At 43.2% G+C, this 288,358-nt stretch overlaps 5 protein-coding genes across 5 annotated transcripts; 2 read left to right on the forward strand and 3 right to left on the reverse strand.

Annotated features, from left to right (window-relative positions):
* Nucleotides 1–7,421: 7,421 nt before the first annotated feature.
* Nucleotides 7,422–9,061, reverse strand: LOC129695501 (ferritin heavy chain-like). The gene has a single exon (XM_055632477.1). It carries the CDS (start codon nucleotides 9,045–9,047, stop codon nucleotides 8,493–8,495), a length of 555 nt encoding a protein of 184 aa, XP_055488452.1. The 5' UTR covers nucleotides 9,048–9,061; the 3' UTR covers nucleotides 7,422–8,492.
* A 3,042-nt stretch (nucleotides 9,062–12,103) lies between these two features.
* On the reverse strand, nucleotides 12,104–65,911 carry gda (guanine deaminase). The gene is made up of 14 exons (XM_055632476.1): nucleotides 65,544–65,911; nucleotides 53,979–54,067; nucleotides 52,462–52,636; nucleotides 48,401–48,488; nucleotides 44,294–44,399; nucleotides 40,618–40,645; nucleotides 32,151–32,258; nucleotides 29,599–29,706; nucleotides 26,418–26,515; nucleotides 25,072–25,139; nucleotides 22,302–22,448; nucleotides 18,393–18,511; nucleotides 18,271–18,298; nucleotides 12,104–12,240 (listed from the first exon to the last, which is right to left on the reverse strand). The coding sequence occupies exons 1-14, from the start codon at nucleotides 65,673–65,675 to the stop codon at nucleotides 12,173–12,175; spliced, it is 1,362 nt and encodes a 453-aa protein (XP_055488451.1). The 5' UTR covers nucleotides 65,676–65,911; the 3' UTR covers nucleotides 12,104–12,172.
* A 13,147-nt stretch (nucleotides 65,912–79,058) lies between these two features.
* On the reverse strand, nucleotides 79,059–102,418 carry c3h9orf85 (chromosome 3 C9orf85 homolog). The gene is made up of 4 exons (XM_055632478.1): nucleotides 102,227–102,418; nucleotides 93,179–93,285; nucleotides 87,385–87,498; nucleotides 79,059–80,016 (listed from the first exon to the last, which is right to left on the reverse strand). The coding sequence occupies exons 1-4, from the start codon at nucleotides 102,326–102,328 to the stop codon at nucleotides 79,719–79,721; spliced, it is 621 nt and encodes a 206-aa protein (XP_055488453.1). The 5' UTR covers nucleotides 102,329–102,418; the 3' UTR covers nucleotides 79,059–79,718.
* A 7,221-nt stretch (nucleotides 102,419–109,639) lies between these two features.
* abhd17b (abhydrolase domain containing 17B, depalmitoylase) lies at nucleotides 109,640–163,432 on the forward strand. Its single transcript, XM_055632479.1, has 3 exons — nucleotides 109,640–110,851; nucleotides 157,771–157,950; nucleotides 160,583–163,432. Exons 1-3 carry the CDS (start codon nucleotides 110,385–110,387, stop codon nucleotides 160,800–160,802), a joined length of 867 nt encoding a protein of 288 aa, XP_055488454.1. The 5' UTR covers nucleotides 109,640–110,384; the 3' UTR covers nucleotides 160,803–163,432.
* Nucleotides 163,433–198,610: 35,178 nt separating this feature from the next.
* On the forward strand, nucleotides 198,611–285,228 carry cemip2 (cell migration inducing hyaluronidase 2). The gene is made up of 24 exons (XM_055632480.1): nucleotides 198,611–199,318; nucleotides 218,153–218,491; nucleotides 220,848–220,988; nucleotides 224,441–224,999; nucleotides 228,947–229,116; nucleotides 231,765–231,953; nucleotides 237,488–237,657; nucleotides 238,933–239,142; nucleotides 240,123–240,328; nucleotides 247,895–247,964; nucleotides 249,545–249,673; nucleotides 251,147–251,235; nucleotides 256,676–256,807; nucleotides 258,694–258,729; nucleotides 259,913–260,068; nucleotides 261,458–261,635; nucleotides 264,362–264,577; nucleotides 268,359–268,567; nucleotides 270,438–270,620; nucleotides 271,319–271,541; nucleotides 273,205–273,306; nucleotides 280,757–280,899; nucleotides 282,041–282,150; nucleotides 285,002–285,228. The coding sequence occupies exons 2-24, from the start codon at nucleotides 218,161–218,163 to the stop codon at nucleotides 285,190–285,192; spliced, it is 4,143 nt and encodes a 1,380-aa protein (XP_055488455.1). The 5' UTR covers nucleotides 198,611–199,318; nucleotides 218,153–218,160; the 3' UTR covers nucleotides 285,193–285,228.
* The last annotated feature ends 3,130 nt before the right edge of the window (nucleotides 285,229–288,358 follow it).

Below are 288,358 nucleotides of genomic sequence, written 5' to 3' on the forward strand. Positions count from 1 at the left end.
AACTAGATTTAAGGGGAAACTAACTTCATGATAAAGAACTGGCAAACGTTTCCTTCGGTTTAATCCCTTCACATCCAAACATGGAAGCTGGAATGTGTGATGACATTACATTACAGTTTGCCTTTCTGGGTTATGTCCAGTGCCTTCACTGTTTAAACGACATGCTGCCACAAAACAAACAAGTAAGAATTCTGCCCAGGTAGCTCCACCCGGAGCTAGGCCGGATTAGTCCGTGCAGGTGATCTTGTTCCGCATTGACTTCCCCCAACATAGCCTTCTACTGCTTTCCCCTTCATGTGTTGATTGAGCATCCCTTGCGGCAATCCACGCTGTTTGCCTCAATCATTTATTGAGATCGGCTGTGCTCCTTTCAATGCTCCTTATCAATGCCACTGATAAGTAAAAAACTGCTACCCTCTGGGTTATTGGACATGAACATTGGCTGACTGGTACAATGTTTTGTATGCATAGCGTGCTACTATCTTGATTTGTAATTTTCTCTGTATTTTCCTGTCCTTCTAACCACTGGTCAACTACAAGCAGTGCAGCCCATGGATATCTCTACAGCAAAGGGTATAGGCATGGGAATCTTTCAGCATTTCCAGGTTATTGATACAAACTTGATTTAAAAGGAGGCATTCTCTGTAACATTTGGAATTGACACATTCTGTATTCAATTGTAATCTATTTAGGATTTAATAAAACAAGTTTCCTGTATCAAACATGCAGTACAGTACCATTTAACTTTTATTTTTGCTATCGACTTTGTATTTCACCTAAACATTTATCAGGTCTCTCTGTTGCTGCATTTACAGCAAGTGAAATATAGCAATATCAAACATAACTAACCAAATCATTATTTGGATTAGGATTAGGAGGTAGATATCGGACGTGATTGAATGGCAGACTAGATGGGCCGAATGGCCTAATTTCTACTCCTATAACTTGTGAACTTGTGAAATGGATATTTTCTAAAATGAAATCAAGATAACAGGATAAATAATTGCTTTAATTTATAATCGGCTATATCTGAACTCTCTGATCAAATGTTGCCGTCAAACTCTCAAAGAGCAGTGTAATTCAGGAACGACTGGCGAGGGTGAAATTCTACACTTTTGGAGGTTGATATTCTGATGACATGGATTTGAGGTATTTGGGAAAAGAGCCAGAAGGGTGGGGTGAGTTTCATTACTCAAATATTTGTGGTTATCTGGACCAAGAGCAGTGTTGCCTTGAAGGGCATTGGAACCAGATGGAGAAGTAAGTTCCCCTGAATTAAAACATAAAATGTTGAAATGCCCAATGATCAGATCTGTGCAAAGAGAACCAGAGTTAACATTTCAGGTTAAAAGTCCTTTGTCCAAATTGGATAAGAGAAAAATATATAGTTTTAAGTTGCAGAGAAGGGGAGAGCAGGAATGGAAAGGAGAAAGAGATCACTGATTGTGTGAGGCTGTGGTTCACATGATTACAGCATCTGTAGTATTTTTGATAATCACTTTCATTAAGGAATTGAGCCAATAATTGAAGAATTGTATGGACATAAAGGGCTGAGTGGCCTCTTCTGTGCATGTTTGATGAGGAATGTTCTAGCATCATCTTTTTTGAGTCACATGGCATGGAAACAGGCACTTTGGCCCAATTTGCTCACCATCACACCCCATCTACACTTGTCCCATCTGCCTGTATTTGGCCCATGTCTCTCTGAACCAATCCTATCCATGTACCTGTCCAAATGTACATTTGACTGAAATGGGTGTGCAAAGGAGTTCTGGAATTCTGAATGTTAATGTCAACTGTTTTACAAAATCTTCCCAATACATCCTAGATATCAATGATTAGAATCAGCGGCAATCAAAATGGCATTCATTTTGCAAAAGTATAATCGTTAACTGGTCACTTTTTCTGGGCGCAGGAGGTGGGTGGGAAGTGATGGTGTGAATGGAAACAGTCTGGCACAATAAAATTGAAGTGCACTGGTACAAGTTTCCAGGAAAATCTTTTTTAAGAATTACATTGGGACGAGGGGATTACAGGCTTGATAAAACTCAATGGGTGGTTGTTGGTTAGTTACCTAAAATTGGAGAAATCGATGTTCATACTGTTGAGTTGTGAGAAACCCAAGCAGAACATGAGGTGCTGTTCCTCCAGTTTACATGTGGCCTCACTCTGGCAATGGAGGAGGCCTAGGATTGAAAGGTCTGGATGGGAGTGGAAATGGGAGTTAACATTTTAACAATGGGAGATCCAGTTGGCCTTGGTGAACTGAGCACAAGTGTTCGGTGAAGCAGTCGCCTAGTCTTGGCTAGGTCTCGCTGATGTAAAGGAGGCCACATCGGGGACATCAAATGCAGTAGATGTTATGTGAACCTCTGTCTCACTTGGAAGGGCCATTGGGGTCGCTGGATGAATGTGAAGGAGCAGGTGTAGGGACAAGTGTTACTTCCTGTGGTTGTAAGGGAAAATACCTGTGGAGCAGGTGGTTTGGTTGGGAAGGGATGAACCAAGTTGTTTTGCAAAGGGTGTAGACTATGCAGAAAATGGAAAGGGTTGGGGATGGAAAGATGTGACTGATGGAGAGATCATGTTGAAAGTGGTGGAAATGTCAGAGAATGGTGTCACCAGGGCAACTCTATTCTTGTTCTGCCTGGGGGGGGGGGGGGGGGGGGGCAGTGGAAACAGATAAATGGGACATATAGAAGACATGGGTTAGGGATCCTTCTACGACAACAGAAGGGGAAACCACGTTTGCTAAAGAAAAGGACATCTTGGATGTCCCAGAGTCGAATCTCTCAAATTAGGAGCAGATGCGGTGGAGATGGAGAAGTTGAGAGTGGGGGATGGTCTCCTTGCAACAGGCAGGTTGTAAGCCATGAATGGATGCTCGACAGCTGCGCTATCATCTCCAAGGCAAAACCATGTAGGTGTCGCAAAGCATCAGTTCCGGATGAGTTCAATACCTTTTATGCACACTCTGAAAGGGAGAACAAGGACACACCGACACAAACACCCACCATCTCTGACAATCCTGTGATCTCACTCTCTGAGGCCAACATCAGAGCATCCTTCAAGGGGATGAATCCACGAAAAGCATCCAGCCCAGACTATGTCAGTGACCAAGCGCTAAAGGCCTATGTTGAACAACTGGCTGGAGATCTCTGCAGCCTCTCGCTTCTCCTGTCTGAGGTTCCAGCTGCTTTAAATGGGCATCTATCTTACCAGAGCCCAGGAAGAGGATGGTCACCTGACTGAGTGTTACTGCAACAATCTCTTGTCCAACATCAATAAATTGGATATAAAAATAAATTGGATAGTTATATGGATGGGAAGGGAATGGAGGGTTATGGTCTGAGTGCAGTTATATGGGACTAGGGGAGATTATGTGTTCGGCACGGACTAGAAGGGTCGAGATGGCCTGTTTCCGTGCTGTAATTGTTATATGGTTAATAAAAGCAAGGAACTAATCATTGATTTCAGAGTCAGGAAACCATGTGGCAATTGTTACTGGCGGGTCAGTGGTGGAAAGTTAACAGCTTCAAACTTGGGTGTGAACATCTCTGCCCTGGGTCCAGCAATTAGTTTTAATCATGCAGAAGGTGCACCAGTGCCTTCACTTTTGTAGAATTTTAAAGTGATTCGGTATGTCGCCAAACACTCTACCAAACCTCTACAGATAAACTGTGGCAAGTAGCCTAACTAGTTGCGTCATGGCCTGGTACGGCAATTCCAACGCATGAGAACGAAGAAGGTGCAAAGAGTGGCAGACCCGGCCCAGTCCATCCCCTTCATTGAAAACAACTACATGCAGACGCTGCCTGAAGAAGGTGGCATCTATCATCAAGGATCCCCGCCATCGGGACCATGCCTCCTCTGCTCGTTGCTACCATTTCTCCACAACTACTTTCCTATAATTTTCAGGTTCGTGAACTGACCTGCACAACTCTGACCCTTCCGTGACAACAGTGCAATACAGACCGCCTCTTGCACTACCATGGACTTGGTTTCTAATTGTGTTTTGCACTGATCTCTTGTTTACTGCAGGCTTTTTCGTTTCATTGTTTTTTTAGAATACACATATAATTTATATGTTTATGTGATGTCCAGGTGGCTTTGATGCTGCTGATTTTCATTGTACCTGTAGATAACAATAAACTCAACTTGACTTCCAGCTGAGAGCTCCAACCTGTTGTTGTGAGGAGTGGAAATGTTCATCTTTGGGTACATGTGGGGAGAACATCCACCCCCTCCCCCCCCCCCCCCCCCCCCCCCCCCCTTTAACTAACTACCTTCTACTAACTACCCTTTCCTGCGGAAAAGACCGTGGCTATTCATTTGATATATGCCCCTCATTAGTTTATGTAAACCGCTCTAAGGTCACCCCTCTGCCTCCAAGGCACGATGGGAAAGGGCCAGCCTATCTTTATAAAACCCTCCAAGATGCGGTAATATCCTCCAAAATCTCATTTGTATCTTTTCCACTTGAATAACATTCTCCCTATAGCCGGGTGGCCAGAACTTGACACAGTGATCCAAATGTGGCCTTAACAATGTTCTGTAGAGTTGTAACATGACCTTCCATCTCCTGGACTCGATACCTTGACTGATAAAGACAAGTATGCCAAATGCCTCCTTCACCACTTTGTTAACCTATGTTAGTCTCTATGCAACTGCTTACCTGCTCCCCTGGCTCTCTGAACTATAATACCCCACAGAGCCCAGTCATCGCATGTCAGCTGGCACAGGCATGATTGGCTGAATGGTCTCTCCTTGCTCCGTGGTGTAGAACAAAAAGCTACTGTTTGTAAAGGGACTGAGGTCGCTAACTGTGACCCCCCCTCTCAACAAACACCGCTCATCGCTTTTTATTAAGCGAGTTGCAGCAAAGTCATCCTTGTGATAATGGCAACAAGGAGCTGGGAGCCAAGGTGTGACTGACTACAATGGTTGAGAATTAGCAAATCGCAGTAGGCTCTCGACCCGAAACGTCACCTATTCCTTTTCTCCAGAGATGCTGTCTGGCCCGCTTGAGTTACTCCAGCCCTTTGTGCAAGAACTATCGCAAGAGTTCGTGCAAGAGTGAAGGATGAAGTATTGGAGAAAATGATTAGCAAAGTTATCACAAGTATTCCTCAGAATGATTGCACCAGGACATAGACATTGGAAAATGGATCAATGGTGCTATTGATAAAAAAAGAATAGCTCAGTTACAGGGCACTTGATTTAACCATATATAATCGAGTTGGGTATAGGAGCAGTTGTACAGAGCCTTCTGCAGTTGTACAGAGCCCTAGTGAGACCACACCTGGTGTATTGTATGCAGTTGTGGTCCCCTAATTTGAGGAAGGACATTCTTGCTATTGAGGAAGTGCAGCGTAGATTTACAAGGTTAATTCCCAGGATGGCGGGACTGTCATATGCTGAGAGAATGGAGCGGCTGGGCTTGTACACTCTGGAGTTTAGAAGGATGAGAGGATATCTTATTGAAACATATAAGATTATTAAGGGTTTGGACATGCTAGAGGCAGGAAACATGTTCCCGGTGTTGGGGTAGTGCAGAACCAGGGGCCACTGTTTAAGAATAAGGGATAAGCCATTTAGAACGGAGACGAGGAAACACTTTTTCACACAGAAAGTTGTGAGTCTGTGGAATTCTCTCTCAGAGGGTGGTGGAGGCCGGTTCTCTGGATACATTCACGAGAGAGCTAGATAGGGCTCTTAAAGATAGCGGAGTCAGGGGATATGGGGAGAAGGCAGGAACGGGGTACTGATTGGGGATGATCAGCCATGATCACATTGAATGGCGATGCTGTGTCGAAGGGCCGAATGGCCTAATCCTGCACCTAGTGTTTATTGTCTATATAATTAGCTGGATCATTGCTAAATTTATTTCTTACAAATACATCCAATGGAAAGAGGTAGAGAGCACTCTGAAATTAGCACGTGGAACAATTGCAGATCCAGTTTCTTCCGACATTCCAGGAATATACAGGTTTGTAGGTTAATTGGCTTAGTAAATTGTAAATTGTCCCTCATGTTTGTAGGATAGTGTTAGTGTGCAGGGATCAATGGTCGGCACACCACGGAGGGTCAAAAGGCCTGTTTCTACCCTGATCTCTAAACTAAATTGAGAAAGAGTCCTGAACCATAACCTCATCTATCCGAGTCCTTCAGAAATCTGCCTGACCTGTTGAGTTATTCTAACATTTGTAGAGTTATTTTGTAAACCAGCATCTAGTTCCTTGTGTTTTCGAAACCTGCCACCAGTTTAGTAGGTTACACAAAAAAGCTGGAGAAACTCAGCGGGTGCAGCAGCATCTATGGAGCGAAGGAAATAGGCAACGTTTCGGGCCGAAACTTCTGAAGAAGGGTTTCGGCCCGAAACGTTGCCTATTCCCTTCTCTCCATAGATGCTGCTGCACCCGCTGAGTTTCTCCAGCTTTTATGTGTAACCTTCGATTCTCCAGCATCTGCAGTTCCTTCTTAAACACCAGTTTAGTACATGTTAACACCTGAAACAATATTAACCCACTTCAACTGTATCCACCTATCTCTCCAGGCTTTGGTCTGCCTCACCTCTTTTCCAGCTTCCTCCACCCCTACTACGATCAGTCTGAAGCAGAGTCTGAACCAAAACCTCATGTACCCGTGTCCTCCAGATATCTAGGTAGGAAAGAACTGCAGATGCTGGTTTAAATCGAAGGTAGACACAAAATGCTGGAGGAATTCAGCGGGACAGGCAGCATCTCTGGAGAGAAGAAATGGGTGACGTTTCGGGTCGTGACGTTTCAGTCTGAAGAAGGGTCTCGATCCGAAACGTCACCCATTCCTTCTCTCCAGAGATGCCGCCTGGCCTCCAGATATCTGTCCGACTCGCTGAGTTATTCTAGCATTTGTGTTTTCTTTTGGCAGGTCTTTGTGTTTTCACAAGTTGATACCGTCAGGGAGGATGGGTGGGAAATGGACAACCAATGTTTCTAGTTGGGTCCTCTCTTCAGATAGATAGGGTCCTTGTTTAAACGTTACAGAAATTCCACAGTCTGTAATACTCTGTGTTTAAACTACTTGTCATTGATTGACAACTTGAATTTACACCAGAAACAGACAGAGATTTATTGATTTTTTAAATTCTGTGTAAAAAATACATTGACTTTTCTTGCTGACTTTCTAAAGGGTATTTCCATTTATATTACACTGTTGTGTTTAATTCATCATGTTTTGTTTTAATGCCAGTATGTCATAGAGTCATAGAGCGTGTAAATAGCCCTTTCCCCATGTCAACCCATGCCCCATCTACTCTAGTCCCAAACTGCCCGCATTTGGCCCATATCCCTCTAAACCTTTCCTATTTAAGTAATTGCACAGATCCCCATATACTTCAATATAGTGTAATAAGCTGCCAAAAAAACCCATAAAATTGCTGATACAATTTACTGTTTTTAATTGACATTAAACACACAAAATATTTTAAAGTTCAACAACATAAAATGAGGAATTAAAAAACGAATCTTCTGGAGGAAGGGAAGATTCTGTAGCATCGGGGAGGATGGATGGGAAATAGACTACCAACGTTTCGGGTGGGGTCCGTTATTCGGAGAGATAGGATCCTTGTTAAACCATTACAGAAATGCCAAGCTTTTTAATTGGGGCTTGGCAGGATATAAACAACTTGACAATTTGTTTTTATATCAGAAACAGACAAAAAGCTAATTACTATATATTGTTTCTCCTTAGAAAAATACTCTTTCACCTTTTTGCCAAGAGTTTTTCAGTTTTTCTCTTTATATTTCACCTTTGTGTTTAATTTGTCATGTTTTCTTAATGCCATTAGGTTGTAGAATCATACAATCATAGAACATGGAAATAAAGCCTTTGCCCAACTTGCCCATGCCGATCACGATGTTTTAGTTTAGTTTAGAGTTACAGCGTGGAGACTGACCCTTCGTCCCAACGAAATCCACACTGACCCAGCAAGACTATTAAGACATTAAGACTATTCTCCTACACACACCAGCGACAATTTACATTAATACCAAACCAATTAACCTACAAACCTGTACGTCTTTGAAGTATGGGAGGAAACCGGAGGTCTTGGAGAAAACCCACAGGAAAAGGAGAAAGTATAAATTCCGTACAGACAGCACCCGTAGTCAGGATCAAACCCAGGTTTCTGGTGCCGTAAGGCAGCAACTCTACCGCTGTGCCACACAAATATTTTTTTAGCCACAAATCCTCAGGTTTTCAGACTCCTGTACCTTCCTCTGGATGGCAGGAGTGAAATTGTAAAATTGTCCTTAGTGTGTAGGATAATGTTAGTGTACGGGGTGATGGCTGATCGGCGTAAATTCGGTGGACTGAAGGGCTTGCTTCCACACTATATCTCAAAACTAAACTAAACTAAGAGTTTAAAATGACGGTCCAAAAGAAGACACGATTTAAAAGAGAAATCTATCAAAAGAAATGCAATGAAGAGTACTGGAGATGAAAGGACAGGCTTAGTTTCCCTGAGGTTTGGTATTTTCGCTGCTCTCTCCCAGTGTAAGCTTGTCAAACAGATACTCGGCCATGCCACTCTGAGGGGCTCCAATGCGGGTCAGATTGGTAATCATGTCACCAAGCTTAATGATGGCCTTGATCTGCTCATCCAAGGACTGAGTCTCCAGGAAGTCGCACATGTGAGGGTCAGTCATGTCGGAAGCCAGCTTGTGAATGTCCACGAGAGACTGGTTGACGACCTTCTCCATGTGAAGGGCGCACTGCAGAGCCTCCAGCCCATTGCTCCAATCGTCCCGGTCAGGTTTCACGACGTCCTGGAGGATAACATGTCCCCCACGCTGGCTCTGGAATTTGATCAGCTTCTCCACATGCTCCCACTCCTTGTGAGACAAATCCTGGAAAAACTTGGCAAAGTTATTCAATGTCACATCATCCCGATCGAAGTAGGCAAACATGGACAGATAGACATAGGAGGCATAGAGCTCCATGTTGATCTGCCGGTTGATGCTGGCTTCGCATTCCTGGTGGTAGTTCTGGTGCACTTGGGAAGTCATCCTGCACTCGTTCCGACACAGAACGTTACTTAACTCAAAACACAAAAGAGTTTTTTTGGACAAGAAGGATGCGAGAGGTTTGGGATCTATTCCGTTCAAATATTGCTGAAGCAAGAATTCAACCCGGATTCATCTACTCCAGTACCATGTGCTTGCATTTAGCCCAAAGCCCTTTAAACCTTTCTCATCTTTGTAAGTAGTTGCACTGATCCCCAAATACTTCAATACAGTCTGATAACCTGCCAGAAGAAACCATAAAACAATGGAGTAATTGAGCTGGCCAGGCAGCTTCTCCAGAGGACATAGATAGGTGATGGGGTGAGTGGGACCCTTCATCAGACTTGATTCTGAAGAAGGGTCCAGACCTGAAATTTAACCTCTCCATGCTCTCCACAAATGCTGCCTGACCCACACAGTTATTCCAACACTTGTGTCTTTTTTATAATGTAACCTCTGCTCTGTTTTTATGTAGTTGAAGATTACATTTCTTACAATCTATGTACAGGGTTTTGGATTGTTTTAATGAATTGCTTCCACTTTGTAAAGCTTAGGAACTGAACCGCATTGTTCACAAACTTGATGTTGCATCCGACTGAGTTGAACTTTGGATCCATACTTGCACCCACAACAAAGCACACACTAGTTCCACCTCCTGCCTCAGCTCCTCTGCGACTGTAATTCTGATCCACGGATTTATTACCACTGTACAAAACCTTTTCAGACCAGTCTCACTTGACCTAGTTTCTGTGAAATTCATACTGGTAGCATAGATGGTGAGAGCAGGTATTGAGGGGGGTTGTTCTGGGACTCCAGAACTGTTGAGTCTTCCCGAGGAAATGGGCCTAACTCAACAAAACACCAGTGCAGGGAGGCGCCAACTGGATACCCCCAATTATATACTTGCATCTACTGAACAGTTTTTTTAATGTGCATATTAACATGTCGGTAGCTGATTCTTGCATATGGAGTTAGTTATTGTCCTTAGCATAAGTTTCTATAATCAGTTTAGATAGTACTTTGGGCTGGGTTTTCTTGGTTGAGTACATTCTGGTGTTACAACACAAGTACTTTGTGTTTTAAATGTAATACCTCGTAATCTCTGCCAGCAATACCAACAGCCAAGGTATATACACTTCAGATTCAGGGGCAGTGCCTTCCCTGCTGTCATCAGGCAACTGAATCATCCTACCAACAACTGGAAAGCAGTCCTGAGCTGCTATCTACCTCAGACTATTTTTGATTGGTCTTTACTAGAATTTGTATTGCACTAAACTTTATTCGCTTTATCAAGCATCTGTATATTGTGAATGGCTCGATTGTAATCATGTATTGTCTTTCTGCTGACTGGCTAGCACGCAACAAAAGCCTTTCATTGTACCTCGGTACACGGAACAATAAACTAAACTCAACTCAACACTCGTCTCATTCTGGCCACTTAACAATTGGCAAAATAATTCATTCCACCATTGCTGCGAAAATCCTAAGTTTTGGAATTCACTCTTTAAACCAATCTCTTTGACCAAGTCTTCAGCCCTGGTGTTACTTTTTTTGTGGCTTACCAATATTGCTTTTGGAAAACACTCCAATGGTGCATCTTGAGATATTGTGATATGTTAAAGGAGTTCATCATATGGATGCTATTGTTCTTATTGTTTTATGAATATTCCACCACAAGTACATCCATTTGCTGAAATCCATCAGGAGATTTTCAAGTTACATTTTGTCTGTTCGTTTTGGTTAACTGAGGCACCAATTGCAAATTTGCAAGATACATTTAAACCTTTATTAAATCACTGGTTGGATTGCAGATGTCCGTTTTCTGATTCCAAACATTACACTTCAGGAAGAAGGGAAATGTTTTGAACAGGATACAGAGCAGTTTTAACAGACTGGTCCTAGAGACGAGAGACTTTTGTTCCCTTGGGAAGCTAGAGAGCTGAAATTGTTCACTTTGTAGCAGGGGAGGCTAATGGGAGGATTACTAGAAAGGATTGGACAGAGTGTAGGAGAGAGGATTTTCATTAACAGAAGGGCCAGATGTGAAAATAAAACAAAAACAAAACAAATCCATGAGGCAAGGAGAGTTGTGGTCTTGAAACAGCTACCTGGGAGGGTGGTGGAAACTGCGCTCAAAACAGAATGAACACATGATAAAAAAGCAAATAAGACCCTGATAGTGCAGAGGCTGAGGGGAAGATTCCTCGGGATGGAGAGTCTAGACTTGGGTGCATGGACTCGGAGTCAGGATGGTTATTTGTAAATGAGCAGAGAAAAATCTCTTCAGTAAAAGCAAATTTTGAGTTCCCTCCCACAGTGGGTTCAGATGTTCAGTGTTGAGCAAATTTATGGCTGAGACCGAGGGATGTTTTGACTTTGGAGGAAATGTAGGATATAAGGAATGAAAAGGAAAGTAGAGTTACATGATTACAATCGAGCCATTTACTGTGTACAGAGACATGATAAGGGAATAACATTTAGTGCAAGGCCATGTGTTGGCGCTGACTCGATGGGCTGAAGGGACAACCTCCGTGCTCTATCTCGCCATGATATAAGTGAATGGTGGAGCAGATTCCAGGGGCTGTACAGCTTCTTCCTGTCCCTATTTCTCTTTAAAACTCTTGACTCGAAGAAAATAAATTAGAAAACACAAGATAATGAGGAAGGAGGCGTGTCGAAGGGAGAATGGACTGAATGGCATCTTGGTGCTGTACCACTCAATGGGTCTGTGAACCAGTCAGTTCTTCGTACTCAAGGCACTCCTTCGGCACCATATTTGAGATCAATATCCTGGAGTTAGGGAAAGTTGAGCTCACAGTTCTGGATCAGGGAATGACTGTATCATCCTGCTCCCATTTTCCAAGGATGGTGCAGGGCACATCTGGAAACCCAACAGGAGATGCAAAATAACCTAGAAGACCCAAGGACAGACATTAAAGCTGAAGCCTTGCTGAAAGCAGCAGGATTGCTTTTTATAGCCTTAACTTCACTACCCGTCATCATCTAAATAAAGAAGACAGCGCCTGCAGACAGAACTAAGGCACTTCTTATACAAGGGGTTGAAAACGTGATTGAAAGTATTTAATATCCTTCAATCCATATTAAAGAGGCGAGGTGGGATCATTAGCCTAAGCTGTAGGACAAGGAAGCACTTGCTTGCCAGCCACGTAGATCTCTGTCATGTTTCTGTCATCTCCTGCAAAAACACAAATATCAAACGAATGAAAGAGATTTTTATTACAAAATGGTTAACTTCAACAAATGATCTTGCTTCTCTGAGCTTCAAATACTGTAGTCTATTCCGTCTGTTTGCAATTTACTGATGCCTCAGACGCTCAAGAACAATGGAGGCCGCAGAAAGTGGTGGACATTGGCCAGTCCATCACGGGTACTGATCTCGCCACCACTGAAGGGATCTACAGGGAATGCTGCTTCAAGAAGCTTTTATCATCAGATACCTACGCCACCTGACTGCACCCTCTTCTCGCTGCTGTCATTGGGAAGAAGGTGCGGGAGTCTGAGAACCGTTACCTTCAGGTTCAAGAGTAGAGCTTCTTCCCATCAATCATCAGGTTCTTGAACCAACATGCACAAGGCTAAATACAACCCAAACACAACCCAGACGTTGCACTATTGTGGCCGTACTGCATACTTAGATTGTATGTTTCAGTTTACTTGGAATAACTGTTACTTTATTGCATTTTTATTGTTGTTGTTAACATAGAAAATAGTCAAGTCAAGTCACATTTATTTATATAGCACATTTAAAAAACAACTCTCGTTGGCCAAAGTGCTTTACATTTGTTATAAGAATAGTATAAACAAACAAACTACATACAAATATACATATAGCCCTCGCTCAGTAGGCTTCAGGAAAGGCTTGGGAGTATAGATAAGTTTTTAGTCTTGACTTAAAGGAGTCGATGGAGGGGGCAGTTCTGATGGGAAGGGGGATGCTGTTCCACAGGAGGAGGATGTTTGGCCCTTTGTTGCATCCAATATCCCTGTAAATCTGCAGCAAGTAAGAATTTCATTGCCGTCTCATATTCGGTGTATTTAGAACATAGAAAAGAACGGTACAGGAGCAGGCCCTATGGCTGAACAGGACGCCAAGACCAACTGGTCTTCCTGCACATAATATCCCTCCACTCCCTGTGTATCCATGTGCCTATCCCAAAATCTGCCAAATGTCACTGTTGTATCGGTCTCCATCACCATTCCTGGCAGTGTGTTCCAGAGCCTCACCACCCTCTGTGTGAGAAACTCACCTCACATATCTCTGGCAAACATTGCCCCTCTCACTTAAAAGCTATGGCCTTTAGTATTTGATATTTCCATCTTTCTTCTTCTTGCGTATGGTGTGCACAGCCTAAAGTTGTAGGTCAACATGTTCTCCTTGATCTTTATGTTTGTGCACGTCGGGTTTATTGCATTAGTCGAAACAGGGTGGACCACGTGAAGGTTGCAATCTCCCACCCCATGTCCACCCTGGGAAAAAGGTACTGTCTATCTATGCCTTTCATAATTCTATATACTGCTATCAGGATTCCCCACAACCTTTGGTATTCTGTAAAAAACAATCCAAATCTGTTCAACCACTCCTTTGGAACAATGCATATAGTTCTGTTCGTTCCAATAGAGGAAGTATTGGAGGCTTTGTAAATGGTGCAGAAGAGGTTTACCAGAGTGATGCCTGGATTAGGGGGACATTAACCACAAGTAGAGAATGTAGAATGTGGGACTCTTCTTGAGACTCATTTACGTCATTTTGGATCGGCACCATTCTTCAGATTCTGTCCAATCTGAAGAAGGGTCCCGAACTGAAACATCACCCCTCCTTTTTCTCCAGTTACTACCTGACCCGCTGAGTTACTCCAGCACTTTGTGTCTATCTTTGGTATAAACTAGCATCTGCCGTTCATTGTTTCTACAGGATAATGCACAAATTCAATCAAAACAGAGCTGACTACAATTTTTTGTTAAATCTATTAAGCAAAAGTGTTACTGGCAATTAGAACGTTTATTTAAAATGACCTTATGATTTTTCTTCAGTATTGTTATGGGGAACAACATTCATTCTTACTCAGCTCAGAACTGAGGCCAGAAATGAACTGTGGAAGCCTTCTGAATCCAGTTTTGGGTTGCTAGGCAACTGCCTCAGGCATGGGAGACCTTTTTGTCCCATTTTCCTTGTGCAGGTTTTATATAACTTGGTCCAAAAATACAAGCACAAAGCAGAAAATAATGGGGCTTTCTTACTTTCATTAAAATCTGTTAAACTGTCACGTAAAGCTGCGGTCACATTACAACATGTGTCTTTGACAACTTTGGGATTCCACAAAGTTATTTACGGGTGATAGCATACTTTCTAACGTTCACCTTTGTAACACAAGAAATAAGAAAACCATAGAAAGCTCCCACTAAATTGCAATGGGATAATGACTGAAACCTGTTGAGTTCATTTAGAAAGAATCCCAATGCATTTTAACAGTGCAATACAGCCAACCATGGAATGACAGAGATTGACAGCAGAGAAGGGCATTTGGTCCAGATAGCTGAACATTCAATTCAGATCCAGTCCACAGTCCAGTCCTATCAACTGGCAATGTCATAGAGTCATAGAGTGATACAGTGTGGAACCAGGCCCTTTGGCCCAATTTGCCCATGTGACACAGCTACATTAGTCTGACCTGCCTACGTTTGGTTCATATTCCTCCAAACCTATCCTTTCCATGTACCTGTCTAACTTACGTAAACATTGGGATATTCCCTGCCTCAACTATCTCCTCTGGCAGCTTGTTCCATACACTCACCACCCTTTGTGTGAAAAAGTTATCCCTCAGATTCATATTAAATCTTTTCCCCTTCACCTTAAACCTACATCCTCTTATCCTCGAATCATCTACTCTGGGCAAGAGGCTCTGTGCACCTACCCGATCTATTCCTCATGATTTTATACAACTCTATAAGATCACTCCTCATTTTCCTGCGCTCCAAGGTATAGAGACCCAAACTACTCAATCTCTCTCAGTAGCCCAGACCCTCTAGTCCTGGCAACATCCTCATAAATCTTCTCTGTACCCTTTCTAGCTAGACAAAATATTTCCTATAACACGGTGCCCAGAACTGAACACAATACTCTAAATGCGGCCTCACCAACGTCTTATACAACTGCAACATGACCTCCCAACTTCTATACTCAATACTCTGACTGATGAAGGACAGCATGCCAAAAGCCTTTTGACCACTATCTAATGATAAGGGTACTGATTGTGGATGATCAGCCATGATCACATTGAATGGCTCGAAGGGCCGAATGGCCTACTCCTGCACCTATTGTCTATTGTCTACCTGCGCCTGCACTCCTAGATCGCTTCCAGGAACCATGTACCTGCACTCCTGGATCCCTCTGCTCTACAACACTCCTCCAAGCCCTGCCATTCACTGTGTAGATCATGCCCATGTTAAACTTCCCAAAATGCAACACCTCACATTTCTCTGTATTAATTTCCATCAACCATTCCTCAGCCCACCTGGCCAATCGATCAAGATCCTGCTGCAATTTTTCACAACCATCTTCACTCTCTGCCAAAACACCCACTTTTGTATCATCTGTAAATTTGCTAATCTTGCTCTGTATGTTCTCATCCAAATCATTGATATAGATAACAAACAGTAATGGGCCCAGCACCGAACCTTGAGGCACACCATTAGTCACAGGCCTCCAGTCCGAGAAGCAACCTTCCACCATCACCCTCTGCTTCCTTCCATGAAGCTAATTTTCTATCCATTCAGCTATCTCAATCTTGGATTCCATGCGATCTAACCTTTCAGAGCAGCCTACCATGTGCAACCTAGTTGAATACTTTGCTGAACTTCATATATACATCTACAGCTCTGCCCTTGCTGACCTTTTTGGTCACGTCTTCAAAAATCTCAATCAGTTTTGTGAGACACGACCTCCAAAATACGAAACCATGCTGACTATCCCTAATCAGCTCTTGTCCGTCTAGATGCCTGTATATCCTATCCCTCAGAATACCCTCTTGTAACTTTCCAACTATAGTTCCGAGCATTTTCCCTACAGCCCTTCTTGAATGAGGCACATTTGCCACCCTCCAGTCTTCCAGCATCTCTCCTGTATTTAAAGACAACACGTAAATTTCAACCAGGTCTCCCGCAATTTCCTCTCTGGTTCCCACAATGCCTTCGGATATATCTGATCAGGCCCTGGAGATTTGTCTACCTTCATATATGATAGTACCTTAAGCACCTCTTCTGTGCGCCCATGTCGGTACCTTCAGAAGTGAAAGGTAGTTCTATCTCCAACAACCTAAAACTCCCCGCTAATTCTCCATCTTATTATTTTAAATCTGTGTCCTTTAGTTACTGGTCTCTCCAGTAAAGGGAATTGGTCCTTACTGTTCATCTCTCTGGGTCCTTCACAATGTTTGCACCAAAAATACATCTCACCTCCTTGTCTGTTCCAAAGAAAATCAACTCAGCTGAGCCTATCTTTCCTGCTGTGTCCAGGTAGTAACTCCAGATGGTGGTTTAAACCGAAGATAGACACAATAGAGAATAGTTGCAGGAGTAGGCGATTCAGCCCTTCGAGCCAGCACCGCCATTCAATATGACGATGGCTGATTATCTACAATCAGTACCCCGTTCCTGCCTTCTCACCATATCCACTGACTTTGCTATCTTTAAGAGCTCTATCTAACTCGCTCTTGAAAGCATCCGGAGAATTGGACTCCACTGCCTTCTGAGGCAGAGAATTCCACAGATTCACAACCCACTGTGTGAAAAAGTTTTTCCTCATCTCCGTTCTAAATGGCTTACCCCTTATTCTTAAACTGTGGCCCCTGGTTCTGGGCTCCCCCAACATTGGCAACATGTTTCCTGCCTCTAGCATGTCCTTAATAATCTTATATGTTTCAATAAATTCCCTCTCATCCTTCCAAATTCCAGAGTATACAAGCCCAGCCGCTCTATTCTATTAACATATGACAGTCCTGTCATCCCAGGAATTAACCTTGTGAACCTACGCTGCACTCCCTCAATAGCAAGAATGTCCTTCCTCAAATGAGGAGACCAAATCTGCGGTCTCACCAGGGCCCTGTACAACTGCAGAAGGACCTCTTTGCTCCCATGCTCAACTCCTCATGCTATGACGGCCAACATGCCATTCGCTTTCTTTACTGCCACCTGTACCTGCATGCTTACTTTCAATGACTGATGAACAAGGACACTCAGATCACGTTGTACTTCCCCTTCTCCAAAACGGACACCATTCAGATAATAATCTGCCTTCCTGTTTTTAACCTCACATTTATCCACATTAAACTGCATCTGCCATGCATCTTCCCACTCATCCAACCTGTCCAAGTCACCCTGCATCCTCATAGCATCCTTCTCACAGTTCACACTCCTCATAACATCCTCCTCACAGTTCACGCCTTTCTTAAAAAGTGGGATAACATTAGCTACCCTCCAATCCACAGGAACTGATTCTGAATCTATAGAACATTGGGAAATGATCACCAATGCGTCCAGGATTTCTAGAGCTACTTCCTTAAGTACACTGGGATGCAGCCCATCAGGCCCTGGGGATTTATCAGCCTTCAGTCCCATCAGTCTATTCAACACCATTTCCTGCCTAATGTGGATTTCCTTCAGTTCCTCCGTCACCCTAGACCCTCTGGCCACTAGTGCATCAGGGAGATTGTTCGTGTCTTCCTTAGTGAAGACGGATCCAAAGTACCTGTTCAAGTCTGCCATTTCTTTGTTCCCCAGAATAAATTCACCTGTTTCAGTCTTCAAGGGTCCAACTTTGGTTTTAACTAATTTTGCCAATTTTTTACCTCTTCACATACCTAAAGAAACTGGAGTTGTTACTAATCTCCTATTGGTGTAACTGGAGTAACTCAGTGGGACAGGCAGCATCTCTGGGGAGAAGGATTGTTTTGGGTCGAGAGCCCTCTTCAGCTATGCAAAGAGGTATGTTTTTCCTGTTGTGTTTTCAGGCAACACCCTCATGAAATCAACTCCGTATCATCTCCTGTGCTGTCACATAACCTCCAAATTACAAAATAAAGTTTGACACAGCCATAAGGAAATGTCAGGGAATATATTTCAAGCTAAGCAAAAATATATAAGCTATAGCGCTTACAGTTTAGTGGAATTGCAAAGTATTATGTGATAGCTAAATATGCTCACAACTCACCTAAGAACAGGAACTTCTGAAAGATGGCCTGAAAAATCAGGAAAGAGTATTTTAGCAACAAGTGTAACACAGATACATGAGCTTTTCAACTTTGCTCTGAAACGGCCCCACCGAATATTTACCTGCAGAGTATCCTCATGGAATACATCAAAGGGAGCACCTGGGACACCAGTGTTGACCAGAACAGCATCAAAATCCTTTCCCACCTCAAAATTTCCTGTCACTTTTTCAAGGCCCAAAGCTGCAAGAAGCAAAGTTATCTTTGGTAAAGTGCTTGTATAATTTGTAAAAGGGAGACGTTTCTGTTCTGTTCACAGTGGAGGTGTTTAGGGATGTCAATGGGTGGTTTAAAACCGTGAAGGGTTTAGACAGCGACACGTGAAGATGATTGGCAAACTAGCCAGAGAAATAGAGACTACAAAGAGGGATTGTTTCAGAGATGTATAACCTCATTCTGGATCTTTGCGATCAGTCCAACTCTAAAACAAGGGCTGCATGGGAGGAAGCTGGAACTTCAACTTACTGAGGAGTGGTGGGATAACATGGGTGGGCTATGTACTGTCACGTCTTGCGCTCATTCAGTTTATGGTTATACACAGGATCCATTTTTCTAAATCAAGACTGTCTGGGATTTATCCAGAGGTGGAGGATAAATGTGATAGATGTTCAGGCCCACACTGTCATCTGAGCCACGATTACATCATTGTTGGTCCAGGTACTTTAATATAATGTCTACCGTAATGGGAATACCCTGTCCATTGATTGCCATCTTTGGGGCCCCGGATGAGTCAGGTCGATTAAACTCTGTGCAAAAATAAATGATTAATTTTACATCTTTAATAGCCAGACGTTGCCTACTCCTACAGTGGAAATCTCCTAACCCACCCAATGTGTCACAGTGGCTCAAAGATGCAGTGCTTTTACTTAAACTTGTGAAAATTAAATATACATTGTGGGGATGTACTGATAATTTTTTTCTCACAAATGGCAACCTTTTTTTATCATACTTTACAGACTTCTGCCAGACTGAGGGCTGCTTTGTTAAATGTCGTTATGTGTACGCGCACTCTTCACTCTTAATTAGCCAGGGTGGGGTGTGTGACTGATGGTATGGTTGTATTATATATATCAATTTTTTTCCCCTATATTTCTTTTATGTTTCTCTATATTTTTGCATTTTCCTTTTGTGTATTATTTGAGTGTTTCTTATTTAACATGTCCCTTTTCTTTTTTGTGTTGATTTATTTAAAATGAAAAAAAAAGAGACTGTGGGATCGCTGAGAATGAGGACGGTCGCCGAGAGCTTCACAGTGGGGGGGCTGCCGAGAACAAGGAGGCGACCTGGTGGCGGCAAGAAGGACAGATGCGGGACCACTTGCAGCAGCAGGCAGTAGATAGGATTGTTCAGTGAAATTTTGTAACCTTGTCGGAGCCAGAAACGGGGCAACATTTGTGTACTGCCTAGGTGAGGTCTGCTGTATACTGTTACCTGGTTGTATGCAAAACAAAGCATTTCACTGCACGTAGGCACATGTTTCAATAAAATATAATTGAATCGGGCTCTTCTAATGCCTGTCTAATTGTTCCTTAAATGTTGCAATAGTCCCTACGTCCTCGTTCCGTACACCCACCACCCTTTGTGTGAAAGAGTTACCCCTCAGATTCCTATTAAATCTTTCCTCTTTCACCTTAAAACTATGTCCTCTTGATGAGTCATTACCTACAAGGCTATGGACCAGGAGTCAACCTGACCAAACAGAAACAGTATCTTTCCCCACGGTTTCTCTGAAACCGTGACTGTTCATGGTGAGCATGAGCGTGCAACTTTTGGCTGAGACCACGCAGATGGTCCAAAGAGGGTTGGCCCTTGCCGTGGAGGAAACAGTGATAGAACAGGAGTAGACTATAAAACGTAGAACAGTACAGCACATGAACAGACCCTTCAGCACACAACATTTGTGCTGACCATGATGCCAAAACCAACTCTTATCTGCCTGCACATAGTTTATACCCCTCCATTCCCTACATATCCATATACCTATCCAAAAGTTCCTTAAATGCCTTGTATCTGTCTGCGCCACCACTCCCTACACTGCATTCCAGGCACTCACAGCTGTCTGTGTAAAATACCTGTTCTGCACATCTCCTGTAACCGTTCCTCACTCTTAGCCTAAAGTTATGCCTTTTAGCATTTGATTTTTCCATCCTGGGAACAAAAGTTGCGACCTATCTCTGCCTTTCATAATGTTATATACTTCTCAGGTCTCCTCGCAACCTCTGGCATTCCAGAGGAAATCATTCTTGTCTAAGCTCTCCCTGTAGCAAACACCCTCTAATCCAGCTATCACTTTGGTAAACAATGCACCCTCTCCAAAGCATCCAAATCCTTTCTGTAATGGGGGCGACCAGAACTGTATGAAACATTCCTAATGAGACCAAAGTCTTATAAAGCAGCAGTTGAGTGCAAGCGCACAAATGCCGTCGTCCATATTGCGGGGCCTTGGTGGGCATGATGTGCACCTCTCTTGACTCTAGTTTTGCTCAGTTGTTCTCACTGTCTACACCCTCTGCTGCCAGAGAAAACCCAGCCCTAGAGATCAAAGGTCAAGGAATGGTCAACATTGACTGTCAGAGGCGCACAGCGACCAGACACAAGACGCTACTCTGCATCCTGTGCTTCACCTGCCTTCTCCTTTTGCACAAGTCAATACTTTCCCCAGAAAGCATGAGGCTGAGGGTTGACAAACCTCCAAAAGGATGAAGTGCACAAATGTAGACCCATAGAAAGTGTTTCCACCTGGTGTTTATGCATGTTGACCTGTCGTAAGCATAACCTACTTAAGCTGTAGGTGGTAGGCACTTCCGCCCACAAATGTCAGGGCCAGGAGGTCTGCAACTCCTTCCTCAAACTTCTCCCCTCCCTTTCATCCTTTACCACTCTCTTGAAAACCCACCTCTTTGACCAAGCCTTGGGTGTAAAAGCTCAGGATTGCTCCTTCTGCTTGGGGACATTTTGCAACATTAGAGCCATTGTGTACATGCATGTTGAATGTGTGTGTGAGGAGAGGGAACACAAAATAGCAGCTATTAACACAATATTATCATTAATAAATATAGATAGGGAATACAGGAGAGATCTTTACTATGAGAATGATGAGGGGGTGGGGAGATCGTGGAGAGAGAAAGGAAAGGAAAAAAAGAAAAGAGAAAAAAGAGAGAGAAGGAGCCCAGGAAACAAGAGGGAGGAAGGTGAGATTGAGAAAGGAGAGAGAAAAGGGGGAGAGAAATGAAGGAGAGAAAGGAATGAGAGAAAGGAAAGAGCAAAATAGAAAGAGGGAGAAAGGAGAGTGGGAAAGGAGAGAGAGAAAGGAGAGAGAGCAAGAGGAGAGAGAGAGAGAGGAAAGTAGAAAGAAAGGAGAGAGAAATTAAGATAGGAAAGAGAGGAAAGAAAGGAAGGTGAACAGGGAGAGGAGAGAGAGAAATGTGAGCGTGAAAAAGAAGAGAGAAAGGAGAGAACAAAGAGTGAGAAAGGAGAGATGGGGAGAGAGAACAGAGAGTGAGGAGAGAGAGGAGGGAGAGAAATGAAGAAGAGAAAGGAGAGGGAGTGAAAAGAGTGAGAGAGGGAGAGATAGGTCCACCATTCAGAAAAGGCTGAACAGGCTGTGGTTCTTTACCCTGGTAATGTGATTGAGGGGCTTGGGCTGATAAAGTTATATGCTGCCTCTTAAAGGGAAAGTGAAAACAAGGAGCATAACAAGGATAGTCCCTCCAAAATCTAATGCGAAAATCAAAATAAATTTATATCACCGAGATTGTGGAAGTGACAAACTCGTTTAAGAGGATGCCGGACGCACCTGAGGAAAATTGGGAATAGAAGGATGGGTTGACGGGGTGAGATGGGCAGAGATTTGTGGAGCTTAACAACTGACAGTCAGCTGTTGGGCCTAGTGACCAACTTCTGTCCTGTAAATCTTATTATGAATTCGTCAAATTACAAAACAGTTTCATTTGGATTATAAACACTGTCTCACCTTTACTGCCACCAAGGGTTGCAAGTCGAAACACTTCTTCATGCGAAAGCTTCTGATAATCTGCAGTGTTTAAGCTCAGAATATTTGACACATCAGTCGCTCTACGTACAGCATCGAGTATCGAAGGCGAGTAACCACCTGAAACATCTAACACAGAGTTTTGTAACATTTCAGCATTCCACGTCATTAAATGCAGTGGACAGCTGGCACCTTTAGTTTAGTTTAAGTAAGGAAGTAAGTAAGTAAATTTATTGGCCAAGTATTCACATACAAGGAATTTGCCTTGGTGCTCCGCGCACAAGTAACAACATGACATAGTGACAGTTACAAATGACTCAGAAAACACCAAGTATTAATAATAATAAAACATTAATGATAAAACACCATTGTTCAAGCATGTGAACCAACAAAATACCAATCAAAGGGAGGCTACAGATTTTTGGCTGTTGAGTAGAGCAACTACTCGTGGATAAAAATTGTTTTTATGTCTGGCTGTGGCAGCTTTGACAATCCGGAGTCACCTTCCAGAGGGAAGTGATTCAAAGAGTTTGTGGCCAGGGTGAGAGGGGTCAGAGATGATCTTGCCCGCTCACTTCCTGGCCCTTACAGTGTAAAGTTCATCAATGGAGGGAAGGTTGCAGCCAATAATCTTCTCTGCTTATCGGACGATTCACTGCAGCCTCAGATGTCGTGCTTGGTGGCTGAGCCAAACCAGACCATGATGGAGAAGGTGAGACCAGACTCTACGATGGCTGTGTAGAATTGGACCATCATTGCCTCTGGCAGATTGTGCTTCCTCAGCTGCCGCAGGAAGTATATCCTCTGTTGTGCCTTTTTTGACTGTGGAGTCGATGGTAGCCCCCCACTTAAGGTCCTTGGAGTTTAGAGATACAGCTCGGAACAGGCCCTTTGGTCCACCGAGTCCGCGCCGACCAGCGATACCCGCACATTAACACTAACCTACACAAATATAGGGGCAATTTACAATTATACCAAGCCAATTAGCCTACAAACCTGTACGTCTTTGGAGTGTGGGAGGAACCTGAAGAAAACCCAGGCAGGTCACGGGGAGAATGTACAAACTCCATACAAACACCACCCGTAGTCAGGATTGAACCTGGGACCATGGCACTGTAAGGCAGCAACTCTACCGCTGCGTCACCATGCTGCCCTGTCAGGAGGGCACCCTTAATATGCAGAATAAGGACATTGGGGTGGATACGAAGTGGTTGTGCTGCTGTTTTCCCTGGTGGCAGGCCACCACTCATTGTAATGTTTCCGGGTGTCACTGTAGTCAGGTGGAGTTGGGGCATTGTATCCTATTTCTAGACTATTGCAACTCACTTCTCCTTGGCATCAGCTCCACCTACATCAACCGACTCCAACTGGTCCAGAACACAGCCGCCCGACTCATCACCCACACCAAATCCTGGCATCACATCACTCCAGTCCTCAAACAACTTCACTGGCTTCCCATCTCCCACCGGATCACCTACAAAATCCTGATCCTCACCTACAAAGCCCTCCACCATCTGGCCCCCCCCATATCTCACTGACCTCCTCTCCCCCTACCAACCCTCACGGTCCCTCAGATCCACATCAGCCAGTCTCCTCTCCATCCACAAGTCCAACCTCCACAGTTTTGGGGACAGAGCCTTCTCCAGGGCAGCTCCCAGGCTCTGGAACTCCCTCCCCCAACTGATCCGCAATTCCGTGTCCCTCACCATCTTCCAGTCCCGCCTCAAGACCCATCTCTTCACCTCTGCCTATCCTTAGCCCCACGTCCCCCTCCCTTTTCATCTGTGCATTAATTGCCTCATATTGTGTTTTGTATTGAATTCTGTCTTTACTTTGTGTACTAGTCATGTCTCTACTATTTATTTAATTCCCCTTACATGTTTTTCCTCTACCTGCTAAATTTTTGTAAGGTGTCCTTGAGACTCTTGAAAGGCGCCCATAAATAAAATGTATTATTATTATTATTATTATTACCAGTTCCTAGACCATGGCACAAGCCAGATTCCATGGGTCCAGTTATGCCCTTTGGTGGTCCAATGCATCAGGATGCATCAGGATTTTCAATGCTGCTCAAAGCGTGGGTGCTTCTGCCTGTTGACCAGATGGACCACCTCCAATAGACCTTTAATAGTTCACTAAGGTTGGTTGGGCTGCAGGACCTCTCCCACCAGGACCCAATGAAATCCTCACCAAAGGGTCTTGGAAAACCATATAATTGTTTATATCATCCTCAGTTGTCATCCCTTATCCATTATTTCCATTTCATTTATGGTCAACTGCTGTGCACAAATTGGCTACAAGGCATTCTACGTTACACATTTCTACTTAGTTACATTTTAAGTATCCCAGGATAGGGTGGCGTTTAAAGATAAATCTCGATTCCCTTTTCAATAAATTTACGATTAAAATAAAATCATTTCAGTAGCAACAATTATGGAAACACTGGATTGTCCCGTATTTTCTCCCTGGTTTATTTATCCCGCAGGGAAGGAAATCTAGTTCACTTTGGATCCAGAATAAATTGGACAAAATCTAGCTTCTTGATTAGTACGGATGTCAGTGGGTACGGGGAGAAGGCAGGTGAATGGTTTCGAGGGGGATAGATACATCAACCTTAGGTAGTGAACTGAGGACAAAAATGGGTGGGAACTGATTAAAACTGAAAATTAATTGAATGGAAGTGTAACTTTAATAAAGGGCTGTAAAGAGGAACAGCTGTTATATTTTACATAACACAACCTGTTTTACCTACCAGTTCCCAGCCCCACGTTTATTTTGTGATTCAGAGCATTTCGTACATCCATTAAACCACTGCACAATCTGAAGGATGAAAGAGAGTGAGATGCCTCAGTGTCTGCCATCAATGTTTGATCTTCACACAGGTTGTGACACTAGGCAGGCATTAGCAACAACTCCCCCTTGGCACCAAAAGGCTCTGCTAGTCTGTGCAAGTGTCAGAATTAGGATGTACAAGTTCTCACTATCCCAGTTATAACTTCTGTGGTAAATCTTCCTCTGACAGTCAGCGTCTCTGTTCCACAACTCCCTCGACCACCTCCTTTCATGCCCGGGATCCAAGATTCCACCCGTGCCGCTAAGTCCAAAGTGTAAGGAGGTCAGTCACCACAAGCCCAACGGGAATTCAGGAGAAAATGCATTACTCATGTTGCCTGACCCACTGAGTTCTTCCAACACTTTGTTGTCATAAGGAGTAGAATTAGGCCATTCGGCCCATCAAGTCTACTCCATCATTTAATCATGGATGATCTTTCTCTCCCTCCTAACCCCATTCTCCTGCCTTCTCTCCACAACCTCCGACACCTGTACTAATCAAGGATCTATCTATCTCTGCCTTAAAAATATCCACAGGTTTGGCCTCCACAGCCATCTGTGGCAAAGAATTCCCCAGATTCACCAGCCTCTGACTAAAGAAATTTCTCCTTATCTCCTTCCTAAAAGGATATCCTTTAATTCGATACGATATGATATGATTATTTATCCCAGGAGGGAAATTAATCTGCCAACAGTCATAAAAAAACAAAATACATGAAACATGAAATTAAAGTGACGAGCGGAAAGGATTGGGGATGTGCAAAGATTGGGGACGGGGGGGGGGTGCAGTCAAGGAATTCTGAGGCTATGACTCATCCTAGACTCTCCCATTAGTGGAAACATCCTCCCCACATCCATTCCATCCAAACCTTTCACTATTCTGTATGTTTCAACGAGGTCCCCCCTCATTCTTCTAAACTCCAGCGAGTACAGGCCCAGTGCTGGCAAACACGCATCATAGATGAACCTACTCATTCCTGGGATCATTCTTGTAAACCTCCTCTGGACCCTCTCCACTATTTGTTTGAACGGTGAGCATTGGGAAAGTTACGTTATGTGCAGTAGCGGAAGGGACCCCGGTTTAATGTTTCATCTGAAAGGCGACGCCTCTGGCCACACAGCACCTCCGCTGCATGGCACTGGATTGTTGGTCTGGACTTTTGTGTTCAATTCCCCGGAGAGCAATCGCCGGGGCCAAATCTCAGACAGGATTGAACTGTGGATTGAACTGTGGATTCTTGTGGTGTTGGTTTACTGGATACTCACGATGTGTTGGAATTTGGACAGTGCGAAATACCTGCTCCTTTCCTCTGGAAGAGTTCAAGCTCCTCGTCAGAGAGGTAGACTCCGTGAGCCATGATCGTCTGTGGAAAGACATTTCACTCAATGACAAACTAAGGTCGAAAGGCTCCTTTAAAATACCCACGGAGACAGTGGGAGAGAGTCAAGACAGAGAAACAGAGTAATAAGAATGCAATAACGCATCAAAACAAGTAAAGACAGCAGTGGGCCATTCATGTTGTAGGAAGGAACCATGATCTTTGCTGCCGATGTTGGTTTAAACCAGAGATAGACACAAAAAGCTTGAGTAACTCAATGGGTCAGGCAGCAGTATCTCTGGAGAAAAAGAATAGGTGAAGTTTGGGATCAAGACCCTTCTTCAGACTGAGAGTCAGGGGAAAAGGAACCAAGAGATATAGACAGTGATGTAGAGCAATATAGAACAAATGAATGAAAGATATGCAAAACAGTAACAATGATAAAGGAATAAAGCCATTGTTAGCTGTGTGCTAGATGAAAACAGATAATGGGAATCAACAAGATGTTTAAGAAGGAACTGCAGATGCTGGAAAATCGAAGGTAGACAATAGTACTGGAGAAACTCAGCGGGTGCAGCATCATCTATGAAGTGAAGGAAATAGGCGACGTTTCGGACCAAAACCCTTCTTCAGACTAGGGTTTCGGCCCGAAACGTTGCCTATTTCCTTCGCTCCATTGATGCTGCCGCACCCGCTGAGTTTCTCCAGCATTTTTGTATTTCTAGAATCAACAAGACGACTGAAGCTGGTACGACTTGGGTGGGGGAGGGATGGAGAGAGGGGGCATGCTTGTTTCAAAAATATGAAATACATTCAAGACCTCTTTTGATTACACTCATTAAAAAAGCTTCTGCAGCCCCCCATGGCATGAACATCCCCAAAACACTTTATTCTTTTTTGTGAATACTATTCTTCTCATCTATGTACTGAGATGCTGACCCTTCATTTTGAAGCTGTGACCCCTGGGTAGACCTTTCAAGAGGTAGCACAGGCGGATAGCACAGAAGAGCTTCATTTGACCTGTGTCATTCAATGATACAAACAACAGAGACAGGTCAGAATCCTCTCTTCTATTCAAATGGTCCTGTATAAATGATCATAAGGACAACCAGCCCATCCAAAACCACAATCTGCTGGGCACGGCTTTAAAGTGGAGCAAAATTTGGAAGGAGATTATTTTCAAAATTCTTTGGTGATTCTGGATGAGGGATAAATATCAGCCTCAGCCTCAACCTCAGCCTCAGCCTCTCTGACGAGGAGCTTGAACTCTTCCAGATGGCCTGTTTCCGTGCTGTAATTGTTATATGGTTATATGGTTATTACAAGGAGAAACTCTCCACTTCTTTGAAAAAATAGCATTGCGCACTCTTTACATACACCTGAGGAGGACTAGGGCCTTGCTATAAAATATCTCAGCGGAAACATAGAAACATAGAAAATAGGTGCAGGAGTAGGCCATTCAGCCCTTCGAGCCTGCACCACCATTCAATATGATCATGGCTGATCATCCAACTCAGTATCCTGTACCTGCCTACTCTCCATACCCCCTGATCCCTTTAGCCACAAGGGCCACATCTAACTCCCTCTTAAATATAGCCAATGAACTGGCCTCAACTACCTTCTGTGGCAGAGAATTCCAGAGATTCACCTCTGTCTGTGTGAAAAATGTTTTTCTCATCTCGGTCCTAAAGGATTTCCCCTTTATCCTTAAACTGTGACCCCTTGTCCTGGACTTCCCCAACATCAGGAACAATCTTCCTGCATCTAGCTTGTCCAACCCCTTAAGAATTTTGTACGTTTCTATAAGATCCCCCCTCAATCTTCTAAATTCTAGCGAGTACAAACCGAGTCTATCCAGTCTTTCTTCATATGAAAGTCCTGACATCCCAGGAATCAGTCTGGTGAACCTTCTCTGCACTCCCTCTATGGCAAGAATGTCTTTCCTCAGATTTGGAGACTAAAACTGTACGCAATACTCCAGGTGTGGTCTCACCAAGACCCTGTACAACTGCAGTAGAACCTCCCTGCTCCTATACTCAAATCCTTGAGTATAGAAGATGGACATTTCCAATAGTGCAGTTCTCCTTCGACACTGTAGTTGGACCTTGACTCTTGTGTGGTACATAAATGCGTTACCTTTTGAATTTTAGTTTTAGTTTGTTAGTTTTAAAGATGCTGCGTGGAAACAGGCCCTTCAGCCTGCCGTGTCGACCTGTGATCCCCGTACACTATCCAACACACTAGGGATAATTTACAATCTTTACTGAAGCCAATTAACCTGCAAACCTGTATATCTTTCGAGTGTGGAAGTAAACCGGAGTGAAAACCCACAAAGGCCATGGGGAGAACGTACAAACTCCGTACAGACAGCACCCATAGTCGGGATCGAACCTGGGTCTCTGGCGCTGTAAGGCAGCAACTCCACTGCTGCGCCACCATGCCGCCCCAATTGAATGCAGCTGACATTTTGTAAGCAATGGTGCCTGTGGATACTCCAACTTACAACTTTGTTTCCAGCTTTTAGTCAACAATATTGACATTGCAATGGATATTAGTTTATTAATGTACAGTAAAAAACGTTGTTTTATATATATCATATATGACTGCAGTTAAACCATGACTCGTGCAAAAAGAGAAAGGAAACAGTGAAAATATTGTTTCAGCTCCAGAGAAAGTAAAGATAAAATAATATGCAATGTCTATATCGATCGAGTCAAACAGCCATACAGTGTGGAAGCAGCATAGGAAGGAATTGCAGATGCTGGGTTACACTGGAAGATAGACACAAAATGCTGGCGTAACTCAGTGGTACAGGCAGCATCGAGACTCTTCTTCAGACTGTTAAACCAGGCCATTCAGCCCAACTCGACCTTGCCAACAATGATGCCCCATCTAAGTTGGTCAGGATTGCATCCCCAGCATGAGAAAGATCGGTTCCAGTTTATCATAACAGCGGGGAAGAACTTGGTGGAATGTGTTTTCCAGCGTTTATATCTTCTATCTGATGGGAGAGAAGAGGGAACGACCAGCGTGTAAACAGTCAGATATTTGTAAAAGTGGCTAGGCAAGGTGGATAGGGGTTAGATATTTCAATCATGAAAAATCGAAAGTCTGCATGGACAACTTACCTTATCATTCAGAAGACCGTGGACATCATACACATCAGAATAATTCTTACATTTTGGAAACATTTTCTTCACAGCTGCTATCTCAGCCCGAGACTCGCTGATGTGACTCTGTTATGAAAGAAAAATAGGCTTTATGTTTCGAGGTTGCGAAGTCCAAATAAAAGGAACGGAAGCAGCACTTTGTGTTGTGGTTCATATTTAATGGCGTTAATCAGGTTATTCGTAACCCAGGCAGCCCCTGTACTATTCAACAGGTCAGGCAGCATCTGTGGAAAGGGAAACGGCACTAAATGTTAGGTTTATGATGTTTAGAACTGGGACGGAAAAAAACCAAATCAAAGCTACAGCACTGAAACGGATCATTCGGCCCATCGAGTCTGCGGACACTAGTTCTATGTTATCCACTCTCTACACACCAGGGGCAATTTACAGAGGACAATTAATCTACAAACCTGCATGTTTTTTGGATGTGGAAGAAAATTGAAGCATCAGGTGGAAACCCATGCGGTTACAGGGAAAATGTACAAACTTCACACGCAGACAGCATCCGGGCTCAGCATCGAACATGGGTCTCTGGTGCTGTGAGCCAACAGGCCGGCACAGTGGCACAGCAGTAGTGCTGCTGCCTTACAGTGCCAGAGACCCGCGTCCTATCCTGACTATGGGTTCTGTCTATACGGAATTTGTACGTTCTCAATGTGACCGTGCGGGCTTTCTCCCACACTGAAAAGACGTACAGATTTATAGGTTAAATGGGGTGGATGATTGCAACCTTCACGTGGTCCGCCCGGTTTCGAATAGTGCAATCAACTCGACGTGCACAAACGGAAGATCAAATAGAACAAGTTGTCCAACAACTTTAGGTTGTGCAAGCCACACGAAAGAAGAAGAAGATAGGTTAAATGGCTTTGCTAAATTTGTAAATTGTCCCTAGTGTGTAGGATAGTGCTAGCGTATGGGGTCAGCACTGACTCGATGGGCCGAAGGGCCTGTTTCCATGCTGTATGTCTGAAATATAGCCTAAACCTCTACCGGTTGTGCCACTGTGCCGCAATCTGGCTGATGGCTTAAAATAAAAAAAACATGCAAATTTTGGAAATCTGAAATTAAAAAAGAGAAACACCGGGAAATTTACTGTTCCCTGACAACTAAGTGGGTGGCTGCTTTAACCAGAGGGTCTGTGTTCCTCATCCAGCATCCGTGTATGTCCAGAATAATTTTTTCAAATACTTTTAGAAAATTCTCCGCCTGCCTCCTGGAAATACAACAACAGGTTGCATTTCAATAGTGTCTTTGCAATAGCAAAATACTCTCATCTTGATTAAGAAAAATGTTTTAAATTGCATCCGTAAAAAAGTAAGGTTGCAAACGGTAGAATTAGTAACCGTTCAATGTGTCAGAGATGCTTAGAGATGCAAGGGTCGTACAGCAGGAAAATGTTAGGATGATAAAGAAGAGAAAGAAAGTAGCCATGGAGAGATCATAAACCAGAGTGAGAATATTGTTATTGAGACCTTGTATAACCAGGAGTCAATGTAGATCAATTGGCATGTGAGATGTGTGTATTAGAACAAGAGTAATGATGTTCTGGACAACTTCAATCTCAGAGAAGGCAGAATAACAAAAAAAGTCATCAGGCCATAAGTGATAGGAGTAGAATTAGGCCAAAGGTACACAAAAATGCTGGAGAAACTCAGCAGGTGCAGCAGCATCTATGGAACGAAGGAAATAGGCGACGTTTCGGGCCGAAATCCTTAGGCCATTTGGCCCATCAAGCCTACCTCGCCATTCAATCATGGCTGAGCTATCTCTCCCTCTTGACCCCATTCTGCTGCCTTCTCCCCATAATCAGGGACCTTTAGAGAATTCAAGAGCATGTTACAATGGTTGTGCCTCGAGGTGGTACAGGGAAGGATGAAGCAGATGAACTGAGATAAGGCTGGAGTCAGGTGCTATCTCAAAATGTAAGAGAATCTTGACTTTATTTCTAATGTGTTGAACCATGTTACCAATCAGAGCCTCCAGCATTCAGCCATTGAATCCAAAGTGTATTACAGTTTCAAGCTCTGGAATTTTTGGATGCATCATCAGGTTCAGGGAGCTGTATCTGTCCATTTGCTCCACCACTGGTCTCCAGTTGGAGATCAGTGATGGGACCCACTGCTGAGATATTGTGGAGGTACACTGAGCTCTCACCTCTGGGATCCTGGGGATAAACCTCATGGAGCTAAGTGGGGGGAGGGAGAGAGGGTCAAACATTTCAGTGGTTATGGAGAAGTAAATTAATTTCTTTAATATATTTTGCGTTAATTACAGTTTATAATTATTTCCAAATGCTTTGAGTTAACATGTTCTAATATTAACTGCAATTTTAATTGTGTCAAATTGTCAGACATTTAAAACTTGCAAAAATCCAAAAAGTTTTGATAGATTTGAAAGCGATTACTTTAATTTTGCACCATGTCAGTAGATATTACGGGCCAAAGGTCCTGTTCTAATGCTGTACTCTTCTATGTACAATGATGAAGGTTAGAAAGGAGTACACGCCATACCTGAATATGCAAGTTATTGGCATTTGCAAATGACCCCAGTTGTTTCAGTAACCCAGAGGTGCAGGAGATCGCAAATCGGGGAGTCACGATGGGTTTCACCAGAGGATACTAAAAACAGAAAAGAAATCAATAAATACCACCGTTTACATACGACCATCATACCGAAACGTGTAAGATCATTCCTATTTTTAAACTAGAATTGGTTATAAAGACACAAAATGGTGGATATAATCAAGAGGATAAACAACGTGGTGAGAGGAACGGAGATAACTTTTCAGGTTGAAATGGAAATGTGACAGGTTTTAACCAAGTGTGGAGGCTGTAACAAATAATGGCGAACGGAAGGTCAGTCCTTGATCAAAAGCTATAGTAATGGTGCAAGGTAAAAGCAAGTAGTAACTGAAGAGGGTCCCAGAGCACACATGCAGGTTCCTCAGCCCATCAGGTCTGCACCTATTGACACTAAGTCCATAATTTTACTTCGGAGTCACGTGATTGACTACGTGAAGAAGGGCCGTCCATCTGCGTGCGCGTCATTACGTCTGAACGCAACGCGCGCGACGGACCGGCAGGCACTATGGCCTCCCAGCCGTCATGATGAGCAGGTAAGGAAAGTTGAACTACCTACCTGCGTTCTTTCGGGCTTGAACTTTTTTTCAGAGCCCAGATGTCGAGGAGACGGTCCGCGGGGATGTCAGCTGCCGAAGACCGCAGCATTCCAAATAGCGGGCGACGGTCTTGTTCCCGACATTAGCGCCGACAGCAGAATCGGCAGGAGACTTTGCGCGGGAGCTGGAGCTCCGTGGTTGCCCTGCGGGGCGTAATGCCACCCGCAAGTCTAAACCCGTTGACTCTGATGAGTCCGGGAAAGAGGGATACCCTCCCTCAACGGAGAGCGTCTGAGGACGACTCTCCCACATGGAGCAACACTTCCCGACATTAGCGCCGACAGCAAAATTGGCAGGAGAAGTTGCTCCAACAATGATCTGCTCCAAGGGAGGGAGCAGTATCAGCACGGCCTACAGCAGTGCCGGTGCCGGGAGCCTCGCACATGGGGCAGCCCAATGTCTTCCCCATTGGAGGGGGAACTACATGTGGAAGAAACCACTCTGAATCAGAGTACAAAGAAGAGGGGGGGAAACCTTCCCAGGGACAAGCAGAAGAAAGGAAGTAAGTAAGTAAGTTTTACTTATATTGCACTGTTTAAGTCAACACCAAAATGCTTTACATAAAAGGAATAATAAGCTTCCATACTAACAAACAGAAAATAAGTGCTTCTGCAATCATCCAGGTTCCACTGGGTGTTTCCCTGGATGGAATCTAGCTCTTGACAGCCCGGGTATTATGGAGAACCCGCAGGCAGCAGCACCTGTGTTCAGGGCTGCACAAATGCCTCCTGCTCTGAGGAGAGGAACATGTCAGCACAGATATCCTCAGGGGCCTGCGGCAGCACCTGTTTTCAGGGCTGTCTACGAACCTGACTCTCAGTGGAGGGGAGTGTGAATGATCAGTAGGTAACTGATCTCGAATTTAAAGTATGAACCTACTGAAGCTTGGATATGGCTTCAAGAGCCAGCAGTTGGCAGAATATCTGCATAGGCGACAACACACCCCACACCTCCATAGGGGTAAGCGGTTCACTGAATCCGGTGGTAGCTTGAAAGCTGGGCACGGAAATATGATCAGAGTCGTCTTTCAATGCCGACTCAAAATAATGGCCAGAATTGTCCTACAAGGCAGGTTCAGTATGATGAGGTTCAGACCAGACCCAAGCAGAGGTCAGGAGAAACATGGAATCCACACTTCCTTACCAGTGCTACTCCCAATCAAGGAGAGAAAAGGAATCTGCATCAGGGGCCTTTGGGCTTACCACAAGACCACCGGTAGCCATAGAGGTAGGTGGGTCTGGGTTTACGGAAACAAGGGATTGTGGACCAGTTACATGTTGGTAATTTACACATGTTCTTGTTCAAAATGACAATAACATGAATTTTCAGAACTGGTTTTAAAACAGATAATAACATGTGATAATTTTTACTGCACAACATACACAGGTTCCAAGTAGACTTGGAACTTGGACTGGAATTGTCATCAAGGCAGGCCCAGTATTTTTGGGCAGGATTGCCATTCAGGACATGTGACAGATGGAGGATGTCACTTCATCCAGGTTTAACTCATTTGTGCAGTACAAACTTTTAGAAACAGTAATTTTGTTACGGTCTAACTACTGTTTTATAGAAGCTTCCTATAAAATGGTCACATGGCATGCATCAACCTCAAAGATACATACTATTCGGTGTCTATTCACTAAGAACAGGAGATATTTGAAGTTTAACTGGATGGTATGGATCTGCCAAATGGGTTGACATCAGCTCCTAGACTATTGACAAAACTACGGAAACCAATTCTGGGCCTACAAAGGTCTCAGAACCACATAGTAATGGCATATTTGGACTATTTCATTTTGGAGTCACCAAGAATTGGCAGAAGCATCAGTCAAAGCAAACCAAAACCCTGTTTGATAGAATTGGTTACCTCATCCATCCAGTTAAATCAAAATTGACACCTACAAGGGTAATTGATTACCTAGAAGTTACTATCATAAACAGTAAATATGTTGGTGACTTTGCCTAGGGGCAAACGACTATATTAATCAAGCCTGCTATGACCTGATAGTCAAATACTAGCCATCTATCAGGCAAACAGCGAGTGTAATTGGCAAATAGTAGCTGCATTTCCAGCAGAACATACAGGCCTTCGCATTACCAGAATTTACAGCGAGCAAAGGAACAAACGCTCAGATTCCATGCAGGCCAAATTGGAAAAACTATGGATTGCCAGCAGAGGCCATTGTTGAATAACTATGGTAGATAACGAAAGTAAGGAAACTAAAAGTAAAATTTGCTTGAAAGCCATCGAGGGTTCTTCAGACCTATGCAAGCGGCTAAGGATGGGGAGCCACTAACACAGTCTAGAGCTGTGGGGGCAGATGGAATGAGCAGGAGTCTGTAATTCCCCCAACACATGGAATCAATTACCCAGAATTGTTGGGGGCACAATTTGGACTCAAGGGTTTCTGTAGCAATATGCAACCGGCGCTTGTTCAAATTCAGATTGATAACACCACTGCGGTGGCACATATCCATTAACAAGGGTGGTGTAAAATCTGTATCTTACGACAGATTGACGAACCTCATTTGGCACTGGTGTATGAAGAGGAATATTTGGGAAATCTACGAGGTAGATATAACACGGTGACAGATGCTGTATCACGAATGTTTAATAACAACACAGAATGGATGTTGAATCAAGCAGTATTTAATGAAATAAATACACGATTTGACATACCAGATATTGATCTATTTGCATCTAGACTAAACCATCAGTTACCCAGATATGTGTCCTGCAAGCAGGATCCAGGAGCAAAGGCAGTGGATGCTTTCTCCCTCAATTGGGGAGGATTGTTTATGCATGCTTTCCGCAAATTTGTCTCACAAACCGATGCTTGACCAAAATCAAGCAAGACTCAGCCACAGGCATATTGGTAGTGCCAGATTGGCCTACTTAAGCCTGGTTCCCAAACTTTTTAGGAACTATAGTCCAGCCAGTTATGGCTGTACCCAAGAGCAGGGACCTCCTAGTGAACCCAGTTACAGGGAGTAATCATCCACTACACGAACGTATTAACTTGTTAGTCTGCAGATTCTGAGGAGGCCATTTCAAGGCATAGGACTGTCCGAACAAATACAACACATTTCGGATAACAGATGTCTTGGAGTTTCCTATCAACTCTGTACTATAACTATAAACAAAGTTATAGTGCAATCTATAGTGCCAGAGGCGCACTCTTCTCCTATCTGATGCTGGAAGCAGGGCACGGGTCGATAGGAATGCACCCCTTTACAACAAAATTCATGAAGGGAATTTACAATTTAATACCTCTAAGACTAAGGTACACGGACACATGGGATGTGTGCGTGGTACTAACCCTACTTTGACAGTGGGGACCGCCTATAACTAACCCTGAAGGTGGTATGCTGACAAAGAGTCCAGACACTGCAGAAGCTACGGTTGGACCACATGACCACCAATATGAACAACATAACATTCGTAATTAGGAATCTGATAAAACATAGCAGGCCAGGAATGCCAGGGATGGAGATCCAGTTCTTGGCATATCCAGACGACCTACGGTTGTGTGTGTGGTAACATACTAACACCACTATCTGAGAATTATGGAGAACCACAGAGGTTCAGAACAGACCAGAACGTGTCAACACAAACCATCTCCAGATGGTCAAAGGGGGTAATGGCGGTAACAGAGTGAACATTCATATGGCTAAATCTCACTCCACCAGGGCTGCATCTACGTCGGCAGCAAGAGCAATGACGTGCCTCTTGACGACATCCTAGTGGCTGCAGGATGGGAGAATGAAATAACGGTCCACTGGGTTATAACAAACCTATAACCGGACTGGGGGTGTTTGCACGTACCATTTTAAGTTCTGTCCCTTAGTTTACCCCCAAGGTTGGGAGGGGGAACAAGTTTTTAAAAACTTTTCTTTCATTTAAAGCATCAGTGTCTTTACTTAACTACGTAATGTCTGAATGCTTTAATGATTACACGCATCCATGGTCAATCCATTCAGTGTGTGACGCCTGGATTCGTAACCGGCGTAAAATCACAGAGCTTTGAAATCTTCACGTAGTCACTCACGTGACTCCGAAGTAAAATAGTACGATTAAACGAGAACTTACCAGTTTGAAGTTTGATCTTGATTTTATGAGGAGTTACGATGAGCGATTACGTGCCCACCGCTCCCACCCTCATACTATCAAGGTCACATGGAAGTTCTAGTTTCTTCAATCTTACTATTCTCAGGTCTTCTTTTTATCTGTGATTTAACACCGCTGCTTTGAAGATTGACACGCACGCAGACGGACGGCCCTTCTTCACGTAATCGCTCATCGTAACTCCTCATAAAATCAAGATCAAACTTCAAACTGGTAAGTTCTCGTTTAATCTTACTATATTCTCCCACACTTCCATCATATCCTCAAAGATATGAACACTCATTAACACAATGTTGACAATGTAAAGTGGCCAATTGTGGGTGGCACAGAGGGGCATCTGGTAGAGCTGCTGCCTCTCAGTGCTAGAATCCCGAGTTTGATCCTGACCTCGGGTGCTGTTTGCGTGGAGTTTGCACATTCTCCCTGTTTCCTCCATGTGCTCCGATTTCTTCCTCACATCCCAAAGACATTTAACTGGATGGGGCAATGATACAGTTAAAAACATTGCAAAATAGGCAAACTTCAGCTCCCAGGTTATTTAATAAATTAGTGCTTCGGCTGCTCAGAGCTAAAAAATATTGTTAAGAACTATCTGGATGAGATTTAAACGCTGTATTTTGCTAATTTAGCTGTATCAGCCACAAAACCTATTTGAGAAATTGGGTTCTCATCTGTCCAGATAAATTTAAGTTGAGACCAACTGAAATTATTGATTATTGGGATTACCTTTAACTCTATTAATCGTCTGAGACTCCGCCCTGAGGTAAGGGATTGGAATTAATTGAAGCCCGTAACAAACCTTATCAAACAGCCTTCTGTTCATCAAGTGCAATTGACTATTTATATTGGCTTACAGCTGTGCTATTTGGGCCTATGCACAATCAGAATTATACAGCATGCAAAAGAAGTAAGCACTCAAGTACCATGTGGTCATTGTTACCAGCTCTATGCTATTCCCAGCTGAAACAATCATAATTAACATGGTGGACGAACAGTATTCAGCATCTTTCCACTAAATCAGTAAATCTTCAGTTAAATTACAAACTGATGCTATTGCTCAGGATGGGAAATTGCTCATGCCATCTAGTTATAGAGGTGGATGGGAGAGTTACCAATTCTTCAGTTATATGGTATCAACTCCCTATAGACACTGGGTGCATTCTGTGGATTAAAGGTTTATGCGAATGTGCCTAATCTGCATGCTCTAGTCCAAGTTGATACACTTCGGTGGTAGTAAATGTTATTCACATGGGTGCAAACAAGTCAAAATATCTGGTGATAGTTTACCCAAACCTCATTACGATACAGAATATGGGTGTTGGATCACAAAGTATTAAAATACATTGTGAACATTAAAGACCAAGATGCTTGCATCCAGGCTCAATCACCAGTGGCAAAATTTTTTTTTTTTAAATGTGGCATATCAGTAGCGATGGTTACATTCTAGCTACACTAAGGAGAAATGTTCTTTTATGTCTTCCTCCATTTCTGCCTCATCAGACGGGTTTGCAAAATTCAGCAAGTTCCCGCCTCAGGCATTTTCATAGTGCCTGCATATTTATTATTTATTTTTATTATTTTTCTTGTGATTTGTTTTTAACGATACTGCCTGTAAGGGAAATTCATTTCGTTGTCTCAAATTGAGACAATGACAATAAATTTGAATACAATACAATACAATACAGGGCTTAGCCAGCCATGGTTCCCACTGATGTGGGGAATGATATAACTTTATATGGTTATTTCTAGGCACAAAAGTGCTGGTTTAGCCGTGACGCGGGAAACCATCCTCAGCATGATATAATCAATTCATTGACTTACAGAGACTGAGAAGATCATTCCTGCGGCTCGGGTTGTTAAACCAACCATGAACGTGCTCGCTGCAGATCGCAGGGATAACACCCAAAAATAACAATATTTCCTCATAAGGTGATGGGAGGTATTTGTTTTATGATATTACATAATTCGGCACGGATGACTGACATCTTGTAGTTCAGGCTCATATGAGGGTTTGACAATCATTATGTTTAAAGTGCCATCTACTATGCCTAAAGTGCTTTTCATCATACTACATAGAGAAGAATCCACTGTCGGGTCTCACCCTCTGAGTTCTAGATTTTGAAGGATATCTGCAACTCGAAAACTCCCAGGCCGAGGGATGCAGAGATATGGGGTGTTAACATCGTGCTGCGTTGCTTCGCTGAAGGGCTCCAGCTACATCCCTGTCCTTGGGCTAACTCACTTATAAGTGGTTATGCTCATAGCCCTGCATGCAGCACTACGGGTCTAGTCATTACATAAACGTTGACTGGATAGGATGATTATATCTGCAGGCTGAATAACACTTATGTTATGACTTAGTCAAGCAGTATAAACCAGGGGCACCAGGTCTCAAACTAGATGTTCACATATCCCATGAACCTTCGATTGTGTATGGTCACACATCTACACCAGAATGTTAGATCACTAGAGCCTAGAGACTCTGAACTAGCAATATTGTTAGTTACATCTAGCCTCAAAATAAGGTATCACTACAGACCATCTTCAGGTGGTTATGGGTCTGGCTTATACAGGAGTAAATACTGACATTTCAAGTCACTCCACCAAGGCTGTAACAACCTCAGCAGCAGGGTTATGGAAGTTAGCGGGACCACATCCTAGCGGTTGCAGGATGGTCAATCTAGCAACGTTCCACACATTTAGTACTAACCCATTGCCAGATCGGGGGTATTTACGAACTCTATGTTAAGTTCTGTTCATGGTTCCTCCCGGGTGAGGGAGGTTACTATTGTCATTATTCTTGTCTGAACATGATAAGATACTTCCTCCCCTGGTCAACTAAGGCAGTGAGTGAAGCATGGACTCGTTCCACGGCATGAAATCGCAGATCTTTAAAATCTTCACGAAGTCACTCACGTGACTCCGAAGTAAAATAGTAAGATTAATCGAGAACTTACCAGTTTGAAGTTTGATCTTTATTTTATGAGGAGTTACATCGAGGGATTACTTGCCCTCCACGCCCACCCTCTATCATAAAGGTCAACTGGTATTTTAGTTCTTCTTATCTTACTATGTTTATTTCATCTACTGTTGTCTGTGATTTCACACCGTCGCTTTGAAGAATGTCACGCATACGTGCTGGCGGGGTCTTCACGTAATCCCTCGACGTAACTCCTCATAAAATAAAGATCAAACTTCAAACTGTTAAGTTCTCGTTTAATCTTACTATTGTACCAGTGACTCACTGCTGTCATGCATTTGACCAAAAAAACGTAATTGCCATTGAGTTGGTGGTGGTGAGGTGCCTTGGTGAACTGCTGCAATCCTTCACATGTGGGTGAGGGAGTTCCAAGATTTGACCCAGTGACAATGAAGGAATGGCAATATATTTCCATATCAAGATGGTGGGTCCTCAAGTGGTATACTATGGGAGGGACAAAGCGGATTTATCTGAGAGAATCCGAATCAAAGAAGAGAATCCCTGATGAAGTTGAGCCAGGATACCTACTGTGGCAGCTAACCTGCAGTTAAAGATTGGATTAAGCTACTTTGTATGTATGTGCAATGTCTTCTTAATGGTAAGCCAGTGAGACATGGCCAGCAGGCCAGACAATATAAAAAGAAAGGAAAAGGAGACAGGAAGGAAGAAAATGAGCCAAAATATCTTTCTTACCTTCCGTTTGACCAGTTCAGCAACAAATCTGTGAAGGATAATAAAAATTCAATAGCTGCATCACATTGTTTTGACTTATGCAAGTTATACATTAAATATTCTCTCAAACCCTTGGACAAATCAAAGATAGGCATCCCCTGGCCTTATCTCCCCCCCCCCCCCCTCCCAATTTTGTCATTCAACAAATCATCCCACATATTTTCCATTAGCTTTAATGAGATTCCACTTCTACAGATAGAAGGGACTGTTCCTTTTGTGATTCCCTGGTCTACTATTCTATCTAGTAGATGTAACTAGTAGCGTGGATAGGGGAGAACCAGTGGATGTGGTGTATCTGGACTTCCAGAAGGCTTTCGACAAGGTCCCACATAAGAGATTAGTATACAAACTTAAAGTACACGGCATTGGGGGTTCAGTATTGATGTGGATAGAGAACTGGCTGGCAAACAGGAAGCAAAGAGTAGGAGTAAACGGGTCCTTTTCACAATGGCAGGCAGTGACTAGTGGGGTACCACAAGGCTCAGTGCTGGGACCCCAGCTATTTACAATATATATTAATGATCTGGATGAGGGAATTGAAGGCAATATCTCCAAGTTTGCGGATGACACTAAGCTGGGGGGCAGTGTTAGCTGTGAGGAGGATGCTAGGAGACTGCAAGGTGACTTGGATAGGCTGGGTGAGTGGGCAAATGTTTGGCAGATGCAGTATAATGTGGATAAATGTGAGGTTATCCATTTTGGTGGCAAAAAAAGGAAAGCAGACTACTATCTAAATGGTGGCCGACTAGGAAAAGGGGAGATGCAGCGAGACCTGGGTGTCATGGTACACCAGTCATTGAAAGTAGGCATGCAGGTGCAGCAGGCAGTGAAGAAAGCGAATGGTATGTTAGCTTTCATAGCAAAAGGATTTGAGTATAGGAGCAGGGAGGTTCTACTGCAATGTACACAGGGTCTTGGTGAGACCACACCTGGAGTATTGCGTACAGTTTTGGTCTCCAAATCTGAGGAAGGACATTATTGCCATAGAGGGAGTGCAGAGAAGGTTCACCAGACTGATTCCTGGGATGTCAGGACTGTCTTATGAAGAAAGACTGGATAGACTTGGTTTATACTCTCTAGAATTTAGGAGATTGAGAGGGGATCTTATAGAAACTTACAAAATTCTTAAGGGGTTGAACAGGCTAGATGCAGGAAGATTGCTCCCAATGTTGGGGAAGTCCAGGACAAGGGGTCACAACTTAAGGATAAGGGGGAAATCCTTTAAAACCGAGATGAGAAGAACTTTTTTCACACAGAGAGTGGTGAATCTCTGGAACTCTCTGCCGCAGAGGGTAGTTGAGGCCAGTTCATTGGCTATATTTAAGAGGGAGTTAGATGTGGCCCTTGTGGCTAAAGAGGTCAGTAGGTATGGAGTGAAGGCAGGTACAGGATACTGAGTTGGATGATCAGCCATGATCATATTGAATGGCGGTGCAGGCTCGAAGGGCCGAATGGCCTACTCCTGCACCTAATTTCTATGTTTCTATACGCCTCTCAAGCACATCCATCCCAGAGTCTACTCTCCCCTCCAGCACTGAGCTAGCTCGTTTAACCAGTTTGACCAGCTTCTTGTTATTTTTTTCACTAATGCTGTTGCCCCAGCAGACAACAGCGTAGAAAATAACACTTGCAACCACAGTGTTGTAAAACATGTGCAGCATGTCATTACACACATTGAAGGATTTGAGCCTTCTGAGGAAAAAGAGTCTGCTCTGGCCTTTTTTGTAGAGGGAGTCAGAGTTGACAGACCAGTCCAAATGTTCTTGCCCATTGACTTATTCGACCAAAGCTTCTCTGCATCTTCCTCATAGCCCACACTCACACCGAGTTTTGTATCATTGATAAACTTGGATATATTTAACTTGGTCTCCTCATCCAAATCATTAATATAGATTGCACTGTAGCGCACCTGCATCAATAACTGTGGCACCCCAAGGGACACAGCCTCCCGATCTGAAAATAATCAACTTATTCCACCCTTGTTTTCTGAGAATTAGTCAATTTTGACCTTTAATCTATCACCTTTCATTTCCATGACAATCTTCCGTGTATGAAGTTACAACTTTCTTATTAATCATTTTCAGTAATCTTATTACCACTGAAGTCCAGCCGACTATGGTCTCCTACTTTCTCACTCAATCCATTCTTATTGAGCGGGGTTACATTGGCTGAATTCAGAATTGTTTTAGAACCATGGAATTGTGGAAAATGACAATCATCCACCATCTCCACATCCACTTCCTTTGAAATCCTGGAATGCAACTTCTCAGGACCTGATTTAACAGTTTGCAGTCAATTAATTTCTCATTGACAAGTCAGTTCGACAAATTTGAAATTGTTTGACCTTCTCACCAATCAATCAATCAGTTTTATTCATCACACTTGCACATAAAGTGCAAGTGAAATGAATTTGCCAGCAGCGGTACAATGAAAAAGAACACACAAAAACACAATAAAAATGTAACACAAACATCCACCACAGCATTCATCACTGTGGTGGAAGGCACATAATTTGGCCAGTCCTCCTCCATTTTACCCCGTGGTCGGGACCTCAACCCTCCGCAGCCGCCACTGCGGGCGTCCAGATGAGCAGACAAGGTGAAGTCCACGTAAGTCCTGAATTGGTGACTCCCCACCGGAGACCGCGGCTTCAGGTAGGTGTAGGCCGCAGGCCAGCGGTCGAAGATCTAAAATCCCCACCGCGCCGCAGCCGGAAGCACCACAGACCGCAGGGCCGGTGGTTGAAGCTCCCCTCCAGGGATCCCCGGGAGGGACCCCGCTCCGGACGGTAGAAGTTGGACGCGGGTCGGCTGTCGGATCTCTTCTCCTCCGGGGTCCCCAACGAGGGATCCCAGGCCCAGAATATCGTGCCGGCTGGAGCTCTGCAGACTGCGGCTTCAGGCTGCCGCAGTCTGGCGATCCCCGACAAGGGCTCGCCCGCTCCGCGACGAGAGTCCACACTGCGCCCGCAGCTGAAGCCCCGGGCCAGTCTCCGGGAAAGGCTGCACCGATCCTCAATGTTAGGCCACGGGGGAAGCGACATGGAAAAAGTCGCCTCTCCGTGGAGGAGGCGCCAGAAGCGGTTTCCCCCTTACCCCCCCACACCACCCTCCACACATGACATGCAGATAAACATTAAAAACATGCATTAAAACACACTAAAAATACAAAAAAAGTAGAAAAAACTAACACGCTTCTGGCAGGGCTGCCGGTTTGCAGTGCCCCCACAGACCTGGATTGACCCTAGACTGGTGGACCTCCACTTTTACCTATTATTCTGTGAAGATGGACTCAAAATATGCGATTTTATTATAGTTTACTTAATCCACGATACGATTTCTTCTGTCTCAGCCTCTGAGGAACACTCATTAACTTTTCTCATCTTTTCCTTGCCATGCTCTGATCAACTTGGTCTCGTTTCAGGGAGAATTGTGTAAACATGGTTTTGATTAAAGTGTGTAGAAAGCAATTAACTAAGCCGGCACTGCAACAAGAATCAACCATGAAACTGAGGTTAAACTTCATGGCCTGCCGTGGTCTTCAGAATTGTTGTCATTTAGTCAGTGAGTGCCGGGCAGGGTCTTTTTGAAACTTGTCATGCTCAACAAACTAGAGAAATTCAGAAGCAGCACATTACCTTTCCGTCTCCTTCACTGACTCAGATGGTGTTTCTCTGTACTCATGACAAACGTCATTAATGTCCATGCAAACTTTACCGACAAAAGCTCGCTGGCCAAATTTATCTGTATCAAAGAAAAATAAAAGTACTAGTTATTCAAGGTTAGTAGATGGCAGAAATGACAATGTCTTCTTTTTGTTACTGCAGCTCAATGGCATCATTACTGTTACAGCGATGAGGATATCAGAAAGAACTCGACTTTCAGCCTTAGCTCAATGATTGGTGATGTTATGAATAGAGATAGGTGTTACTGACCACTTGGGCTCCATTGATCAATATACTTACAGGTATAATTCCAGGAAAAGAAAACTAATGGAAAGCACAGAGAACAGAGCCTCTTTGGAAGCTGACGTTCAATCCTTTCCCCAGGATCCTTATCCTTTGAAATGACAAGCTGTGGCCCTCCCACCTTGCTACCCTATTGGGCAAAGTGGAAGTTGGAGAGAGGGGGGTGCAGAGAATAACAAACCCTCATGCGCAAGCCAGATGAGTGGTAACACTGCCTAGTGAGTGTGTGTGTGTGTGTGTGTGTGTGTGTGTGTGTGTGTGTGTGTGTGTGTGTGTGTGTGTGTGTGTGTGTGTGTGTGTGTGTGTGTGTGTGAGTGTGTGTGTGTGTGTGTGTGTGTGTGTGTGTGTGTGTGTGTGTGTGTGTGTGTGTGTGTGTGTGTGTGTGTGTGTGTGTGTGTGTGAGTGAGTGTGTGTGTGTGTGTGTGAGTGTGTGTGAGTGTGTGTGTGTGTGTGTGTGTGTGTGTGTGTGTGTGTGTGTGTGTGTGTGTGTGTGTGTGTGTGTGTGTGTGTGTGAGAGTGTGCGAGTGTGTGAGTGTGTGTGTGTGTGAGTGCGTGCATGTGTGTGAATAAAGCTACATTTGCTCTGGGATCCGACTAATCCATTTGTTCTACCTGATGTATTTATGTCTGGCATGATTTTTTCCAAGAGCACAAAGGTTTTGCACTGTATCTCGTTACACGTGACAGTACTGAAACACTGCTAATAAAAATGGCAAATTGCAAGACTAAATCCCTTGTATATTGCAATGAGGTAGGGAAGCTAATGGCACAAACAGAGGTGAAGGGAAATGATCTGATAACCATGAGAAAGACAAGGATGCAAGGGATCAAAGCTAGGAACTTGATACAGAATCTAAAGGAGGACATTAAGGTAGGAAAAGATAATGGACAGCACTAGTTAGGGATGAAATAAATGCAGGTATGAAAGTGACCAAAGGACAGGATATGCTGAGTCAATTTGGTGGGGATAAAATATAGCAAAGAAAATAAAACTAATTGGAAGAGTAGACGGATTTAAATTGTGTAAATCAACAAACGTAAAAAAAGGAGTGCAATAATTATGTGAGACTTTTATCTTCAATATAAATTGGGTTAAGCGAGTTAAAGAGATGAGGTATGAGAACAAATTTATCGACAGCATTCGGGAAAGTTTCTTCGAATAATATGTATTGAGTCAACTAAGGTAAAGGTTAACTTAGATCAAGTAATGAGTAACGAGACAGGTTTAATGACCGGACAGTGAAAGTTCCTCCAGGAATGTAGTGATCATAGCACGTTAGGATTTACTACTCTATTTGAGGAAAGATACTCGGATTGAAAACAAATACATAGAACAATACACACAAGAATAGGCCCTTCGGCCCACAATGTCTATGCCAAACATGAGGCCAAGCCCATCACTTACCTACCTGAACGTAATCCACATCCCTTCATTTCCAGCATATCCGTATGCCTATACAAAAGACTTTAAATGCCACTAATGTATCAGCTTCAACCAGCTCCCCCAACAATGCCTTCCAGGCACTCACCAGGTGTAAAAAAATTGCCCCGTGCATCTCCTTTAAACTCTGCCCCTGTCACCTTAAAGTAAATAAGTAAGTTTATTGGCCAAGTATTCACATACAAGGAATTTGCCTTGGTGCTCCGCCCACGTAACAACATGACATACAGTGACAATTACGAATGACTCCGAAAACACTAAACATTAATAATAATAAACATTAATGATAAAACACCATTGATCAAGCATGTGAACCAACAAAATACCAGGTCAAAGGGAGGCTACAGATTTTTGGCTGTTGAGTAGAGCTACTACTCGTGGATAAAAACTGTTTTTATGTCTGGCTGTGGCAACTTTCCAGAGGGAAGTGATTCAAAGAGTTTGTGGGCAGGGTGAGAGGGGTCAGAGATGATCTTACCTGCTCGTTTCCTGGCCCTTGCACTGTACAGTTTATCAATGGAGGGAAGGTTGCAGTCAATAACCTTCTCTAAAGCTATGCTCTCCAGCATTAGACGTTTCCACCCGTGGGAAAAGATTCTGATAATCTACCCTCTCTATGCCTCTCATCATTTAATATATTTCTAACAGGTCTCCCCACAACCTTTGGCATCCAAACAATCTAAATCTGTCCGACCCCTCCTGTAGCTATTACCCCCTGATCCAGGCATAATTCTGGTAAACCTCCTCTGCAATCTTGCCAAAATCTCTGCATCCTTCCTGTAATGGGATGACCAGAACTGCACACAATACTCCAAGTGCAGCCTAACCAAAGACCTGTAAAAATGCATCTTGGCCTCTTCAATCTAAATAAATGGAATTTCAAAGGAATGAGAATTTCTTGTTAAACTAGAATGGGCAAATAGATTAGTAGAAAAGATGTGAGCACGTGGTTGCAGACATTTTAGAGAAGTAATTCATGATGCTCATTAAACATATATGTTTATATGTTTAATGAGGGGAATGAACCAACTATAGTACCATAGAAGTTAAAGACCGTATTAAGTTGAAAAATTAAGTGGAGCTCTGCAGGGATGTGCAGACACCGAGTTTGCTAGAGTTACAGACTGTGAGCAGGACTATCAAGGTTTACAACGGGATATAGATCAGCTGCAGAAATGAGTGGAAAAATGGAAGATGGGGTTTAATCCAAGCAAGTGTGAGCTGTTGCACTTTGGAAGGTAGTTGAAGGTAAGGGGAAAGTATACAGTTAATGGCAAGATTCGTAAATCATTAATGTATCTTGGGGTCCAAGTCCAGTGCACCCTGCAAGTGAAACACAAATTGGTAGAGTAGGTAAAAAGGACAGGTGTTATACTGCTTCATTGGTTTGTGCATTGAATATTCTGTAAGAGTCAGGAAGTTATGATGCACTTTGTCGGACTTTGGTTTGGCTGCATTTGGAGTACTGTGTGCAGTTCTGGTTGTTCCATTACAGGAAGGATGTGGAAGCTTTGGAGAGGGTGCAGAGGAGATTTACTGGATTAACTAGAGGAGGTAATGTTGCTGGATTAAAGAGTTTTAGAGAGGTTGGGCAGACTTGGATTGCTTCCTCTGGAATGCCTGGAAGTTGAGGGGAGACCTGATGAATATATAAAATGATGACAGGCATAGATATGGCAGACTGCCAGAACCTTTTTCCCCAGGGTGGAAATGTCAAAGTCTAGAGGGCATTGCTTTAAGATGTAAGGGGAAACGGTTAAAGGAGATGTACAGAGGATAGTGGGTACAGCCAGGAGTGGTAGAGGTGGAAGATACAATAGTGGCACATAAGAAGTTTTTAGACAGGCACATGGATATGCAGGGAATGGAAGGATATAGGTCATGGGCAGGTACATGAGCTGAGATCATCTTGGCATCACATTCGGCAAGAACGCTGTGGGTCAAAGGGCCTTTTCCTGTGCTGCACTTTTCTATGTAGAAGAAGGAACTGCAGATGCTGGTTTACACGGAAGATAGATACAAAATGCTGGAGTAACTCAGCGGGTCAGGCTGCCATCTCTGGGGAAAGGGAATAGAATTAGGCCCATCATCAGACAAAATAGATGACGTTTTGGGTCCAGACCCAAAACATCGCCTATTCCTGTTCTCCGGAGATGCTGCCAGACCCGATGTTACTCCAGCATTTTGTGTCTATCTATACTTTTCACTGTTCTGAAAATGAACTGTCCTCAACTCTGCTTTTCACATCTTTCAGCGATGAATGACCCAGTGCAGAAGTCCATTGGATAATATGGCTGCTCGCTCTGAAATGAATGGAGTTGGGATTTGCCTCTTACCAATGATGTCACAAAGCTTTAAAGATGATTCCGTGTGGATGGTGGCAAAATAGCAGGCAGTGGTTGTACCATTTCTCAGCGTTTTTTTCTGTTGAATAATGAAGTCATTATTAGTGAGAAGCTTGTTCAGTCTTTAACATAGAAATGTTTACTTCTTTCTCCCTTTCTGAACATTCCCTTCTCTGAGCAGCAAAACATCACCACTAGGCAAAGAATTTTACCTGAAAATTCTTACTTCGTCCATAGTACTGAATGCATCAACCTGTAGCGACTGTGCCCGACTCTCTATGATGGGTTTATATAATGCATTGAGTCAACCCGCCGGGGATGAATTTACAGTCGCCGGTTCTTATACAGTCTTTCACAGGAATGCTACAGTGCAGAAGGTAGAGATTCAGCCAAAATGCGTCAATATCGATTTAATAAAAGAACAATTTAGTTGCTCTCACTGTCTCAGAATCTCCGTTAAATCTGCATTCTCCTCTCTCTTTCTTTTTCATTCCTATTCCTGTCAAATAATTAAGCAGACGTACTTTAAATATTTAGGATTTTAAAGGAAATGGATTGTTTTTCTCTGTCTATCCTTTTTTCCCTATTTGTGGAAAGTCTAGAAACATAACTGTTTGGAACATTTCTAGCCATAGGCTGGTAAAATCTGCAAGTAGCATGTGATCCCAGGACCATTGCCACTTGAAATCTGAGACTGATTGCTTTGTATTGAATTAAAAAGCTGTTAATAGATATGGGCCAAACGTCGATGTGTGGAGTTAGGTCTGCATCTTATTGAATGACAGAACAGCTCCAAGGGGCTGAATGGATTCCCCATTCCTATATCATGCATCTCGTCCTGCACCAAATTAGATATAGCTCTTGGGGCTAACGGAATCAAAGGATATGGGTAGAAAGTAGGAACAGGGTACTGATTTTGGATGATGCCATGATCATATTGAATATGGCTGGCTCGAAGGGCCGAATGGCCTACTCCTGCATCTATTTTCTGTATTTCTAAGTGATGCAGGACAATTTGGCAAGGTAGATAGGGACAACATTTATTGCTGGGTGTAGGGAATATTGTGGTATGTTTGGGGAGTAATAATGAAGTGGTGAGTGCATTGGTGGTGGTAGGAGTTCCCATGATAAATATTTGCTGCTATATTAATCCCTGTACATGATTCTCCTATTATATGTAGACAAAAGGGACTGTGGATTTTGTAATCTTGAGCGAAACACAAAGTGCAGGAGGAACTCAATGGGTGAGGCAGTATCGGGGGCGGGAATGGACAGGCGACATTTTGAGTCAAGACGCCAGAATAGTTTAAAGGTTCCTGACCTGAAAGATCGCCTGCCCATTTCCTCCCCAGATGCTGCCTGACATGCCGAGTTCTTCCGCGCTTTGTATTTCGCTCCTATTATGTGTGATTGTAGTAATGAGGCAGGATGAAACATTGAAAGGTATAAACTGACTAATGTCTTTATAAATCTGTTATTAACCAAACAAATGTAGTGAATTGTAGAAACAAAGAATTGCAAATGCTGGTTAATACACAAATGGACACAAAATGCTACAATGACTCAGCAGGTGAGGCAACATCTTTCGAGAACATATATAGGTGACATTTCAGGTCGAGACCCTTCCTGACACGAAACACTACCCATCCATGTTCTCTAGTGACACTGCCTCACCTGAGTTACTCCAGCACTGCCCTTAAATGAATTGGATTACTATTGGATGATCAAATATGGTTTATGGTTTTTACATTGCATTTACTGAAATGCAAAATGCTAAAATAAAGAATAAAGAATAACTATGTTAGTTAATGCAGGAACCCTGAATACGAGAGAAACAGCTTTACACCAGTAACCACTGCGTTCAATGAGTACTTGTTGCTCATTAGGTAGGACAGTTACTACTTGCAATCACCTCTTATCTTACGTGAGGAAAGCAGGCTAATGCTGCATTTGGCTGATTTTCCCTTCAATCGGTTTTGAATGGCAGTATTGGATCTGTTTATTATTCCCTCCCGCTGTCCTTTCCAGAGAGTAAAAAATATTTTCCTCCTGTCAACTTTGATGCTTTTTTGCCAATCAGATTAATTCTGTCTCTTCTGGTTTTGCCCCCTGTGTCAATTGGAACAATCCACACAACTAAAACCAATTGCCTCTGTGGTCATTCTTGCATCGGAACAGGTCATTGGGCCCATATGCTGATGTTCACGGTTCACATAATCCCCCTCCCATCCTGCTTGATCTCACCCCATTAGCACATCCTACCCTTTTTCACAATGGCAGGCAGTGACTAGTGGGGTACCCCAAGGCTCAGTACTGGGACCCCAGCTATTTACAATATATATTAATGATCTGGATGAGGGAATTGAAGGCAATATCTCCAAGTTTGCGGATGACACTAAGCTGGGGGGGCAGTGTTAGGTGTGAGGAGGATGCTAGGAGACTGCAAGGTGACTTGGATAGGCTGGGTGAGTGGGCAAATGTTTGGCAGATGCAGTATAATGTGGATAAATGTGAGGTTATCCATTTTGGTGGCAAAAACAGGAAAGCAGACTATTATCTAAATGGTGGCTGATTGGGAAAGGGGGAGATGCAGCGAGACCTGGGTGTCATGGTACACCAGTCATTGAAGGTAGGCATGCAGGTGCAGCAGGCAGTAAAGAAAGCGAATGGTATGTTAGCTTTCATTGCAAAAGGATTTGAGTATAGGAGCAGAGAGGTTCTACTGCAGTTGTACAGGGTCTTGGTGAGACCACACCTGGAGTATTGCGTACAGTTTTGGTCTCCAAATCTGAGGAAGGACATTATTGCCATAGAGGGAGTGCAGAGACGGTTCACCAGACTGATTCCTGGGATGTCCGGACTGTCTTATGAAGAAAGACTGGATAGACTTGGTTTATACTCTCTAGAATTTAGAAGATTGAGAGGGGATCTTATAGAAACTTACAAAATTCTTAAGGGGTTGGACAGGCTAGATGCAGGAAGATTGTTCCCGATGTTAGGGAAGTCCAGGACAAGGGGTCACAGCTTAAGGATAAAGGGGAAATCCTTTAAAAGCGAGATGAGAAGAACTTTTTTCACGCAGAGAGTGGTGAATCTCTGGAACTCTCTGCCACAGAGGGTAGTTGAGGCCACTTCATTGGCTATATTTAAGAGGGAGTTAGATGTGGCCCTTGTGGCTAAGGGGATCAGGGGGTATGGAGAGAAGGCAGGTACGGGATACTGAGTTGGATGATCAGCCATGATCATATTGAATGGCGGTGCAGGCTCGAAGGGCCGAATGGCCTACTCCTGCACCTAATTTCTATGTCTATGTTTCTATGTTTCCACCACCTTGTATTCATGTGTTTATCCAGCTTCCTCTAAAAAGGAACCTTGTTATTTTCTTCAAACATTCCAGCCATTTCTAAATGCTTATTACATGAAGAATTATTTCCAGAAGTCATTATTGAACTGTTGGTACTAATTTAATATATTTACAGATGAGTTTTGACCTCCCTCACATAGTTATCTTCTTTCCAAAATCTTGCTAGATCCTATAAGACCCCAACATCAGTTACCCTTTGACTTTCACCTTGCATGAATAGAACCCAGTGTGATAGTTCTAACTTCTCAGCTCTGGTATCCCCGCATGAATATATTTTCTCCTCCTTTTGTGAATTTATATCCTTTCTGTAATATGGGATCCAGATTTCCAAGTGTGGTCAAAACAAGTTGAAAGCTCTAAATTGGTCAATATCTGTCTAAATCTATTAATACCCAAAAAAAGTGAACTGGATTGCTGCTGGGTGCTCAAAGGTTATTGATCAATCAATGTTTAGGTTGTGCTTGTTGAATAAGCAAAGTACAAAAATACAGAAGAATAAACTTGTTGGTTAAGGCAGGAACCCTGAATATGGGAGAAAGGGATTTGTGCCACGAGCCACTGTGTTCAATAAATATTTGCACATGTAGAAGGACAGTTGTTACTTGCAAGCATCCACTACTTTACCTGTGGGGAAAATAGACTAATGCTGCATTTGGCTGATTTCCTCATGCAACACTGCAGTACATACCACTATTTTGGTGTAGACGTCCTCTGCAAACTTCAGGTCTTTGAACTTGGCTTCAACGGGGAACGTATATTTGATTAACCATTGAAGAAGAGGCAGATCCAGGCAACATCCCATGTTGGGATATTGGGCGGCATGGATGTGGGTGTCAATCAGTCCTGGCATAAAGAATTCCTCTCTGAATGGAGAGAACATGGATGGTCAATGATGCAGCTCATTTACATGAACTTCATTGCAATGCAGCAGGAAGACAAAGGGAAAAGACACGGCTAGTTTAGCGAACAACAGGAATGTTTATGTTCAATCAATAATCACTAAACAAACAACAGCAGAGTAGTGACCTTAGAGTCATCATATCCAGAAATACGATCATAGTGCCATGAGCTCCTGGGTTGGGAGCAAGTAAAGCTCAACAATTACGCTGCGCATTTCTGGAGGATTTTGAGGAATACTCAGATTAAAGAGAATTACAGTAAAAAGGCCACTCGACCCCACTGGTCTCTGCTGGAGGTTACCTTCCACATAACTTCCTCCTACCCATTTCCATTTCACCAATCAAAAGTACCAACTTTTCATACATCATACATTGGATTGCTGCTGGGTGCTCAACGGTTATTGATCAATCAATGTTTAGGTTGTGCTTGTTGAATAAGCAAAGTACAAAAATATAGAAGAATAAACTTGTTGGTTAAGGCAGTAACCCTGAATATAACCAATAACCTTTGAGCACCCAGCTGGTTCCAATGTATGAAGAATCTCTTCATACATTGGAACCAGGGGCCTGATACCATGTATTAATAAAACATTAAAATGTATTTTATTAGCAGAGATCAATTTCTAGCCAGACATTAAGCTTGGGACAATTCATATTCCAGGGATACCCTTTATAAGTGAGCAGCACACAAAGATTTTCCGCACTGTCTGCCTCTCAAGGCATTGGCATGGATTCAAGGAATTGATTCTTGAGTGAGAATAATTTGGATACTAACATATTACAAAAAGTTTACTCCTGCTATAAAAAAGTTATCTAAAGGCGTGGTATGGATTTCCATTTTGGTTATCAGAATCATAAAGATGCATTTTTGCAGTGCAGGCATTTCTGGTCATTGGGAGATTTCCTTAGCCTGAGGGATCTGAGGTAATATATCAATGGGGAAGAGCATTGAACTGAAGCCATTTCCCCCCTTCTTGAGCAAGGAAGGTTAGATTTTCACTCATACTTTCTGTAATGTGCTTCCACAGCATATGTGAAACATTCAAGCTCTTCATCTTCACCAATGTCACCAACATGAAAAACTAATGCTGTATTGCAATGATTGGAGAGGTGGAGCCACAAACCACCCGTACAGGACTTTTCGGGGATTGAGGTTGCAATTGCACAATAACACCTCTACCTGCACAAGTTGGAAAATCTCACGTACATTGTCCTAGATTTTCACATCCCTCTTCCCTCTCCTCCTGACTGCTTGAAACATATTACCAGTGGGGCAAGGACTTCATAACTTACAACATGCTCTAACCTTGGGCAAAGCTCTCTGATCTTCTCTCTCTTGAAATGCCACTTTTGCGACAATTCTTCTTCTTTATCGGCAGGTTCAATAAAAACGATCTGCAACAGAATATAACAATCAATTCTGGTTAAATTCTGCTGGATTAAAGATACTTCCCTCTGTCCCAAAGAACACGAGTTTCCAAACTATTGAGAAACAAAACAGGTCCAGAGAGAGAACTAAAATGACCAGTTGGCCAGGCAACATTGATAGAAAGTTAGTGTTTCAGGTTGATAGTCTTTCATCAAAATTGAGAATAATTGCAGAGGTCAAGTTTTAAAATGTAGTGAAAGTAGCAATTGGAGCAGAAAAATTGAAGGAAAAGTGAGAAGACAAGGAAACGTCTGTGATTAGATGGAAGGCATAAAGGGCTTGTCTCACTTGGGCATCATCTGCGCAGGTGGCGTGCGAAGAATTCGCGAATCCCCAAATCCGGGGGCGCCGCGCGCAACCGCGCGTCACTGCCTACGCCACCACGCGCCATGCGCGTGTCACGACACTAAATGATGTCGCGTAGATGTCGTGCAAATGACTCCCAAGTGGCACAGGCCCTTAAAGCTTCAAGGACAGGAGGCTGACACTGTGAGATGAAAAGTGTTAGTGACTGGGAATAAAGGAGTAAACACAAAACAATTATTGGAAATCACTAAAGGAGCCTACAGTGAATGTTGGAAATCCCAAATAACGATGCTAGAAAAGCTGATTATCTGTTTGAAGTCAGCGTTGTTCAGAAATGCAACATCCCGACTGAGATGATGCTGTCCCTCGAGGTTTTGCAAAGCCTTGTTGAACTCCCAGCAGATTTTGACATCTGAGAGATAAGAGCTTGAGTGATTTCCTTTTCACTGATTAGATTTATGCACAATCAGTGACTGGAAATGTATGTATTTAATTTAAACATCTTTGCATACAAATATCTGCTGCAGGTTAAGCAGCCTCTGTGGGTGGAAACGAATAGCAAATGTTTCATGTCGAAACCCCACGTTAGAAATGAGAGTGGAGAGGGGAGATAGCCAGTACAGAGGGAGAGTGGGGAGACAGTGATTAGGAACAGTCAACGTGGATTTGTGCCTGGATGGTCATGTTTGACTAATCTTCTTGAATTTGTTGAAGAGGTTACTAGGGAAATTGATGAGGGTTAAGCAGTGGATGTTGTCTATATGGACTATATGGACAGAGTTTTTTTTTTTTTTTTTTTTTTTTAATTCAATTTCAATTTTATTTTTAATATGTTTTATTATTTATTTATTATTTATTTATTTGTTTTTTTATGATTTTTAAAAAATGATACTGCCTGTAAGGGAAATTCATTTCGTTGTCTCAAATTGAGACAATGACAATAAATTTGAATACAATACAATACAATAAATTTGAATACAAAGACTTCAGTAAGGCCTTTGACAAGGTTCCACATGGAAGGTTCATTTGTTGGGTATTAATGGTAGAGTAGCAAGATGGATTCAACAGTGGCTGAATGGCAGATGCCAGAGAGTAGTGGATGGCTGTATGTCAGGTTGGAGGCCGGTGACTAGTGGGGTGCCTCAGGGATCTGTGGTGGGTCCACTGTTGTTTGTCATATACATCAATGATCTGGATGATGGTGTGGTAATTTGGATTAGTAAGTATGCAGATGATACTAAGATAGGTGGGGTTGTGGATAATGAAGTAGATTTTCAAAGTCTACAGAGAGATTTTGGCCATTTGGAAGAGTGGGCTAAAAGATGGCAGATGGAGTTTAATGCTGATAAGTGTGAGGTGCTACATCTTGGCAGGACAAATCAAAATAAGAAGTACATGGTAAATGGTAGCGAATTGAGGAATGCAGTTGAACAGAGGGATCTAGGAATAACTGTGCATAGTTCCCTGAAGGTGGAATCTCATGTCAATAGGGTGGTAAAAAAAGCTTTTGGTGTGCTGGCCTTTATAAATCAGAGATTGAGTATAGAAGTTGGGATGTAATGTTAAAATTGTACAAGGCATTGGTGAGGCCATTTCTGGAGTGTGGTGTACAGGTTTGGATGCCAAATTATAGGAAAGATGTCAACAAAATAGAGAGAGTACAGAGGAGATTTACTGGAATGTTTTAGATTAGATTAGATTAGATTCAACTTTATTGTCATTGCACAAATACAAGTACAGGTACACCGAAATGCAGTTTAGCATCTAACCAGAGTGCAAAGTAGTAAAATGCTGATTAAAACAATATATACAAATGAGGATATATCACGGTTCAACGGTTCAAGGGAGTTTATTGTCATGTGTCCCTGTATAGGACAATGAAATTCTTGCTTTGCTTAAGCACACAGAAAACAGTAGGCATTTACTACAAAACAGATAAATATTGATCTATGTACATAGGCATATACATATATACAGATAAAAGATTGACATGTGCTATATTCTGGTGAATAGAGCTTAACTGTAAATTATATAAACTATAAATAATACTGATGAGAAGGGGGGGGGGGGGGGGGGGGGGGGCTAGCAGCGCTGGGCCTGTGTTCAGCAGGGTAATGGTGTTTTGGAAGAAGCTGTTCCTTAGCCTGCCTTGCCTGGGTTTCAGCAATTAAGTTACAGAGAAAGGTTGAACAAGTTAGGGCTTTATTCTTTGGAGCGCAGAAGGTTAAGGTGGGACTTCATAGAGGTCTTTAAAATGATGAGAGGGATAGGCAGAGTTGACGTGGATAAGCTTTTTCCATTGAGAGTAGGGAAGATTCAACCAAGAAGACATGATTTGAGAATTGAGGGACAGAAGTTTAGGGGTAACATGAGTGGGAACTTCTTTACCCAGAGAGTGGTACCTGTGTGGAATTAGCTTCCAGTGGAAGTGGTTCGATTTTATCATTTAAAAATAAATTGGATAGGTATATGGATGGCAAGGTTATGGTCTGAGTGCAGGTAGATGGGACTAGGTGAGAATAAGTGTTCGGCACGGACTAGAATGGCCGAGATAACCTGTTTCTGTGCTGTAATTGTTATATGGTTATAGATGTGAGAGGTAGTCACAAAATGCTGGAGTTACTCAGCGGGCCGGGAAGCATCTCTGAGGAGAAAGAATCTCCAGAGATGCAGCCTGTCCCGCTGAGTTACTCCAGCATTTTGTGTCTACCTTTGATTTAAACCAGCATCTGCAGTTCTTTCTTACAAAGAAGTGAGAGGTGTTTGGTGAACTGGGGAGATGCAGGATAACAGGCATATGGAGTCAGGTAGGTGGGCTGTGTGTGCGTGTGTGTGTGTGTGTGTGTGTGTGTGTGTGGGGGGTGGGTGTGGTGGAGGTGTGGTGTGTGTGTGTGTGTGTGTGTGGGGGGGGGGGGGGGGGGGGGGGCAGGGGCAGGAAGATAATGGATGAAGGCAGAGAGAAGAGAGAAAAAGAACAAGATAAAAAGGAGTAATAATGGAAGGCAGATGGAACCAGGTGAGTTGAGTTGAGGGGATGGGAGGGTAAAGGTGGAGACAGCTGCTGAAGTTGTTGGCAGCAACGCAAAGACTGCCAATGCTAAAATCTGATGAGTGAAGTTGGTGGTATTCGGGGAGAGGTGAATAGTAGAAGAAGCCAGAACTAGATGGGGGAGAAAGGCCGTGAGTGGAAATATGTGTAGAACGTGGATGCAACCAGGATGGGGAGGGGGACCATTTTACATGTCCTGTAGTTGCAGGTATTGCAAGAACCTGCTGCATTATCATCACGTTTCACTTGGAATGTAGGACATTTTGGGATAAAACACGTAAACAGCAAAATTGATATGCCCAGAAGATTTTGATCATCGCAAGATACACCGCGACCATGAGGTAGAAAACATAGCAGCCAATTTGTGCACAGCAAGCTTCCACAAACTTCAGTATGAGAAATGACTTAATAAATTGTTCTTAACTATGTGGATTAGGAGATAAAGGCTGCAGCAAACTGCTCTGCTCTTCCTCGTTGCAGTGTGAGAGGCCAGGTAGAATAGAATAGAATAGAATCTTTATTAGGTAGGGTAACTCAATGTTACTTTTGACATTTTTTGAAGCACCATTTACACCAAACCCAGTCTTGATTCCCTCATGAGATGTTGGCCTGGCTGGCCAGTCCCTCGTTCAATGCACAGACCCAACTGCCCATGACAAAATGATCATGAGCCCACTTCTTAAATCACTGCAGTCCCCCTCAGTAGACATGTTGGGAATCCTGCTCCAGGAAAGAAAGCACAGTGAAATATTTCCAGGGTGTAACTTGGAGGGGAACACCGATGATCTCATGTTCATAAGTGAGAGGAGCAGAATTAGGCCATTTAGCCCATCAGGTCTACTCTGTCATTCAATCATGGCTGATCTATCTCTCCCTCGTAACCCCATTCTCCTGCCTTCTTCCCATGACCCCTGACACCCGTACTAATCAAGAATTTATCTATCTCTGCCTTAAAAATATCCCCCAACTATCTCCCTACCTGTCTCCCTCTTAATGATCGAGTCCTTGGATTTGAAAAGCGCGATTAAATAAGTGGTGCACTGAGGAGTAAAGTTGAATTTTGCATTAACATCTCGGGATGAAACTTGCATTTACAATTTCCTGGTCCTGTCTCACATAGAAGAAGCCAATGCCATCACAGATACTAGGGTTCAATGATGATGTTCAGGCCAGTTTAACAACTGAGACCTTTCAGGGTGATATTTCCAGATCTGTTAGGCGCTCCCCCCCCTGGTGAATGCTATGTACTTACCTTTCTCTGTTTCTCTCCTGAGTACAGGCCTTGTGGCTGTGAGTCTGGAACCAAGGGGTTAAAAGGCTCCTGTACCTGATTGGCCAAGCTGCGTCAGGTGACGGGTGACTCATCTGAAACTTAAATACCAGGATCTCCCAGGATTCTCTCTCTTCTTCGTCGACCCTGACTGATGAGCAGCCTGCTGGTGTGAGCTGAGGAAGGCCTGGCCACATGGCATAGAACTTTGTGTACTTTCACCATTACTTGTTAACAAATATTGAATTGGGACAGATAAGGGCTGACATTAGTGTTTTCGAGTATTTTGTTTCAGGGTTATATCTCTTTAGGCAAGTTTTAGAGTCTCTTACGGTCCATTACGAGGCTGGCTGGAGCACTGTTTAATTGTTGTTAGTCCATCCATATCCCTGACTGGGTTGTTTAAATCAGGTTTGGGTTTTGTGTTCCATTGAATAATTAAAAGATTTTTGAACTTGAACCTGGTTTTTGAATTATGTTATGCGGCTCTGAAGTACCTGCATTCGGGAGTCGTAACAAGATCTAATAATCATGGTTTCTACAAAGAAATATAGAACAGTCACCCGGACATGTTATTCAGATATCTGGACTGTATCAATACTCTGTGTAGGATCTACCGAATCCCACGACAGAAAGCAAAGAATAAACGACACTCAGCTGAGCCAGACACCTTGTGTCACGTTTATTCCAGAAGCCCCTTTTACCTACATTCTCACCAATCATAACCCGTGTGCACATAAGGCCAATGAGTGCATCTGACCTTGTTGTTATTGAGCTCTTGTGGCTGTACCTTCTCGCGAGATTGCTGGCAAGTCGCCAGTGGTGACATAATGCAAAACTAACATGCACAATTAACATGCAAAACTGACATGGGCGTGAAGATACCACAACTGTAAGAAATTGCAGAGTTGTGGATGTAGCCCAGTCCTTCACACAGACCAGATTCACACCATTGATTCCATTTACATTCCATGCTGTCTTGGAAAATCAGTCAACATAAACAAAGACTCGCCCCACCCCCATCATTCTTTCTTCTCCCAGCTCCCATCGGGCAGAAGATACAGAAACCCGAAAGTGCAGACCTCCAGCCACAGGAACTGCCTCTTCCCCTCTGTTGTCGGGCTACAGAATGGTCCTTCCATAAGTTAGGGTACTATTCAATTCACCTCTACCCCATTGTGGACATTGGAGTTTGTCTCTGGAACTGATGTGCTGCAATGCTGAGAGTTCTGCACTCTGAACCTTTCCCTTTGCATAAAGTAGACTGATGGATTATTGAGCTCTTGTGGCTGTACCTTCTTGTGGGGCTGCTGACGAGTCTCCAACTGTGACAGGCTGTATGCAAACCCAAGCAGAACCAGAGGCAACTGTTCACTCCAGTTCGACGCGTCTCCTCCGGCTGCCAGAGCGGCTTTGAACTGGCGATGGAACTGTTCAATCAGGCCATTCGCTTGTTGATGATACACAGTCGTTCAAATCCTGTTCATACCCAAGAGGTCGGTTAGTGTTTGAAACAGCGCAAACTCGAATTGCAGTCCTTGATATGTCATGATCGTACTTGGGCCCCCAAAGACCGAAATCCATCAGTCAACAAAAGTGCGGGCTATTGTTTCCGCTGAAATGTTGATGTCTGGGATAACATCTTGTGAGCCGGTCTTCAAAAGTGAGCAGATACGTGTAGTTTCATGATGGTGGGAATGGGGCGACCAAGTCCAGGTCCACGTGCTCGAAACGGGTGTTCGGTGCAGGAAACTCACCGAAAGGGGTCCTGGTGTGTCTGAAGGTTTTGTATTGTTGACACGATAGACAAGTCTTCACCCATAATCCAATGTCACGCTCGATGAAAGGCCAGATGAAACGTTCGGAGATTTACCTACATTCTCACCAATCATAACCCGTGTGCACATAAGGCCAATGAGTGCATCTGACCTTGGAGTTGTTATTGAGCTCTTGTGGCTGTACCTTCTCGTGAGGCTGCTGGCAAGTCGCCAGTGGTGACAGACTGTATGCAAAACTAACATGGGCGCGAAGGTTTTAGATTAGATTAGATCCTTTATTTGTCATTCAGACCTTACAGTGTGAACAAAATGTCGTTACCTGCAGCCATACATACAGTAATACAATAATATACAACAGAACAGACAGTGAACATGAATTAACATCCACCACAGTGAGTCCACCAAGCACCTCCTCACTATGATGGAGGCAAAAATCTTAGGGCTGCAGTCTCTTCCCTCCTCTTCTCCCTCTGCGCTGAGGCGATACCCCACCGGGCGATGGTAAATCAGTCCCGCGGCTCACCGAGCTCCGCGAACGGGCCGGTTCAAACACCACGGCCTGGGGTGGTCGAAGCTGCCACCCTCCAGTCCAGCGGACACAGCTGTTGACGACGTCGTCCACTGGCCCGCGGCCGAACCCCGGACTCAGGCCGCCGCCGCCTGAACGCCGTCTCAGCCACCGGAGCACCTTTCCAGCCCCGAGCCGGGTCACCCTCACGTGAGCGTCTCAGCCCCGCGCCAGGCTGCCCCCACGGGAGCACCGTTGCCCTCGAGCTGGGCCGCCCCAACGGGAGCGCCGTTACGCTCGAGCTGGGCCGCCCCAACGGGAGCGCCGTTACCCTCGAGCTGGGCCGCCCTCTCAGCCCTCATGGGAGCGTCACAGCCCCTCACGGGAGCGCCGTTCCAGCCCCGAGCTGGGCCGCCCTCACGGGGCGAGCCCAGGGCAAGTCCTGACAGGCTGCCTCCGGAGCCTCGAGGTCGCCACCACCGCCATTAGGTCTCAGCGCAGACGGAGGCAGAGAAGGGGGATACGACAAAAAAGTTGGATTCCCCCGAAGGGAGAGACAGCAAGCCCCGTTTCAACCCCCCCACACACATAAACACAACCTAAAACCAAAAACTTAGCTAAACAAAACGAAAAAAACAACACAAAAAAGTAAAAACAAACGGACTGCAGGCGAGCCGCAGCCGGTCACCAGCGCCGCCACTTCCGGAACTGTGCCACAACTGTAAGAAATTGCAGAGTTGTGGATGTAGCCCAGTCCTTCACACAGACCAGATTCCCACCTTAGATTCCATTTACATCCCATGCTGTCTTGGAAAATCAGTCAACATAAACAAAGACTGGTCCCACCCCCATCATTCTTTCTTTTCCCAGCTCCCATCGGGCAGAAGATACAGAAAACTAATAGTGCACACCTCCAGTCTCAGGAACTGCCTCTTCCCCTCTGATATCAGGCTTCAGAATGGTCCTTCCATAAGATAGGGCACTATTGAATTCACCTCTACCCCATTGTGGACGTTGGACTTTGTGTGTGGAACTGATGTGCCGCAATGCTGAGAGTTCTGCACTCTGAACCTTTTCCTTTGCATAGGGAGGTTGCACGCAGTGGAGGTCACGACCCGTGACCCATACTGTTGCCACACAACACCAACTGACGTACACGGGATGAACTACTGGTAAGCATTTGCTCTGGCTGCCAGCACAGCGGGCCCTTCTTCTGTCCCAGCATCCAGACTGGTTGCACACTTGCGGACCCTGGGCCGTCTATCCCCTACCCCTGGCCGTGCAGCGTGGTCAGTGACTCTGGGTGGGTGGAGGGAGCAGACCATCCCCAACTCTACTGCAGCTGGCGTTGCCTGGAGCCGCGGTCCCACTTTTCCCGGCCCCGCCAGTGACAGTGCAGCCCACAGCGGGAGACGGAGCAGACGGCCGCTGTGACCGGACAGCGCTGACCCCGGGGGAGAGAGTCGAGGCTGTCCCGAGGGATGCGCTCCTTCAGCCGCTTACCCCTTGGTGCTCGGGTTCAGAGCAAAGATACTAGAGCATTTGGTTCAGAGCGCTCAGTCACCCAAAAAAATAACCCCACAATATTGCAATCAAATTGCTCTGTTTGAGTTCACTTTATATAACGAAGGCTTATCGAGATGGTGCTGTCTGGACACGACAATGAATGTGGCTATTAGTCGCGGATTGTAAAAGACACCACACCACGAGATAACACCAGTTTAAACCTTATACCTTCCCGCTTTCAATGACAGCACCCACAATTACATATAGCGTAAATATTGACCATTTCGGCGGTTTTTAACAGGTAAGAAAGTAGGCATTTCGTGTATTAACAGTGTATGCCAAGGGAGCCATGTCCTCAACAAGGATTGACATCATGCCCTTTGATCTGATGACCTTACGTGCAACCCCCCTATAAGGTAGACATAAAATGCTGCAGCAACTCTACCTGTTGTGTTTGAGTTTGATTGGCTTGATTGGATTTATGTATTGTATTATCTGATTTCATTGGGTAGCATGCAAAACAAAGCTTGTCAATAGACAATAGGTGCAGGAGTAGGCCATTCAGCCCTTCGAGACAGCACCGCCATTCAATGTGATCATCCCCAATCAGTACCCCGTTCCTGCCTTCTCCCCATATCCCCCGATTCCGCTATTTTTAAGAGCCCTATCTAGCTCACTCTTGAAAGCATCCAGAGAACCTACTTCCACTGCCCTCTGAGGCAGAGAATTCCACAGACTCACCACTCTCTGTGAGAAAAAGTGTTTCCTCGTCTCTGTTCTAAATGGCTTACTCCTTAAACTGTGACTCCTGGTTCTGGACTCCCCCAACATTGGGAACATGTTTCCGGCCTCCAGCGTGTCCAAACCCGTAACAATCTTATATATTTCAATGAGATCTCCTCTCATCCTTCTAAACTCCAGAGTGTACAAGCCCAGCAGCTACATTCTCTCAGCATATGACAGTCCCGCCATCCTGGGAATTAACCTTGTAAACCTACGCTGCACTCCCTCAATAGCAAGAGTGTCCTTCCTCAAATTAGGGGACCAAAACTGCACACAATTCTCCAGGTGTGGTCTCACCAGGGCTCTGTACAACTGCAGAAGGACCTCTTTGCTCCTATATTCGATTCCTCTTGTTATGAAGGCCAACGTGCCATTCACTTTCTTCACTGCCTGCTGTGCCTGCATGCTTACTTTCATAGACCGATGTACAAGGACCCCCCAGATCCTGTTGTACTTCCCCTTTTCCCAACTTGACGCCATTTAGATAGTAATCTGCCTTCCTGTTTTTGTTACCAAAGTGGATAACCTCACATTTATCCGCATTAAACTTCATCTGCCATTCATCTGCCCACTCCCCCAACCTGTCCAAGTCACCCTGCATTCTCATAGAATCCTCCTCACAGTTCACACTGCCACCCAGCTTTGTGTCATCTGCAAATTTGCTAATGTTACTTTGAATCCCTTCATCCAAATCTTTGATGTATATTGTAAATAGCTGCGGTCCCAGCACCGAACCTTGCGGTACACCACTAGTCACTGTCTGCCAGTCTGAAAGGGACCCGTTAATCCCTACTCTTTGTTTCCTGTCTGCCAACCACTTCTCTATCCATGTCAGCGCTGTACCCCCAATACCATGTGCCGTAATTTTGCCCACTAATCCTCTATGTGCAACCTTATCAAATGCTTTCTGAAAGTCCAGGTACACTACATCCACTGGCTCTCCCTTGTCCATTTTCCTAGTTACATCTTCAAAAAATTGCAGAAGATTAGTCAAGCATGATTCCCCCATCGTAAATCCATGCTGACTCTGACCTATCCTTTTACTGCTATCCAAATGTTCGGCTATTTCATCTCTTATAATTAACTCCAGCATCTTCTCCACCACCGATGTCAGGCTAACTGGTCTATAATTCCCTGTTTTCTCTCTCCCGCCTTTCTTAAAAAGTGGGATAACATTAGCTACCCTCCAATCACAAGGAACTGACCCTGAGTCTATAGAACATTGGAGAATTATCACCAATGCATCCACAATTTCAATAGCCACTTCCTTAAGTACCCTGGGATGCAGACCATCAGGCCCTGGGGATTTATCAGCCTTCAGTCCCATCAGTCTATCCAACACGATTTCCTGCCTAATGTGGATTTCCTTCAGTTCCTCCGTCACCCCAGATCCTCTGGCCACTACTATATCAGGAAGATTGTTTGTGTCCTCCTTAGTGAAGACAGATCCAAAGTACCTGTTCAACTCATCTGCCATTTCCTTGTTCCCCATAATAAATTCACCTTGTTTGGTCTTCAAGGATCCAACTTTGTTCTTAACTAATGTTTTCCTCTTCACATACTAAAAATAAGCTTTTACTCTCCTGCTTTATATGTCAGTGTACATGGGTACATGTGACAATTATAAACCTATACCTACTCACCCATACCCAAATTCCCACCTCTCCTCACATGGGTCATCCTACCACGTTTCCCCCTTTCCCATTCCCCGATGGGAAGCGTTGTTTATTCATGTCCCACCATATATGTTGCCTGACCCGCTGAGTTCCTAACCGGCGATCAAAGGCTCAGAATGCCTTTTTGGAACATTTTTTATTGCCCTTTAAGGCAGGTTACACTTTGATAGGATTCATAACTTGGAAATCAAGTTATAAAATGAACTTCGGACGCTATTTCCTGGATAAAAGATGTGCAGCCAATACCCGCAGTTCTATGCCTGGCTTAAATAGAAATTGCATTTAAACCTGTAATCATTGCATCTAATTGTTTAATCCTTCACCTGCCACACCCACTTCGTTTATGCATTAAATATGACATTTCCTGTTTTCATAATTGATAGGTGATCCATAAACTCACCATGGAAAATATTGGACGTTGCAGGTTTCTGGGAATATGCCGACGCAATGTTTCCATCATACAAATGCATTGCAAATATTATCATAAAAATATCATGTAACGCATTTCTCCCCACCGATCAATGATTTTAACAATACTCAGTGGAAGAATGAAACGGCACCCATACCTTCCCCAACTTGTTTACTGCCACAATACGCGACTCCAAGATCTCCAAAGGGGACGTGTCTGTAGAGTGAATGAAGGTCCCTCTGAAAATTTGTAGGCAATCGCCACGGGAGTCAGGAGCTGTGGTCGCCATGGCTCAAACAGTGACCACTGCACTGCGCAAAGAGTTGATCCAATGTTTCAAGCACAACGATGCGACGCACTCACCGGCTCTTAACCCAGGAAGACTTTGCCCTTGGCCGGGCGTATTTATACACAAACACGCAGCTTGGGGCGTATTATCATCCATGCCCTGCCCTTCTACAAAATAAAAATACTTAACGTCGTAAAGTCTATCAGCTCATGTAGAGCGAGAAAGAGTTAATATCTCAGAGAGCTGCGCTCCCTGGTTGGTAGGAAAACAGATTTTAAGATGCAGGGAAGGAAGATCAGCAGGGAATGCTTGCGACAGAGTTGTGAGTACCGTGACAATGCAAAGTCAAATTCAGTGCTATATATACCAGATTTCCCATCAAATATTGCTTAATTTAGTTTAACGGTTAAATGTTCTGAACGTTGCAGTTTTCACCTGCAGTGGTGAACAAGTAGCACACGTGTTTATAACCTGTCAGTATCCCAGGCGATAGACGCAAAATGCTGGAGTAACTCAGCGGGCCAGGCAGCATCTCTGGAGAGAAGAAATGGGTGACGTTTCGGATCGAGACCGTCCCTTGCCGCTGAGTTATTCCAGATGTTCGTGTCTATCTTCGGTTTAAACCAGCATCTATCTGCAAGGTACTGATTCTGGATGATCAGCCATGATCATATTGAATGGCGGTGCTGGCTCGAAGGGCCGAATTGCCTACTCCTGCACCTATTGCCCCTGTTTCTATGTTTCTAAAAATTCATCTTTGCTCAGAAAATAAAGAAGTAGAATTTGGGTGGAGAGACTTCAAGAAAAAGAAAACAGAAGTGGGAGTTGTCTACGTGTCCCAAGCAGTAGTGGTAAACCAGAACGTTATATTAATCAGAGAATGGGGAATGCATGTTACATTATAATATAATAACGACCCGAGTGGGACCTTTATACACAGACCCGTCAGTCCGAATGAAGTGGAGGGTAAATTTACAGGGTGTATAAAAGATTCTGGATTTCATTATTATCTAAATGGTGGCCGATTGGGAAAGGGGGAGATGCAGCGAGACCTGGGTGTCATGGTACACCAGTCATTGAAGGTAGGCATGCAGGTGCAGCAGGCAGTAAAGAAAGCGAATGGTATGTTGGCTTTCATAGCAAGAGGATTTGAGTATAGGAGCAGGGAGGTTCTACTGCAGTTGTACAGTGTATTGGTGAGACCACACCTGGAGTATTGCGTGCAGCTTTGGTCTCCAAATCTGAGGAAGGACATTATTGCCATAGAGGGAGTGCAGAGAAGGTTCACCAGACTGATTCCTGGAATGTCAGGACTGTCTTATGAAGAAAGACTGGATAGACTCGGTTTATACTCTCTAGAATTTAGGAGATTGAGAGGGGATCTTATAGAAACTTACAAAATTCTTAAGGGGTTGGACAGGCTAGATGCAGGAAGATTGTTCCCGATGTTGGGGAAGTCCAGGACAAGGGGTCACAGCTTAAGGATAAAGGGGAAATCCTTTAAAACCGAGATGAGAACTTTTTTCACACAGAGAGTGGTGAATCTCTGGAACTCTCTGCCACAGAGGGTAGTTGAGGCCAGTTCATTGGCTAAGGGGATCAGGGGGTATGGAGAGAAGGCAGGTACGGGATACTGAGTTGGATGATCAGCCATGATCATATTGAATGGCGGTGCAGGTTCGAAGGGCCGAATGGCCTACTCCTGCACCTAATTTCTATGTTTCTATGTTTCTATTGTGTTGATGCCAAAACAGGAAACATTTTCAGATCGAGTGTGGTGCACAGCTAAACGTTTTAATTGGTAATCTGGTGGACAAGACGTCTATCTTTAGAGTAGAGTCATCTTAATATGGTATATGTTTATATAAAGGATTGCTGTAATTTAATTCAACATCAAGTGGGCAAAGCAAGCTATAAAGGCATGAGAAATGAGTTTTGCTTGGGAGTGAGAAGCAATATTAAGAAAAACTCCAGTGAAGTAATGAATAATACAGGTTCCCTCTGCATTACGGCAGTTCGGGTAATGGAAGTTCGCCCTTACGGAATTCACAACTCATTAGCAGAATATCTGGACTATGTAATTAAAGCTCCAACTTGTGAAATTTATGAAAATAAAGTAAATAGATAAATACAATTTTTATTTTATTTCAAATCGCATTTCTTGACGCCAGCGCATAATTTGCGTTATTGGAAATCGCGATACGGGCTATTTTCGAGGAATCCAACCATCTCACAGCGTGGGAGTCACCAGCGTTTGAAGAATGTCACATTGTCAACAATAAATGTAAAAATTCCGTACTGGCACAATGCTCCAAGGAGAAAAGTGGTAGCTGTTCATTTAAAACAGTAGGCGGAGACCACTCACGAGCATGGGGAAGACTTCCTACGACCTCGTGGCGACCATGCTGCGAGTATGAGTCAAGGGCAAACTCGGCAGAGGTCACCAATTAGGTCGTGAAAGTGGGACAGGGGCTTAAAGGAATCCGTATGAGTGATTGTACGATAGGTCAAAAGGCAAAGTGTGTGATCCATGGAGTCTCTCAAGTGTTCTGGAGGACAAGCAAGCCTCCGGCATACACTAGTCACACATGCAACATGCACGTTCTTACCTGGTAAATACCATCAAAATTGTCAGTTTTTGTGCTGTTAAAAATTGTGGGAATAGGGCTAACCATAAGAGCCATTTATTGTACTTTAGAATTCCAAAAGTGAGGAGAAATGATGGTAGAGAGAAGAGGCAGTTGAAGGCAGATGTGATCGCAGCTCAAGTACACGGAGCTCTGCAAGATGATGCTGAACAGGTAAATGATTATGAAAACTTTGAACCGGAGCTGCAAGTACACCATGAACTTCAAATGGAAACAAAAACACCAGTCAACGAGACAATGGACACATCAACAGAATGTTTAATACCGTTGTTACATTTTAAAATTAAAACATAACAGGCCCTATGCCAAAAGGGAACATACTCTTGCTTAACTCTGCACAGATCAAAATCTTTAATATTGAACTTAAATATTAGTTTGAAAAAACAAACTGGTGTGTCCAAAAATCCAACAAATCCCCAAGACTTGGGAATTCATCCCAAATGGTGCCTATGGGGAGAGTGTATATATATATATATATATATATATATATATATATATATATATACACACATTGGTTGCATCTTACACAATACAATAGATATGACAAAGATTGAAAGGTAAAAAATGTAACCACACTATTTAAAAAGAGAGAGAAAATGGGGAACAAAAGAGTAGTTAGTTTGCCATCAGTAGTGAGGAACAATACACAATTAGTGCAGGAGTAGGCCATTCAGTCCTTCGAGCCAGCACAGCCATTCACTGTGATCATGACTGATCATCCCCAATCAGTACCCCTTTCCTGCCTTCTCCCCATATCGCCTGACTCCGCTTTAAAGTATCCAGAGAACCGGCCTCCACCGCCCTCCGAGGCAGAGAATGACTCACAACTTTCCGTGTGAAAAATGCTAACATGCTGTGAGATGCAAATGTGACTGCTCACAATCACAATGCCATAGACAAAGTCGTGTAAACAAGGAACTCCTTTATTTACGAGTTTGCAGCCCCCGGGTATCTCTCCAACCAAGCCACACCGAGACCAGGAAACCATCCTCTACTTATACAGCACCATTTGGCTGAATCAGCCTCCCCTTCTGGCTCCTTCCAATCAGAGCACTGAGGTTCACATTCTCACCAGAACGTCCCGTAACGCCCTTCAACATCCAGGTTACCTCCCACATCATACATCGCATGTGCATTTAAATTAGACATTTTGTCATGATGGGTGTTGTCGTAATATTCGTAATGCCGTTTCCCCCAGTTCTCGTAATGTTTCTGCTGGACTGCTTATCTTCTAATTCTCAACCTAATGTCACTACCTGTTCTTCTGCTGTTACTAGCAAGCCAAGCGCGGTCGGGTGTTCGTGCTGAAGCTCACTATTATCCTACCTCAGCTATTTCTCAGGATTTCTAGTCTAAATCAACTATCCCTATTAACCCATTTCCTCACAATAACATTTATTATTGTTTTAATTGGGGTGAGTTTGAGTTTGAGTATGTTTAGTTTATTGTCACGCATACCGAGGTACAGTAAAAAGCTTTTGTTGCGTGAGCCTGAGATGTGTTGTTATTCAGTAGACGCTTGGCATTCTGAAAACTCTAGTTTATTTTAGTTTAGTTTACAGATACAGTGTGGAAACAAGCCCTTCGGCTCACTGAGTCTGCGTCAACCAGCAAACCCAGTACATTTTCACTATCCTACACACCAGGGAGAACTTACAACTTTACCAAGCCAATTAACCTACAAACCTGTACGTCTTTGCAGTGTGGGGGGGGGAGGGGGGGGGGGACCAGAGTACCCGAAGAAAACCCATGCAGGTCATGGGGACAATATACAAACTCCGAACGGACAGCACCCGTAGTCGGGATCAAACCCGGGTCTCTGGCGCTGTAAACTGTAGGAAGAGCGAGCATTTAGAAAGACCTTGTCCTGGTGTTGCAACCACAATCTTTATCTGGCTGATCCAGTTCTGGTCAACTGTGAGACCAGATTAATAATGGTGAAAGGACTCCATGATGGTCATTCAATTGAACATCACGAATAGGTGATTAGACTCTCTCCTCTTGGAGATAGTATTTACCTGGGAGATTGTGGCAAGATATTACTCATGGTCCAGTGTGTAAATATAGTCTGGCTCATGTTGCATGATGGCATGATGGCATGGACAGCTTCATTTGCTGAGGGGTTGCAAATAGTATTTAACATTGTGGAACTATTTGTAAATTTCAACTCTTTTGACCCAATGATTGATGAAGTCATTGATGAAGCAGCTGAAAATATATGGCGTCTAGGAACTCCTGCACATTTGTGCCCTGAAGCTGGGATGACTGACCTGTGTCCTTTAGAAAATGACCATAAGACATAGAAGTAAAATTTGGCCATTCAGCTCATCGAGTCTACTCTACCATTTAATTATGAATGGTTACAGCCAGGAGAGCACTTGACCCATTGAGTCTGTGCCAGCTCTATGCCAAAGCACACTACAGTTGGATCTGCCTCTATAAAACATCCCTGGAAAAATATTCCACCCCTTCACCACTCACCGTGTTAAAAATCCCATGTTAATTTATTTTCTTCTGCCAATTCAGTCATACGCTTGTCATAGGAACGGAATGACACCATGCAGCTCATTGAGTCAACTCCACCATTCAATCATGGCTGATCATCTTTCTCTCTCAACCCTTCCTTCTCCCCATACTGATCAAGAACCTATCAATCTCTGCTTTAAAAAAGCCCAGCAACTTGGCCTCCGCAGCTGTCTGTGGCAATGAATTCCACAGATTCACCACTCTCTGACTAAAGAAATTCCTCCTCATCTCCATTCTGAAGGATCGTCCATTTATTCGGAGGTTATGCCCTCAGGTTCCAGACTCTCCCATTACTGGAAACATCCTTTCCACGTGAACTCTATTATTATTATTATTATTATTATTGCTATTAAATCATTGAAAACATTAGCGACGCAATGGTGCTGGTTTCCGACGGGCAACCTATCTAGGCCTTTTGTTTTCTGGTAGGTTTACAATAAGATACCCCTCATCCTTCTAAACACCAGTTTATACAGGCCTTCTACATGAACCCAATCATCTCCGGGGTTATTCTCGTAAACCATCTCCGTACCCTCTTTAAAGTCAGCACACCCTCCCTCAAATCTGGGACCCAAAACTGCTCACAATGTTCCAAATGTTGCCTCACCAGTGTTTGACAAAGCTTCAGCATTACATCCTTGCTAGTATCATCTAGTCCCCTTGAAATGAATGGGAGTTTTTTTTTCAGGGATGACTGGAAACACCACAGTATTACCAGAAGACAGTAGGTACAAGATCAAAAGAGAAGAGGGGTTTTGGCCCGAAACGTTGCCGGTCTGAAGAAGGGTTTTGGCCCGAAACGTTGCCTATTTCCTTCGCTCCATAGATGCTACTGCACCTGCTGAGTTTCTCCAGCATTTTTGTGTACCATCAAAAGAGAAGAGTCTGAAGAAAGGTCCTGACCCAAAACGTCACCTATTCATGTTCTCCAGAGATACTACCTGACCCGCAGCATTTTGTGCTTTTTTTTTACTGTAGCATTAGCTCCTTGAAGTCCATTGGTAAGTGTTGCCTGGGTTTCTTGATGTCACACTCAGAAAAATGCTGCCTTGATGTTTAGATTAATGTTGTGATGGGTCTGGTGCCAAATGGTCATGGCAACATTTAAATCGAGTATCAGTGAGCTGGTTATTGAGGGTTATTGAGGAGTAAATGCTGTTTGATAACTCTGTTAACAACATTGCCTACACTTTGCTGATGGCCATTCCGTCACTGTCACAGATAGATAATGTACAGCAGGTCACATTCTTTTCATACGTTAAGTCTCTGGCCAAGGACTAAGGGAATCAAGAACTGAATGGCATAGGTTTAAAGTGAAAGTGAAAAAAATTTAATAGGGACCTGAAAGGAAACGTTTTCACACAGAGGGTCATGGGCATATGGAACGATCTGCTTGAGGAAGTAATTGATGTGGGTTCCATTCCAACATTTAAAGGGCATTTAGACAGGTGCATGGAGAAAACTGTTTTAGAGGGACATGGACCAAATGACAGCAAAGGGTTTATTTTGGTCAGCACAGGCAAGTTAGGCCAAAGGATGTGTTTCTGTGCTATCTGACTCAATGATCCCAAGACTGAAAGCAGACTGATTGCACTGTAATGAGCCACATTCGATTTGTCTTCCATTTTGTGGAAAGATCGGAACTGAGCCATTTTCTTTTTCGTCAGGTTGAAAATGAAGTTGTAATAATGGAATAGCTTGGCTAGAGGCGCAGCTTGTTCTGAAACACTACACTTCAGCATTACAGCTGGATATTGCGTCTGGCCCTATAGCCTTTGATGCATCCAGTGAATAGTGAGCATTGAGTGCGGGGTACAATAAGCTGACTCTGTTTATTCTTCTTACGTATGGCGTGCACAACCTAAAGTTGTAGGTCAACTTGTTCTATTTGATCTTGTTTGTGCACGTCGGGTTGATTGCATTAGTCGAAACGGGGTGGACCACGTGAAGGTTGCAATCTCCCACCCCACTGACGCTGCTTGTACAGTGTAGGAAGGAACTGCAGTTGCTGGTTTACACCGAAGATAGACACAAAATGTTGAAGCAACTCAGCAGTTCAGGCAGCATCACTGGAGAAAATGAATAGGTGACCTTTTGGGTCAGGACCATTCTTCAGACTGAGTGTCAGGGGAGAGGGAAACTAGAGATAAGGAAAGGTACAAAGAACAGATGAATAAAAAGTATGAAAAGAACTTCAAACCCAGCAACAATTATCAAGCAAAGGTGAAACCCACAAGCCTTTGCTTGTACAGTCTTAAATGCTGTCAAGTGAGGAAGAATTTTTGGGTAACCATTTTAACATGTCCGAGTCAGAGAAACTAGGCCTGCTGCCAGTTTCTTTATGGGCCTGTCGTACTAGGATGACCTAATCCACGAGTTTAGAAGACCCTAGACGAGTTGAAAAAAAAGTCAAGGTCGTGTGGACTCGCCGAAGTAAAAGGCCTCCTACGACTATGTCAATGACCTTCTAAGAACCCCGTCGACCTCAGTCTTCCACACCTAAGACCAACTACGACTAGCTACGATTGGCAAATGATCATATGATAAAATGATGCCATGTTTTCATTTTTTTTCTCGGGCCAGTTACCGACCTACGACTACCATCATGACCTAACTACGACCTACCGACGAGTAAAAAGTATCAATTGTTTCCATGCCGACCTTTTTTTACTCGTGGACATTTTTTATCAGGCTGGAAAAAATGCCGCAACCTACTTGAGGCCACGAGTACGCGGAGACCACTCACGAGCATGAGGAAGAGTTTCGAAGGTCTCCTACGACCTTGTGGCGACCATGCTGCGAGTATGTCAAGGGCAAACTCGGCAGAGGTCGCCAATCAGATTGTGAAAGTGGGGCAGGGGCTTTAGTTTGAGGGTGTGGTTGTACTTGCCTGCACCCTCCATTCATATGATTGTTTTATGGGATAAAGAGCCTTGAGGCTCAGAACATTCTGTCAGTGTTTTGATGACTGTTCAGCAGGTACAGCACAGGAGAGCATTTGAACCATTAAGTCAATGGTTCACTGATGTCAATGAAGTTGTTGCAGGCCTCAGTTAAGTCTGTTGCCTTGTCCTTAGGTAAAGTCACCGACATGTGAACTGAGTCAATGGTGAACCCTAAGTAATCCATAGTTGTGGAAGGTGTCAGCTTAGATTTAACTGGATGGGTGATAAATCCCTTTTCTCAAACAATTGTTTGGTGGCTGATACAGCTGATTTGGCTGAATCCAAAGTTTTCCCCACAATTAATATATCATCTAGGTAAGCCATGACCATATGTTTTTGTTTCCGAAGAAACGCTAGGGCTGGTTTTAAAATTTTAGTAAATAGTCTGGGGGCGGATGTTAATCCATTAGGTAGTGCTCTATACTGCCAGATCTGCCCCATCCAGTTAAACTTTAAATAACTTCTGTGATCCTTCCGTATAGGCACCGAATAGTATGCATCTTTTAAATCGATGCAAGCCATGAAGTAGCCTTTGGAAATCAATTGTTTGGCTGTAACAAAGGTTTCCATTTTGAAATGAATATACTGCACAAATGTATTCAGTTTGGTCAAATCTATAATAATGCGGCAACCACCATCTTTTTTGTTTTTTGTAAAGATATTTGACACAAATTCCAGAGTCGTGTTGAGTTTTCTCAATGACCCCCTTAGCATATAGCCTCTCCAGTTCAGCATGAGCTTACAGTTTTTCTTGTCGCGAAAGCACGAATGTTCGGTTCGGTACATGCTGAGCCGGAGGATAGTTTTTGTGCACAGATTCGATTGTATATCCCTGAATACTATGCAGGATATAAGTGTCAGTAGTTATTGCACTCCATGCCTCCCAAAAAAAGTGTAACCTACCACCAATTTGTGTATTATTTACACTTCCTGTTTTTTGGAAGGAACCAGACCCACCTACCTCCATGGTTACCAGTGGAAAGTTTATTTCTTCCTGTTCTGTCGCCGTAGAGGTTGAGGCGCCGGAGTGTGGGGTTTGCGCATCTTCCACGAAGGCCGGTCTGGGCCATGGCCTAAAAAAGACCTTTGTCCTGTTTGCCCGGCCCTTGAGCTTTCACCAGCTTCTTTGTGTCTTGCTCTGCTGGTGGGTGCGTAGGGGTGCTGTCGCCGTGTGTAAGAGGTCCTGCCCATTGCCGTCTTTATGAGCCCGACGGCTTTAGCCTCATCGTCAAGCTCTTTTACCTGTTTTGACAGGTTGCCCCCAAATAGTAATATTGGTGGATCAACAACGCAGGGTCCTGTGACTCTGCCCGGCTCAACCTGCGGACTCGGGAACTGCGGACTCCGGCTGCAGGAGGCGGCTGATCGGGAGGTCCAGGCCGCTGAGGAGGAGGATGTTCACCGTCGGGGTTCGGCGTCGGCGTTCCACTAGCCCGGCGTGAGGGCCTGAACATCGGGCCACCCGGGGCGGCGACTGCGGGTGCTCGGAAGGCCCCGACCACGGATGAACATCTGGGAAGATCGGAGGGGAGGCTGGCTGGACAATGGTGCCTTCCTCACCTTGGTGCCACTGTGTTGTGTTGTGTCGTGGACTTTCTGTGTGCTTTTTTTTAAATTCTATTTTATTTTTTTAATATGTTTTAATATTTATTATTTATTTATTTTATGATACTGACTGTAAAGAGAAATTCATTTTGTTGTCTCTAATTGAGACAATGACAATAAATTTGAATACAATACAATACAATACAATTAGTACCTCCAGGTTTGCACAGCCCTGCAAACTTGGGGTTTAAGGCTGGGTGGATGGCGTTCTTCCTGAGACTATTAATCTTGTACTGCGTATTGCAGAATAATGCCAGAGTGTCTTGCTGTGGTTCCGACATCTCCTTTCCATTCACTGACCGGGCAAATGCTGTGATCCCTGCAGTCAATAGTTTTAGGATTTTTTGAAGCTTGACCTCCTGGCTTCTGACTCCCGCTCCAATGTATCCCAGAATGCAACTGTTCACCACGGGAACGTTGAGAGATACACAATTTACCGGTGCCAAATATTTGGCAGTAGTGTCCATCACAGCCTGTTCTTGTAGTGGTTTAAATGAGAGGTAGTCAATACTAGATGCTAATTTTAGTTCTAATGGCTGTCCAGTCTGCTCTGGTTGTGCAAATTTGGACACCACTTCCAGCAGGGTTTCTTGTTTTTGCACCCCCTGCACACTTGTTGTTTCTTCAGCAAACCCCTCTTCAGAGCCAGCCCAGAATTGGCTCCTAGTGCTCCCCTCTGTCGAGGGAGATGCACTATGCAGCCCTGGACATGGTGACTAGACTCCATCTCCCGGAGTTTGTCACGGTGGAGCACCTGCTCCATAAGCCGCTCCATGCGCCCAAGCGATCACGGTCGCAAGCCGCCCGCGGCATTCCCTCGCAGTCCAACTCGTCTGAGTCAACGGCCCTGTCAGTCTTCCGTTTGGCCTTCCCGCCCGGCCGTGGTGTTGATCTGGCCGGCGCAGGTGCCAAGTCGGGCACAGCTGATCGCACTATAGACGATTCTGGTGCAGTCGGCCGCTGCTGGCTGCCCGCAACTCCGCGGTCCTCCCCAGCCAGCTTTATCGCAGCCCTTGTGGACTTCTTCGTTTTGTCCATAGTTTCCCCCTGTAATACAGGGGGAAACTATGGTGTCCAAATTTTTTCCTTCTAATTAGAATGTTGAAAGCTTTAATATTTTGAAGCTGTTTTTTAAAAGGTTAATAACTTGAGAAATATAGGTTGAAATGCGACGGGAAGATATGTATCCGGTCGGGGGAGAAAATGTGAGTAGCACGTGTGAAAATGGGAAGGCTGGGGCCAAGCGTTTGGAAGAAGATACAAATTAAGGAGATGAAAAGAAAGTCAACATAACCCTGGCTCACACAGTTATTTGTATTCATCAAATACTTTTCCCATCTATCCTTCGAGATCTTTATCATTAGCTCGTGTTCCCAATCTTCCCTTAGTGCTTCTGTTGAGGGTGATTCTCTATTTAATATATTATTATAAAAGTATGATATTAATTTTTGTGAATCAGCCTTAATATTCATTGCTTCTTCTAAAGGGTCTAAAAATATAGTTTGAAATCTATGTGTATATTTCTTCATAAAGTCACATACCTGTATATATTTAAAATATTGATTATCCTTCAATTTAAATTTTAATTTTTATTGTTGAAATGATAACAGTTTGCCCACTTCATACATATCCCCTACTTTCCTAATCCCCAGTCTATCCCATTGTTGTTATGTGTTGTCGATGAGAGAAGGTTTGAATGCGGGGTTGTTCAATAGTGGGGTTAGTACTGATAAATTATTTAATTTCAAGGATACTTTTATTTGTTTCCAAATTCTTATTATATTGTGAATAATTGGGTTCTTCTTATATATTATACTATTCAATTTTATCGGTGAGAGCAGGATCGTTCCTATATCGTGCGGATAGCACTCCTCTTTCTCCATTCTTATCCACTCCAACTGCTGAATGGAACTATCCAGCCAGTACATTATGTTCTTAATATGCACAGCCCAGTAGTAATACATAAAGTTAGGTAATGATAAACCCCCAACTTCTTTAGATTTGCACAAACGCTTTTGTTGAATTCTATGTGTTCTGTAGTCCCATATAAAATGAGTGATAGTGGAATCTTTGAAAAAATATTTTGGAATATATATTGGGATCGCTTGAAACAAATATATTAATTGTGGTAAGAAAGTCATTTTTATAGCGTTAATTCTACCTATCAATGAGAGCGGAAGCGTTTTCCAAAATTTAATCGTATCATTCAGTTTATTTAATAGTGGTATAAAATTGGCACTAAATAATGATTTGTGTCTTCTCGTAATTTGAATACCCAGATACTTGAATTTTTCTGTTGCAATTTTGAAGGGGAATTTTAGTAAGTGTCTCGAATCCTGTGGTTTTAAAGACATAATTTCGTTTTTATTCCAATTTATTCTATATCCTGAAAAAGAGCCGAATTCCTCAATTAGTGTTAATAAGGTGGGTATAATCGTTTGTGTATTAGTAATATATAAAAGGATATCTTCAGCATATAATTAAATTTTATTCTTTGAGTCCTTGGTGTTATATCCGTGAATATTCGGGTGATTTCTAATCCTTTCGGCCAGCGGTTCTATCATAAGGGCAAATAGCAATGGTGATAAGGCACACCCTTGCCTATTACCCCTTGATAAGTAAAATTTTGGAGATAGCGTATTGTTAGTTAATATTCTTGCCGTAGGTCTATCGTAAAGTAGTTTAACCCATCTAATAAAATTCTCTCCCGTATTAAATTTCAAGATTCAAGATAGATTTAATTGTCACATGTGCCAGATGGCACAGTGAAATGAATTCCCATACAGCCATACAATAAAAATAAACAGGACTCAACACACTATAGAATTTAACACAAAAAACATCCCCACACAGCAGAATCAAAGTTTCCCACTGTGTGGCAAGGCACCAAAGTCAGTCTTCTTCCTCCACTGTTCCCCGTGGTCAGTGGAGTGCCTTGTATAAATACTGCCATTCTACTTGATCAAATGCCTTCTCTGCATCCAACGTGACAACTGAAATATCTTCATTGTCCTCATTATGAGAGTACATTATATTGAAAAGCCTTCTCAAATTATTAAATGATTGTCTTTTGGGTATAAATCCCGTTTGATCCATATTTATTAAATTGTTAATATAATTATTTAGCCTTCTAGCTAGAATCTTTGCTAAAATTTTCTGATCCGTATTTAGAAGTGAAATAGCTCTATAAGAACCCGGTTCATCTAAGTCTTTATCTTTTTTTGGTATAAGCGTTATTGTTGCTTCTGCTAGGGTTTCTGGTAGTTTATTTTCAGTATAAGCCTGCATGTATAAATTGAATAATCTTGGTACAATTGACTCCTGACATTTTTTATAAAATTCATTACTAAAACCGTCTGGTCCTGGGGTCTTCACATTTTTCAGTATTATTTTGAAGCTGTTTTTTAAAAGGTTAATAACTTGAGAAATATAGGTTGAAATGCGACGGGAAGATATGTATCCGGTCGGGGGAGAAAATGTGAGTAGCACGTGTGAAAATGAGAAGGCTGGGGCCATGCGTTTGGAAGAAGATACAAATTAAGGAGATGAAAAGAAAGTCAACATAACCCTGGCTCACACAGACATTTAAAATGTTGAGAACAAAGGGAAGTGTTTAAGTATAATAGAGATATTTATGTGACTCAGCAGAAGACGCCCAAGATTGTAATTTACTTTTATTTTAAAGACAATTAATAAAATACAGCAATCCTGCAGAACGTGAAAGTCAGGCCACTACAATAGAATGTAGTTAATCGTCCTATTTTGCAGCAACTGCTTGTTAATAATAATTAGTCAAATTTTCATAAATTCAAAAGATAATATTTAATGTGGATGCTGCAATAATCATTGCTAAATCGTAAATATGGTTAGGTCACATTTTGTCCATGCATTCCAGGGCATCAGTTTGATTGTCTGATAATTGTTGCGGGGTGGGAAATAGACAATAGGCGCAGGAATAGGCCATTTGGCCCTTCAAGCCAGCGCCGCCATTCACTGTGATCATGGCTGATCATCCTGAAACCTGTCTTTACACTTGAGTGCTAAGCGTGTGCAAGCTCACCATCGCATAGCCGATTCAGGATATAAACCCGAGTGTGCAAGAGATGAGTGTAACTGAAAGGCAACACTCTTGCAATAATCTCTCTACCCATTTTCTTTCACAATATCATTCTGGCAGTACTGCATGTTCCTGTCTGAGCCAAGAAGGTTAACGGCAACGTGGCTTAGTTGATGTGCATGTCAGACACATTAAACCCAGTATACATTTATGTAGCCACCCATGACAATGATTAAGCTGTGTTGGCATACCCTTTGTGGCTTCAATCCTCAAGATTCAGAGAGGAAATATTTAGCTCTCCCTGTGTAGCAATTAGTTTGCTCTTCAAAGGTTTTGATTTCTGCAATGCTGTGTCATTTTCATGGGTGTTTAGATGAGTTGAACTCTCATTGGATTTGGCTTCGTCATTAACATCACTGCCGTCATCACCATTGAGGTCAGAGTCATCAGTGCTATCAGCATCTCCATCCTCATCGTCTTCGCTTCCCTTTACGCAACCTCTTGTGCCAGGATTTGTTTCAGCTTCATCTTGTTTGGTTTGGGTTTCTGAAGAAGTCAACCTGGGAAGTGGGTGAGTAAAGCTTTATTATTCAGCAAGCATAAACCAGTGGGGGGGGGGGGGGGGGGGGGGGTGGGGGGGGGAAATTGCATTTATGCCCATGGTCATTGAAAGACAATTCTTTTTTTTTTTTTTAAGAAGAATAGTCACAGTTGCAAGAGCAACTTGCATAAATTAGGATCCACAAAGAGAATGCATAAATAATAATCAGAACATTGGATTTTAGACTATTTCTTATATATTTGTATGTTCAAGGAAAGAGGGTATGACTGACGAATCCAGCATTAATTGTCCATCTTCATTTGCTCTTGAAGTTACTGAGCCGGCCTTTTCAGAGGCAGTTACGAGTCAACCAGACTGCTCTGAGGCTGAAGTTTCATGGAGATCAGACAGGGCAAGGACTGAAGAAGGTTTGAAGAAGGGCCCCGACCCTAAATGTCACCCATCCTTTCTCTCCAGAGATATTTTCTGACCGCTGAGTTACTGCAGCACTGTGTTTATTCAGTGTAAGGACACCAGATGTTTCATGAAGATGAAGAAGGGTTTTCTGATAGTCTGACTGTTTCAGAACTGATATGAACTTATTAGTCTTGCTTAATTTTAAATTATTCCGCTTTAGTTTATACACTGTTTAATGGTGTTTTGCATTTTCCCATCATATTGTTTTAATGATCATTATCATGTATACTATGTATACTGTGAGGTTCAGGTGACCAAGGAATTCCATTGCACCAGTATATATAACAAACTAAATCTAATGTGATCTAATTGTGTAGATGGACCTCGATAGAACACACTGATTCAGTGGAAGACATGCCTTTCCCAGGATTTAGGCACCAAGCATCCACTAGGGAGACCAACTTCCCACATAATAAAGGGGGAGCTGGGTATTGTTATTTTTTCAAAACCAAGAAAAGCTTCAAACTTTTTCTAAGGTTTATTGTGACCTCACCTACAGCTCAGAAACTCCTATTTATGCACAGGCTCTAATCACAAGGGATTGGACCAGTTCCAGACCATGTGTGTTTCTCAGACTCTGCTGTCATCGTTGTTTACATTGCTGGTAAGGCAGGAACAGGTACCCGTGTTGCACAGCTGGGGTCAGTGGTCCTTGTGGTTTCTCCCAGACACGACCCAGCATCAACCCGAGAGGCTGCAGGCTCTCCGGATGCAATGCTGGAACCCCCGCAGAACTGGCTCTGCACAATCATAAGAGATAGGAACAGGATAAGGCCATTTGGCCCATCAAGTCTACTCCGCCATTCAATCATGGCTGATCTATCTCTCCTTCCTAACTCCATTTTCCTGCCTGCCCCCATAACCTGACACTCCTTCCAATTAAGAATTTATCCACAGAGCCATAATCACAGCTAGGATTTGGGAGGGAAATCTCAGCCAAGCTCTGTTCACTGGTATTTCTCTGCATAAGTGAGAGCAGTTTCTACGACCTAGGAAGGATTTCTTTGGGAGTTACAGAATAATGTAGAAACTTGCGTAGGAAGGAACTGCAGATGCTGGTCTACTCTGAAGATAGACACAAAATATTGGAGGCAGCATCTCTAGATTGAAGGAATGGGTGACGTATCGGGTGGAGACCCTTCTTCAGACTGATCAAGTAAAGATGTGGGAGTAGGAGCCTGGAAAACAGAAGTTATTGAAGAGACGGCATGTGAGGTGTCTTGGACCTAGGTCAGGAGGGATTGGACTGGGGGGGGAGGGGGGAGATAGCATGGAGTCGAGTTATGTGGAAATTAATTCAGTGGGACAGGAGCAAGCAGAAACAATGGGTCTGCCCATTGCCCAGTTATGAAAATTGCCCAGTTATGTCAAATTCATAGAGGAATACAATACAGAAAAAGGCCCTTCGGCCCACTGTGTCCATGCTGAGCACGAGCACAAGCGACAAACATGCACGTATCAGGAAATTTGGGAAGCTGTGCAAACCACAATTCCCAGATTACCCGGCAGCTATGACCTTTCATGGAAGCAGTCATAGAGTTTGGTTCACCAGCACTACTGAACGAAATCTTCCCAATGAACGTGTGCCTGGGTCCTTTAAAAAAAAAAGGACAGTGCTTGCTCCAGGTGCAGTAAACCAATTCCATTCAGTTGTGAGAAACATCTGCCAGTGTGTTAAATATGAGCCTTTTTTTAAACGTTAATCGAGGTTTCACAAGCTTTTAATAAAATATTTCCTTTTTTGAGGGCGGCACAGTGGTGCAACGGTAGAGTTGCTGCCTTACAGCACCAGACCTCGGTTCGTTCCTGACCGTGGGCGCCACCTGTAAAGAGTTTTTATGTTCTCCCTTTGGCCACATGGGTTTTCTCCGGGTGTTTCAGTTTCCTGTCACACTCCAAAGACGTACAGGTTTGTAGTTTAATTGGCCTCGGTAAAAATAGTAAAATTGTACATCAGGTGATCGCTGGTCAGCTATTCTTGCCAAAGCCTCTCGTGCAAAGCCTCAGTTCTGCCCTTGGCCTCAACACGGCACTTCGCCTCAATACAGCCTCTCTAACAGCCCTTTTGAACCGTTCTGAAGCTGGGAAAGATTAAAGGAAAACACAAATGCTGGAGTAACTCAGCGGGTCAGACATTATTTGTGGAGGGAATGGACAGCCAATGTTTCCGGTCGGGACCCTTCTTCAGACTGGAATTTTTTCAGAAACTAAAGGAGGCTGGTTTACATCAAGCTCCTATCAGCGCTTGTTGGGTGGACCTTGTTGTGGCTTTACACCACAATGGGACTTACACCTGTCACAGGGCCTCTACATAGGATGGCGTCTGTGAGATCATTCTCCATACAATACAATATATTTGTTGTCATTTCAACCTCATTGAAGTTCAAAAGAAATTTGGTTTCTGCAGTCATACAACAAGAAAAGAACCAAGACACAAAACAATTTATACAAATATCCATCACAGTGAATCTCCTCCTCACTGTGATGGAAGGCAAAATCTTATCTCTCCCCTGCACTCCCCATTACCTTTGGTATCCAAGGGCTTTAACCAAGAACAATATTTGGTAATCACACTGCTGAGGGTGTTTGGTGTTCACAAATCATTAGTCACTTTCATACATTGCAATGGTAACTACACTGAGAAAAGTACCCATGACTGTACACTTTGGGTGAGATCCTGAAATGCAATCCTTCATAACAGAATAGTGGAACAGACCTTCAGAGCCAAATAGACTTCTATTATGCTCCCAAAATATATATATTTTCAACCAAGACTGGGCATTGAATTTGAAATTAAAACATGAATTCAAGAAAGGATAAAGAGCCCTGCACTACACGATATCACAGGAAGTCCAGATGATGTCACATCGTTTGCCAAGAACCGACTATTTTACAATCAAGATGACCTTAAACTCCAATTGGAAAACTAACAACTGGAGAAACAACACGATTACCTAAATTCCTCACAATTCCGGCACATGTAAACTGAGTGTGCAAGCTACGAGTTGCTGGGTCTACCTACTAGATTATAGCAGGAAGCATGTGAAGGCTCTATTGATGGGGTACAGCTGGAACGGCTGGCAGGAGTATTTGCAGACATCTTTAACCTAGTCCAAGCTGAGGTTCATGCCTACTTTACAAAGACCACTGTCATCCAGTGCCAAAGAGTAACAAGGAAACGCGCTGAAATGCCAAGCACCTGGTGGCTCTGACATCCACCATGAAACATCTGACATCAAGTATGAAGTGCTTTGAAACGCTGGCCAGGGTGCACATCGACTCCAGCCCCCCAGACAGCCTTGATCCATTGCCATTCGCCCACCACTGCAACAAGTCCCGAGGACATGCCATCTCCATGGCCGTACACTCATCCGTGGAACACCTGCACAAGGACTTCTGCATCAGTCTTCAACTTATTGACTATAGCTCTGCCTTCAGCATCAAACTTCGTACAAGATTCCTCACTTCACTCCTGGACCTAGGACTCGGATGCAACCTTCCCCTGCCCCACCCCTGTCTGCAACTGGATCCTCAACATCCTGACCTAAGAACTGCAATCTTTCCCCCATATTAAGTATCAACACGGATGTACTTTTCCCAGCAAGGATGTACTTTTGCCCCTAACAATACTCCCTGGAATCTAATTGTTGTAGAATAGTAGTTGTCCCTGGACCAGGTGTTGTGAGACTTCAGACTTCTCTGCCTCGTGTCCAATGGTAGCAAGAAGAGGGCATAGCCCAGATTGTAGGAATCTTTGATGATAGATGCCACCTTCTTAAGGCAGCACCTCATCTAGATGCATTCAATGGCGCGGAGGGCTGTGCCAATGGTAGCCTGAGCTGCGTTCACCACTCTCTGCAGCCTCTTGCATTCCTGTGTTTTGAAGTTGCCTTACCAGGCCATGGTACAACCAGTCAGGACACTTTCAACAGTGCATACAGTATCCTCCAGAATGTTTGAGTCAAAGACCCATAATTTATTTATTTGCCTCTGTACTCCGCATTTAGAAATTTGTAATAGAAAAAAAATCACATGTGGTTAAAGTGCACATTGCAGATTTTATTAAAGGCCATTTTCATATATTTTGGTTTCAACATGTAGAAATTGCAGCTGTGTTTACACATAATCCACCCCCACCCCCACCATAATGTTTAGGACATATGGCTTCACAGGCGTTTGTAATTGCTCAGGTGTGTTTAACTGCCTCCTTAATACAGGTATAAGAGCTCTCAGCACTTAGTCTTTCCTACAGTCTTTCCATCACCCTTGGAAACTTTTATTGCTGTTTATCAACATGAGGCCAATGAAAGTCAAAGAAGCCATTATGGGACTGAGAAACAAGAATAAAGCTGTTAAGAGATATCAGCCAAATATTAGGCTTACCAAAATCAACTGTTTGGAACATCATTAAGAAGAAAGAGAGCACTGGTGAGCTTACTAATCGCAAAGGGACTTGCAAGCCAAGGAAGACCTCCACAGCTGATGACAGAAGAATTCTCTCTATAATTTAAATAAATCCCCAAACACCTGTCCGACAGCTCAGAAACACTCTCGGTGTCAGATGTGGATTTGACAATGATCCCTGTCCCCAGAAGACATCATTAACAGAAATATAGAGGCTACACTGCAAGATGCAAACCCACTGGTTAGCCGCAAAAATAGGATGGCCAGGTTACAGTTTGCCAAGAAGTACTTAAAAGAGCAACCACAGTTCCGGAAAAAGGTCTTGTGGACAGATGAGACAAAGAATAACTTATAGCAGAGTGATGGCAAGAGCAAACTATGCAGGAGAGAAGGAACTGCCCAAGATCCAAAGCATACCACCTCATCTGTGAAACACGGTGGTGGGGGTGTTATGGCCTGGGCATGTATGGCTGCTGAAGGTACAGGCTCACTTATCTTCATTGAAGATATAACTGCTTATTGTAATAGCATAATGAATTCTGAAGTGTATAGACACATCCTATCTGCTCAAGTTCAAACAAATGCCTCAAAACTCGGTGTCCGGCAGTTCATTCTACAGCAAGACAATGATCCCAAACATACTGCTAAAGCAACAAAGGAGTTTTTCAAAGCTAAAAATGGTCAATTCTTGAGTGGCCAAGTAAATCACCTGATCTGAACCCAATTGAGCATGTCTTTTATATGCTGAAGAGAAAACTGAAAGGTACTAGCCCCCAAAACAAGCAAAAGCTAAAGATGACTGCAATACAGGCCTGGCAGAGCATCACCAGAGATGACACCCAGCAACTGGTGATCTCCATCGCAGACTTCAAGTAGTCATTGCATGCAAAGAATATGCAACAAAATACTAAACATGATTACTTTCATTTACATGACATTGCTGTGTCCTAAACATTATGGTGCCCTGAAATGGGAGGGACTATTAAATTTAATGACAATTAAATTGACTCTGACTGACTCTGACTGACTCTGACTATGTATAAACACTGCTGTAATTTCTACATGGTGAAACCAAAATGTATAAAAATGGCCTTTATTAAAATCTGACAATGTGCATTTTAACCACATGTGCTTTTTTCTATTACAAATCTCAAATTGTGGAGCACAGAGGCATATAAATAAATGATGGGTCTTTGTCCCAAACACAAGGAGGGCATTGTATGTAGAGGTTTGAGAAGGAGTACAGGAAGGAGATAGAAAGTTTAGTGTCATGGTGTAAAGACAACAACCTCTCCCTTAATGTCAGCAAGATGGAGCTGGTCGTCGACTTCAGGAACCAGGGTAGAAAATGCACCCCAGTCTGTATCAATGCTGTATTGAGAGCTTCAAGTTTTAAGGTAAATACATCACCACCAATTTGTCTTGGTCCAATCGCAATGACACTGAGGCCAAGAATGCACACCAATGCCTCTAATGCCTTAGAAGGCTAAGAAGGTTTGGCATGTCTCCAAAAACACTAATTTTTATACATGCACCACAGAAAGCATCAACAGGTGGCAAAAGCTTCAAACCATGTACTATGAGACTCAAGAATAGCTTCTTCCCTGTTGTTATCAGACTCTTGAACAGACTTCCCAAATGCCATGCATGAATTCCAGGTCTCTAATCTTTGCTCTCTCTTTATCTACATTTTATTTGAAGCTGCACACCATATTCTACACTCTGTTCATTTTATTTTTTGCACTGCCCGATGCACTTGTGGATGGTATGATTTGTTCAAATAGCAGCTAAAACAGTTTTTACACATATCTCAGTACGTGATAATAATAAACCAATATCAATAATTTCAGTATCAGTTAGTCTGCAGGAAAATTGATCAGGTAATTTGGCCTAGTACACCCTCCCTAACATGATTGTGGATATGTCCACACCTCAAGGACTGCAGTGATCCAGGAAGGCAGCACACCATCACCTTATATTTGAGGATTTCCAATCTGCTGGGACCGTTCCAGAAATTGGGAATCTTGTATGATCATGACCAATTAATCTATTATCAGTGTAGCCACTTTTTGTTGAGAAGGCAAGCCATTAGGTCCAGTGAATTATCATCCTTCAGTGTCATTGGTGTGTCTGGCAGTTTTCCTCAAGCAATTTGATCTTTTTCCGTCGCCTTTCCCTTTTGCATATGGATTTTCTAGTATTATTTGAATGCTTTTAAAGTCTGTTATCATGAAAACAAAATCAACATGTTCAAAGTCTCTGCCATTTTTTTATTTCTTATTAATTCCATAGTCTTCCCCTCTAAGAGGCAAACATTTTGCAACTTTTCCTTTTTAATGTTTATAGAGCAACAATAAATCCTGGCTGGCTGGTGTTGTCTTTGTTAAGAAAGAAGGCATCCTTTTCAGGTCACAGAGAGCTTATCAATGAAACAGCCTGTTTATTGTGAACTAAAAGAATTCCACTGGTTTTGAACCAACTGTAAAATCTGTCACAAACTACTTACGGGTGCACAATCTCTTCTTTCTTCCCACATTTGGCACAGAGTTCCAGTTTGAAAGCACATGGTTTACACATAATGTGGTAAGAATCCTTCACCGTCTTCTGAAGGCATTTAACACTAAACAGGATTTTGAAAAATCAAAATATGATGAAAGATATTAAAAATACAGAAAATATTTAAAATCATAATACAGGCTCAGCGTGTAAATAGTATTTTTTGAAGGTTTTCAACATATAAAATGTTGAAAGTTTGAGAAGCTTGAAAGGCCACACCACAGAAAGAGGCAGCTCAGTCCATTTGATCAGTTGTGGTATAAGCCATCTGGATGAATTCCAAAACTTCCAATGTCCTCATGAATGCAAATATTAAAGTAATTCAAAAGGGAATTAACAATCTTAAAGTTCATGTTACCGTTTTGCTGATCAGAAAAGGCAGCAAGGTGGCGCAGTGGTGGAGTTGCTGCCTTATGCCCCTGTCCCACTTAGGAAACCTGAACGGGACCTCTGGTGACCTTGTGCCCCACCCAAGGTTTCCATGCGGTTCCAGGAGGTTTTGGTCACTCTCCCTAATGGTCGAAAGTGGTTTCCATGTAGTCGAGGCTTCTTCTACGTTCCTGCGATTATTTCAACAAAATCAAACCGGCCTCGACTAAAAATAGGTTGCTGTTTGGTCGAATCCCGTGGAGTGGGGTCACTATTTACTGACAGGCAGTCGAAGGCAATCTCCTTCACTGACCGGCCATTTTGATTGGCTTATTGGAGTTTTCAGCAAAGATCCTATAGGATCTTTGGTTTTCAGGACTTAGAAGATTTGCCGGAAGGTAAAATGCCCGCTAACTTTGTTAAACTAATTAAAACTGTCTCCACCCCTTCTCTCCCTCCTTTCCCCTTCTCTCCCTCCCTCCCGCGCTCTCTAAAGGACTTACGGTGCTCTGTGGCAGCCGTTTACCTTCCTCTTCATCGCGCAGACAGCGCTCCTCCGCTGTCCCTGGCCCCCACCTTCGCGATGTGTTTGAGTGTTGTGTGTGTGTGTGTGTGTGTGTGTGTGTGTCGGTAGCAAAGATCCTGTAGGATCTATGGTCAGTAGATGCAACTCACGCTTCGGTCAAGGCTTTCCAGGCGAGTGACCAAAACCTCTGGCGACTCATGGAAACCTTGGGTGGGGCACAAGGTCACCAGAGGTTTCCATTCAGGTTTCCTAAGTGGGACAGGGACATTACTGTGCCAGAGACCTATGTTTGATCCTGACTGCGGTGCTGATTGCACAAACTTTGTACGTCCTTGTGATTGCGTGGGTTTTCTCCGGGTGCTCCAATTTCCTCCCACACTCCAAAGACATACATGTTTGTAGGTTAATGGCTTTGGTAAATTGTCCCTAGTGTGCAGGATAGTACTAGTGTACGAAAATTGCAGGTTAGCGTGGACTCGAGAGATTGCTGGTCAGCGTGGGCCAGAGATGCTATTTCCATGCTGTTTATCTAATCTAAACTAAATACTCCATCATCATTTACATCAATATGTGTCTTTTTACAATACTGCACACAAAAATGAGACAGGGGGTCAAAATTCAAATTCCGTCAAAAAAAGTTGACAAGCACTTTATTGGGTTCATAACTAACATAGTATCAACAAATATTAAAATAAAACATATTGATGGCAAGTTTCCGAAAATGGCATCAGATTACACAAATACATTTTGTGTAACGGTTGTTGCATGGTATCCACCAGTGACCTCGTTGGCACAGTAAACGCACATATTTCTTATTCCTTTCTATGTTTATGAATACCACATGGAACAACAAAATTGCAAATACCATTTCCACTTCATTCACCTGATCATGTAGTAGAATTCTGCATCCATGAGTGGACACCGCAACGACCATTACACATCATACATACAAACGTACGTTGCAGTGGACACTAAAAGGTTTGGTGTCCCAGGAACACATGTTTCATTATTAGCGAGAACCAAGCATTTTCACCAATGTGGTCTAACGGTAAATTACCTTATGGATTTGAGCTATCGATGGCCGATGATTCGTCAGATCGTTAGATTTGAGCTGATTTTTTTTGCAAGTAAAATGTCTCCGTAACGGTCGTTGCGGAGCTTCCCGAAGTTGACACGAAGGAATTAGGTTAGCGACTTGGTCCGTACAAAAGGTAAACAAGAGACATTGTGTTGCCAAATTAAAGATTGGCTCAGTTTCTTAGATTTGATGACCAATTTATGTCCAAAAATGATTTTTTATTGATTTTAAATTGTCAGAAAAGATATCGTAAACGATCGTTTGTGTTTTTGACACCACGATCCTTTTGGATATATTAAATTGTAAAATAAGAAAAAAAATTAACTCGCCCAAAAATCACTACTACCATAGGATACCTGGTTGGGTTTTTGAAAAGCATTAGAGGTTTGGAGCCTCCATGATTTAACTTACGGAGGTACCGACCCCGATAACGGTCGTTGTGACCTTTATTGGACTGTATTATCATTCTGTTACTGTATTTTTCTCCAGGTATTGATGAGGATATTTCCTTATCCGTCTGAAGAAGGGTCTCGACCCAAAACGTCACCTATACCTTCGCTCCATATATGCCGCCTCACCCGCTGAGTATCTCCAGCATTTTTGTCTACCTTCGATCTTTCCAGCATCTGCATTCTTTCTTAAATATTTCCCTAGATCATTATCAAAACGTATATGTATGAGGGGCCATATGAAGTTTATATTTGAATTAAATATTTATGACTAAATGTGGCAGCGTTTTTAATGTCACATTTTTGGTGTCCAAATTGGTGGTAAAACGATAAAGATTTGTCTGTCATGAAAAAAGTTTTTGACTTTCGATCTTTCAGTTATCTAATTTATATCTGTTATTTATAAAGTTTCACATGATAGGTAGATTTTTGTATTGGTGTGAAAAACTGAATAATTATATTGTTCCTCAAAATCTCTCCAGTATTGTAAAAAGACACATATATGTGTCCGTAAACTTTCAAAGATGATTGCTTAACATTTTCAATGGTCACCGATTTCTAACTACTCCAGTCTTTATTGTCCTTCTGAGTCCAGCAAGAATGAGGTGATCTTCTCATAGCATCAATCAACATCACCCTGTTCAGCTAATAAACATAGAAGTCGAGCCTCTCAGCAGAATTCCTCCTCCCCTTCCCCGCCCCGCATGGCAGACAGTGCAGCCACTTCATACCTCACACATTGATTGTAATTTTATTGTACAAGCAATCTTTTCTTCTGTATCCTGCACCACCCCACCCCACCAATGGGTTATAAAAGGCTTATTATTTTTAAAAACAAGCTGAAAATTAGTTTGCCATGAGATGAGAAAGGCATTTTATATTATACAATTAATGACCACTTGCTGAACCAAGATTACCAAGCTATTGGCAACCTTGTTTTTAAGCACAAAGAGAATTTGAATCTCATTATAAGCCTGCTCATGATGGAGTTTGAACACAAAGAAGCAACAATGCAAGATTCACATTTAGCTAACTAAAGTTAAATTCCCATGGATTCTCCATTCGAGTATTTGTTAACAGTGGGGGAGGGGCAGTAGAGGGGTAATGCTTCATGGTATGCTTCATGCTTTATTTCTTTCCCATTGATCATGGAAGAATGGATGTAAAACCCTAATCAGGTTGCAATACACTATCCAAGCATTATGAGTTCCTGATGGTCTACGGAGTCCCCCACACAATATCAGGCTTTTTGGCCCTACCTCTCCGAGCCAGTGTTAATGGTCACATACCATTCCGCTTCATCTGATGTTTTCTAAACATCTCTATTCCTTTCCTATCCTTTATTTTCGTCTCTCACATTATGACACAGGAGGACATTCAGTCCTTCGGGTTCAAGCCAGATCCCAGCAGAACAATCCATTCCCATTCCTGTTTTCCTAATTTCCCAGCACCCTACTCACTCTGACACATGCCCCTCAACTCCTTTGCCATCCACCAACACTGGGGATCATTTGGAGTAGACAGTTAACCTACAGGCACCTCTCTGGGAAGTGGGAGTCAGAGCCCCCAGTGAAAAGAAAACCCGACGGCAGCACCTGTGGGAGGATTACAGCCTACAGCTGCTGAACCATCCTCTTCCACGCCATATTCCTTTCTCATTTGCATTTCTCAAGGCGTTCCTCTTAAATGCATTGATGGCAAGTACATCAAGGATTTTGATACCTAACTGTGAAAGAGTCAATCATTGCCATGCTACCTCCACCTATGAAAACCCAAATGGAACTGTCTTTCATTCTTCAACCCCTGCTTGGAAAAGTTTATTTTAATTCACTAATATGATGCAAGCTTCACACAAGTCCAGTACTTATTACTCACTGTTGGTCGTCACTGAGAATGAGGTAGTGAGCAGCAATGCACAAACTGTGGTGGTCCATTTGGGCTAGGTGCTAACAGGCATGAAGTTTCAGAAAAAAAAGACACTAAGTGCTGGAGAAATTCAGCGGGTCAGGCAGCATCCCAGGAGAATATGGATAGGCAGCGTTTCGGGTCGGGACCCTTTATACTGATTTGGGAGGGGGGGGAGAGAGAGAAAGAAAGCTTGAAGGAGGCCCAGGGCAAATGCCAGAGATGTATAGACAGAAGGTGTGAGACAAGAGGATTGAAGAGTTGTGAATTGTGAAGCCAGAGGAAGGAATGAAGGTGGAGGGGGAAGGGGAGAAATAGGTGTGAGTTCAGGCAGGGCACAGGGGAGTGGGGGAAAGGGTGTGGAGAAGGGGGAAGAAAGGAGCGGGTGGGGGCGGGGTTGTTAGAGGTTACCTAAAATTAGAAGTTTCAGGATTAAGGCAGGATAATGTGTTAGATGGTAGTGAACTTGCAAGGTGACATTCCAACTTATTGTCAATTCTCACTTTAAAGGCTGACTTAGCTGCTGAAGTAAATTTTGTAGGTGGGACACATTGCAACACAGAGAACTGGTGATGAGGAAGCGCACATTTAGGGCAATAATAATAGGGTGCATATCACGCAGACTGCTTGGGTCATATTGAGCTTCTTGAGCACCTTTGGAGCGGTATCCATCTCGACATCAAGACAAGTTTCTTTACACTCCTGCTCGTATGTGAGTACTGAAGATTTGACAATTATTTCCTCTACTATTCTACCATCTATTGCAAAGTTGTATATAGGGTTAATCTGATTCAGTCTTCAAACATTTACACCAATGTATTGATAAAAAGTATAGCCCGAGTGAGACAATGGAGTGGTCCAAGCTTGCATCCTCTCCTAAAGCAGTACCAGGAAGCTGAGATAGACTAACAATATGCCCAGAACTGAAATAAGCATGCATACAACATCATGCAAAGAGATGAAATGCATGGTCAAATATTAAACACCCAATCAGATTTGGGATAAAAACAATGGAAATAATCACCGGGAGGGAAATATTTTGTCTATAATTTCCAGCAGCACTACCATCTTGAAATCCTTGCTCAAGCCACTCAACAATGTTATGGAAGTCATCATGGTTATAGCAAGAGAATCATAGGGATTTACGGTCCAGGAGAAGTCATAGATTCGAGATATTCCCCCATGTTACTGACCTCACTGCCAAGGAAAATAATTTATTTCTGTTCACAAACAGTATAATCCTCCCTCTGACTCTCCATTGTCCAACATTCCCCAGGCCCTACCTGCCCTGGTGTGTCCACCTTTTGCTATGCTATAGGCACCGCACAATTGGAAATGGTTGTTATTGATATGCATTTGAGCAGTCATTCTCGTGCACCCTGAAAAGTTTTATTGGAAAGGTTATCTTTTAACTTACCATCTCCGAGGCTGACTGAGTGGCTTATACTTGCTATATTTTATTTTCCATTCCAACACTTCCTTACATCTTTTGCATACACCTTCAAGCACGATAGCGTTTAGTCTCTGTGAAGCAAGAAACATTACTGTGTTAATGTTACTACAATAGTTACCTGATTAGCTTCAGAATAACATGTTTTAACTATAAGTTAAAACATTGAAACTATAAGAAAGATTAAATAAGCAAAATGTATTTTCTTTAGAAAAGACAGGAGAGGGAGTTAACCAATAACAGGTCTTTAAAACAAGGAACAGCTCAATATGATATTTGAAGGGGATATTTCTTATTGGGCAAGTGTCCAAAAGAAAGGAATAAATACCAACATATCCATAAGATGTTCAATGGAAACTTCTTACCAAGAATGTGAACCGCAGCAAAGTGCAATTTAATAATGTAAACTCGCTGTGGCTCCTTCTTTCACTGAAAATCCTGATATACAATAGATAGACACAAAATGCTGGAGTAACTCAGTAGGACAGGCAGCATCTCTGGAGAGAAGGAATGGGTGACGTTTCAGGACAAAACCCTTCTCCAGATATCCCTATTCCGATATACAATCACAGATTCACAAATGCAAGGAAGGATCTTCACCTTAGGTAAGTATTTATGTATTTGTGTAGGAAAGAACTGCAGATGCTGGTTTAAATCGAAGGTAGACATAAAATGCTGAAGTAACTCAGCGAGACAGGCAGCATCTCTGGAGAGAAGGAATGGGTGACGTTTCGGGTCAAGACCCTTCTTCAGACTGATGTCAGGGGAGTGGGCAGAACAGAGATAGAATGTAGTCACAGACAGTAAGACAGGTGGGAGAACTGGTAAGGGGGGGAGATGGAGAGAGACGGAAAGCAAGGGCTATTTGAAGTTAGAGAAGCCCAATATTCAGGCCTTCTCGCCGGATAATTGAAACTCCGATGTCGGTATGGAAGAACATTCGCAGCGGCTTGCAGTTTCCGAATCGGCCACTTCTTACCGGAGACCGCGGCTCCCGAAGTCTACAGGCCGAGCTGGTCGGAGATTCAACACTGACGGCCCTCGTCAAAGGGATCCCAGGACACCGCGATGTTAAAGTCAGCGCTGCCCACGGCTAGATGCTCTGCAACCACAGCTACACGATGTTAAAGCAGCAGGCCCAAAACTCCAGAGCTTGAACACAGTGATCCCCGATGAGGCATCGTCCGCTCCGCGATGGTCAATCAGTGCTGCGCTGCTGCTGAAGCTCTGGTCGGTGTCCGGCAGGAAAGGCCACGCCAATCCAGATGGTGGGGGGGGGGGGGGGCGAAGACGAGACTCGGAGACTAGTCACATCTTCGACCAAGAAGTGACTGAGAAACTGTTTTCCCCTTACCCTCCCCACCTCCCCCACATAAAAAGACTAAGAAACCTCCAAAAACATATACTTTTTAAACAGACTAAAAATGACAAAAAGATGTAAAAACAGAGACTGTAGGCAGAGGCTGCCATCATATGGCACCCCTGGTGGTCTTGAGATTTTAGATTTGTAATAGAAAAAAAAATCACATGTGGTGGTTAAAGTGCACATTATCAGATTTTAATAAAGGGTATTTTTATACATTTTGATTTCACCATGTAGAAATTACAGCAGTGTTTATACATCCTCCCCCCATTTCAGGGCACCATGATGTTTGGGACACAGCAATGTCATATAAATAAAAGTATTTATGTTTAGTATTTTGTTGCATTTCCTTTGCATGCAATGACTGCTCGAAGTCTGCAATTCATGGACATCACCAGTTACTGAGTGCCTTCTCTGGTGATGCTCTGCCAGGCCCCGTATTGCAGCCATACTGGTTTTGGGGGCTAGTACCCTTCAGTTTTCTCTTCAGCAAATAAAAGACAAGCTCAATTGGGTTCAGATCAGGTGGTTGACTTGGGTACTCAAGAATTGACCATTTTTTTAGCTTTCCTTTGTTGCTTTAGCAGTATGTTTGGGATCATTGTCTTACTCTAGAATGAACCGCCGGCCAATGTGTTTTGAGGTATTTGTTTGAACTTGAGCAGATAGGATATGTCTATACACTTCACAATTCATTATGCTACTACCATCAGCAGTTGTATCATCAATGAAGATAAGTGAGCTGGTACCTTCAGCAGCCATACATGCCCAGGCCATAACACCCCCACCACCGTGTTTCACAGATTAGGTGGTATGCATTGAATCTTGGGCAGTTCCTTCTCTCCTCCATACTTTGCTCTTGCCATCACTCTGATAGAAGTTAATCTTCGTCTCATCTGTCCACAAGACCTTTTTTCCAGAACTGTGGTTGCTCTTTTAAGTAATTCTTGGCAAACTGTAACCTGGCCATCTTATTTTTGCGGCTAACCAGTGGTTTGCATCTTGCAGTTTAGCCTCTGTATTTCTGTTCATGAAGTCTTCTGCGGACAGTAGCCATTGACAAATCTACACCCGACTCCTGAAGAGTGTTTCTGATCTGTCGGACAAGTGTTTGGGGATTTTTCTTAATTATAGAGAATTCTTCTGTCATCAGCTGTGGAGGTATTCCTTGGCCTGCCAGTCCCTTTGCGATTAGTAAGCTCACCAGTGCTCTCTTTCTACTTAATGAATGTTCCAAACAGTTGATTTTGGTAAGCCTAAGGTTTGGCTGATGTCTCTAACAGTTTTATTCGTGTTTCTCTGTCTCATAATGGCTTCTTTGAATTTCATTGGCACAACTTTTGGTCCTCATGTTGATAAACAGCAATAAAAGTTTCCAAAGGTGATGGAAAGACTGGAGGAAAGACGAGGCGCTGAGAGCTCTATTATACCTGCATTAAGGAGGCAATTAAACACACCTGAGCAATTACAAACACCTGTGAAGCCACGTGTCCAGCATTCGGATGGCGCCGTGAGCCGGCAGCCTCACCAACAGCTGTTCGTTCTTTCCACTTTTTTGTTTGTTTTTAGTGTCTAAAAGTGTGTTATAGTGTGTTTAAGTGTGGGGGTGTGGGCGGGAATTGGGGGAAACTTTTTTTAGGCACTTACCTCGGTGGAATGCGACTTTTCTCCTAGTTTCCTAACCGGAAGTGGCGGCGCTGCCTTAGCAGCCGCCTGCAGTCCGTCTGTTTTTTCTTTTTTTGTTGTTTTCTTGTCCTGTTATAGTTAGTTAATTTTAGTTATTAGGTTGTGTATGTGTGGGGTGGGAGAAACTTGTTTTAGTCTTTCCTTCGGGGGAATGCGACCTTTTCTTGTCTTATCCCCCGTCTCCGTCTGCGCTGAGGCCTAATGGCAGAGCAGGCGGCCTCCAACTGGGACCGACCTCCAGGCTCCGGAGGCAGAGCCAGCCAGGACTTACCAGCGCGAGGCTGGCCGACTTCGGGGCTGTGGCGGCGTTCCGTAGGCGGCCCGACCGGGGCTGTGGCGGCGTTCCGGCGGCGGCCCGACTTCAGGGCTGTGGCGGCGTTCCGGCGGAAAATGAAATGCCTAATGAAAACAGGTACTCCCTCTTGGTAGCTGTCGGGGCAGACGGCTCTTCCAGTCTGAACGGCAGACAGGTCGGTGACTCCAATCCTAGCTATGAGACTCGACCGACGTAGGGCAGAGCCATAGCGGTGGGTGGCTCCATTGTCTGGGGTGCGGACAGGAGATTCTGTGGTGGCAGGCGAGACTCAAGGATGGTCTGGCGCCTCTCTGGTGCCAGGGTTCATGATGTCACGGACCGACATCAGAACAACCTCGAGAGGGAAGGTGAACAGCCGGCAGTAGTTGTGCACGTGGGCATAAACGACATCGGGAAGGAGAGGAAGGAGGTTCTGCAATGTGAGTTTAGAGAGTTAGGAAGAAGACTGAAAAGCAGAACTTCTACAGTGGTTATCTCTGGATTGCTTCCAGTACCTCGTGGTGGTGAGGGCAGGAACAGGGAGATAGGGGATCTGAATGTGTGGCGGGGGGCTAGTGCAGGGAGCAGGGATTCAGAATTATAGACCACTGGGATCTCTTCTGGGGTAGAGGTGACCTGTACAAAAGGGACGGGTTACACCTTAACTGGAGGGGGGACCAATGTTTTGGCAGGCAGGTTTGCTAGGGTTACACGTGTGGGTTTAAACTAAATGGCGGGGGGGAGGGGTTGACAAATTGGGAGTATAAAGATGGAGTTAAAGGGGAAGTGAGTACAGGAAAAGTTACAAAAGACTCCAAAATTAATGGGAAGGAAAGTTTGAGAGGGGATGAGAGAGAGGGGTCAGGGCCAATAGTGACCAGTGTGAGAGGAGAGGTGAATACCGAAGTTAAAATGTTGTATATGAATGCGTGAAGTATAAGAAATATAGTGGATGAGCTTGAGGCTCAGTTAGAAATTGGCAAGTATGATGTTGTGAGAATTACAGAGACATGGCTGCAAGAGGGCCAGGGCTGGGAACTAAATATTCAGGGGTATACGTCCAATCGAAAAGAGAGACAAGTGGGCAGATGGGGTGGGGTAGCTCTGTTGGTAAGGAATGAAATTCAATCCCTTGCAAGGGGTGACATAGAATCAGGAGATGTAGAGTCAGTATGGATAGAACTGAGGAATTGTAAGGGTAAAAATACCCTAATGGGAGTTATCTACAGCCCCCAAACAGTAGCCTGGATATAGCGTGCAAGTTGAATCAAGAGTTAAAATTGGCATGTTGCAAAGGTAGTGCTACGGTTGTTATGGGAGATTTCAACATGCAGATAGACTGGGAAAATCAGGTTGGTACTGGACCCCAAGAAAGGGGGTTTATGGAGTGCCTTCGAGATGGATTAATAGAGCAGGTTGTGCTGGAGCCTACCAGGGAGAAGGCAATTCTGGATTTAATGTTGTGTAATGAACCGGATTTGATAAGGGGACTCAAGGTTAAGGAGCCAATAGGAGGTAGTGAGCATAATATGATGTTTTAATCTACAATTTGAGAGGGAGAAGGGAAAATCGGAGATGTCGGTATTACAGTTGAACAAAGGGGACTATGGAGGCATGAGGGAGGAGCTGGCCAAAGATGACTGGAAAGAGACCCTAGCAGGGATGACAGTGGAACAACAATGGAAGGTCTTTCTGGGAATAATACAGAAGGTGCAGGATCACTTCATTCCAAAGAGGAAGAAAGATTCTAAGAGGAGTAAATGGCGATCGTGGCTGACAAGGGAAGTCAAGGACAGTATAAAAATAAAAGAGAAGAAATATAACATTGCACAGATGAGCAGGAAGCCAGGGGATTGGGTAATGTTTAAAGAGCAACAGAAGATAACTAAAATGGCAATACGGGAAGAAATGATGAGGTACGAAGGTAAGCTAGCCAAGAATATAAAGGAGGATAGGGTTAGGCTCTCGCCGATGTAGAGAAGTTGACACCTGGAACAGCAGATGCAGTAGATGAGGTGCAGGTGAACCTTTGCCTCACCTGGAAAGACTGCTTGGGTCCTTGGATGAAGTCGAGGGGGAAGATAAAGCGACAAGTGTAGCAGCATTTCTTACGGTTGCAAAGGAAAGTACCGGGTGAGGAGGTGGTTTGGGTGGGAAGTGACGAATTGATCAGGGATTTACCGAGGGAATGGTCTCTGCGGAAAGCAAAAAGGGGAGATGGGAAGATGTGGCCAGTGGTGGGATCCCACTGGAGGTGGCGAAAATGTCGGAGGATTATATGTTGTATACGACGGCTGGTAGGGTGGACGGTGAGGAGAAGGGGGACTCTGTCCTTGTTTCGAGTAAGGGGATAGGGAGTAAGAGCAGAGCTGCGGGTAAGAGCGGAGCCATTGCATACAACATATAATCCAGTCGTAGCATACAACATATATCCAGACATCGCATACAACATATGATCCAGCTTTCACATACACCATATAATCCTCTCACAGCTCCGCACTTACTCTATAGTGAGAAGGGAAAGATTTATTAGGAACCTGAGGGGCAGCATTTTCACACAGATGGTGGTGGGAATATGGAATGAGCTGCCAGAGGACAGTTGAAGCAGGTACTATAGCAACATTTAAAAGACATTTGCACAGGTACATGGGTAGGAAATGTTTAGCGGGATATGGGCCAAACGCGGGCAGATAGATCTAGTGTAGATAAGGTAACTTGGTTGGCAATGGCAAGTTGAGCCGAAGGACCCGTTTCCGTTCTGTAGGACTCTCTGTCAGTGGAACTGAATACTTTTATACCCGTTTTGAACATTCAAACAAAGTTCCAACAATGCACAATCCCCACCCCACCGCCACTATCCAATTCACCCCAGTGACAGAAGTCAGATCTACTTTTATGGGAGTAAATTTGGAAAACAGCCAACCCAACCTGATGAGAGTCTTCACCAACATCTTCATCCTCCCCCTTCAACAGTTTACTGTCCCCGTCTGTTTCAAGGGATCCTCCATCATTCCTGTCCGCATGAAAGTAAAGTAACCTATCTAATTGACTACTGGCCAGTAGCGCAACATTGACCACAATGAAGTGCTTTGAAAGACTAGTAATGGCCCCATCTTCATCAGTTGCTCAGATAATCTTCACTCCTTGCAATTTGTGTACAGGACTCAGTCTGAGTATGTCATCTCTTGTGCACTGCACTCAGCCTCTGGATCAACATGACAATAAGAACATCTATGTCACCATGCTATTTGTTGACTATAGCTCAGCCTTGAACACCATAATGCCAAATAAATCCATCTCTAAATGTTTAGATCTTAGTCTTGCAACTGCAACTGGTTTCTGAACACCCGACCGGCAGACCTCAATCGGTTGGAATTGGTAACAACACCCTGCCCTCAACACTGGTGCCTTGAGATTGTGTGCTCAGTCCCCTGCTCTACATCCATGACTGAGTGGCCACGGACAAATTCAACTTGTGTAGGAAAGAATTGCAGATGTTGGTTTACATCGAAGGTAGTCACAAAATGCTGGAGTGACTCGGTGGGACAGACAGCATCTCTGGAGAGAAGGAATGGGTGACGTTTCGGGTCGAGACCCTTCTTCAGATTGATTCTGTCTGTCTGACAGTCTGAAGAAGGACCTCGACCCAAAATGTCACACTTCTCTCTTAGAGATGTTGCCTGTTCTGCTTCCACTCCAGCATTTTGTGTCTATCTTCGATAAAGCCAACTAGATCTTTAAGTACACCGGTAGGCGGCGCGACTCTCGTCAGCAGTGGCCTCTGCAGCCCGTCTGCGTTTTTATTATTTTTTGTCTATGTTTTTATGTAGTTTTTGTTATTTTTTGTTGGGGTATGTGTGTGGGGGGGTGGGGGTGGGGTAACTTTTAAATCTCTCCCTGCAGGGGAGACCCGACCTTTTCTTTGTCGAGTCTCCGTTGTCGTTGGGGCTGCAACGAGGAGCGGCCTCCAACAGGAAGACCGGAGGCTCTGGTGCCGACGACTCACCTCACCGTCGCGGAGCTGGCCGAGTCCAGAGCGGGTGGAGCGGTGGTGGAGCGCTGCTGCTGCTGCGGCCCGACCTCCGGAGATTCGGAGGCTGCAACTGCGGGTCTGGCGGACGGCAGCACCGGGAGCCCTCGGGTCCCTGGAGGGAGACCGCTTTTCAGGGTTCCCGCAACGGCGACTTCTCCCGCCCGAGTTGCGGGGTTGAAGAGCTCCTGGAGCGGGGCCTTACAGCACCTCCCCGCGCGGCTTGGAATGACCGCGGGACTCTGCGAGCGCACGCCGGGGGCTCTAACATCAAAACCCGTTGTGCGACCTTACATCACTCGGAGTGGCTTTAATGGCCGCGGGACAATCGCCATCGCCAGCCGGGGGCTTTGACTTTGACTCTGACATCGGGGAGGGGGGGGGTGTGCAGTGGAGAGATAAGTTTTTTTGGCCTTCCATCACAGCGATATGATGGATGTTTATGTAAATTATGTTGTGTCTTGGGTCTATTTGTTTGTAATGTATGGCTGCAGAAACGGCATTTCGTTTGGACCTCAAGGGGTCCAAATGACAATTAAATTGAATCTTGAATCTTGAAGTTCATCGACGATACTACTATTGTTGGCTGGGTCACCAACAATGATGAGAAGAATGGGGAAGAAATATGGAACCTTGCTTCATGGTGTCAGAACAATAACCTACCTCTTAATGCCAGCAAGGCAAAGGAGTCGACAGTACACCTAGGGAAGTGAGTTGGGGGACGGGGGTTGTGAACACAATCTATTCCAAACAATAAAGCTACTGTAGAGATAGTCGACAGCTTCACATTTTTAGGCATCCAATTCGCCAGCAACCTAATCTGGTCCCTTCACATTGATGTAGTTTTCAAGAAAGCGCACCACCATTTTTACTTTCTTGTGCATCTGAGAAAATTTGGCATGTGCACAAGGATTCTCTCAAACTGCTACAGATGCACTATAGAAATTATTCTGACAGGATGCATCGCAGCCTGGTACGACAACTGTTCTATTCTCGATCGCCGTCTACCCGTAGAGAGTAGTGAACAACACCCAGTCGATTACAGGCTCGTCACCTCCTTTCACCCAGTCCATCTTCATGCTGCATTGCATCAGGAAGACTAGAAGTAGCCTCAAAGATGATGCCACCCTGGGCATTCCTGTCTCCTTCTGGGAGAAGGTACAGAAGCTTGAAAGCCTAGAACAAGACTTAAGAACAGCTTCTTTCCCACTGCTGTCAGACTCCTGAACCAATCACTTCTTTCACAACACCCTCCAGGGGTTCTGCCACGTACTTTTAATCGCAATTCTACTAAATTTAGTTAGTCCGTAGTTGCACTTTAGTATTTTTTGCACTACAATCCTTACACCGTTCTACTTTTCTTGGTTTAATGATGTAGAGTCGAGTGTTAATTGTTATATGGTCCAGAACAGCGAAATTCTTACTTGTTGCAACTTTACACACATTAAACACAACAAATATACAATAAACGTTCAGTTACCCTTGGTGAACCATTATTCATCAGTGTATTTATAGCTGTATCTATTATTACCGTGTATACCGATTACTCTGAGTTCCAGATGGACAAGGAATTCCATGATGTGTGTGACAAGAAACTAATCTGAATCTGACATCCATTCAAAAACTGAAGTGATTGCTTACCTTTATCTTATTAGTTTTGTCATACTTGTCATTTTTAAACGCAATACAATTTTGATGCTTCTGTGCTCGCTTTCTTGTGACATTTCCCCTTTCAGAGCTCATTATATTCCTTTGTTAAATGGGTTTTTTGGCGAGCCACATGCGCTCCAACCACAATTACCCCGGAAGTTGATGGGCAGAAATCAATCACATGGAAACCTGCCAATGCTACATCCATCCGTCGTTTCCTGTGTTAGGATGGTCGATAGGTCGCTCAGCACGTCAGTCATCGAAATATATCCAACCAAGGAAAAGGTGAGCGATCACACTGCCCATATTTTGCATGAAGCCTGGTTACAGCGACTATTTTAAATTGTTATTTTTTATTACCGACCTCTTCTCAATTGCATTACACATACCACACTTCTCTAAAGCGCCCCCAAAGGATGGCAACGTGTTATTTTTATTTCCACATTTATTACAATTTATAATATAAGAATCTACCATTGTTGGACAAGATGCACTCCAGCCTCTCAATGTTGAATGATCCTGTGAACACCAAGTGCTCCCTCTCCAGGCTTACCCAGGTACAGACGAATCTTCAGAAGTGGGACAGGCAGCTTGCTATTTCATACGAAAAAGACCCACTGCCAGGGTCTGTGAAAGGAACACTTTTCCAATCCTACAAGCAAACTGACAATAGTCCCAAGCAAAAAATAACCTGCTGGAAGAACACAGTGGATCAAGCAATATCCGTGGAGATGAACATAGACACAACATGCTGGACAGGCAGCATCTCTGGAGAGAAGCAATGGGTGGTGACGTTTCGGCTGGAGACCCTTCAGACTGATCCGTGGAGATGAAGGGTGATATTTCAGGTCGTGCTCCTGCATCAGTACTGAAGCTGAAAAAATGTAAGACTCTATTCAAACTAAAAACACTCTGCAGAAACAAAAGATTGAATGGTTATGAGCTGGACCAGTGATTTTCTTTTCTGTTTGGTTATTTCTTGTTTGTGGACTGTTCAACAGATTTTGGGTCCATTTGTTCCCATTATTCTGTTTTTCCATGAAAATGTATAGAAAATAAGAGGGGGTAGGACCAGAAAAGTTTTCGAACTTCTTCTTACCCCTTTTGAACATGAACGATATTATTTGTATTATTTGAGTTACTTATTTGTTTGTTTTCCTTTGTGTTTTATTTTCTTTTTTTATTGCTTACAAGTTTATTTGTGTTTGTATTTTTTAACACGTTCAATAAATTAATTTAATAAAAAAATAAAAAAATAAAAAAGGATGATAACCAGCAAAGATATCTTTGATAACCAGTGTAATAAAAGTGGGAGAGAGGGGTGAGACAGAGGCTGGTGAAAGGCTGAACCCGATAAGGGAGGCATGGTTGGGCAGACGGGACCAGGTGGAAGAGGGAATAACAAAAGTGGACCAAGCGATAAGAATCCCAGGAAGAAAGATAGATGGGTTATGAGCTGATGGAAGCAGTGATGGTAATGGCACATTCTTAGTTATGTGTATGACCAAAATATGAAAAATTGTGGAATAAATCTCGTCTAATTCGGAAAGCATTACAGGTATGTTTTGTACTGTATATATGATGCATATTTTTTCGAAGTTTATGAATTTAATTTTTTTTTGTTATGCAGACAATGTTTGTTTAGGGTCAGAGGTCAAATATGACTGGTCACGTGTGTGGCCTCACACGGAAGCATTTTTTTCATAACTCCTTTTTCTCTTACAAACTGTGACTTTTAAAAAGCTAGAATGTTCATATATTTAGCAGACATGCGTTATAGTTCTGTATGTATGAAAATAGCAATGAATAAGATTAATCTCTTACAAGAATTTGTTAATGTATTAATTTAGATGATGACATTAGGTCAAATGTGTGAAATTTGGTTCACTTTCCAAAGAATGGTCCTAATAAACATTCATATCAAGTGATGAAGGGAGAGAGACCCTGGGTGGATCGATGGGTCATGGGTTGCTTGCAATTTAAACAATTGGGTCCCCAGACTTGCATTCCTCTGCACTGGAAATGTGTGGATGGGTAATTCACTTAACAACTTCTTGCCTCATTCCCCCAAAACCAAACTATGCACCAATGTTTTGGCTGCCTTTTTCTCCAACTGGTCACATATGCTACATTCAGCTGAGCAGGTCCCTTCAGCAGCAACTGGGGAACGAAATAGCAGGTAATAGAAAACAAAAAAGAAAATCAAGCTGGAAGTTCTCAGCAGGTCAGGTGGGGAATTAAGTAGAATTAATGTTTCAGGTTGAGGTCTTTAAAGAACTGGACACGTGGACAAATACAGTGCATTCAGAAAGTAATCGGACCCCTTCACTTTTTCCACATTTTGTTACGTCACAGCCTTATTCTAAAATGGATTAAATTCATTTTTGTTTATCATCCATGTGCACACAATACCCCATAATGAAAAATCAAAAACAGGTGTTTAGACATTTTTGTAAAGTAGTTAAAAATAAATAACTGAAATACCTGTATTACATTTACATAAGTATTCAGACCCTTTGTTGAGGTACCTTTGGCAGCAATTACAGCCTCAAGCCTTCTTGGGTTTGACGCTACAAGCTTGGCACACCATTATTTGGGTAATTTCTCCCATTCTTCTCTGCAGATCTTCTCAAGCTCTGTCAGGTTGGATGGGGAGCGTCAATGCACAGCTATTTTCAGGTCCCTCCAGAGATGTTCTATCGGGATTCAAGTCCGGGCTCTGGCCGGGCCACTCATGGACATTCACAGACTTGTCATGAAGCCACTCCTGTGTTGTATTGGCTGTGTGCTTAGGGGCATTGTTCTGTTGAAAGGAGAACCTCTGCCCCAGTCTGAGGTCCTGAATGCTCAGGAGCAGGTTTTCATCAAGGATCTCTCTGTACTTTGCTCCGTTCATCTTTCCCTCAATCGTGACTAGGCTCCCAATTCCTGCCACTGAAAAACATCCCCACAGCATGATGCTGCCACCACCATGCTTCGCCGTAGGTATGGTTTTGGCCAGGTGATGAGTGGTGCCTGGTTCCTTCCAGACGTGACACTTGGCATTCAGGCCAACGAGTTCAATCTTGGTTTCATCTGACCAGAGAATCTTGTTTAGGAGCCTTTTGGCAAACTCCAAGCGAGCTGTCATGTGCCTTTTACTGAGGAGTGACTTCCATCTGGCCACTCTACCATAAAGGCCTGATTGGTGGAGTGTTGCAGATATAGTTGTCCTTCTAGAATTTTCTCCCATCTCCACAGAGGAACTCTGGAGCTCTGTCAGAATGACCATCGGGTTCTTGGTCACCTCCCTGACCAAGGCTCCTTTCTCTCGATTGATCAGTTTGGCCGGGTGGCTGCCTCTAAGAAGAGACGTGGTGGTTTCAAAGTTCTTCCATTTAAGAATGACGGAGGCCACTGTGCTCTTCGGGACCTGCAATGCTGCCAAAATTGTTTTATAACTTTCCCCAGATCTGTGTCTCCAGATCTGTGTCTCGACTGAGGTCTCCGGACAATTCCATCATCTTCATTGCTTGATTTTTGTTCTGACATGCACTGTCAACTGCAGGACCTTATATAGACAGGTGTGTGCTTTTCCAAATCATGTACAATCAATTTAATTTACCACTTGTGAACTCCAATCCACTTGTAGAAACATCTCAAGGATAATCAATGGAAACAGGATGCACCGAAGTTCAATTCTGAGTGTCACAGCAAAGGGTCTGAATACTTATCTAAATGTGAAATTTCAGTTATTTATTTTTAATTACTTTGCAAATATTTCTAAACACCTGTTTTTGCTTTTATATTATGAGGTATTGTGTGTAGATTGATGATAAAACAAATGAATTTAATCCATTTTAGAATAAGGCTGTAACGTAACAAAATGTGGAAAAGGTGATGGGGTCTGAATACTTTCTGAATGCACTGTAAGTACAGTTTTAGTTGCAGAAAGACGGAGAGATAGAGGAATACTTGTAATAGGATGGGCCAAAGTTGTCAAGGTAACAATCACTTTAAAAACTGCATTTGGATCAAGATGATAAGGAAATAATTTGAGACATAATAAATTGGAGCAGGAAGGTTCAATTCAATTCTATACCCTTCCCTGTAAAAGGTAAGAGTTGCTGCAGAAGATAAGAGATGTCTCCAGAGATGCTGCCCGACCTGCTGAGTTACTCTTCCACTATGTTTTTTGATAAATCAGCATATGCAACGCCTTGTGCCTCTTCCCCATCATTTCAATTTCAACCAAACATTTTTTTCTCATGGAACTTATAATGCCACAGTAGAAGTTGTTAAAGCTCATCTTTTTATTTGTTCTCCTTCATCCAGTAACATAGAACATTATAGAATGCTTCCATTCAGTTTGCAAGGGTGACGAGCATCCAGTTGCTTATCTCTTTAATTCCCCTCCAACTTTCATTCTCTGCATCTCCAGTCTCCAACAGCATTGGCAAACATAAAATCGGGAAAAATGTAATCTGTCTCTGGGAACATGGGAACCATCAGTAGTAAGTTTAATAATTCCACGTAAAACACAATTGTTCTCACAGATGTGGCTGTTCCATACTGTTTCAATTTATGTCTCGGATTGATTAGGTATCATTTTATCCTAACCTATTTTTAAAACTTGATCTGTAAATTTGATCTGTATTGTACGTAAGGTCACTGGGTCATAGGGCTGGATGCACGGAGCCGCTCAATCCATCTGGAGGACATCCGTAACTTCCAGTATATGTTATTAATGCAAGAAACGCGTACTTTTCTACCTGTTAAAAACCGCCAAAATGTTGAATTTTTGCGCTGTAAAAAAATTGTGGAAGTCGGGGTAACCGTGAGAGACATGTACCCAACTTCAGAATTCCAAAGGTGAAGCGAAATGAAGGTAAAGAGAAGCGAGAACCGAAGGGACAACAACCGCTAAAGTGCTTGACGAACATTGGCTTGGCGCACAAGGCATTATTTGTGTTTTTTCTTGATTCCTTTGGTATCTAAAAAGTCTGAGAAGTGATAAATCTGGTTGTAGATTTTGCTTCAGAGGCGTTTCCTTTTTGTATGTAAAAACCACTTGAGAACCATGGGCGATTTTAAAATTTTACAGCCAGATTTATCACTTCTGAAACATTTTAGATGCCAAAGGAATCAAGAAAAAACACAAATAATGCCTTGGTTGATGAAATGCAGTGAGCAAACGGTCAATGTTTGCCAAGCACTTTGGCTGTTGTTGTCCCTTCAGCTCTCGCTTCTATCTACCGTAATTTCTCCTCACTTTTGGAATTCTGAAGTAGGCTAAATGTCTCTGACGCTTATCCTGATTTCCATAATTATTTACAGCGCAAATATTGACAATTTCGGCGGGTTTTAACGGGCCAGCTACGCTGGAAACAATGGTCAGTGCTTACTTGCAGTTCATCGCGTGTACTCCATTTGGCGTAGCGTAGCAATACTACGGGTCATGAGTCGTGACCCGACTGCCGTGAAACCTCCCTATTCGTAATTTGTATCTAACGGAATCGGGATATGGGGAGAAAGCAGGAACGGGGTACTGATTCTAGATGATCAGCCATGATCATATTGAATGGCGGTGCTGGCTCGAAGGACCGAATGGCCGGACCCCGGACATCCTCATTGGTAAACTGGTCACTCTCGGCCTCCCCACTGTCACATGTGCCTGGATTAAGGATTTCCTCACAAACCGGCCCCAGACTGTGAGACTTGGCCCCCACCTCTCCTCCACTCGCAGGTTGAGTACCGGTTCCCCACAGGGCTGTGTGCTAAGCCCCCTCTTATACTGTCTCTACACCTACGACTGTAGTCCGGCCCACAACAACAACCGCATCGTCAAATTTGCTGACGACACTACTGTGGTCGGACTTATTTCAAAGGGAGACGAGGCAGCCTACAGAGAGGAAGTCCTGAAGTTGACAACCTGGTGCTCAGAAAACAATCTGGCTCTGAACACCAGGAAAAAAAAAGAGCTCATTGTCGACTTCAGGAGGCACAGCACCGACTTAGTCCCCCTACACATTAACGGCGAGTGTGTGGAGAGGGTCAACACCTTCCGGTTTCTCGGCGTCCATATCGCGGCTGACATCTCCTGGACGGACAACACGACAGCGGTCATCAAGAAGGCTCAGCAGCGGCTGCACTTCCTGAGGGTCCTCAGGAAGCACAACCTGGACTCTAACCTGCTGCTGACCTTCTACCGCTCGTCCATCGAGAGCCTGCTGACATACTGCATTACAGCATGGTATGGCAGCTGCACCATGGCAGACAGGGAGAGGCTTCAGAGGGTAACCAGGACAGCGCAGAGGATCATTGGTTGCCCTCTCCCCTCCCTGATGGACATCTACACCTCCCGCTGCCTTAGCAGGGCAAAGAAGATCACCAAAGACAGCTCCCATCCTGCGTTTGGACTGTTCGACCTGCTGCCCTCTGGAAGGCGCTATAGGTGCATCAAATCCAGGACAAACAGACTCAGGAATAGCTGCTTCCCGAGAATTATATCTACCATAAATTCAAATCCACACATGCACTGACTACACCGCCCAACACGGACTTCCATCTGTATATATGTATATATGTATGTAGCGCCGTAGAAATTGTGCACCTATTCCCCCCCCCCCCCCCCCCTGTTTTGTTTTTTTTCTGTTTCTTGTTTTTTGTGTAAAATTGTATGTATGCACTGAGTACGAGCAGCTTTCAGTTTCACTGTACATGTATAGTGACAATAAATGGCATATCATATCTATATCTACTCCTGCACCTATTTTTCTATGTTTCTAAATCAAAAAATAAGCGACAGACAAATCTGTATTTAAAACAGAAAATGCTGCAAAACCTAATGTTTTTCAGCAATTTCCGTTTTAATTTTGATAGCATTCTGTCAGACAATTCTCAATTCGCTCTACTTTTCTCTCAAAAAACCAACATGTCTTTTCATTGATCTTTCCGATGGCCGATCCTATTCCCTTCCCCAGTTTGCTTGAAAAAATAGGCTTTATTCACAACAAATATATACCAAACGGAACAAAAAACTTCATGCATTCTCTTAATAATTCAGTAGTGATCGCACCGATCTCATAGCAAACACACTAGCCCCACTAATACTATTTGACCTGCAGAATGACCTCATCCTCCTTCATTTCCTGGAAGGCTCAGTTCGACCCGGGGTGTGCGCATGAGTAGACGAGTGAAAGCCTGCGTACAGCGCACGCGCAGCCCGGCGTCTCCAGCCGACGCTCCGCGCCCCCGTCTTCGCGCATGCGCCTCGCCCAGCGGGAAAGCCCTGCTAGCAAAAAAATCGTGACGGTCGCGACTGCGCCTGCGCCCCACCCCCTCTTCCTCTTCCTCCCCGGCGAGATCCACACCCCGCATGCGCGCCGGCCCGGCCCGGCGACCGGCCCTCGTCTCCCCGCCCCTCACCCGCACCAGTGAAAGGCGTGTCCGCACCAGCCAACTGGAGCACACGTATTATTTTAAAATATAAAGTATGGGAACGCCTCCGGCGACAGGCGCAAAAATATAATCCCGGGTGTGAGGGAAGCTGCGGCTGGAGCGAGTGCGGTGATCGTCCCGGCGGATTAAGGAGCTGCTGCTGCCGCCGCCGACCGTTGTGTCCTCCGTGGCCTGGCGCCGGTCGACAGGTGGAGGAGGAGGCAAGAGAGGAGCCGCCGCCACCGACACCGACACCGCCACCGCATTGTCCCACAGGCCGCCGGCACCGAGCAAAGGACGCGGCCTCCCTCCCTCCCTCCCTCCCACCACCACTAGGGCCGCAGACTGAAGCGGGATCTCGCCTGGGTTCCCCACCGCCTCCCCGGCGCAGATGACTCGTAGATTCAGGTCAAGTTTCTCTTCCTTTTGTGAGAGGACTCCTGGCTTTCACTTCGATCGATGAGCGTTGAGAAAGGGGGGCTAGGGATTACGCTGGATTTATCACTAGAGCATCCGGTCTGTGGCTGCCCGACTTCCCTCGGAAGATTAAACATGCGATCCATCGCCGGCTTGGAGTCCAATCGCCGGTGAGGACATTGTACAAGGAAAATTCTCGGAGAAAGTTTCCCGTTGATATCTTCAACCCAGTAGTTTCTCCCCTGCGATCACTGGAATAGTTCATTTGTTCATTATTTATTTGATTGATTGACTGGGACTGACTGGCCTTGCCATGAATAACCTGTCTCTGAGTGAGCTGTGCTGCCTCTTCTGTTGTCCGCCCTGCCCGGGTCGCATCGCCTCCAAACTCGCTTTCCTGCCGCCGGAGCCCACTTACGCTCTGCTGCCCGACGAGTCCGGGGGCCACTGGAGCCTGCACCTGTCCGAGCGAGCCGACTGGCAGTACTCGCAGCGGGAGAAGGACTCCATCGAGGCCTTTATGACCAGGACGAGCCGGGGCAACCGCATTGGTTGTATGTTTATCCGTTGTTCCCCCAGCGCCAAATTCACGCTGCTCTTCTCGCATGGTAATGCCGTGGATCTGGGCCAGATGAGCAGCTTCTACATCGGTCTGGGCTCCAGAATCAACTGCAACGTCTTCTCCTACGACTACTCGGGTTACGGGGCCAGCTCTGGGAAGCCTTCTGAGAAAAACCTCTATGCAGACGTAGACGCGGCTTGGCAGGCCCTCAGGACCAGGTAGGGTAATACCACCACATGGTTTATCATAGACTATATGCCATCAGAGCAATCTTTTGAATTTAGCTCATCCAATAGTTCACCACACCCCTGCTGCCCTGCAAATTATTCAATTTCAATTATATGTATTCGCTTTTGAAACGTTATGTGAATTAATTTTATTACCTGCATTATGCTTTCAGACTCTGATACTGTTTGGTATCGTGTAGAATTCAACTGCCCTTTGGCTCTTTCATGCTGCCTACTTGATCTATTTGGCCCATATCCCTCCAAGCCTTTCTTATCAACAAATGTGTCCAAATGTCTTTTAAACATTAATTGTACTATGTAATCTTGGAACTGGTTCCATATACCCAGCACCCCTTGTAGGAAAACTTTGCCCCTCCAGATGGCATCATTTTAATTCTTAATTCTGATTACATGTGTATCTCTAAATTTAATTCCCGTTGGCACCCCTGACTTCAGCCATGCCTTCAGCTGCTTACGTAATCTAAATTCTGCTATTCCTTTACCAAAGCTCTTTACCTCTTGTACCTCCTTCATGGCACACCTTAAAGCTTTCCTCTCTGACTAAACATTTAGTCACCTTATTTTGTCTGAATGCCATTTTATTTTGTTCGCTAATTACTCTGAATGATTTAGGGGTGTTTTTGCTGTATTAAAATGTGACCAAATGAAGTTACTGTATCTTAACAAAAACAAAATCAGTTCTGTCTTTAATTACTACCTTTGCTTTCCACCATTTTCTTCCTTTGTCTTCCAGTGTTCTACCAGAGTATTAGTTTCTGTCTGTAATAAACATGCAGTTAAGATGTACCTGAAAAATCATTTGAAAGCCATGCTCCTTCAGACTTCATCTATCACATCATAGTGGGAATAGAAGGTAGACAAAAATGCTGGATAAACTCAGTGGGTTAGGCAGCATCTATGGAGTGAAGGAATTTCTGGTCGAGACCCTTCTTCAGACTGATGTGAGGGTGGGGGGGGAGAGAAGAAGAAAGGAAGAGGCGGAGACAGTGGGCTGTGGGAGAGCTGGGAAGGAGGAAGAAAGCAAGGACTACCTGAAATTGGAAAAGTCAATGTTCATACCGCTGGGGTGTAAACTTCCCAAGTGAAATATGAGGTGCTGCTCCTCCAATTTGCAGTGGGACTCACTCAGGCCATGGAGGAGGCCCAGGACAGAAAGTTTGGATACGGAATGGGAGGGGGAGTTGAAGTGCTGAGCAGGAGATCGGGTTGGTTAATGCGAACTGTGCGGAGGTTTTGGGCAAAGCGATCGCCAAGCCTGCGCTTGGTCTCACCGATGTAGAGCAGTTGACACCTAGAGCAGCGGATGCAATAGATGATGTTGGAGGAGGTGCAGGTGAACCTCTGCCTCACCTGGAAAGACTGCTTGGGTCCTTGGATGGAGTCGAGGGGGGAGGTAAAGCAACAAGTGTAACATTTCCTGCGGTTGCAAGGGAAAGTACCGGGGAGGGGGTGGTTTGGGTGGGATGGGACAAATTGACCAGGGGGTTACGGAGGGAGCAGTCTCTGCGGAAAACCGAAAGATGTGGCCAGTGGTGAGATCCCGTTGGAGGTGGCAAAAATGTCAGAGAATTATCTGTTGCAGGATTAGTTGTGGGATTGGAAATTAGTTAATATCTGGAAACTATGCACAATAAAGGCAGGTATTTAAGATTGGGAGTATGTGATATGTTGTGGTTCACACCAATGCCATGCTGTATCAGGTACTGACTTCTCAATAATGTTCTGAAGCTTGCACCCTCAAAATGGAAGGAATGCACGCCACAATTAGAATACATCTCCGATGTAACCTTTGTGCTGAATAAGTGTAAGAAAGAACTGCAGATGCTGGTTTAAATCGAAGGTAGACACAAAATGCTGGAGTAACTGAGCGGGACAGGCAGCATCACTGGAGAGAAGGAATGGGCGACTTTTCGGGTCGAGACCCTTTTTTCAGCCTGACCCGAAACATCACCTATTCCTTCCCTTCAGGGATGCTGCCCCGCTGAGTTACTCCAGCATTTTATGTCTACCTGTTGAATAAGGGTGTTCAGTATAGCTACGTGAAAGAATAATAACCAGAAATTTGCAGAATTATCACTGGCTGCTAAAAGCTAATGAACATCAATTATCTGTGCATTCAATAAAATGTGGCCAGTCGATGATAAAGGAAGTGGCAAACAGAAGAACTTGTACCCTGGCTGCATGATTGCACGGCTACAGAAAAGTACCAACTCGGGCTGGATCTTCAACTTCCTGGATGAAGTTTGTAATTCAAGAAAGAATGACCAATAAACTGCAAAGGAGAAATAGAATAAGAATAAACTATCATGAGACATACAACCAGCCTGTGGACCTTCTAAGGATTAGACTAGTAATAGAATGTTCTTCCTAATTTGAGGAAGGACATTCTTGCTATTGAGGGAGTGCAGCATAGGTTTACATGGTTAATTCCTGGGATGGCGGGACTGTCATATGCTGAGAGAATGGAGCGGCTGGGCTTGTACACTCTGGAGTTTGGAAGGATGAGAGGGTATCTTATTGAAACATATAAGATTGTTAAGCGTTTGGTCACGCTAGAGGCAGGAAACGTGTTCCCGATGTTGGGGGAGTCCAGTACCAGGGGCCACAGGTTAAGAATAAGGAGTAAGCCATTTAGAACGGAGGCGAAGAAACACTTTTTGACACAGAGTTGTGTGTCTGTGGAATTCTCTGCCTCAGAGGGTGGTGGAGGCCGGTTCTCTGGATACTTTCAAGAGAGAGTTAGACAGGGCTCTTAAAGACAGTGGAATCAGGGGATATGGGGAGAAGGCAGGAATGGGGTACTGATTGGGGATGATCAGCCATGATCACATTGAATGGCAGTGCTGGCTCGAAGGGCCAAATGGACTACTCCTGCACCTATTGTCTATAAAGGCAACCCGTGTTTCTTACAGGCGGGTGTGAGGATTTATAATGTGGAATAAGGAAATGGCAGAAAGATTAAACAATTACTTTGTGTCTGCCTTTGCAACGCAATAAGTACTGGAAAGTCATGCTTCCAGTGCAACTGAGGAAGTAAAATGTATTAATATTGGTGGACGCTCTGGTTATCCTCAAAGTTCTGTGGATTCTGGAATATTTCCTACAGATCGATAGATGGCAAATGTGGCATAATTTCACTCGAAAATGAGGAAAAAGAATACGTGGTGTTAACAACCTCTCAGACTGACGTCAGAAGTTGAAAATGCAAAAATTTAAAGTTAATGATTAGATTTCAAGACATCTAAATAAATAATGATATGATATGAAAATACTCCATATGGATTTACAAAATGGATGTCGTGTTTAAGTAATGTATCTACTAGGTAGATGAGTGGGATATAAATGTGATGTGATATATTTGATTTTTTGAAAGTCTTTGGATTAGATTGCTGAGCAAAGCTAGAGAAATGGTGTACACACTGATATACTGGTATAGATTGAGAATGTAGTTAAATAAAAGGTAGGAATAAAAAGAACCACTTAGTTGGCAAATGGAGACAAACTGAGTGAGTTGGCAACAACAGGGCAGATGCAGTGTAATATGGAAAAATGCGAGGGTATCCACTTTAATTTAAAGCAAAAAATACTTGTAAACTTACTTGTAGGGTAAGATTTTAGGAAAGTTGATATTTAAAGGGATCTGGTGCCTTTGCATATGTCATTCAAAGTTAGCATGTAGTTGCAGCAGGCCATGAAGAAGATAATAAAAAGTACCTTTACGTTTGCTACTGGAGGATTTGAGTATAAGATACAAAGCTGCCTCATAATTGTGTATTGATGAGACCACACTATTTCCATAATATTAATTTCCTTGCCTGTAAGCTTCTGCTTGCCATGGTGGAGTTCAGTGTTGATTTACCAGGCTGATTTCTAGGATGATAGGTCTATCGTATGAAGAGTTTGAGTCGGCTGGATCTCCATTCTCAATTGTTTAGAAGAATGAGAGGTGACCGCAGTGAAACATACAAAATACTTGAAGGGCTCAATATTATAGATACTGGGAGGATGTTTCTCCTAACTGAGGAATCTAGAACAAGGTTCATAACCTCAAACTAAGCGATAGAACTGAAATGAGGATGTTTTTTTTTCTTCCAAGGCGGCGTTTCTTTTCCAGAGGTCTGTGAAGATTCAATCCGTTGATAACATTTGATTACAATCAAAACAGATTGGTAGATTTCTGAACATTGACGTATGACGTATATTGCCTTCCATAAAGTATATTGACTATTGCTACAATTATGTTCAGCTGTGAGTTACGTGGCCCAGCCGCGCCGCCCCCCCCCCCCCCCCCCCCCCCCCACTCTCCCTCTCTAGGAAGTGGTGAATATTGGGATCTATGGGTGAGTGGTGGAGTATTGCGTTGGGGAACCAGCCCTCCCATGTGATGCCACGCTCCCAACCCCTCAATCTCTGCCCGTCCCTCTCCACCCCCCTCGTCCCCCGTCCCCCCCGTCCCTCTAGCTGCGCCTGCGCAGTTGGGGGTTATGCGTGAGTGGATAGGGCGGGAGATGAGGTAAAAGGAGCAAATTAATAATATTAATATAATATCAAGGTGGGGGATTAGTGTGTATGGGGGGGGGGGGGGGTTAGTGTGTTTGTGCGTGTGTGACGCCGAAGGTCACCCCTCCCCACAACGCGACTGGACCCAACGGGTCCCCCTTGGTCAAGTAAGTAATAATTGTTTACATACCCTGGTGTTGGTTGTATTATTCAAATTGTGTATTCTGCACATAAAAATTTGTGTGGAATCTTTTGTTTGGTATCTCTGGTCTTCTCAAATTGTTGAGCTCTGATTGCATCTAAGGTTGATTGATTTCCTACGGATTACTTTGAATACATTAAGTGAAAAAAACCTCATGCTATTTGTGGCTAATATTAATTTAGAAATAATTGGTACTGTTGCATGCAGCCTTTTGAATATTTAAGGATCACTGTGACCACTGAATCAATAGGTTGGACAATATCTGGTTCTGTCAATTTTGCTGATTGGTGCTAATTTTCTATCAGATTTTGACAAATATTTTATGAATGTAAAAGTAGATTAAGTACTAGCACTTATTGATTTTTAATGCCTTTTATTTAATCCTAATGCTGCTCCAAAAAATTAATCTAAGATGGCAGTAATGTAAAACCGAAAAAGCACGGACTGACTGGGATCTTAACTATGGTCAGTGGTGGAAAGTACACTCGTGAAGACCTACATGTTGTGAGCAATATCACTGAACCGGCCACCAAAAATAAACAGCTCGGGTGCTGGGAAGAGGGAGTGGCCAGGGTGCAATTTGTCCTTGATTGTGCTGCTTGCCTTGCCGAGGCAGTGCGAGGTATAAATGGAGTCCATGGAAGGGAAGTTGGTTTGTGATAGTCTGGGCTGCGTCCACAATTCACTGCAATTTCTTGCAGTCTTGGATGGAGCTGTTCCGAAACCCAATGTGTAGGAAAGAACTGCAGATAGTGGTTCCCCGACATTATAATCAAACCCGCCAACATGTGCCGTGGTAATCTGGCACGCTGACCTCTACTGGGGTAGAGGCCAGGCAACAACTCTCAGCCACCACCTCCTACATCCTTGGACCATGATCGCATAGACGAGCACCAGGGCATAATATCACCATTTCATTACTTCCAGCTGTCTGCCCTACAAAGCCTCCAACCTTATAGATTCCCAGACCTGCGCGTCCTGATGTTATCTTCTCCCCAAAATCCACAAACAGAACTGCCCTGGCAGACCCATTGTTTCTGCTTGTTCATGTCCCACTGAATTAATTTCCACATTCCTCGACTCCATCCTAACTCCTCCTCGGTGCTATCTCTTGCACCCATGCAGAACTCATTGACTTCATCAACTCCACGACTAATTTTCATCCTGCACTCACTTGGACAATCTCCGACATTTCCCCTACCGTTTCTAGATCTCACCGTCTCCATCACAGGAGACAGACTATCGACTGACATCTATTATAAACCCACTGACTCCTATAGCTATCTAGACTACGCTTCTTGTCCCCTCAATATTCCACAGCTCCGCTCGTACTCCCCCTCCCCCCATCCGTCCCACAGTCCCACATGCCCTCACATTCCACCTCATTAACCGTTGCATACAGCACGTAATCCTCTGACATTTTCGTCACCTCCAACGTGATCCCGATAATAGCCACCTTACCATCTCCACCCCTTTCTGCTTTCCGCAGAGACTGTTTCCTCCGCAACTCTCTGGTCACCTCGGCCCTTCCCACCCAACCCACCCCAGGTACTTTCCCCTGCAACTGCAGGAGTTGCAATGCATGTCCTTATACCTCCCTTTCGACTGTCCGAGGACCCCGGCAGTCTTTTCAGGTGAGGCACAGATTCACTTGCATCTCCTCCAACCTCATCTACTGTATCCACTGTTCCAGGTGTGGTCTCGTATATTGGCGAGACCAAGCGCAGGTTTGGCGATTGTTTCGCTGAACACTTCAGCTCATTCTGCCTAAACCTACCTGATGTCCTGGTTGCTCGACAGTTTAACTCCCCCTCCCAATTCCACGCTGACCTTTCTGTCCTGGACCTCCTCCACTGTCAGAGTGAGGCCCAGCGCAGATTGGAGGAACAGCGCCTCGTATTTCACTTTGGTAGCTTACTCCCAGCAGTATGAACATTGACTTCTCTAACTTCAAGTACCCCTTGCTTTCCCTTACTCTACATCGCCTCTCCCTTCCCAGTTCTTCGACCAGTCTTGCGTCTCCGACTACATTTTATCTCTGTCCCACCCACTCCCGTGACATCGGTCTGAAGAAGGTTCTCAACCTGAAATGTCACTCATTCCTTCTCTCCAGAGATGCCACATGTCCTGCTGAGTTCCTCCAGCATTTTGTGTCTGTTCCGAAAGCAAGCTGTGAAGCATCCTAACAAAAGTAGTTGTAATGAGCTGAAAGTCGCTATACTAATAGAGATCTTTTATTTTGCTTTGCAGTTTTATGATACTAGTAGCCCTCTGGAACTCTGTCAATGACCTTGTGTTAGCATCATTATTTCAAATGCTGTTTAGTGTCCAGTCAAGCTGCACCCAGCCTGTGCGTAGCTACGGCTGCATGAATATCTTGTGTTATTCCTTCACTTGGGAATTCTGCTTAGCTTGTATGAATATTTTGTCACATCAGTAGTTTTGGATTAAAATGTTGTGCTCATTGGTGGATGCCATGTGCTTGCAGGACCATCAGATACTTTCACTTTATATCAGTTTGATGTAATGTTGGTTGTTGAGAATGGAAGATCAGCGAGATGCTTTTAAAGGTTTGGGAAATTGTAGATCTTGGACCTCAGTAATGAAGACACAGTCGCCAAAAGTGTAATGTTAAGATAAGGATGAACTAGAGCTAAAAACTTGAAGGAGTATTGAGATCTCAGTCATGGAGTTGAAGGAACTAATAAGGAAGGGGAGAGACAAAGTCATCCAAAGAGTTGTGCCTGATTTGGATGGATCAATTCTACATGATGAAGAAAGTAAACTAACATTTATCTGTATCTCGATGGATGAAATTAATAGTGCAGAATATGTTTACTTGTATGCAATAATTATTCAATAGCTATCTACTAATAATTGGATGGTGATGATGATTTCTTCACAGGGCTGAACACAAGATTAATGCTATTTTCTTTTTAAATAGTGTACTCAATTACAATAGTATAGTTATTGTAAACCTTAACCTCAACCGCTTAAACACGGCTCTAAGTGCATTCTGCTTTTGCGTCTCTGCATTGTTAATGTGATTTCTGTAAAAAAATCACTCCCATTTCAAATTTTTTCTCAATTGTTGGAGGTGCAGGGGAGGGATGGGGACAGGTGAAGAAAGAGCCAAGAGGGGATGAATGGGCATTGGTTTTTATGTCATCAGTTCCTGGTACCTCAAATTCTGCAAGGACTTGTTGCAAGTTCAGAATGTGTGATTTTGTTTCAAGTATGTTGCTTCACAGGACCTGCTGCTGATGAGTCAGACTGCAGCAAACTTTATGCTTTTCTGAAGCTTGTCCGTTGGGTGTGCCCTATCATAATTAACTGCCATAGTAATAGTTTTGTCATGTCTATAAACACATTTGGGTGTTGACAGTAAGTAATTACAAGAACAGCACCTGGAAATTTGGTAGATGGTGAAGAGACCTCTTTGGGTGTTTTATTTCTATTGTGCTTTAAAAAAAAATACAAATTTTAATCCAAACCAGCAAATTAGAGCCTAATGTGTATTTGACCATTGTTTCAGGAAGTGATTATATGATGGCCTTTTGCTTATCCATTCTTTTCTCAGCACATCATCCCTTACAAGAATGATCCCAGGAAAGAGTAGATTAATCTATGATGAACATTTGTCGGCACTGGGCCTGTACTCGCTGGAGTTTAGAAGATTGGGAGGGGATCTCATTGAAATGCAGAATAGTGAAAGTGGATGTGGAGAGGATGTTTCCACTAGTGGGAGAGTCTAGGACCAGAGGTCATAGCCTCAGAATTCCCTGACTCCATTATCTTCTCTTCCCCCCCCCCCCCCCCCCCCCCCCCCCCCCCCCCCCCCCCCCCCCCCCCCCCCACCCCCCCCCCCCCCCCACCCCAGAGATAGATAGATTTTTGATTAGTACAGGTGACCTAATTCTACTACTCCTATTCCTTATGACAACTCAGTGGATCAGGCAACATGAGTAATGCATTTTCTCCTGAATTCCCGTTGGGCTTGTGGTGACTGATACACTTTGGACTTAGCGGCACGGGTGGAATCTTGGATCCCGGGCATGAACGGAGGTGATCGAGGGAGCTGCAGAACAGAGAACAGAGACGCTGGCGGTCAGAGGAAGATTTACCGTAAAAGTCATAACTGGGATAGTGAGAACTTGTACATTCTAATTCCGACACTTGCACAAACCAACAGAGCCTTTTGGTGCCAAGAGGGACCAGAGGTCATAGCCTCAGAATTCCCTGACTCCATTATCTATCTTCTCTTCCCCCCCCCCCCCCCCCCCCCGTTTTAAAGGCAGAGATAGATAGATTTTTGATTAGTACAGCTGTCAGAGGTTATGGGGAGAAGGCAGGGGAATGGGGTTAGGAGAGAAGGATAGATCAGCCATGATTGAATGGCGAAGTAGACATGATGGGCCGTATGACCTAATTCTACTCCTATCACTTATGACGTGATCTTATTGGCCATGGCTCAGTGCTGGAGAGCTAGCTCCTCGAGTTACTGCAATCATTTGGTTAAGGTGCTTGTTGGTATTCTAGGAATAACATTTGTTAGAATATGCTGGATCCAGCAACAATGAAGGATGATATATTTCCAAATTGGGGTGGTATATGACTCGGTGAGTATCAACAGGTGATGGTATGCATGCTGCCCAATCCTTTATGATGGTGACAGCATTCACATGTTTGGGAGAATTTGCCAAGGCGCGTTACATCCATGCATTTTATGGTTGGTGCACACTGTGTATCCACTGCACAAGTGGTGGATTAGAATAAAAGTTTAAGTTGGTAGATGTCATGCGAAGTGAGCAAGCTGTTTCATCCTGCAAAGTTGAGCATCTCGAAGATTGTTGGAGCTGAACACATTCAGATAAATGATGAGTATGCCGTCAAACAGAGGTAACTGAAGAAGTTCATAGAGTGAATCCCAGATCTAATGGTCAAGGCAACTATTTGTGGATGTCATGGATGGAAATTTGGGGATGATCAGGGGACAAGAGTTAGAACTGGAGTTGGTTAGAGCAATATGGAAGGGAATTAAAATCTGACAATATGCACTTTAACCACATGTGATTTTTATTTTATTTTTTGTTTATTACAAATCTCAAATTGTGGAGTACAGAGCCAAATAAATAAATGATGGGTCTTTGCCCCAAACATTATGGAGGGCACTGTAAAATTCTTATATTTCCTCACAGGGCACGAGTTCATCAACAGACACCCAGAGCGCACACGATCTAACTCGCCCACTTGCCTCTCGTACAGGGCAAATTACAATCACCAATTAACCTGTCAGCGCCTCTTTGGGATATGAGAAGAAACCAAGCAAACGGGAAAAACCTATGGTGTCACATGAAAAATGCACAAACTCCGTACGGAAGGTCTGGATGGAATCTGGGTCATTGGAGTTATGACGTAGCAGCACTGCCCGTGTGCCACTATAGCACCCTAAATTATTCAGTTGCATATTTTCAGTTTAGTTTTCTTGTCACGTGTACCGAGGTACAGTGAAACTGTACTGTTTGCACTTTGATTTTAAATAAAGTGGGCAGCTTATCACACATTAATTAAAATAGCCTTTTTACCTTTCCCTATAATAAAATAAGTTTCTGAAGTAATGCAAAAAACATGGAATTTATACTTGGGGTTTTTCAAATGCCCAGTGGATGGAATAATGTTACGTTTGACAAAAATAAGATATTGCTTCCCTCTTCTGAAGACTCAGTTATAGTTTCACAAAAAATCAGCTGCTTGCTCTTGTCTCAATGATTCAGATGCAAGATCAGATGAATGGAGGGCATTAGAGTCTCTCCAACCCTGTCCCCTGAAACATTACAACAGATCACAAATTCAATATTGATAAAGAGTCTGTAATTTCAGGATCCATTTTGTCTTATAGCCTTGTGCCACTCAAGCTGAAAATAGTTGGCCAAGAGAAGACTGACCAATGCATAGTCAAAGTAAATGTAAACAAATATACCTGGACTTCAGTGTTTTATACAACGTGTGGCTCCACACTTTCGATGTAAAAGATTGTTGGTGGGAGAGCTTCGATGAATAGCCTCAGCAGGATACCTCCAGGTTGAAATAAATTGGATAAATGGATCAACTCTGCAGCTTGTAAGTTTAAGTAATAAACTTGTTGGCTTTAGTTATGTAAACTATTTAAACTACCTCTTTAATATAGAATATGAATACAAAATTAACTGGACAGATTTAGTAAACAGTAATTTATTTGTGCAGTGAAGTTGCAGTCGCTTCCTTCACAATAATAAAGTATTTCAATTGTTAAAAATATAATCTTAAACCTCAAAAACAACTGAAACTTGTCAATTTAAACATCAAGATCTAAGGATTCCATCCCGTAACAGATTCAAAGACAAAATAGTGCAGATTTTGGAAACCTGAAAGGCAAGCAAAAAATGCTGAAAATACTTGGGTCAGGCTGCATTTGTGGAGAGAAATAGAATTAATGTTTCAAGTTATTGATCTTTCATCCTAATCAGATTCAACCAGAAGCTTAAATCTTGCATTTTCTGAAAGCAGGCAAGAATTATAGAATTCTGGTGATTTCAGCTTTTCAGACTAATGACTGTCAGGTCTCAACGTGCAAAAGATTTTAATACATGCAAATTGAGATTCATCCATTTTGCAAATAGTCTTAAGTGGTCAAATAATGTTAAGCGGTTTCATTTACTGGACTGCAAAGAGCAAACGGAAGGATGCATATTAATATTTAACCAGATGCTTCAACACATAACATAATGCGTATTGCTCTTCACACAAGCATCAAAATGACTAAATCCAATATGAAATAAAAACATTAATGATGTTATATCTATAAAAAGCCTTGAAATGTTTTATCAGATTTTGTACAGCACAAACTAACAATGCATGATGTTTGTCATGCGGAAAGGCTTTACACTTCCTTGCCTATTATTTCACATGCCTGCATCACTAAAACGTTGCACAGGAATTTGCCTTTTGCCCCTTGGGAATTAACTTAAGTCTGGAAATAACTTCAAGGACTTTCTAAAGAATCCAATCAATCCATGTCAGTGTTTATACTTCACATGAGTCTCCTCCCACCTTATTTTGGGTCTCAATATGTGCTTCTATTCCTCCATGCCTTTACAGCTTTGTGATATAATTCCTATGAAAACATTCTCATATTACAGCATTTTGAAATATATTTACCACCAAATACCCTATTTAGCAAATGTATATAGTTCTAAAATATATTCATTTTTTCCGCTCCAATATAGCTGCATCTGCAAATTTGATGTTTTATAATATCTATTTTTTAAATATATGAATGGTTTATAAATGTGGCATTATTGCTTATGAGATGTCATTTTCCATTTTCTGCTGCTTCAGATTAATCCATTACATTCTGCTTTAAGTGTAAGGTTGTTAGATGTGGCCCTTGTGGCTAAGGGGATCAGGGGGTATGGAGAGAAGGCAGGTACGGATACTGAATTGGATGATCAGCCATGATCATATTGAATGGCGGTGCAGGCTCGAAGGGCCGAATGGCCTACTCCTGCACCTATTTTCTATGTTTCTATGTTGCTTTCCATCTGACCATTTGTTCCCTGAAATTACATAATCTGGTTATTTATTCAGTCGATTTGGCAGAATGATCTACCTTTTCTTTGAAATCTAGATGGATAACACTCACCCTATTGTCCTCACCTCTTTTGTGAGAGTATTCAGCAAGGTAGTACTTAAAGCTTGATTGAGATTTTTTTTAAAGAGTCCCTTGGCCTGCCTTCTCTTTCTTAAACGTAGCTTTAAAAGCAGCAATCCAACAATGCCAGATTCTACTGGCAATATATTTTCTTTAAATTATTAAATATGTGTAAAAGCGACTGCTATTTTTTGCTAAAATCTTCCAAAATCTGCATATGCCATCCAGTGCAGGTATTTATTTTTAATTTTTCTAAAAAGGTTCAAAACCTTGTTTGTCTCATTCATGCTGCTTCATTAATTTGAGGCATCATCTTATTTTAAGCATGAGTCACTGTCAGCCATGGTTTTCTTATGCCCCTGTCCCACTTAGGAAACCTGAACGGAAACCTCTAGAGACCCAAGGTTTCTGTGCGGTTCTCGGAGGTTGCAGGTGGTTGCCGGAGGTTGCAGGTAGGGAGACTGACAAAAACCTCTGGGAACCGCATGGAAACCTTGGGTGGGGCACAAAGTCTCCAGAGGTTTCCGTTCCGGTTTCCTAAGTGGGACAGGGGCATTTGCATTTCAATTCAAATATCCATAATGTTTTCCTCAGAATCTGCTTTTCTCCAGGTTATGAATGTGAATTTAGTCATATTTCTAATCGGTATGTTGGGAAACATGCCTGTTAACCATTTCTGTTTAGTTTAGTGATAGAGTTGAAACAGGCCCTTCGGCCAGTTTGCAAACCTTCTGATCTCTGTCACACTTTTTGGCAATGACAACATTTTCCAAATTTGAGAGCTCGCAGTTTTCATGTAATCGAGTTTAAAAGCAGATCTGAAAACAAAAGTTTGCAGTCAAATTACAGGTGAATAGGCAGACACCATATATTACCCTCTCCACTTTCATAACAAGATACATTATAAGATAGACATGCAAACCATTTCAGTGGGATTTATATAGACATTTGTTCAATTCAGGCAGTTTTCGTGTTTTTTCCCAGAATTAATAATTCTAACATGACTGTTGAAATGTAACTGCAGTAATGATTAACAGTAACAAATAGCTTTTAAAAAGTTGGTTAATTCTCTGTTCATTGTTAGACTTGTATAAAATGAGAAAATGTAAATTTGCTAGTCTCATCGAATGGAATCAAAATTAAAATACATTTTAATTTATATTAAAGCATAGGAACAAGAGTCCATTCAACTCCAGTACTTTACCACAATTGAATTAGATAAAACACAACCTTAGTTCATCATCATTCATCTTTCATCTGTACTATTTAAGATTACCGCTTAAAAACACTGATCCCAATCTTGCAAATTTCAATTTAGTTAGGATCAATAAACTTTTGGTAGGATTGGGGAATGCAGAGTTTAATGTTTCCATTACACATGGGAAATGCTCTGTCCTAAATTACCGATATCTACTTGTGCTTTCCCACTAGAAAAGAGAGTGTTTTAAATGACTGAATGAATAAGTTTATTGGCCAAGTGTTCACATACAAGGAATTTGACTTGGTGCTCCGCCCGCAAGTGACAACATGACATACAATGACAGTTAAGAATGATAAATGAATGATAAATTAAGAATGAAACATTAAACATTAATAATAAAACAACATTGATTAAACATGTGAATTAAATATAATACCAGAGCAAAATGAGGCTACAGATTTTTGGTTATTGAGTAGAGCTACTACTCGTGGAAAAAAGCTGTCTGGCTGTGGCAGCTTTGACAGTCCAGAGTCACCTTCCAAAGAGAAGTAATTCAAAGAGTTTGTGGTCAGGGTGAGAGGGGTCAAAGATGATCTTACCCATTTGCTTCCTGGCCCTTGCAGTGTACAGTTTGTCAATGGAGGGAAGGTTTCAGCCAATAACCTTCTTAGCCAATCGGATGATTCGCTGCAGCCTCCAGATGTCTTGCTTGGTGGCTGAGCCAAACCAGACCATGATGGAGAAGGTGAGGTCATCTACGATGGCTATATTGAATTGGACCATCATTGCCTGAGGCAGATTGTGTTTCCTCAGCTGCCGCAGAAAGTACATCCTCTGTTGTGCCTTTTTGACGAGTCAATGGTACAGTGCTCGAAATTAATGGTTGCCCGGGTGCCAATGGCAACCTAAAGTCCCGCCGGGCAACCTAAAAGCCGTGCCATTTTGCCCAGCTTGGCAAGCACCCGGGACACCTGCCGCTCAACTCTGAGCGGGGGCCCCCTCTATCCCTCTCTGTCACTCTCTGTCTCTGCCCATCATCCGTGTCCGGGCCACCGGGCTCTGCTCAATGATCTTTGGCCGAGTCTCCGCTCTCCGGCCACTCCTCATCCGCCGGCACGGCCGGCCGTCTTGCACATGCGCATTGCCACGACCTACACACCCTCCACTGCACATGCATACAACCACGGCCAGCACATCATCGGCCACTCTGCACATGCGCACTGCCACGGCAACTGGTCGGCGCCGGGCACTTTCTCCCTCCCTGTGCAATGAGGGAGATCTGGCCACCATTGCTGTCCAGGGAGCTGCCTCGCCGCGACCTCTGAAAACCATCGCAGAATTACTCCTTGGAACTGGAGTAAATTTTGCTTCTTGGTTTCCTGGTCCTCCAAAAATATCCAAAAAAAACCTGCCTTAAATTTAGTTGCATCTGGTTGGGTAATTATGGTAGGGTGAAGACTATTCCATGCTTTAATTGTGCGGGGGAAGTCCATGGAGCAGTCAGCAACTCTGGATAGAAGAAATTAGGTGACGTTTTCGGTAGAGGCCCTTCTTTAGACTCCCTCTGGTTTTAATATTTTTAGTTTTGGTTTTACTGTGTAGAAATTACAGCAGTGTTTATACATAGTCCTCCCATTTCAAGGGCACCATAATGTTTGGAAAACAGCAATATAATGTAAATGAAAGTAGTCATGTTTAGTATTTGTTGCATTTCCTTTGCATGCAATGACTGCTTGAAGTCTGCGATTCATGGACATCACCAGTTGCTGGGAAAGTCGTGCTCAATTATGTTCAGATCGGGTGATTGACGGCCACTCGAATTGACCATTTTTTAGCTTTGACAAACTCCTTTGTTGCTTTAACAGTATGTTTGGGATCATTGTTTTGCTGTAGAATGAACTACCGACCAATTAATTTTGAGGCATTTGTTTGAACTTAAGCTGATAGGATGTGCCTATGCAATTATAACCATATAACCATATAACAATTACAGCACGGAAACAGGCCATCTCGACCTTTCTAGTCCGTTCCGAACACATAATCTCCCCTAGTCCCACTTCAGAATTCATTATGCTACTACCATCAGCAGTTGTATCATCAATGAAGATAAGTGAGCCAAAACCTTCAGCAGCCATACATGCCCAGGCCATAACACCCCCACCACCGTGTTTTGCAGATGATGTGGTATTTTTTTGAGCTTGAGCAGTTCCCTCTCTCCTTCATATCAGTGGTGGCAAGAGCCCCCCCTTCCTTCACCAGCCCATTATGCAGGCGGGGAACAGGGCAAGCGTGTCTGAGTGAAATTCACACGTTGCAAAGCCAATGTGATACAGCCACATACACCGCGATGAACAGGAAGGTTGACTCTGTTATTAAGACGGTGAAAGCACATTGTATGGGAAGGGTCACATAAGTCCTTTAAAAGGGAGGGAGCGAAGGAGTGGAGACAACTTTTAAGAAGCCAAAGATACACGGCTGTGAAGCTCAGCAGACATTAACATTACCAGACGGTTATCCTTGGTTTTGAAAACTACTGCTTGTGTTTTTTTTCCCCAATGAGCCAATGAAATTCACCGGTCAGCACCGGCTACACCTACCCCAACCTTCGACCTCCTGGCCACTCACTTACGGCACGAGAATTCTCGCTACTCTACATGGCGGCTTCGTTCTGGTTGCCGCTAATTTTTCAACATTAAAAAAATTTGCGGCAACCATAACGAGGCTGCCACTAGTTCCCAGAATGCGGGAACTCCTCATGTCCATGAAGGCGACTCCCCGGCAACCACCCGCGAACATGTGGTAACCGCAGTCGTCCAAAAAATCGCCTAAGTGGGACAGGTTCATTAATATTTGTCTCATCTGTCCACAAGACCTTTTTCCAGAACTGTGGTTTCTCTTTTTATTACTTCTTGGGAACCTTAACCTGGCCATCCTATTTTTGCGGCTAAACAGTGGTTTGCATCATGCAGTATTTCTGTTCGTGAAGTCTTTTGCGGGCAGTGGTCATTGACAAATCCACACCTGACACCTGAAGAATGTTTCTGATCTGTCAGACAGGTGTTTGGAGCTTTTTCTTTATTATAGAGAGAATTCTTCTGTCATCAGCTGTGGAGGTCTACCTTGGCCTGCCAGTCCCTTTGTGATTAGTAATCTCACCAGTGCTCTCTTTCTTCTTTATGATGTTCCAAACAGTTGATTTTGGTAAGTCTAAGGTTTGGCTGATGTCTCTAAGAATTTTAATCTTGTTTCTCAGTCTCATAATGGCTTCTTTGACTTTCATTGGCACAACTTTAGTCCTCATGTTGATAAACAGCAATAAAAGTTTACAATGGTGATGGAAAGACGAGGCGCTGAGAGTTCTCTTATACCTGCATTAAAGAAGCATTTAAACACACCTGAGCAATTACAAACACCTGTGAAGCCATGTGTCCCAAACATTATGGTGCCCTGAAATGGGGGGGGGGGAGACTATGCATAAACACAGCAGTAATTTCTACATGGTGAAAACAAAATGTAAAAAAATGTCCTTTATTAAAATCTGACAATGTGCAGTTTAACCACGTGATTTTTTTTTTCCTATTACAAATCTGAAATTGTTGAGTTCAGATGCAAATAAATAAATGATGGGTCTTTGTCCCAAACATTGTGGAGGGCACTGTATATAAAATAGGAAGAGCAGCTAAAGTAACTTGGAGAATGAATCTGCTGAATAGGAAATGGAGAATGGACAATGATTTTGTATAATTAATGATAAAAGACAATAAATTATCACAATAACAGTAGATAATCATGGGGCTATTGGAAAAACTTCAAGCAATCTTTATCATTAGACAAACACCAATTGGCTAAAGGGCGATAAAAAATTTTCGGGCCCGAATAGCCTGCTTCCATGATTCTTAATGGAAGTGGCTGCAGAGGTAGTGAATGTAATCGACCAAAATTCCCTCTGTTCTGGAGAGATCCCAGAGGATTGGGAGAGAAAACACATGTAATGTTATTCAAGAAAGGAAGCAGTAAACTTTAGGATAGTTCGCCTAACTTCTGTCATTGGGAAATTGATTCCATTATTGAGGAAGTAATGAAGCAGGACATTTAAAAAAAAATCATAATATAATCAAATGGAATCAAAATGATTTCATGAAATGGATTTATTTATTTATTTGGATTTTCAGAAGACATCTTTTGTGTGACATAAGGTTAGTGCACAAATGAGACTGCATGGTGTTGAGGGTAACGTTTCATGTGGGTAAGGGTTTAGCTAACCAGTGGAAAGTGGGTAGTATAAATGGATGTTTTCAAATTGGCATTCAGTGACTACGGTGTTACAAGAATCAGTACTTGGCCTCGACTATTTACAATCTGTATTAATAATCGGGAATTTGGACCAACTGTCCTTCAGCCAAATTTGTTGAACATAAGTCAGTTGCAAAGAGCCTGCAAAGGGATGTAAATATGTTTTGTGAGTGGGCAAGATGTTTGCTGATGGAATGTAATAAAGAAAAATGAGAAATTGGAATGAAAGAAGAAGAATATTGGAATGAGACTATAGATGTTGTGATACATCATGGGCTCTAATTGCATAAAACAAAGGATTGGCATGTAGATAAGCAAGTAATCAGAAAGACTAACATAATCTTGGCCTTCATTACAAAGGATATACATTATAAAAGGGGTGTTTTCATGTAATTTTACATGGTGCTGATGAGGCCACAACTACCCCACTGCCCATAGTTTTGCTCTACGTAATTAAGAAAGGAAATACTGACATTGCAGAGACGGTTCACTTGGTTCAATCCTTAACGAGTTTGAGGAGGTCGTGCTTATACCTATTGTGCTTCAGAAGAATGAGTGATGATCTGAAATATTAGTTTCTGAGGAAAATAAAACAGTTGTGTTTCTGGAATAAGGGAGCATTGCCACACAATATAAAGTCACCTATTTTCGACAGATGAGGAGGAATTTCTAATGATTGTTGTGATTCTTTGGAATTGTCCACCCTGCTTGGCTGTGGAAGTAGACTCATTTGTTACATTTAAGACAGTTATTTGAATCCGATGCGGGGAAGAGAGTGCGAAATTGGCATTAAGGCCAAGGTGTTGGGCTGTGAGCTTATTGGCAGAGCAGACTCGGAGCATTTAGCCTACTCTTGCTCTTGTTTCTTATGCTCACACATGCTTACAATACACAAATGCACATATATGATAAATGGGCACATGCACAATTTGCGCACAGACTGCTCAGGCAGTCCCTCTGAATAAATTATTACTTCCCCTCTATTGTTGTTTTTTGTGGTCACTAAAGAAGCCTATGTGGAAAATTCGGACTCTTAATATGTTTGTAACTGAGGTTAATGAATCAAAACAATCCTTTACCCTTTGTAGTTATAAATGTTTTCGCACCAAGAGCGCGCGCACACACATACACACACACACACACACACACACACACACACACACACACACACACACACACACACAGGCGCGCGTGCGAGCCAGATGCCAGAGTTCTGCAGCTGCAGATATCAGCTTAATATTTTGCTTTGTTCCATAAGAATAATGTACAGATAGGCAATTATACTAATATAATGGATTATAGTCTAAGGGACCAGAATCTGCATTCTCTTCAGTAAATAGCTAATGGCTCTTAATGCTAACCCTGTGTGTCGGGTCCAGCTGGAGCAACAAATAACATTTTTTAAATCCATTTTGAAAAGCTTTTCTGTTAGATTAATGGACATGTGATTTTTCTCAAATAAAGCCAAAATATATTTTCTACTTCAACATAAGTAAAAACAAACTCTGGTGTTAAAAGAAAACGAATGAACTTTTATTTATATAATTCTTTCTGTGTGCTTTTAGGAATTCCAAAGCACAGTACAGCCAATGGAACACCTTGTGCAGTGCAGCAGTTAGTGGAGCACACTAAACTCTCATCAATGGTAGACGATCTTTGTTATTTTACTGTATTAATTGAAAGAGAGACGCTTTGCAGGGATAGCACTCCTGCTGCTCTTGTTTCAATCTACACAAAAAAAAGAATCGGGCAAGGCCTCGATTTAAGGTCTGGTGTGTGGAGAAAATTTTGGTGGCGGAGCAATCAGTTACCCATGATTGTGTTCTTTCGGTTTTGTTTTGGAGAGACTTTATGCATTATAGCTTCCAAAAAACACATTGCACTTTATAATTTAATGGGACCCACAACAGACAGGTTGTTTATTACAAGGTTTTGGTTCAATACCGACAAGAGGCATCTGTACCTAGTGCACGAACAACATATGTGTAGGAAAGAACTGCAGATACTGGTTTACATCGAAGGTAGACACAAAATGCTGGAGTAACTCAGTGGGACAGGCAGCATCTCTGGAGAGAGAGAATGGGTGATGTTTCGGGGCAAGACCCTTCTTCAGACTGAATATGATGATGCATTTTATTTGCTGGCGCCTAAGGACACCTTGCAGGACATAAAATCACAATACATTTATCAATATTAAAATCTTCGGGCGCTTTTCAAAGTCTCAAGTACACCTTACAAAAATTAACAGAAGAGAAAAAAAACATATGTCGGAGAAAAATAAATAATAAGGACATCATCAATACACAAATTAAAGATAGAAATCGCTCCAAAGACACAAAATCAAAAAAAAACAATGTGAAGAGAGAGCAGCGGCATCTAAAGCGCGTCAGCGTCCACTCTCCCTTCCGACAGCCATCTTGGACACAGACTAACATGATTAACTTACACACAGAAAAATCATCCCCCCACAATGGTTACCACTGTGGGGGAAGGCACAATGTCCAGTCCCCATCCCCAGTTCACCGAAAGTCAGGCCTATTGAGGCCACCGCTATTGTCTCTACGGAGGCCCGATGTTCCTGGCCGTTCTAGCCGGGTGGTGTTGCCCCGGCGTCGGGAGAGTCCTCACAGCGGCTGGGCCACCTGGAACGGCCGCTTCCTAGCAGGGAATTGTCGGCTTCCGAAGCCAACAGGGCCGCGCCGGGTTGGAGCTCCCAGGCTCCCGATGTTAAAGTCGGCGCTGCCCGCTCCGCAGACCCGCAGCCCGGAGGTGTTGATCTCGGCAGTCACGGCTCACCGGAGCTCCAGCGCGGCGACCCAGGCAAGGCATCGCCCGCTCCGCGATAGGGCTCCAGCGCTGTGCTGCCAACGAAGCCGAGGTGCTGGGCGGTCCCGGCCAGGAAACGGCGCTCCACGCCCGCTGGTAGGCACGAGGACGGGTCGACGAGCAGCCCGGAGAAAAAAGCTGTCTCACCGACCAGGTAGGGACCTAGAAGTATAATTACCTCCTTCTCCCCACATTAAGAAGTCCATTTCTCCAACAAACGAAGAACATGACTCACTAAAAACTTTAAGAAAAAATGAATTAAACGGACGGCTGCTGGTTAGTAGTCGTTCCTCAAGATAGCTCCTCCTCCTCTTATTCAGAATATATTCTGAATAATACTAAATAAATTGTTTAATTATTAATTGAGTTATTGTAATTGATATGGTGCAATATTTTTCTGGTCGTCACAATTGTAGTTGCAGTAATGGGTGCAGTCGTGCTTTATATAGAGGAAAAACTCAACTCTTAAATATTTTCAAAGCTGTGCTGAAAATACACAGCACACTGTAAACAGACAAGCAGCAGCATTGCATCTAATTTTAATTTGCCGGTTCCAATTGAGGGCCTGCTGCAGTAATTTTTCTGTTGTACTTCCTGCACTTTGTGTGCTTTGACTTTGCATCACCTTAGATAATTGCTACAGCTGATTATAATGTCAGCATGGTTTTATTATATATTGGGGAAACATTGATGCAGGGTTGATTTTGTTGCATTGATATTAATGTTTACTGCATTATGTCAGCTGTGTTATAGATGAATTGTGAACAATGTAGAAGAGAACATTGCAAGCATAGTTTGAGTTTAGTTTATTATCACGTGTACTGAGGTACAGTGAAAAGCTTTTGTTACAAGCTAACCAGTCAGTGGAAGGACAATACATGATTACAATCGTGTCGTCCATGGTGTACAGATACACGATAAAGGGAAAAATGTGAATGGTGTTTAGTGCAAGGTAAAGTCTGATGGAGGGTCTCCAATAAGGTAGATAGTAGCTCAGGACTGCTCTTTAGTTGTTGATGGGGTGGTTCAATTGCCTGATAGTAGGCAATTTTGTTGTTATTGTGGAAGAAACTGTCCCTGAATCTGGAGGTGTGCATTTTCACTCTTCTATACCTTTTGCCTGATGGGATAGGGGAGGAGAGGGAATGGCAGTGTGCTTCCTTGATTTTGCTGGTGGCCTTGTCGAGGCAGTGTAAGGTGTAAATGGATTAGATGGAAGGGTGGTTGGTTTGTGTGATGGTCTGGGCTGTGATTTTTTGTGGAGCTGTTTTTCCCAAACCATGATGTGATGCATCTCGATAAATTGTTTTCTACCGCACATCAGTAGAAGTTGTTGGGGACCTGCTGAACTTCCTAAGCCTTCTAAGGAAGTAGAGACATTGGGGTGCTTTCTTGGCCATTGCTTTAATGTGGAAGGTCCAGGACAAGTTGCTGGTGATATTTACTCCTAGGAATTTGAAACTCTCAACCATCCCTACATTGGTAGAGTCAATGCAAATCGGATATGTGCACCGCTTTGCTTCCTGAAGTCGATCACTATCTCCTTTGTCTTGCTGACATTGAGAGAAATGTTGTTGTCTCAAAACCAGGTCATGAGGTTCTCGGTCTCCTTTCTGTACTCCGTCTCATCTTTGTTTGATATCTGGCACACCACGATGGTGTCGTCTGCGAATTTGTAAATTGAATTGGATTTGTACATGGCTGCGCAGTTGTGGGTGTGCAAGGAGTAAAGAAGGGGGCTGAGAATGCATCCTTGCAGAGCACCAGTGTTGAGAATTATCATTGAGGATAGGTGACAAATCATCCACTATGATTGGTGTCTGTTGGTCAGGAAGTCGAGGATCCTGTTGCAGAGATGAGTGCCGACTCAAAGTCCTGCGTGTTTGGTGATAAGCCTGGATGGTATAATTAAATTAAAAGCAGAGCTGTAGTCTTATGAATAGAAGTCTGACGTAGATGTCTTTCTTATCCAGGTGTTCCAGGCATGAGTGTAGGGCCAGGGAGATGGTATCATCTGTGGACCTGTTGTGGCAGTAGGTGAACTGCAGTGGGTCATGTCTGCTTAGTGACTGGATTTGATACATTCCATAACTTGCCTCTCAAAGCATTTCATGGTGGATGTTAAGGCCACTGGACGGTAGTCGTTAAGACATGAGACCTTGCTTTTCTTCGGCACCGGGATGATGGTGGTCTTCTTGAAGCAGGTGGGTACCTCAGAATGGAGTAGGGAGAGATTAAAGATGTCCGTGAATAGCCCTGCTAGCTGGTCCAAACAGCTTCTAGAGGCACGGCCAGGGGCTCCATCTGGCAGACTTGCTTTCCGTGGGAATTTGAACAGATATTTCTACTGGGGAAACATTAAGTCCATATTTATCCTGCAAAAACTTGGTACTTATCTTTAGAATTGATTAATATTTAAAGTTAATAATAATAATAATAACTTTATTTATAAAGCGCTTTTAGACAACATCAGTTACCACAAAGTGCTGTACATGGGAAATCAACAAAAAGTTATTACAAACTACTAAAACCATTAAGACGACAGGACTATAAAAACAGTAAAAAATTAAAAGACATTAAAAGCACTAAAACAGGAACAATGTCTCAGCCAGTGTCGAAAACCAGTGAATAAAAGTGAGTTTTTAGGGAGGATTTAAAGATGGACAGTGAAGGGGCCTGTCTGATCTGCAGCGGCAAGGTGTTCCAGAGTGCCGGGGCAGCAACAGAAAAGGCTCTATCCCCTCTGAGCTTCCGCTTAGGCCTTGGTACCTCAAGGAGCAGCTGATGCCGCTGACCTGAGGCACCGGGTAGGAGGAGCATATAGGTGGAGCAGCTCAGAGAGGTAAGGCGGGGCGAGGCCCATTCAATGATTTAAAAACAAATAAAAGAATTTTAAAATGAACTGGAAAGTGCACTGGGAGCCAGTGAAGGGAGGCCAAAATTGGCGTAATGTGCTCCCTCTTTCGAGTTCCGGTTAAAAGGCGAGCGGCAGCATTTTGGACCAACTGGAGACGAGCCAACGAAGCTCGTGAGACTCCAGTGTAGAGCGCATTACAGTAATCCAGCCGAGATGAAATAAAGGCGTGAATTACTGTTTCAAAATGCTGCCGCTCGAGAATGGGCTTCACCTTTGGTGAAAGCTTCCTTAGGTGAAAGAAGCTGGACTTAACCACTGCGCCTATTTGTTTATCTAATTTAAAATCACCGTCCATCATAAAACCCAGGTTTAAAACTGTTGGCTTTACGAACACTGCAAGTGGACCCAAGTCAACAGAGGGAGGTTCACGGCAGCCATTAGGGCCGAACAAAATCACTTCTGTCTTTTTTTCGTTAAGTCCCAGCAAGTTTAAGGCCATCCAGGACTTAATGTCCTCAAGACAAGACAGAAGTGATTTTAGGGAATAATTATCTTCTTTCCTGAGTGCCATGTACAACTGGCTATCATCCGCGTAAAAGTGAAAGGAGATGCCATGCCTTCTTAAAATTGAGCCCAGTGGAAGTAGATAAAGGGAGAAAAGCAGGGGCCCTAAAATTGAGCCCTGTGGAACCCCATATGCCAAGGGAGCAGAGGAGGATTCAAGGCCACCAAGGCTTACACGCATGGTTCTATCTGCCAGATAGGACCTGAACCATCCCAGGGCACTGCCACAGATGCCCACTTGTTGCTGTAATCGGGAAATTAATATTCCATGGTCCACAGTGTCGAAGGCGGCAGATAGGTCCAGCAAGACAAGAACCACATAATTACCGGAGTCGTTTGCCAGGAGGATGTCGTTAGAGACCCTTAGCAAAGCCGACTCTGTGCTATGCATAGCCTTGAAACCAGACTGAAAGACCTCCCGGATGTTGTGCTCATCCAGGAAGAGTTTCAGCTGGGCATAAACTACTTTCTCCATGATTTTCGAGATAAATGGCAGCTTGGAGATTGGCCTAAAATTGGCCAGGACAGTCTGGTCCAGGCCAGGTTTCTTGAGTAATGGCTGCACTACAGCATGTTTAAATTTTATGGGGACAACCCCAGAAGACAAGCTACTGTTTATGATGGCGAGGACCGAATGCCCTATGCTCGGGAAGACCTCTTTAAAAAGAAGAGGAGGGACAGCATCACATGGGGAACCCGATGGCTTGATATGGGTAACCACATCCTCTAGACCCGACAGCGTCAGGGGAACAAACTTATCAAATGCCACCCGGCAAGGGGCCAGAACAGGTGGGTCTGAGGCAGGAGCTGAGATAAGAGCCCTAATAGAAACAACCTTGTTTATAAAGAAGTGCAGGAAGTCGTTGCACAATTCGGGCGATGCTTCCAGGCAGACAGGCTGTGGGGCATTTAAAACAGAATCAATAGTTTTGAATAACGCACGTGGATCGTGGCGCTTAGACACTATTATATTAGAGAGATAATATCTTTTTGCCTCTTTAAAAGTATTTTGGTAGTTTCGCCAGCTGTCCTTTAGGATTTGCGATGAAACCTCTAGCCTGTCCTTCTTCCACATTCGCTCAGCCCTGCGACACTCCCGTCGAGCTGTACGAGTTGCGTCACAGAACCAGGGCTCGGGTTTAGCTCTGGGCTGCAAAGTTTTTAATGGGGCCACAGAGTCGAGAATAGTTCTACAGGAAGAGTGGAACCAAGAACTAATCTCCTCCGCACCGATGGAAATGGACGCAGAGGGGTCACAGAGCTGATTGAAGGCGGTAGAGAACTGGCCAGCAGTACAGGGGTTAATGATCCGACAGCGCCGAGCAGACGCAACAGGTCTAATTGCAGCACTGGAGAAACCAACATCAAATATTACCGGCATGTGATCAGAAAACACACTGTCACAGACCTCCAAGTTTAACACAGGCAAACCATAAGATAATACAAGGTCCAATGTATGTCCCTGTTCGTGTGTGGGACCAGACACACACTGTGCAAAATTAAAAGAATCAATAAGATTTAAAAAGTCCTTCGTCAACGGTTTATCGGGACAGCACACGTGAATAAAATAAAGTTCCAAAATTATACAACACAGAATGGTCACAATTAGTTCTGTCTGAGAAAGAATAACATTTTTCAGCTCATTCAATCTCTTCTGTAATCTTGCAGCTGACCACACTGTTACTCCTCTTCAACAATTATTTTGTATTTTGTGCTTTGAAATGGACACGCAAAGGCTTTGGGGTGTGAAAAGGATTCTACTGTCAGTAATTATTTAAAACCAATCACCATGAATGTCAGATTCGTATTAAAAAAACATCAGTCCATGTATATTCAATGTGCCTTCAGGCCCTACATAATTTTGTAGACTATAATGTATTCATTTTGTAACTCAATAATGTGAAGAGGATTTTCAAGTTCAAGTGCTGTATAAATTTCAACGCTGTAACCTAATTTCTGCTTTCAGTTAATTATGTTACTTTCGTGAACCTCATTCGGGATTTCACTTAGTTTCTTGAGGTCACATGAGCGTGTGAATTAGGAGTAAATCTTTTCGCTCCTCGCTCCACTTGGCTCTTGTTTAATAAGATCATGGCAGCTCTGATATGTAACCTCAATTCTACATTCCTTTTACCTTCAGTAATCTGTCACCCTTTACTTATTAAGAATTCGTCAACTTCTTAAAGCTATTCAAAATCCCTACTGCCATTGCCCTTGAAGTTTCAAAGATTTGCAAAAGGGCAAAAAAAAGGCTTAATTTATCCCAAATTGCTAAACAGTAACTCCAAGTTCTAGACTCTCCCACAAGAAATATTCCCTCATATCCACCCTGTCAAGACCTTTCAGGATCTTGTATATTTCTATTCAATTCTCTTACTGATATTAGCCAAGCCTATCGAAGTTTGCTTACTTCCCACTCCTGCACAATGGGAACAAAGCAGATGGTGAGACCGAGGTGCAACGTACAGATTCTGTAGAATGGGGAAGGAGTTGCTTGCCTATAGAGGGCGGTGAGCTAGTAGTTCGGGAAGTGGTGTGCTCCCTCATTTTGAGGGATTATGGGCCAGGAATCTTGAGGGGTGACTGTGCACACCTCCTAGAGAAGCTTTTGAAAACATTTTTGTATTCTAGAGTCATAGAGTGATACAAGGTGGATACGTGTCCTTTGGCCCAACTTGCCCACACCGGCCAACATGTCCCATCTACACTAGTCCCACCTGCCAGCATTTGGTCCAAATCCCTCCAAACCTGTCCTATCCATGTACCTGTCTATTTGCTTCTTAAATGTTGGGATCGTCCCTGCCTCAACTACCTCCCCTGGCAGCTTGTTCCACACATCCACTGCTCTTTGTGTGAAAAAGTTAACCTGCAGATTCCTATAGAATCTTTTCCCCTTCACCTTAAACCTGTCCTCTGGTCCTCGATTCACCCACTCTTGGCAAGAGACTCCGTGCATCTACCCGATCTATTCCTCTCATGGTCTTATACACCTCCAAGATCACCCCTCATCATCCTGTGCTCCAAGGAATAGAATCCCAGCCTACTCAACCCCTGCCTATAGCTCAGACCCTCTAATCCTGGCACCATCCACGTAAATCTTCTCTGTGCCCTTTCCAGCTTGACAACATCTTCCCTATAACATGGTGCCCAGAACTGAACACAATACTCTAAATGTGGCCTAACAAAGGCCAATTGTTTCCTTTGTCCACCCAGTAATCTCTTCCTTTGGATTTCGATACAGCTAGTTTGTAAGGTAATATGGTAACTGCATGCAAATAACATGTTTGCCAGAGTTGACTGAGAAAAGCAGGTGCATAGCATAGTGCTATGGATTTGACCCACGACAGGACAATTGTATGGGTTCACTTCCTTCGGTGGCTTTGAAAGCTTTTGTGGAGACTATATTGGTGATATCGCTTGTGTTTTGAAGTGCCTGCTACAGGTTGTCCCAAGTATCAGATATGTGCATGAGAGCAGGAAATATCGTTTCCTGGCAAACAATGAGCTTTGCGCTGGGCTTGATCTCTATTTTCAAATGCTTATTATGTCAGATGGCCAAAGGAATGCTGATGCATTTTTCATGAATTATGCCAATTTTCATTAAAATATTACTTCTGGGGTATAATAAATGGTCAATGTTGTCCAGGGTGTTGTGGACTTTTATTGTCAAGATACTGTTGGGCAGCAGTGCAGGGTTGGTAGAGGATCTTTGTTCTGAGGGTAAATGTATATTTCATTTTCTTGTGTTTCAGTAACACATCTAACAAGAAAAACAAAATTTCCAACATATTTATATTTTATTTCAGTTTTCATTTTTTTTTTTTTTAATTCAACAAATTAACAATGACTGAGCGCATACATTGTCTGCCCACAACTCAGACAAAACTTAGGGAGACTGTTTTTCTGTATGATCATAATGTATGTTGAGCAGTTTCCTATTTATCACATAGATTCGCTCTAGTCCAGAAAAAGTTTGTTGCAGCTGAGGTGTGAGAAAGATTGAAAACTGAGTTAGGCCAATAGCAACGTCTTGCTCGACACCCGTCTGTGCTGAAAATGCATCCAATATGGACCTATTGATTCAGATCATGACTTGCCTGCTATCATACAGCAGGCGTTATTGGTGCCAGCAAAGTTTGGGTGGATGCTCTGTAGCTCCCCTCTACTGATGGACCCAAAGATTTTTTTTAAAGTCAGACAATGTATTTGATGATTGGTACTCCTTTCATTTTTCAAAGTTGATGTGCATTGAAGATCAAGTACACCGTGCTCAAACGGACTGAATCCACTGTATATTTCAAAGTCAATTAATTCACGTCTGAATAACACAACGCACATTGTTCCTTTACCTCTCCAGCTTGTTGCATGTTACAGTGGAATTGAATTTCTGGGCAGCGTGCAGTTAAACCTGAAATAATTGAAAGTATTTTGTTCTGAGGATGTTAAATCGCATAGCTAATGGAATTGGAGACTTACTTTGAAAGGAATAGTGGTAGTTATGTTACCTGACTAGTAATCCAAAGAATTAGGATTAAAATCTCCCAATTGTAATTTAAGAATGTCAATTTGGTTGTCTTAAATTAGTGTAAGAATCAGCAAAATTAAGCGAACATGTTCTTTCAACTGAGGCAGAGGTTCACTTGCACCTCCTCCAACCTCATCTACTGTATCCGCTGTTCCAGGTGCAGACTCCGATATATCGGTGAGACAAAGCAGGCTTGGTGATCGTTTGCTGAACACCTCTGCTCAGTACACCCAGGTCTGCATGATCTCCCGGTCGCAAAACACTAACTTCCCCCTCGCATTCCCATACTGACATTTCTTCCTCTGTCAGAGTGAGGCCCAATTCAAATTGGAGGAACAACACCTCATATTTTGCTTGGGCAGCTTACAACCCAGTGGTATGAATATTGATTTCTCTAACTTCAAGTAATCTTTGCTTTCCCTCTCTCTCTGTCTCTCCATCACCCTAGTTTTCCGATTAGTTTCACTATCCTACTGATTAATTTTATTGATCTTGTGTCTCTTTGTCACTTCCCCTCGGGTAACAACGAGCCATTCAATATTTCCCGATTATTGTTTCCTTTGATGAACCTCGCCCTTCCATATCTCTGTCTCCCTCCCCTGATTCTCCATCTGAAGAAGGGTCTCGACCCAAACGTCATCCTTTCCTTCTCCAGAGATGCTGATCCCACTGAGTAACTCCAGCATTTTGTGTCTATCTTAAGTGCAATTTTGCTGGATTAATCTTGGTATATAGCCTAGAATCAGGTTATATACATTACATAGACTAAACAACATTAGGGATACATGGAAATGTGAATACATTACATACACAAAGGTTCCTATCCTCATGGCCCATCAGAAGAATTGCTTCTGTTCCATTCATTGCCTCCCTCGTCTTCTCTGCGACCTAAACCAACATATTTGTGTTTCTCAGTTCAGATGAAGGTCCAAGACCTGAATTATAAATTGTTTCTCTTTCCACAAATGCAGCCTAACCTGCTGAATTTTGTCCTGTACTGTGATTATTTCAAATTTACATATCTGCATTTTTTAATATAAAATTTCTAAGCCTGCTATACCATTCCATAAGATCATGACCAATAGCGATACAAACGACTGCAGAAACTGGAATCTGTGGCAAAAACCAAACTGCTGGACAAACTCAGCAGGTCTTAAAATAAGGCCATTCCTGTGCCACATATCACCTCTTCATGCCTGATCTCATCCTGACACATTTGGTACCTAAAAATCTACTGATCCTACCCATGATTATACTTGTTTGTCTAGTTTTAATTTCCTGAATTTATCTGCTTCCACTTTGACCTTTACTGTGTTAGACCTGTCATTCACCCCTCTATACTGCATTTCAAAGACACATGCAAACTTTTTAAGGCCTTAACTATTTATTTATTTCCTATAATAGTTTCTCTAAGACGCACACTTATTTTCTTTATTCTCTCCCACCAAGGTAGTCTGATCAGCAATATTAAATGTAGGCGAGGTTAACATTTGGGATTGAAAACTGTAGTCAAACAGAATCTCATTAATACTTCACCAGGGTTTTGTTGCTTTGGGCGAGGCAGATAATTCATTGATTCATCAACGTGACTTCTGCCCAAGGGTGTTAAAACAGTAGATGGTAACCACATGCATTAGTCATAAATTCCAGAGAATACGTGTTCTTTTCATTGCAAAATTGTTTTCATTTCATTAATTATTTAAGCAGGGAGGATTGACATGCCCTGTTTGGCACTGATCTGATTTTTGACATCCGGTTTTGGGATCTACTGTATTCTTTTGTAAGCAGAGTGAGCAAACACTTGGACTAGTAGAACCAGTCAGTCAGCATAAATTTGTGAAGGGTTACTCGTATCTGATAAATCAAATTACAGTTTGTGAGTAGACTGCTCACGTGGCATATGAGTGGGAATCCTTGTCGACTGTCCTAACAGGATATCGGAAGGAAATAAATGTGATTCCAAGGAAAATGAGATACAGAATTGTCATAAAATGTAGCTTGGTGACTATTAGGGAAAGATAGAATGTACGTAAAGACAGCTGGGCATTCTTTGAAACCAGCATAAGCGAGTTCGGTATTCCGAAAAATGCAAGGAATTATGGGTTTTGTCAAAGGTTACTCGTTATAAAAAGGCGAACTGCAGAAACTGTATGTAAATCTTTATTCATGATTTATGTGTAAAAATATATTTCATCTGAGGAGCAGGGGGGTGCCAGGCAGCGAGAGAAGGGGGGACAGATGCCAGTGGGAAACAGGAGAGTATGCCCAGACCCGCGCCTCATCCACAGTCTGGGACGAACCCGTGTCCCCGGTGCTGCCGAGCCGCTGGCTGGGGGTGGGAGGAGGCGTCTGCTCCAGCCCGGCCCCGCTCCTACTCCCGGGGAACCCAGTCCTTTTCTCCGGGGATGCTGCCCGTCCAGCGGAGCCGCTGCAGCACCCCGCGTGCACCCCCTGCCGATGGCCGGCACTCAGTCGTCGCTGGCACCGGGGAGGTTGGCAGGCTGCGCAGCCACACCCAGCGGCCGACGAGCGCCGAAGGGACTGCTCCAGCGGCCCGGCTGGACGGGCAGCATCTCCGGAGTAAAGGATTGGGTGACGTTTAGGGTCGAGATCCTTCTCCGGAGATGGTGCCTGGTCCACCGCGGCACCCTGTGTGTGTCCCCGCCGTTGGCCGGGGCTCGGCCCCTGCCAGCACTCTCCGTCTGAGGCACAACACCCTCCACCAACAGGGCCTTTGATGCCGGAAGACTGCAAGCAGCTCCAGTGGAACTGATTGCCGATCCCAGCACTGACTGACTCACTGTGTGTAATGATATGCCCTCCGCCGAGTGGGCAAACCCACGGCCTCTGGACAGGGAGAGAGGTGCGGAGCTGGCGCCGAGCCCTCCCTGCGACGGATGCAAGCCCAGTCCGACACCAACGGCCGCCTTCGGGTGGGGACGGGACACCCGGTGGGGAAAGGGGGGTGGGGGTAAAGTTGATGTTGGTAAGCCTAAGGTTTGGCTGATGTCTCTTAACAGTTTTATTCTTGTTTCTCAGTCTCATAATGGCTTCTTTGACTTTTATTGACACAACTTTGGTCCTCGTGTTGATAAACAGCAATAGAAATTTCCAAAGACTGGAGGAAAGACTAGGTGCTGAGAGCTCTTATACCTGCATTAAGGAGGGATTTAAACACACCTGAGCAATTACAAACGCCTGTGAAGCCACGTGTCCCAAACATTATAGTGCCCTGAAATGGGGGGGGGGGGGGGGGACTATGTATAAACACAGCTGTAATTTCTATATGGTGAAACCAAAATGTATAAAAATACCCTTTAATAAAATCTGACAATGTGCACTTTAACCACATGTGGTTTTTTTTTTTTTCTTTTTTTCTTTTACAAATCTCAACTTGTGGAGTAAAAAGGCAAATAAATAAATGATGGGTCTTTGTCCCAAACATTATGGAGTGCACCGTATATGTACAAGTTTGCAGATGTAAACAATGGCTAATGAAATGTTAGCATTTATCTCAATTGAGCTAGAATTCAAAATTGGGGCAGAGTAGAGCAGGTTTGGTTACATCCTGTTTGGAATGCTGCATTAGTCCATGAAATAGACCAATTTTGGTCCTGAAATATTTGCCATTTACATTCATAGGGAAAATACCAGTACTAAAAACATACATTTTACAAAGATAAATTGTGTCATCAAGGCTTGTATTGAGATTGTGGTGTTTAAAATGATCAATTGGTTAAAATGACTTGGACACAACCACGCGTTTCCTCTCGCAGAATCCAGACCAAGAATACATAATCTTAACATTAAGTCTCAACTTCTTAGTGAAATTGGGTGGCACTCTTCTTTCTCTTCCCCCCCCCCCCCCCCCCCCCCCGCCCTCACATGCATGTGCACACACCACCGCACACACATGCACCTGGTATTTTATTTCCAAAAGATTATGGATAATTGGGATCAATAGAAACCTCCAAGATTGGAAGTGGTACTCTTCTGACAGTTGGAGAATATTGATCTATAGTTGGCTGAGGTTCTGATTAACCATGTTTGAATCAAAGGGCACAATTGGTGTTAGCAGATGCTGTGCCATCAAGAGCATCTGATCACACAAACAATCCTGATCTGAGCATTTGTTGATTTACCCTTGTATCAAAACCGCTTGCAGATAGCAAAGCATTACACTTTTATGCACTCTTTTAAATTATACTCTGAAGGAAAATAATGAACACAATCTCTTGAAATTTCAAGCATCAGGAGATTAAAAAAACATCTTGTTTTTTGCTTTAATGATTTACTATGGACAATATTCATGAACAATTATTATTGTTCATAATTATTTGCCATTAATGTGTATTTTTGTGATGTAACTTGAGGCTGTTTTAAGTAAATTCTGAAGGAAATATTTGAAAACCAGCTCTGTATTCTACCATGACATATAGTTTAATCATAGCAACCTGACGCCAAGTCTTCCAATTATTGAAACTGTAATATCATAGATCTACCACAGTGTGTCCTCTTATCAAAGCAAAGAATACAGCAATTAATATTTCAACGTGATCCTGTGCAGCAAAAGCTAACCACAAATGCTTAAATAAATAACCAGTTACAAAAATGCTTGCTTTACACCATATAGATGAAAACATTCCTTCTCTACATGGGAGAGTAGGAACAGCACCGCCTCAATTGCTTCAACTGTTTACTGTAAATGAGGTGGTTGTCTGAAAGGATATTAAAGAAGTATAAAGGGAAATAGACAAATATAGTGTTTGCTCGTCACCTGTTGCAGAAGTCGGTCATTAAACGCATCAATAGGTGGGCTAAAGTACACAGAGATGATTTTTTTTTTTCCAAAAAGTAAGCAATCCACATTTCAGCCTTGGAGGGCAAGCATTAACACCATTATCCCACAGAGACTTGTGGAGAAACTAACCCTGCTGGGCCTCAGCACCACCCTGTGTCACTGGATCTTGGACTTTCTGACAGAGAGACCACAGTCAGTCCGTGTTGGCAAGAACACTTCAGGCTCGATCACGCTGAGCACCGGCTCCCCTCAAGGCTGTGTGCTCAGCCCGCTGTTGTTCACATTGCTCACACATGACTGTGCTGCCAGATTCAGGGACAATAAGATCATAAAATTCGCGGATGACACAACAGTGGTGGGACTCATCAGTGGAGATGACGAATCAATGTACAGGGAGGAAGTAAAACAACTAGTGGACTGGTGCGGCAAAAATAATCTAGAATTAAATGTCGACAAAACAAAGGAGGTGGTTGTCGACTTCAGGAGGGCGCAGCCAAAGCATACACCCCTCAACATCAGTGGCACTGCAGTGGAGAGCATAAAGTTCCTCGGTGTGCAGATTACAGACAGCCTCACCTGGTCCAGGAACACCACTGGGACCGTCAAACGGGCCCATCGGCGACTGCACTTCCTGAGGAAACTAAAACAGGCCTCACTCCCCACCAACATCCTCAGGACTTTCTACAGGGGTACGGTGGAGTCTGTACTCGCGTACTGCATAAATACGTGGTACTCCACCTGCAACTGCTCGGACAGGAAGGCTCTGCAGAGGGTAGTGAGGGGAGCAGAGAGGATCATTGGCGTCTCCCTACCCTCGGTACAAGAACTGTTCCAGAGCCGCTGTCTGAAAAAAGCTCAGAGAATTGCTAAGGATAAACTGCACCCCCTCCACATACACCTGGATCTCCTGCCATCAGGCAAGAGATATCGAAGCATCAAAGCCCGGACTACAAGACTGCTAAACAGCTTCCTACCACAGGCTGTGAGGCTGCTAAACAGTCACTCTGTACTCACAGTCACTTGATTCTGCGGCTGGCACGGACACTTTAATAACTGGCACTGGCCACTCAAATCAGCTACCCGGACAAATCAGCTACGGACATTTTTATGATTGGTTTATTATATTTTAACGTTGTGTTTTACCTATTTATTACCTATTTAACTATTTATTTATACTGTTCCATCAGGGACTGGATTGTTTTTAGTGTTATTATGTGTGAAACGTTTTAAATTTCATGTGCGATGCTCCACTATTCCCTGGGAAACGTCTTTTCATTTTGCACTGTACAACTGATGCTTGCAAGATGACAATAAAGGTTGATTGATTGATTACTGATACTCATGCCCAATGTCAAAAAGCTGCATCAGTTTCCTCCCTGTCCATACTGAAGGCCACCGTCTTTCTCAGTGTCGGGTTTATTTGAGAATCCTTCAAATTTGAATACTTGTAGATGGGAGGCTAGGGCAGGCTTAGTAATTCAAAGAATCTTCTAGCCCATCCATCTTGTAATAACTGCTTAACTTCTGGGTTATTTTTTAGTACCAGTGAGAAATCTGTCTGTGTCTGGGCTTGGCCACATACCAAACGGGGTGCTGGGATAAGGCAGACGGCTGGAGCCTTATCTGAAATTAATTCCAAAAAATGCTGAAATCACTCAGAAGGTCAGGTAGCTTGTGTGGAAAGAAAAATATGTTGTTTCGGGCAGCCAACTGTTTGTCAGAATTTGCGAAAGAGAGAAAACAATTTATTGAGTTGCAGAGAAGGTGGGGAAGGATGGATTGAACAAATAGTGCATTTTCTCTATCTCCATTAACACAGCCTGATCGGCTGCAGATGTCCCACAGCCCTGCGCTTTACAAATTTAACATTCCTTTGTATTTCCACATCCTAACTGCCTCGCATAGCTTTTTTTTGTCTTATCTAATTTTCTCTAACTGCCCCATTAACTCATCAACCAACAATTCTGGCCTCAATCCATCAGAAATGTTTCTTCACCCTAATCTATCTTTGTTTATGATTTTTTTTTTTGTTTACGTTTCAAATGAGCCTCATTCCATTCCACTAGATATCATATGATTCCATTCTTCCATGTGTGCTTTAAATCAATTTATAGCATATTTGCTACTTCATCTGATTAGGACTATCGTTTGTGGAGCATAAAAATGTTTTTAAATTTCTCGGTGGATTGATTTCTAGCTAATATTCATGGAGGCTGCTTTGAGACCACTTTCTCTCCATCTCTACTCAATCCAAGCCACATAATAAATGTAATGTTCACCTTTGATCATCGTAATGCCAATGGTCTCATCTTTCCCCCTTATCTGTACATATCTTGAGTAAGTGAAGTTCCATGGAAGAAGACCTTTTATTTTTGTGGAATGTAAATATAATTGACAATGCTTGTATTTATTGCCAATCATCAATTGTGCAGGCTCTGCTTTGACCAGTACCTTCCCACACCTCCAATGTCCCCTCTCTGACTCTAATAGCCCTGTCCCACTGTACGAGTTCATTCAAGTGCTCCCCTGAGTTTAAAAAAAAAAATCCAACTCGTGGTAAGCACGTAGAATGAACGTAGTGGGTACGTCGGAGCACAGGGACATCTCTTAGCGGCTCATAACGCTAACGGCAGGTACTCGGGAAGATTCGCTAACGGCAGGTAAGCTCGGGAAGACTCGTGAAGATTTTTCAACATGTTGAAAAATGCCCACGAGAGCCCCGAGTACTTACGAGCGGCCGTTACCGTAAATCTCCGAGTTCGAATCAGCAAACTTGGGGAGAACTCTTGAATAAACTCATACAGTGGGACAGGGCTTTTAGTCTGAAGAAGGGTCTTGATTCAAAACGCCACCTATTCCTTTTCTCCAGAGATACTGTTTGAACTGCTGTTACTCCAGCATTTTGTGTCTATTTGCTTCTTAGTGCTTTGCTTTAAATCTGTCCATCCCTCTTATATCAACTACCCCATTACCAATTTTTTTGTGTCTTTTTTCCCTATTACCCTGTGACGTTCTGTCTAGCGGTTCCTTTCATTTGTAGTTAATGCAAACTATTGACTTTGGCACCTTTAAAATAGTTTTACACAGCTTTTGGATTTCCCATGAAGGTTAATCCACAATCAGTCATTGAGATGACCAATTGTTTTACTAATGTGAATCAAACAATGCTGGAATCTGAAATAAAAGCAGAAAATACTGGAAATACTCAGCAAGTCAGAGAAATGGAGAGTTCACGTTTCAGGTCATTGACATTCTGATGAAGATATCTGGGCCAGAGATTTTCCACATATGTTGCCTGACCTCCTGAGTATTTGGTGTGTTTTCTGTTTTCGTATCTGTTTATTAGTCTGGATATGTTTGCTTATTATGGTAATGGTCTACAACTTTAGAATAGGAAAGCAAACATTTTTATGCTATGTTTAAATCGGTTTTAGGATTATAAACTTTTTAGGCCACAGGCTGTACAAACAATGCCAGTGTGCGTAAAGGCAGTACATATAAGGAACTTCATATTGGGAACCAACGTTTGAACTGATTAGTTTTTACTGCCATTTTACCCATATTAACCTTTTATTTCTCTCCTCTCCATTACTTTTTTAGTATGGCCAAGATAGTGATAGTGAGATATTTACAACTATTCTTGATTCATGGTGAGATACTTAATGCTGCTTGTCAAAGATATAATTGAGAAGTGATTTAAGGAGGAATTATGTTTGTTGTGCACCCTGCTGTACTTGTAAGTTGTGAAGAGCCGTCATGTTTGATCAGATATTTGTCAACACCATTGCATTTCTCACTTTCCTCTGTTATATTCAAATCCCATTTCACACAGAGGAATGAATTATTGTAATTTAATTTCCATAAGATGACACTTATAGTTTACATTTGTAATAATTTTAGGATAATTAAGGGGGAAATCTGTTGTGATCAGAAACGGCTGTTGTACAGATAGTGGCATCCTGTACATTTCTCTAGATACTTTCAAGCGAGAGCTAGATATGGCTCTTAAAGATAGCGGAGTCAGGGGATATGGGGAGAAGACAGGAACGGGGTATTGATTGTGGATGATCAGCCATGAACACATTGAATGGCGGTGCTGGCTTGAAGGGCTGAATGGCCTACTCCTGTACCTATTGTCTATTGTCTGTAACATTGTGCATCCTGCTCAGTTCCAGGTGAAATTGATCCAAGTATGTTGTTGAGGTAGGATTCTGCCATCCACCAGTAAGTTAGATGATTGTGACTCTAAAATTGTAGGTGGTGCCCTCGGGATCATCTGGAGAAAGATAGTTGAGCATATCCTTTCCATGAATAAACCCCTCCCTCAGATGCTAATTTCTCTCTCCTTGGTTGCTTCTAATTAATGAGAAGAATGCTAGCTTCTTGTACTAATTGGCTGCTGATCTAGTGCAGTACAAGGGGAGGGCACCAGTAGAGTATTTCTGATGAGAGGTTAAACAATGATCTCTTCTGTTTTCTCAAGTGGATATAAAACATTCCATACCAATATTTTGAAGAGGAGCTTCGTAATTCAAATCTTGTATACTGGCAAGCCTTTTCTAATCCAGCTTCAGTAATTGTTTTTTGTCTTTTATCGCTCTGTGGGTAAATTCACTGTTGTCCTTTCCACCATGCAGTTATTCACAATTTCGAAGTTAATTAACATGAACCATTAATGTATATATTTTTTTAAATGAAAGTTCATTTTCCATTCTTGCATCTTAAAAGATATTGAACATTTTCATTATTATGTATGCTGATGTCATGATCCACTAAATGGCGTATTTTGTTTCCAGTAACAAATAGATTGGCACACACTGGCTCCAGATATAAATGCAGAATGTCTGCATGTTTGTGTCAATGACCTTTGTCTTTGCTGTGCAAAATATTAGCTATCCTTGAGTTTGGGCAGTAAACGCTTTTAAAATTGGTTAGGATGAATCCATGAAGTGTTTCATGCATGCTATATGCTATGTACATGCTTTGATTCTTGATTATACCAATACAATATTTGGCTTGTCCATTATGCTCGGGCAAGCTTCAACATTTTGCATTACATGGCCAGTGAAAAAGCTATCAAGAATATATTAGCAATTCTATGTCTTATTTAAGTGTATTTTTGTCCGTAGTTAATGCCGTGAATGGTGCCCATCTATTTTGCAGTGAGGTGCTGATTGACAATTCAAATAGCTTCTGAGAGTTACTCAAGTTTTATTCTTGCCCTAAGTAATGAGCATTTTAAAAAAACAACATGCAGGTATTCTGTATAAAGTATACTTAAGATCAGAAATGGAGGGATAGGAAGTCTATTGTGTTTATAGGGATGCTGCAGAAATCCATTCAAGCATAGTTGGGTTTTTTTGCAATCCACCTGAAACCAAGGATGAGTGTATATTGGAAGTCTTTTATTGGAATGTTTATAAAGTTTTCATTCCTCATAGTAATTTAATTTGTTAGTTCCTCAATTTATTAACCACCCTCAAAAAAGCCCCCCGCATCATAAATAAACTGTGAGGGATTTTTAGTTGAGTTCTGGTGCTGCAATTTTAAGGCCAACGTCTGTCAAACACTGTACCTCCCATGCAAATTATGGTGCAACCATTACAGATACTGGTAATAGAAACAGTATGCTTTCCTTTAAAGATACAGCAAACTGTTTACAATGTTTGAATTGCATTTTCTCAGGCCAAAGCTCCATTTTGCATGTACAATATGAATACAAGAGTTGAGTTAAACTCCTCACACTCCTAAAGATATTTGCAAAACTAGCATGTTTATTCAATTTTGCCACAGAATTATCCATGAATCTACTTAAAACAATTTTACTGATGTGGTATTGCTAAGTTTCATGTTTTAAAACGGGATTAGTCCGGTATGAAACAGAATTTGATTATCTTTGAGTAAAAATGAGAAATATTGACAAATGATTCTTCAACATGCTTGCAAGTATGGCAGGATGTTCAATCGCGCAGATTCCCTTTCAAGTCCGTGACTGCAGGAAACTAAACAAGTCTGCTGCATTGGGCCTTCAGGGTCTCCCTTTCCACAACCTGTTTCCTCTTATGGAGGCATAACAATTAGAAATGCGCTGTTCTTGGTTGATGCCAAGAGGTACTACTGTACATAAGAAGTAAGGAAAATTTGTAATTCACAGTCCCCTGTATAGCTACAGGGATTGGAGATCATAGAAAATTTTAAAAGTAAGGTATGTTATTTGTTACACAGGCATATTAAGAGATATAGAAATATGTGGATAGTTGGAATCGAGATTCAGTACAACCCTGAATTTATTGAGTGGTGAATCATGGTCAAAGAAACAAATGCCTTCTCTTTTCATTTCCCCGAAGTCATTTTTGAAGAATTTTACGGTTAAGACATAATGTCCTGTTAAGGGAAAAAACATTGATTGGACAGTAAAGATAAGGCCCGGGGAAGAGAATGGGGAATAATTATTATAAGAAGCACTTTTTCACTTGCCAAGATAGCAGAGATCATATCGCTCATTACATCGCATCAATGTATTGGCATTGGGATGAATAGTTCACCAAATGTTTAACTTGGCTCTCTCTCTTTCTCCTTATCCAGTTTTACCCAGGCATATTCCAAAATCCACAAATACTGTAGCATTTGTGCCCAGTACAATACATTGCTTGTTCTTCAACTAAACCTTTTCGTTTTCAATTAGGAAGATTGCCACTGGAAGAATTAAATGAGAAACTCTTATTTCTAATTCGGGGAATGTTGAGACCACAATATAGTTTGAGATTTTAATTTGATGTATGGGTTTTCAATTATGGATACATTCCACATCCCTTTGTGAGAAATGCTCTGAATCTTTCACAACCTCAGCTGTAATATATTTTGCTTGTATTATCTCCCTTAACAGAAAAGGAATTAATAATGCATTTAGGCTTGTATCCCCTCAAGTGAAGAAGAAGATTAAGGGTTGATCCATTTTAGGTTTTGAGAAACAGTGGAATGGATAGAAGTTCATAAGTTATAGGAGCAGAATTAGGCCATTCGGCCCATCACGTCTACTCCGCCATTCAATCATGGATGATCTATGGAGTTGTGAGGGAAAGATAGAAGATGGGCTGTTTAACAAGAAAGTGGTTGTAGGCAGAATTGGGTCGTTTTCTGGTTGACAAGACTTACCACAGAGTTTTGAAGCTGGATCGGATCGTCTGATGTTTTTGCAATCTATATAAATTACTTGAATCAAAGCATTGAAGGTAGGTTGCTAAACTTACTGATCACAGACAATAAGTTGTGAAGTGGAAATAAGAAGACTACAAAAAGATAAAAGTTGTTTAATTGAGTAGATAGAGATCTGGCAAATGAAGTATTGTCTGGGAAGACATATGTGATTGTTCATTTTAATGAGAAAACAACTGAAAACCGCATTACAATATGAGATATTGCAAAAGGGTTCTGCGTGTCCCCGTGCAGGATTCAAAATAAAAAGGTTGCATGCAGGTGCAACAAGTAATATTATTTATTGCTGGGGGAAGTATATACAAAAGTAAGGAAGTTTTGCTTCAGTTATATAGGGCATGGGTGAGATCATATCTGGCGGGTTGCCTTGCATGGAAAGGTGTGTATCTACTGGAGTTTGGAAGAATGGGAAGTGACTGAATCAACAGGATAGACATGGAGAAGATGTTTCATCATGAGGAAGAATTGAGAACTAGGTTCTGGAGCTAGGAGTCGTTTAAAAATGAAGGGATCACTCATGTAAGACAGATGAGATGATATTGTGTTTCTCAATATCATGTTTTTTGGACTCTGCTTCCTGCATTGTCTGAGGAAAAGAAGCAGTTTGCATATTTAGGCATAGGTAAAATTACTCAATGCAAGGGGCTGAAACATTACCAGGAGAGGTGCAGCATTAAAATTGCTGTTAGATCAGCAGTGATGTTATTAAATGGCAGAACAGGCTCCTAACTTGTTTGTCCATAAAATAATTAAATAATTTGATTTGGAGATTGGGTATCGGGGAAAAAAATTAAGCTTAACTTGAAACATTTTAATTAAAATAAATATTAAAGGTAATGGCACCTCAATGTATTGGCAAAACAGATAGAGTTGGGATTTCTATGTTTCTATGAGATGCAATTCAGATAGAATCAAATTGAATTGGGGAAACTGGATTGGATGACCGCCTGTACCTATTAAAGAGTATTGTGCATTGAACATTCTGCTTTCAATGTATGATTTTTCCTTGAAGTCATCCAGACAAATTTAGAGATTATGACAGACTATGATTTGTTACTTGCATTTTTTAATTCATTATTTTGACCAATTCAATCACTCTTTGCTTGGGTCAAAAATGAAAGAGATTATTGCACACTTAATTTTAAACGATATCGTTGTAGTGGCAGAATGGCACGATAACAATGGCCAAATGGTCACTACAATCGTAAATTCACAAAATTCCAATTGGAATGCCCAATCCTTATCCATGAGGTAGCCTGGTATGTAATCTAGACTACTTTAATGTTTTAAATGCTTGTTTGTAAAGATTTCTCTTTATTTGATTCATTTGTTATCAAGGGCGGAAATTGTAATTACCAAAATTGTGCTCTAGCTACACAGGTTTGCAGTATTGCTTTGAACTGTAGTGCCTTTTTTTGCAACATTAAGGGTGCTATATAAATACACATGTACAAATGGTAACCATTAACTACATAACAAAATATAAATCATAATACTATTGCATGAAGTAGATAAGTTATAATGAAGGGAATGTTTTGTCATTCATACCTCTGAAGATAAATTGCTTGAAGTGAACTTTGGGAGTGTCTCTTTGGCAAACAGGAGCACTTTGAGGTAGGAAATAAATTACATGAAACGTCAGTTCATGCACAAGAAATATGGAGTGAGGAAATTACAGCTGTAAACTCTGGAAAAAGATATCAAATTCTAAATGGACTTTAAATTAGCTTACATAGGGAAGCATTTTTTCATGCTGGATTATGTTCAATGTGGAATTGAGAAATTTGGTGGAGGAATCCATTGTGGACAGCTGGTATGAGTTAGTTTCATATTTCACATGACATGGCTGATCATTCAGCTCGTGGAGTCTATGCCAGCTCTCGAAGCAATTCCATCAATCCTATTCTCCAAATTGTTTCCAAGTAAAATTTGATCTCATCTCGTGTACCAATCAACTCCCCGTGTTTCATACCACTGATAACTAATAAGATGAATGTACATCATTTGTGGGAGGTGGAAGATGATGATCAGTGTGATTTTTATAAAGCAGGGTGGAGGCTGCCAATTGTGGGTACGGTGATGTATTATATTGAAGGACTGTGTAAGATAGGGGTCACAATTATTTTTGTCACTAAATTCCTTGATCTTCACCATACTATGCATTTTAATGTCACTCTTGCACACCATTAAAGCTTCCTCTGGCAGCTCATTCTATATACACACCACCCTCTGCATGAAGAAATTGCCCTATGGTGTCTCTTATATCTTTCACCTCTTTCATTAAACCTTGAGAATTATTAGTTTCTAGACGTTGCAAAACAAAACAAAGGCAATTGGTGCCAGAGGCACAGCTTTCCAGGCCTGTTTAACATATGTAGGAACTTCCCACAACAATTAGACAGTGACACAAAGTCTGTACATGTTGCACCAACGCTTTCTTATTAACTTTTTCTAAGTTGTTTGGATATTTTGCAGAAGTTGGCTGAATCTTTCATTGGGCAAGCAGCCCATTTAGTGGCTTTCTCCTGTTTGATTGCAAATTACCTTAGTTGGTTTTGGATGAAAAATGTCATCACCCCGCAACCCCACCCCACCGCCGCCACTACTGGTTGTGCAATCTCTTTGTTCCCAACAATCCATACTGCCATCTACTGTTTCTTCTGTGACACATCATCTGCAATCTCCTTCCTTGAACTTTCAGAGAATGCTGAAAATGTCAAGAAACTGGAATAGTGACTACGCTTTGAAATGGGTCATTGTACTGTGCAATAGGATGTCCTACATGTCTTAAAAAGCACAATGACATCCAGTGTTCTTTTATTGGGTAAACAGACTGAAAGTTGTCTTGAAAGTTGCTTGTGTCTGCTTTTAAATTATTTTGCAGAATACTTTTGATCCACAAGATCCTTTTATTAAAACCAATCATAGAAAACAGTGTGATGTAGTATTTACCATCTCACCTGTTAACCTTTTACATAAAGCAGAATCTTCAGCAAGGATTGTCAGGTCCTTGGAGCTGATGCAGAGGTAATTTGCTTAGATGGGCTTTAGGAAAGAGGGGTTTGTGTATATACATAAACTGAAGGGGTTATTCTTCTACCTGGAGCAGATCAGATTGATATTTAATATACTTTTCAAAATAATGAATAGTTTTGTCAGAATCATTGATACACAGTAACATGGAATGGAGAGGATTGCTAGAAGAACAAAGGTGAACTCAAAGATATACAAAATTGTGGGGTACATGGGTAAGGTAAATGGCCACAGTCTTTTTCCCAGGTGGAGGCGTCCAGAATTAGTGCATGGTTTAATGTGAAGGGGAAAATCTAAAAGAGACCTGAGATGCAATTTGTTCACATAGTGGATGGTGCTTGTTAGGGCGAGCTGCCAGCAGAAACTGTAGGGGCTGGTACAACGCTGATGCTCGAAAGACATTTATACAGGAAAGGAACAGTTTGGAAGGATATGGGCCAAACACAAGTAAATTGTACTAGCTTAGTTATAAACCAGGTCGGCATGGACAAGTTGGGCTGAAGTATTTATTTCTATGCCATAGTCTCTGTCTCTGAGATGAAGGGAAAATATCAATGCAGCAAGTTATTCCGATCTGAACCATGCTGCCTGAAGAAAACAGATTTATTGGTGAATTCCAAAAGAAAATTAAATATTAGTAAAGGAAACAGTTATAAGCGAGGAAAGAGCTGGGAAGGAGGTCTAAATGGATTGAAATTAAAACTAAAAGAGCAATTGTTTGAAATCAGCACAGAAAATACTGGAAATATTCAGCAGGTAAGACTGCGTCTGTAAAGTGTGAACCTGTGATGGAACAGCAGTCATCTCACGTTCTTGTATGGAAAAATGTAACGGCTTAGCTGATACAACATAGATGGAAGAACTGGGAGAGTGGAATTGAGTCCTTACAGGAGGTTGCAGGGGTGATGTGGTTGGTTTAAAATAGATGTGACACTCTATATGCTACCAGTGACCACCTTTCAAAGAATCAGCACACATGCAATGAATCAAATGACCACTGCCATCCATGAAAGACATTTAAATGTATTCATTCACTAACATGATAATGTACACTGCCGTGCATATCTACTTCAGTTGTTAGAATCCCTTAAAATGATGTTGCATCTAAATAATACTTATTTGTTTTAAGTACTTTCCAAGTGTGGGCATTTTGATTGAGTAATGGGAGGCAAGTGTTCCTTTGTAGGTTATAGTCATCAGTATATTTTACTATTGCCAGTGAAATGTATAATTCAGAAAGAGTGATGCTTTGCCAAGATTAGTTTATTTTGCCTGGATTATTGTTCCTTGCATTAGTTTATATATTTTTTTAAACTGCAATCTGCGTGGTTGTGTGAAAAGCACATCCCTGCGAGAGATGCATTATCTGCACAAGTTTCCTCCAATCCATTAATCTTTGTCTTGCTTATTGAAGATAGTAGAAGAATGAGATTTCCTAGTTCAAGGCTACGACGTATGTATTGGCCTTGAAATGTTCAGTTAGCATTTTCCTGTTTCCTCTGTCGGGGGACATTGTGCACGAGGATAATCCATCGTATGACAAATGTCCATGGTGGATGGGTTTGTGGATTAGCAACTGTACTTTTGTAGAATTGCTCCTTTGTAAAATTCATCCAATTTTATTTGGAACCTGCTGACCTGGAGAGCTGTGGCTATTGATAGATACACTTGATTGACATGGTGTTTTCTTATACAAGTATGACCAAAAAATTGTGTTTTTTTGCCTGTGTACAAATTCATTATTTGACACTAAAAGGCAGATTACTCTTTGGCTACATTGAACAGTAATTTTGGCTTCTCCCTGTAACCTTTGATGCCCTTATCAATCAAGATTCTATCACTCTTTAAAAATACCCAATATCTTAGCCTCCACAGACATCTGTGGCAATGAATTCCATAGATTCACCACCCTCTGGCTAAAGAAATTCCTCCTCATCTCCATGCTAACTTTTATTCTGCTTCTGTGTCCTCTTAGCTCTCCCATTACCGGAAACATCCTTTCAACAACTACCCTAGAACTTTCATTATTTGGAAGGTTTCAATGAGATTGTCCCCTCATCCTTCTAAACTCCAGCGCGTACAGGCCCAGACCCATCAAATACTTCTTGTACATTAACCCAATCATCCCCGGGATCATTCACTTAAACCTCCACTGGTCCCTCTCCAATGCCATCCTTTCTGATACGGGGCCCAGAACTGCTCACAATAGACCAAATGTGGCCTAACCAGCACCTTATAAAGCCTCAGCATTAAATCCATGCTTTTATATTCTAGTCCCTTCCATGAATGCTAGCATTGCATTTGCCTTCCTCACCACAGACTCACCTTCTTGGTTAGGCAACCTCGTCGGCATGGGTGTGCCGAGTCGGGGTCCTGTTTCTGTGTTCTATAGCTCTGGCTCTATAACTTTATGGTGATGTTAATTGGATATCAACTATGGAAGGGATAGCACTTCATGTCTGGAGCTGGTTTATATGGATTTGCAGCCACTGGGGATTTGTTTCTGCAAGTATTTTCCAGAGTGATTACATTTTCTTTTTAAATTATCACAAAATTAGGCCATCTCTGTTATTTTCATCTTTTGGGAGATTTACTATAAAGGTTTGCATAAGAGAACAAAACTTAAACAGAAGTGGCTTTTTAGTTGATGGAAGATATGATAATTTTAAGATTTCTTCTTGGGGGTTGAAATTAATCTTCTAACTCTCTCTGCAGTCCTTCCATGGGGAATTGAATTTAAATCCAGGCCAAGCTGACAAATAGCTCTCTGCTCTACTTTAGAGACCCAACGTGAAACGGGTTTGGCTGTGGCTATAGGCTGTAATGAGTTTTTGCGCCAAATTCCTGCTGTATTTAATAGAAATACTCAAAGTAGGATACGGTCAGGTTGCCAATTCCAACCTTAAATTCTTGGTCTTCTGTTTCTGCACCCCTACAACTTGTTTTCAAGACTTCTTTCCTTTCTATTATATTGTGTGGCATTTGATTCTTGTTGTAAATATAGGAACATCATGATATTTAGTATTTAAATTTAGCTTTGCTTATTTATTTTTGACTTTGGTTCAATTTAAAACCATTTACAGTTACCTGCTCAGAATGGCCGCATATAGAATGATTTAGTGAAATATTGTTGGCTTATGAAAATTACTCAAGTACTTTAAACTTCCCTTTTCATTGAACAGGTATGGAATTCGTCCAGAGAATGTGATCTTGTATGGTCAGAGTATAGGCACGGTACCCACAGTTGACCTAGCTGCTCAGTATGAATGTGCTGCAGTTATCCTCCATTCACCCTTGATGTCTGGAATGCGTGTAGCCTTCCCTGATACAAAGAAGACCTACTGCTTTGATGCATTCCCGAAGTAAGTGATTCTTTATCTTCCAACTTTAAGTACATTCTTGCTGATTGTTTAACAAATTCTAATGAGGCCAGATTTTAGTTTGTTAATCTATGTTCAGCCTGAACGACAAAGTGATGTAGAGCTGTACTGAAAATCTTCCAACTGGGATATGGTGTGACGCTGCACTGTTCCGAATGCAAATTAAGACCTGTTTTCTAAGATGCATTGATCACTGCACATGCAATTACATTGTTTGATGGATTAAGGGGAATTTGAGGGGAAAAATCATCTGCATTGAAAAGACCATCTAGAATTTCCGGCCTGAAAATACTGACTTTAGAAAGTATTGTACCATCCTAAAAGTACCTGATAGAGGTCTCTTAATCTGCAGAGTTAAGAAATGATAACCATCAGAACATTTGTCAAGTTTGTTAAGTTCATTTTCATTTCCCCCCCCCCCCCCCCCCCCCCCCCCAACACATAGGGAAGGGATGTAAAGAATGACTGGGAGATGTCATAGGCTGAAGCATCAAAGTAACTCAGAAATATATTGAGGTCCCATTGCGCCTGACAGGAACAGATCTGTTGGTGAATCATTTCATGGAGGCAGTTGAGGCAGGTACTATAACGGCATTTAAAAGACACTTGGACAAGTACATGGATAGGAAAGGTTTGGAGGGAAATAAGCCAAGGTCAAATGGGACTAGCTTAGATGAGGCATCTTGTTCAACATCAACATGTTGGGCTGATGGGCCTGTTTCCATGCTGTATGTTTCTGACTATGATCATTGACTTGTTAGCAGAGGCAAAGGTGGCTGTAATGTAATATTGTATCAGCATAACAAGAATGCAGCCACAGAAGATGTAAATGCTGAGCTTTTTTTAGTAAAATTATGCTTATTGTGGGCAGTTCGGAAACTGTATTTCAAGGTCAGGAGAGGCAAATGATGCCAATATACTCATGGTAGCAGCAGGTTGAGCAACCTTAAGCAAAAACATAGAATGAGAGAAGTAATAGTGGGAACTGGCCTTTTTTTTCTGTGTGAAGCACTTTGAGGATTTCTGACATTTCCTGAAAGAAAATCTGGTTGTCCAACCCCTAGGATAAAAGACAAATCCAGCATAAGACAGTTGACATCCCAGAACATGCAAAATGTCCCCTCAGAAGAAGAGGTTGGTCTCACCAAGGTACATGGTGCTGAGCAATGAAAGCTAAGATGGCCTGCTGCACCTGCATGCCTGGGTGTAGTGTCAACCATTTAGAGGAAGTTTTTTTGGGAATCCCACATGGCCAAACACCCACTCACCCAGCCTATCCAAGACCTTGCATGCAGCTATCTCTGGAGAGAAGGAATGGGGGACCTTGTCGAAAGCCTCATTTCGGGTCGAGACCCTTCTTCAGACTGGCTAAGGATAAGGGAATCGAGAGATATAGACAGTGATGTGAAGAGATAAAGAACAATGAATGAAAGATATGCAAAAAAGTATCGATGATAAAGGAAACAGGTCGTTGTTAACTGTTTGTAGGGTGAAAATGAGAAGCTGGTGCGACTTGGGGCGAGGGATAGAGAGGGGAGAGAGGGAATGTCGGGGCTGCCTGAAGTGAGAGTAATCAATATTCATACCACTGGGCTGTAAGCTGCCCAAGCAAAATATGAGATGCTGTTTCTACAATTTGCGTTGAGCCTCACTCTGACAATGGAGGAGAGCGAGGACAGAAAGGTCTGTGTAGGAATGGGAAGGCGAATTAAAGTGTCCGGGAGATCAGGTAGGTTCAGGCGGGATGAGTGCAGGTGTTCCGCGAAATGATCGCCCAGTCTGCGTTTGATCTCGCCGATGTATAAGAGCCCTAATCATGAACAACGGATACAGTAGATGAGGTTGGAGCACATGCAAATGAACCTCAGCCTAACCTGAAAGGACTGTCGGGGTCCCTGGACAGAGTTGAGGGAGGAGGTATAGCGGCAGGTGATGCATTTGTACCTGCCCCAACTATGTCCTCTGGCAGTTCCATATAGCCTCACCTCACTCTGTGGATAGAGTTGCCCCTTGGGATTTGTCATTCTGCCGACAATTTGGTCAGGACCTATTATCACTCTGTCAAATTTAAATCACCAAAGGGTTTCTGGATGTCCTTGCTGTCCATGATATTTTGATATAATGTGTAGAAGGGCTTCGTGTTCATGCATGTGCATTGTTGTCCAAGCTGACATACTAGAACATAGAATGTACTAACAAGGAGCTGCAGATATTGGTTTATACCAAGGTCAGACACAAAATACTGGAGTAATAGCGGGTCAAGCAGTATCCTTGGAGAACATGGACAATATAAATGTGATTTTTATACTTTGACTTTCATGTGTTATATTTAACTGTTTTAATTGGTGCGTTGGAATTTAACTTCAGTTGTGCTCTAATTATAGTCTCCCAGAATAGTTAAAACAAAGCATTATAATCAGGTACAGATGCTGGAACACTGACAATTTATTCACTATAGATCTTAGATGTGATTTGTTTTGATTTTTTGATCTTTGGAGTAAACAAAATAATGACAAAATCCCCCATCCCCCCCCCCCCCCCCCCCCCCCCCTCCCATCCCACCTATACCACCAGCTCTGTTGCTGAGCCTGTAACTTTTCATTTCTTTTGACAGCATCGACAAGATTTCTAAAATAGCCTCCCCGGTACTGATCATCCACGGAACTGAAGATGAAGTAATCGATTTCTCCCATGGGTTGGCATTGTACGAGCAATGCCAAAGGCCAGTGGAACCGCTGTGGGTCGAAGGAGCCGGTCACAATGACGTTGAGCTCTACGGACAGTACCTTGAAAGACTGAAGCAGTTTGTTTCTCAAGAACTGACAAGTTCCTAGATGAAAGTTTAATATGCAAGGGCATTATATTTTGTTTGTTTTTAGTTAGAAAATGCTTTCCATATTTTCATTTATCACCATTACATGTGCAATCTGATGTAACTGCTGAGAAAACCTTGAAGGGTTTTGTTTGCAAAATCATGTGATGCCCATGAGGTTCTAAAGATTTGCAAACATAACATTGATAATTAATGCCAATATTTAAAATAAAACTGGAGTACAGAGTCAGTTTGACAAATTGTTTTAGGGATACCCAAAGTGAGAAAGTTACCATATTTTCCCCTCGTTCTACTGTTTGGATATATTGCTGATGTATTGGATGAAATGTTTCTTTTGTTGTCATGCACACATTTAATCTTTGCTTTGTATGTTTTGCCAAATGGGTTAGCATATCAATAAGAAAGTGAAATTGCTTCATTGGGCCTTGGATGCATCTTTGTGAATCCACTAGATGTTCCTCATAACCAGAAATACTGTGTGTGCTGGGTATCTGAACAGAAACAAAAAGTTTGGAAACAATATGCAGGTCAGGCAGCATCTGTGGAGAGAATGAAATTAGTGACCTGTCAGAGCTGTTTTTTAACCCTGCAATGTAAAATACTTAATCAATTCAAGATGTGAATTGACCTTTGTTACAAATTTGTTCAATGCTTTAATCGTGTTCTCGGTGGCAAGTTTTTGTGGGAAGTAGTCTGATAGGGTGTGGGGTGCCTGGGTTCTGCCTCCTGCTAGCAAGATTGGAAAAAAAACAAGCACAAAGTTTGTGCCATTGCATGGCATTGAGCAAGTCTGGATCAATCAAATGTTACCCTCAGCTTTTTTTGAAAAACTGACGTTAAAATATTGTTTAAAATTTTTTATCATTTCTTTTATAAATTTGAGTGCACAGATTTATATTTTTTATTTGGTTGTGCATTTTCACAGACCATGGTTACTCAAGTCCTGAGGGTTTTGGTTTTGCTGATAGTTATGACAAACTCCAGTTTCAGATTACACATCATGTACTTTTTCTAAATGCAAGGGAGATGGGAAGTCTTCCCTTGTTAAACCTGTGTGTTGAAGGAATTTTTCATTTTGTGTTAGCACATAAAAGACGTCAACTGAGCATTTATTTTTTATGGGGGTAGGGAATTTTAGGCTGCGGGAGTGAGGAGTGGGATCAGCCACTAGCCTAATTATGTAGGGAATAGTTTTAAAGGAAAATAACCACCACACTACAATACTGTTTTTAGGTGTAGTTCCCATCAGAAAAAATAACTTATGCAACACTAACCACTGTAGGTAATGCAGAGTGAATGCATTTACAAGAGCAATGCAAAAGTTGGTTTCTTTAAGGGACGAAAAGCATTTTTAAAATTAATGGTACTCAAGTAGCCTTACAGATTTTTTTTTTAATGTGAATGTGTAAATGCTTGAAATTCTCTGAATTTATATGCTTGTGTATGATCCCGTGTTTCTGTATATTATGACAAAAATGCTACTTAGTGGTCAACTGTGTATATTGCCTGTGAATTAAATGTACAAGTCCAATTTATACATTCACTGTCAAATAAGGAGTGGCAAGCAGGCATTGCCAGCATAAATGCAATACCTTTGTTCTAGTTGCTTTATATTCATAGATCAGTACTTCAGGTGCCAACCTTTGCTGGGAACTCATTTTTAAAGAACAAAATTTGAAAATTGGCCAGAATGGTATCTTTCAGATAAGACTTGTAAACTGTAATTGACATCCATCTGTATTCCTTTACCTTGCCTTGTTGCTTACTCATTTCCTGAAAATAAATGCAGTATTTGTTCTTTAAACTGCTCCCTCCACACACTAGTCCCACCCCATTCCTGCAATGTGTAGGGAGGCATGGGATTACCTTCTTTGGTTTCCCAGTGTATTTTCTGATCGTCTGTGTTAGTCCTCCACTAACTACTGGATAACGTACCTGCGATAAAACAGTATTTGGTCCTTTCTAACAAGTTTGGAAGAGAAGCATTTGATCTCCTCTTTTGCAAATCGCATTTTGCAGGATCTAGCATTTCCTGACCTGTCCAAATAACAGCAGAATACCCCAATGAATATACTGTGGGGGGAGGATTAGCATTACTGATTGGCCTGTTATCCCTCAAATTTAAAAACAAAAAGGAAAAGTTCTCCATTGTGCTCAGCCTGCAGAGGTTGGGAGTACCCATGATCCACTCAACACACTGGGGGGCTATCTTTTGAGGCTTATAAATTTAATTAGATGGATTGCAATTACCATCCTCCAGTTTTTGCTTTCCAAGATTCAATTAAGAAGCAACAGAAGTTAAAGAGAAACAATGGCTCAGGTGGGCAAATAACGACCAGCTGGGATGTAGCAAGTGCACATGACCAGCCTGAACAGAGGGGTGCCATATAATTAAAACACTGCAAAATCTTGTGAAATCTGTATTTCATGTAAACACTGTTTAAATGTGAGTTAATGAAGTGGCCTGAGGCAAGATGAAACTTTCTAGTACTTTTTATCATCCTGACTACTGAGCAAATTGAAACTGCCTGTACCTGTTCTGTGTTTTGCTTATTTTCCGTTCTACCTGATGCAGGCAGGTTGGTATTTTTATTATTATAGTTGAATTAAACTTTGATTTAAAACATGCAACGGCCTTGCTGTCCCTTTCTTTCCTCCTCTATCGCGATTTTAACATGTGTTCAGATTTTTTTGCTCCCATTCATTCACTAGACATGAGCATTTGTGACTGAGACACAAGAGATCTCAGACGATGGAATCTTGAGCAAAGACTTGAGACTGCAGATGCTGGAATCATGAGTTTTTGTGGCAGATTTTTATTCTCAGCATTTGTGATAAAACGGGCATTTATTAATCTACCCTCATTGCCCATAATTGAGTGACTTGCTGGACCATTTTGCACACCAGTTGCTATGAGGTAAGAGTCAGTTGTAGGATGGTAGATTTTCACTAGCAAACCAGATGGTATTTTGGAACTGGTTGCTATTACTGGTACCAACCTTCCAAATAAGTTAGTTACTTAACTAATTGAAACATTTCCACAATGAACCACGAGACATAACACAAGCTTGAGGAACAGCACCTAGATTCACAGAATTGGTCTTTTTGTCCTAACTTGCCCATGCTGACCAAGTTACTTGAACAAGCTAGTCCCATTTGCCTTTGCTTACCCTCCAAACCTTCCCTATCCATATCTTTGTAAGTGTCCTTTAAATGTGGTAATTGTACTCATCTCTACAACTTAATCTGGTAGCTCGTTCCATGTACACAATACCCTCTGTGTGGGTCAAAGTTGTCCCTCATGCCCACTTTAAATCTTTCCCCTCTCACCTTAAACTTGTACCCTCTAGCTTTTGACTCCTCTGGCCTGGGAAAAGAGTGTGGCTTTCCACCTTATCTATGCCCCTCACGATTTGTATATACATCTTTAAGGTTGCCCCTCAGCCTCTTACTCTCCTGGGTAAATAGACCCAGCCTTATCCTACCTCTCCTTGTAGGTAAAACCCTCCAGAAGGGGTAACATCCTCAAAGGTTTTATTGCACCGTTTCTCAGTTACTGACACTTCCTACAGCAGTTCTCCAAAAGTCTTGTCAATGTCTTGTCACAACACCTGTATTCAATACTCCTTCCTTCTCAGCACATTGCTGCCTTTTGGACTTGATAACTTCTGCAGATTTCTGTCTGCATGAACCATCAATCTGTGATATTGACTTGGCTTATTTGCTTTCTTTTCCATTGGGAGTGGAGAACATGCCCAGCCTGGCCTGCAGTGCCTGCAACCCTGCACTGCATTTCACAACTCCTAAATACTTTTGACAATGTTCCCACCTTCTAACTGCTCCCATAAGCAGATCATCTTGTTTATAGCTTATCTCCATGGTCACCCTCTGTTTTACCTTGTGAGGGACATCCACTCCGTCGTCCTCCTTGCAGCTGAAACTGCTTTTGTTTCTGATGAAAAGTCTGACCTGAAACGTTAAATTTGATTCTCTCCTCAGAGATGTGGACCAACCTGCCGAGTCTTTCCAGCATTTTCTGTTCTTGCTGATTCTGTTGAACAGTGTCATTTAGTGACATTCTCTGATTCCTTTTGATAAATTAAAATACTTTTGCTCTTTGTACCAAATTTCCTCTGTCCCTGTGTACTGCTAAAATCTACGCCTTGTTACTTACACCTTCATAATTACAATTCATCAAGGTATGGGAAAATATAATCAATGGTTCTTGCACTGACCTGGTGGTGAATACTGTCCAGGAACATCCAGATTGAAAAGCAACTATTTACCACAAATTGCTGCTTTCTGTTCTTGAGCCACGAGTTGTTTTTCTGTGCTTCCACTCTCGTATATTTCACCACTCAATTTTGCTACACAGCCTTTTTTATATGGGATTTTGTCAACTACCTGAAGAAAATTCTCAGATCGGTCTTCCCCATTACTCAACAAAAAATAAATTGGATCGATTGCACAATGTCTTTAACAAACTTTTGCTGTTCTTCTTAAACTCAATTCTCCAACTATTCTTTAACTTGTTAGCTACAGTGCCCTCCATAATGTTTTGGACAAAGACCCATCATTTATTTATTTGCCTTTGTACTCCCCAATTTGAGATTTGTAATTTAAAAAAATCACGTGGTTAAAGTGCACATTGTCAGATTTTATTAAAGGCCATCTGTATACAATAAACAATAGGTGCAGGAGTAGGTCATTTGGCCCTTCGAGCCAGCACTGCCATTCAATGCGCAGAGCTGCCAAGTAGTACGGATTTTCCGTATTTTGTACGGAATTGCGATCAGAATACAGATGTATGGATTTGCTTTGTAAAATATAGATTTTTTTTTTTAAATTGGCCCAGCTTCCTGTTTCATCTTGCTGTTTAAAAAATGCATGGATATAAAAAGTCATACTGTAACTAAAAATTATAGCAGATTAAATCTATTAGTGTTTTAAATTTCAAGAGTTGGATAATTATTTTTGTAAGCTTTGATCTGCCTGTCCCCCCCCCCCCCCCCCAGATTTAAACTGTGCTGTCAGTTTAACATGTGGGAATTTTAAATGCTATGGGTTCTAAAATAGCGCTCCCAGCTGGAGTGCGATGGGTTTTACACATAGCGCTATAGCCACAGCGCTATGGGTCACAGACTGTTAGGGGAAGGAGGAGGGAGGGAGGAAAAAAGGAGGGAGGGAGAGGGAGGGAAAGAGAAAGGAGGGAGGGAGGGAAGGAGGCTTCCAAAATGGCTTCGACATCAGCATCTGGTGCTAAAAGCAGGAAGCAACCGTTCAAACAGCAGTATACAAAGAGATGGTAATGAATGCACTGTCGAGTAAGGTGCGTAGATGACATGTCAATTGGTAGCAAAGTTGTGTATTCTTGTACTCTTACATGGGTATGACTGCACATAAACAAAACTTTTTCAGCAAAATGGCACCGTGTAAAAATATTGATTTCCTCAGCAAAATACTGATTTTCAGGTACTAGAATACGGAATTGCTCTGACAAAACTTGGCAGCTCTGAATTACATTTTGGTTTGACCATGTAGAAATTACAGCTGTGTTTATACATAGTTCCCCCATTTCAGGGCACCATAATGTTTGGGGCAGTTTACTTCACACGTGTTTGTAATTGCTCAGGTGTGTTTAATTGCCTCCTTAATGCAGGTATAAGAGCTCTCAGCACCTAGTCTTTCCATTACCTTTGTACATTTTTATTGCTGCTAATCAACATGAGGACCAAAGTTGTGCCAATGAAAGTCAAAGAAGCCATTATGAGACTGAGAAACACAAATAAAACTGTTAGAGACATCAGCCAAACTTAGAAATACACTGCAAGATGCAAAAAGATGGTTAGCTGTAAAAATAGGATGGCCAGGTTACAGTTTGCCAAGAAGTACTGAAAAGAGCAATTACAGTTCTGGAAAAAGTTCTTCTGGACAGATGAAACGAAGATTAACATATCAGGGTGATGGCAAGAGTATGGAGTATGGACGAGAGAAGGAACTGCCCAAGATCCAATGCATACCACCTCATCTGTGAAACACGGAGGTGGGGTTGTTATGGCCTGAGCATAGTATGGCTGCTGAAGTTACTGGCTCACTTATCTTCATTGATGATACAACTGCTGATGGTTATAGCATAATTAATTCTGAAGTATATGGACACATCCTATCTGGTTCCTACAAATGAACTGCCTCAGGCCGGCAGTTCATTCTACAGCAAGACAATAATCTAAAGCAACAAAGGAGTCCTTCAAAGCTTAAAAAATTGCCAATTCTTGAGTGGCCAAGTCAATCACCCAACTGAACCCAATTGAACATGCCTTTTATATGGTGAAGTGAAAACTGAAGGATACTAGCCCCCAAATCAAGCAATAAGCTAAAGATGGCTGCAATACAGGCCTGGCAGAGCATCACCAGAGAAGACACCCAGCAACTGGTGATGTCCATGAATCGCAGACTTCAAGCAGTCATTGCATGCAAAGGATATGCAACAAAATACTAAACATGACATTGCTGTGTCCCAAACATTATGGTGCCCTGAAATGGGGCAGACTATGTATAAACACTGCTGTAATTTCTACATGGTGAAACCAAAATATATAAAAATTGCCTTTATTAAAATCTGACAATGTGCACTTTAACCACATGTGATTTATTTTTTTTCCACTACAAATCTCAAATTGTGGAGTACAGAGGCAAATAAATAAATTATGGGTCTTTGTCTCAAGCATTATGGAGGGCATTGTATATAACAGAATCATAATTGAAACAATTATTTGCTCAATGATATGATTCTTGTTTCTAAGATTCATGCTGCATGCTGAATTAATAATACAAGCAGTTATTTGTTTGACCTATCCTTTAAAATGAGGGGATTGTGTTGTGCCATATTTTGATTATGAAGCTCAGTTTAGCAAATAGAATTGAAAAGCTCTGCAAAGTTTAGTAGCGTAAGAATACTGCCTCTAGAATAAGATTCAGAAATAACATCATGCCAAGAAATGTTGACTGTTCTGAATGTGTTAATTGTCCCAACAACTTGCAATGAGAAGGAGAACATGTGTTTTCAATGTTAATTAGTTATTGTCATATGCACTAGTACGGCACAGTACAGTGAAAATCTTGCAGCAGCACCACAGGAACATAAAGTCAGACAGCACTCTGAAAAGTGAAATTCAACATAAATTATCCAAAACAGCAAAAACAATGGTAGTACAAAGATCATTCAAGTGTTAATTTGCTGAGGTAGAATTTCGGGTTGTGCTGGTTGGTTCAAGAACCTGCAGTAAAAGTAACTGTTCCTGAACCTTGTGGCGTCGGACCACAAGGTGCTGTCCCACTTGGGTGTCATTTGCGCGTCATTTACGCAACATCCTAAAAATTGGTTGCCACGTCGTGACGTGCGCATGGTGAGGCGTGGTGGCGTATGCAGTGACGCGCGGCGCCCCAAGATTTTGGGATGCTCACAATCCTCGCGCGCTACCTGCGTGACGCATCCCTTGCACACGCTGACGTATGGATGGCATATGTGTAGCATGTGGTGACGCATGGTTACGCACGATGATGAATGAACATTGCCGATGTACATATATTATGCATCAACGTCCGTCATCATGCACTGCCCGTACACCGTCGGCGCACCATTTGCGCGTCATTTGAGCTCGGCACCACGTGACTACCTGGGGATAAAGCGCATGTAGTTTTGACAAATTTTCACTGGGAAAATCCTTGCCTCGGACACCGGACTAAGTACGAACAACATTGCAAAAGAAACAAGGTCCTCAAGAGCACTTGGCGCGCTACTGTCGTACTGCTAGACTATTTTTGCGCGACTGTCACTACCGGCCTGTCGTGTAAATGACACGCAAATGACGCCCAAGTGGGACGGGCCTTTCAGACCTCTACACCTTTTGCCTGACGGTAGCTGTGAGAAGAGGGCATAGCCTGGAAGGTGAGGACCTGTAAGTTGCCATGAAGCATTCTGCAACATTCTTCTGTTAGTTAGGTAAAACCAGTTTTTTGCCTTTAACCTCTCGGTGATGTTCTTCCCCTCACTATACTTGAAAGATAATTCCTCTTTACATCAGCCACAGCACATTCTTCATTTTAATAGGATAGATAATTCCATGGTATTTGTTAGGTCATGCCTAAAAGTGAAATTTGCAAATCTAAAAAAAAATGGTACCTGGCTCCTTCAGACAATGACTAACTAGTGAATATTGTTTCAAGTAATTTTGGAATTATACTTTGTTCCCCTCTTTGGCATTCTCTTAATCCAGTGTTACATTACCTTGATCTACATAATTGACTCCAAATTCATCAGTCTGCCCTCCTTTGGTACCCTTTTTCTCAGCTTCTCCGTCTCTGGTTAAGTAGGAAAGAGCTGCAGATGCTTCTTCTTCTTGCGTGTGGCGTGCACAGCCTAAAGTTGTAGGACAACTTGTTCTATTTGATCTTATTTGATTGTGCATGCCAGGTTGATTGCATTCGTCGAAACAGATTCAGATTCAGATTCAATTTTAATTGTCATTGTCAGTGTACAGTACAGAGACAACGAAATGCATTTACAGAGACAACGAAACAGGGCGGACCACGTGAAGGTTGCAATCTTCCACCCCAACTGCAGATGCTGGTTTAAATCGAAGGTAGACACAAAATACTTTTCGGGCCAAAATATCACCCATTCCTTCTCCTTGGCTGCCCGTCCCGTTGAGTAGATGGGCTCTTTGCTTACTGATTCCCCTGAAGTCTTTGCCAGGCCACAATCAGATTATAATTCCAACAGATCAGAGAACAAAAAAAAAGATTTGAAAGATGCATAAAAACAATTTTGTTTTCTTCCCTTCCCCAGCAGGAACTGGCCTATTAGGAAGGAAGCCTGTGATTTGAAAGTAATGCAATTTTAATGTAGGAAATATCCCTGGTGCTTTCAGCTTCTAATTTTTCTTTGGCTTCAATTCAACTGTTTTCGGGGCCACTGTGTTAAAGTTACTTGCAAAGGGAAACTGATTTTTCTTTTGTATAATTGCATATTCAGTCTCAATTATTTGCTCGAGCATCTTAATCAGGACAATTTATTTTTAAACAGTTCTGAGTAATAGCTCTGTATCTAATGTTTGATTGTATTGCAGGTCTTTACAGAACAATCTTTTATTTATATTATAAACCCAAATCCATAGCTGTACTGTTCCACATCTGGAGACTGCCTTGCGGTTTGGAATGTGATTCAGGGGAGGTGCTCAGGAGTTTGTAAGTCAAGCTTTGACTTGGCATCAGGACATAAAGCAGAGTTAGTTTGCAAATCCTTAAGGGGTAAGTTTTGTAGAAGTTATATGCAAAAGTTATAACAGGAGCAAATGAATAAGAAAAAGATTTTTTTCCTCTGGAAAAGAGATTAACAAACAACATGATAGTGGTCAATAAGATTATGAGCGTAGACCATAACAATGTTTTCATTTGAAGGAGCGACCATATGCAAGGGCCATAATAATAAACGAATCATTAATAAATCCTGTAGGGATTTCAAGAATAATGTCTCTATCCAGAGAGCGATGAGAGTATGGAACTTGCTCTCATAAGAGAGATTAGGGCAAAGAGCAGAAATGCTTTTAAAGAGAAGTTGGGATGATGGAAAAAGGTATGGAAGAATATGTTGATAGAATGAGTATGAGGCTACAAGGCTCACTTGAAACATAAACATTGGCATGACAACTGAGACTATATATTTACCACCAGGGGCGCCGCACGATTGGCAGCCTCGCCAACAGTCTGTCTTTTTTCTTTTTTTTTTGTTATTTTTAGTGTGTTTTAATAGTATGTGTTAATGTTTTCGGGTTTGTTTTATGTGAGGGGGACATTTTTTTCCGATCTCTTACCCTGCCGGAGATGCGATTGTTTTCCGGGTTGTATCTCCGGTTGCTGTGTGGCCTAACATCATGGAGCTGGAGGCTTTGCTCGGGACTGACTTTGAGCCCCACTGCGGGGCGTGGACTTACCATCGCAGCCGATCCCTTCCCTGGAATACACCATTAATTAAACCTGAGCTGAAATGGAGATGAATACATAATTGAAGTGTAAATATTTACACGTCTGTGGGGAAAGAATGAGAATAATCTGGAGAGCTGTTCAAAGAGCTGGTATCGGGAGGATCAGGTGCGTAATCGCTTGCTCAAAATCACTGAATGCTTCAAAGGAGGCCAATTGGCCCATCAAGTCCATGCCAGCTCAATGTAAGTGTAATCTAATCTTACACCCCATCCTTTCCCCACAGCCCCACAATTTTTCCTTTGTCATACTTACCCTACCCCCATTTTGAATGCTGCAATTGAATTGAATTTGATACAATTAGTTTATTGACATATATATCAGAGTGCAATAAAATTCCTTGTTCTCGTGGTTCATGAAGTAACTACATATATATATGTGTGTGTGTGTATGTGTGTGTGTGTGTATATGTAAGCATGTGTGTGTGTGTATATATATGTACGTGTGTGTATATATATATATATATATGCGTATATATATGTGTGTGTGTGTATATATGTGTGTATGTGTGTGTGTATATATATATGTGTATATATATATGTGGGTGCACGTGTGCATATATATGTGTGCATGTGTGTGTATATATGTGTACATGTGTGTGTGTGTATGTGTACATGTGTGTATATGTATGTACATGTGTGTGTATATGTATGTACATGTGTGTGTATATATGTATGTACATGTGTGTGTATATATGTATGCACATGTGTGTGTGTATGCATGTACATGTGTGTGTATGTATGTACATGTGTTTGTGTATATGTATGCACATTGTGTGTATATGTATGTACATGTGTGCGTGTGTATATATGTATGTACATGTGTGTGTGTATGTATGTACATGTGTGTGTGTATATATGTATGTATGTGTGTGTGTATATAATGTGTGTGTGTGTATATATGTATGTACATGTGTGTGTATATATATGTATATACGTGTGTGTGTATATGTATGTACGTGTGTGTGTATATATGTATGTACATGTGTGTGTATATATGTATGTACATGTGTGTGTATATATGTATGTACATGTGTGTGTGTGTATATATGTATGTACATGTGTGTGTATATATGTATGTACATGTGTGTGTGTGTGTGTGTATATATGTATGTGCATGTGTGTGTGTATATATGTATGTACATGTGTGTGTGTGTATATATGTATGTACATGTGTGTGTGTATATATGTATGTACATGTGTGTGTGTATGTATGTATGTATGTACATGTGTGTGTGTGTATGTATGTACATGTGTGTGTGTATGTATGTATGTATATATAGTATATGATAAATACGATAATAAATAACAGCAGATTGGTACAGGATTGTAGTACAAAATCCAATTTCTGCAAAAGAATATAGTAAATACAATAATGGCACAATTGAATGAGGCAGAGTTTAGAGTAAGATTACATGGCAGCACCACTGGGAATGGGGTATAAAAGAAATGGAGAAACATGGAACTGCAGATGCTGGAATCTTGAGCAAAACACAGTGCTGATGTAACTCAATGAATCAGATAGGTTCTCTGGGAACATGGATAGGTGACATTTCTGTCAAGACCATTCTTTAGACTGGTGACGTTTTGGGTCGGGACCCTTCTTCAGACAGTAAAGGGGCTGAATGGCTTATTGGTCTGATAGTAATGGGGAAGAAGCTGTTCTTAAGCCTGGGTGTTCGAGCTTTCTCGTATATCTTCTCCCAGAAGACAGAAGGGGGAATTGGAGTGGCTAGGCTGACAGACATTCTTGATAATAGTTCCAGCCTGTCTGGTGCAACAAACTGTGAGGATGGATCAGATGGAGGGAAGTGACGAGCCTGTGATGAACTAGACTGCTCGCCACTTTCTGCAGGTTCTGGCGGTTAAGAACAGAACAATTGCCAAAGCAGGCTGAGATGCATCCTGTTAAAATACTTTCTTCAGCACATTTGTAGCAGTTTGAGAGAAGTGAACATGCCAGGCAGCATCTCAGCAGGATATGGAGAGGTGGTGTTTCAGGTCGAATGAAGAAGGGTCCTGACCCAAAATGTTGCCTATCCTCCAAATATACTGTTCATCCTGGTGAGTTACTCCAGCAATACTTGGTATGTGAAAATCAGCATTTGCAGTTCCTTGTTTCTTTGCCGAACAAAGAAAATATGTTGATGTACTTTACTGATCATCTTATCAGTGTGAAAAGACCAGGTTAGGTTGCTGATGATAAGGATGTCGAACAACTTGAAGCTGTCAACCATATCTACAGCAGCTCCATTGATGAGGACAGGGTTGTGTTCATCCCCCACTTTCTTAGGTCGACAATTACCTCTTTCACCTTGATGATGTTAAGGGAAGGTTATTGTCCCGTGACACCATGTGGTTCTCAAACTCTTTCCTATACTTCGTCACATCGTTGTTGTAGATCGGCAGATATCAAGTGGCATCATCAGCAAACTTAAAGATCAAGTTGGCATTGGACTTCATCACAGACCTGGGTGTATATGGAGTAGAGCCCAAACCACAAGATATGTAAACCACATGTTCCGTGGTTCTTAATCCTGTTACTAATGGAACAGCCTGCCTGCCTGCCTCCTTCAACAACAGTGTGCACATACACCCAGGTCTCCCTTTCTGTGCACCACTTTTAGAATTATCCTCATTTATTTTGTCTCTTCACCTTCTTCCAACTAAAATATAACATTTCTCAGCATTAAAATATAATTTGCCGCATTCCACCATCTGCTTGTAGTCTTGATACTTTTAGTTCAGTGTGCCTCCAAGTTGTGCGTAATATATAAATTGTCCAAGATATACAAGTCTCAGCCATCAATCAATACCAAGATAAGCAGTGCGTGCAACCCCAGGGAAAATCATTTCCTTCAACCTGAAAAACAACCTTTTACCACTACTTGCTTTCCTGAGACGTAACTAATTTACTATCCATGTTGCTAATACTCATTTTATTCCATGGCTTTCAATCTTGATGACAAGACTATTATGTAACAACTCATCAATCGCCCTTTGGAACGCCATATAGGACACATTAACAGTAACTCCCTTGTAATATAATCAAAAAGCTCTGTTCAGTCAGTTCGTCAGTCCCCTGCTCCACTTCCACTTACCCATGACCAGGAACAGCTCCAATGCCATATTTAAATTGGCCGACAATACTGCCATCATTGGATGAATAACGGATAACAATGAGTCGGAGTATAGGAAGAAGCTTGATAATCTCATTGAATGGTGCCAGAACAACAATCTTGCTCCCAACATTCACAAGACAAAGGAACTAAGTGTTGACTTCAGGGAGGGAAAGCTGAGGATCCATGACACCATGAAGAGAGTCAACAGTTCAAGTTCCAATATCTCTGAAGATCCGTACTGGGCCCAACACATTGATGCAATCATGAAGAAAGCTCATCAACACCTTTACTTCCCTGGAAGTTGAGGAGATATGGCATGTCGCCAAATACTCTGTCAAAGTACAACAAATGTATGGTAGAAATCCCAGTGACTGGTTGCATCATGGCCTGATTCAGTAACTCAAATGCACAGGAATGGATGAAGCGGCAGAAAGTTGTGGACATCTTGGGTATTTCCCACCACCATCAAAGTGATCTACAGGAAACAATAGACAACAGGTGCAGGAGTAGGCCATTCGGCCCTTCAAGCCAGCACCGCCATTCAATGTCATCATGGCTGATCATCCCCAATCAGTACCCTGCTCCTGCCTTCTCCCCATATCCCCTGACTCTGCTATCTTTAAAGACCCATATCTATCTCTCTCTTGAAAATATCCAGAGAACCGGCCTCCACCACCCTCTGAGGCAGAGGATTCCACAGACTCACAACTCTCAGTGTGAAAAAGTGTTTCCTCATCTCCGTTCTAAATGGCTTACCCCTTAATCTTAAACTGCGCCCCCTGGTTCTGGACTCCCCCAACATCGGGAACATGTTTCGTGCCTCTAGTGTGTCCAAACCCTTAATCTCTATATTACTAAAAGTCTGATCTTGACCACTACCTGGTGTTCTGTATATTGATTTTAGAAAAAAACGCTGCCACTTACGGCTGTGATTTTTGGCCATCTTATTCGGAGTCCCCCTCTGCTGCACAGGACAAGAGGATTTTTCCCATCGATGAAAAATAAAAGAGTTAGTGTTTAAAAAATGTTGAGATTCTCTCTCCTGAAGGCCAAGCCCCTTCCGGGGGGGACTATAAAACCCGGAAGTGTTGAGTGCCTCAGTCGGTCTCTGCAAGATGGGGGAGCGAGAGGGTCACATCTCTCAGTCTGAGTTGTGAATAACACTGAACACATGTCTACTAAACTGTGAATGGTTTTACTGACCTGTCAGTGCCCTTAATGTGGTTTGAAAATATAGTTTGAAAATGCTAAAGCTGTGTTGCCTTTGGTTTGGAAATGCTAAAGCTGTGTTGCCTAATTAAAGTTGCCTTGCCTAATTAAAGTTGCCGTACCTTCTATATAATTAAAAGTCTAATCTTGACCAATTCCAGTTTGCCCTTTATATTGATTTTAGAAAAAAACGCTACCACGTACGGCTGTGATTTTTGGCCATCTTACTCAAGAGTCCCCCTCCGCTCATCAGGTGCCAAGGATTTTTCCCATCGATGAAAAATAAAAGAGTTATTAGTGTTTAGAAAATGTTGAGATTCTCTCTCCTGTCAATAACAGCATGAAGGCCACACCCCTTCTGGTGGAACGGGGGGAGGGAATATAAAACCCAGAAGTGTGGGCGTGGCTCAGTCTGACGGAGGAGGAAGGTCACGACTCACTGTCTTTAGTGGCCTTGCACCCTGCTTGAAATGGAATTTCAAGGAATAGCCGTCAGTCAACTGCCAGCCCACCAGCCGTGAGTGAGTGAGCTGCCAGCACAACAGGCTTGAGTGACTGAGCCGCCAGCCCAAGAATCCATTCGGCCCACAATGTCCATACTAGCCCTCTGGAAACCAGTCCCTTCGGCCCACAACACCCATACTAGCGCTCCCCCCACCCCCATTGGCCACCAATATTGGAATTGGTGGAGAGGTGGAATATTGCGTTGGGAGACCAGCCCTCCGGTGTGATGCCGGGGCCCAACAAGTTTGTTTTGATGGCACTCCATTCTTCGGTTTACACCAGATTGTTATGATCTGGTTACCTGGTATTACTGATAATGTCTTGTATTGTTGTTTATTGTACACCTATTTGTTGCGTTCATGGGCTTGTAAATCTGCAGCTAGTAAGAATTTCATTATTCTATTCCTGGTATATATGACAATTAAACACTCATTACCTTTAACAAATCCACACCATCGTCCTGTAATCCATCCATACTTTTCCTAGCTACTGCAAATTTTGTTCTGATAACTGTTTCCATAACTATTCTTCCACTGAGCTTCAACTGAATTATCTGTTTTTCTATCCCACAGTGTTTTTCAAAAAGGATGTAACATTTGCAGATTTCCAAAACTCAACCACCATCCCTGAATCTATCAATATTTGTAAGATTATGGACAAGGCCTGTGAAATTTCATCCATCGTGTGCCTTAACAACCTAGGGTGCATCCCATCCAGCCCAGGTGATTCATCCATGTTAGGTCCAGCTAGCAGTTCTAACAAACAGGATTAACAAACTCATCAGGAAGGCTGACTCCATACTGGGGGTGGAGTTGGATTCATGGGAGGTAGTCTTGGAGAAGAGGATGCTTGGACAATACAGCTTACCCCCCTCCATGACACACTGGTCAACCTGAGGTGTACCTTCAGCAACAGACTGGTTCCACCAAGATGCAGTACAGAACGCTACAAGAAATCCTTCTTCCCTGTGGCTATCAAACTGTACAACCTCCCCCTTCAGTCGTGGGATAGACTGACTCCCCTCCCCCCACTCCCCAAATCTTTACACATCCCCATTCCTTTACACTCGTCACTTTAATTTCATGTTTAGAGTATCTTGTGTTTTATGACTGCTGGCAGATCAATTTCCCTCCTGGGATCAATAAAGTTCTATCGTATCGTATCATATTGTATCGTGTCGTATAAATTTCAACTGTAAGACACAAGTAATTGTAGATGCTGCTTTACAAAAAAAAGTGCTGCATCATCATTTGTTGAAACTCCAGCAGCGGATTTTTTTCTTGAAGATTGCTGCAATATGTTTGTTTACTACTACAACAACCGTGCCCTCTGCCTCTCTGAATACATTTCCTTTTTGGTTTGGCTTCACCTCTCATCTTCCACCCCTTTTCCTGTTCCCATGCTTTTCGAGTGCGTTTGGATTCCCTGTTTTGGTTATTTTTTGGGTATCTTTTCTCGTTTTCCCTTGCTTCCCTTTCTCACTTCCTACCACAATCGACTTTGCATCCATCACGTGCATGTTTCTCTACTTCACTCTGTCATTCTGGGAGTTCGAGCTTTAGCTTCTTCCTCCACCTTCGATGTATCATTAGAGAGTTCTATGAAATGAACAAGTGCCGGCCATGAAGATAGATTGGAGGAAGTGAAATACAATTCATTTTAATGCCTCTGTGATTTATTTTTTCTCCATTGTGTTTAGAGCAGTGCCCATGGGGATCAAACTTTAATTCCTGGAAAGACAAGACTTTGGACCTCAATTCCTTCCCAATCCCCTTTCTGTGTTGCACTGCCCTGCCATCGTGATTGCAACAATATTTTGCTTGGATTCCTTGCTGTCCATGAGGAATATCATTGTTTTCAACAGTTACTTCACTTCTTAAAGGCAAAAATCCAGCAAAAATGGCAGATTTCTCCACAATAGCAGAAAAACATTCTTCAGAAAGATGTTAAATGTTGATTATTTTAAATGAGGCTCTCTCCTGAGAATATGTTTCAATCTTTGCTTGCCCAGTAATATCCTGCAATTCACTAGCATGTTTGACACCAGCTAAAGTCCACAGATTATAGGCCAAGGTCCAATTTGGGAATCAAGAACAGACTAAAATAATTTCTCAGAATCAATCCTGAACATTTGCAAACAAATCAAATTGGGAATACATAATGGCCCTAGGAAATTGCTGACACAAACAACCGATTTTGCATTTAAAGAGAAGCTAGATAAAGAAGGACGTGCAGATGAGGGGCAGAGGTGTTAAACCTAGTGAGTCTCCCAAAGAGCTAAGGTAGACAAAATTGCTGGAGAAACTCAGCGGGTGAGTCTATGGAGCGAAGGAATAGGTGATGTTTCGGGTCGAGACCCTTCTTCAAACTGAAATGGGGGGGGGGGGGGGTTGGGGGTGTCGAAAAGATCTACCAAATCTTCCAAATATCTACCAACCTAAATATGAACCATTAGAGAGATATCTAGTTAATTGTCAGATTGGATTCACTGACCATGCTACGCAATGTTGTTGAGACCTATGAGAGACTCGACTTCTGTATAAATCTTCTACCGCAGACACTGGCTCCCACAGACCCCGACTAGCCTGAGAGCAGGGCACCACTGTGCCGCCCCATTCTTTTCTCATTAATAGCATAAGTACTCTGGAATAATAAGACAAAACTAGCAAAGAAAATTTGTCAGGGCTTTTCAGGGTTCCTGATCATTCAGAAACACTTCATAGGCAAGAGAAATACAGTGGAAGAGGGAGAAGGCCATTTGGCCCCTTTTGCCATTTCAGTCATTCAATAAGATCGTAACCAATTTGATCTTAGGCTTCAGTTCCATTCTGCTGCCTCTCCCCTTGATCGTTTTCCACTGCAATCCAAAGATCAATCAATATTAGCCTTTAAAAGACATAGACTCAACAAATAACGCTTGAAAATGTAATAGACAGGGTGAAAGATGTAGTGTATTGGGATATTCAAGAGGCCATATAAACGGATACAGCATAAATTAAGAGTTAATGGTTGGGAGTAATGGTTAATTGAAAACAGTCAGGATAAATTGGGAATTTTGAAGTTGGCAAACAAGAACAAGTAGGTACTGCAGGGATGAGTGCTGGGACGACAACAATTTCTATTCAATAGAAATAATGGAAGGGACTGTATATTATTTCCAAATTTGCTACTCTTACACAGGTGATCTTACAAGATGTCCACACAAACACCAGTCACTTGGTCAGTGCATGTTTTCACAACACAACCAGATACGCTATCAGGTCCTGATGCTTTCCGAGGGTTCACCCTCCTAAAGGATCTTCTAGTGTTGGCCTTGGTGACTGAGATTGCAATTGCATTAGGGGCTATGGGGGGGCCGAGAAGACACATTAGTGTTCTCCCTATTGTAGCACAAATAAAACACATTGAGCTTATGCCTTGCTGTTGCACCGCGTTGTCCCCTGGTTTCGTCTTGTAGCAAATAAGGTTGTCACTTTGATAAGGAGAACAGACAAGCAGGACATTGTCTAAAAGAAGTGAGACTATTGAAAGGTGTGGAACAGCGGGATAAGGGTGAAATGTGAGGAGTCACTGTGCAGGTACAGCAGGTAATTGGGAAGGTGCATGGAATGTTGGCTATTATAGCAAAGGGGAAATAGTATAATGGTAGAGAGGACAAGGTACTACTAAACGAGGTGCTCAAGACACCACATTAGGAAGACTGCGTTCAGGTTTGGTTTTCTTATTTGAGATGGGATATACTTACAATGGAGGCAGTGCAAAGCAGGTTCACTCAGTTGACTCATGGGATGAAGTGAATGTTTAATGGGCAAAGTTTGAACCTGTACTCATTGGAGTTAGGGAAAATGATGGAGAATATTATTCAAGCATATAAAATTCTCAGAGGGTTTGATAGGATTAGTTCTAAAATTGTTTTTTCTCAAGTGGGAATGCTAGAATTGGAGGGCATAGTTTAAGAATAAGAAGCTGCCTAATTTGAGAAGGAATTTCTCTTCTGTTGATTGTGAATCTCTGAAAGTCTTCACTCTGCAGAACTGAATTGGTTGAGGAGAATCAAGAAGAGGGGGTATTAGCTACAGGGAGACATAGAAACATAGAAATTAGGTGCAGGAGTAGGCCATTCGGCCCTTCGAGCCTGCACCGCCATTCAAGATGATCATGGCTGATCATCCAACTCAGTATCCCGTACCTGCCTTCTCTCCATACCCCCTGATCCCCTTAGCCACAAGAGCCACATCTAACTCCCTCTTAATTAGCCAATAACTGGCCTCAACTACCCTCTGGGAGTTCCAGAGATTCACCACTCTCTGTGTGAAAAAAGTTCTTCTCATCTCGGACTGTGACCCCTTGTCCTGACTTCCCTAACATCGGGAACAATCTTCCTGTTTGTCCAACCCCTGAAGACATGCTGGAGTTTTCCCTGTGCTGAAGGGCGGGGAGACCTGATAGAAGTATATATTTTTTGTTAGAAATATATAAAATTATGAGAGACATAGTCATGACATTAGACAGTCAGAACCCATGTCCCAGGATGGAAAAAATCAAATACTGGAGGGCATAGCTGCATGGTGAGAGGGGCAAAGTTTAAAGGAGATGTGAGGGGCAAGGTTTTGTTAAGTGCCTGGAACACCCTGCCCGGGGTGATGGTTGAGGCAAGTACAATAGTGGCATTTAAGAGATCTTTGGATAGATAAATGGATATGCAGGGTATGCGGGTATATGGATTGTGTGCAGGCAGATAAGAGTTGGTCTTAGTATCATGTTTGCCAGAGACATTGTGGGCCAAAAGGCCTGTTCTTGTGCGGTCCTGTTCTATGCTCTATGTTCAGACCAAGATACATTGTTTTGCGTATAGGTGAGTCAATGTTAAAGCATTGGGAACAAGCAGGAAAGAGAATGCCAAGAACAGATCAGCAAGGATTAAACTCATGTGTTATTACATAATATTCCCTCAGAACAAATCTGGGAAAACAGCCTGGAATTTGTGCCCAAATCCTTGTTGAACTCCCAATCTTCCACATTAGAGACGAGAGTGTGACAGTAACTATTTGTAACTGTAGACTCCCATTGCTTTATAATGGCCAAGGAGGAGAAATCAACTAGTAATTTGATTATCATTAGGTTCTGATGCATCACAATGGAACTGAGACAATTGCAGGCTGATTAAAATGGTAGGACATTCATATGGAAATCAGGATGTTTGCTCGGTGAGTAGAAGGGAAATAGATTGCAAGAGGAAACATCAGTAAGATACCAGTAACATCCTGAGCAGGTGACCTGGCAGGGAAATGTTTATTTTTCACATTCTCTTGCAGCTCAAAAGGAAGTCCACACAGATTGTGCCAGCTCTAGGAACATTCCCACCATTCCCACATCCTCAGGCAATTGAGGAAATTCAGAGTGTCTCCGAGGATCCTCCAGTGCTTCTACGCAGCGGTGGTGGAAAGCATCTTGTCCGGAAATATTACCATCTGGTTTGGGAATTGCTCTGCCAAGGACAAGAAGGCTCTGCAGAGAGTAGTGCGTTCGTCCGAACGCACTATGGGAACTTCACTCGCCCCCCTGCAGGAACTATACAACAGGAGGTGCAACTCCAGAGCAAATAAAATCATGGGAGACCCCTTCCACCCCTGCAACGGACTGTTCCAGCTGCTACGGTCAGGCAAACGCCTCCGTTGCCATGCGGTGAGAACGGAGAGGTTGAGAAGGAGTTTCTTCCCAGAGGCAATTCGGACTGTAAACGCCTATCTCACCAGGGACTAACTCTACAGAACGTTTTTCCTTCCATTATTTATTATGTAAAAGAATATGTGTGTTATGATTGTGTTTATAATTTGTTTGGTTGTTTTGTTGTTTGTCTTTTGCACAAAAGTCCGCGAACATTGCCACTTTCATTTCACTGCACATCTCGTATGTGTATGTGACAAATAAACTTGACTTGACGACCATTCCCATTCACACACTTACTACCCTATGATCTATTAATTCTCAAATTCAGATTCCATCACTTAGAAAAGCCCTAGGAACAATTTACCGTGGCCAATCAATCTATCAACTCGCTCATCTTTGTCATGTGGGAAGAAAACATAGCACCCAGAGGAGACCAATGGAGTCAAAGGGAGAATTGCAAACTCCATACTGACCATAGCAAAAGACAGGAATGGACCCAGGTCAAGAATCATATGTTCCGAAACAGAACAATGAAATTCTTACTTGCAGCAACACAACAGATATGTAAACATCGAAGGTAGACACAAAATGCTGGAGTAACTCAGCGGGACAGGCAGCATCTCTGGAGAGAAGGAATGGGTGACGTTTCGGGCCAAGACCCTTCTTCAGACTGTTGTCAGGGGCTAGTCTGTCTGAAGAAGTCTGAAGAAAAGTCACCCATTACTTCTCTCCAGAGATGCTGCCTGTCCCGCTGAATTAGTCCAGCATTTTGTGTCTACCTTCGATTTAAACCAGCATCTGCAGTTCTTTCCTACACAGATATGTAAACATAGTGCTCTGTACAACCCATAATTAACACCAACAAAAATAGTTCAGAATATACATGAAAAAAACAGACACGTAAATAGGCAATAATAGTGCAAAGTCAAAAATAATGCCCCCAGGTCTATATAGTTCAGAGTCCATTTGGAGGTTGTAGTTAGAAACAAATTGCTGGAGTAACTCCGAGGGACAGACAGCATCTCCCGATAAAAGGAATGGGGATATTTTTGGTCGGGGGCCCTCTTGAAACGGAGAATCAGGGGAGAGGGGACACAGAGATAAGCAAGTGTAAGGTGTGAAAACAAAACATCAAAAGAGAGAGGGTTTTAGGAAAACATAGCCAGCTAGGAGAAGTTGACAATGAAGCAAACAGAGATAAACATTTTAATCAGGGAGATAGTCACTGGTAGGAGAACTAGTAAGGGGGAGGGATGGAGAAAGAGAGGGGGGGAAGCAAGGGTTGCTTGAAGTTAGAGAAGTCACTGGGGTATAAGCTGCCCAAGCAAAATATGAGGTGCTGTTCCTTCAATTTGCGCAGGGCCTCACTCTAACGGTGTAAGAGGCCCAGGACAGAAAGATCAGTGTGGGAATAGGAGGGGGAGTTAAAGTGTTTAGCAAACGGGGGATCAGGTAAGTTTAGGCGGACTGAGTGGATGTGTTCAGCAAAACGATCACCGAGCCTGTGCTTGTTGTCGCCGATATATAGAAGTCCACACCTGGAACAACAGCGGATACAGTTGATGAGGTTGGAGAAGATGCACATAAACCTCTGCCTCACCCGAAAAGGTTGTAGTGTTTTATTAGCCTGATGATTGTAGGGAAGAAGCTGCTCCTCAACCTGGTCGTTACAGATAGCAGGAGTGAACTGAGAGTGTGGCCAGGGTGGTGTAGGTCCCTGTTGATGCTGGCCTCCTTTTTGAGGCAGAGACTCTTGTAGATCCCTTCGATGGTGGGGAGATATGAACCCGAGATGGACTTGGCAATGTTCACAACTTTTTGCATTCCTCTTCGTTCCTGAGCATTTGAGTTGCCGAACCAGGCCGTGATGCAACCAGTTAATATGCTGTTCACTGTACACCTGTAGACATTCAAGAGAGTATTTGTTGACTTATCGAATCCCCTATATCTTCTGAGGAAGTAGAGGCGTGGATGCACTTTCGTTATTGCTGGGTGTAAAGTGCTGGGTCCAGGACAGATCTTCAGAGATATGCACGCCCAGGATTTGAAGCTTTTCACTCTCTCAGCCACCATCCCATCAATGATGACAAGCTTGTGAATCCTCATTCCTCTTTTAAAGGCCACAATTTGGTCTCTGGAAATGTGAGGCAGCAGCTCTACTCACTGTGCCACTGGATGTGAGAAGCTGCTGGCTAAGACCTACAGCAAGTCAGGTTAATATCACATTATTGATCCTGAACAATTACCTATACAAACATAGAAACATAGAAAATAGGTGCAGGAGTAGGCCATTCGGCCCTTCGGGCCTGCAGCGCCATTCAATATGATCATGGCTGATCATCCAACTCAGTATCCCGTCCCTGCCTTCACTCCATACCCCCTGATCCCTTTAGCCACAAGGGCCACATCTAACTCCCTCTTAAATATAGCCAATGAACTAGCCTCAACTACCTTCTGTGGCAGAGAGTTCCAGAGATTTACCACTCTCTGTGTGAAAAATGTTTTTCTCATCTCGGTCCTAAAGGATTTCCCCTTTATCCTTAAACTGTGACCCCTTGTCCTGGACTTCCCCAACATCGGGAACAATCTTCCTGCATCTAGCCTGTCCAACCCCTTAAGAATTTTGTACGTTTCTATAAGATCCCCCCTTAATCATCTAAATTCTAGCGAGTACAAGCCGAGTCTATCCAGTCTTTCTTCATATGAAAGTCCTGACATTCCTGGAATCAGTCTGGTGAACCTTCTCTATGGCAAGAATGTCTTTCCTCAGATTTGGAGACCAAAACTGTACACAATACTCCAGGTGTGGTCTCACCAATACCCTGTACAACTGCAGTAGAACCTCCCTGCTCCTATACTCAAATCCTTTTGCTATCTAAGAGCAGGCGAAGGATAGGATAGAAACCAAGGCACCTTTGCCCTCCTTGTAAATGGATTGCAAGGAGTCCCTGAGTTTAATCCCGGAAAAAAATCACTAAAGTAGACCTGTGGGTGGGAAAAAATTTGACTATTTAACAACAAATACTTCAAATTGAAGAGGTGATCCATGGAAAAACAAAGCACTACACTGCATTGTATAAAGATTGTTCTGAAACAGCTTGTTGCAGAAGTTTAAATTGCATCCATTGAAAGCCCGAGGGAAGTGTACAGGAGGCCAAAGCTGAACTCTCAGCGTATCCTCCCTGATATATGTGCTCCATTCAAATCCTGGAGCCAACTAACGCTGCTATGAACAGCCCTCGCGGCATGTATGGCTTAGAAAAGCAAATGTCTTTTCAGACACTTCAATCTGGAAAAAGAATGTGAAGTTTAATTATATTTCAGTATGAAAAGTCTTTTTAGTGACTGGAACATTTGCAATTGTCTGGTCAGGTGAGTCATACTTACTGCTTGTATCTGTAAATTGTGGGTTGCAAGTGTTGGTAATAAAATATTTTATTCCAGATTACTTCTAATAGTGTGAATAAACCTGCTGTTCTGTGCAAACAGTGAACATGATTTCCACTAATGAAATAAAGAGGAACTGCAGCTGCTGGTTTAGACCAAAGATAGACACAAAATGCTGGATTAACTCAGCGGGTCAGTCAGCATCTCTGGAGAAATTGGATAGGTGATGTTTCAGACTAATTGTAGTAGAGAGAGTGAGGAAAAACCCATTATTTTCTCTCCCAGTCTCCTTACTGCAATCAATCTGAAGAAAGGTCCCAAACCAATTAGGAGCAGACGAGGGCATTTGATCCAATTTGAGATCCCAGCTACAAAGACAGATGTGTACAGCAATTCATTCTTCCCCCGCACAATTAAAGCATAGAATAATCTCCACCCTACTATAGTTACCCAACCAGATGCAACTAAATTTAAAGTAGCTCTTTCTTCCCAATAATCCTTTCTGGTTTAAGTCCTCCCTCCACCACCTCCAGTTTAAATTCCATTTGGAATATTTTGGAGGACCAAGAAACCAAGAACCAAGAACCCAAAACATCATCTATCGATTTACTCCAGAGATACTGCCTGACCCACTGAATTACTTCAGCATTTTGTGTTTATCTTTGGTCTAAACCAGCATCTGCAGTTTCTCTTTATTTCATGAGTGGAAATCATGTTCACTGTTTGCATGTTTGAATGTTGGCCTTCATAACAAGAGGATTTCAGTGTAGGAGTAAAGAGGTTCTTCTGCAGTTGTATAGAGCTCTGGTAAGACCACATCTGGGGTATTGTGTACAGTTTTGGTCTCCTAATTTGTGGAAGGACGTCCTTGTGATTGAGGCAGTGCAGCATAAGTTCACGAGATTGATCCCTGGGATGGCGGGACTGGCATTTGAGGAAAGATTGAAAATACTAGTCTTGTATTCACTGGAGGTTAGAAGGATGAGGGGGATCTTATAGAAACATAAAATGATAAAAGGACTGGACAAGCTGGATGCAGGAACATTTTTCCCAATGTTGGGCGAGTCCAAAACCAGGGGCCACAGTCTTAGAATATAAGGGAGGTCATTTAAGTCTGAGGTGAGAAAAAACGTTTTCACCCAGAGAGTTGTGAATTTGTGGAATTCCCTGCCACAGAGGGCAGTGGAGGCAAAATCACTGTATGGATTTAAGAGAGAGTTAGATAGAGCTCTAGGGGCTAGTGGAATCAAGGGATATGGGGAGAAGGCAGGCACGGGTTATTAATTGGGGATGATCAGCCATGATCACAATGAATGCCGGTGCTGGCGCAAGGGGCCGAATGGCCTCCTCCTACACCTATTTTCTAATGATCTATGTGTCTATCTCTGATTTCCCCTCACATGCATGTGTAATCCAATCCTTTGTTGCTGCAAATCGCTAGCAAGCCCACCCAAATTCAGGGTTTACACAAATTATCCAGCTGCTACTTGTCTAATGGGAATATGTTTTCCAGGAATATTGTTGGCAATGTCATTCCCCCATTTACAAACATCTACTGGAAATGATACAATCTCAACTCAGGTCAGTAGCTGACTTAAATCAATTAAAAATAAACTACAAGATTTTTTCTGAAATTACTGGATGGGATAATGTCTCCAATGTGTGAACTAGAAACCAAATCTGTTTTAACCTATCCTTCATTCTGTGTGTGTGTATAAAATCTTGAGCAGTAGGGGGAATCACGAACTGGAGTACATAAGTTTAAGGTGAGGGGGGAAAGATTTAATAAGAACCCGACTGGCAAGTTTTCCCCTCAGAGGATGGTGTGTGTATGGAATGAGCTGCCAGAGGAGGTAATTGATGCACGTATAACAGCATTTAGAAGTCGCTTGGAGCAGTACAAGGATAGGAAAGTCAAAGAGGGATATGGGTCAAACGTGGGCAAATGGATAGGAAGGAACTGCATATGCTGGTTTAAACTGTAGATAGACACACAAAGCTGGAGTAACTCAGCCTTAGATGGGGCGTCTTGGTTGGCAAGGCCCGTTTCCGTGCCACATGGCTCTATGACATTCAAATATTTTTGAGACAGAATTGATTCTAAGTGGCACAGTGGGCCAGAGATTCTCAATAGACAAGTACTGCACAGAGGCAGTACAACGGTCCCAGTGCTGAAAGGGTTAAACAATGCTATATAATTAAACGGAATGCTCTTTGTCAAGGCTGAAGTCACAGATAAAACATTTGCTTTATAAGATGTATAAACTGACAGGGCTGTTCAGAACTGGAGTTAAAAGGGTTACATAGCTGCAAAGATTAAAATCATATTGTTGTGGCTATAGGTAATGGAGTATTATAATCGAGGTGTTTATGGTGATTAATGGTTTTAATAAGGTAAACAGATATGGATTTTCACTAAGATGCAGATCAACCATGATCAACCTAGTGGGCTGAAGATTCCTATGTTTCTTTACATGGATGGCCTGATTCCAAAACTATTTCAGTCCCTCATCCATCAACTGGGTTTTGTTTCCTTTACACATCTGGCAGTTGTGTTCCTGTGTTCCTCATTGCCACTTCAGTTCCAGTTAATAGAGGATCATTAATTGTTAACTGTGGCGAAGAGAGATGAGATACAACCTGAACAGGAACAATAAAATCAGGTTGCGATGAATCTGAGCATTAACCATTAACCTTCTCTAAGGGTCAGGTCAGTAGCTAAATTACATCAGATGGTTTTTTTCAAAGAATAACTAGATATTTATTTCTGAAATTACAGGATGGGAAAATGACTGTAATGTGTAAACTGAAAACCAACCCCATTTTAATTCTCTCACACTCTCTTGGTGTATAAATTCATGAGCGTATAAAGTGAATACACATTTTTGGTTTAATCACTGTTTCTTTTTACTCCGAAGATGATGCTGGTTATTCAGTAAAGAACTAAATCATCAAGAGTACCATATTGGGTGGTAATAAACAAAATCTATTTAAATGGATTACATTTTGGATGCTATAGAATTTAAATCTGCTTCCATTTCACTCTATTTTTGCTATTTGTTCTTGCAACAAAAAAAACCCCAACTTGTGAGTTGTTATGACGAGTTGTTTTTTTCAGAATGAGTCAGGGGAGAGGGAGATACAGAGATCAGGAAGTGGAAGGTGTGAAAATGAGACAAAGGGGATGGAGACCAAGGAAAATGGAGAATAGATCAGTGAGATTAGCCAGCGAAGTTAACACCAAAGCAAACAAAGATAAAATGTAATTGTGGACGGTCAGACTGGTTGGAGAACTGGGAAGTGGTGAGGGATGGAGAACAAGGGTTACTTGATGTTAGAGAAGTCAATGTTCATACCGCTAGAGGCCAGAGGATCTGTGGTGATGGAGGAGCTGAATGAAATCCACATTAGGCAAGCATTGGTGTTGGGTAGACTAAAGGCTGATAAAACCCCAGGGTCTGATGGTCTGCATCCCAGGGTATTTAAGGAAGTGGCTCTAGTAATTGTGGACGCATTGGTGATCATTTTCTAAAGTTCTATAGATTCAGGATCAGTTTCTGTGGATTGGAGGGTAGCTAATGTTATCCCACTTTTTAAGAAAGGTGGGAGAGACAAAACATGGGAATTATAGACCAGTTAGCCTGACATCGGTGGTGGGGAAGATTCTGGATTCAATCATAAAAGATGAAATAGCGGCACATTTGGATAGCAGTAACAGGATCAGTCCGAATCAGCATGGATGTACGAAGGGAAAATCATGCTTGCCTAATCTTCTGGAAAATTTTGAGGATGGAACTAGGAAAATGGACAAGGGAGAGGCAGTGGCTGTAGTGTACCTAGACTTTCAGAAAGCATTTGATAAGGTCCCACATAGGAGATTAGTGAGCAAAATTAGGGCACATGGTATTGGGGGTAGAGTGCTGACATTAATTAAAAAGTTGGTTGACAGACAGGAAACAAAGAGTAGGGATTAACGGGTCCCTTTCAGAATGGTAGGCAGTGACTAGTGATGTACCGCAAGACTCCGCGCCTGGACCGCAGCTATTCACAATATACATCAATGATTTAGATGAAGGGATTGAAAGTAACATTAGCAAATTTGCAGATGACATAAAGCTGGGTGGCAGTGTGAACTGTGAGGAGGATGCTATGAGAATGCAGGGTGACTTGGACAGGTTGGGTGAGTGGGCAGATGTATGGCAGATGCAGTTTAATGTGGATAAATGTGAGGTTATCCACTTTGGTAGCAAAAACAGGAAGGCAGATTATTATTTAAATGGTGTAAAGTTTGGGAAAAGGGGAAGTACAACAGGATCTGGAGGTCCTTGGTCATCAGTAAATGAAAGTAAGCATGCAGGTACGGCAGGCAGTAAAGAAAGCGAATGGTATGTTGGCCTTCATAACAAGAGGAGTTGAGTATAGGAGCAAAGAGGTCCTTCTTTATTTCGGCATTTCGTTTGGACCTCAAGGGGTCCAAATGACAATTAAATTGACTATTGACTATTCTGCAGTTGTACAGGGCCCTAGTGAGACCACACCTGGAGTATTGTGTTCAGTTTTGGTCCCCTCATTTGAGGAAGGACATTCTTGCTATTGAGGGAGTGCAGCGTAGGTTTACAAGGCTAATTCCCGGGATGGCGGGACTGTCATATGCTGAGAGAATGGAGTGGCTGGGCTTGTACACTCAGGAATTTAGAAGGATGAGAGGATATCTTATTGAAACATATAAGATTATAAATGGTTTGGACACGCTAGAGGCAAGAAACATGTTCCCGATGTTGGGGGAGTCCAGAACCAGGGGTCACAGTTTAAGAATAAGGGGTAAGCCATTTAGAAAGGAGATGAGGAAACACTTATTCACCCAGAGAGTTGTGAGTCTGTGGAATTCTCTGCCTCAGAGGGCGGTGGCGGCCGGTTCTCTGGATACTTTCAAGAGAGAGCTAGATAAGGCTCTTAAAGATAGCGGAGTCAGGGAATATGGGGAGAAGGCAGGACGGGGTACTGATTGTGGATGATCTGCCATGATCACATTGAATGGTAGTGCTGGCTCGAAGGGCCGAATGGCCTACTCCTGCACCTATTGTCTATTGTAACCAGCCCTAGAAAAATATGAGGTGTTGTTCCTCCAATTTACGCTGGGCCTCACTCTAACAATGGAGGAGGCCCAGGATAGAAAGATCAGTGTGGGAATGGGAGGGGAGTTAAAGTGTTTAGCAACCGTGAGATCAGGTATGTTTAGGCGGACTGAGCGGAAGTGTTCAGTGACGGGCCCAGTACAAATAAAGCCCACACCAATATTGCTATGGTTGTGGACTTTGAGGAAGATTGTCAAAGTATACAGCAGATTATAGATCAGTTATAGAAATGGGCGATTAAGTGGCAGATGGAGTTTAATACAAGCAAGTGTGAGGTGTTGAACTTTGGAAGGTTGAATGTAAGGGGAAAATATACAATTAATGGTATGACCTTTGATAGCATTGATGTGCAGAGGGATCTTGGGGTCCATGTCCATAACTTTCTGAAAATGGGAACACAAGTAGATAGAATGGTAAAGAAGCCACATGGTATGTTTGCATTCATTGATTGAGACAACGAGTATAAGAGTCAAGAACACATATTGTAGTTTCATTGGACATTGATTAGGCTGCATTTGGTATAATGCATGCAGTTCAGGATTTGAAGGCTTTGGAAAGGCTGCAAAGGAAATTTACCAGAATGATCAGTGTGGGACATGACTTCAGAATTAAGGGACAGAAGTTTAGGGGTAATATGAGGGGGAACGTCTTTACTCAGAGAGTGGTAGCGGTGTGGAATGAGCTTCCAGTGGAAGTGGTGGAGGCAGGTTCATTGGTATCATTTAAAAATAAATTGGATAGGCATATGGATGAGAAGGGAATGGAGGGTTATGGTATGAGTGCAGGCAGGTGGGACTAAGGGGAAAAAAAGTTGTTCGGCACAGACTTGTAGGGCCGAGATGGCCTGTTTCCGTGCTGTAATTGTTATATGGTTATATGATGAATGGATTTAGTGGTATTAGCTATAGGGAGAGGTTGGATGGACTTGGATTGTTTTTTCTGGAATGCCGGAGGCTGCAGGGAGATGATTGAAGTATATAAAATGGTGTGAGGCATCGATAGTGTGCACAGTTGTACTATGGGAAGTGGTGGTTGAGGCAAATACGAAGGTGGGATTTAAAAGACATTTGCATAGGCAGATTGATGCTGTGGATGGAGAGAGATGGCAGGCAGATAGGAGTTGGTTTAGGGATCATGTTTAGCATAGTCATTCCGGGGCGAAGGGCCTGTTCTGTGCTGTAATTTTCTATGTACTATATCACCTGACCATGTCCTCCACAGATGCTGTCTGACCCGCTGAATTACACCAGCACTTTGTGTTTTTTTTAATTTCTTAGCTGAGGAGTTCCTTGGGATGACCAAAGGCCATGTAAGGCACCATACACTGAGTTTAGTTTAATTTAGAGATACAGCATGGATACAGGCACCTCGGCCCTCCGAGTCAATGCTGACCAAAGATCACCCATACACTAATTCTATCCTACACACGAGGGACAATTTACAGAAGTCAATTAACCTATAAACCTGCACATCTTTGGAGTGTGGGAGGAAACCGGAACATCCAGAGAAAACCCATGGGGTCATAGGATGACTGAGTTTGTGCTGACCAGTGATCACACTGTACATTTGCACTATCCTACACACTAGGGACAATTAAATGTCGTCTATCATATAAAATGCCATTAGGTATAACTTCATCCTGTCTGCCAGTGAAATGACACTGAGCCTCAAATGTTATCCCTATTTTCCTGGAAACCTGTAATGGTGTTTGTCTGAGCCACTCCTAATGGCAAAGCATTCCATAGTCCAACCATCCTCCATATAAGGTTCTCTACAAGAATCCCATCCCTGACACCCGCTTGTTTAGGGCATTCTAAAGCACGTCTGACAATGAAGACTAAGAGATTTGTTTTTTCATGATGGGAATCTTAATGAATCAACAAAGGACTTTCCCGAAATCAATATCAAACAAAATTCCACAGCAAACTACATCAAGAAATACAAGATACAATCACTGTTAACCCTTTTAAAAGACTGCCTTGCATTTATATCATGCTTTCTTCTCCTTTCATAAACATCCCAATGTACCTTAATTTTCATTTCCTTAACACTTTTCACAACCTCAGGATACCCTGAAGTATTTAACAGTAGTGGGGAACATATTGAAGAGTGGTCATTGTTTTAATGAAGGAAACACAACTTCCAGGATTTAACAGCCATTCATCCTCCTTCCTTCCAGAGTTCACTATACACACTGAGTAATCGCATTCTGTTGAACCAACCAGGATCTGGCTGTAAACTGTTCCCTTCTAGCCCATAATTTGTGTTCAAAAACGGAATGTGCCATAGATAAGACCATGTGTGATGTATTGTTTTTGAATCCTTTCAAACAATCAGTTGGCATGAACTTTCTGGGTTGTTTACTTTTTTTAATATGTCTTCCTGTCAGTACTGTCCTTCCAATCCTTTGAAGAGCAGGCTGCTTTAGCCACTATCTCTGGAGCCAACAGATCCCTTTACAAATGTTTATAACAACTGTTATCATTTCAGTTACCTATTTTCTTACTGAAGCATTTTTCCAATGTAATAGTAGGAAATTTGCTGGAGAAGAAAGTTAATTTATTTTTTCTCATCATCTGCAAAGTTGCCCTGTGTATATTGTAAAGCCTGATGCTTTAAGAGACAAAATGGTTCAATTATTAACCCTTAACACTCAAACATACACATAACTAGCTAAGAGATTGGTCAAAGGGATGAGTTTTAAGCAGCATCTTAAAAGACCAAGAGGTAAATATTCTAAACAAGTTTTTTCAGAGCTTGGAGTCTTTGTATCTGAAACCAGGTATCTATGGATGGAGCAAATAGCAAGTTAGCAAATTAGCAAGGAGCTAGATTTTTGAGAGGAACACTTTGGTTTCAGGGGAAAAGATTATAGTGATAATTGATGACTTTCCATCAGAATTGGAAAAAGATTGAAATAAAAAAAGTTTTAAGCAGCAAGGGTAAAGGAGGTGGGATTGTGAAAAAGTAAAGAACGGGATTGAATGAGACAAATGGAGATGTTGCAGACTGACAGAGAATGAGAAAAGATGTGTCTGGAAGAGATGACGTTACCAGAAAAGATGAGACAACAAATACTGGGAAAGGGAGCTGTAATGGCTAATGATCTGAGGTTGTTGAATTTAATGATGAGTTGGCAAGGCTGCAGTGTACTATGTTGGAAGAAGAGATGCTATTCCTCCAGCCTTTGGATTCATCACTGAATTCAACAAGTTCAGATAATTAGTCAATCTAGTACGTGGAAATATTAGATCATTGCCAAGAAGTACTTCTGTCTTAAATCCTAAACAGAGGTGTAACATGCAATCATAGAAATTGAGGAAGGAAACCAGTCTAATTGCAGTAATTACAGAAGGGGGTTTCCATGGTGACACACGGAAATGCAGATACTGGTTTACAAAAAAAATACTCCAAGTGCTGGACTAACTCATGAAGTAGATAGATAGATAATAGCACTGTGCTCAGACACTGATGTACCGTCATGGGACCATTTGGAGAGCTGTAATTTGGAAGCCACCTCTCATTGAAGGCAGACATCAATAATGAAATTCACCACTGTCTCCAGTGTGCCAGCATGACCTTAACTGAACAAGATTTCAAATCTAATAGCATGTTTGTGGTTAAATGTGTTGCAGTGATCCATGCCCTCCTGTATGCATCAGGGTTGTGGAAATCTACATCAGGCACCTCCAAGCCCCGAACAGGCATTGCCAATGCAAAATCCCCCAAATCCATAGGCAGTATCTGTGGACCAACGTAATATCCTCTCCCTGGCCAACTTCCTCCCAGTAAGATTCTTATCATCAGCTCCAGTATTTGGGTCACATTACTAGACTCCTGAAACACCACTTTCGAGCTCCATCATTGCATTTCCAGAAGGATAAAAGAATGCTTTAAGGATGTGCTCAAGTCTTCTTGAAGGAATCTCTAGCTTGTGATGACCCCTAGCCCAGACAGGGAAGTTGCAGAGCACCTGTATGATAGGAGCATTAAAGAGGGCATGCCCTAACAGAGGAGGGAGGTCAATGCATCCCAGCACACTACGAGTCATTTCCAGCTCCACCTGTGGAAGAAGTCATGCGTCTCATCAGCCACTTCAGAACTTACAGAACTGGAGTGAAAGCAATCCCTTCTTGGTCCTCAGCATCTGTTTGAGTACACATTTATATATCTTACATTGTTTTCATCTAAAAGCACACAAAGTGCTGGAGCAACAGCAGGACATGCAGCATTTCTGAAGGACATGGATAGGTACGGGTCATCGTGGTAGGCATGGACTTAGTGGGCCGGAGAGCCTGTTTCCACGCTATAATTCTAAACTAAACCTGAACCAAACTGAACTCCTCTACTCATTCATTCCCAAATTGACCTTTCTGTTCTGGACCTCCTCCATTGCAAGCATGAGGCCACATGCAAACTGGGGAAACAGCACCTCATATTTTGATTCTGTAGCTGACATCCAAATGGTCTGACTTTGAATTCTCTAATATTTCCCTCCTCTCTTCCCTGTGCCTCATCCGGGTGTGCAACTATTTCTCACACTAACCCATCCCCTTTTCTCCTTCCACTCTCCCCTTCCACCTGTGTCGCTTCATCTGGCTTCACATTTCACTCCTCTCCACCCCTTATCTGACAACCTTTTGTCTATTTTTATGTCTAGCCTTTGTCCACACATCTACCAATTAAAAGCCCCCCTCACCTGTATCAATCTAGCGCTCATTATGCTGCGTTACTCCAGCACTTTGTTATTTTTTGTAAACCTGCATCTGCAGTTCCTTGTGTCTGTTTTCGTTTTAGTTTAGTTTAGAGCTACAGCATGGAAACAGGCCCTTCGGCCCACTGAGTCTGCGCTGATCAGCGAACCCTGCACATTAACACTATCCTACACACACTAGAAAAATTTACAATTTTACCGATGCCAATTAACCTACTCTTCAGAGTGTGGAAGGAAACAGGAGATCCCAGAGAAAACCCACACAGGTCATGGGGAGAAGGTACAAACTCCGTACAGACAGCACCTGTAGTCAGGATCGAACCCGGGTCTCTGACACTGTGAGGCACAACTCTACCGCTGCGCCACCGTGCCACAATTAAAATAAAAGAGAGATTCATGTATTCACATTAGTTATTCACAGTAAGAATTTTATTGCTCTGGTCCCGTGCATCTGACAATTAAATTGTATTTACACTTATTTACAGACTTGCCCTTTTCTGAGTGGCTTTGATCTTCTCAAAGGAACATATGTCATTGTTTTAACTTTTTGGATTAAGAGTCACTTCTTGACTCAATACACTATTATCTTGTGTTCCTTCTTCCACAGTCTCTATTGAATCAGCTTCTGGAATGTGCCCACGATCACTTATCTGTTCAATGTTCCCTTGTACAACTCTTGCTGAAATTAAGTGGTTTCCACAATGTAGCTCTTTGTGCCTCATAATTCAACTGTCACTCCAACATCCCATTTCCAAGTGTCTGATTTATTAGGTGGTTTTAAACCACAACTCTTTCATCTCCTTTAAAATGTCTCCCCGCATAGAGCAAAATTTTGTTTTTATATCAACTGCCTTGCTCTCTTCTACTTTGCCCTTGAGATTTGGCTGAATTAAATTCAATTATATTCTAAGTCTCTGTGCATGAACAAGTCACCTGGAGTATAGCTCTTAAAGGAATTTCTTCTGATTTATTGGAGAGAGAAGAATCGCGCCTATATTGAAAGGCAAACAATCTTCCCTCTCCATTTTTAACCAGTTTACTTGTTGGCATGTATCGTCCATCCAATAAATTAAATTTTTAATATTAGTTGCCCAGTAATAGAAAAGAGAATTAGGGAAAGCCAGTCCGCCAATTTCTTTAGGTTTGCATAAATGGCATTTGTGAATTCTGGGAGTTTTGTAATCCCAGATAAAGTTTGTAATCGCAGTCGAGTCAAACAAAAATTTGGGAGAAAAACCGGTATTGATTGAAATAAGTACAGGATTTGTGGAAGGAAACTCATCTTTATGGCATTATTCTACCTATAAGGGAAATCAGAAGTGTTTTCCAAATTTAAATAAGGGCATTCTTTGGAGGAGCAGCTCCTCATATTTTGCTTGGATAGTTTACACCACAGTTGTATGAACATTGACTTCTCCAATTTCAGGTAGTCCTCGCTTTCTGCCTCCTTCACCTCCCCTTTCCCAGCTCTACCACAGCCCACTGTCTCCGCCTCTTCCTTTCTTCTTCCCACCCCCCCATCCCCACATCTGTCTGAAGAAGGGTTCTCGACTCGAAACGTCACCTATTCCTTCATAGATGCTGCCTCACTCGCCGAGTTTCTCCAGCATTTTTGTCTACATTAAATATCGTTAACTCGCTTTATCTACATTCAGCTAAGACAAGTGTGAGCGAGATCAAGTTTACAGAAAAATGCCGCTCTTGCCAACTTTGCATTTAAGTCCAGTGAAGTAGGCAACGGATACTGCTCATCATCAATTGCCTGGTTCATTGTAACCCAGTAGTCACCAGCTGAACAATCTTGTCTCCTTTGTGGCTTTGATATACTTGGTGCTGACTAGACACTCTGGTTTGTCTTGACAATACTTCTATTTGGTTCCAGATTATCCAACAAGTACCTTTTTGTGTTCCTATATCCCTTCTCCATGGAACATCTCCTCTAGATTTTGAAATATCTCTCCAGCCTGACTTAAATCCTCTGATCCATTCTTTATTCATCAATATCAGTTGTCAGAATCGACCTCGGGTATCTGGTGCTGTGAGGCAGCAACGCTACCAGCTACGCTACGGTGCCCCGTTCCTGTGCTTCCACGACAGCTTTGCTTTGGGCAGGCACACTCTTGCCATCACTATCTATGTTATTTGCTGTGAGGAACTTTTCCATGCAATCTTTGGATGAAATTTGTTGTGCTTTTTATCCAATGGCCATTGTTCCTGGCAGAGATTGCTTTCGCCTTTGGCTAGTCTAGTTTAGTCTAGTTTGGAGATACAGCATGGAAACAGGCCCTTTTTTCCCCACCGCGTCCACGCTGACCAGTGATCCCCGTACACTAGCACTATCCTATACACTAGGGACAATTTACAATTTTACTGGATGCCAATTAACCTACAAAACCTGTTAACCTCTTTGGAGTGGGGGAAGAAACCGGAGAAACCCGCTCGGTCATGGGGAGAACATACAAACTCCGTACAGACAGCACCCATATTCAGGATCGAATCTGCGTCTCTGGTGCTGTAAGGCAGCAACTCTGCCGCTGAAACACATGATTTGTGAGCAAGCTTTATACACAGAAAGTGGTTGGTGCCTGGAACGTGCTGTCAGGGCTGGTGATAGAAGTAAATACAATAGCAGCATTGAAGAGGCATTTAGGTAGTCACATAATCAGGCAGGGAAAGGTAAGTGTTCGGTGAAACGGTTGCCTAATTTATGCTTGGTCTCACTGATGGTTAGGGGGCCACATTGAGAGCGCTTAATGTTCTGGATGATGTTAGAGGAGGTGCATGTGATCACTCTGTCTCACCTGGAAGGGCCGTCTGGATGGATGTGGGGGTATAGGGACAGGTGTTACATTTCCTGCAGTAGCAGGTTCCTGGGGAGGGGTTAGTTTGCGTGGGAAGTAATGAATGAAGCAAGGAGTTGCGGAAAGAGTGGTCTTTGTGGAAAGGTGGAATGGGGTGGAGTTGGGAAGAAGTAACTGGTGGTGGGATCATGTTGATGGTGCCGGAAATTTCGCAGAATGAGGCTGGAGCGGTAAAAGGTGAGGACATGATCTACTCTAGCCTTGTACATGTGGGGGTAGGGGTTGCAAAAGAGCTATGGGACACAGAGATGTGAGTGAGGGGTCCATCTACGACAGCAGAAAACCCTTATGTCATCTCGGATGTCCTAGAGTGGAAAGCCTCATCTTGGGAGCAGATGCGGCTGAGATGAAGAAATTGAGAGTAGGGTATGGTGTCTTTGCAAGAGGCAGGGTGGGAAGAGGTGCAGTCAAGGTAACTAACTGTGGGAGTTAGTGGGTTTATAGTGGGCGTTAGTCGATAATCTGTTCTCTGTGGAAACAAAGAGATCAAGAATATAGATCACGTGCGGGTAGATGGCATCGTGGTCAGCACAGACATTGTGGGCCAAAGGGCCTGTTTCTGTGATGTTTTAAGTGTTAAAAATTTCCAAAAATAAACAAATCAGAATAAAAATATATACAAAAAAATGTGCAAAACTCCTTCAGACATTCTTAGCGCCTAAACATTAATTAATGTCATACTTAGCAGTGTTCGCACCTATCTTTAGACAAAACAGTGTTGACACCCATATGTTGAGTATGTTGTATAAAGAAACATCATAGCTGCTGGAAGACATGTAAGTGTGGCTTATTCGATTCTTCAACTACACTGTTCATCTGTACATGTGAATCATACATGATACATTTACAATCACTACAAATTGGGTGTTAACCTATCCAGAAAACAACGATTCTCACAGCGCAGAACCTCGAATAGTACTGGCACTGAGAGTTTTGTTGTTAAATTATTTGCAGGCAAAGGCTGCTGGCAGGAGCAGCATTTATGGGAGGTCACTGATTGTCCTTGAACGGCCGCCTTTGCCGGCACATGGTCATGGCAACGCCTAGTGTGCTGTTGGGTATGGAGCCAGGAGTTTGGGCCAGTTACGGTGACGGGCTGGTCAGGGTGGTGTGGAGGGGAGCCCGCAGCAGCTGCTGATCCATGCACCTGCTGCCACTGCCCTTCCTCAGTCTGGGAAGAGGGCGTGGAACAATCTGGCGAGCAGCTGCCGCTGTGGTTCACAGTCTGTCTCGCCTTCAGGACTCCATCAACCTCCCTCCTAAAAGATCGGGGGCTCAGGAGCCTTTGTGTTGAACACAAAGGGATAATACAGCACACAGGAATTTAGATTGCAATTGAGAGAAGTGTATAAAAACATGGGTTATGAAAATAGCATTGCTGTTCCTGGGGTGCCCATTAGAGGCCGTAAGATACTCGCTTCAGGTTGAAAATAGGAAAGAAAAGGATTTACAACTCGCGAAAAAAAATCCGTGACGCCGAGGCGAAACCCCACCTTATTCCTGTCGCTGATTTAACCCAATGCGACCACGGTACACTTCCTTTTCCTATGTACTGCTCTGACCCGGCGCCAGGCGAGAGGTTCCTCTTCTCTCACACAGGCAAAAGTTTTTAAGTGTTTTTGTTTTAAAGAAAGTTTAAAAAAAAAACAAAAACGGAAGCAGAGGTTAGAAACGGTAAGCCGGGCTTGTGGAGGCACGCTGCCATGTAGCGGCCCCCAGAGCGAAGGGCAGTGCGCTCCTCCACAGACCTGGGCGCTTCTGAAGGAGATGCTGCGGGAAGTGTCCCGGTCATGAAGGCCAGCGGGACCGACGCACCGTAACGTCCCGTGTGTGTGTGTGGCCGCGCTGTGAACATAAGCTGCACCGCTCCGCAAGGTAAGGAGGACATCACCCCTCCCCCCGCAACTGATAACCCCTTTGCTCTGAGCATTGGAAAGTTTCTCTCCTGAGCGCAGGTATCATCTGTCTCCTGAGTGCTGACCTTGTCTGTGTTGTCGGCGTGTAGGAAGGGACAGCAGACGGTGGTTTACACCGAAGACAGACACACACACACATACATCGCTGGAGTAACTCAGCGGGTCAGGCAGAATCTCTGGAGAACAGGAATAGGTGACCTTTCTTCAGTTGTTGCGTGTGTGTTGGTGGAATCTCACCGCACAAAGAGCAGGGAAGCAAGTTGTGGTATTTAGGTGCCAATTCAGCTTGACATTGCTAGGCTGGGTGTGGGCAGGACAGATAAATAGATGTAAAGCTGTTTCTTTTGTAAACCAGCATCGGCTGTTCTTTGTTTCTGCAAGATAAAGAGAGCTGTTTGATGTTCCTTCGCTCCTATTGTTTCTTTCCAGCAAAGAGAGTGCCCATCCCCCTCGCTCTTCATCAATGAAGATCTGACAAGTCATCCAGTATTAGATATAGATAGATATGCCATTTATTGTCACTATACATGTACAGTGAAACTGAAAGCTGCTCGTACTCAGTGCATACATACAATTTAGCACAAAAAACAAGAAACAGAAAAAAAAGAAAAAAAAAAAAAAAAACAGAAGGGAGATGGGGGGGGGGGGGGACATATATACATATATCATATATACATATATACAGATGGAAGTCCGTGTTGGGCGGTGTAGTCAGTGCATGTGTGAATTTGAATTTATGGTAGATATAATTCTCGGAAAGCAACTATTCCTGAGTCTGTTTGTCCTGGATTTGATGCACCTATAGCGCCTTCCAGAGGGCAGCAGGTCGAACAGTCCAAACGCAGGATGGGAGCTGTCTTTGATGATCTTCTTTGCCCTGCTAAGGCAGCGGGAGGTGTAGATGTCCATCAGGGAGGGGAGAGGGCAGCCAATGATCCTCTGCGCTGTCCTGGTTACCCTCTGAAGCCTCTCCCTGTCTGCCATGGTGCAGCTGCCATACCATGCTGTAATGCAGTATGTCAGCAGGCTCTCGATGGACGAGCGGTAGAAGGTCAGCAGCAGGTTAGAGTCCAGGTTGTGCTTCCTGAGGACCCTCAGGAAGTGCAGCCGCTGCTGAGCCTTCTTGATGACCCGCTGTCGTGTTGTCCGTCCAGGAGATGTCAGCAGCGATATGGACACCGAGAAACCGGAAGGTGTTGACCCTCTCCACACACTCGCCGTTGATGTGTAGGGGGGCTAAGTCGGTGCTGTGCCTCCTGAAGTCGACAATGAGCTCTTTTGTTTTCCTGGTGTTCAGAGCCAGATTGTTTTCTGAGCACCAGGTTGTCAACTTCAGGACTTCCTCTCTGTAGGCTGCCTCGTCTCCCTTCGAAATAAGTCCGACCACAGTAGTGTCGTCAGCAAATTTGACGATGCGGTTGTTGTTGTGGGCCGTTGTAGGGAGAAGTAGTAGTTCCCACAGGGCCAGGAGTGCCAGACACTGAATCTAAGGCCATTAACAGAAGGAAAGATGAGATGAGGAGAATTTTGTTCTAATCTGCTTTGTCGTGATCTTGTTGCAAGTAGATCTAATCACTAGAACATAGAACTGTACAGCGCAGGAGCAGGCCATTTGGCACAGGATGTATGTGTTGAACATGATGCCAATTTAAACTAATCCCTTCTGCCTGCACATGTGTAAACTTTCCACCTCCAACGTTAAGACAATGCCAGCTGATATATGGCATTTTCATCCTGGGGAAAGAGATCATGACAGTGTCAACCTTATCACTGCCCCTCGTAATTTTAGAACATTTATTAAAATATTCTAACTGGATATTTTTAAACTTCCAAAAGGGAAATGATAAATACATGAGGTAAATTTGCTGAAAGAGTGGAACAGTCATCGCTCTTTCTCAAAGGGCCAGAATGTGTTGAGCAATATTGTGTGAAGAGTCATTCTCTGAAGATGAATATAATCAAAATTTGTATATCCTGTTGCATCGTTTGGAAATCAAGAAGAAATAATTGACCAACTGCATACGTTTTCTGCTTAATCTTTCTGGTGATTCATATTTTTTTTTAAAGAAGTCACACAGCATTTACTAACTTGAAAAGAGTATTCTGTCAGGACTTGAGATATGTTCTAGGTTGATTTCGATCCTGCAACTCGGCTTGTACAAAATAACCCTGGACACAGCCTTAATGGTGCTGGCCATCTGTACTGCAGTGTGCTCCCAGCAGATTGTGTGGGCAGTTTTAGAATCATAGAATAGGGAGGCCAACCAGCCCATTGTACCTTTGCCAACTCTTTGAAGGATCCCTGTTGTTATTCCAATACGCCTTGCTCTTCCCTCATTGCATTGGATTTTTTTTCATTTTTAAGTATTGCTCATTTGAAGCTTCCTGTTGAATCTGTTTCCACTGTCCTTTCAGCCAGCACATTCAACCTAACACCAACATTTATGTTGCTTCTGATCTTTTTGCTGATGACACAAAATCTGAGCCCTTTGGCTTTTTTTTGGTATTATATTTAAATGTTTGCCAAAAAGTCCTTAAGTTAACACATAGTAATATTGTGCTAAGTTAAGTAACTGTCAGATGGGCCCAAGTTCTATGCCCTATGCAGTTGCACCTCAGTTAGTAGAACTTTCATGCGTTTGGAATTGTGGATTCCAGTCCCGAACTAATACATTTTCTAGGCTGATATTCTAATGCAGCTCTGAGGAAGCATGGTAGGGTTGGGGATAATGACTTTTGGATGAAATATTAATCCCCCAGGCCCCACCTGCCCTCTCGGGTGGATGCAAAGGGTCTCATGCCCCACTTGTGTCAGTGCTACCAACTGAGGGTTTAAAATAGATGAACGAGCAATGCATTAACTAGTCTTCCACACCATGTCATGCCTATTGTTCCTTGGCTGCTGGATTGTGGAAATGGCAACTGAGGATGCAAGTTAAGAATTGAAATATACTGAGTACATTTGGATAAATGTCATGCTAGTTTTCTATGATCATAGGAAAATACAGAATTGCCTCAATTTAGGAAGTTAACTCTTTGGAACAGTAACTCTGGATTCCATTACTCTGCCCCCCCCCCCCCCCCCCCCTGTACAGTTCATCCACTATGGTGATCAAGAAAATGCATCAGTAAATATACTAGAGTCAGATGTCTGAAAAGATTTGGCTTGTTCATGAGGAATCTCTGGAATGTCTAAAAATGCACTGTTTAAAGTATTCCGACAGGTTACATTGCAGCCTTGTGTGGCATCTGTTCTGCTCTTTATCACCTAAACCCGCAGATAGCAGTGGACATAGTCCAGTCCACCACAGGTTTATCACTTCCTTCTATCCAGTCCATCCTCACAGTGCATTGCATGAGGAATTCTGTAGGTATCAAGGATGCTTTTCACCTTGCCCATTCCCTTTACACCCTTGCACCTAACGGGAGAAGGCATAGGAATTTGAAAGCTCGGATGTTCAGACCTAAGAACAGTTTCTTCCCCACTGCTATCCAACTCCTGAAACAATCACCTTTTTCACACCCCTTTCCCAGAGCTGCTGCCACGTTCTCTTACTCCTAACTCTACTTCATTCTTTTACTGTACTTAAGTATTTTGTTGTATTATAATCGTACATCATTCTACTATTTTGCATTTGTCAGTGTGTTTATTGTTTAATTAATTATCATTTCTGGAGGCATAGTGTTTACTCTGAGCTTTAGGCAAACAAGGAATTTCATTGCTCCCTGGTGTATATGACAATAAACCAACAGAGTCAAATCTAAACCAAGTTCTGTGACCCAGCATTTGGTACCAATGTCTCTTTGCTTGGCCCAGTATCAAAAATGTCACAACAGGAATCTCCTTTGTGAAAAATTGTCACTTTTGATGTGTGTTCTTAGAATATTTGCCTGCTGTAAAAGTTCCAAGCAATTAACTGGCCCATTGTGTGTGAGCCAACTTTTTGAAAGAGCCCTCCAGCCGGATCCACTCTCTGCTCTTTTCACATAGCCATGTAAGATTTCCCCCATACAAGTATTTATTCAAATTCCTTTTGAGCGTTGCTGTTGAATCTGCTTACACCAACTGCCCTTTCAGACACAGCACAGACCTGTCCACAACTACTCACTGTTTCTTTTCCACAAAGAACCTCCGCCTCATGTTTTCTCATTTTTTAAAGAGTGAACCTTATGGTTACTGATCATCCTGCATGGAATTAGATCCTTCTTAATTACTCCCAAATATATTTGTCATTTTGAGCTGCTATTTCACCAAATACCAGATGGTTCCTTTCACCATCTCTCCAAATGGAACAATACCAGGAATTAAAGGGCACTTGAGGGATAATAGTTTATAGAGCTGTGAGGATAGAATGGGGGAATGATACATAATAGGTGCGTTACAAGGAGCTGACGTGGACAGTGGGGTGAATGGCTCAATTCTGTGTTTTCACAAGCAGCTAAAATAATCAGATCTGTGGAGTTTAGACTCATGAGCATTGGTCTTATTGAAACATATAAGGCCCTTGGGTCTTGTATGTCCCTCGTTCTTGACGGCTTCATCATTAAAAAAATGACCAACTCTCTTTAAATATCCTCAGTGATCCAACTCCATAACCTTGAATAGATGTTGGCACCCGTGATAGATTCTCGAATGGGGGCCAGAAAAGCTTTTTGCTGTACACGTGACATTAAACTAAACTGACTGGAGTTACGAGATTAGAGGCGGTCATTTAAAACTGAACTGTGCAGAAACCGTTGCTGACAGAGGGTGGTGAATCTCGGGCAATTCTCTACCCCAGAAGGTTGTGGGGGCTATAACATTGTGGAGATTAAAAGAGGAACTAGATGAACATTTGAAGGATCAGGCTATTGAGAGTGATGGAGAACTAGCAACAAACATGACTTTAAGCCTGGGAATAAAAGTCATGAATGCGTTGAATAGTTGGTGCAGAATAGAAGGCATGAGGGGCAGACGAACTTACTCCTGTCCCCAGTTTTAGTGTTCTCATGTGACAATTCTTGAATTCGCCAGCCCCTCGGCATAATTGATTTGAAGATACAAGAATCAGCAGGTCCTGAAATCTGCAGCAACAAACTATCTACTGGAGCAACCAGTGGCGATACGGTGACGTAGTGGTAGAGTTGCTGCCTACAGTGCCAGAGACCCGGGTTCGATTCTGACTCTGGGTGCAGTCTGTACTGAGTTTGTACCTTCGCCTTGTGACTGTGTGGGTTTTCTCTAGGTGCTCTGCTTTCCTCCCATGCTCCAAAGACCTACTTGTGTGGAGGTTAATTGCCTTCAGTAAAAATTGTAAATTGTCCTTAGTGTATGGGGTGATTGCTGATCAGTGCAGACTCGGTGGGCCGAAGGACCTGTTTCCATGCTGTATCTCTAAAGTCTTGAACTGAGTAGAATCTGAGTGGTTTAGGAAAGACTGATGTTTCAGCTTAGAATCCTTCATCTGTCTTGACGTTGACTATTCCTATCCCTCCCTCACACAGATGTTGGTCGACCTGCTGAGTTTCTCTAACAGATTGGTTGTTGCTCGTACTTGATTTGAAAGTAAGACTCGGATAGGCAATATCGTGGAATTTTATTGGCTCAAACCCAGGCAAAGGAACCAAACAGAAAAGATGGTGTTTATGCTAATTTAGCGACTGTAAAATAGCAGTCTTATTGTAAGTAAATGTTTCATAATAAATTGCAATTGTTAGGATTCGACCCTTGTGCCAGGATGGGTGAACCCACCATTGCTGCCCAGCGAATGATCAGGTTGAGGGATTCGACTCGGCAGCAGAGCAGCCGCGAGCTGTAAAAGCAAAACATTGTGTGGATGCTGGAATCTGAAATCAAAACAGAAAATCCCCACAGTAAACCACATAGGTTCCATGCGGAGAGGAGTATTTTGAACCATTAACCTTTTATTGGGAGTGGAGAACATAAGAGGCTTTAACAGCGTGTAAGCAACTACAGAGCCACGAAGAAGGTGGAGGTGGGTGGTTGAGTAAAGCATGAAGTATCTTGGACCTCAGTCTTTTCAGAAACCTGCATCAGTGGAGTGAACTTCCTGACCCGGTGCTTTCCCTGTTCCCCCTCCTCTGTACGATCTGGTTTGTACCACCACTGCTGCGACAAGTGTTGGTTTGATGTTCAATGGCTCCATGGTGCTTTATTGTCATATGTGCAAATGCACAGTGGAATTATTTTCTCACATACAGTCCAGAACAGTATTCATATACCCAAGCACATCCTTGATTAGCAAGTGTTCAGAAATAGTCTACTAATCCCACATGCATGAGGCGCTATGTTTTGCCGCTATTTTCAAAGTCTTTGTCCGCACTCTAGTTCTTATGAGCGGTGCCCAGTCCAGGTAAGCTCCAGGCTGCGGTGGGCCTCCAGCCGTCACCTTCCTTGGATGCGACGCCCCTCCTCTTGCCCATTTAGCTTTGCACCTCTGGGGCACCTCCCGCAGCTGAACTTGAGGGCGAGGTAGTCCAGACCCTGATTCCCTCTCATACTGGTCTTGCTCTTTCCCCGCTGTGTCTGTTACATCGGCCTTTAGGGGTTGATCGGTGGCCTTCCCCCTGTAGGACATGGTCTGCTGGTACTTGCGCTTGGTCGTGGAAGCCGAGCACTGGGCCAGCTCGGCAGCTCTCTCCCTACAGGCCGCGCGCGGTGCGGGGTGGCGTCTTCAACGTGTCTCCAGCGCTCGACGATAGCAGATCTTCAGCAGCCTCTGTTGTCACACATGGCTGCCTCCTGTTGTCTTGCACTTCTGTCTGAAAGCTTTCCTCTGTTCTCTCCGCTGATGCTGCCTGACCTGCTCTTTTGTTTCACCTACAACCTGAGTTTATGCAGTGAGATTGTGCGGCATATAATAATGCTCTTCCCAGATTCCTCTCTTCATTGAACTACATGCCAGAAGTGGCAAGTGGTAGGTTCAAGCCCTACTCTAGAGAGCTCAGCACAGTAATCTATGCTGGCACTTCATTGTAACACTGCAAGAGTGCTGCTTTCTGGCAGGTCCTACCTTCAGAACATATTAAGTTACCCTCTGAGCATTTATAAGGCAGAGAAGGATTATGACCTCATCTTTCCCCTCAATCATTGTTGCAGACAAGAGATTATCTGGTCATTTTTGTCCTACATTTTGTTGTAATTTTTTTTGCAAATAAAATGTTGCATTTCATGCTGTCAGTGGAATAGGTCATTGGATAATCTTGAGTGGTGAAATTTCATTTTTTTCTCTGCGCATTTAACCTTGGTCATAGTTGATTCACTCTTGAATAGACCGCTCAAGGGAGTCCTTGGTATGTGTTGGATTTTCCCCCTACTTTGTTGTGAGAAAACAGCTTGTTTCTCATCAGTCTAATCATTCGTTACTCGTCATCGAAGGCCACGTTCTAAATTGTGATTGTGTGATGTGTTCTGTTGGACATTTGAGTAATTCATTGAAATTTTACTGATCCAGTGCGTTGAAATTTTATTGAATCAGCTGATCAGTAACCACATTTTATGAAGAATTTAAGACGATTGACTGGGAACGATTGATGGTCACAGAAACAGGCCATTCAATCTACGCTAACCATCTAGCCCCCCCATTTACACAGGTTCATTTTTATTCTCCCCAAATCCACATTGACTGATCTTCCCCACCCCTGCCAGATTCGACTGCTCTAAATTTCACACTCGGAGGAAATTTACAGTGGCCAATTATCCAACCAACCCACACATTTTTATGATGTGAGTGGAAACCGGGACAGAAATCCCACACGGTCACAGAATAAACGAGCAAGCTCTACACAGACACCACCCGTCAGGATTGAACCTGGCTCAGTGCAGCTGTGACACAGCAAGTCGACCACAGAACAATATTTACTGCAATGAAAGACTAAGACTATGTGAAGAGACTTGAAAAGTAGGGACTGTTCTACTGGGAAACCCTTGGAAGAGGTGATGGGCTTGGTAACTGGAGGGCAGAGAGTTAAGATATTTGTCTTTTAAGGTAATTGGGCCTCTTTTCTCGAGGCTGAGGGTTATCGTATTGATAATTATGGAAGGTTTTGACACGGCCTGAATGTAAAGAAGAGCATTCTTGGGCATAATTTGACCGTCATTTATGCAACATCATTTATGTCATGACGCGCACGTAATTGGCGCGTGGTAGCGTCGGCAGTGACGCGCGATTGCGCGGGGCAGCCAAGGACTTTGGGATTCACAAAATCTTCACGCGCCACCTGTGTGACATGCAAATGACGCCCAAGTGGGACAGGCCCTTAACTGGAGACCATCAATACAAGACAATCACACACAAAATCTAGCAGAGAGAATTCAGGAAAAACCTTGTTACACAAAGAGCAGTGTAAATGTGGAACTCACTGTGACAGAGTGGTTGTGCTGAATAGTAAGGTGCTTTAAGGGAAGGCTGGATAAACGTGTTGAGGGAGACAGGAAACAGACTGGAAAACTCTTGTGGAGCCTCAAAGCCAGCATGGGCTGATTGTGTTGGATCAGCCTGATTCTGTGCTGTGTAATTGATGTAATCTTATGTAAACTACAGGGGAGGAGGAGAGGAGTTTACTTTAATGCAGTGAATTGTTGTGTTTCGAATGGACAGCAAAACAGATTAAATGAGAACATTCCAAAGGGAATTAGATAAATTTGCAGTGAAGTGGTGAAGGAATGTGGGTTCGGTTAAATGTGATAAATAATTCACAGAACCAGGACGGGCATGGTGAATTGAGGGCCATTTCTGTGCAGTAAAATTCTATGACCTTGGTCTGCAAAGGTTAATTTTACTGCAAGTAAGAATTTTATTGTTTTGTTTTGGGATAGATAACACTAAAACACTCTTAACTCTCTTTATCTTTGCTCTTGGTGTCCCTGAATTTAGTGCTTTTTCTACATATTTGTAAATCAGGATGGAATCAAGGATTTGAACCTCTGAGTGTAGCCTTTTTGATGGAAATTGCATAGAGCGATGTTATAAGAATCAATGAAACATGCCTTGTTGTCCGTGGGTGTCCCTGTTACCCATCGGCTCTTGCTGAGCAGGACATGTCATGGACTACAGGACATGTCTTGGACTATTTGGGGCAGAGAACTTTGCATTCATTCCATCTGATTTTTTGGCTGTCGGTAGCATTATCACAGTGAACAATGGTGGGGGTAGGAAAGGGTAGCAGTCACTTGGGTTTTAGCCTGTTGCCATTTGCCCCATCAGTGAGAAACTAGCTTTGGATTCTCAGCCATGGCAATGTCAATGAATGTTTAAATCATTCTTGGCCTGGCCATCAAGCATTTATTTGTAGGTGCATTACAATGGAACGTTATCAATGTACCACATTAGGAACAGATACATTCTTGAAACATTCAGGATGTCGGTCGGTCATCATCGTAAGGGAGAATATGCATTACAGGAGTAGGCCTTTCGGCCCCATACCCGCATGCCGGCACTTTGAGTAGTTGTGTAAATTAACACTGCTCTGAGGTGCATGGTAATTGATAACCTAGCCAACATATATCCCTTAATCAATATCACTAACAGAGGAAATTGAACACGACAAAAGTGCAGATGATGGAAATCTGAAATGAAAGCAGAATTTGCTCGTACTCAGCAGGTCGGGCAGCATCTCTGGAAAGAAAAGCAGACCCTGATCTGCAGAGCATTTGTGGCATTTTCTGTTTCTCTTTCTCTAAAAGCAATTCTGTGGTCAGGTTTGGGGTACTATGCACAAATTATTTCCTACTCAGCCACGGTGGCTGCTGTTCGAAGGTCATTCATTTATTTAAAGATGTTTTTAAAGTGGAATTCAGAAAACTAAATTTACTCCCAAAAGTGCTAGTTGATTCACATCGGGAAGTCAAATAAGGCTGGGATGTATACAGTAAAGGGAAGGACCACAAAGGAAGATGCAAGTGTCTGCAGATTCTGGAATCTTGAGTAAAAAGCAAACTGCAGGAAAAATTCAATGGGCCAGTCAGCATCTGTGGCGTGAAATGGAAAAAGATGTTTCAGGTCGGGATCCGTCTACCGATTCTGTCTCTGAAGAGGGGTCCCAACGTGAAATGTGGCTTATTAATGTTAACCTCCCTCCCAGATGCTGCCTGACCCACTGAGTTTCCCCAGCAGTTTTTTTTACTTGAGACACTGAGAATGTTGATGAAAAGAGAGAACAAGAAATCCCTGGTTTGCTGTGTCATATGTTGATAGAATGGAGCGGCTGGGCTTGTATACTTTAGAATTTAGAAGGATGAGAGGATATCTTATTGAAACATAGAAGATTATTACGGGCTTGGACACGCTGGACGCAGGAAACATATTCCAGATGTTGGGGGTGTCCAGAACTAGGGGCCACAGTTTAAGAATAAGGGGTAAGCCATTTAGAACAGAGATGAGGAAAAACTTTTTCACACAGGGTTGTGAATCTGTGGAAGTCTCTGTCTCAGGAGGCAGTGGAGGCCAATTCTCTGTATGCTTTCAAGAGAGTTAGATAGAGCTCTTAAAGATAGCGGAGTCAGGGGATACAGCGAGAAGGCAGGAACGGGGTACTGATTGTGGATGATCAGCCATGATCATATTGAATGGTGGTGCTGGCCCGAAGGGCTGAATGGCCTACTCCTGCATGTATTGTCTATTGTCAGCACTTCTGGCAGTGCAGCATCAGTTCAGTTCTACACAGGAGCACGAGGCTAAGTTTTTGTACTTGAGACTCTGTAGTGGGATTTCCACCCACAACCTTATACTTAAGGGTGGAGAATGACCCACAGAGCTGCAGCTGACTCCCCTGTTTTTCATGTGGGCAGGAATTCCTGACTGCTGATCTGCTAACAATGGAGACTGTTGTTTCTTTGGATTTTGATTGCAGTGACATTTTTGAAAAATTGCTGAAGTAACCGTTTAATTTCTGCAAAGGGTTCAGAGCTTTTAATTACCTTGTATAACGTTTACCTCCTAGAGTTTGCGAAGGAATGTGAAAACTCTTTGATTTTCACGCATTGCCATTCTAATAGTTTGTTCTCCCTTCTCAAACTGAGCGGGCACGATGTTTGGACATGGACTAACGCTGAAGACCGTAAGCATTAGGCAACTAGTATAAAATCCATTAAGTAGATCACAGGAAATATCTTCACCAATGAGTGGGGAGAATGAGGAACTGGTTCTCATGGAGAAATAAATAATAGAAATGCACGTAAAGGAAAGCTGGATAAACATATGGAGGATAAAGAAAGAGTAGGCTTTGTTGATGTGATAGGGTTAATGGAGATGGATAGAATAGGACAGGCCCTTCAGCCCACAAACATGAGTTTGTGCAAAGCAGACCTATTGGCCCCATTTTGTACTAAAGTGGAAAAGGCTGGAATAGCTCAGTAGTTCAATTAGCACCAATGGACAGAACCAGGGTTCATGTTTCAAATTAAATTTGGCTTCAATGAGAAAGTTTCATCTGTTTCTGTGACATACAGAATTAAGGCTCGCTGTTAGCTGGATAGGTTGATTATTTAGCTTGGGGTAGGGAATGGGGCAAAATCTGGGACGATCTTGCTCAAGAAGGGATTTCCTCAGATTTGGTGAATTTAACAGCTGGCGGCGAGGACCAATTTTTGCCTCTGTTTGTCGTTGTGTAGATAGAGGGGCCTTCAGTGGGTAGGATTTTACCAGCACTCCACTGTTGGAGTGTGTAATGTTCTGGAGGGGACGAGAATTGGAGCCTGCGGTTGTAAGGGTAGGAATGTGCGATCCAGGTTTAATGCTACCCAACAGGTAATGGAAAAGCATTTATCTCCTGAATCCTGCTACAGCAGTCATGAACCAAGCCAGCCATTGGGAAATTCTAAAATGCCAACTAAATTTACATGTGCCTTCATTACAGTATTTACAGACCAAGTCCTTCCCCTTCTGCAAGACACTTCGGTATCATTCGCTGTCCTCTGAGGGCCTTACATGTTTGAGGTTTGCAATTTTTTTACATGATAAATCCTGACCTACCCACTGAGTTCTGGCGAAAGATGTGATGTAGGAAAGTAGGTGTTCCTAAACTGGATGGCGTGGGACTTCAGGCTTCTGGACCTTTTGCCCAATGGTTGCAACGAGAAGAGGGCATGGTGGGAATCCTAAATGATAGATGCCTCCTTCTTGGCAGCATGTCATGTAGATGATTTGATGGTCTGCTCATGATAGACTGGGCTGTCCAACACACTCTGCCGCCTCTTGCATTCCTGTGCAATGGAATTGCCGTATTACCAGGCACGATGCAACCAGTCTGCATACTTTCTGCAGTGCGTCTGCAGAGTATTTGATAACATGCCTTTCATCTTACTTTCTGAATATCCCAAAGGGCTTGACATCCAGTAACGTATTTCTGCACTGTTGTCACGCTTGTCATGTTAGAGCAGGAGCAGACAACTTGTGCACAGTAAGCTCCCACGTACAGCAGTGTGACATTGAAAGGATGATGTGTTCTGCTGAAACCACTTAAAGAGTGAAATAATGGCCGCGGACTCATGGGAGAACTCTTCTGATCTACAGTTTAAATTGAGTCAAGAGACTAGAATGTTTCATAGTCATACCCCGAAACAGTACAATTAAATTCTTACATTGTGGTTGGCACACACATTGTGGACTGAAGGGCTTGTTCCTTTGGTGTATTGTTCATTAATTGTTATTGTTACATTCACCCGAGATGGCTCCTGCTCCTTGGTTTAATATCTACCTGAAGACTATTGTCAGCATGCAACCTTCTCTGGGTAATGGACTCATCAGCATTAGCCTTGACCTTTGTGGTCAGATCTCTTCAGTAGAAATTGACCTCGCAACATTTAACTTTGAGCAGGACTGTGAACAGACCCTCATAAAGCCAATAAAGTCCAACAACTGATTGTTTCTTCTCTCTTATCCCTATTTCTCTCTCATCAATTTCCCTGCACGGCTATCTAGTGACTTTTAATTCCATCTTTGTTGTTCTCCTTGGACACCCTATGGCAGCAAGTATTAATTTCCCACCACTTCAAAATGTCACCTGACCACCAAGTTGCCAATGTTGGTCCATGTGGCCAATTTGTGGGAGATGCCACTTCATACTGAGTGGTACATAATTGAAAAGAGTATTTGTGGTTGGATAGCATCCTACTCCCACTTTAGCTAGAACTGGTTTCAAGACGTGGACCAAAATCTAATGAGCCATTTCCCACCCACATCACTCCGTTCCTTTTGTGATCGAACGCGCTGATTTCAGCAGGTGTGACAAATTCACTTCCTCTAAGCATAAAAACACTAAAGAGCCTGATAGAACTAAGTCTGTTCTGTGGAAGAGGAATATTTATTCTTCGATAAAAGAAATGGGTTGCAACTTCCAGAAAGGAAGCACAAATAGCTGAAACCTCAGCTTAATCCGGCAACTGTGGAGAGAAATTAGATAAGTTAATCTTTTGAGGATATGCGTCTTTGTTGAATGTGAAAAAATATAATAAATAAACGGTTCAGTTAAGTGCCTCCGTATGCTTTTATTCTACAAAGTAGAGATTAGAAATGTATTATTTGTTCCACGTACTGCCTAGCTAAGCTACATTGGTTTGGAAAACAGAAAATGCAGGTCATACGATATTGGTGGAAAGTGAAATACATTTTATGTTTTGTGTCCAAGAACTGTTCAGTTTTCCCTTGATTCTGTCTTTCTAGGAATGAACCCAGTGCACTCTCTTGTATTTCTAATGTCCCCGTTAACCTCGATCATCACTTTGTGATTTATGTGACTGTAATCCTGATTTCACAACTTCCCAACTCCAGTTTTAGTTTCCAAGTATCTGTCAATTAGGCTTTCAGTGGGAAGGATGAATATTGTGTAGGAAGGAACAGCATATGCTGGTTTAAACCAAAGATGGACACAAAATGCTGTAGAAACTCACCGGAACAGGCATCATCTCTGGAGAGAAGGAATGGGTGACGTTTTGGGTTGAGACCCTTCTTCAGACTAAATATTGCTCTTAACACGAAAGTAATCTGTGAGAGATCATTCTCCTTTCCGTGGCTTTGATTAGCTGTGAACTGTTGTTTTTGCTCTTCACTTTTCTTGCACACCTTGGGGACACCTTGGGGACCTGACTCTCTGTCCTCGTGGGATGCTGGGGGAATCGTCCAGCAAGTGTCTGCTCGATAGTTTTGCCATCAGTGGAGGTCTTGAGCCAGGAAGTCTGAGCAGCAGAGCGCAATTCTGTGTGGATTTGGAGTTTCTTGACACTTGATCTTCCTGCAGCTGGCAGGCAGTTTGGGCCAAGATCAACAATAATGTGTTGAGTCACGTAGATGAGGAGTGCTTAACCCAGGGATTCTGAGAGTGCTTTGGTTTTGATTTGGGTTTGGAGAGGCTGGTTGTTTTCAGTACTGTATCTAATCGATCCTGTTGCACCGGGGGAGGTGCACACCCATACATGCAACTTCTTGTTTCTCTTCGTCCCATGATTTCATCACCTCTATGTTTGCTGACCTTACATTGGATCACAGTTAAGCGATGCATCCATTTTATAATGCTCAACCTTTGTTTCTAAATCCTCAGGCCTATTACCTCCTATTTCTGTAACTTCCAACAGCTGTAAAATCCTCCCTGTGAAATGACTTGGTTCTCTGATTCCACTCTCTTGTGTATGTGTCCCTAGTTTCCTTCACTCTACCACCACTGATGGATGTGCCTCTGGTTGCCGGCATTCTACGCTCTGCAATTTCCTCTTTTAAACCTTTCTGCCTGTCCTGTCGTTTCTTCTCTTTTCCATCTTCTCCTCTTCTTCCTCTCCTTTAAGACCATCCTTAAGAATTGTGTAGGAAGGAACTGCAGATGCTGGTTTTCACTGAAGATGGACACAATATTGTTGTGACAACAGAGCTTGATTCACTAGGTATTTTATTATGTTACTAAATGAGGCACATATACTCGCATATCCCTGAATATCCCCGTACGTACTCGCAAACCCCGAGTACACAGCAGAGCATGCCGCAGGATGTCTCTATTCTTGATCACCTGATACTGTTCGCGAGGCGGTCCAAGGCTGGGGCTCGCTCCTCAAAAGGGCGCCCAACAACATCCTTTATGCCATTTCTTATCAGAGCAGACCGTGCCACTGCCCCCTCCCCTAGTCAATCATAAGCCCCCCCCACTTGTCTGCAATGTTTCTGCACTACTAACGGAGGGGGCGCAGGTGGTCTACCCAACTATTGCTCATGTGTTCTGCTCACCAACGCTACACTTTCCTATAGAAAGGCCTGAGAAAAGCTACGCTCCAAGGCATTGTAAGTTCCCAAACATGAACAGGTGCAGAAAACATCTCCCACTTGTCTGGGACACATCTTATTTTCGAAGGGTTTGGAATGCTGTCTTGTTAATTTGGCTGATAACTCCATTTTACATTTTAGCTGAAATTGTCTGTTTAACTCTTGCACTACAAAAATGCTGGAGTAACTGAGAAAGGAATGGGTGACATTTCAGGCTGAGATCTTCCTTCAAACAGAGTTGGGAGAGGGAAAGTAGAGATATGGAAGCATACAAAGAGAATGTAAGGTGTGATAATGACAGATCAAAGCAGATGATGGTCAAGGAAATATAGAATATAGTTCATTGTTGGCGATGGGGAAGGTGTCAATGAGGCAAACAAACAGTAAAATGAACTAGTCGGAGAACTAGGGTGGGGGAGGCACGGAGAGGGAGGGAAACCAAGGGTTGGTTGAAGTTAGAGAAATCAATATTCATGCTGATGGGTTGTAACCTGCCCGCGAAAAATGAGGTGCTGTTCCTCAAATTTGCATTTGGTCTCACTCTGACAGTGGAGGAGGCTCAGGACGGAAAGGTCATTTTTGGAATGGGACGAGGAGTTAGTGTTTTGCTACCGAGAGATCATGGCAGACCGAGCGGAGGTATTCAGCGAAACGATCGCCGAGTTTGCTCTTGGTCTTGCGATATAGAAGAGGCCACACCTAGAACAATGGATACAGTAGATGAGGTTGGAAGAAGTGCAAATGAACCTCTGCCTCATGGTATGAATATTGATTTCTCTAACTTCAAGCAACCCTTGCTTTCCCTCCCTTTGCCCCTCCCTCACTCTAGTTCTCCAACTCGTTTCATTGTCCTGATTAATGTTACTGTTTGTATGCTTCATTGTTCACTTCCTCTCAGCCAACAATGAACTATTTCCTTGATCATCATTGGCTTTGTTCTGTAATTTTCACACCTTGCATTCTCTTTGTACCCATCCAGTGCCCCTCTCCCCTGAGTCTCATATTGAAGGGTCTCGACCCAAAACGTCACCCATTCCTTCACTTCAGAGATGCTGCCTGTCCCGTTGAGTTGCTCCAGCATTTTGAGTCTATCTTCGGTCCTTAAGAATTTCACCTGTAATCGACATTTTCGTTACATTCCCAAAATTTGTTATTTAAAAGTTATTTGGCAATCGTCGTTTCCCCCAAATGAATGAAAGCACATGTTGTTATAGCACCAAGTGCTCAAGATAGTAACCCTACCCATTAGAAAGGCTTCGGAGAAGCGGCTGCATGTGGGCCGCCTTGTTGGTGAGAAACGTCGACGTGGGTGGCTTTAACATTGTACCCAGTTGAAAGAGTCCTAATAGGTGCTCAGATTTTGGTCTGTTTGTGAAATAAAATTAGTGACTTTCCCGCAGAGAGCACAGTTGAATTTAACAGATCACGTCAAACATTTTGGGTTTACTTTGCATTCTTAAATGTGTGAGCGATAGGATTAGCTAATTCTGCGATAGCCACAGGATTAGCAAGATGACACATTATGTCCAAGTTGTCATTTGTCAACCAAGTTTTTCACTGTATCCTGGTATACGACCATAATAAACTAATACAGGTGCACAACCTTTTATCCGGTGTTCCGGAAACCGAAAAACTCCGAAAACCGGCCATTTTTTCCAGGATGTCGTCTGCACACCAAAGCTCGCATTTGGCGCCAAACTTGACCCTAAACGACCCACGGTCAACCCAGGTCTGTACTACTGTAGCGGCTGCCTCCTCCCCGGAGACCGGGGAGACACTTAAACATCTGTAAATCATTGCTTAAATGTTGGTCAGTTAGTTTGGAGGGCTTTTATGTGAAGGAGCGGGGGGAGGTTGAAGGGGTAAACTTTAATTCTTAGTCCCCTATCTGGTCGGAGAGGTGGGGAGCGGTCAATGCCTTACCGGGTCGCCGTGCAGTAAGCTCCGCAGCGCTGTGGCCGCCAACTCCCAGCTGGGGCTGCGGGCGGCGCCGGTTGTAGCTCCGACCCCGGCAACTCTACCCCTGGCTGTGAGGCGCTCCAAATCCAGCGCCGCCCGCAGCCCCAGCTCCGCGGGAAGCGGGCAATGCCTTACCGGGTCGCTGTGCGGTAAGCTCCAGGGTGCTGAGGCCGCCTTCTCCCGACATTCGCGGAGTTGGGGCTGCGGGCGGCGCTGGATTTGGAGCGCCTCGCAGCCAGGGGTCGAGTTGCCGGGGTCGGAGCTACAACCCGCGGCCGGACGGAGCCCCCAGCTCCGCGATGTTGGGAGTCGCCGACCAGGTAGGGGACTAAGAATTAAAGTTTCCCCCTTCACCCACCCACCACCACATAAAATCCCTCCAAACTAACTGACTAACATTTATGCAATGATTTACAATGATTCTCCGGGGAGGAGGCAGTCGCTCCAGACTTTTCAAGCCGCCCGCGCTACCTACCTAATCTACGCTAAAAATCTTCCATTCGGATATCCGAAAATGTCCGAAATCCGACAAGTGTCTGGTCCCAAGGCTTTCGGATAAAAGGTTGTGCACCTGTACCTTCTTCTAAAAGACACAAATCAGAAGTAGATTTTCCTTTTTCTACAGGATCAGTGTGACTTGAGTCCCAATACAAGAAACCCAGTGCAGCCTGATGTATAATCTGTGGCCTCACTGCCACCATAGTATCTTATTTCACCGCATGGCCGTCTGCCTGATCACTTAACTCAGCTAGGAAATGTCACCCGTGGCTCAGGCTGGGACATTTGCCTCAAAGTCGGAGGGATGTTGCTACAGGTCCCACTTTGGCATGATGCCTTGGTTGCAGATGCTGCCTTTTGTTAAGCTGAGGATTAGTCTGCTGTCTGAGATGGGAGCTCCCACGCCACTGTCTGGATGTAGGGACATTCTTCTGTTGCCCTGGGCAACGTTTACCCATGGCCACATTGCTGTATACTTTACAGCGGTAACTTCAAACCAGTTGGCCGTGGAGCATTGTGAGACACACTGCGGCTGTGAAGTGTGCCCATCTCCAGAAAAGTCTCTCCCTTTATTTCTTTTGATTATGCTGCACAAGGTTTACTGCCTCTTATTCCTTTTGAAATACTCAAACAGATGGTACAGTTTTGTTCCAAGACTGTTGAATGAGATATCCTTTTGGCATCCTGGCAGTTCCTAGAACGACACCTAGAGGGAGCATTAATGTAACTGTTGCTGCCTCCTTGGATCAGTGCACGCCCATTAGTAACGGGATAATTCTTGACAGGTTCTCCACCCCAGTGTACTCCCTGCTAACGACTCAAATCGGACGTGTTTCCTTTTTAGAGGAGCACCCCTGCCTTCTTTTGAAAACCGCAGCGCAGGGATACAATCAGAGAGGCGGCACAAAGTGCTCATTGTTCCCAGCCTGGTCTAGCGGGGGGGCTTTGTCTAGAGACACTGAGCGCAGAAGCTCAATGATGATTGTGGTTGCAGGGCCCGGGCTGCTCAGTAGCATTGACATTAGCGAGTGATGGCAAACAGGGGGAGGTTTTGCTGGGAAGCTTGTGACCCAATTGTCTATTTTATCCAGGTTCCAGCATGCAAGAGGAAAGACACCTGTCCCGCACCCCCACTCCCAACGGGAGGCCCTGCCGTTCCCCGTCTGGTTACGTTGCCGGCAGAGTGATGCCCGCCCGCCCCCCTCCGTCCCCCGGAGTGACCAGCCACTCCGTGCAGTGGTCTTCCTCCAAGGCGGAGAACCAAGCCACCTTCATCACCAGAGAGAACGAGCAGTGGCGGGAGACCGAGGCAGCGAGGAAGAGGAGGAGGAAAGTGAAGAACAGTCTTGTGTGCGTCAGCATCTGTCTGGGACTATTTTTTATCGTGTTGGCCGTCGTGTTTGGCACCAATCCCGGTTCCGAGCGAGATGGTAAGTGACCGATCAGGTGGGTGATCCGTGCATGTGTTGATTTGATGATCACAGCATGGGTCACATATGCTACCTGTTGGACTTGTGGCTTATGTTGGGCCTCTAACCCCTCTCCCTGACCTCTCACTGAGGCAGAATGAACCTCTTGGAAGCCTTGCATTCAGTTTGACCCAGAGTAGAACTTCAAAGCCCACATCATCTCCTTCAGACAAGCAATAGTTTAATCTCCCATCTCCAGTCCTGCCTTGGCCCCTCTGCTGCTTTAACCTTGTGCATTACTTCTCTGAATGCTCTTCCAATCGACTTTCCACCTCAAGCTCATCTAAAGTTCTGTTGTCCCTGTGCTGACTGGCACTGAGTCACATTCACCCCCTGCCTGGTGTTGATGCTGGTTTTACCTTGTAGTAAACATTATTCCCTTATCATGTTTCGTATCATGATGCTTATCATGTATCTATACACTGTAAATGACAATTGGAGACGAGTATTCTCTTTCCGCTGACTCGACAGCATGCAACAAAAGCTTTTCACTGCACCTCAAGACCCGTGACAATAAACTAAACTGTAAGAAACCCGAGCACCAGAGGAAACCCACGCAGTCTTGGAGAATATGCAAACTCCACACAGCCTGAAGTCGGGATCAAACCTGGGTCTCTAGTGCTGTCATGGAAACTAGAAGAACATCACCTCCTGTTCCACTTGAGTAGCATACAACCCATTGGTGTGAACAATGAATTTACCATTTTCAGGTAACCCACAGGCAGGATGTTCCTTTCCTGCAGTCCACCCAGGCTTTGTTCATCTTTTCCATACCCCACCCTATTACCCAGACCTGGTTCCTACACTTGGTTCCAATAGTCCATTGCCCACATACTACCTGGGTTTCTTATCACTTATTGCACGTTTCCTAAACATTCCTCCATCTGATACAATCTGCGTCTTTACCTTATGTGGGTTCACCTATTATCTTCCAACCCTTATCCTTCTCATCCCCCATCCCTACCCCACCTGACTCAATATGCCCATCTTTCTCGTGTTCCACTTAACACCTGCCTGCTCTGTCTCACCTCTCACTTCTATATATGGGCTATATTCTCTCTATGTGCTCAGCTCAGATGTACGGTCTTGACTGGACATGCTGACTATCCTTCCTCCTCTATGGATATGAAAGGTGGGAATGTTTTTCCTTTCACTGGTTTTCCATTTCAGCCCATTCCAGCCTTTGTATAGAATGATTTTTTTTTTCAAGGCTATGATCCAACATTCCCACACCACTCTCCAGTAAATATCAGAAACTGCAAAATAACATTAGAGTCATAGAGTGATACAGTGTGGAAACAGGCCCTTCAGCCCAACTTGCCCACACCGGCCAACATGTCCCAGCTACACTGGTCCCACCTGCCTGCGATTGGTCCATATCCTTCCAAACCTGTCCTATCCATAACCAGACCCGGGCAAAGCTTTTGTTTTCCAATTTGTAAATTACTGCTTGAGAAGCATGTGGAAATGGATTCAAAAGGGAATTCAGTAAATATTTGATGCCAAGGTATTGTGGGAATAAAGAGGAGTGAGACATCTCTGGAGAGCTATTTGAGAGAACTAGCATGGGCTTGAGCTGAATAGCCTCCTGCGGTGCTTATTCTATATTTCCAAGATCAATGGTGGAATGCTGAAAATATTGGATAAATCAAATGTCAATAACTGGGGGGCGGGTTCTAGATGGAGGATTCCCGGGGTGCTGAGGAAGGACTTTGCACCAAAAGGAGAGGCAAGGATTTGAAACTTGCTGCTTAAATGAGTGGTCAAAGCAGAAAACTCAGAACACCATTAAAATTTCCCTGAATAAATGCCAGGCTGGGAAGGGGATAGTATGAAGGCGATGGGGCGCATGACTACCTTCTGTATTGCAATTGCATCATCACACCTTCCAGAGTCTGAGAAAGACCAAGGGGCACATAAGGCTATTTGGCCCTTTGTGCCTGTGATAGCTCTTTGGAATGAGACCTAACCCATTTCCCTCATAGACGTGTAATTTTCTCCTTTTCAGCTAATTATCCAATTTCCCTTTCTGAATGCTGCTGTCACCACCCTTTCCCGTCACAGATTGCAGCTCGAAACAACTCGCCACATTTTTTTCCCCAAGGGGAGAGTGTCCTCTAGCTCTTTCACCCGTTGCCTTCGATCCACAACCCTCCTGCTGATTGAAGCAATTTTCCTTTATTTACTCTGGCATGACCTGTCAGGGTTTTATAAAAGGAAAAGGTATTTAAGGTGCTAAGTCCTGGGGCTGTGCTTACCCGACAGAGAACTTTTCACAGTTGGCGACTGATGTGAATTATTTGCTGTAATATTTCAGAGAACTGTCCCGATCACCAGCTGGGATTTACAAATTGGGATCCAGGACATAACGAACTGAAGAGAGTTGTCATCGGAAAGGGCGATCGGTTCAGACTGGTTTCATCAGCCACTCTTCATTCCATTATCATTCAGCAAGGAGGTGAGTTGGCAAATGCATTCTTTAAGTTTAGGCATGATTTTTGCAATTGGTTCTCCACTGCTGGACTTGGCCCCAAAACCTTCTGATTCAGAGGGGTGAGCACCAAACCCCTTGGGTGACCAATAACTCGTGCATCTATCCCCAAAGCCCCCCCCCCCCCCCCCCCCCCCCCCCCCCCCCCCCCCCCCCCCCCCCCCACCAACCATCTTCGGTTTCAACCAGCATCTGCAGTTCTTTCTTACATGCTAGATTAGAGGGTGTTAGGAAGGAGAAGTTGGACAAACTTGGAATTGTTTTCTCTGGAAAGCAGGAGGTTGAGGGGAGACCCAATAGAAATATATAAAATTATGCGAGGCGTAGATAGAGTAGACAGTCAGAACCTTTTTCCCAGAGTGGAAAAGTCAATGAGTAAAGGGCGAAGTTTAAGGTTAGAGGAGAAAGTTTAAAGGAGATGTGCACATTTATGCACACTAATAGAATAGAATAGAATAGAATAGAATAGAATAGAATAGAATATAGAATAGTTTCTTTATTGTCATTGTAACATGGGCCATGTACAACGAAATTTAAAATGTCAGCCAGTCAGTGCAGCATTCAAACATTTCTAAAGCTAACGAAACATCCACGGTAAAATAATAAAGATAAGCAATAAATAAAAAACACAGACAAAGCACGCATACACACCCAACCCTCCATCCTTCTGTCGATTTCACCGTTACCACAGTCCCTTAGTCTGTATCGCCCCTGCGTTCCTTGGCGGCCACATTTAGTGCTTTTATAGCAGTGGGGTAAAAACTGTTTTGTAGTCTATTTGTCCTTGTCCTTGTGGATCTGTACCGTCTGCCTGACGGCAACAGTTCAAACAGGGAGTGTCCGGGGTGGGAGATGTCCTTTATTATATTCTGGGTTTTTTTGGTGCAGCGGGAACTGTGTAGGTCCTCCAAGGTAAGGAGAGGGCAGCCGACAATCCTCTGGGCGTTGTCAATGGCCCTCTGGAGCGCTTTCCTCTGAGCCACTGTGCAGCTGGTGTACCACACGCATACACAGTATGTTAGTATGCTCTCAATGGAGCACCGATAAAAGGACAGCAGCAGCCTCTGAGTGATGTTGTTCTTCCTGAGCACCCGCAGGAAGTGCAGTCTCTGCTGGACCTTTTTCAGCAGCGCAGTGGTGTTCACGCTCCACGTCAGGTCCTCCTCAATGTGGATTCCCAGGAAGCGGAAATCCGCCACCCTCTCTACACAGTCCCCTCTGATGGTCAGTGGTACCATGTCCGTTTTGTTTTTCCTGAAGTCTATTATTACCTCCTTCGTCTTTGAGGTGTTGAGGAGCAGGTTTATTTTCTTCTTCACCACCCTGTCAGCTGCTCCACCTCATCCCGGTAGGCGTACTCGTCCCCCGCGGAGATGAGTCCCCACCACTGTAGTGTCATCCGCAAATTTGACAATGGTGTTGCTGTGGTGGACTGGGGTGCAGTCATGCGTGTAGATGGTGTAGAGCAGGGGGCTCAGTACACAGCCCTGTGGAGAGCCGGTACTGAGGCTGAGGGCCGTGGATGTGTGATGGCCCACTCTGACTCTCTGGCTTCGACCCGACAGGAAGCTATTTATCCACGTACAGGTGGAGTGTGGAAGTCCCAAGTCCCCCAGTTTGTCCACCAGTTTGTGGGGAAGGATAGTATTAAAAGCAGAGCTGTAGTCCACAAAGAGCATCCGCACGTAGCTCCCCCGCTGCTCCAGGTGAGACAGTGCAGCATGGAGAGCTGTGGCTACAGCGTCCTCTGTGGATCTATTCGCTCTGTACGCAAACTGGTGGGGGTCAAAGCTTCGGGGCAGAAGTGATGTGATGTGACCCCGGACCAGTTTTTCAAAACACTTCATCACCACTGGTGTGAGTGCGACTGGCCGGTAGTCGTTGAGGCTGGAGATGTTGTTTTTTTTGGGCAAGGGGACTATGGTGGAGGATTTCAGACAGGGTGGAACAGTGGTGGAACACTAAGTGAAGGGTGTCTGCAACACGCTGTGTTTGGGAACTTTTACATCTCCTTTGAACTCATGTTGGGAACGGAGGGATATGGATCACACACACAGGATCATATGGATCACACACACCTTTCTTCTTCCCGCCCCCCACCCCACCCGCACATCAGTGTGAAGAAGGGTCTCGACCCGAAATGTCGCCTGTTTCCTTGGCTCCATAGATGCTGCCTCACCCGCTGAGTTTCTACAGCATTTTGTCTAACTTTGATTTTCCAGCATCTGCAGTTCTTTCTTAAACACACAGGAAGAGATTAGTTTGTCAGGCATGAAAAGCAGAAGGGTCTGTTCCTGCACTGCACTGTTCTATATTCTATGTACACACAGTAGTTAGATGTGTGCTCCACAAAGTAGACAGTCTTCTTTGCAACCTTAATGGCAGAGTGGTGAAGTCGCCTGAGACGTAATCTCGATGGCTGGGCTAATGATCTCGAGATGCGAGTGCAAATTGCACCATAACATTACGACTTTAAATAATGAAATAAAAAAGCTAGTGTGAAGCCATGAGAATATAATTTTCTTGAAGATAAATCTAGTTGGCAGTGTGTTAGGAAGGAGAGGTTGGACAAACTTGGAAGAAAAACGAGTTGGCAGGGAAAGAAATCTGTTGTTTACTTGACTTGTGATGCATGATCCTGAAATATTCCAGCAAGCCAATCGTAGTTGGTCTTGATCAATAATTGGCCACAATATCCCGATCAGCTGAATAAAATAAACATGAGCGCACAGTCTGTAATCCTACCCTCCTTGCATTTAGTAATTTCTTCCTTAAAGTAACCAAAGAAGTCTGTTTTAAAATCTGCAATTTCTAAATCTGCAAGACTGCTCGATGCTGGATTTTTACTTTAAGCAGAAATATTTCCCCATCGCAGGCTAAATTTCACAATCTAAACTAATTGGTGCAGAAGATAAAACTTTGCTTTTTCCAGAGATGTTTAGCATGATAAAAGGATTTGATGCTAGGGAGTGGGAAACCTGTCTCTGGTGGGAGAGTAGGACAATGCACAACGAGGGGCAAAATCCTGAAGCTGGAGTTGGTCAGTTCACGGGTGTTGACAGGAATACTTCACCACATAAAGGGCAGTGGGACCCTTCTGGACCCTTATTATTGGGACCCTTCTCTTCCCTTGCCTTTCAGTTTTGGAAATGTTGCCAATGCTGGGGGTCAGTGGAAAGAGCTGACAATGAGAAGGGGGACATGTGAAGTGAGGTTTAAATTGGCCGCTGTCCACAGGAGCTGTGGAACGAGCTCAAAGGGGTGAATGATCTCCAGTTGCTATCTCCCTTGAGAGTGAGTGACTCTTTGCTCTGCCCCTTCTCTGCCCTCGGGAGTCGATGGTCTTCAATCTCCCCCAGCTCGAACGGCTTTAGGTTTTAACCTGTCTGAGGGATGTATCTCGTTGTGTCGTTGCACAGGAGTGTTAGTCTTTGCCGACAGCGCCGATGGTTCCAAAAACATCTCCCTGAAGTGCAGCTACATCTTGGTGAGGGATGGAGGGGAGCTTCACATCGGAGCCGAGAAGTGCCGCTATAAATCTCGAGCCACCATCACGTTACGCGGCCGATCCAACGAGGGCGAATGGTCGCCGAGCTTCGGCAGGAAATTCCTCGGGGTAGACTCGGGGGGCACGCTGGAACTCCATGGGGCCCTCAAAACATCCTGGACGCTTCTGGCCAAGACCTTGCCACCCTCTGGTCTGGAGTTTGGGTCGTACATTGAGAGGCCGGTCACCCGGGGCTTGAACGTACGTGTAGTTGACCAGGACACTGGGCAGGTGTTGCTGGCAGACCGGTTCGACACACACGACTTTGCCAACGAAAGCAAAAGGCTCCAAAAGCTGCTGCAGTCTCAAGACGTTGGCCGAATAATTGCCATTGCTGTGAGGGACTCTGCTGCCAAGAATCTCCTTCAACTGACAAAGGACACCATTCAGGAGTTGCTCGGTAGTGGACTCGTTCAGGACTTGAGTTACAGGTGAGATGCAGCTAAATTGATCTTTCTTGCAAAATAAAGTTTAAAGCTAATTTTAGGACTTTGCATTGAAAATGCAATCGTTATTATTAAACTATTTTATTTTGTTTATTTTCCCCGGAATGACACGGTGAGTAGAGCTGCAACCTCACAGATCAGGAGACCTGGGTTCAATCCTGACCTCGGGTGCTGTCTGTGTGGTGTTTGTACATTCTCCCTGCCACAGCATTGGGTTTCCCAGGTGTTCTGCTTTCCTCCCACAGTTGCTCATGTCATTTTCCCCCCCCACCCCTCCCTCAGGATGCACACCTTCTTCCCAGTACCTCGGTCACTCTTTTCCAATCCCCTCTTTCCATTCACCTCCCATCCCTCCTTATCCCAGCTCCCCCATTTATTTTTTATCTCTTGTCTTTTTCCGACCATATAGCTCCCTCTGCCTTTACAGTTCACTCCTCCCTTCCTTATCCGACACCCTTTTGTCTCCATTTCACTTCTCGCCTTTGTTACTATATCCACTGATCTGCCAATCATACCTCATCATCTGTACCCACCTATCACTTGCCGGTTTTTGCCCCGCCTTTTCCCTTCTCCATTAGTATGAAGGGTCTCGATGCGAAACATCGTTTGTCCAGTTTACTTCACAGATGCTGTTTGACCTGCTGAGTTCCTCAAACGCTTTTTTTTCAATCGAGATTCCTGCATCTCCAGTCTCTTCTTGCATTTCCACAAATGTTGCTTGAGGGGAGAAATATCATCAGGGAGACGAGCAAGGCATCGGTTGCAAGCTCTTCAGACTGTGCCTCGGATCCCCGTGTGCGAGTAGATAGGGAAACTGTCTAATATCTCCAAACGATGTCCCCTCCAATAATGCAGCCCTCCCTCAGCAATGTAGCGGTCGGTGCATCTATCCAGGGTTTGTGTGGTCAATCTCCACAGTGGGACTTGGCCCGATAGGTTTATTATTGTCATGTGTAGCGAGGTTCAGTGAAAAGCTTTGTTTTGCTTGCTATCCAAATAGATCAGAGTATCCATGTATCAAATGCAATCAAGTCAAAATCCAGAACAATAGATAGAGCAAAGGAGAAGATACAGTGTGCAGAATATACTTCTTTGCATTGTAGCACATCGGATGGTACACTAGCTTATGGAAGGACTATTCAGAAGCCTGGTAACAGAGAGGAAGAAGCTCTTCCTGAGTTTGGTGCTGCATGTTTTCAAACTCTGATTCGCAGGTAGAAGTGGCGCCCTGAGTCGTATGTCCCAATATTCTCTCTAACAAATTTTCTTCCTTCTTTCCTCCCCCTCCCCCCAACCTGCACCTCACAACTTAGAGTCGTACAGCACAGAAGCAAGCCCTTCAGCCTTCTAATTCCATGTTAATTGTCAAGTTGCCAATTTCTACACTATTTGTGGCCTTTGATTTCAAATCCCCCTGCCTCAAGAGACAGCTGCCAGAGAGGAATATTGAAATGTCGGGCCAGAAATGGCTGATTTGTCTCCCTGTGCTTCTATCTATCATGTGCCTGAGTCCAGGTCCCTTTGCTTCTGTGACCTGATTGAGATCGGTGGGGTTAAAGGCTGAGGAGCTACATTACCCTGCTCAGCAGCTATCTGGCTTGACAGAGATAGACATTAAAGGCTGGAGTAACTCAGGCAGCATCTCTGGTGAAAATGGATAGGTGATATTTCGGGTCAGGACCCTTCTTCAGACTGATTGTAGTAGGGAGAGCGGGGGAAGGAAAAATGGAAGCGAGGATAAAACGGGACAAATCAGGGCCTGCGACAGATGATATCTGACTAGGCGGTGTGACTCGGGGCAAGCAAACGTTAAAGGAGCAGTGTTGCAGTGTCTGGTCTGAATGCCAGGAAGAGTCTACATTCAAAATAACATTGAGGCTGCTGTACTGAGAAGATGCCAAAGTACACAGTGCAAAGAAATCATTTGCTGTTCAGTTTGAGTTCTGATCTGCCTGGCCTACTCCATTACTATCTCTCTGCACTATTTAGTTCTTTGAGATGATAATTATATAGGAATGGGGAAATTACCTACGACTTGTACAGCCATGGAGCTTTTAAACTGGAATTGGAGGAACTAACTCTGGAGTGCCATCAAGTGGCCAATTGATGAATTGCACAACACTTACAGCCCATAAATGGACCATGAAGCACTACTAGGCTGTGCTAATAGTCCGCAAATCAGGGTTAGGCCATTCGGCCCGTAGTCCATTTTGCCATTGTCCATGGCTACTCCATCCCTCCCTCTCAACCCCATTCTCCCACCCTCGCCCAATAACCCCAAAAACTTGTACTAATCAAGAATATTATCAATCTCTGCCTTAAAAAACATCCATTTACATGGCCTCCACAGCTGTTCATGGCAATGAATTCCACAGATTCGCCACCCTCTGACTAAAGAAATGCCTTCTCAACTCCTTTCTAAAGGTACATCCTTTTTTTCTGAGGCTATGGCCTCTAGTCCTAGACTCTCTCACTAGTGGAAACATCCTCTCCACATTCGCTCTATCTAGGCCTTTCACTATTCGGTAAGTTTCAATGAGGTTCCCTCTCATCCTTTTAAACTCCAACGAGTACAGGTTCAGTGCCATCAAACGCTCGTCATATGTTAAGCCAGTTTCTCCTCCATCCAAGCTCTCTCCCATCCTTCTTCATCTTGTCTTACAGCTTTCCTTCCCGTTCTCCTTGATGTTTATCAAGTTTTTCTTTAAATCCATCAGTTCTATTTTTTGAGACTATGTAGGAGCAAGTTCCACATTCTAGCCACTCGCAGGGTAAACACTTTTGCCTTAAATTCCACATTGGATTTATACAAACTCTTGTATTTATGGTTCCTGGTTTAGTTTTCCTCACAATAGCAATAGTTTCTACACTTCTACCTACATTCTCCCCTCTTTTAATTTAAAACACTTCTCGATCCACCTCTCAGTCTTCTGTTTCTGGAGATAAGGCCATGGCCAGTAAAGAAAATCATGTGAACTGCTCAGAAAGAGCTCAGCAGATTGAGCTGGATCTGCGGAGGCAAAATGATGGTCAAAGTTTTGGCTCGAAACCCTGCATCAGGACAAGTAGCTCCAGCACTGCATTCTTGGTCTGTATTCTATTAAGCCTTCCTGATGAGTACAATCTCTGTTTCAGCAATGTTTTCTGCACCGCTTCTAAATTCACAAAGGCAAGAATTATGTTCATAAATATCTTGGAAAATATATTTAATTAGACATTTCCTCAAATGATTTAGTACGTTTATTTTTAAGGAGTTTTTTGATAAGGTGGTCTGTGCTCGTACCATCTCGTGTGAGGGGTATTATTAGCACCAGGTAGCATCTTGCATCTTGTCTGTCCTGCAATGTGGGTGGTTGGTAAGTTGATGCCCTTTAAGAGAGTGTTAATGCAGTTGTTGTAACATCAACTCATTGATTATTGAGGTGTTGGTGTTAATGTAGTTAACGTGACAACTGCTAGTGAAGAGAGACTTGCATTTCCATAGCGCCTTTCTCCACCCAGACACTGCACACACTTTACAGAGTGTTAAGTGCGTTTTGAAACGTGTTCATTATTGGAATGTGGAAAATATTGCAGTCAGTTTGTGCCCAGCGGCCTCCCACGAACTGCAGTGTGATAATGACCAAATCATCTGCTTCATATTTTACTGTGCATTTGATTAAGGAATAAATTATGTCTCAAGGGAACCAGTGAAACTCCACTTCCCATTTTTGAAATGGTGCAACGGGACTTTTTAAGCAGATGGGGCTCAACTTAACGCCTCAGCCAAGAGACAGTGTCTCCAGCAGAGCAGCTCTCCCTCGGCACTGCATTGTGCTCAGTTGGTTCAATGACAAATTTCAATTACTAGTTCTGTTTGGCAGATGTTAAGATAATGCTGCTAGCTAATAATCTGAGCAGATGATTCCTTTGTAACTTTATTTTCTGTGCAGGCAAGCGTGGGCTCTTGTGGGTGTGATTGGTGCTGGTAACATGTCTTGTGATGAATCCGTGCGAGACTATGAGAACCACGATACAGGAGGCAAAGCCAAAGCCCGCAAGGAGTTTGTCACGGTGGATGGAGTGAGGTTTGCAGTATCTGCCTCGAGTCAGTGGAAGAAAGGTGCCCAACCTTTGATCATTTGGCTCTTGCTCAAGATGTGTACATGTGAATTCTGCATGACCTTTTTTTGCTATTTTATTTTCTAATTTCTGTTCTTCACTCTGTTTAAGCAAAACTATTCCTATCATATATTGTAACACCCAAGAGCCCAAACTTGCAAGGAAAAAAACTACTTGGCAATTTGTTGGTCACAAGACTGACCTTAAATGTTGCTGTGTGATGGATCGTTGAGAACGAGTTGATGAGCCGCCATTTTGATCAGTAGCAGTCCGTGCAACAAGGCAGGTGTTCTCGTGGTGCTGTTGTGTAGAGGGTTCCAGGATCTACACCCAGCAGCAGTGGAGGACCAGAGATCATCGCCTTGCATGAGCCGCAAGGGTGGAATTATCTTGTGTCTGCCTATTTCCAAGGAGCTTGTCGTTAACTCCTTGAAGTCCTTGACTTCGCTCCTCACTGTTGCATTGTACCACTTTACTCCCAGGGGGGAAGGAGGAGGTGGCAGAAAGGGGATTAGTCAAGCAGACTTGTCACAGTAGCAAGAATTCACCAGAGTGGTGGAGCATCTGTTTCTGCCATGATGGATCAGTCTCTTATTGGCTCAAAGTCTGGCAATCTACCCAGGCCATGACACAAGTGAGGCCAGGTGTAGGAAAGAACAGCAGATGGTGGTTTACATTGAAGATAGACCTCAAATGCTGGAGTACCTCAGCGGGACAGGCAGCATCTTTGGAGAGAAGGAATAGGTGAGGTTTCGGGTTGAGACCTGGCCTTCTCTCTTCCAACGTCCCCACAAGTGTATGTTGACTCCGTGGGATGGAAGCATATGGGTTTTTGTCTCGCCTTTCACTCCCACAGTCAGGTGGCTGACACATTTTACAGCTAGTGATGTGGTGCAGCAATTGTAACCTGGGAGATGCAACTACCAGTTGTTCACTCTGGGCTCCCATGGGTAGCAACGTGGTATTGGCCAGATCACTCACCTAGATTTACAGAGATCTTGGCTGAGGGTTGAGCACTGAGTCTTGGACATGGAGGTTCTCCTGTTCTGTTCACAATCTTGTCCTGGGATCTTTTAATTCCATTGAGAGGCCAGACAGGGCTTCAGGTTCACATCTAAAGCCAAGCACCGTGTAGCCCCAGGACTCTCTCAGTACTATCAAAACAGATAGAGTATGATGAAACAGTCCTTTTGGCCCGTTCAGTCCGTGCCAACCATCAATCACCCATTTACACTAATCCTACAGAATGCAATTTTAATTCTCCACACATTCGAACACTCTTCTATACACTAAGGGGTAATTTACAGTGGTCACTTTAGACTTTAGAGATACAGAGCGGAAACAGATTCCACTTCGACCAGCGATCACCCCATACACTAGCACTATCCCACAGACTCGGGACCATTTACAATTTCTCTAACCCAATTAACCCACAAACCTGTGTCGAACCCAGGTCTGGCGCTGTAAGGCAGCACCTCTACTACTGTGCCACTGTGCTGCCCCCACAGAAGACCTCCAAATTAAGAAAAGGATCCAAGAGAAGTGTCCCCAGAGAATATGATGAGCATTTAGTGGCTGAGCACCTGTACTCGCTGGAGTTTAGAAGGATGAGGGGGTACCTCATTGAAACTTATCGAATAGTGAAAGGCCTGGATAGAGTGAATGTGGAGAGGATGTTTACACTAGTAGGGTAGTCTCGGACCAGAGGACACTGTTTCAGAATAAAAGGACGTAGTTAGGAAGGAGATGGGGAACAATTTCTTTAGTCAGAAGATGGTGAATCTGTGAAATTCATAGCCACAGATGGTTTAATTAGTAAGGCTGTCAAAGGTTATGGGGAGAAGGCAGGAGAATGGGGTTGATGGGGAAAGATAGATCAGCCATGATTGAATAGTGGGGTAGGCTTGATGGACTGACTGTCCTAATTCTGCTCCTATGACATGAACGTGAGAGTAACGAAAATGTGTAAGTGACTAACACAGGGAGTGAAGAAGTGAATAGCAGCAATGGATTTAAGGGACAGCTGGATAAATACGGTGGAGGAAAAGAATAGAAGTACAGGATCAAGAGCATAATACACTCATGGACCACCTCAAGCTCTGTTTCAGTTGAAGATCTCCTTTTTGTTATTGGTCACAATGATGCTTTGTAAATTTGTACGAATTAATAGTTAATTCAAATCAGCTATGTATCTCGGGCAAAGAACAAAGTGCTGGAGGAATTCAGCAGGTCAGGCAGCATCTGTGGAGGGAATAGAGGATAGACGATGTTTCGTGTTGGAACCCTTCATCAACACTTTGTTCTTTGCTCAAGATTCCATCGCCATTTGTCTTGCTTTTTCATTTCAGCAATTTTAAAGCAAAGGAGAATACCAAATAATTTTTTGTTTTGTTGGAGACCCTCAGAATATCTTCAGACTTTTCTGGATTTTATTCTGCACACTTGTTATTCCCTTTATCCTGTATCTGTACATTGTGCTTGGCTTGATTGTAATCAAGTATAGTCTTTTTGCTGACTGGATAGCATGCAACAAAAAAACTTTTCACTGTAACTTGCTACAGGTGACAATAAACTGAACTACATTTGTGCCTCACCCTTTGTCTCCCTCTTTCCCTTGTTCTTTTCCTCCTTCCCTCTTTATGTTTACAGGGATTCCGCAGGCTGAGTTCCAGGTGAACGTGTCTGAGGGCTTTGTGTTGGAGCTGCTGGATGAGGTGCAAGGCTGGGAGATGGGTGACCGGCTTGTCGTGGCCAGTACTGACTACTCCATGCACCAGGCCGAGGAGTTTATCGTTCTTCGTTGCCCGGAGTGCACATCTCGGCAGATCATGGTCACGGGTAGGTGGAAGAGGCATCTGGCATTGCTGAAGTGAAGGGGCAAGATAGAAATGGGCAGCACAGCTGGTAGAGTTGCTGCCCCACAGGGCCAGAGACCCTGGTTCAACCTGACTTGAGTGTTGAGTGTGCATGTTCTCCCTGTGACCACATGGGATTCCTCCTGGTGTTCCCGTTTTCTTCCACATCCCAAAGACAAGCAGGTTTGTAGGTTAATTGGCCTCTGTAAATTGGCCCTAATGTGTTAGGGGTGGATGCAAATGTGGGATTACATGGAACTAGTGGGAACGGGTGATCAATTGGTCTGGTGTGGGCTGAAGGGCCTGTTTTCATGCTGTGTCCCTAAACTAAATAGATCACATATGGCTTGTTCGGCCTTCTGAATCAATGTGGGCTCTTCAACCAATTCCGTCAATGCCGCTTTCCCCTCCCCCTCTCATATCTTGTGCCTGTTAATTTTCCTACCACCCATCTACACATGGGGATAAATTGACATTGGCCAATTGATCTGTGTGGGGAATAATAGGAGCACCCAGGGGAAATCTACGCAGCATGGAGAGAATGTGCAAATTCCACACGGACTTTGCCGGAGGTCAGAGTTGCGCCCAGATTTCTGGAGCTATGGGCAGGAGCACTAACTACTTTGCCACTGGTCTGTCAAGCATAGCCCACACGTGATTGTTCTGATTACATGCTTCCTTCTCCTCCTCTTCCCACAACCACAGTGGCAAGGCATAAAGTTGCTGCCTTACAGTGCCAGAGACCCGGATTTGATCCTCACTACGGCTGCTGTCTGTATGGTATTTGTACATTTTCCCTGTGATTGCATGGATTTTTTCCGGGTGCTCCGGTTTCCCCCCACATTACAAACACGTGCATGTTTGTAGGTTAAATGGCTTCTATAAATTCTCTTTATTGTTTAGGTTAGAACTAGTGTATGGTTGGTCGGTGGAGGCTGAAGGGCCTGGTTTCCACGGCGAATCTCTAAACTAAAAACTAAAACCACATAAAGTCCTCGAAGAGGAAAGATACGCCAAGTTTAATCCCAGGCCCAGTGATGGAGGCTTTCCAACTAGGACATATCTTCTTGACCAAGGAAAAAGAGAGCTGATAAACACAAGAGCTCAAATTATTATCAATGGTCTCAACGTTGACTTGAATACGAAAGCACATTCCAAACGTGGCAATCAGTGTCTTATTGGCAAAGTCAGGAGATACATGGCACAATCCTTACTTAACATTTTAGACATTATAAAGTGTAAAGACTGGAACATATACAGAGGATTAAAGCAGAAATGCACCAGATATGTTTAATATACCTTGTATATGGTAATGGCAGCCAATAGTCATGCATGTATGTAGAAGTGTTAATATAGAGCTTGATGGTTTGTCGGGTAGTAATTTTGGCTTGGAAAATTGTAAAAAGCTGACTAAGACATTGTATAATAAAGTTTGCAGGTTATTTTACAAAGGGATTGATTCATAGCATACTGAAATTTGGGTGAAAACCCAAAAACTGTCTGCCTGAGTTCCTCCAGCAATTTGTTTTTTACCTCAGATTCCAGCTTGTGCAGTCTCTTGGGCAGCAAACATCCTCCTGTTTTAAAGCATTAGAAACTTTGATAGAGCAGTAATGTTCTTTGTGTCTGCAAGGACACAAGGTCACGATTTATTAGCTATCCTTTACCGACTATTTCAGAGTTGAGAATCAACCATGTGTGACCATTGGCTCTTAATATCAATAAACCAGCTGAACTTTTAATGTCAAGGCAGTAGTTTTCTAACATCAGTTTTCTCTTTCAATAACTGAGTTTAAATTCCCAGCTGCCATGGTTGGATTTGAACTTGCATTTCCAGATCATTAGTTCAGGTCCCTGGATTACATATACAATGCTTTAACCGCTAGGCAACTGTACCTTGATAGATTATGGGTGGGTACTGGAGCAAGAAACTAAACAGGAACTTAATTTCATCATCAATGTGACGTTGTCAATATTTGGTTACTTGTGTGTAACATTAGTTGGCTTGCATTGTTTTTATTAGGATTTTAATTTGGATCTTTAGATTAGACCAGGTCTCAGGATTACCAGTCTAGTAATCTAGTCTAGTAAGTTACCATGGCACTAATTTATCAATAGTGACCTTTTCCAACACATGTGCAAATAACATGCCATGTAAGCTGGTTTAAAAAAAAAATATATACTGTATATTGAAAATGGGCCCTTCTGCCCATCGAGTCAACACTGACCACTGATCACCCGTTCGCGCTAGCTCTATGTTATGGCATTTTCACATCCATGCCTGACACACTAGGAGCAATTTACAGATGCCAGTTAACCTACAAACCTGCATGCCTTTGGAATGTGAGAGGAAACTGGAGCACCCGGAGAAAACTCATGCAGTCTCAGGGAGAACAATTAAACTCCATAGAGACAGCACCCGAGGTCAAGATTGAACCCGGGTCTCTGGCACTGAGAGGCAGCATCTCTACCAGTTGTGTCACTGTGCCACCCTGTATATGACATGCAAAAAGATGATCTGGAGTTCATAGTGGTGGTAATGGTACTGGCTGCTAACCACGATGGTCTAGTGACCTCTGTGACAAGCCTGGCGGCGGCTTGGAAATTAAATGTGGGATTGAACGCATCCCACAACTGTGTATCGCCAAACATGCTGAGCAGCCAATCGAGGCGTAGAATTATCCCAGGTTGCAAACATAGCACAAAATGACGGAGTAACTCAGCGGGTCAGGCAGTATTTAGAGATGCTGCCTGACCCTCTGTGTTACTCCAGCATTTTGTGTCTATTATCAGTGTAAACCAGCACCTGCAATTCCTTCTGAAACATCGCACAATCCTTGATTAATATCTTAAACATAAAGTGTGTTGGGTAAGGATTGGAATGGACACAGGAGCAGAAAAGCACCATTGTTATTTTACATATGCCTTGTATTTTGAAATGTTAATGGTGGGCAATGGTCGTGCATATGCAGAAGTGTTACTTTAGGACGTGATAGTTTGAGCAGTAATCCTGGCTTATAATAACATAAAGCTGAATTAGATATTGTATAATAAAATTTGCAGATTAGTCTACAAAGGGACTGGTTCACAGATTGCAGAAATGTGGATGTGTTGCATAATTTTCCTTATAATTGTTGCATAAATTTCTCAGCATGAGAGCTCAAACTGTGAACTCGTAGCTTTTGGTGTTAATCTGAGCACCATAAAAACTCCTAGGTTGCTGCCAGTGACACAGTGATGTCGGGGGGGAAATGCCAGTTAATCCCAACATCTCCATGACCACAAAATCCAGGCCAAAATTGTTCAGTTGCATTGGGGTCCTCTCCAGCTTGCAAAAGCAGATCAAGAATGAAGAATCGTAGTATGTTCTGGAAGTGAAAAAATGCTGCATTTTGCAAAGATCATGTGATAGGAGCCGAATTAGGCCATTCAGCCCATCAAGTTTACTCTGCCATTCAATCGTGGTTGGTCTATCTCTCGCTCCTAACCCCATTCTCCTGCCTTCTCCCCATAACTAATCAAGAATCAATCTCTGCCTTAAATAAATCCACTGACTTGGCCTCCACAGCCTTCAGTGGCAAATAATTCCACAGATTCATCACCCTCTGACTAAAGAAATCCTTCCTTCCTAAAACAACATTCTTTAATTCTGAAGCTTTGACCTCTAGTCCTAAACTCTCCCACTAGATACATGGCAGACTTTGGTGAGGTGGTAACTGCTGCTAGGATGGACTGAACTGGAGGCTGCACTTGATGTGTTGCAAAAGCATCTGTTTAAGCTCATGTGGCCAAGAGACCAGAAGGTTAACTTGTTCTGCTTGTAGTTAAACACTGTTGGCTCAATACCACACTTGCTTCACAGCTGTTGCAATGGCAGGAAATTTGTGCACAGCTCTTTAGCTGTGAGACAGCACCATCACAGCAAGTTGAGGTTATGCAATGTGGAGTTGGACTTCCTGGGCTTTAAGAGGTGTTTGGTGGAAATTTTCAAGGTGTGAAGGGGGGGGAGTGGAAACTAGAAGTATTTATGGAGATGTTGAAAGAAGAGGTGTATGGTTTGCAGATCAGGCGTGATCTCATTGATTGGCAGAAGCAGTTGGAGGGGCTGAGTGGTCTACTGTGCCTATTATGTATAAACTGACACTAAATGCTCGATTAACTCTGTGGGACTAGCAGCATCTCTGGGTAGAAGAAATTCTATCCAGCGATTCCTTCTATCCAGAGGTGCTTCCTGCTCAGCTGAGGTACTCCAGCATTTTGTGCCCAACTTCGGTGTAAACCAGCATCTGCAGTTCCTTCCTACACATGTATATACTGTACCCTTGACTTGTACCCATTCTCCTGTGAGACAAGTGATGCAAAGGACTGGAATAAAAGGAGGAGGAAACGTGTTCATTGTGGCAGGCAGTGGTGTTCCCCCGAAAACAGAAGGCAGTTGATGCTCAGCAGGGACAGTGGGAGTGCCGGGGAAGGTGGTGTGGAGTCAACAGCTTTATAAGCATAACAAGGTGTTAGAAATAAAAGGCTATCTTGTGCATTGCTACGGGCACAGGGCTGAGCCCAGAACACTAATGTTGAAAGCATCACTTTGACAAGTGAGATTTGTTTTAGTTCCTATCAATGGATAATAAATATTGAACTACTGCTTCCTTTCAAAATGAATAAAAAATTCTCTGCATTCAACGTTGGTCTAATTTTAATGTGTTCAACAGTAGTTGCAAAACTGCCAGTATGTTATTGAAAAGACTAATCTCAGGATTTGAGGAGTGGGAGGACAGAGTGGGGGAGGAAATGTAAAGCAAAATAAATCAGCCTTGTCTTCTTAGTTGACGTAAAATAACTGTTCTGTTCTGGATATGTTTGGGCTTTTCACATGGAGTTTTGACAAGAGTTTATAATCAACCGCTTGAGCGACAGCATTGAAGCTGCTTTGAGATGGTCCCTGCTGTTGTCCCTCTCAAGATTCCAGCATCTGCAGTTTCTTGTGTCACCATCTACTGTTGATACTTTACAAGAGTATATTGAGAAGCTGCTTATGATCGGATTACTCTTGCAGTCCCCCGGGACCAGTTGCATTATATTGCTGGATAATACATTTCCCACAACACCACTCAGTAGGTCAGGCAGCACCACAAAAGAAAATGTTTTTTGTTGAATATCCCAGTTTCCAGCATCTGGATTTTATTTTATTTTTTTTAATTTTTAGTAGATTTTCCTGGTGGTTGCTAATCACCCTCGACTAACAATGCAGCAATAAAATAACACACCTGATCCAAGTGTGAAGTTGGATGTATTACAGAGCATAAATTAAAATCAGTGACCTTATATCTTGGACATAAGTTTAAATTGTTTAGATTGAATTGTGATTATAGGTCGGCAGTGACATTGATTGTAAAATCGGGCCATTCAGCCCATTTAACCCTTGCAGGTTTTGTTATGCTTGATTTGAGCTTCTCTATGTAGCAGCACATATTTCCTTCCTATTCATTTCCTCCTGTCCACTGTCTCCTGTTTTAGGAAAGGCTCAATTCCTGCATGTGGGGGAAATCATGGATGGGATAGACATGAGGGCGGAGGTGGGAATGCTGACAAGGAACATCGTCATTGAGGGGGAAATGGAGGATTCCTGCTACGGGGACAACTGGTGTCAGTTCTTTAAGCATGATACATTTGGAGGCCATTTGAAGGTAAGCCTGTTGCCCAGTTGATTTTATTGCATATCTACAGCAGATGTTTCAATTCAAATCTTTATCTTTAGTCAATTTAAAGAAATAATGAACATCTATGAAGAGTTGAACACGTTTAAAAAACATCTTTGCCAGTGAAAGGATTATAGAGTTCATCCCATCTCTCTGATTTAGTACCCTTCTATGCTGTTTTTGCAGGAGGTGCTGACAGCATCAGACTGTTCTGGGAGAATTGTTTAGACTCCTTCAGCTTCTTTGTGCTGTTGTTTATGCTCCATATCTGCTCTTTTCCACCAGTTATTGTCATATCGCTCCATGCCCAAATCCTTTTCCCTTGTGCCTGTCAGTTAGGTTAATAGTAAACAAATGAGGAAACTGGGTGTGGAGTCGTGCAACGTGGAAGCACATCCTTCAGCCCTCTAAGTGCATGCCAACCTTCAAATGCCACCACTTACACGAATCCTACTTCATTTCCCCCTACATTTTGAGTCATAGTCATATAGTGTGGAAACAGGGCACTGACCAACATGTCCCATCTGCACTAGACCCACCTCTAAATCCCATATCTCTCTAAACCTGTCCTGTACATGTACCTGTCTAAATGTTTCTTAAACAACGCAAAGATCCCTGTCTCAACTACCTTCTCTGGCAGGATCGTTCCAAGCCCCCACCACCATTTCTATGAAAAAATTACCTGTCTGATTCCTATTAAATCTTCCCTCCTCACTTTAAACCTCAGCCCTCTGGTTCTCGAGTCCCCAACATTGGGCAATAAACTCTGGGCGTCTACACAATCTATTCCTTTCATGATTTTGTACACCTCTAAGATCACCCTTCATTCTCCTGCGCTCCAAGGAGTAGAGTCCTAGTCAGTTTAACCTCTCCCTATACCTCAGGCCCTCAAGCCCTGGCAACATCCTCTTACAGAGTGGAAGGGAGTGGAACTATTATAACATTTGGCTGAAGAATTAAGTCGGCAACAAAGAGTATTAGGAATGCATTGTCATAGTTGTGCAGAATGGAAATGGGCCCTTTGACCCACTGGTACTGACCATCAAGCCCCCATTTCCTGCATTGAGGAGTATCAGTTGTGGATGGCACCCTTTGAAACCCTTGTTGTCAATTTATCATTCAGTGAACAATTTCAAGATGATTTGGTTTATGAATTCAGACTATATCCAATAAAGTAATTCTTCAAAGACATTGAGAGGAATTATTTTTCAGTTCATTTATCAACAGAAAACCAGCTTTATCATTTCCTTTCCATCTTTGTAGATTTTGAAGAACTTCACGTCTGTCCATCTCTCCAATGTGGAGCTGGTACATATGGGTCAACAGGTGATGGGCAGTTACCCTGTGCACTTTCACCTCTGTGGGGACGTGGATAAACTTGGTGGCTACTCATCGCCGACCTACGTGGACAGCATTGCAATCCACCATTGCTTCTCCCGATGTGTGACAATTCATGCAACCAATGGCTTGTTGGTAAGTTTCTCTTCCCAGTTGGTTTGGAATTTTATTTGGAATTTTGCAACATTTTGAATGAATTGGCTATTTGGCCAACTAATTGTTGCGACACCGTCCACCATCTTATCTCACCTCAAAGGATCCTCCTCTTCCTTGTGCATTTATCCACCTTCCCTGGGGGAAAATTTCAATCCATGGATAAAGAATTTTTTACTGAATCTATAGTTGGATTCATCAATGGCCATCTTAAAATACTGGGTATCTGAAGTGGTATTTCCTCCGTATATCGCAAACATTTTAAGTGATTATGAGGCCTGCATTTATTGCACATCCTTAATTGGCATTGACTGTGGTGGCGAGTACATGCCTCAAATTGCTACAATCGGTGTGATGGAGTTGTGCTGTTTGTTCGGGTATATTATGATTTAATCCCAGTATTGATGGAGGATTTGCATTGTATGTTGAGAACAGGGTGGTGTGTGACTTGGAGGGGAACCTGTAGGTGGTGGAGCTCCCATGCTTCTGCTGCTTCTTCATGATGGTGGAGGTTGTGGGTTTGGGAGGAGTCCTTACTTTTGCAGTGTCGCCCCTTTTATTTTATCACTCCTGCCTTCCACACACACATAGAACTTCCCTTTTTCCCTGATTTTAAGTCGTAAATTATAAATGGTTGGTGCAACAGTCCATGGCTTTTACCCTCGGGTGTGGCATACGTATGGGTTTCCTCTGGCTGAGGGTTTCAAAGGGTCCATGTTTCCCATGTGACTCTATGGACAATGGGTTGATGGTTTTTGTGGATAAAACTATGGACTCTATCCTGATCCTCTGATGTCATTTTGTGCACTTGTTAAATAGCACCCCCCACCCCCCATTGGGTGAGAGATTTTTCTATCCTGGCTACAGTGTGATTTAATCCACCGCAGTGGCTGAGCAGGAAAGAAGCCCTTGATGAATGATCGCCACAAAAGCTGGACGTCTCTTTGTGTTTTATTTTGCAGGTTAGAGACACTGTTGGCTATGACACGCTCGGGCATTGTTTTTTCTTGGAGGATGGGATTGAAGAGAGGAACGTTCTTTTCCACAACCTGGGGCTTGTCACCAAACCCGGCACCCTCCTGCCCACAGACAGGAACGACGCCATGTGCTCCTCGATTCTCAATAATGTTTACGGCAACTACATCCCTGTCCCAGCGACTGACTGCAAGTAAATATAACCATATAACAATTACAGCACGGAAACAGGCCATCTCGGCCCTACAAGTCCGTGCCGAACAACTTTTTTCCCTTAGTCCCACCTGCCTGCACTCAAACCATAACCCTCCATTCTCTTCTCATCGATATGCCTATCCAATTTATTTTTAAATGATACCAACGAACCTGCCGCCACCACTTCCACTGGAAGCTCATTCCACAACGCTACCACTCTCTGAGTAAAGAAGTTCCCCCTCATATTACCCCTAAACTTCTGTCCCTTAATTCTGAAGTCATGTCCTCTTGTTTGAATCTTCCCTATTCTCAAAGGGAAAATCTTGTCCACATCGACTCTGTCTATCCCTCTCATCATTTTAAAGACCTCTATCAAGTCCCCCCCCTTAACATTCTGCGCTCCAGAGAATAAAGACCTAACTTATTCAACCTATCTAACTTAGTTGTTGAAACCCAGGCAACATTCTAGTAAATCTCCTCTGTACTCTCTCTATTTTGTTGACATCCTTCCTATAATTGGGCGACCAAAATTGTACACCATACTCCAGATTTGGTCTCACCAATGCCTTGTACAATTTTAACGTTACATCCCAGCTTCTATACTCAATGCTCTGATTTATAAAGGCTAGCATACCAACAGCTTTCTTTACCACCCTATCTATATGAGATTCCACCTTCAAGGAACTATGCACGGTTATTCTCAGATCCCTCTGTTCAACTGTATTCTTCAATTCCCTACCATTTACCATGTACGTCCTATTTTGATTTGTCCTGCCAAGGTGTAGCACCTCACATTTATCAGCATTAAACTCCATCTGCCATCTTTCAGCCCATTTTTCCAAATGGCCTAAATCACTCTGTAGACTTTGGAAATCCTCTTCATTATCCACAGCTTACTACTATCTTGGTATCATCTGCATACTTACTAATCCAATTTACCACCCATTCATCCAGATCATTGATGTACATGACAAACACCAAAGGACCCAACACAGATCCCTGAGGCACCCCACTAGTCACCTGCCTCCAACCCGACAAACAGCCATCCACCATTACCCTCTGGCTTCTCCCATTCAGCCACTGTTGAATCCATCTTGCTATGCCTGCATTTATACCCAACAGTTTAACCTTCTTAACCAACCTTCCATGAGGAACCTTGTCAAAGGCCTTACTAAAGTCCATAGACAACATCCACTGCTTTACCCTTGTCAATTTCCCTAGTAACCTCTTCAAAACATTCAAGAAGATTAGTCAAACGTGACCTTCCAGGCACAAATCCATGTTGACTGTTCCTAATCAGACCCTGTTTATCCAGATGCTTATATATATTATCTCTTATCTTTTCCATTAATTTGCCTACCACTGAAGTCAAACTAACAGGTCTATAATTGCTAGGTTTACCCTTTTTAAACAATGGAACAACATGTGCAGTACGCCAATCCTCGGGGACTATTCCCGTTTCTAATGAAATTTGAAATATTTCTGTCATAGCCCCGGCTATTTTTACACTAACTTCCCTCAATGTCCTAGGGAATATCCTGGCAGGACCTGGAGACTTATCCACTTTTATATTTTTCAAAAGTGTCAGTACTACTTTTACTTTGAAACTAATAGTATCCATAGCTACTCTACTCGTTTCCCTTACCTCACATAATTCAATATCCTCCTTGGTGAATACCGAAGAAAATAAATTGTTCAATATCTCCCCCATCTCTTTTGGCTCTGCAGATAGCTGCCCACTCTGTCTCTCCAATGGACCAATTTTATCCCTCGTTATCCTATTGCTATTAATATAGCTGTAGAAACCCTTTGGATTTACTTTCACCTTACTTGCCAAAGCAACCTCGTATCTTCTTTTAGCTTTTCTAATTTCTTTCTTCTCTTTTTACATTCCTTATACTCCCCAAGCACCTCATTTACTTCATGCTGCCTATAATTATTGTAGATCTCCCTCTTTTTCCGAACAAGATGTCCAATTTCCCTTGAAAACCAGGGCTCTTTCCAATTTTTACTGTTTCCTTTCAACCGAACAGGAACATAAAGATTCTGTACTCTTAAAATTTCCCCTTTAAATGTCCTCCATTTCTCTTCTACATCCTTCCCATAAAACAAAATGTCCCAGTTCACTCCTTTTAAATCATCTCACATCTCATCAAAGTTAGCCTTTCTCCAATCAAAAATCTCAACCCTAGGTCCAGTTCTGACCTTCTCCATAATTATATTGAAACTAATGGTATTGTGATCACTGGACCCGAAGTGCTCCCCAACACATACCTCCGCCACCTGTCCCGTCTCATTTCCTAACAGGAGGTCCAGCACTGCCCCTCCTCTAGTAGGTACCTCTATGTATTGCTGCAAAAAACTATCCTGCACACATTTTACAAACTCCAAACCATCCAGCCCATTTACAGAATGTGTTTCCCAGTCTATGTGTGGAAAGTTGAAATCTCCCACAATCACTACCTTGTGCTTACTACTAATATCTGCTATCTCCTTACATATTTGCTCTTCTAATTCTCGTTCCCCATTGGTCTATAATACACCCCTATAAGTGTTGCTACACCTTTCCCACTTCTCAGTTCCACCTAAATAGCCTCCCTAGATGAGCCCTCCAATCTATCCTGCCAAAGCACTGCTGCAATATCTTCCCTGACTAGCAATGCAACACCTCCACCTCTTGCCCCTCCAATTCTATCACACCTGAAGCAACGAAATCCTGGAATATTTAGTTTCCAATCACAGCCCTCCTGCAACCATGTTTCACTGATCGCCACAACATCATACTTCCAGGTGTCTATCCAGGCTCTAAGGTCATCCACCTTTCTTACAATGCTCCTAGCATTAAAATATGCACATTTAACAAAACCCCCGTCTTTTCTCTGTTTATTTCCTTTTTTTTCTTTCTCCTCAGAGTACTTCCCTTTTCTGCTTCCTGCCTCCCATTCTGTCTACTAGCTTTCTCTATTTGAGTCCCTCGCCCCAACCGTTCTAGTTTAAAGTCTCCCCAGTGGCCTTTGCAAATTTCCCCGCCAGGATATTGGTCCCCCTCGGGTTCAAGTGCAACCCATCCTTTCTGTACAGGTCCCACCTTCCCCAAAAGAAGTCCCAATGATCCAGAAACTTGAATCCCTGCCCTCTGCACCAGTCTTTCAGCCACGCATTTATCCTCCACCTCGCTCCATTCCTACTCTCACTGTCGCGTGGCACAGGCAGTAATCCTGAGATTGTTACCTTTTTGGTCCTTTTCCTTAACTCTCCTCCCAACTCCCTAAATCCTCCCTTCAGGACCTCTTCCCTTTTTTTACCTATCTCATTGGTACCTATATGTACCATGACCTCAGGCTCCTCTCCCTCTGATTTCAGGATATCTTGGACGCGTTGAGACACGTCCGAGACCTTGGCACCAGGGAGGCAGACCACCATCCTGGTCTCCCGACTGCGTCCACAGAATCGCCTATCCGACCCCCTAACAATAGAGTCCCCAATTACTATTGCCCTCTTCTTTTTTTTTTCCCTACCTTTCGGGGCAACGGGGCCGGTCTCTGTGCTGGAGGCCCGTCCGCTGTCGCTACCCCCGGGTAGGCTGTCACCCCCATCCGTATACAAACAGGAGTACTTATTTGCAAGGTGTACCGACATTGGAGTACTCACTCGTTCCTGCCTCTGCCCCTTGCCCTTCCTTAGCGTGACCCACATGTCTCTCTCCCGTGGTTTTGGAGTGACCACCTCCCTATAACTCCCCTCTATGACCTCCTCACTCTCCCTGACCAGACAGAGGTCATCGAGCTGCTGCTCCAGGATCATAATACGGTCCCTTAGGAGCCCCATCTCGCTGCTCCTGGTGCAGATGTGGACGTCTTGACGTTTAAACTGCACCTTTATTATATAAACAAAAAGCACTGTACCTTTAGCCCACTGTACCCTTAGTTCACTGTACCCTTACTAAAGCACTGTACCTTACTGTACCCTTGGCTCACTGTACCTTTACTAAAGCATTGTACCTTTAACCAGAAAGCAGAAATGCTAACCTGAGGTTGCACCCAATCAGCTGCTTCCTCTAGTCTGCTTCTGCCAATCAGTGGCTTCCACCAGAACCCTCCCTATGAAGTGTGGAACATTACAGATTTCTGTAAGCCCTGACCCTCCTCCACTGTCTCCAACAGTCCCGGGCCTCTGTAAAAGCAAGCTCCGCGCCCGATTTAAGTACTCACCGCCCTGACCCTCCTCCACTGTCTCCAACGGTCCCGGGCCTCTGTAAAAGCAAGCCCCGCGCCCGATTTGTTGGGATTTATCTCGGGACTGTGCTCAGTTCTGTCTTTTGTTGGGGGTATTTAAAAATAAAAAAGATGTATTCAAACAGAATAAAAACTGCAAATGCCAAAATAAATATTCAGCAGTTCAGGTAGCTGCTGTGGGAATTAAAACCAGAATTAACAGTTAAGGTCGAAGATCCTAAGTTAGAATGTTACCTCTGTTCCTTTCCTGCAAGTACTGCCCAACCTGAGTATTTCCAGCATTGTCTGGTTTTATTTTAGCTTTCCAGCATCTGCAGTTTTCATTGTTCTTCATATTCAAATACAATTTTCTTTAACAAATTGAACGTGGGAGTTTTAACAATCTAAATTGACACTGGTGGGAAGTAGAACCTAGGCTAGATGGGATGGTGTGTGTCAGGATTTACATCAGATCCCCTGTTACATGGCTGGATGTATCCAGTTCAAAGATTGCTTCCAGGAGGTGGCGTCTCCTACGTTTGGACTACAGGATTGCTGTAGAATTAAGGAAATTTCTGCAGAGGAATTTCCCACAGAACGTGTTATGTGCATCCATGCACAGACTTTGTTACTCTTTGATCCACCTTTGTTCCAAATTCTGGCACTTGAGCCATTATAATGGCTTCGTATTCGAGCTAAGTAGCCATGTACAAACCGCCTGCAACTTGGTTCAAAGTGGGTGTAAAATCTATTTCACATGTGAATTTTTTTGCACCTTTCTTTCAAGGTGTTGGTGATATTTTTTTATTTGCACTGATTCCTGCATGCCATATTCCCTGGAAAATATCTCAACATAAGTAAAGGTAGATACAAAATGCTGGAGTAACTCAATGGATCAGGCAGCATCTCTGGAGAGAAGTGAACAAAAGTGAATCTTCTCTTGCACTTGCTCTGGCTGATGGGGATGAGTTCAAACTTTGACTCTGATGCTTAAAGAAAGCGTAACTGTGAGTTCTTTGCACCCACAGATTTCTTCCCATTGTTCATGTACATGTGTGTGCATTTAGGTACTAATGAGCTTGTCAGGAAATGTGGACATAGTTTTGAGGACTGCAGCAAACATAGAAATCGGCTACGACATCCTGACTGGAGATGTCCTTGCATTATACTGATTGCATCAACCTTGCAATCAGCTGGTTAGCACAACCTGGTCGCTGGCAGGAGGTTGTTGATTTTAAATGGGAAGCTGATGAAATTTTGATTGTAAGAGATTTGCGTATTGGTAGCAATGTTACAAAATTTTGAGATTTAAAAAATCAAGTCTGCAATTTATCCCATCAGATAAAGCATAAAAATAAGTTTAATTTGACACCTAATTCACTTTCGTATCTCAAGTATTTAAAAAGTTATGGCCATTTTCATACTCTGAAATTAGCATCTTGTTCCCTATTGATTTTCTATGGACATAACAAAAAAACTGTGATCGTGGACAGTCAAAAGCCCATAACTTTCTTAAAAATTAAGAGAACTGAATGAAATTTTCAGTTATCATAGATTGAAGCATTCTGAAACAAATATAAAACAATCTTACTTGGATGAGCTGAAATTAAAGCATTTAATTAGTTAGTTACCCGATTATAGCTAATTTCAGACTTCAATTACTAGATCTAAACATCTATCCATTTCTTAATAAATGATTAACATTTTTAAATAGCCTAAGTGTCCAAATAATATTCACAAATAATTCACAGTAAAACATGATTTTTAAGTCTCATTTACATTAATTTATAGGCCAAATGGAAGGAATTTAGTGTTCATTTGCTGTAAATTAAAGTCCATTTAAATCAGCTTTCCAGTGGGATCCTGTGAATGCGCTGGTTTAGAACGTTCAAATTGCGGTAGATTTGTGCCCCAAATGCCCAGAAAAATACTGCGGGATATAATGGGCCCAAAATTAGCTAATCGCAACTTTAAACTTTGTATAAAGGGATCTTAAGAAGCCCTTTTTAACGTAAAAATAAACAGCCTACCTTCTGTTGTCCTCTGTATGAGATCCGGCCGGTTGCCGGCAGTCGGGGGTTTAGAGGTTAATTTTTAACCTACTATAACAAGTATAGAAAGCCCTTAAAACTAAAAATAGCTCCAGCTACGGAATCTTCCAGCGATTTTTCGTTAATAATTAACTAGGCTGAAAAACCTCGATTTGAACAGCCTAGTGAAAAATCGCGTTTTAAACCCGCCCCCCTCTAAACGGCGCCAAAATCGCCCACACGGGCTAGGACAGATTTTCAGCAACGTTTCAGGTAGGCTTTGCAACATACCTAGTATTGGGCGTCGGTTCATTGATCGCCTCTGAAGGATGGCCCAGGTTGGAGTGTGGTGGAGCGGATCAACGAGCTTCTCTTCTGAACACACAAGAGAGTTGCATCTTTGCAGCACCTGTCACTTCCCAAAGCCCCTTACAGCCCATGCAGCATTTTGGGATTTTGTCGTGATTGTTGTTATGTAGGAAGTGCAGTAGCCATCTTGTGCACAGCTGGCTCCCACGGCAGCAATGATTAGACTATTAGTGATGTTGACTGAGGTGTGCCTACTGGATAGGGGAAATAAACCCACCCCCACCCCCAAGAGAACCAATGGGCCTTCAGTTTTATTACTTTATAAAGAAGCGTACCCTTGACAAAGGAGGGTTCAGAAGTTCTCGGAACAGAATTAGGCCATTCGGATTTTAAAACCGCAAAGCCCGATGCTTGTCAGGATTTGGATTAAAATGCAGAGTATTGTATTCATAGAAAATTATTGATTATCTTGATATGCCTTAAAGCTCGCCTTGGCCAGAGAGTGTGGCTGTTTCCTAGAGGAACAACAGCAGCATAAGTTGCACGGATAGCTCCCACAGGCAACAATGTGGTATTAATCTGGATAGTAAACACACCTGAGGTATTGAGATGAGGTTGGGATTGAAAGATGAGCCTGGGGTTGAAAGAGAGGCAGAGGGGAACAAAGTTATAAAGCTATTCTGGAGGAACCAGAGGTGGAATAATATGAATTTTATTTTGTGGAATGATTTACCATCTGGAATGTGCTGCCTGGATGGTTTTAAAAGCTGATTCAATAGGTTTTTATCAATGGAGGTTGGATAAATATTTGAAAGGGAAATGTTTCTAGAGTTACAGGGACAAAGGGAGATGAGTGAGACTAATTGGCAAGCTGTTTGAAAAGATCAGGCATATGTACAATGGACCAAATGGCCTGCTGGATTGTATTATTCTATTCAATGAGGGTATGGAAGCTCCACTACCAAGATGCTACTAACATTGTTTTCATTGTGCTGTGATGTTCCTCTTTAGGGCTGTCTCCACTTTCTGGGTGGCCAATCCCAACAATCATCTCATTAACAATGCTGCTGCAGGATCTCAGGTGAGTGGTCCTTCATGTTGCATTGCTGTGCCCGCAGCAGTTTGCTTGGATGTGGGGAGTAGAGGCTTGTCACTTCCTGATGGGCACCGTTATCTCACAACCTTTCAATTGGCATAGGTGACTTAGCCAGTGTTCAAACCTGGCAGCATAGCAGTTAAGGCTTCAATATAATGTGATGGCTGTGGGTCAGACAGCACCAGTTCTTGCTTTAGTGTGACACCTCGTCCCACATACCCTCTGTTCGACAGACACAAAGGGCTGGGGTAACTCAGCAGGTCAGGCAGCATCCCTGGAAAAAATGGATAGGTGATGTTTCAGGTCGGGACACATCTTCAGACTCTGAAGAAGTCTTCATTTGCAAGAAATCCTGCAAAATTACTGTGTAGGGTACATGAAATGGATGCAAAATTGGGTCTTGTCGAAACTTAAAGAAATGCTCTTGACAGAAAATGTCCTAGATTCCCCGACTGACCAGGGGACAGAATTTGGGAATAAAGGATGGGCTGTTTGGGACAGAGGTGAGGTAAAGTGTATTAACCCAGAGGGTGATGGGCCTTTGGACTTCTGTATCCTGGACGACAGAAAGCTCTGTACACTGAGCTCATTCTATACCATGATTAATAGATTAATAGATAATATTCTAGATATTAAGGGAACCTTGAGCGCAATCAATGAAGATTGCCCACGGCAGGGGACAGCAACATATTGCAGAGATCCACATTTTCCAGGAACACAAGGAACTCCAAACCTGGTTCCTGGGTGTCCCAGTGTGCATCATGAGCTTGACAGAGGGTTCTCCTATTTGGTTAGTTGTTCTAGACACGCACATAAATAGGAAAGGTGCAAAAAAACATGCCTTTAAAACAGGCAAATGAGATTAGTGTCGAGATGGGTAAAAAGGTTTGCATGGATGTAATGGGCTGTAGAACGTGTTTCTGTGCTGTATGAATCTATGACCATGTTAATAGTTTGGAATTACTTCATGTGATTGAGCAATGGAAAGTAATGCAAAGAAATTGAAGAGGAGCAGAAAAGGTGAACTATTGTGGTTCATAATCGAGTTATCCAGCACAGACACAAGCCCTTTGCCCCAACTTGCCTTTATCAACCAAGGTACCTATCTGACCTCTCCCTATTTGCCTATGTTTGGCTCGCATCACTCTCGACATTTCTTATCCACTTGCCTTCAAGGTGAATTTTAATAACTCCTCCTATCACTGTACTCCAGACTTCATTTTCTTCCAAAGTTGGTTAATCTAGCTTTGAATATATTCAAGATAAAAGATCAGACTTTTCACACCTTGGGGAGAAATTTCTTTATTCTGAGTTCTGTAAATCTTAAACGGTGTGCTCATCGGTAAACTCTTGTATCCCAGTAATCAGTCTTATGAATCTAAATATGCTAGTCAACTTAGGAGGAGGGACCCTTTTAAAATCCTTTTCTGATCTAAATAAAAACAGTGGGAAATGCTTTAACATATTGAGTAGATAAGCTATTGCCAATAATGTCAGGCAAGGTTACAAATCTTGTCATCCCTGCCTCCCACGCTAAGTGTACTAATGCATTTCATTTCTATTAGGATACTGGGATATGGTACCTGTTCCATAAAGGTCCTACAGGAGAATCCCATGGATTGCTCATTGAAACCAAAGCTGAACTCACACCATTGGGCACATTCTACAACAACAGGGTCCATTCCAACTTCAAGGTATGTGGTCTTCTGAATAGTGGATCTTGGCAACACAGTTTGTCTCCACAGTTTGTCTCCACTGCCTAGGGATGGTCTGTGGAGGCTGGCCTTGCTAATGGCCTGTGAATTAATTTTGAAATAAATGGGAACCATTGGGCCTATGAATGAATCAATGATACTTTATTATCACATGTGACTGTCACAGTGAGAGTCTTTGTTTTGCATGCACATTATACAATGTGTCAACAAATAGAGGGTGGTGACAAAGTTACAAAGTATTCCACTTAGTCCCCGACGCCCCCCCCCCCCCTTGTCCCCTGTGGCCCGTCCACACCAGGCCCCCCTTTAGTTCCATTGGTACAATGTACCTCTGCCTTAATGCTGTTTGGGTAACACATACACCCTTACTGAATTTACTGATCTGTGCTGACCAAGATGCCCATTCTTTGAAACCTTTCCTACCCAAGTGTATTTGAAATGCTGTTATACTATCTGTTTCAACCACCTGCTGTGGCAGCTTGTTCTGTAAACCCATGGCCCTTATTTTCCTTTATGGAGCTCAGTCTGAGGAATGTTAAAAATGTGGCTTCCAATGTTGCGCACAGCAAGATCTCACTTCCAGCAATGAAATATTCACCAGATCATCATCTGTCTTATGCCAATTGAGTGCTCAATGTTGGTCATGTCAAAAGTGAGTAGTTTGATAAAGTTTGCATTAAAGATTGAGCGTTTTCCAGATTTGTGGGAATGAAACTTTCCCATATGTAAATATTATGACCATAATGTGTCAGCTAGTCATCTTGCTTAAGGTGAGTTTATTTTCCTTCATCCCTTGAGTGTTGGCTGCGGGTCAGTGGGTAGCGCTCTTGCTGCTGAGTCATCAGGTTGTGGGTTAATACCTTGCTCTATTCTTGGCTGCTCCTCGAACACAATTCAGAGTGCATGCAATGCTATAAGAGGTATAATGTTAAGCTCCAGTCTCATCGATTCTGGATCAACACAAAACAAAATGTTGCAGTATCTGAAAGAAGAGTTGATCAGTTCTCCTCGGCATTCTGACCAACATTTATTTCTTGGCCAACGTCACAGAATGCAGATTATCCATTCACTGCTCCTTGCGTTGCTGCTGTGGAAACTTGCTGTGCACAACTTGGCTGCTCCTTATTCCTGTTTTGCAGCCGTGACTGAAATGCAAAGATTATATATTGGCTATAAAGTGCTTTAAGATATACTGAAAGGGGCTTGGAATTATTAATTATGAAAATCAAACATTTTCCTTTTGAATGCATTGATCAAGAATGTGCAGTCGATTACACTTTATTCCTGCACAGCATTAGAAGACTTTCAGACACCTACAGACAGGTGAAGGAATGAGCAGGGTTCTCCTTGGGATTTTAGTGATAACTTGAAAAATAATTGTGTTTATTAACAAGTAATGTGATAAAACCTAGCAGCTGGTTTCCAGTAATGAGGCTCGGTCTTTGTCACTAGGCTGGACTGTTCATTGACAAGGGAGTGAAAGTTTCCAATGCCAGTGCTGATGACCCAAGGGAATATCTCTGTTTAGACAACAGTGCCAGGTGAGTGCAACCACCAACCTTTTGATGAATGAGCCTCTTCCCTCTGGTGTAGAAAAAATTCCGTCTTCCTGCCAAGTTAACCCACTCTGACCTCAACACTCTGCTGAAAAATACATGCATTTCCACAGCATCCTTTTCAACATCAGAATGTTATGGAGACATAGAGTGATACAGTGTGGAAACAGGCCCTTCGGCCCAACTCGCCCACATTGGCCAACAATGTCCCAGCTACACTAGTCCCACTTGCCTGCGCTTGGTCCATATCCCTCCAAACCTGTCCTATCCATGTACCTGTCTAACTGTTTCTGAAACTATGGAATAGTCCAAACCTCGGCTACTTCCTCTGGCAGCTTGTTTCATACACCCACCACCCTTTGTGTGAAAAATAGTTACGCCTTGGATTCCTATTAAATCTTTTCCCCTTCACCTTGAACATATGCCCTCGGGTCTTTAATTCCCCTACTTTGGGCAAAATACTCTGTGCATCTACCTGATCTATTCCTCTCGTGATTTTGGATACCTCTATAAGATCTCCCATCATCCTCCTGCGCTCCATGGAATAGAGACCCAGCCTACTCAACTTTCCCCTTTAGCTCACACCCTCTAGTCCTGGCAACATCCTTGTAAGTCATTCCTGAACCCTTTCAAGCTTCACAATATCTTTCCTATAACATGTTGCCCAGAACTGAACACAATATTCTAAATGCAGTCTCACCACCATCTTATACAACTGCAACATGACCTCCCAACTTCAATGCATGTGTTTAATAGAGCTGTACAGCATGAAAACAGGCTCTTCAGCCCACCTTGTCCATGCTAACCAAATTGGTATACTGGGCGAGCCTACAATTAGCCTCCCAACATCCTCCTAAACTCTTACTCCCACTCTCCTGGGTTTGACTCCACTGGGTCCTAGTGCCAGTCGACCCAGCCTGGTCTACCTCAGTGGCAGTTCGACTGAGTCTCCTCCCCCCACCCCCTCTAACTGTAAGTCTCCTCCCCCCACCCCCTCTAACTGTGTGGCCCCTGCTCTTCCCCACCCACACCACAGCCCTCTCACCCCCCCACCCCCCCTGACCACCCACCACCCCCCCCCCACCACACATCGCCTCGTCCCCACCTGCCTTCCTCCGGCCCCAACCCCCATCCCTGTCGAGTGTTCACCATCCCCCCCGACCTCCCCCTCTCCAACACCGAACGGTCTGTCCTCAACAGAGGTCTTACCTTTGTCCCCCTCCGTCCCCACCTCAATGAATTCCGCGCCCACCACGACTTGGAGCGCTTCTACCGTCGCCTCTGCCTCACAGCTTTCTTCCATGGGAAGGAGTCCTCGCCCCCCACTGATGACCCCTTTTCCCGTCTCCAACGCACCCCCTCCTCGTGGAACCCCCCTCGTGGCCAATTTCCGGCTTTAGAACTTTTTATCAATAACTGCCGTCGCGACATCAACCGCCTCAACTTCTCCACTCCCCTGTCTCACTCCAATCTCTCACCACATGAACGTTCTGCCATCGACTCACTCCGCAACAACCCAGATTTGGTTATCAAACCCGCTGACAAGGGAGGTGCCGTGGTAGTCTGGCGCGCCGATCTCTACAAAGCTGAGGTCACGCGCCAACTATCGGACACCTCCTCCTACTTACCCCTGGACCATGACCCCACTGACGAGCACCAGGCCACCATCTCCAGCACCATCACCAACTTCATCCACTCCAATGCCCTACCCGACCGAGCCTCCAACCTCATCGTTCCCCAGCCCCGCACAGCCCGATTTTACCTTCTCCCTAAAATCCACAAACCTGATTGTCCCGGAAGACCCATTGTCTCCGCCTGTTCGTGCCCCACCGAACTCATTTCCAAATACCTTGACTCCATCCTATCACCCTTGGTTAAATCCCTCCCTACCTATGTCCAAGACACCTCGGACACTCTCCGTCGTCTCCGCGCATTCAATCCTCTAGGCCCTCACCCCCTCATCTTCACCATGGACGTCCAATCACTATACACCTCCATCCCCCACCACGATGGTCTCACAGCCCTCCGGTTCTTCCTCGACCAGAGAAGCAACCCATACCCAGCCACTGACACTCTCCTCCGCCTAGCGGAGCTGGTCCTTACCCTCAATAACTTCACGTTCGACTCCTCCCACTTCCTCCAAATACAAGGCGTAGCTATGGGCACACGCATGGGCCCCAGCTATGCCTGCCTATTTGTAGGTTACGTCGAGCAATCCTTGTTCAATACATACCAGGGCCCCATCCCCGACCTCTACCTCCGCTACATCGACGACTGCTTTGGTGCCACCTCCTGCACCCGCACACAACTGACTGACTTCATCCACTTGACCACTAACTTCCATCCGGCACTCAAATACACCTGGACCATTTCCGACACTTCCCTACCATTCCTTGACCTCACTATCTCCATTGCAGGTGATAGACTTCTAACCGACATACACTATAAACCCACTGACTCCCATGGCTATCTGGACTACACTTCTTCCCACCCTGCTTCCTGTAAGGACTCCATCCCCTACTCCCAATTCCTCCGTCTATGCCGCATCTGCTCCACGGATGAGGCGTTCCACACCAGGACATCTGAAATGTCCTCACTATTCAGGGAACGGGGGTTCCCCTCCTCCACCATAAATGAGGCTCGCACCAGGGTCTCTTCCATACCCCGCAACACTGCTCTCTCTCCCCATCCCCGCACTCGCAACAAGGGCCGAGTCCCCCTAGTCCTCACCTTTCACCCCACCAGCTGTCACATACAAAAAGTAATCCTCCGTCAGTTTCGCCACCTCCAACGTGACCCCACTACTCGCCACATCTTCCCATCTCCCCCCATATCTGCCTTCCGCAAAGACCGCTCCCTCCATAACTCCCTTGTCAATTCTTCCCTTCCCTCTCGGTCCACCCCATCCCCGGGCACTTTCCCTTGCAACCGCAAGAGATGCAACACTTGTCCCTTTACCTCCCCCCTCGACTCCGTTCAAGGACCCAAGCAATCGTTCCAGGTGCGACAGAGGTTTACCTGCATCTCTTCCAACCTCATCTATTGCGTCCGCTGCTCTAGATGTCAGCAGATCTATATCGGTGAGACCAAGCGGAGGTTGGGCGATCGTTTCGCCGAACACCTCCGCTCGGTCCGCAATAACCAAGCTGACCTCCCGGTGGCTCAGCACTTCAACTCCCCCTCCCACTCCGCCTCCGACCTCTCTGTCCTGGGTCTCCTCCATGGCCACAGCGAGCAGCACCGGAAATTGGAGGAACAGCACCTCGTATTCCGTTTGGGGAGTCTGCACCCCGGGGGCATGAACATCGAATTCTCCCAATTTTGTTAGTCCTTGCTGTCTCCTCCCCTTCCTCAGCCCCCCTGCTGTCTCCTCCCATCCCCCAGCCTTCTGGCTACTCCTCCTTTTCCCTTTCTTGTCCCCACCCACCCCCGCCCCCGATCAGTCTGAAGAAGGGTTTCGGCCCGAAACGTTGCCTATTCCCTTCGCTCCATAGATGCTGCTGCACCCGCTGAGTTTCTCCAGCTTTTTTGTGTAACCTTCGATTCTCCAGCATATGCAGTTCCCTCTTAAACATCCTCCTAAACCCTCCTATCCATATCTCTCTCTTTTAAAAGTCATAATTGTATTCACTTCTCCAGCTTCCTCGGGCAGATCATTCTGGATACAGACTACCCTCTGAATGAAAATGTTGCCCCTGAGGTATTTCTTCATTAACTCCAGTCTTACCTTAAGCCTTTGCCTTCTAGTTTTAGAATCCTCTGCCCTGGATAAAAGAGTAGTTCACTTTATGCGTGACTGATGGTCCATGGTTTTACAACCAATGAATAGACATGTGTTTCCAAAGCATCTTTTTCAACCTCAGAATGTGTTCTACGACCAATGAGGTACTATTGAAAGTTTTGTCACGTGGAAAATCAGCAGGCAACGTCTCAAAGAAACGTCGTCCAAAAAGCCATGTTCAATTTTAGTGAAGCTTGCTGGGAGTTATGGGAATGCAGCCTATTTCTCTTAGCAATCGTGTTCTGGGGTGTATTGTGAGAGAGTGGAGGGGTTGGGTTAATAGCATCTCCGACAGTGTGGGCACATCTCCGGCACTGGCTACAAAGGGTTAACCTAGGCTTTGCACTCAAGTTTCTGGGTAGAGACTAATCTAGCATCATACAGTAGATATGTCCATGATGTCCAAGTTCCCCATTATCTACGTTAGATGAATAACCTTTAATGTATGTACGTAATGGTTCCTGAATTGTGAGATAGTCTGGGTCTCTATGGCATCTTCAGGCCGTGCATTCCAGATTCCAATCACCTGAGTGTGGACGGAAAGAAAATCCCTCTCCAATTCCCTCATCTTAAGCCGGTGCCCTCTTATCTAAGACACAATGGAGAAACATATTATTGTCTACCCTGCCTGTCGCAGAGTTAATTTTACATAGCTCTATCTATGGATATTTTAGCCTTTACCACTCCAGGGAAAACAATCCAGCCTATCCAGTCTCTCCTTATAACTGTAATGCTCCAACCCAAGTAGTGTTCTGGTTAATCTCGTCTATATCCTCTCCTGTGCAATTGCATCCTTTCCACAGTGTGGTGACCAGAACTGCACGCAGACCTCCAGATTTGGCCCATAATAGCGCCCAACCCAGGTGACTATTTGTGTGCTCGTCACAGAAGCAGATCTGCAATCACACTTTGCGATTGCTACAAACTTTTAAATCTCTACTCCTACAGCAACATTTATTTCTTTAACTATGATCCCTTATCATGTCATCTATACACTGCGAATGGGTCGATTGTAATCATGTATTGTCTTTCCGCTGACTAGTTAGCACGCAACAAAAGCTTTTCACGGTACTTCAGTACATGTGACAATAAAGTGAAACTGTGCTATGCATGGAGATACAGTTGATGTACAGACACATAACTTGTGCAACACAGACCATGTTTCTCAGGTAATGCATCTTGTCATTAAGAAGACTTGAACTTCATGACTGCTTTTGTATGATTGTCCTCTTCACCGTATGCACATAATAGTGTCAGAAACTAACCCCACCTTTAGAAGTCCGAAAAAGTGCCTCGACCCAAAACGTCACCCATTCCTTCTCTCCAGAAATCCTGCCTGTCCTGCTGAGTTACTCCATTTTGTCTCTATCTTTGGTTTAAAGCAGCATCTGCAGTTCCTTCCTACATGACTCTATGTTTAAGCTGGTTTCTCCAGCAAGTACTGTCTGCCTGCCTTGCTTGTGTTTCAGGGGCCACTAGGAATATCACAGGAAATGAGTAAAATTGTTACGTGTCATTGGGCCCATTGAAGCAACTCTCTACAATGTCCTGACTCCAGCCCAACCTGCACAGGCTAGTTCTTGTGTGATAGACCGCAAGTAATTAATGGTGAATTCTCATCAGTGTTAAACCTTTGTGTCCAAGGTTCCGGCCTCACCAGGATGCTGATCCACAGAAGCCACGGATTGCAGCCCTCATTGACCGGTTGATAGCTTTCAAAAACAATGACCACGGGGCCTGGGTGCGAGGAGGAGACATTGTATTCCAGAACTCTGGGTAGGTTGTCGACCTGTGAATCACTGGCAGGGTTGAAGCGAGAGATCTGAAGCCACCGGATGTAGAGCTTGGAACCAGGCCATCTGGGCCAAGGCATTGGTGCACATGGTGCACATGAGCCCACCCATCTCACCTGATCAGCAGACCCTTCTCCACCTCCTGTGTACATCTCTGTTACCTGCACCCTCTGCCCGTGTGGTAGCAGGCTCCACACCCTGGTCTCAGAAAGGCCTTGGAGTTTGGTTTATTTGTTCATGGATACCAATGGTGCACACTGCCAGCATTTAGTATTCATCCCTGCTTGCCCCAAAACTGAGGGATGATTAAGGGCCAACTAACTTGTTGGGTCTGGGGTCAGTCACAGTCAAGTTGAGTATTGACTGCAAACCGCCTTCCCATGAAAGATGTTACCAAATTAAATCATTATTGAGCCTTTAAATATGCAATTGTTTGGATTTAAATTTGCCAATCACGATGGCTCGATTGTAATCATGTATTGTCTTTCTGATGATTGGTTAACATGCAACAAAAACTTTTAATTGTAGGTCGGCACATGTGTAAAACTAAACTAAAAGGTGGGATCTGAACTCTCAACTCTGATTGAGAAATCTGACTGCTATTAATTCAACTGACCACTAGGTGTCAGCATTAATGCTTTTCCACTTTGTTCCCATTGAACTGTTTTTTTTTCCAATCCTCACTGACTACAGGGAGTGTTGTCGAAGGATTATAGGACTGCTCAATTACTTATTTTGACCCAAGCTTGTCCCTGCCTAATCCCCGACAAGGCAATCCCATCGTTCCCCTTCCCCTGTGACTTCCATTTGATTTTCCTGCCACTTACACCCAGGGTAATTTACAGCAAGGACCAAATTAGTGAGCGACTCTGCAGGTTAGCAGCATCTGTGCAGGCAGAGGAGTGGTCAACCCTTAGGGTCAGGACCCTGCAACAGGACAATTTACAGATCTGTAGCCAATTTACAAATCAGCATGACATTGGGGTGTGGGAAGAACCTGGAACACCTGGAGGAAACCCACACATCCACAAACTCCATACAGACAGCACCCAAGGTCAGATTGAACTGGCCTCTCTGGGTCTGTGAAGCAGCAGCTCTACCTGCCTCTTTGGACGGGCTGAGAAGTTTATACTGTGCTCTGCTCACTCTGTCTCCATTCACTCTGGGAGTTCCTTGGCTGCATTGGTCCAGTTTCCAGTACTTGAGAATTCCTGAAACTAATGTCCCTCCGCTGGTCATCAGTACCCTGCACTGGCAGCTTTGTAGCTTTGCAACTTTGCTCTGAAGAAAGTATCAATAACAATTTGAATCTATTAGGTGGTACACAATGCTAATTGAATTGTATATTAAACTGTATTTGTATTCATCTCTATCCAATAAATTGCAAAATATTCCAAAGTATTATACAGGAACATTATTCTGAAAAGGTCTGAAGAAGGGTCCCAACCCAAAACATCGCCTATCTGATTGTGGATGATCAGACGTGATCACATTGAATGGTGGTGCTGGCTCAAAGCTATTGTCTATTGTCTATCCATCTCCTCCAGAGGTGTTGCCTGACCAGCTGAATTACTCCAGCATTTTGTCTTATTTTTTGTAAACCAGTAACTGCAATTCCTTGTGTCAACATACTCAATCTACCTAGTCACTTGGGGAGCTATTGAGTTTATGAATCTAAATCTCAGATGGAACTTTAGAGGAACATCATCAGGGGATAGAGAGAGAGGGGGGTTTCAGGGAGGCTGTTTGAGTTTATGGCATTTGGTAGCTAAAGAGATGGTTAAGTATCTCTAACCCCCCCCCACGCCTCCTTCCCCCCACACCCCATTCACACCAACTGTTTTTACAATTGGCTCTTCTATTTTTCAGGTTTTCTGACAATGGAATTGGCTTGTCTTTCGCCAGGTAAGACTAGAACTGTAATGGAATTGCAAACCCTGAAATGCACAGCAAGGCCAGCATTAGCTTTAATGCAGTTTGGTCCTGCCAAGCTATTTATTTCTCCCTTCACTAACTTAGAGCTTAAAAAAACCTGTGGCTGCTTTGTCCATGAATTACAGAGTGCACTGCAGATGCCAGCATGCATGAAAGTGGCCACCTGGCACTCGCTGTTTGCCATTACTGCAGGTGTTTGGAGCAAATGCATTGCCCAGATCTTATTAAACCCACATATTTTGAGGTGGTGTATGTTTAATCTGCACCAATGAAGAAGTTGTGATGCACCATTATACATGACTTCTGGGGAAGAAATTGCAGATGCATTTGATCAATTTAAGGAGTTTGAGCTGTTTTTGAAGTATAGGCACCTTGCGCTGGGGTTACATGCTTGGAAAACAGCAAGTAATTAAAAAGTGTGAATTAAACATACAAGCAGCTACGCTGTCAGCAGTAAATTTGAGTGCTTTATTCAGAAAATATAAACGGCCGCAGTCAGGACCCATGAGTTGTGCTGAACCATCGGGTTTCTTAACAATCCAGATTCTGAATGATCAGAGTTTTACTGTAGCTCCTGAGTGGTTGGTGTGAACTGCTGCATCGATTCACTGCAGACAGAACTGTCGTGGAGGGGTGGGGGAGGGGGTTGTGTTGCAGGATTCTGACCATGTGATGATATTAACAATGTATTTCTTAGCCAGGTGGGTGGGTAATATGGGCGGATCGTTTGTCGTTAACACTTCACCATCTGAGTGATAGGAAGTCATGGGTTTGGGACATGCTGTTGAAATACCTTGGCAAGGTGCCACAGTGCACCTTGTAAATGGAACATGGGTGATGGAGTGGGGTTAATCAAGTGATCTGCTTTGTCCAGTATGGCAACAACCATTGCTGATGCTGTATCGTGCCAGTGACAATAAGGCCCTGCAGTGTAAGAAAGGGGAAGGGTGTGTGGAATACACACTACTCATTGTAGGAAAGGATAAATATTTTTTATCCACACTTGAGATTGGCAGGTGTGTCCATTAGCTCCCTTCCCATTGATTCATTTTGGAGTGGGTGAATTGTGGGCTTTTGTTTGTGGAACTTAAGACTTTTGAAGCCTTGTGTTATCATTTGCTTTTCTAATGAGCAACTTTATATTTCTACGCAGTGATGGAAGTTTCCCAAAGGATGAAGGTTCAAGTCAAGTCGTCTCGGAATCCTTGTTCGTTGGAGAAAGTGGGAATTATGGATCTCAAGGAGGCCAAAACAAATACTGGGGGGTTGGTGGAGTGGAAGGAAAAAATCGCACGTTGCCCAGGGACAAGTAAGGTTCTGATGTAAAATGCTGAACGCTGCGGGCATATTTGTTCATGTGCCCCACCAGATCTTGGCTTGTGTTCCATCCACTGCAGAAGTTCAAGTAGTGCTTGGATTGTTTAAAGTCTTCAGGACTTTGAACGGAGTTATTAAGGGAGATGTTTCTTTCTGTTGTTGAAGAGTGTAGGTGTACAAAATTGTTCAGCAGAAAGGATTTGGGGCATATTTTTCACATGTACTGTGATAAGTTACTCATTTTAAATGTGAGCAACATATTTATATTCAACAATGTTTAGTTTAGAGATACAGCACAGAAACAGGTCCTTTGTCCCACCAGGTCTGCGCCGACCAGCGATCCCCGCACATTAACACTGTCCTATATCTACTGGGGACAATTTTTACATTTATCAAGCCAATTAACCTACAAATCTGTACGTCTTTGGAGTGTGTGAGGAAACCGAAGATCTCGGAGAAAACCCACGCAGGTCACGGGGAAAATGTACAAACTCCGTACAGACAACACCCGTAGTCGGGATCGAACCCGGGACTCCGGTGCTGCATTCGCTGTAAGGCAACAACTCTACCGCCGCACCACAGTGACTTCCACAGATCATTGCCTTCCATTCTCAATAGGCTACTGCTGATTTCTCACCTGTTTTTTTTAAATGTCATCTTTAATTAGATATTTAAAAATAAATCTACTGAAGATTAAAGTAAGTGACATCTGCCTTGTGAAATCTAAACCCTTATTTAATTAAATTAATTCCCCTTTATTAACCTTGTTCTGTTCCATTGCTGGATTCTTCCATTCCTCCTGCATTGCATGCAGTGAATCGCCATCTGTTTCCTTACACCTTTTGTAATCCAGTGAAATCTTTCATTGTTTAAACACACAATGTTTTGTTGTGTCTTGTAAGCCCTAAGATGCTACTCTACTGCTGAAGACTGTTCAGTTTTCATTCTTTTTATATTCTCAACATCACTTCATTTTGCTATATGCTGTTTTGGTCTCTAAACTTCAGGAAGTTTATGCCTAGGATTAGGATGAATGAGATTTAAGGAAGATCAGAAGAATAAGATCTCATTGCAAGGATTTGTCCTTCGGATGCTGAAAGGTTGTTTGTTCATATATTATATGGACATCAGATGAGTAAGAGATTTGGGAGATCAATTGGAAAAGTGGGCAAGATCAACCATGGTCTTATCACATGATGAAGAAGATGCAAGGAGCTAAATGTTACATTTTACAATTGCTACTTGTGATGTTTGTATTCCTCTACACTTACCAACTAATGAAGCTCACACATTGTGGTAATGATAAACATTGCCTACAAGTCTAATTGTTCTCCTTTCTCAGAGAAATCTGACACGCCCTCTTCTTGTGTCTTTAAAACAGGACCTTTCCAATACGAGGCTTTCAGATTTATGATGGACCCATTCACGTTACCAAGACAACCTTCCAAAACTACGTGGCAACACCGGTTAGGTTCACCAGTGCCATAGGATTCTTTCTGAAGAACCCTTGGCAACTGACTCCCAAGAACAGCTTCTCTTTGTTGAAATTTGACACAAAGGTATGTCTTCCTTGATATTTGCTGTGTTGTGATATTAATGCACAGTGTAAGCCTTATGAAATATTAGAGATTATTATGATTCAAATTACCAGACCACAATTTCACAACAATAACTTAATCCAATGCCTTTTAACTTAGTGATAATTGGTAAAGACATAGGAAAAGACATAGAACTCTACTTTATCATTCTTCCTATTAAAGTAGATATTTTGCATGTATCTGTTTGATACTCCACTGTTTCCTGTGGAGGCGTATGAAACAGCAGATGCTGTTTTACAAAAAAAACACAAAGTACCAGAGTAGCTCAACGGGTCAAGCAGCTTCTCTTGAATACATGGATAGGCAATATTTCGGGTCAAGACTCTTCTTCAGACTGATTGTGGTGGGGGGAAGAAAGCTGGAGAAGGGGGGGGGACAAAGCCTGGCAAGTGAGGACGAGGTTTTGAATGGCAGATGGCTGGACAAAGGCTAAAGTTGAAAAGGAGACAAAATGCTGTAAAATAAGCAGAAATGAGGAGGGAAATGTGAAGTTTGTGGGAGGAAATATGGTTGGAAGGAAACGGTGGATCATTTCAGTCATTAATATATATTTTCAGTTATTGAGGTCCCTGCCCCTCCTGATCCCTGAGGCACCCTGATGGGTACCAGCTTATCCACCTGAAAATAACTAGGTAAAACCCTTGCACTCTTTCTGCCACTTAATCAATCCCTATTCATGCCAATATCGTACCTTTAAGATCACGACCCTTATGTCGCACAGTAACTATCAATGTGGCATCTTATAGATTGACTTTTGGAAATCCAGATACATACCTTCTACAGGAACCCTGTCATCCATCCTGCTAAGTATGTCCTCAAAGAATAAATAATAAAATTTCCTTTTATATATATATATATTAAAAAAAACCCATACTGATTCTATCTAATCCATTTTATAATTGTGTAAGTGTCTTCTTGGTAATTAACTTAGTTTAGGGATCTTGCATGGAAACAGGTCCTTCGACCCAACATCACGGCCACACCAAGTATCATTCACCTGTTCACATGTTCTCCCGCTTTCTCCTTCATTCCCTACACATTCTTATGTGTCGCCCGGAGCAATAACGACAACGGAATAAGTAATGAAACATTAATTTACTAACTAACTTCAAACATTGAATATCACCCTAACTTGCACTAAAAGGGCTGAAGCCTAACCAACTGCATCCCGGCTGAGTCCCGCAGAAGTCCTGCAAAACCGTCCTCTGATTGGGCAGTGTTTCCAATCTACCACACTTGTGCACACCCTGACCTTCCTGGCCAGCAGGGATACCGGTGTGCATGTGTATGCTGGCATGCATGCGTGGATGATGCTGGCGTGCATGTGTATGCTGGCATGCATGTGTGTAAGATGCTTGCACGCATGTGTATGCCGGCATGCATGCGTGTAGGATTCCAGCATGCATGTGTATGCTGGCATGCATGTGTGTAGGATGCTGGTATGCATGTGTATGCCAATGCATATGCGTGTAAGATGCTCGCGTGCATATGCATAAGATGTTGGAGCACATATGTGTAAGAAGTTAGATTAAGGTCAAGTCAAGTTTATTCGTCACATACACATACGAGATGTGCAATGAAATGAAAAGTGGCAATGCTCGCGGACTTTGTGCAAAAAGACAAACAAACAAACAACCAAACAAACTACAAACAGAATGGAACAGAATCACATATTCTTTTACATATTAAATATTGTGGGCGGAAGGAAAAAGGGAAAAAACGCAACTATAAAAAAAGCAGTAGAGTGATACAGTAAAGGTTAGACCCTGAAGAAACTCCTTCTCAACTTCTCCGTTCTCACAGCATGGCAACAGAGGTGTTTGCCTGACCATAGCAGCTGGAATAGTCTGTTTAGGGAGGAACAGCTCTTAGGGCTGGAAGAAAAAGCAGGAACTTTAGATGATCGGCCATGATCATATTGAATGGTGGTGCTGGCTCGAAGGGCCGATTGTCCTACTGCTGCACCTATTTTTCGATGTTTCCATGCCAGCATGCATTAACGGAAGTTAACTGTTCGGAACGGCTCGTACATTAGGGGCAATTTCACAGTGGCCAATTAACCTACACACCTGCATGTCTTTGAGATGTGGGAGGAATTCAGAGCACCTAGAGGAAATTCACACGAATGCAAAGATATCATGCAAACTCCACACAGACAGCACCCGAGGTCAGGATCATGCCTGGGTCTCTGGTGCTGTGAGGTTCATTCAGACTTTTTCCCAAAGATCAAACTCGCCTTTTCCTTAAAAAGATTATTCTTTTTAGCAACTTTCACGTCCCTTTCAGGGTACCATAAAATGAAATTACTTTTTTATGTTTAGCCAAGATCGTAGACAACAGTACAGCTAATCACAACACAGCAACCTCCACCACGCTGTTTCTTGATGAGGGCTAGATAATATATTTTAATGATATTGTGTTAGTGACAGGTATTAGTCAGATTACTAGGGAATACTCCCCTGGTCCTTTTCAATATAGTTCCATGGGATTTTTGTTTTCTATCTATAAGACAGGACATGTGAAGCCTTCATTTAAAGACTGATTCAAAATATGTTTCCTGTAACAAATATTGCATTTGGATTTCTGTGCTTCAGTCTTTGGGATGAGTCGCTGTCCAGGCACAAATGCAATCCTCTAAATCAATGTCAATTCTCAACTTACATCACTGATATGTGATTAACACTTAGGTGGCTCTGCGAGTGTTTTTTGGCAAGCCAGGCCCGTGGTTTGAGGGCTATGACTTTGACGGCGACAAGAACGAGATCTTCCACGATGTCGATGGCTCAGTGACTGGTTACAAGGACACGTACGTGAGCCGGATGGACAACTTCCTGGTCCAGCATCCGGGCTGCAAGAACGTCACGTCCTGGTTTGGCTCCGTCTGCAGTGGGAAATATGCTCAGGTAAACAAACCCAAATGCAGCAGAACTTTATTTTTACATCCATACGCATTGGAGGGCTTTGGGAAATGCATTCACTTTGGAAAGATCAGCCACCCATTTGTGCACTGCAATCTTCCACAACGTGCAAGGTGAAAAGTCAAGTCAATTTTATTTCTATAGCACATTTAAAAACAACTCTCGTTGACCAAAGTGCTTTACATTAGTGCAGGTACTAACGTGCTACAAACAGTGGCACATAGATCAACAATACATACATAGATACATACATACAGCGCTCCCTCAGAGGACCTCAAGAAAGGCTTGAGAGTAGAAATAAGTTTTAAGTCTAGCCTTAAAAGAGTTGATGGAGAGGGCAGTTCTGATGGGAAGAGGGATGCTGTTCCATAGTCTAGGTGCTGCAACCGCAAAAGCGTGGTCACCCCTGAGCTTATGCCTAGACCGCGGGATGGTCAGAATCCCCAAGTCGGCCGATCTGAGGGACCTGGAAGTGGTGTGGTGGGAAAGCAGATTTTTGATGTAGGTGGGGGCAAGCCCGTTAAGGGCTTTGTAAACAAAAAGAAGGAACTTGAAATTGATTCGGAACCGCACAGGGAGCCAGTGGAGAGAGGCCAGAATCGGGGTGATGTGGTCCCCTTTTTCGGGTGCCCGTCAGGACTCTCGCTGTGGTGTTTTGGACCAATTGCAGGCGGGACAGGGAAGATGCCAGTGTAAAGGGAGTTGCAGTAATCAAGGTGGGAGGAGATAAATGAGTGGATGATCTTTTCGAGGTGGTCAAATTGGAGGAAAGGTTTTATTTTAGCTATCGTCCGAAGATCAGGTAAACTGCTTTTGTGATGTTGGTCGAGGGATAATGTTGAACACAGGAAAGCTGCAGCCAACATTATTCCTCAATACATACCACAATGTTGAGGAACAGCTACAATTTCACAGCCATCAAATTCTTGAACCAACCTGCACAACACTAAAACTAACTCGGCAACAGAACATTATTGACTCCATCTTGTACTATCATGGACTTGTTTTGCAGTTGTGTTGTGCACTAATGTCTTGCTCTTTGCACAGTATTTTTCTTATATAATTTATGTATCATTTGCTTTGTGTGGTTTTGAATCTATGTGCCTGTGATCCTGCTGCAAGCAAGATATTAATGTACTAAGCTGATCTCCTCTGGCATCATTTCTTCTTCTGCACCAGTTCCCCGTAGCTGTTGATTCAATAGACAATAGATAATAGGTGCAGGAGCAGGCCATTTGGCCCTTCGAGCCAACACCGCCATTCAATGTGATCATGGCTGATCATCCCCAATCAGTTCCTTCCTTCTCCCCATATCCCCTGACTCCGCTATTTTTAAGAGCCCTATCTAGCTCTCTCTTGAAAGCATCCAGAGAACCTGCCTCCACCGCTCGCTGAGGCAGAGAATTCCACAGATTCAACACTCTGTGTTTCCTTGTCTCCGTTCTAAATGGCTTACTCCTTATTCTTAAACTGTGGCCTCTGGTTCTGGACTCCCCCAACATCGGGAACATGTCTCCTGCCTCTAGTATGTCCAAGCCCTTAACAATCTTATCAATTCAGTCGGTGTTTGTTGCAGCCTGCTGTGCATAAATTGGCAGCCTTATTTTCCACAATGCAATAACTACTGCACTTCATTGGGTGCGAAGAACGTTGGGAAATCCTGAGCTGACAAACTGCAGGACTCTCCTTTTCTAATTGTCTTCCCTTGATGCAGATTTGTTAGAAATAATAATCCCTCTGCTTTCCACATACTGACTCTTTTACAAATGATTGCGAAGAGTATCTGATCTGGCTGCTTTTGTGTGTTTCCACTGTACAAAGAGCCTCATGTTTATTTTTTAAAAATCCAATAAACACGAGTGATTTTTCGCTCAGCTTCAAAAATATTGATTTATTAACATAATTTACTGGAGTGTTACAGCATGTATTCTAAGGTTCAAAGGTTTCAAAGGTCTTTTATTGTCACATGTACCAATTAAGGTTCAGTGATATGCAAAATATCATGCAACCATACAAAAAAGAAACAAGATACTCAACTACATAAAAGTGAACATAAACATCCACCACAGTAGATTCCTCATTGTCCAATATTCTTACTCTTTATTCTCCTGCGGTCGGGGCTGTCGAAGATGTATATTAAGATTATTATTGAATTTGTTTGGCGTACATACATTTAATTACATTTGCAATAAGTATCACTTTTTCCAGATCAAGACGGGCAGCTTTAATATATCTCCAGACTACCCCACGATCAATTCTCTACTGACTATAACACCAGGCACCTTAGATTTGATTGGATCTAATCATCATAAATAATAATTTGTTCTCATTTTGTCTTATTTTTCACCAACTTTTCTTAATCTAAGGTGTGCACCAGTCAAAAGGCAAAGTGAAGCTCCCTCAGCGCTCTCCCAAATTTAGTGGAATGCCACGCTTTGCCTTTGTTACTGAGAGGGACAGCATGGGCTTTATTGCACCTGGTTTTCAGAATCAGAATCAATTTATTTGTCATTTGGACCCCTGGAGGTCCAAACGAAATGCCGTTTCTGCAGCCATACATAACACACAAATAGACCCCAGACACAACACAATTACACTTAACATAAACATCCATTACATAACTGTGATGGAGGCCAAATAAACGTATCTCTCCACTGCACTCTCCCCCCCCCGATGTCAGAGTCAAAGTCATAGCCCCCGGCTGGCGATGGCGATTGTCCCGTGGCCATTAAAGCCACGCCGGGTGGTGCGAGGTCGCACACCGGGTCTTGGTGTTAGAGCCCCCGGTGTGCGCTCGCAGAGTCCGCGGCCATTCCAGCCGCGCGGGGCAGCGGTGTCAGGCCCCGCTCCAGGAGCTCTTCGACCCCGCAACTCGGGCGGGAGAAGTCGCCGCCGCAGAAGCCCCGAAAAGCGGTCTCCCCCCCCAGGGAGCCGTGGGCTCGGCGCCATCGTCCACAGACCTGTCGTTGGAGCCCCCGACTCTCCGGCAGCAGCAGCAGCAGCAGCAGTAGAGACTCAAGTTTAGGAAGAAATCAAGATGGGCCTTTGTTATACAGCACCTTTCATGACCTCAAGATGTCTTAAAGTGTGTTCCTACTCATTTTTTTAATTGCTGTAATATAGGAAATGTTGGCCAGGGTGCACACAGCAAGATCCCACCAACCACATTACCTAATCATTTGTTTATGTCTTGGTGCTTGAGGGCAAGTATTGGCCAAGAGAGGAGGGAGGAGGCCTCCTACCCCCTTTCCAAGGGTAACATCATCTTTTATGTCCACCAGAACATCTTAGCTTCTCCTGGTACAACCTGCTGTGTAGTAGTGTTGTGCACCAGCCTTGACATTAAACCCAATACCTTCTGCGGTGGAGATGCCAGTGGCACTCACTAGTTAAGTAAGATATTTGCGTCTTGTAGCTCACTAACATGAGCTGGCCCACTGGAGTCCTTTGGATTGAATGACTAGCCTGCTGAATGTAGGAATCTATCGTACAGCACCTTTCCACAGACTGGTTCTGGCAAGCAGTTACAAACTGGTCCTGTCCGCTTCATTGTGTTGCCATGATTTTAACAGGTTTTGGACTTGACTGCACAACAATTGAACGCTTGAGTGCTACCCTCCTAACCATATACTTAGTCTGAGGAAATGTACAAATACATCCATGAGGTTGGATGTTCAGATTGGAAGTTAGAAGATAGAGCTTAAACAACAGAGGCCCTGAACCATTGAGTTCATTGCTAGTTAGTGAAACGTGTCTCTTGTTCCAGGTTTATATCCAGACTCGTCGACCCCAGAACCTAACCATGACCATTGTAAGAGACGAATATCCCAAACACCCCATGAGGCTTCGCGGCATCAACCAGCGTGCGGACTTTCAGCAATATCAGCCCGTGGTGATGCTCGAGAAAGGCTACACAATCCATTGGAATGGCCGTGCGCCAGAGGAAACCTTCCTCTACCTGATAAACTTTAACAAGTAAGTTGCCATTTAATTCTGCTACCTGCTCTGTTATATAGACAATCTGTTAATATTGCCCGCGCAGTCTCAATGTAAGAGTATTGGCACTGTAGTGCTTGTATGGTGACGGTATTGGGGAGATCATTGGGTGTTGTACTCTTAATGACAGCACAATGGCACAGCGGTATAGTTGCTGCCTTACAGCGCCAGAAACCCGGTTCGATCCTGACTACGGGTGATGTCCGTACGGAGTTTGTACGTTCTCCTGGTGACCCTGTGGGATTTCTCCCGGTGCTCTTGGTTTCCTCCCACACTCCAAAGACATGCAGGTTTGTAGGTTAATTGGCTTTCGTAAATTGTAAATTGTCCCTAGTGTGTAGATTAGTGTTGGTATACGGGGTGACTGCTGGCTGGTGCGGACTCGGTGTGCCGAAGGGCCTGTTTCCCCACTAAATCGGGTTACTTGCTGAGAATTGTGTGAGAGGGCAAAGAAAGAAATGTCCTGTGATTTGTCATGTTGTGTGATATGGTGGCATCCTTATGGAACACTCATGTGTCTGATCTGGGCTATATTTGACGAATTGTGCATTTACTGTTCCTGATCGGAATGCGAGTTTCAAGGCAACCATTATTTATTTATTTATCTATTTATTTGGTCAGTATTTGCTCCTTGCAAAGAGGTGTTTATTCTCCAACCAGAAGTGCTTCAAGCATAAGAAACATGAGTAAGAGTGGCTATTTGTCCCTTCAGTCCTGTTCATTAAGACCGTGGTTTATAGTCTGCCTCAAAGCTATTTTCCAGCATTAGCTTCACGTCCCTTGATGTGTCTCCTTGATGCTAAATTGAGTGTTTGGAGGAGACATCACGACTTTTAATGTGCAGATGGGCCAGTGAGAGTAAGAGAGGAAATGTAAGATGGGGATTTCCAGAACTTGTTGGCTGATTGGTGCTGTTTAGCTGATATCGCCACATAAAGACGGCTCTCTTTTGATCTCCATGTTTCATAGCTTGCACATTAAACGGCCATCAAACTTGCTGTAGTGTATGGCTGAAATTTGACACCATAATGATCTTTATTTAGCAAATGTTTCTGAACTCCTGAATCAACCTCTGACCCCAAAAAGGGAGCAATTTATATTGTCCAATCTCAGCTAGTTAGTTATTAATTGATATTATATAAAAAATTTTTAATGCATCTATAATCATTTTTTGGCACTTTAAACTTTTGACACCAATTTATGCTCCTTCCCTGTCAGTTTCCTCCTCAATCCTTAAATCTCACTGGTTAAGCAGATGGAGCTGATCTCTTGGGTCATAGCCATTGGATTCCTAACATCTTGTAATGTTCACCACAGTCAAAGCATTGTGGGTGAAGGGTGCTGGGTGGAACTGTGTCACCATGAGATGGCTACCTCCAACAATTCTTCTGCACCAGGCACGCAGCGATCAACAACTAGTGTAGTCCGAGCGTCATTGAGACTACTTAGTTTAGTTTATCGTCACGTGTACCGAGGTACAGAGTGAAAAGCTTTTGTTGCCTGCTAACCAGTCAGCAGAAAGACTATACATGATTACAATGGAGCCATCCACAGTGTGCAGATACATGATAAAGGAAATAATGTACCGTGCAAGGTAAAGTCTGATTAAAGATAGTCCAAGGGTCTCCAATAACTTTGTATCATTATCCAGATCTTCAGTTTGGGGAGCATTGGGTCGGATCATAATTGTGTGTGCTTATTTTCCTGCTCTTACTGAATGCAGTTGTTTTGACTTTGGATTGTCACTGCCACCATATGGTGAGGGGTTGTCTATGAAAGCTTCTTCCCACTGGCCTTTTGTCAATCGGTGGTCCTGTGCTGAGTTCATGGTTCATGTTCTTGCCCACAGAGGAGATTGGATTCGAGTAGGTCTCTGCTACCCAAAAGGATCTGACTTCCAGATTATGGCTGACATCTACCAAAGGCAAAACTCAACCGCTCACAGTGTGGAGGATTTCCAGAAGGTTGCTTCTCTTGAAGAACTGCAGAACAAACCAGGGCAGAGGAAATACTACTTTGACAATGGTGCTGGGTATGTCATTCTTTCCTCTACAAGTATAAATAACACTGACAACTCATGATTTAGTTTTCTCCCTTCCTTTTCTTTGACTCCATTATGTTTTCCTTCATCCTTGCTCCCTGTGAGTGCACAATAAGACACTGTGCATCTTTGTTGCCCTTTGGTGTAACTCCTCTGGCAAAGATTGAGGTGGTCGTAGTCCATGGGGTTAAAATCCATGTATTTTCTGGCTCCTAGCTATTCCAATATGTCCTCCCCAATCGCCCATCTTCCACACTCTGTTACCCCCTCCTTCCACCAAACTCCCCCCTCTCTCTATCACATTCCGTCCCTCCACCACATGCTACCCTCGTCTCGCCACCTCCCTGCCCCGTGCCTCCCCTCGCCTCCACTCTGTTTTCCCTTCCTGCACCACATGTCCTCCTCGCACTCCCTCCCTCCACCACACACCCCCCTCTTGCCACCTCCCTCCAACTCCATAACATGTCCCCTCTCACCAACTCCCTCCAGCACATGTTCCCTCCTTGCCCGGTTTAACCCAGTTGAATGAATCTCACAACCGGGTCAAATTGGAGGAAAGGGTGTTTAAGAAATGGTTCACCTGTCAGTGAAAAGGACAGTTTGTTTTATCAGCTCCTGCCCTGCCACCCTGCCACTGTTTCTTGAACTGGAGGAGGCCATGACTTCTGGTATCACCTTCTTGCCTGCAGGTTGCTGTTTCTAATGCTCCAGGCCCGGCATGATCGGGAGGGCCACAGCTACTGCTCTACTCAGGGTTGCGAGCGGGTCAAGGTGGCCGCTGTGATGACGACTCAGGGAGTGAGCAACTGCATGCCCGCCGCTGCTGACCCCACCTACTCCGTGACTCCCAAAGCCACTGTCGCAATGCCGCCACCAAGCTCGGGGAAATGTGAAGGCTGTGGAGCATCTCGGGTAAGGTCCACCCTTTCCTCCTCAAGCCCCAGTTTACAGGTGGGCATTTAGCCAAGCAATCTGGTGGAGATGCTGCCTCACAGCGCCACAGACACGAGTTTGACACTGACGATGTTTGGCGTCTGTGTGCATTTGCACGCTCTCTCTGGTTACTCCGTCCGGGTGCTCCGGTTTCCTCCCACATCGCAAATGTGTGTGAGTTTTCAGGTGAATTTGCCGGGGAAGGGGAGGGAGTGAAGAGGTGATGACCTGGTTAGAATCTAGGGTCCCTCCTCAGCCCCCCAACACTGCCTCTCCCCCGGAGTTATCGACATAATCCACCTTGGAAGGGACTGCAGGTGTGAGGGGAGGGAGCCCCATGGTTACCAAGGGGGCACAAAGTGATGGATAACTCGGCCAACTGAATCTGCTGAGGTGGGGTCCCGATGTCCTCTATCCGTGTTCTCCAGAGATCCTGGCCCGCTAAATTAGTCCAACATTTTGTGTCCTCTCGGTGGGTGAAGAAGGGTTTGCTGGTGCACCTTTCGAGTCGGGGATGGCATCAGTAGCCAGGGCTCTAAACTGCTGTGGAGACGATGCGAACCAGGGATGGGACGGCAGGTCATCCACTCGCATCCAGTTTACATTTTATATTTGCTGTCACAAGTTATAGGAGTAGCATTAGGCCATTCGGCCCATCGAGTGCACTGTCATTCAATCATGGCTGATATCTGCCTCCTAATCCAATTTCCTGCTTTCTCTTCATAACCCATGACACCCGTTCTAATCAAGAATTTGTCTTATCTCTGCTATATAAATATCCACTGACTTGGCCTCCACAACATTTATTTAAGTTTCTGATGTTACATGATGCTTTAGAGACACGGGTCATAAGGGATAGGAGCAGAATTAGACCATTCGGCCCAACAAGTCTCTACCATTCCATCATGGCTGATCTATCTCTAACTCCTAACCCCATTCTACTGTCTTCTCCCCATAAACACTTGACACCCATACTAATCAAGAAGGGGTGTCATTAGCCAGCCAGGGGTGTGCAGTCTTTTCATTATCAATTGACCTCTGTTAGTTAAGAAAAATAGATAATGCAGAAAGGGTCTGGAACTGAGGGTGATGGAAAAATCGGTGTTCAACCTGTATTGGAGACTGCTCACCTCTTCTACCAGAATATGGTTGTGTCTTTTTTTAATAGTTTGTCACGGCAGATTGTTCCACAATAGTTTCTAGTCCAAAAAGACAAAACTGTAGAAAATGCAGCATCAGGAACCCAGGATGCCAGTTGTGTGTGTGTGTGTGTGTGTGTGTGTGTGTGTGTGTGTATTGAGAAAATACAGTTCTATTGACCACGCTTGAAAGCTCATTGACCTCGAGCCTGAACTCTATGTCTGTTTCCACAGACACAGCCTAACCAGCTGAGTATTTCCACCATTCTCTCTTGGTATTCTAGATTTTCAGTATCTGCATTTTTTGTTTTGCGCCTTTAAGCAGTTTTGTCTGAGTGAAGAAGAATAATTAAAATCCTCTATTATAATTTGCTGTGTGTAGCACCTTAGAACATTGTGTGATTGCAATTCAAAATAGCATTGTGGGACTTGTAAACAACTGCAGAAGTACAATTTGTTTTTGCCTGGTATCTTGAACTGATTTTTCTATTTGTGTTTTGTAGCTGGCATTTACAAGCGACCCCTACCAAACCTACCTCCGTGTGCAGATCCAATCACTTGGGAAAACTGGGACTCAGCAAGGCCAGGAAACGTCCTTCATTTCTGTAAGTATCCTTTGAGCTCTTCAGTGCACAATATTGGAAGGTTTTGTGATATGGTCTGTGAATCAGAGCATAGTCTGAAACGGGGCAAAGAACCCTGGAAGCAAACACCTGGAAGCATGCTCCCCGTGAAATCCGTTCTGGCATTGTCCAAGTGGAAATTGGTCCATCTTCCCATTGTTTACAACGGCAAAGAACAACTTTGATGAAAGGAAAATAAATTGCGTATACACAAAGATGACGTGCTGTAATGGTGACTCAATGGCACACTATGTGCAACTTCAGAGACCCCTGTTCAGTCCTGATGTCTGATGCTGTTTGTGTGTGGAATTTGCACATTCTGTGATCACATGGGTTTTCTCTGAACCACCAAGTTTTCTCTCGTATCCCAAAGATGAGTTAGTAAGTTATGTAGATGAGTGTTTGGAATCTGGAAGAACTTGATGAAAATGTGGGGTGAATGCGTGACAGGAAAATGAGTGGTCTTCTGTTAGCCAGCAAAGATTTGATGGGCCGAATAATCTCCTATATCATAAGTAAATATAGTAGCTTCTTGGTTGATTGAGGGAATGGGAAGTCGTGTCAGCAAGCTGACTTTCACGGAGGAAAATGTTGCATGCATTCAGGAAATGATTAACATGACGTATGGTTCGGTTCTTGCATTTTTCACATGTTCATTTGCCCTTTTAATATTTATTTTCAGTCCAGCTGGAGTGAGATGGTGCATTGATGTAAATAAGTTGTTCCACTGGCTTTACTTGTATGTGGCGTTGGTCTCTGCTTATGCATACATAGATTAATAACAATCAACAGACTAGCTAACCAAGGTATAGTAACTTTAACACACAAACTGATGTCGAGCTGTGAAGCACACCATCTCTTGATTAATCCCCTAGTTACAAGCTCCACATTGCACATGATGTGTATAATCTCCATACATTTTGCACAATATGTGGGCAGGTGCATCTGTATGTGCGTGTGTGTATGTGTACACTCACATGTACATAATTCATGTAAGCGTTCATGTATTTTTTATTTATTGGCACATCGTGCATTTTTTTCAATTCAATTCAATTCAATTCAACTTTAATGTCATCGCACAAATACAAGTATCAGTACAACGAAATGCAGTTTTGCGTCAGACCGTAGTAGTTGTACATAAAGAGAAAAGACAAGAAAAAAATAGAAAGAGAGAAGATACTGAATAATCAGGAAATACAGAATGATTAAACAAAGGGGGACGGAGGGACCAGAGAGTCTATCGTCGGGACTCCGAGTTCAGCAGTGTGATTGTGTTGTTATAGAAGCTTTTCCTCATCCTGCTGGTACGTGACCTGAGGCTCCTGTACCGCCTCCCTGATGGGAGGAGGGCAAACAGTCCATGGTTGGGGTGTGAGGGGTCTTTGATGATCTTCCCAGCCCGTCTCAGACACCGTTTTCGGTGGAGGGCATCCATGGCAGGGAGCGGGGCACCGATGATGTGCTGCGCGGTTTTCACCACCCGTTGTAGTGCTTTCCTGTCCGCAGCAGTGCAGCTGCTGTACCATACCGTGAAGCAGGTGGTCAGGATACTCTCTATGGTACAGCGGTAAAAGTTGGTCAGGATCTGGGGGGACAGGTGGGCTTTCTTGAGCCTCCTAAGGAAGTAAAGGCGCTGCTGTGCCTTTTTGATCAGCTTGGAGGTGTTGAGGGACCAGGACAAGTCCTCCGAGATATGCACTCCGAGGAATTTATAGCTGGAGACGCGCTCCACCTCAGTCCCGTTGATGTGGATGGGGGTATGACTGCCTCCTCTGGTCTGCCTGAAGTCGACAATAATCTCCTTCGTCTTTTTGGAGTTGAGGATGAGGTTATTGTCGGCACACCAGGTGGTCAGGTGCTGGATCTCATCCCTGTAGGCCGACTCATCGTTGTCGCTGATCAGTCCTACTACCGTGGTATCGTCAGCAAACTTAATAATGGCGTTGGATCCGTGCTTTGGGATGCAGTCGTGGGTGAAGAGGGAGTAGAGGAGAGGGCTGAGCACACAGCCCTGTGGCACTCCGGTGTTCAGTGTTATAGTGGAGGAGGTGAGGTTATTGACCCTAACAGACTGTGGTCTGTTAGTGAGGAAGTCCAATGTCCAGTTGCAGAGGGAGGTGGAGATGCCAAGTCCACTGAGTTTGGTGATCAAGCTGGCTGGGATGACGGTGTTAAAGGCAGAGCTGAAGTCTATGAACAGCAGCCTGATGTAGGAGTTGTTGTGGTCCAGGTGGGTCAGGGCAGAGTGTAGGGCCGCCGATATGGCGTCCTCTGTAGACCTGTTGGTCCGGTAGGCAAACTGGTGGGGGTCCAGTGTGGGGGGGAGGCAGGCTTTGAGGTGAGCCAAGATCAGCCGCTCAAAGCACTTTGCAATAACAGGGGTGAGTGCCACTGGGCGGAAATCGTTGAGACTCCCTGTAGCTGACTGTTTGGGCACTGGCACGATGGTTGATGTCTTGAGGCAAGTGGGGACAACACCCTGGGCCAGTGAGATCCATGTATGCATGCCTGTGTCAGTTTATAACTGACTAAGTACATCATTATATGGGTGTGTTCGTATACACCCATATGTGCTCTGCCTCTCCCACATAAGAGATTAGTATACAAACTTAAAGCACAAGGCATTGGGGGTTCAGTATTGATGTGGATAGAGACCTGGCTGGCAAACAGGAAGCAAAGAGTAGGGGTAAACGGGTCTTTTTCACAATGGCGGGCAGTGACTAGTGGGGTACCGCAAGGCTCAGTGCTGGGACCCCAGCTATTTACAATATATATTAATGATCTGGATGAGGGAATTGAAGGCAATATCTCCAAGTTTGCGGATGACACAAAGCTGGGGGGCAGTGTTAGCTGTGAGGAGGCTGCTAGGAGACTGCAAGGTGACTTGGATAGGCTGGGTGAGTGGGCGAATGTTTGGCAGATGCAGTATAATGTGGATAAATGTGAGGTTATCCATTTTGGTGGCAAAAACAGGAAAGCAGACTGTTATCTAAATGGTGGCCGATTAGGAAAAGGGGAGATGCAGCGAGACCTGGGTGTCATGGTACACCAGTCATTAACAGTAGGCATGCAGGTGCAGCAGGCAGTGAAGAAAGCGAATGGTTTGTTAGCTTTCATAGCAAAAGGATTTGAGTATAGGAGCAGAGAGGTTCTACTGCAGTTGTACAGGGTCTTGGTGAGACCACACCTGGAGTATTGCGTACAGTTTTGGTCTCCAAATCTGAGGAAGAACATTATTGCCATAGAGGGAGTGCAGAGACGGTTCACCAGACTGATTCCTGGGATGTCAGGACTGTCTTATGAAGAAAGACTGGATAGACTTGGTTTATACTCTCTAGAATTTAGGAGATTGAGAGAGGATCTTATAGAAACATACAAAATTCTTAAAGGGTTGGACAGGCTAGATGCAGGAAGATTGTTCCTGATGTTGGGGAAGTCCAGGACAAGGGGTCACAGCTTAAGGATAAGGGGGAAATCCTTTAAAACCGAGATGAGAAAAACTTTTTTCACACAGAGTGGTGAATCTCTGGAACTCTCTGCCACAGAGGGTAGTTGAGGCCAGTTCATTGGCTATATTTAAGAGGGAGTTAGATGTGGCCCTTGTGGCTAAGGGGATCAGAGGGTATGGAGAGAAGGCAGGTACGGGATACTGAGTTGGATGATCAGCCATGATCATATTGAATGGTGGTGCAGGCTCGAAGGGCCGAATGGCCTACTCCTGCACCTAATTTCTATGTTTCTATGTATACAGCTATGTATCCCATCTTTTGGTGTGGCTTTGTTCATGAATGAGCCTATGCAAGTGTGTGTGTGTGTGTACCTTGTGTTTTAGTGTGATCAGTGATATGCAAGTGTATTACATGTGTACCTGTCTTGCTACCAATAGTTGGAATGTTGGGCTGGTGTGAATAAACTGAATGAGTTCTCATCAGAGGAGACCAGTGCCATTGCATGCTGGTAACTTCAAGAGCAAACACTGCCTACACCAGTGACAGTGTACAACACAACGGAACACTGGTCTAGGGTTAAGCATTTATGTCAGAGTGTGCAGATAGCCATCTAATGTAAAATAACTGACAGTGACTTGGATACCAGATTGAATCAGTATACTGCAGCTTTTATTTAAACTAATTGACTATTCTATGAGGTGATAAAACTTTTAATGCGAGCCAGCTGGTGCCTGTTTACTTTGTAGAAACTAAGTGGGATTTGAAGAGCTTCTCAAAAGAGCACGGGGTGAATGGCAACCCCGGGGACAGACGAGGAATTTTGTACAGAGCAAGATGTTGGGCAATGAAGTCCTTTAACCAGGAGAAGAGAGAGCAGGAGGTGTGAGTGGGTCTGGATGTTGTGTTGGATGTGAGGGTCTCTGGTGGGTGTGCAGGATGCGGTGAGGGGAGGGGTTCGGGAGTGTGTTGCTGGTCTGATCGGTGAGTGGGGTATGAGTGCCTGTGCGCAGATTTGGGGTCGGGGACATTACCTCATTTATCTCCCCCTTTTGCTCTGCCTCTCCCAATGTTGTCCACATTGATCTAATATGCAGAACTGGCTGTTTTTCTTGAGGTACCGTTGATCCGTGGTCTTTACCAAATCAGGAAGAACAGTTTGTTTTCACAGATACATAGACATCGGGAACATGTTTCCTGCATCCAGCATGTCCAATCCCTTAATAATTTTATGTTTCTATAAGATGCCCTCTCATCCTTCTAAATTCCAGTGCATACAAGCCTAGTCACTCCATTCTTTCATCATATGACAGTCCCGCCATCCCGGGAATTAACCTCGTGAACCTATGCTGCATTCCTTCAATAGCAAGTTCAATGTCCTTCCTCAAATTAGGAGACCAAAACTGCACACAACTGTCTCACCAGGGCCCTGTACAACTGCAGAACTCAGTTCTCCTATACCTCCTCTACTCAACTCCTCTCGTTATGAAGGCTAACATGCCATTAGCTTTCTTCACTGCCTGTTGTACCTGCATGCTTACTTTCAGTGACTGATGTACTAGGACACCCATGTCTCATTGGACGTACCCTTTTCCTAACCTGACACCATTCAGATAATAATCTGTCTTCCCGTTCTTGCCACCAAAGTGTATAACCTCACATTTATCCACATTATGCTGCATCTGCCCACTCACCCAACCTGTCCAAGTCTTCCTGCATCCTCATAGCATCCTCTTTACAGTTCACACTGCCACCCAGCTTTGTGCCATCTGCAAATTTGCTAATGTTACTTTTAATTTCTTCATCTAAATCATGAATGTATATTGTAAATAGCTGCGGTCCCAGCACCGAGCCTTGTGGCACCCCACTAGTCACTGCCTGCCATTCCTGTACTGCTATCCAAATGTGCTGCTATTACATTTTTGATAATCGACTCCAGCATCTTCCCCACCACTGATGTCAGGCTAACTGGTCTATAATTCCCTGCTTTCTCTCTTCCTCCTTTCTTGAAAAGTGGGATAACATTAGCTACCCTCCAATCCACAGGAGCTGATCCAGAATCTATAGAACATTGGAAAATGATCACCAATTTAATTAGTGGAAGTTTGTATTGTTTGCATTCCCACTGCACTGGTGTGAAACAATCTTACAATGCAGTGCCAAGTTGAATTCTCCATTTGGTTATGTGCCATAATGCTGGGTTAACGTTTATCTTGAGCAGATTTTATTGGAGGGATTGATGTGAAGGTGCCATGCTTTTGAGGCCGGTTGCAGTGAGAAATTGCATCACAAATTTACAGAACTTTATGCGTGTGATTGTTTTATCTATGTTCTTGCAAATGTAACCAATTATTAGATAGAAAACCATTGGCAGTCAAGGAAAATAGAAGTTATATAATATAATTGCTTTTGTTAATTATAATTTATAATTAGTCAATGTAACCAACTAAGGCATGTACAGGGAGAGCCTATGAGGAATGATTGGGAGATTTAATACTGGTGTTCAAATTCCTGGAAGGGTTTAAGGACTGGCACCATACCATAAGGAAGACGTTGAAATCTGTGACTGCTGGGATACCATTGGATATGTCTAATCGATGATGATCTTGATTAGGGTCTGTTAGCTAAATCTTTGCTACAGTTAGACTTGTGCACATCCAAGGTAGAATCAATGGTGTCATCGACTTGCTGAAGAACCAGGAAAGGTTTTACGGGGAAGCACTATCTCACCTTCATCTTGTTCTTTAATACCTTTCCTCAAATTAATGGTGAACAAATGAACATTTGTGAGTATACAGGTATGGAGCAGGAGTGGGAAACTCAAGACTGGTCCACCAGTTATTATGAGTATGACTGAACTGATTGTAACCTCAACACTGCACTCTCATGTATCCATGGGAACATCTTCATCCCCCTAATCCTTGGAATCTGTAGGCTTGTGCTTTAAAAAAAATTAAATAAATTACTTTCACTGACCTTTGAGGAGGACAGTTCTAATGACTCGTAATCTTATGGGAGGAAAATGTTCACCTCTTAGTCTTAAATATGCAACCCCTTATTGTAAAACCATGGCCCCAGGCTTCTCAGGCTCTATCATTGGACAATATATTTTCTCCACATCTCTGAGTCAAGATCCCTCAGGATGTTATGTTCCAATTAAGGCTTCTATCACTGACATTCAGCAGATAGCAGCTTGATCTATCCAACCATTAAAAAAAAAACCCTGCTCATGCCAGGCATCAGTTAGGTAGTCTTCTATGAATTGCTTCTAATGTACACACATTGTCCTTGAGTTAGGATTCAACAGTTCAGATGTGGTGTCACGTATGCTCTATATAACTGAAGCAAAACCTGCTTACTTTTTATATGCAATTCCCCTTGTAATAAACAATAACATTATTAGGTTTTTGAATTAGTCGCTATGCCTTAATTACTTGCTGTCTTTCATGAATCATCCAGATCCCTTTACTTCTCAGAGTTCTCCAATCTCTCACCATTTAGATAGCCTTTTTTTAAACTTTACCATACATAAGTAGACAATTATGAATGTTCCCACACTTCCTCTGCCTTGTCTTTGCTCACTTGTTTATTCTACCCATGTCCTGCTCTGGTCTCCTTGTGTCTTCACAATTTACTCTCCTACCTGCCTTTGTGTCATCAGCAAATTCAGCAACTATACTTTCAAGTTATGAAAAGTTAAGGTCCCAGTGGCAACCTCAATGGCATAATGTCCTTTAGCCCCGCCAAAGAGAAGACCCAGTTTTGTATAGTCTGTTAGGTAGTCAATCTTGTATTCGCAGCAATAAGTCGCATTAGAGCACTGATTGTCTGTAATAACATTTTTATATGGGAATTTGTAGAGGCTCATCATATGGGAATTTGCAGAAGCTCATAGGAGTCAACGTATCATATACCCTCTGCTCCCCCTTTATCCACAGCACACAACTTCTTCAGAGCTCCACTAAATGAAATGCTTTTTTTCTTAGGTAAACGGCACCAGATTCTCATTTGGGGATAAATTTTACATGGTCACGGTCGATGCCTGCAGTGGAATGGTTACTCAAAATGTATCCTTCGCCAAAGCTGATGCAGTCATGGCCAATTATCTGGAGAATGGGATCTCAGCAAGGTAGGATAAAGAAAAAGTGGTTGTTGACTTTAGTTTCGATGTAGTTATAGCATGGTGGGCAAGGCCAGAAATCATTGCCTATTTTACTTACTCACAAGATGCTGTTTGTGAGTGGCCATCCTTAATCACTGCAGTCTGTGTGGTGAAGGGACTGCCACGGTGCGGTGATCCAAGATTTCAACTCTACAATGATGAGTGTAGAGTAACCTAGAGTAACCAATGATTGAGTTATTACCAGGTTGGGGTGATGTGTGGAGAGTAACCTGGTGGTCTCTTGTCCTCCCACAGAGTGAGAGCCATGGGTTTTACTTGGGAAGAGGTCATCTGAGAGCAGAGCTCAAGAGTTATGCAGAAAGATAGTGCTTTTAGTCCTATCTTGAAATTGTGGTTACATTCAAGAGGGCAAATGTCGTGATTCCTATCTGGCTGATCAATGTTATCTTCAATCCTGTTTCCCTTGGGAGTTGGTGGGGGGGTAGGGAGGGTGGTGTAGACAGGGGAGAAATGCAAGGTACCCATACAAAGCTGGTGAGATGTAACAGATTCCTCTGGCGGGGAGACCAAAAGTTACAGATAGGGGGTGATATTGTTAAACTTAAAGCTGGGCATTTCAGGAGTGGTGCACTTGTACCATTTTCTTTACATGAGAATATAAAAACAGGAGCAGTAGCCCGTTAGGCCCCTCATGTCTGCATTGCCATTCAATACAACTGTGGCTTGTATAATCTTTGCAATCAAAGCATTTTCCTGTTCTCACCCTTGTAGTTACAATGTCTGTCAACCTCTGCATTGAATACGATCATCTCTGCTGCTCTCTGGGGTAGAGAATTTATGAGTGCTTCTCGCTTCAGCTACCTGCTTTTACCTAGCCAAAGGCAACTGGTCATTTCCCCAATACATTTGTCAGATTTCTTTGCCAAGGTTTATTGAGCAGATTTGGGCCAAAGTACCATAACATGTTCTCATTATCAAGGACACAAAATGTGCAGAGGGGAGGAATACAAAATGTTGGATGACCATTTAAAGAGGTCCTGCGATCTCCCCGCTTCGATCAGAGGCTGAATGGCTTCCTCTTGTATCCTGATAATTGTGTATTGTCGAACTTTATATTTGGCAATAAAAAGGGTGTATTCTTTTTCAGGTCAATTGTTTTATTAGGTTCAAAAGACACCATCGGTGGGGATGTTGATGCTATTTCCAAAAAACTGGTCCCACTGGGCACTGCCAAACCTGCACAACTTCATAAAAGAGGTACGTGGCTTCGGCTCATCCAATGCTGTACATACCTTTTTGAAAGTAGGATGTCAAGCACTCTGTATACGGGGGATATTTGCTCTCATTTTTGGAATGTATGTGTACCGTGGAAACTGGTATTTTTAGTCATCCACAAATGCACTTGAAATGATGCACCTTGAACCACTGCAGGTCTTGTTACGAAACTGCTTTTGGGTACGGAAATACATCATTTAAGCAGGTAGAGCACACAGAATGGAAACAGGCCCTTCAGCCCAACACGTCAATTCCAACTAAGATACCCCATCTAAGCCAGTCCACATTTACCCACTTTTGGCCCATATCACTCTAAAGTTTTCTTATCCATGTACCTGTCCAAGTGTCATTTAAATGCCTCAGCTACCTTCTCTGGCAACTCACTCCATATGCCCACTACTCTCTAAGTGAATAAGAGCGAGCATCTGCCATAATTTGTTCCTCAACATAAAGAGCAATCTAGCTAAAATTTGCTGAAAGTATTCTTTCCTTTGCTCTAAACTATTTTTCAACGGCATAATCTCTATTTGCAATTTTAGGACAACCAAAGTTTGAAGGTAGTCTCTGCTATAGTTCGGGAAACAATATATATCCACATTCTGCGCAGGAAAGTCTCTCAATGTCACTGCAAGTAAATAGTCCCTCCCTTAAAAGATGAGGACACTAGACATCTTCCAGGACACTAGAGTGAACTGTTGTTCGGAAGTGGCCATGGGCATTCATCACAGGATCTAGGCTTAGCATCTTACACAATGGTGGCACCTCCAATGGTGTAGCACTCCCCTGGTGCATTGCATTGGCAATAAGAGTTACATGTTATGCCCACACATTGATTTGTTTGCTTTCCCTTAAGCATTCCCACAGAAGAATTAAAAATATAGATAGAATATATCTGAATATAATATATTTAAATGTAATATATTCTTTATTATTATCTAAGTGGTTAGCATGTCTGGAGAATGGCCCATTGGCATACTGGTTCAAATCCTTGTTATAAAATCACATTTATTATAAAGTACTACAATTTATTTCTCAATTTGCTTTGATTATTGCTTTACTTCTGGCAATAATGGTTTCATTCAAAGAGCATAAAAAGTCTTGTTAGAGGACAGTTAATGTTGAATGAATATTTATCTCAAATTTAATGTAAATCGATTATTACAAGAGCACAGTATGAAACTCAATTAAATTTTTCAGTGTGAAGCAGGATCTGAGGTTATAATGTCAATTTCTGAGAATGTGGAACAGTTGTAACTCAGGAAGGAGACTTTAGCAATATTACCCATGGGATTAAAAAAAAATTGTTAATGCTTTGTAAGACTCATGATCACATACTACAAAACACTTGTAGCCTGCAAAATCTAATTTATTGATTCAAATATCAGATAAAATGAGCTTGATTTTTGAAAAGGTTTTAAATTAATTAATTGAAATTTATGCCTGGTGCACATTTCCCACTGTCTATTGTTGATGTCCTGCAGTTTTGCACAGCATGGAACAAACTAGGAAACTTACACATCTATTGGATCTGCCATTGCATTGCTCATGGCTATTCGGGGAATTAGTTCTGCAGTTGACTGCCATTGTTCACTTAAGATCATCATAAGATCATAAGTGATAGGAGCAGAATTAGGCTACTTAGCCCATCATTCCGTCATTCAATCATGGCTGACCTTTCGCTTTCTCTCTCTCCTAACTCCATTCTCCTGCCTTCTCCCCATAACCTCTGACACCCGTACTAATCAAGAATCTATCTGCCTTAAATATATCCACTGACTTGGCCTCCACAGCCTTCTGCGGCAAAGAATTCCACAGATTCGCCACTCTGACTAAATAAATTTCTCCTCATCTCCTTCCTAAAAGAACGTCCTTTAATTTTAAGGCTAACTCCTAGTCCTAGAATCTCCTACCAGTGGAACCATCCTCTCCACATCCACTCTATCCCAGCCTTTCACTATTCTGTACGTTTCAATGAGTTCCCCCCTCATTCTTCTAAACTTCAGCGAGTACAGGCCCAGTGCCGTCAAACACTCATATGTTAACCTACTCATTCCTGGGATCGTTCTTGTAAACCTCCTCTGGACTCCCTCACGACTCTTTCATTGATCACGTAGATCATTGCTACCAATAAATTGATCTCCATATAACTCGTCTGAAAAATATTACGCTATTTGGTTCTTGAATCTGATTTCATCTCTTTGAGGCAACTTTCCAATTATTTCCACTTCCCTGCTCTTTTCCATCTCACGCTGCTAATATTGCATCTCAAGCAATATCTTCTCAATCCCTGTTGAAAAATACTACTGGATATCTGGAGACCATTATCTCAACAGGTTACTCTGTTAAAAGTAGGCAAGAAATTCAGTTTGCCTTGCTTGCTCTGACCATTTAAAAGAGCAGCTGCATATTAGTCTAGCTTCTGAAATTCCAGTTTCTCTTGAATCCTGTACCTTTTAAGATGGCCAGGATCCTGGTTGCATACATTTTTTAATATTCACTCAAGATTTGTATCAGAGTCCAAATACAACTCCCTAATTGCTTCCAGTCTCAGTTTACAGTTATTCATACTTGAAAAGGTTTCGAACCATAATTCATTAGGAAGTGAATCAACTACTGTATTGGCTCAGTTAATAAAATAAAAAGCCAATGATTCAATTCAGTTTTCCAAGGAGCAAAAATATCAGGTTTCTTTTTCCAAGCTTAGTTGGTTAAAAGAGCACTATTGGAAAGATTCTGATTTACTTAACATTTGCAAGACTTGTGTGAACTACAGAGGTTTGTTCATTCACACTGGTTGGTTATACGTTATTTGTTTCTTTAATTATTATTCCAGAGAGCATTGCCTTCTTTGGATACAGAGGGAACTCTCGACCACTGTGGACTCGCCTCTACAGCAGCCCTGCTGGGCAGGGTCTGCCACTTCTCGAAAAGTACATTCCTTTACAACTGGAAGACTATGGCTGCACTATGGTTAACTCCGTCCAAAGAAAAGAACTAGAACTTTTACACAAAGCTTTACAGTGAATATCAGTCTGAATAAATGTGACCTAATTTATTTTATTTATACTGGTTTTATAGTCTTTTTTTCCCCCAACCCCACTCCTACATCCAACTATGTGTTTTTTTACATAATAGATATTGAATGCAACCTTTCATAAAATAAAGACTCTAAACTATGTGTCTTCTTATATTCCTGGAATAAGTGAGTGTAGTCTTTCATTTACAGAAATATGCTGGACTTGTTTACTGTTTCCCGCTGAGTGCATTCCATGTTTCAGGGTGCATTATAGTCAATGTGTGTTTTTCTACTGATCATAACTGAAAAGGTTATCCTAGAATAACAGCTACAATCTAAGGTGCCAGTTATTTCGAATTGTACAGCTCTAAAACAGGCTCTTTGGTCCACCTCATCCATGCCAACCAGGTTTTATATCTGAACTGATCGCATTTGGTCCATATCCCTCTGAACCTTTCCTATCCATGTTGAAATAGATATATTGAAGGTGGAGGAAGGAACTACAGATGCTGGTTTACACTGAAGATAGACAGTATCTGGAGTAACTAAGCAGGACAGGCAGCATCTCTGGAGATATATTGATGGTGCATTTGATGAAATATATGAGAAGCTGACGCAGAAGAGGATTTAAGACTTGGATTGATCAGGCATGATCTTATTGACAATAGGTGCAGGAGTAGGCCATTCGGCCCTTCGAGCCAGCGCCGCCATTCACTGTTATCATGGCTGATCTTCCGCAATTAGTACCCCGTTCCTGCCTTCTCCCCATACCCCTTGTCTCTGCTATCTTTAAGCACTCTATCTAACTCTCTTGAAAACATCCAGAGAATTGTCCTCCGCTGCCTTCTGAGGCAGATAGGCAGGCAGGCATGAAAGGCCTATACTCCTATTTTCTCATGGAAATTTTTCTTAAGAAATAATATGTCCACAGAATTAATAATCACTGTATCAATAAATCTGTTGGCCAGTGAGATAGCATGTGATCTATAAATTCACTGATGCCACTACAAAGGTTGGCTGAATCACAGGTGATGAGTCGGCCTACAGGAGAGAGATGGAAAACCTGGTTGAGTCTGCTGCCACAATGCTCTCACTACACGTCAACAAGGCCAAGAAACTAAGTGTTGACTTGAGAAGGGGGACGCTGGGAGATGATGCTCCCGTTTGTATTGATGGGGCAGAAGTGGAGAGAGTTGGTAGCATCAAATTGGATGAACTGTCCTGGACCCAACAGATGGTGTCCTCAAAGAAGGCATGACAAACTTCCACAGATGTATTGTAGAAAGTATCCTGTCTAGTTGCATATTGGTCAGGTATGGCAATTCCAATGCCTAGGATCACAAGGTTGCAGAAAGGAGTGGACTCAGCCTGGACCAACACAGGCACAGCCCTCCCATCAATCAAAGCACCTACAAGGTCTGCCTCAAGAAGACAACATCTATCATCAAGCATCCCCACCAACCAGACCAAGCCCTTTTCTTACTGCTACCTTTGTAGAGGAAGTACAGAAGCCTGATGCGGCACAGCAAGTTCAGGAACAACTACTTTCCCACAACCATCATGCCTGGCACAGCTCTGATCCTACCTCAAGAACAGAGCACCAATCTTGCTATGGACTTGCTATTTTTATAATTGTTTTGCATGAATTACTTGTTTTTATTGAAGTCTCTTCTTTGTACTGACGTGCAAATGTATACATGATTTGTTTTTGTGTGTTTGTCTCTGTGCTGATGAAGCTGCAAGTCAGATTTTTATTGTAACTGCACCTCATACATTTGTGTAAAACAATAAACTCAACTTAACATTCAGAGAGTAAGGAAAATGTAGAGCTTATTATTGCAAGTATCTCTTATTTATGCCTGAGATCTGAACCTCTGCCAAACGCAGCATTTGCTAGCCATTCCTAATTGCACTCATGGGTTTATCTTGAACTGTTGCAATCAAGACATCGACGGACCTCCTAGGTTGCTGATGGGTAGGGTTTCTGCACTTTGATCTGGCAACGATGAACGAACAGCAACTATAGCAGCAAAACTAAAGTACACAATGCTGGATATACTCGGGTTAGACAGTATTTGTGGAAAGAGAAAAATGAAGTTCACATTTCAGGTTTTGTGACGTATCAGAATTTGAATAATGAGAGCATGTTTTTTTCTTGTGTAAGGCGTGCACAGCCTAAAGTCGGACAACTTGTTCTATTCGATCTTATTTGTTTGTGCACGGTGGTTTGATTGCATTCGTTGAAACAGGACAGACAAAACTGGACCCCCATACAGAATTGATTCTTTTCGGAATAGCAGGAGCCTGCTCTGAGCTATCAAAGACGTTTCCTTAATTATGGCCTGATAATGGCAAAAAAACATACTTACATTTTGGAAAAATGCTTCTACCCAAACTCTTAAAATGTGGATCACAAGCATGTCTGAGACGCTACATCTTGACGATATGAGGCTCGCCTTAGCAGGAAAATCAGAGCAATATGGTCTCCTTTCATTGATTCATTACTAGTATGGTGCAACACAACTTCGGAATTAAACCGATTTACGAACAGGGTGATGGGTGTGGTGAGAAACTAAGCGGGTATATCAACACATTTTAGTCTTTTAAAAAATAATTTAAATTATTTTTTGTTTTTGTCTTTTTTTTAAGTTCTTACTTACTCTTTGATTACACTCTTTGGTAATTTAGGGGTTTTCTTTTATTTTCTCTTTTTTGCTCTCTTTTCTATTTCATTTTTGTCAAATTAAAATGGAAGATGTACAATGATTGTATTTTGTCATATGCTGCGGTTTATACTAATGTACACTGCTAATAAAAATATTAATTAAAAAAAAGAAACGGGGCAGACACATGAAGGTTGCAATCTCCTACCCCAGAGCATGTTTTAAGTTGATGGGGGGAAGGGTGGAGAAAACAAAATGTGACTGTGTAGAGGCAACATTTAGCTGCAGCATTTTGCATGCATTGCATGTTGCGAAAGCATGTTGCATTTTCATTATATATTTTCATTATATTTCCAAGTCAAGATGGTGTCCAAGTTGTCACCCACTAGGTTGGCTTGCCTTCACAAAAGCCGTTAACTCCGTCAAACACGAGGAACTAGAGTCCACTAAGATTAGTCTCCATCTTGGATGTGTCTCGGGATGATGTTGTCGCTAGGATCATCACAAATGT

The sequence above is a fragment of the Leucoraja erinacea genome, chromosome 3 (assembly GCF_028641065.1).
Source record: "Leucoraja erinacea ecotype New England chromosome 3, Leri_hhj_1, whole genome shotgun sequence".
NCBI classification, from domain to species: domain Eukaryota; kingdom Metazoa; phylum Chordata; class Chondrichthyes; order Rajiformes; family Rajidae; genus Leucoraja; species Leucoraja erinaceus.

Coding starts and splice junctions, on each gene's coding strand:
- LOC129695501 (XM_055632477.1), bottom strand. CDS start 9,047: ATGACTTCCCAAGTGCACCAGAACTACCACCAGGAATGCGAAGCCAGC.
- gda (XM_055632476.1), bottom strand. CDS start 65,675: ATGGCGACCACAGCTCCTGACTCCCGTGGCGATTGCCTACAAATTTTC. Junction 29,707..32,150: donor CCAATAACTTGCATATTCAG/GTATGGCGTGTA, acceptor CTTTCATAACAG/AGTCACATCAGCGAGTCTCG. Junction 25,140..26,417: donor TGTCCAAATTCCAACACATC/GTGAGTATCCAG, acceptor TTCATCCTTCAG/ATTGTGCAGTGGTTTAATGG.
- c3h9orf85 (XM_055632478.1), bottom strand. CDS start 102,328: ATGAGCTCTGAAAGGGGAAATGTCACAAGAAAGCGAGCACAGAAGCAT. Junction 87,499..93,178: donor CTCAGTCAGCCTCGGAGATG/GTAAGTTAAAAG, acceptor AATCCTGTTTAG/TGTTAAATGCCTTCAGAAGA. Junction 80,017..87,384: donor AAAGAAGAGATTGTGCACCC/GTAAGTAGTTTG, acceptor CCCACTTCCCAG/GTTGACTTCTTCAGAAACCC.
- abhd17b (XM_055632479.1), top strand. CDS start 110,385: ATGAATAACCTGTCTCTGAGTGAGCTGTGCTGCCTCTTCTGTTGTCCG. Junction 110,852..157,770: donor TGGCAGGCCCTCAGGACCAG/GTAGGGTAATAC, acceptor TTCATTGAACAG/GTATGGAATTCGTCCAGAGA. Junction 157,951..160,582: donor TGCTTTGATGCATTCCCGAA/GTAAGTGATTCT, acceptor TTCTTTTGACAG/CATCGACAAGATTTCTAAAA.
- cemip2 (XM_055632480.1), top strand. CDS start 218,161: ATGCAAGAGGAAAGACACCTGTCCCGCACCCCCACTCCCAACGGGAGG. Junction 240,329..247,894: donor GTCCCAGCGACTGACTGCAA/GTAAATATAACC, acceptor GTTCCTCTTTAG/GGCTGTCTCCACTTTCTGGG. Junction 280,900..282,040: donor GAGAATGGGATCTCAGCAAG/GTAGGATAAAGA, acceptor ATTCTTTTTCAG/GTCAATTGTTTTATTAGGTT.